Genomic DNA, 245574 nt, shown 5'->3' with positions numbered 1-245574 from the left:
CAAGGACCAAGGACTGATTTTGAAACTGAGGCCTAGCCGAGGACATGTATAAAACAATGCTATCATACCACTTGTCAGGTCTTCATGATTTGCAACACCCCTGCATCATAACCCTTTGCACTCCCTAACGCTTGAATGAAGTGTTTTTATTCAAAGAGTAGAACAGTCAGGGTACGTGTTATTTATACTGAGAAAACAAAAATAAAAGCATATGATATACATTTATGAATTAATGTTTTAGTGCAGTAGTTTCTTAATATGAAGTAAATCAACACTCAACAGGCATGACGTGGCACGGAACACAAGTTGAGAAATGACTTTGCATAGAAGTCAATCACTGACTGCAGAAAAAGCGGTAATCTCTCAGTGATAATTTTACAGTTTACCAGAAAAGTATGAGTGCCATTATGGATTGAGAGAGTCCCAAATTTCGAATTCTGATAGGGTCTACTTATTCAATTGCATATGATAATAACACAAACAACAACATATACATACAATGATAAACAAATGCTGCAAAAATGTAAATAATTCAGGAGCAGGCCTGAGGATTTCGGAAATTCATGGTAACCGTTTTTCGGTTCCGTCGGATTACCCAATGGGAAACCACGATAACAAATGTTGGGTTCCGTAAACGTTCATCATGGGAACCCATTTTTCTATTTTGACTGATATTGATAATCAAGAATTCCGAAACTCAAAAGTATAATGTTTCAAGGGTCAATGTTTGAAAACTATGCATTAACAATGAACATTACATCAGCAGCTGTGTACTCCAGGTTTAGTCCAAAAAATAAATGGATCAAAAACTGGTGTACTCATGAGGCATCATCAGAGTATTTTTTCCAATCTCACACTGCAAAGATTAATTGACTGGTAATCATTAATACAGGTAAGTATTGATGTGGTTTGATATCCTCTTCCCAAGACGATGCATGTGTAATCTATGATCAATTTGACGAAAGAATTTAACACACGTCATCATTAGTTTTACCAACAGTTAACATTAGCATTACTACACCTTGTGACGAATGTTTTATTCATAAAGTTACCATGCTACAACCAGTAAATTATAGAATAACCAATACTGTTTCATAATATTTTTCACAGCGATTAGCCTACAAATCTAATGACCAATTTGCCTCGTAATCGTGCCTCGCGTCGTATCTCGCTCTCGCGTTCTGTGCATACGTCACAGGTGAGTTTAGTGATACGCCCTTTGGACGATTCATACGAAAAATCAGACAAGCATTCCCATTTCTTAAATATCGTAATTAGTAGACCTTGGTGAGTTTTTTTCGCCACCATCTCAAACTTTCATCCGCGCGATTCCTCAGTTTGTGGATTAAAATAACAACCCGCATGCGCACATAGCGTCATCTGTTGTGTCCCCCCCCCCCCCCCCAACACTGAAAACAAAACAAAACGAAAGTAAATTAGAAGAAACACACTCACACACCACATCACAAACACACATACAGGCGCAGTGAAATCGCATGGATCACAGTCAATTCAAGTGCGGTGACTTTTATAATTAAACTATTTTTCGGTACCGTGAAAATGACGCCACGGAAACGACACGCTACCGGTAACGATTGTTACTGTGAAATCCTCAGGCTTGCCGTAGTTTTTTTGTTTGTTTGTTTGTTTGTGTTGACCGAGAAATTTCCTTGCGTCCTCAAAACGCACATTGTTTGGAACTGTGCGTCCCGTGGGAAAATTATGCGTCTAGGACGCGGGACGCAGAGGTAACGAGATGGCTGAATCTCTAACCATTCTCTGAGTACGACTATTATTACCACTACCACTAATACTACATTAATTAATACCTTCAACTTCACAATAATAATAATAATAAATAATTAAATCAACCATGATTTTAAACTATGTATTATCAATATTCATTATTCCAAATATGAGAAAGCATTCAGCAAACAAAACTGGAATCGAGCAAAAGGACTCCAAATCCCAACGGCCAAACCCGGAAGTGAACTGCCGACATTATTGACTCCAGCTGTAACGCAAATTACTTGGTTCAAACAAACATTCTAGTGCGACCGCACAAACGTGACGACTGCACAAAAATAACTAAATAAAAGACACCAATGTTACAGAAAGGCTTTACACGCTATTTAAACTGCCGATCGCGAACGCAACAAACCGTGATTGAAACTAACTGTGATGCCGCTCTTTGTACGTTGCGCTAACTGTTATCTGTCAGTGGCAGACCCGTCCCTCTTAAAGCGCCAGAGTTAATCATCAATATGGGTTTCCTTGGATGGAATTTATTAGATTCCTTCGTGATTTTTGCGGTCCTTATACAAGGGTTTCGAGGCTCTAATCCCTCATTGTGTCCGAGGACCGGCAATCCGAGGCTAAGGCCAAGGCCAAGGACTTGACTCCGAGGCCAAGGACCAAGGACCGCCCCTCGGTCCTCGAGCCGGTCCTCGAGGACCAAGGACCGACTCGAGGAACACATCTCTGCAACTCGAGCATGACGTTAACAGAGCAAACTCTCATAAAGCACTAAACATATAATAATGACCTATTATATGACACCCCCCCCCTCTCTCTCTTTCTCTCTCTCTGTCGCTCTCCCTCATGCACCCCTCCCCCTAGCCACACGTACACACACACATCAACACATGTAGTAAATACAAAAGTGTGTCTAGACCAGTGGTTCTAAACCTTGTTAGAGGTACCGAACCCAACCAGTTCATATGCACATTGACTGAACCCTTAGTGAAAAAATATGTTTTGTTTCAAGAAAAAAACAATAAAAGTGTTTTTAATAAAATAAAAAAACACATTTATTAAAAACAGAAAGCATTAAACACACTTCTTCTAAGTATAAAGTATACATTTTTTAATTGTGCACAAAATAAACCAAGCAGGCAAGTCATAACTAATTGACTGTTGAGTCGGATTTGTCTTAACCTCCAAAGGCTCCTGAGACCGATTCACCGAACTCTAGTGATGGGAAAACGAAGCCTCATGAAGGGCTTTCCATCCAACTGGTTCGTTCCTGGGCCGAAGTATCATGAGGCTTTATTTGTACTACTGCGCCATCATGTGGAAAATAAATGTCATGACAGTGATTAAAATGAGACCATGGATTTGATGTAGAGGTAAGATCGGGCCAAAAAAAATCCAGCCCGACCCGGCCCGAGCCCGACCAATTAACTTGATTTGCAGGCCCAAGCCCGAAGCAAACCCGACATTTCATTTGTGATGACTCGGGAGGAGGAGGGGTGATTTGTGATAACAAATTAAAGCCTGTCTTTTCCACAAAATCTAAGTTAAACAAGTCTGTATAATTATTTACATCCTTTAAACATATATTTTTGTTTCAGCAGAGGGTATTAACCGACAATTTTCCATCATTGACGGATTTTTTTTTAAGAGTTGTAGGAAAAATTTAAGGCATTCCGTCATTTTGACGGGTTGAAAATTGGGCCATTCACCACAGCAGCAGTACATCTTTAAGAATCATGCGTGGCACTTGATGAGAGAGAAGCAGCGAGACAAAGAACAATGACGGCTGGATCATAGAGACATGAAGGAGTTCTTTGAATTGTCATTGCGAGAGTTTAGTATAGTACATGTTGTGATGAGGCCACTTCTGGGTCTTTTTTGCGAACCATGGTCTCTCGTGGCCAAAACTCACGGCCTCGTAACGAACAAAAAACAAAGTCAGCGAGAGAGAAGCCCGACCCGACCCGCGGGCTCGGGCGGCCCGATCTTACCTCTATAGTCCAGGGGTGCCCTAACTTTTTGGACCGAAGATCTACTTATCGATCAACTAACCTCCCGGGATCTACCCTTACCGGCACGCGCGCGTGTACACACACATACACACACACACACACACGATGAGAAACAGCCTGAAACTGAGGCATGCGATGCACTTTTGCAGCCTGTTAACTATTGTAGCTCACATGTACCGTTTTAAAGTGCTTCCCTGGGCCCTCCTAGATTCCTATTCTTTGCCCGTGCCCTCGGTGAATTGTACACAAAGCAAACTCTGAATGAGAATAATGACGGCGCAGCAACGCGCGTTCCGAGGCATCGGGCGTGGCCACAAGCGTAATCGACACACGCCTCGATGTGCGCTTCGCAGATTTTCTTCCGGCTTACTCGGCACACGCATCGGAGCCTTGGCACAGTCGGGCACATCACTACCGAACTCCTTGGGTTTGATCAAACCTGGGTTAAGAACCACTGGTCTAGACACTGATCTAGGCAGCAATGTGATGAGACACTGATCAAAGAGTAATCCATGTGATAAGACACGAGGGCGGTTGCTGCACGGGGCTGCCAAGATGCACAGTGATATAGCTAGGGATCACTGTACTTTCATCCATCCATCCATCCACCCATCCATTTTCTACCGCTTATCCAGGCTTGGGTCACCGGGGCATCAGCTTGAGCAGGGACGGCCAGACTTCCCTCTCCCCAGCCACTTCTTCCAGCTCTTCCCGGGGAATCCCAAGGCATTCCCATGCCAGCTGAGAGGCATAGTCTCTGCAGCGTGTCCTAGGTAGTCCCTGGGGCCTCCTGCCGGTGGAACATGCCCGGAACACCTCACCAGGGCATCCAGGAGGATTCCATCAGATGCCCGAGCCACCTCATCTGGCTCCTCTCGACATGGAGGAGAAGTGGCTTGACTCTGAGCCCCTCCCGGATGACCGAGCTTCTCACCATATCTCTAAGGGATATGGGCCTAAAATTTGGCAGCACATCTTGATCAAGACCAGGTTTCTTGATCAAGGGTTGGACCACAGCATGTTTAAACTGTTGGGGAACTGTACCAGAAGAGAGGCTGCTGTTGATAATGCCCAAGACCGATGTACCAATACTCAGGAGAACCTCCTTAAAGAAACGCGGGGGAAGAGAGTCACAGGGGGAGCCAGATGGCTTAGTCTGGTGAACCACATCCTCTAAAAGCGTCAAGGACACAGCTTCGAAAGAATTTAACACAGCTGAACATGGACGATGGACAGAGGGGTCAAATGTGGTATTTGAAACAGGAGTCCTAGCTGTAGAAACCTTATCAATGAAAAACAGAAGGAATCTGTTGCACATCTCGGGTGAGGATTCCGAGCAAGTAGGCCGAGGGGGTTTGAGTACAGAATTTATGGTTTTAAATAGTACGCGTGGGTTTTGATGGTGAGCCTGAATAAGGTCTGAGTGAGAGCAGTGAGACGGTTAAAAATTCGGCAGTTGCAACCAGGAGCGGCAGATTTTACAGCAGCACGCGACAAGACTACGTCAAATAAAACTGCCATGTGATCAGAAATCCCATTTTCAAAGACTTCTAAGTTTGACACCAGTAGACCATAAGCAAGGACGAGGTCTAAAATATGTCCTCGTTCATGTGTTGAGTTGGTCACATATTGCACAAAATTAAAAGAGTTGATAAGTCTTAAGAAGTCCTTTGCTAGTGGTTTTTCCGGACAGCACACATGGATATTAAAATCCCCCATGAAGAGGATATGATCATATCTGAGTCTGATTTCTGCAAGAAGGGTTGAAAAGCCGCTTAAAAGTCTTTATTGTATTTAGGAGGACGGTAAATGACAGTGTAGAGCACCCGGAAAACCCGGCCAACTTCAAAGGTTGTTTCAAAGCTGGTGATTGATGTGATGAATATGCACCGTCTACATTTGAAATTGTTCTTAAAAATACTCACCGTTCCTCCACCGTGGTCTGAAGTCTTCGGGGAGTCCAGGAATGCACAGTCAGGTGGCAGCAATTCAATTAAAGCATTCTACTCACCAGAAGCTGTTCAAGTCTCCGTCAGACACAGGAAATCCAAGTCATTGGAAAGGAAAAACTCCCTCAGAATATGGGTCTTGTTCGTCAACGACCAAGCGTTTAACAACACAATCCTTCTGGGAGCAGTGACGGGAGGGGGTGCCTCTTCAGAGCGTCAAGCTCTGGGAAATTCCCTCAAAATCTTTAGATGGACCCCTCGCTGAAAAATGCGCGGAGGATAGAAATGCCTTCGCGCTGCAGGAGAGCCAACGACTGTTGTCAAGCACGTAGCGACGGGGTCAATGGCACGCCACGACGGAGTAATTCCCTGTGTTCGGGAATGAGCAGCGGTCGAAATGTGTCTCAGTTCCCGTTTTAAGATAAGATATCCTTTATTTGTCCCACACTGGGGAAATTTACAGTCTCCAGCAGCAAGATTGTGGGTAGAAAGAAGAAAGAAAAAAAAAAAAAACACTGTTCAATTAAGTGCAATCTAAATACAAATATGGATAAGGTCGCAGTGCTATTTACAATTGTTTTTCACATCATTTAATTATTATTTTTTTTCAGCAGCCTGACAGCAGTTGGTAGGAACGAGAGGCAGTATCTCTCCTTCTTGCAGCGCGGGTGTAACAGTCTCTGGCTGAAGGAGCTACCAAGTGCTGTCAGGGCGGGCTGGAGGGGCTGGGAGGGACTGTCCATCATAGCTTTTAGCTTAGTTAGCATCCTCCTGTTGCCCACCTCCTCCAGAGTGTCGAGGGAGCAGCCCAGGACAGAACTGGCCTTCCTGACCAGTCGCTCCAGTCTCTTTCTGTCCCGGGCCGAGATGCTGCCTGACCAGCAGACAATTCCCGAATGGATGGCCGAGGCCACCACCGAGTTATAGAAAGTCTTAAGGAGTGACCCCTGAACTCCAAAAGACCTCATTTTCCTGAGTAGGAATAGTCGGCTCTCCTTTCTTAATCAGGGTGTCCGTGTTAGTAGACCAGTCCAGTTTGTTGTTTAGCTTCACAAGCTGACTGCTACATTTGCCGCCGCGGCGGTGCTTCCATGAGGGGCGCGCGTGAACGCGGAAGAGATTAGTCGGTATATTTGCCAAGAACGGAGGCAACGTCTTTTCCCCACCGCCTTGCCAAAACGCGGCTGAATCTCTGACGTGTTGTTGAAGCAACAACAATGATTGGCAATCCAGACACAGTAAACCAATCGAGACACAGTTAAGAAGGCACCAAGCATTGCGAATAGTAAAAAAAAGCCGAAGTGGCAGGACCGTCGCTGGACACACTGGCGCACTGGCCGCCATCTTGGATCACATGAATGACAACTTAGAAGTCCCGAAAGAGTTGGCTGATTTAACATTGGCAGCAGGTGTACACGCTAACCCAGCCACTAGGGAGCAGTGCCCTCCCCCGGGGGTACACTGTTCCCTAGTGTTTGTTTAATAGAATATTAGACACAAACACGATTCCTGATGAGTGGAGGAAGAGTGTCCTGGTACTAATTTATAAGAAGGGTGATGTACAGAGTTGTAGCAACTACAGGGGGATAAAGTTGTTGAGCCATACGATGAAGGTTTGGGAAAGAGTAGTTGAAGCCAGGTTGAGACAGGAAGTGGAGATTTGTGAACAGCAGTATGGTTTCATGCCGAGGAAGAGCACCACAGATGCAATATTTGCCCTGAGGATGCTGATGGAGAAGTACAGGGAAGGTAGGAAGGAGCTGCACTGTGTATTTGTAGATTTAGAGAAGGCTTATGACAGGGTGCCAAGAGAGGAATTGTGGTTCTGTATGAGGAAGTCAGGGGTTGCAGAGAAGTACGTTAGATTGGTGCAGGACATGTATGACAATAGTACAACAGTGGTGAGGTGTGTAGTTGGACGGACAGAAGACTTCAAGGTGGAGGTAGGACTGCATCAAGGATCGGCCCTGAGCCCCTTCTTGTTTGCTTTGGTGATGGATAGATTGACAGATGAGGTCAGACAGGAGTCTCCCTGGACGATGATGTTTGCAGATGACATTGTGATCTGTAGTGAGAGCAGGCAGCAGCTACTAGAAAACCTAGAAAGGTGGAGCTTTGCACTAGAGAGAAGAGGAATGAAGGTCAGTCATAGTAAGACAGAGTACATGTGCATAAATGAAAGGGAGACCAATGGAACGGTGAGGTTACAGGGCCTTCGCCACCTCAGGTACCTAGGATCAACAGTGCAGAGCAGTGGAGAATGTGGAAGAGAAGTGAAGAATAGAGTGCAGGCAGGATGGAACAGCTGGAGAAGAGTGTCAGGAGTGATTTGTGATAGAAGAGTGTCAGCTAAGGTGAAGGGAAAAGTTTACAGAACAGTTGTGAGACCAGCCATGATGTATGGTTTAGAGACACTAGCAATGGGCAAAAGACAGGAGGCAGAGTGTCAGAGATTTTCTCGGACAAAGTTAAAGAAATGACTCGGCACACAGGAAAATTGTCTTCAATATCGGCGGGAGCGGATCTCTGAGTGCATTTTTAAATGCACACTTTATTCATGGTTTTCACAGTCTCAACAAATACAGGAATGTCTTTGTCCGTCGCTGTACCTTCTCTTCTTCCGTTCCACTCAAGAGGAGTTCATGACCATCCATCCATCCATCCATCATCTACCGCTTATCCGGGGCCGGGTCGCGGGGGCAACAGCTTTAGCAGGGAAGCCCAGACTTCCCTCTCCCTAGCTACATCTTCCAGCTCTCCCCGGTTGATCCCGAGACGTTCCCAGGCCAGCTGGGTGACATAGTCTCTCCAGCGTGTCCTGGGTCTTCCTCGGGGTCTCCTCCCGGTGGGACATGCCCGGAACACCTCACCAGGGAGGCGCTCAGGAGGCATCCGAATCAGATGCCCAAGCCACCTCATCTGGCTCCTCTCGATGTGGAGGAGAAGCGGCTCGACTCTGAGCCCCTCCCGGATGACCGAGCTTCTCACCTTATCTCTAAGGGAGAGCCCGGACACCCTGCGGAGAAAACTCATTTCGGCCGCTTGTGACCGGAATCTCGTTCTTTCGGTCACGACCCATAGCTCGTGACCATAGATGAGGGTTGGAACGTAGATCGACCGGTAAATTGAGAGCTTCGCCCTTTGGCTCAGCTCCTTCTTCACCACGACAGACCGATACAACGTCCGCATCACAGCAGACGCTGCACCGATCCGCCTGTCGATCTCTCGCTCCCTCCTGCCCCCACTCGTGAACAAGACCCCAAGATACTTGAACTCCTCCACTTGGGGCAAGATCTCCTCCCCGACCCAGAGGGGGCACTCCACCCTTTTCCGACTGAGGACCATGGTTTCAGATTTGGAGGTGCTGATCTTCATCCCAGCCGCTTCACACTCGGCTGCGAAACGCTCCAATGAGAGTTGGAGAGCCCTGTTTGAAGGAGCCAACAGCACCACATCATCTGCAAAAAGCAGGGATGCAATACTGAGGCCCCCAAAACGGACCCCCTCAACGCTTCGGCTGCGCCTAGAAATTCTGTCCATAAAGGTTATGAACAGAATCGGCGACAAAGGGCAGCCTTGGCGGAGTCCTACCCCCACTGGAAACGATTCCGACTTACTGCCGGCAATGCGAACCAAACTCTGACATCGGTGGTATAGTGACCGAACCGCCCGTATCAGGGGGTTCGGTACCCCATACCCACGAAGCACCCCCAACAGAACTCCCCGAGGGACACGGTCAAACGCCTTCTCCAAGTCCACAAAACACATGTAGACTGGTTGGGCGAAATCCCACATACCCTCGAGGACCCTGCTAAGGGTGTAGAGCTGGTCCACTGTTCCACGGCCGGGACGAAAACCACACTGCTCCTCCTCAATCTGAGGCTCGACTTCCTGATGGACCCTCCTCTCCAGCACCCCTGAATAGACTTTACCAGGGAGGCTGAGGAGTGTGATCCCTCTGTAGTTGGAACACACCCTCCGGTCCCCCTTTTTAAAAAGAGGGACTACCACCCCGGTCTGCCAATCCAGAGGCACTCTCCCTGTTGACCACGCGATGTTGCAGAGGCGTGTCAACCAGGACAGCCCCACAACATCCAGAGCCTTGAGGAACTCCGGGCGGATCTCATCCACCCCTGGGGCCTTGCCACCGAGGAGCTTTTTAACCACATCGGTGACTTCAACCACAGAGATAGGAGAGCCCACCTCAGAGTCCCCAGGCTCTGCTTCCTCCAAGGAAGGCGTGTTGGTGGAGTTGAGGAGGTCTTCGAAGTACTCTGCCCACCGGTTCACAACGTCCCGAGTCAAAGTCAGCAGCGCCCCATCCCCACTGTACACAGTGTTAGTGGTGCACTGCTTCCCCCTCCTGAGACGTCGGATGGTGGACCAGAATTTCCTCGAAGCCGTCCGGAAGTCGGCTTCCATGGCCTCACCGAACTCTTCCCACGCTCTGGTTTTTGCCTCGGCGACCACCGAAGCTGCGTTCCGCTTGGCCAGTCGATACCCGTCAGCTGCCTCTGGGGTCCCACAGGCCATAAAGGCTCGATGGGACTCCTTCTTCAGCTTGACGGCATCCCTTACTGCTGGTGTCCACCAGCGAGTACGGGGGTTGCCGCCACGACAGGCACCAACCACCTTACGGCCACAACTCAGATTGGCCGCCTCAACAATAGAGGCACGGAACATGGTCCACTCGGGCTCAATGTCCCCCGCCTCCCCTGGAACATGGGAAAAGCTCTGTCGGAGGTGGGAGTTGAAACTCCTTCTGACAGGGGATTCCGCCAGACGCTCCCAACAAACCCTCACAATACGTTTGGGTCTGCCAGGACGGACCGGCATCTTCCCCCACCATCGGAGCCTACTCACCACCAGGTGGTGATCAGTTGACAGCTCCGCCCCTCTCTTCACCCGAGTGTCCAGATTATGCGGCCGCAAATCCGATGATACAACTACAAAGTCGATCATCGAACTGCGGCCTAGGGTGTCCTGGTGCCAAGTGCACATATGGACACCCTTATGTTTGAACAAGGTGTTCGTTATGGACAATCCGTGGCGAGCACAGAAGTCCAATAACAAAACACCACTCGAGTCCTGATCGGGGGGGCCGTTCCTCCCAATCACGCCCCTCCAAGGCTCACTGTCATTGCCCACGTGAGCATTGAAGTCCCCCAGCAGAACAAGGGAGTCCCCAGCAGGAGTACTCTCCAGCACACCCTCCAAGGACTCCAAAAAGGGTGGGTATGCTGAGCTGCTGTTTGGTGCATATGCACAAACAACAGTCAGGACCCGTCCACCCACCCGAAGGCGGAGGGAGGCAACCCTCTCGTCTACCGGTGTGAACCCCAATGTACAGGCACTGAGCCGGGGGGCAATGAGTATGCCCACACCTGCTCTGCGCCTCTCACCGTGAGCAACTCCAGAGTGGAAGAGAGTCCAACCCCTCTCGAGAGAACTGGTACCAGAACCCAGGCTGTGTGTGGAGGCAAGTCCGACTATATCCAGTCGGAAATTCTCTGCCTCACACACCAGCTCGGGCTCCTTCCCTGCCAGAGAGGTGACATTCCATGTCCCAAGAGCTAGCTTCTGCAGCCGAGGATCGGACCGCCAGGGTCCCCGCCTTTGGCTGCCACCCAGCTCACATTGCACCTGACCCCTTTGGCCCCTCTCATGGGTGGTGAGCCCATGGGAAGAGTTCATGACCACCTGGGAAAAACATAAATGAACTATTCTTTCAATGAAATTTGAAATTAATGCATCAAAACAGAAAATCGAGCGAGGGAATCATAAAATAAATTCTCTAGGCCCACTACAGAATTAATTTGTGATTTCCTCGTTTGTGAATACAGTACACAACAAAGGAATAAATAACAAACACTTCTGAGACAGTCCAGTCTCCTCCAATTTAACTAAACTCAACTCAAATGTATTTATAGAGCACTTTCAAACAGCCATTGTTGCATACAAAGTGCTGTACATGGAGCAACTAACATATATACAACAATAAAGCAATAATCAGTAGGTATAATCAATAGGTAGTAGGCACCAAACAGTAAAACTTAGAGCAAATTTTCTGACATCTGATCCTTCTGTAGCAGCTAATCTCAAGGAAATGCCAAAATAAATTCTGTCGGGGGGCTATAGAATTTATTTTGTGCTTTTCTGTTTTGATACATTACTGTATTTTCAATTTTTGTAGTTTCATTGAAGTAAACATTAATTTACGTTTTTTGGAGGCGGTCATGAACGCCTCTAGAGTCAAACCGAAGAAGAGAAGGCACGGAGACGGACAAGGACGTACCTGTAGCTGCATCTAGTGGATGCATTGTAGATTGCGCCTTATAGTCCAGTGCGTGCAATATATGAAAAAAAATAAAATATAGGCCATTCATTGAAGGTGCGCCTCATAATCCAGTGCGCCTTTTAGTGTGGAAAATACGGTATTTTGATTTCATTGCAGCATTATTGTTGCATGTTTTCCTAAATCGAAACTTGGCATCAGATTTTTGAGGCTCCCAAGTGACATTGAAAGAATTTGGTCAGGCATAAATCATCACTGTGGATAGCGTTTTCTCTTTGATCCCTTTTCTGTTTTTTAAGGGCTGCTTTTGTGTGTGCATGTGCGTGTGTGGGTGTGTGCGCGCGCGAACGCGCGCTTGCGTTCTTCAACGAAATATTATTTTCTTCCACTTCAACTGAACGACACTGAACATGCATTAAAAGGAATGAGCAGCCTATCGAGCCATTGTTTCGTGCATAAAGGATGACGAGGATCCCGGGAGCTGCTATGCTCACTACTTATTAAGAGCTCAGTACTCTGCTCATGCATCTTGCACTCAGGTTGGTGAAGACGACCCGAGAGGATTTCCAGTGAGCATGAACGCACACTCCTTTTTTTTTCTGATGAGTGGTCGTCTTCAGCGCGTTTAGACGTTTGCCACCCCTCCACACCAGTTTCTCAACAGAACAGCTACGGCGGACACCTGTCTGTCGCGTTGCAGGTATGCAGCTCGGATCTAGCCAAAAGAACAACATTGTGAGCACAAAATGTAGGATTTCACAAAGGATCTTCACACATGCGTTGCTGGGCTGCAAAAGTGATAGAGCATTTGCGGTCATGGAGAACGTTTCCCCCCATAATTTTTTAAAAGCAACCCCTGCTGTTTCTCGCAGGCTTCCACGATGAGAGGACGATGGTGCTCTTACTTTATGACTGTCTTGGTCTACGTGATTGCATTGCACACACGGTAAGTTCTATCTCATTTGTTTCAAGGCTGGATTGATGGGAAACGTGCGAGCCACTTTCTGATTTTGCAGCGAAGGAAGGAGGTGCGTCAACAACTTTATTTCACAGTGTGGTGTTCGCGCTCATGTGTAAAATAGCTCAAAGTATTTCATGCCAGAGTCCAGGACATCAACCACCTTTCGCGGTACAACTGTCATCATTGAGGTGGTGCCATTAAGGGACTAGTTTGATATCCTCCACAATTATTGTTTGGGAATGACCGTGTGGAAACTGTAAAAGGTTCAAACTGAAAGGTGCTCAGTTGAAATGTATTACGCACAATTACATTTCAACTGCCGTACAGCCTTTTTTTCCACCTAAGGAAAAGAAAATGAGTGAATTCTTCAGAAATATAAAATAATACAATGTAGTCAACCAAGTATAGAACGTCTCATTTTGAAAATAGAAATAATCTGAAGCATGGACGTGTTTGGAACACAATTTTGGCCGAGAATAGTCGTGATGGTGGCCCTGGGTGCAGCAGCCATGCACAGAAATGTTGTCGTTGATGGTTGGTGCGGGCGGTTGCCAAGCTGTGACACCCGGGACCGGCCTGGAATTAAACCGGCCCTGCGGGCAAATGAACATATTTTCCCGAAATTCCCGATGGCCACCCTGCCCCTGAGCTGGTATGTTAAAACTACTTGAGTGAAAAATGATGGCATAATGTGAAGTGATGATGAAGTCAGGCATCCCTTTTTCACACATGCCTTCTTGATGTGCAGCAGCTCAAATTCTCACTCATTCAAATAAAAGGAACCACATCACCCCAAATTTAGCATCACCTAATTGGCTCCAAGTCAGTTTTAGAAGTGGTTTTAAGGTTCCACTGATTACTTTTAAAGCACATATGGGACAGGCTCTGAGCTACTTATTTGAACTTTTAACCACTTATGAGCCGGTCCGAGGTCTCAGATCCTCGGGTGAAGGCCTTCTTGTTATGTTTGTGTGATTAAAGTTGTTCGCATTTTATTGTCGGGGATTTGTGTTACAGTTGGTCTGGCAAAGCACAGTACACCTGTTGCATGGTGAACCTGAAGTCTTACAGCTTTCAATTAAACTCTCCCTCATGTACCGTATTTTCTGCACTATTGAGCGCACCAAAAAGTCTTCAATTTTTCTTAAAAGCTCACGAGCGCCCTAAAATCCGGTGCGTCTTTTGTATGGTCATTACAGTAATATGTCGACTCCAAGATGGCTCCTTCCTGGAGACATGCTTCCAATATTATAACTTGCTGTTGGTTCAGTGAACTGTGTCGCTGCTTTATGAAATAAGTATGTGTTGCAGCTTCGAAAAAAGGAGAGTTGTGCTGTTAATTTTTGAAAACAGTCTCAACAAATACAGGTACGTCTTTTTCTATCTCCGTGCTTTCTTCCGTTCGACTCGAGAGGCGTTCAAGACTGCCACTGAAAAACGTATACTAACGATTGATTACTTCAATGAAACGACAAAAATCGAAAATAATACAGCAAAACTGAAAAGCAAGCGAGGATATAACAAAATTAATTTGATTCCCCCCTACAGAATTTATACTGTGATTTCATCATTTGTGAATACACAACAAAGGAATAAATAACTACGACTGACATCTTGTTGTGTTATTTTGACCTCAAGAGGGCGCCGCGAGAGTGGCTGCCTTTCCATCAGCTCCTATTTTTTTTTACTTGCACTTCTTCTGGGAATTTCTCCATTGTGAGGCGATTAAAGGTTTTCTTATTTTATCTTATCTGATTGTACTCTTGGGGCTATGATAAAGGAAATGCCAATGGGTTTTTCGGAGGCGGTCATGAACGCCTCTCGAGTTGACAGGAAGAAAAGAAGGGAAGGAGACGGACAAAGACACACCTGAGTTTGTTGAAAAAATGAGAGCTGTGGTTGTGGTTTTATTATTTTTTTTAAACGCAGACTTTCTTAATGGTTTTCACAGTCTCAGCAAGTACAGGTACTGTACGTCTTTGTACGTCTCCGTGCTTTCTTCCGTTCCACTTGAGAGGCGTTCACAGCCGCCTACGACGAACGTAAATTAATTCTTACTCTTATGAAACCACGAAGAAAATCAAGCGAGGAAATCACAATATAAATTCTGTAGGGGGGATATAGAATTTATTTCGTGATTTCCTCACTTGATTTTCATTTTTGATGCATTATTTTCAATTTTCGTAGTTTCATTTAAGTGCAGTCATAGTTAATTTACATTTTTCAGAGGCGGTCATGAACGCCTCTCAAGTTGAACGGATGCCTCTCAAGTTGAATGGAAGGAGCGTAGCACCATCTAGTGGACGCATTCTACATTGCGCCTTTTAGTGCGAGGCCTCTAATGTATAAAAAATATAAAATACAAAATAGCCATTCATTGAAGGTGCGCCTCATAATCCAGTGTGTCTTTTCGTGCGGAAAATACGGTAACTCCCTGTGTATTCATCTTGGCATCACATGTGCTTCTTTTCTTGAACACTCCCTCACACATACACTGCTCCTACTACCTTTACGGCTAATTTTGGCTTATCAGATGTCATCTTCTGTGATGTTCTTTCTAATATGACAAAAAATGTTAATGATAGGTCCAAAGCTGATTCCAATGCAACACGCAAAGACATCACAACGTTCACTAAGATCCTGGACAGTCTTCTAGATGGCTATGACAACAGGCTGAGACCTGGCTTGGGTGGTAAGATTTCATGCTTTGCGTTAAATTTGTGTTAAGTACTGTATTTAATGACAATGAGGTGGTGGTAATCAGAGAGTCTTTATCCAGTATGGAATAAAGACTCTCTCTCTCTCTCTCTCTCTCTCTCTCCCCCCTCCTTCTGGTTTGAGACCAGCAGATACAGTGGTACCTCAATTTACGAAATTAATGGGTTCAGGAAGAAATGTTTTATGGAGAAGATTTTGTAAGGAGAGGCGCGTTTTCCTCCGTGAGCCATCACCTTACCGTGGTGGAGGGGTTTGTGTGTCCCAATGATCCTAGAAGCTAATTTGTCGGGGGCTTTATGCCCCTGGTAGGGTCACCCATGGCAAACAGGTCTTGGTGAGGGACCAGACAAAGCACGGCTCAAAAGATCCCTTATGATGAACAAAACAAATGGACTTCAGTTTTCCTTGCCCGGACGCGGGTCACCGGGGCCTCCCTCTGGAGCCAGGCCTGGAGGTGGGGCTCGTTGGTGAGCGCCTGGTGGCCGGGCCTGCACCCATGGGGCCCGGCTGGGCTCAGCCCGAAGAGGCAACGTCGGTCCCCCTTCTCATGGGCTCACCACCCATGGGAGGGGCCAAAGGGGTCGGGTACAGTGTGAGCTGGGCGGCAGCCAAAGGCGGGGACCCTGGCGGTCCGATCCTCGGCTGCAGAAGCTAGCTCTTGGGACATGGAATGTCATCTCTCTTGCAGGGAAGGAGCCCGAGCTGGTGTGCGAGGTAGAAAAGTTCTGACTGGATATAGTCGGACTTACCTCCACACACAGCCTGGGTTCTGGTACCAGTTCCCTCGAGAGGGGTTGGACTCTCTTCCACTCTGGAGTTGCCCTCGGTGAGAGGCACAGAGCAGGTGTGGGCATACTCATTGCCCCCCGGCTCAGTGCCTGTACATTGGGGTTCACACCAGTAGACGAGAGGGTTGCCTCCCTCCGCCTTCGGGTAGGGGGACGGGTCCTGACTGTTGTTTGTGCATATGCACCAAACAGCAGCTCAGCATACTCACCCTTTTTGGAGTCCTTGGAGGGTGTGCTGGAGAGTACTCCTGCTGGGGACTCCCTTGTTCTGCTGGGGGACTTCAATGCTCACGTGGGCAATGACAGTGAGACCTGGAGGGGCGTGATTGGGAGGAACGGCCCACCGGATCAGAACTCGAGTGGTGTTTTGTTATTGGACATCTGTGCTCGCCACGGATTGTCCATAACGAACACCTTGTTCAAACATAAGGGTGTCCATATGTGCACTTGGCACCAGGACACCCTAGGCCGCAGTTCGATTATCGACTTTGTAGTTGTATCATCGGATTTGCGGCCGCATGTTCTGGACACTCGGGTGAAGAGAGGGGCGGAGCTGTCAACTGAACACCACCTGGTGGTGAGTAGGCTCCGATGGTGGGGGAAAATGCCGGTCCGTCCTGGCAGACCCAAACGTATTGTGAGGGTTTGTTGGGAGCGTCTGGCGGAATCCCCTGTCAGAAGGAGTTTCAACTCCCACCTCCGACAGAGCTTTTCCCATGTTCCGGGGGATGCGGGGGACATTGAGCCCGAGTGGACCATGTTCCGTGCCTCTATTGTTGAGGCGGCCAATCTGAGTTGTGGCCGTAAGGTGGTTGGTGCCTGTCGTGGCGGCAACCCCCGTACTCGCTGGTGGACACCAGCAGTAAGGGATGCCGTCAAGCTGAAGAAGGAGTCCCATCGAGCCTTTATGGCCTGTGGGACCCCAGAGGCAGCTGACGGGTATCGACTGGCCAAGCGGAACGCAGCTTCGGTGGTGGCTGAGGCAAAAACCCGTGGGAAGAGTTCGGTGAGGCCATGGAAGCCGACTTCCGGACTGCTTCGAGGAAATTCTGGTCCGCCATCCGACGTCTCAGGAGGGGGAAGCAGTGCACCACTAACACTGTGTATAGTGGGGATGGGGCGCTGCTGACTTCGACTCGGGACGTTGTGAACCGGTGGGCAGAGTACTTCGAAGACCCCTTCAACTCCACCAACACGCCTTCCTTGGAGGAAGCAGAGTCTGAGGACCCTGAGGTGGGCTCTCCTATCTCTGTGGTTGAAGTCACCGATGTGGTTAAGAAGCTCCTCGGTGGCAAGGCCCCAGGGGTGGATGAGATCCGCACGGAGTTCCTCAAGGCTCTGGATGTTGTGGGGCTGTCCTGGTTGACACGCCTCTGCAACATCACGTGGTCAGCGGGGAGAGTCCCTCTGGATTGGCAGACCGGGGTGGTGGTCCCTCTTTTTAAAAAGGGGGACCGGAGGGTGTGTTCCAACTACAGAGGGATCACACTCCTCAGCCTCCCTATTCAGGGGTGCTAGAGAGGCGGGTCCGTCAGGAAGTCGAGCCTCAGATTGAGGAGGAGCAGTGTGGTTTTCGCCCCAGGCGTGGAACAGTGGACCAGCTCTACACCCGTAGCAGGGTCCTCGAGGGTATGTGGGAATTCGCCCAACCAGTCTACATGTGTTTTGTGGACTTGGAGAAGGCGTTTGACCATGTCCCTCGGGGAGTTTTGTGGGGGGTGCTTCGTGGGTATGGGGTACCGGTTCGGTATAGTTCGGTCACTATACTACCAATGTCAGAGTTTGGTTCGCATTGCTGGCAGTAAGTCAGAATCGTTTCCAGTGAGGGTAGGACTCCGCCAAGGCTGCCCTTTGTCGCCGATTCTGTTCATAACCTTTATGGACAGAATTTCTAGGCGCAGCCGAAGCGTTGAGGGGGGATCCGTTTTGGTGGACTCAGTATTGCATCTCTGCTTTTTGCAGATGATGTGGTACTGTTGGCTCCTTCAAGCAGGGCTCTCCAACACTCACTGGAGCGTTTCGCAGCCGAGTGTGAAGCGATTGGGATGAAGATCAGCACCTTCAAATCTGAAACAATGGTCCTCAGTCGGAAAAGGGTGGAGTGCCCCCTCCGGGTCGGGAGGAGATCTTGCCCCAATTGGAGGAGTTTAAGTATCTTGGGGTCTTGTTCACGAGTGAGGGCAGGAGGGAACGAGAGATCGACAGGCGGATTGGTGCAGTGTCTGCTGTGATGCGAACGTTGTATCAGTCTGTCGTGGTGAAGAAGGAGCTGAGCCAAAGGGCGAAGCTCTCAATTTACCGATTGAGCTACGTTCCAACCCTCATCTATGGTCACGAGCTATGGGTTGTGACCGAAAGAACGAGATCCCGGATACAAGCGGCCGAAATGAGTTTTCTCTGCAGGGTGTCCTGGCTCTCCCTTAGAGATAAGGTGAGAAGCTCGGTCATCCAAGAGGGGCTCAGAGTCGAGCCGCTTCTCCTCCACATCGAGAGGAGCCAGATGAGGTGGCTTGGGTATCTGATTCGGATGCCTCCTGAATGCCTCCCTGGTGAGGTGTTCCGGGCATGTCCCACCGGGAGGAGACCCCGAGGACGACCCAGGACACGCTGGAGAGACTATGTCACCCAGCTGGCCTGGGAACGCCTCGGGATCCCCCGGGGAGAGCTGGAAGAAGTAGCTGGGGAGAGGGAAGTCTGGGCTTCCCTGCTGGGGCTGCTGCCACCGCGACCTGGCCCCGGATAAGCGGTAGAAGATGGATGGATGGAGGCGCGTTTTCCATGTAAATGCCCTAATTCATTCCAAGCCCCCCAAAATTCAGACATAAATATTTCCAAAAGCATAAAAATGTATCAAAATATGTAACAAATACATGTTACAATTAGATTATTATATTATAAATGACTTTCCACCACCAAATCCCACCACGTCCAGATGCACGACCTATAAATTATAGAAACATAAAAACTTGCAAATATATCTTGCTGCAGAGTGAGGTACAATAATTTTATTTACCTTTCTTTCCACCACCAAAGCAAGGAGTCGTCATCTTTTGGCTTCTGGTTGGACAATCTGTAATTTATAGAAGCATGTACAATTACCACACTTTTATTTTTCTATTTTTTTATTGTTGTTTTCCACTTACATTTCAACATCTCTCACACACACATACATGCTCGCACACTGCTATTTACACCATTCATTCCAAGTTGCTCAGCATCCAATTTGAAAAGAAATGGAATATGATTTAACACTAGTGGTTTTAGCAGAGCTGAGCGGACCAAATGGGTTCCGTTTTTTTTTTGTTTTGTTTTGTTTTTTGAAAACTTATGGCGACACGCAAGTCAGCACATTTACGGCACATATTTTCATCCATCTACGAGAGACATCAACCGTACATAAATGATTAGTGTTACTGGCAACTTTATAGTATAGCGGGGAATGTAGCGGTGCATAAAAGTGACTGATGAGGCATAAGAAGTGATGAAATTTTGAATGGGAACTTGCAAGCTAGTCAACAGTTACCTCCTCGTTCCAGCGGCTCTGGCGAGAACTCTCAGCTGCTTTCCGTTATGTCCGAAGGCACGTATTCGTCCGACAGATCCGGATCCAAATCGCTCTCCAATTCATCGTCTTCGCCGAGACGATTCCTGCGAATTGCTGACGTGTGCCCGGTGTCGGCCATGCGAAGCAATACAGCCTCTTTGCCGTCATCGCTGGAAGTCGCTGGGGAGACGATTTGTGGGCGATGTGCTACACGGGAGGCACAAAATGCTCTGCCAAGCGATGGTCCCTGACGTGGAGCATGTTCATCTTCATCAGATGAACTCGAAACTCGGCGTGAGCTATGCGGGCCGCGTGCAGCACGCCATGTTTGCGCAGGCTGACGTTCGTTTGACGGGTGCTGCTTTCGATTACGTGAAGCGTCATCTTCTCTTCCACACAAACACCATCTCCTTTGTTGTTTTGTTTCGAGGACGCTTTTATACGAAAAAAACAATCCTTTTTAGTTAGTTGTTTCCTTTTCTCCATCGTTGCTAGTTGCTACTGGTCCAATACGCCCACATACGCCCCTCCTCCACTATACGCCCTTTCTAATTCTTCTGCGGCGTAATCCTGGTGGATTTTTGCACCACCATTTTTTTGCTATTTAACATTGCCGTCAAGCCTAATCCTTTGGTGAGAAGTTGCATCAGACTCTCTTGCACCCTCCCCCATGAAAAAACGTGATTGACATATTAATACGTCATGGGGAGGGAGCGGCTATGCGCTAATTGACGTATTTATACGTCAAAGGGTGTAAATGAGTTAACTGCGTCCTCGTTTTTTTGCCCTCTTTGTCCATGTTCTCTCTCAGAAGTGGTTTTTGCCTGCCCTTTTGTAAAGAACTGATCCAAGGACGTTTGTCGGCTTTTAACAGTCCTTCAAAAATGTCCAAGCCAAACATCAGCATGGTGAACACTTTTTCTGGGTGATCGGAAAGCCTTATGGCCGGAGAGTCGAATGACGAGGACACTGCATAGACACTCTATCTATCTACACACATAGACACAGGTCCCTCTTAGCCAATGGGATGCCAGGATGATGCTAGATAGTAGCCAATGGCAGAGCAGCTATAAGTATGTTGCGTTCAGGAAACTCAAAGCTGCGATTAGCAGCCCATACTGTATTTTTACCTTTCGTATCTTGAGAATTCTTTCATAACAGGAGGCAATATTTTCCTGTTGAGGTATTTCGTAACTAGAAAATCTCGAATGAAGAGACGTTCTTAAGTAGAGGTACCACTGTATGTGTTATACCTGGCAATTTATATTACCCATTACATACAATGAATTCTCAGTATATTTGTTCCAAAATGAATTAATTAAATAATGCAGTTACATAATTTTGAATCTGTCATTTTGCTCATATGCTGACAATGTGTGAACACACCTGCTGTCAATATTAGATTTGTTCTGCAAATTATGCACCAGTTAAATTTCTGGGAATTTTTTACTCACCTTTGCCCCGCATGATACTATTCTCAAATAATGTTGAGCTGGACCTGAATGTATGCATTAAAATCCAGTGGTGGGCACGTCAGTCTGTCAGTCATCATGCCATCATTATTTTAGGCCTGCCCACTTGGGACCAATCTGTCTGTTATCAGCGGCAGCCAGTTGGCGTCAAAAAGGTACTTACCACGTTACATGCAGGCATAGCATAAGCAGACGCGCAGTTAAATAAATCAATCTATCATCTTCTGAACCGCTTTATCCTCACGAGGGTCGCGGGCGTGCTTGGAGCCTACCTCAGCTGACTTCTGGGTACACACTGATCAGCCAATTGCAGGGCACACAGACAAAGAACCATTTTCACTCACAATCACACTTTGGGACAATTTTGAGTGATCAATTAACTTACCATCCATCCATCCATCATCCATCCATCCATCATCTACCGCTTATCCGGGGCTGGGTCGCGGGGGCAACAGCTTTAGCAGGGAAGCCCAGACTTCCCTCTCCCTAGCTACTTCTTCCAGCTCTCCCCGGGGGATCCCGAGACGTTCCCAGGCCAGCTGGGTGACATAGTCTCTCCAGCGTGTGCTGGGTCTTCCCCGGGGTCTCCTCCCGGTGGGACATGCCCGGAACACCTCACCAGGGAGGCGCTCAGGGGGCATCCGAATCAGATGCCCAAGCCACCTCATCTGGCTCCTCTCGATGTGGAGGAGAAGCGGCTCGACTCTGAGCCCCTCCCGGATGACCGAGCTTCTCACCTTATCTCTAAGGGAGAGCCCGGACACCCTGCGGAGAAAACTCATTTCGGCCGCTTGTAACCGGGATCTCGTTCTTTCGGTCACGACCCATAGCTCGTGACCATAGATGAGGGTTGGAACGTAGATCGACCGGTAAATTGAGAGCTTCGCCCTTTGGCTCAGCTCCTTCTTCACCACGACAGACCGATACAACGTCCGCATCACAGCAGACGCTGCACCGATCCGCCTGTCGATCTCCCGCTCCCTCCTGCCCCCACTCGTGAACAAGACTCCAAGATACTTGAACTCCTCCACTTGGGGCAAGATCTCCTCCCCGACCCGGAGGGGACACTCCACCCTTTTCCGACTGAGGACCATGGTTTCAGATTTGGAGGTGCTGATCTTCATCCCAACCGCTTCACACTCGGCTGCGAAACGCTCCAGTGAGAGTTGGAGAGCCCTGTTTGAAGGAGCCAACAGCACCACATCCTCTGCAAAAAGCAGGGATGCAATACTGAGGCCCCCAAAACGGACCCCCTCAACGCTTCGGCTGCGCCTAGAAATTCTGTCCATAAAGGTTATGAACAGAATCGGTGACAAAGGGCAGCCTTGGCGGAGTCCTACCCCCACTGGAAACGATTCCGACTTACTGCCGGCAATGCGAACCAAACTCTGACATCGGTGGTATAGTGACCGAACAGCCCGTATCAGGGGGTTCGGTACCCCATACCCACGAAGCACCCCCCACAGAACTCCCCCAGGGACACGGTCAAACGCCTTCTCCAAGTCCACAAAACACATGTAGACTGGTTGGGCGAATTCCCACATACCCTCGAGGACCCTGTTAAGGGTGTAGAGCTGGTCCACTGTTCCACGGCCGGGACGAAAACCACACTGCTCCTCCTCAATCTGAGGCTCGACTTCCTGACGGACCCTCCTCTCCAGCACCCCTGAATAGACCTTACCAGGGAGGCTGAGGAGTGTGATCCCTCTGTAGTTGGAACACACCCTCCGGTCCCCCTTTTTAAAAAGAGGGACTACCACCCCGGTCTGCCAATCCAGAGGCACTCTCCCTGTTGACCATGCGATGTTGCAGAGGCGTGTCAACCAGGACAGCCCCACAACATCCAGAGCCTTGAGGAACTCCGGGCGGATCTCATCCCCCCCTGGGGCCTTGCCACCGAGGAGCTTTTTAACCACATCGGTGACTTCAACCACAGAGATAGGAGAGCCCACCTCAGAGTCCCCAGGCTCTGCTTCCTCCAAGGAAGGCGTGTTGGTGGAGTTGAGGAGGTCTTCGAAGTACTCTGCCCACCGATTCACAACGTCCCGAGTCGAAGTCAGCAGCGCCCCATCCCCACTGTACACAGTGTTAGTGGTGCACTGCTTCCCCCTCCCGAGACGTCGGATGGTGGACCAGAATTTCCTCGAAGCCGTCCGGAAGTCGGCTTCCATGGCCTCATCGAACTCTTCCCACGCTCGGGTTTTTGCCTCGGCGACCACCGAAGCTTACCATGTGGCTTTTTTAAATGTAGGAGTAAACCGGAGTATCCGGCGAAAATCACACACAAGGCGAACATGCAAACTCCACACAGGAAGGCTCAGGCTCTTCATTGAACCCTGTACCTCTGCACGATGGAGCGGAAGTGATCACACGTTGACCACCATTCCGCCTTCATCCAAAAAAAACACACACACACACCGTTATTGCTGTCTGTGTGACCAAAAGGTATACAACAGGGTTTTTTTTTGTGTTTTTGAAACTTTATTATTTGTGCTGCGCCTGTTTGACGTGGGACTGGTAAAATACCTTCTCGACCCCGCTTGGCTGTCGCCGACAACTCGGACGGACTCGGCCAGCTTGAAATAATAATGGCATGATCACTGGAAAAACAATAGCACATCTTAAAAGCAATTACGTAAAGGATACAACCAAAAGTTTCATTGGACTATTTATTTTGTTTGGATGCAAGCAGCCAGATGCAAAGGATTCCCTTCTTGTGCAGAGGGAGATTAACAAGGTTTCCACTCTGTTCTTGAAATTATTTTCCAGGGCTTTTCCAGGACTCTTTCGTCTGTCTGTCATTGAGTCAAGTTATCACAATATACACAAAAAAAAAATCCATCCCAAGCTACAATTGTACCTTACATTTTGGGCACTTAATCAGATTGCTTCAGTATTACCAAAAACCACACTAAACGGACTCAAATATCTGGATAGCTCTCTCACACCCGCAAATCGATTCTCATCGTTCACCCCAAACGAACTGTTCAAAGAACATCATCTCAGAGCACATGGCCAAAAGTTACAGCATGCCCAGTACAGCTCTCTGTCGCTTAAGAGAAGACTCAGGGGAGGTGGGGAGAAAATCTTCAAACTCAATATACAGTGCTCCAGCAACACTCTTCCACTAAAAGTCACCATTGACGTTTCTTTGGAGAATCTAAATCCTTACATTGGTCTGAAAATTTTGTAAATATATCACCAAAGTCATATGGGAAACACTGGGCAGCAGAACTGTTCGAAGGGAATACAGTGTTCCCTCACTTATCGCCGTTAATGGGGATCCGGCCACATTAAGTGAAAAACCGCAAAGGAGGGTTAGCTCCCCCACAAGGAATTTTTGTGTAAGTGTATGTGGGTACCAGCATGTTAAAATATGTAAACAGTATTTATACCTTACATATTTGAAACAAAGACGACAGCAGTACACGTATTTACTTAAATCTTGAATTATCAAACCTTATACAGTTATTAAGATTTATCAGCATTGCCTTCTGAGAGACAAAGTAGCGCTCTGACGGTGTAGCCGCCGTTAGCCTTCAGCTCGCTCCTGGCCAGCTATCTCTGCGCAGCCGATGTGTTGATAAGACAATTATTCGGTATTGATGAGGAGGAGGCGAAGAGAGACGTGCTGCTTTTTTCGGACAAGCCCAATCACCCCTTCTCTCGCTTCCTCGCGCTCACTTTTGCGCTCGGTCTCGCGCTCCCACCCACCCCCCGCCGGCCACATAGCAAATACAACAGTACACAACACCGTGACGAGACACTGATCAGAGAGTCAACAGCGTGACGAGACACAAGGAAAGGTGCCAGGCGGGGCTGTGAAGATGCACAGCCAATCAGGTCACAGGATAAATCCACTCGTGCTGTCATTGATCGACATCGCGCTGCGAACCAATTGTGCGTACAGTCACGTACAAAAGCTCTGAGTCATTTAACATTTTTTTCTGAACACAGTACAGTCATAGCTCTAATTGCGAAATTAATTGGTTTTGGAATAAATTCTTAATGAGAACATTTGGTAAGTAGAGATGCGTTTTCCATTCAAATGCCCTAATTTGTTCCAAGTTCATGTTCTCTCTCAGAAATGTTTTTTGCCTGGTGTTTTGTAAAGAATTGATCCAAGGACTTTTGCTTTTGTCGGCTTTTAACAATCCTTCAAAAACATCAGCATAGTGAACGATCGCCCGATGGAGGCAATATTTACCAGTTAACTTCGTATGAAGTGACGTTCATAAGTAGAGGTACCACTGTACTTTAGAAAAAAAAGAACATACTGTGAAAATTTCGTATGAAGAGACGTTCATAAGTAGAGGTACCACTGTACTTTAGAAAAAAAAGAACATACTGTAGTGAAGCCACGATAAATGAAGCGCAAAATAGCAACAGATCACTGTATGCAGATAGTTTGGTTGCATCACATTGGCGCTGTGTCGGATAGAAGCAGAGATGAACAGAAACGCACGATAGATCAATGTTACCCATATGAAGCAGCTGAAAACAGACAAACAATGTGTCATATATTTGCATTCACCCACAAGGCTGAGAGAAGCAGAGGGAGGGAAAACACATTTCCAGGGCAACCTATGCTTTTCCAGGACATATAAGTGTTTCTTCTAATTACCACATTTTCCATGACTGGAAAATTGGTCACTCGTTTTCCAGGTTTTCCAGGATGCATTGGAATTTCCAGGATGCATTGGAACCACGATTAATAATAAAAATAAATTTCAGTGACTGTTGTGACATTCTCCTCATAGTTGTGCATCTGAACGATGGGGAGCCACAGCACGAGGCAATTGAATCTCTGCTGGGGTGGCGTTAAAGTTTAAATGTGGAAAGAATGTGCTTGTCACCATTTGCACATGGATCAAAGTAATTGGGGCGCTTGACAGCTGCCAACCAGGAGGGAGAAGTCAGAGCAGAGAAGACATTACATGACAGTTCGTTCCCATGTCTATAGCTATCTTCAGACACATGGTACTGTCTCGAGTAGCTCCATCTTAATAACTGTGAGTTGTTTGTCAGTCATCATCACACGTGAATTGCCCCAATCCATCCAGAACACCGCCACATGCCTACTCACTTCCAATTCAAGATGAAAGGGAATTTCACATCCTGGGAATGGTGATATGAACATTATTATGGTATCATTATCACCCTATTGCTATAGTAAGCAAAAAACTATGCTACAAATACTTGTGAACGTCTCTTCATATGAAATTTTTAAGTTACAAAACGCCTTAACAGGAAAATATTGCCTCTAGTTACAAAAGAATTTCAAGATACGATAGGTAAAAATACAGTATGGGTTGCTACTTGCTAGTCTTGGAACGGATTAGGACGTTTACATGGAAAACGAGTCTCTTACAAAATGTACTAGTTCAGAAACCAATCAAGTCCAGAACCAATTAATTTCGTAAGTAGAGGTACCGCACTATGTACTTTTTGTACATTATGAATTGCAACCATGTTCAACCAAAAGAATATGTGTCTCCCAGCCACTCGTTTACTCTGTGAACAAACAGTGCAGCTCAGCTTTTGGCTAGTGGACGTCATGGTAACCGATACTCTTTTGGCAATACATCAAACTCATTTTAAACAGCATTTAAAAGTATGATATGCTATATATGTGTTGTCAGTTGTTTGGGCTGATTATATGGTTCTAGAGCATGGGGTCTCAAACTCCGGTCCTGGAGGGCCACTGTCCTGCATGTTTTCCAAGTCTCCCTGTTGCAACACACCTGATTCAAATGATCAGATCATCAGAAAGCTCTGCGGAAGCCTGACATTGAACCTGTTCATTTGAATCAGGTGTGTTGCAACAGGGAGACTTGGAAAACATGCAGGACAGCGGCCCTCCAGGACCTGAGTTTGAGACCCCTGTTCTAGAGGTTAACCCAAGAGCGAAGAGGAAACGTGATGTGAGTTGAATGATAAAAACAGATCACACGAGCTGGATCTGGGAGTTATTCAAAGCAGGCCCTGAGTTGCTGGGTTTCTTGTGGAAAAGTGAGACTTGGAGTGATGAGATGAACGAGGCTGGGATAGGGCCTCAGCAGCAAATCCTCTGGAGGCACAGGTGATAAGGAATAAAACATCAAAAGGGGGAAAACACTCAGAGACACCTAAATACACACTGTTGAGTTGGCCGAAGTATCACTATGAAGCAGGGATAATCTGGCACCTGCACCAGGTCTTACTGGCTACTAAACCGAGTTTAGAGATGGTTTACAGGTAAGAGTGAGCGCCCTCCAGAAAGTGCCCCTCCCAGCCTGAAACTGAAAAAAACACCAAGAACAAGCGAAATGGAACAGGAACTAGGCCCGCCAAAATAAGCTTAAAACTCTACTATGCAAGCAAAACATTTATCAACAACACCCAGAAAGGCCCCCTGCTTTTCTGGGGCTGAGCTCATCTAAGATGGACTGATGCAAAGTGGAAATGTGTTCTGTGGTCTGACAAGTCCACATTTGAAATTTCTTTGGGAAATTGGGGATGTCGTGTACTTTGGGCCTAAGATGAAAAGAACCATGTGGACTGTTATGGACGCAAAGTTCAAAAGTCAGCATCTGTCTCGGTAAAGGGGTGTGTTAGTGCCAATGGCATGGCTAACTTACACATCTGTGAGGCACCAGCAATGCTGAAAGGCACATGCAGGTGTTGGAGAGAACCTATGCTGTCATCCAACAAACGGCTTTCATGGATGCCCCTGTTTATTTCAGCAAAAATATGCCAAAACACCTAAAAGAATGTCGGTTCGAGACTGGCCTGCCTGCGGGTCATACCCGCCGTCTCCCATTGAAAATGTGTGATGCATTATCAAGCGTAAAATACAACAACAGAGACCCCGGACTGTTGAACAGCTGAAGCTAAACAAGAATGGGAAAGAATTCCACCCACAAATCTTCAACTATTACTGTCCTCAGTTCCCAAATGTTTATTGAATGTGGTTAAAACAAAAGGTGATGTAACACAGTGGTAGACACGACCCTGTTCACACTTTTTTGGAATGTGTTGCATGCATAAAAGTGAAAGTTAGTGACTATTTCCTAAAAACAAAAGTTATCATCTTGAACATGAAATATCTTGTCTTTGTAGGGTATTCAATTAAATATAGGTGGAACATGATTTGCAAATCAATGTATTCTCTTTTTATTTACCGTATTTTCACGACCATTCGGCACACTCCCTGTTGGGCGCAGTCTCAGTAATGGGTGCTATTTCTGTGTTTGACACTTACACAAAACACACTGTATTATTGGGCGCAGCCAGAAATGGTAAAACATACGCCAGCTTAAACATATGGCATGCATGAACGCATGCTAAAAACACGTTTTTATAAAGGCAACGGAAGCAAAACTGAGTTCGGTTGTACTTTATTTAGCCATTTTACAATGTACTCACGTTTTTCTCTTCACCTCTTATACGCTCACCCTTCACTCATTGGCGACTGGTACCTGCTAGGGGCGTGCCTTTAGAGTCCTCTTACACGCCTACCCTTCACTCATTGGCGACTGGTACCTGCTAGGGGCGTGCCTTTAGCGTCCTCTTACACGCCCACCCTTCACTCATTGGTGGCTGTTACCTGCTAGGGACGTGCCTTTAGCATCCTCTTACACGCCCACCCTTCACTCATTGGCGGACTTCCGCATGCCTGTCGTCACTCACTCCGCCTTTTCTCTATATAAACAGCATGTCGGCCAGAAGCGCTCTCAGTCATGCTTTGAAACTCGGCTCATACACTAGATGCTCCGCATTATAAGGCGTCCTGTCCATTTTGGAGAAAATTTATGACTTTTAATGGCGCCTTATAGTCGTGAAAATATGATATGTTTAACCCAACATAATACCTGCAGTGGAATCGGGTTTGTCTTAAAAATAAAAAACAAAGCATATCCACAAAATGTGCTGTCCTCACGACACATGACAATAGAGCTAGACAGCCAGCGAACCAGTAAAGAAAACTCAGTACAACAACTTTTCTTGCTTTTATGAGGTTTCCTTGTCCTTACAAGCAACAGATATAAAAAGGGAAAATCTGGGAATGAGTGAGTTTTGTGGTAAAAAGACAAAAGTCTTTGAAGGCTCAAGCATTTGTGCATAGATGACCTATTCCGAACAAACTGAAATAAGAATAAGAAAACCTTTATTAGTCTGGCAATGGAGAAATTCCCAATTCACAGCAGCAAAGTTATGAAAGGAAGAAGTAGAACAACAAAATATAGGAGCTGCTGGAAAGGCAGCCACTGTCGCGGCGCCATTGTGAAGTCAAAATAACAAAAATAACACAACACAACACATAGGACACAGACAGTCGTGCAATCTTCACCAATTTTCTGATAGAGAGCTCTTACTCTCACATTGTTTTATTCTGACTTTCGAACTGTGTTTACTATGAGACAATCAATAATAAACAAAAATATATGATCAAATCAGAATCAGAATCATCTTTATTGGCCAAGTATGTAGAAAACACAAGGAATTTGTCTCCGGTATAACACGCTGCATTAGTATCATCGTAAACAAGGACCTGACAAATAGGTATGGAGTGCGGTGGTACCACCCAGTGACGACTGTGAGACAATGTGCAAGTATCAAGCAGAGCTAAAGTGATCAGTGGTAGAATACAATACTATGACAGTTTGTACAGTTGGTGCAGAAAATCATTTAACCATTTTAGAGTGACCAGTAGCAGTGTTTGTAGTACAAGAAGAGTGACTACGTCAGTGACTGTTTAGGGAGTTAATGGCTAGAGGGATGAAGCTGTTTAAATGTCTGCTGGATTTGGTGCGCATGGATCTGTAGCGCCTGCCTGAGGGGAGTAGCTGGAAAAGGTGGTGGGCAGGGTGCAGGGGATCCAGGAGGATTTTCCGTGCCCTTGTCTTCATTCTTGCAGTGTGCAAGTCCTCAAGAGTGGGTAGGGCGGTGCCAATGATTTTTTCCGCCGTCCTAACTGTCCGTTGAAGTCGGATTTTGTCCTTTTTTGTGGCGGCCCCAAACCAAACCGTGATGGAAGAACGCAGGATTGATTCGATGACTGCCGTGTAGAACTGACGTAGCACCTCCTGTGGCAGGCCATGCTTCCTCAGCAGCCTCAGGAAGTACATCCTCTGCTGGGCCCTTTTCAGGATGGAGATGGTGTTGACTTCCCACTTCATGTCCTGGGAGACTGTGATTCCCAGGAACTTGAAGGTCTCGACGGTTGGCGCAGGGCAGTTGGATAGTGTGAGGGGCAACTGGGGAGAAGGATGTTTCCTGAAGTCCACGATCATCTCTACAGTCTTGAGCGTGTTCAGGCCGAGGTTGTGTCGACTGCACCAGAGCTCCAGCTGCTCCACTTGTTGGCGGTACGCAGACTCGTCGCCGTCTTTGATGAGACCGATGACCGTGGTGTCGTCTGCGAACTTTATGAGTTTGACAGCTGGACTTGTTGAGGTGCAATCGTTTGTGTAGAGGGAGAAGAGCAGTGGAGAGAGGACACATCCCTGTGGGGCTCCAGTGCTGGTGATGATGTTGTTGCTCCCAGTCTCACCTGTTGTGTCCGTCCCATCAGGAAGCTGAGGGTCCACTGGCAGATCGTAGGGGACACACCGAGGTGGAGAAGTTTGGGGGTGGGGAGTTCCGCGATGATGGTGTTGAACGCAGACCTGAAATCCACAAAGAGGATCCTTGCGTAGGTCCCTATGCTGTCGAGGTGTTCGAGGATGTAGTGCAGACCTATGTTGACTGTGTCCTCCACAGACCTGTTTGCCCAGGAGGCAAACTGAAGAGGGTCCGGCAGGGGTCCGGTGACGTTCTTTCGGTGGTTCAGCTCAGGAAATTTTAATGTCTGTTCTCCGGAAGGCATGACACAAAACACAAAATAATGACAATGATAAAATCATCAATCTTAAATGAAGAGAGAGCGGACTCACCTCCAAACAAAGGGGCATGCATATGTCGGTCAGTGTGTTTACATGCACACATTTGTTGGTTGTATGCACTTTTCACACTTCTCCATGAAGTCCGAGTTTATATTCAACACAGTGGTCAATCTAGGGCCAAACTCCTGTCTGCCTCAACAATAGTTAACGATGATGCACTTTTGAACTTGATTAGCTGTGGGGAAAAAGATTCAAACCAATTTTATTTTGTTTCTCCACAGACCGTGTAACAGAAGTCAAGACTGATATATACGTGACCAGCTTTGGCCCAGTGTCAGACACAGACATGGTACGTCTTCTCCCCACTTTATGTCATTTCCAAATTGAGCCATATGAAGCTCTCGATCGGCATCAGCTTGTGTTTATGGGATCAGGATTGGGGTGTTTACATGAGCGATGTTTGTAAATATATTGTTTTATTGTGAGGTGGATGAATTATTTTTGCTCCACGCACCTCCATCAGTGCTTAGTCAGTCTTTTTTTTTCATCTATTGTCAATCGTCAACCGAACAGGCATCTTTCAGTGACGGACTGACGGACATTAGTCTGCCTATGTATGCCTCCCAGTTTTTAACAACTAGCTGCATGCAAGCATCAAATATCCTCAGTCACGAATATGTAAATTTGTAGCTGTTTGCAATTCCAATGTCTGTTTTATGTACCAGAGATTTTGTATTGGATGGTAGCGATGACTTACAATGCTGACGAAAAAAAGAACCCACCTTCATGGCTGGTCCACCTCACTGCAAAATAAAAAAACGCTGGAAGGATATGATGCACATCGTGATGCGACCATGGAGTGCCCCGTAACCATGGATGCCGCCATCTTGAATTAGCGCTCATGAGGGGAGGGTGCTGGGGGAGCACCAATGGAATTACTCGATCGAATCTGATTGAACTGATGTATGCACCATTGAAACCAGAAAGGGACATGACAATGGTCCTTTGTACAAGATGCGAGATGCAGGGCAAATGCTCAAAAGGGCAATCTCATCCCTGTAGCTACTGTGTTTGGACCACAATTTCAACTGTGGTAATTTTTTCAGAAATCCCCCACTGATTAGCGCCATCAAGAAACTGCCTACCACATGCCTCAGCAAAATGACACTCCATTTTTGTCACATCTAGAACCAAGTGTCGCAGAATCAATTCGCAAGGGCGGCCTGGTGGTTCAGTGGTTTGCATGTCGACCTCACAGTGCAGAGGTCGTAGATTCAATCCTGGCTCCGACCTCCCTGTGTGGAGTTTGCATGTTCGCCCCAGGCCTGAGTGGGTTTTCTGCGGGCACTCCGGTTTCCTCCCACATTCCAAAAACATGCATGGCAGGCTGATTGAAAACTTAAAATTGGCCCTAGGTGTGAGTGTAAACGCAGATATTTGTTCGTCTGTGTGTGGCCTGCGATTAGCTGGCAACCAGTTGAGGGTGTCCCCCGCCTACGGCCCTAAGACAGCTGGGATAGGCTCCAGCGCGCCCAGGACCCTCATCAAGAGAAGTGGCTCAGATGATGGATGGATGTTTATATTTATTTATGTATGCTTAATATTCTTCATTTCAATGGCAAAACATGATTTGGGATACGAGTGTTCTGAGTGACAAACAAGATCACGGAATAAATTCAACTTGTGTCTCAAGGCCCAACGGTAAATTCACAAGATCCCAAACTTTGTCATTCTTTTATTCATTCATTCCTTTTGCCCATAGCTCTGACATGAACATTATACACATCTCATCGACTTCCCCCACCACCCCCATTACGTTCTCATTCCATCTCTCAAGCACACCATCTTGATGCTTTAAAAGCGTTCTTCAATCACAACCGTACCTCCTCCCCACCCGAGTCTTTTCAAATGTGGACTGCACATGGCAGATAGGGAAATGGAAGTGACTGTGATGGAGACAGCACCTTCGAAAGAAAGAAGAAAGAGGAAGATGGGCTCATGCTTAATTCATTCTCCATCCTCATCAAACTTGCAACAGACAATTTCACTCCACCTCTATGTACACATCTCCTTTCTATCTTTGATAGCTTGGCTCTGACACACACATGCACACACCTTTTGCTCTCTGCAAGATTGGACGGACCCTGCTGCCCTCTGTGCCCGGCTGTTTATGATGGTTTCTTTCTTTCTGGATTGTCTCAGGGCTTGTCAATTTTGAAAATGTGCTTTGAGTTGAACACCTTGTGTGTTGAAGAAGCCTTGACGTAAACCATAGCTGACAATTGCCTGAGCAAGAGCTGCAGCTGAGCCTGAGAGACAATGCCTCCAGTCAGGTGTCATCCTCAGTCAAGCTGGAACAAGACAACGTACATTTGAGACTTGCAAGAGAAATTCACCATACTAGGCTTCTCGAAATGTGAAAAGATGAATAGGAAGAAGCCCCTGTATGTGAGCAATTTCGTTATTTTCAAACATGAGGAAAGCTGCACATGGCACATCACTCAAGGCTGTTCCTGTGTGCTACATGACCTCTAACAGTCACCAATTGTGATGAACACAGAGTAACCCCAACAATGTAATTGGGTCTGCAGCTGTGGTGTTAAGTCAAGACAATATTATTTATATCGTCCCACAACAGTATGTGTGCCCCTGTCTGTGTACATACTGTGTGTGTGTGTGTGTGTGTGCATGTGTATGTACAGTATATATTATAAAAAAAAAATATATATATACACACACACACACATACACACATACACACACACACACGCACACGGGGATTCGAATCCCGCTTGGGGTGAAAATGAGCACATAACACCATCCAGTGTGGGTCCTTGGGCAAGACCCTTCATGCTAAATGCCTACCTCATACAATGATGGGAGACAACAAAACGAATGATAGACATCACCCGGCCAAACAAGGTCTGCGTCAGGTGCTGGAGAACCAGAGCACCTTGATGAAAAATGGGCTACTGGAACAAAGCGGAGATGGGTGAGATGCGATATACCTACCCCATGGAACTGTTGGAATGCTACTACTCAAGCAACCCAAGTCAGCGGGGTTACATGCAGAGAATGTGGGCTGAATGGTTACTTCAAAAACCACAGTCATGGTTGACCATGAAACAACTAGTAGCTCAGTGTTCCAACATCCACAAAAGGGGAATTGCTGTCACAACTTGAGATTGATGAGGTACAACGCAGGTTCCATGGTGAAGGGCCAAGGCTGCCAGATCAGAGGAGGAGGTCATACCAGAGATTGGGAGGCAAGCCCCAATGAATGCAGATGATGATATTGGGAGGCCAGCCCCAATGAATGCAATGCTGAGCGAGGCAGCAACTGACCTGAAAGCTAAGATCATGGCGAGAATGAAAGCTGGGCAGCCTAGAAACCGATTACAACGGCTATGTGAAGTACCACCTGAAAGTCTCATGGAAAGTGTGAATGCAGCACTGAGTGCGATCCCTACCGTAACGATCACGGAAACCAATGAGCTGATATACGCTTCAGCATCAGTGATCCTAGAGATGCTTGGCTATAAGAGCAACCATGGGAGCCATGAGATACGTTACCCACCATGGAAAAGACGGTTGGAGGCTAAGATCAAGGCGGCTCGGAAAGATGTGAGTCAATTGACGGAGGCCCAGAGAGGTGTGATGAAAAGGCCGATACCTGAGAGGTACATCCAGATGACCAAACCTGAAGCACTCGAAACTGCCAAAAAAAGGTTCCAAACCTTGTCCAGTTGCCTAAAGAGGTACACGAAAGAGAATGAGGCCAGACGAATAAACAGGCGGTTCGCAACACAACCTGCGAAAGTGTACGCTCAGTGGCAGGGTTCTGACAGCAGAGAAGACCCACCAAGACTGGAAACTGAAAGGTACTGGAAAGGCATATGGGAGAAGGAGGTCACACATAAAAACAGTGCACAATGGCTGGTGATTCTGAGAGAGGAGCACAGCAACCTCCCTGAACAGAGCCCAGTTACCATAACAGTGGCAGACATACAGGACAGAGTCTCAGATATGAAAAACTGGACAGCACAAGGCCCAGACATGGTCCACAACTACTGGCTAAATAAACTCACAGCACTCCATGAGCGCCTAGCAGCACAAATGAACCAGTTGCTGAGGGATGGGACTCACCCAGGATGGCTCACCAAAGGGCGAACGATCCTGATCATGAAGGATCCCTCAAAGGGTGCAATCCCATCCAAGTATCGGTCAATAACCTGTCTCTCCACAACATGAAAGCTCATGTCAGGCAGCATTGAAGGCTAAGATAAGTGGACACATGGATCAGTACATGAACGAAGCACAGAAGGGCATTGGTAGAGATACCAGAGGAGCCAAACATCAGCCCCTGGTTGACAGAACAGTCGCACAAGACTGCAGGTCCCGACACACCAACCATGGATCACTGAATGCTTGGAGTTGTATCAGGTGAACAGGACCCTCAGAGCCTTCGCTGTGAACTCAATGAGGATGTGGAAAACATCCTCATTGAAGCCAATGGCAAGCCACTTACCCAAGTGTCCATCAAATGTGGCATAAACCAAGGCGATGCACTCTCCCCACTGCTGTTCTGCATAGGACTGAACCCCCTAAGCCAAGTAATCGCTAAGACAGGCTATGGATACCGCCTCAGAAATGGAGCTACGATTATTCACCTGCTCTACATGAATGACATAAAGCTTTATGCTAAGAGCAAAAGGGACATAGACTCCCTGATCCACACAACCAGGATCTACAGTGACATCGGGATGTCATTCGGGCTTGAGAAATGTAGTCGGATGGTGACTAAGAGAGGCAAGGTAGTCCACACTGAAGGGGTCTCACTCCCTGAAGGAACAATAGCAGACATTGAGGACAGCTACAAGTACCTCGGGTTACCACAAGCCAATGGCAACCTCGAACTGGCAACAAGGAAAGCGGCTACAGCCAAATACCTCCAGCGGGTGAGGCAAGTCCTAAGAAGCCAGCTCAATGGCAAGAATAAGACCTGGACAATAAACAGCTATCCCCTGCCAGTGATCAGATACCCTGCAGGAATAATAAGGTGGCCAAAGGAAGAGATTCATAGCCTCAGTCTTCAGTCTTTGAAGTCAAGATGGCGCCCGAGTAGGCAGCCCTCAGCAAGTGCTCTCATGAGCCTTGCTTTTTTTTGTTGTTTTTGTGTTTGTTTTGTCACTTTGTGTTTGTTGTTACGTCGTGTGGAAATGATGTGGACTTTTTTCAGCATTTTTTGGCCACGACATTCATCAAGGAGGAGACTGTGCTTGGTGGTTGCGCCTTCTCGGCAGCATGGGTATACCAGCATTGTTTTTGACTGGGAGGAATGTCGGCGCCATTTGACTGTCGTTGCTGGACAGTCCCGGGGCGCTTGTGTCTTGCGCCTGTAATGGGCAGCATTTTTCACAGCCCCGCTTTGTTCAGCGGAGAAATCGGTGCTGTTGAACGGTCTGCGGCTGGATGGATGTAAGTCTTGAGGAGCCGACGATGAAAAGAAAGGAGCGTTAGCGTGGAGCGCCGCTGCCGATTTGGAACTAATCATGTAATTGATGTTGTAACTAAAATAGTAAACTTCATCAGGGCACGAGCATTGAATCAAAGGCAGTTTGTTGCACTTTTAGAGGAACACCAGGCTGAACATAATGACATCAGCTACCACATAGCTGTCCGTTGGCTCAACCTGGGCAAAGTGCTAAAAAAGGTTTGGGATCTGAAATCAGAGATCCGAGAGTTTTGTGAAATGAAAGGCAAAGACATCCCACAGCTTTCTGATGAAGACTGGATGTCAGATTTTGTGGATGTGACTGCACTGATGACTACACTGAACACTCAACTGCAAGGCCATGAAATGCACTAACTGGTGAAGGCTTTCATGACAAAGTTATAGTTTCTTACAAGCCAACTGGAGAGCAACAACCTCACTCACAAGCAAACCCTGAAAGAAGTCACACCATCAGCTGATCACCTCCGCAGGTACTCATCCATGTTAAGAGCACTGCATGGTGAGTTTTCAAGGTGACTTGAAGATCTCAGAACAATGGAGGTTGAAATGCAAATGATTTCCCTTTACCTGCAATGTAGATAATGTACCCAATGATGTCCAGCTGGAACTCATTTACCTTCAGTCTGACACAGTACTGGCTGAGCATTTTTCGTCACAGTCACTGCTGGAATTCTACTCTTCTCTCAAGGAAGAAGAGTTTCGAAACATGAGAACACGTGCAGAGGATGTTTGTTCTCTTTGGCTCGACCTACATATGTGAGCAAAGATTTTCCGTGATGAAGTTGAACAAATCCATATACAGATCTTCCCTGACTGATGATCATTTGCCAGCTGTGCTTCGCATCTCCACCTCAGACTTTCAACCTGACTTTGATACACTTGTTAAAGACCAACAGAGACGAGATTTCTCTCATTGAATAAGAAAAAAAAAACCAACTGAAAAACTCTAAATGAGGTGATTTAACTAGAAATGTAGGCTTTTTTTCTTTTTTATAATCGGCTGTCTTTAGAAAGTTAAAAACCTCTTTCCAGCAACATATCTTCTTCTTCTCCTTTCGGCTTGTCCCTTTTCAGGGGTTGCCACAGCGAGTCATTAATTTCCATCTTTCCCTGTTCTCTGCATCCTCTACTCTGAGGATTACTCTTTCCAGCAACATATAAATCTCAAAATGCATTTTGGGGTGAATGTGACTGAAAATGATCATGAATATAATCATCATCATCACAAATGTTCACATTTTGGCAACCATTGTTTTGGAAAATGTTATTCAATAAATGACAGGGCGATATGACAGGGCCCGGTAGTCCAGTGGTTAGCATGTGGACTTCACAGTGCAGAGGTAACGGGTTCAATTCCAGCTGCGGCCTCCAGTGGCGTGCGGTGAGGTTCATGGTTGGTGAGGCACTGAATCCTTTAGTGTCCGATTTACAAATATATAAACCAAAAACAGTAGCTCATTCAATTGGCTACTGGTTATTTCATATCCAAAATTTGACCCCGTGGGTTCTCCAGGGTTAAATATTCTATTGTATTTTTCTTAGACTAATCTATTTAGTTATAAGATTGCAATGAAAACTGTTTGTGTCTTACCTTTATTTGTCGATGAAGTCCATGCGCCTGTCCTTCACCACAAAACCACCTTCACCACGTTACTTTGTTGTAAAAGTTCTCCTTATTTTCCTTTTAGTTTTAAAAGTCTCTGCGCCTCAATGGAGATGATCGCCAGGGAGGAAAGTGGTCCTGAATTGGTCCTATTCCGACTGTATGTTTTCAGTCTTTTCAACGCAGAGAACGACCTTTCCGCAGACGCTGTTGTAGCTGGTACAGTGAGCACCAGTTGGAGTAACTTTGTCGCCTCAGCTACAGCCTGTAGCAGATCATTCTGGGCCAAAAAGCTGAGAAGCTGTCCAGGAGATTTGCTTTCATTCCTCACCGTTTGTGAGCTGTGCAGTCCGATGCGATCAGCCTTTAGTCTGACAAAGTCAAAAACTTTGCATATTTTGACAGGCTCTGCAGTTTGGTGTCATCAAAATGTTGTGGCATCTCATTAAATTTTGAACAGTCGACCAAACCGAGGAAAGCTAGCTCAGAAAATGATCAAACCTCGCTTTCATCTGAGCACTGATGTTGTCCATAATCTTGTAGAACATTTGTTTTCTCTCATCTCTGACTGACTGATTTCTTTCGCTGTCGTTTCGGCCAAGGGTGCTGCATTTCTGCTCAAATCGCTCATACAGTGTGTTAAAGTCCTGTCTCATGCGTTCAACAACTCCGATGGTGTCGTGGGTTCGCACACAACAATATCCAATGTTTGTTTTGCAGCACTCTAAAAAGTGCATCAGTTTTGCTGAAAATGCCCTCATATGCCATCATTAAAAACCATGTCGATGCTTTTGACAGCCATCGATCATATCTAGTGACCATCATTTGAGTGTCATTGTCCCAGCGATCGGGATCATATGTTTGCGCTACTAGTTTTTTAACACAGCTGTTTTTCTCCAACACTTCCAAGACATACACAGCCACAGCAGGGGCTCGCCTATCATCACTTACGTCATCAAATCCTAAAAATGCTTCCTTCACCACACAGTCCACTTCACTTTTGGCTACATAGTGCAAAATAACAGAGATCTGTGCTTTGTTTGTGATATCCGTAGTCTCGTCCACCTCTACAGCAACAAATGGGGCAGCATTGATCTCCCTTTTTAGATCATTTATTATCACATCACCGATTGCTTCAATTAGATCGTTCTGTATTCTATTGGACAAGCCAGAAAACACAGTGGATGAGTCCAAATGTCTAGCTAACCTCTCATCTTTCTCAGCAAAAGCATGTAATAGTTCTACATAATTGCCACGATTAGAAGAGCTTGCCCTCTCGTCGTGACCACGAAATGCCAACTCCTGTTTTGCGAAAAAGCAGGTTGCATGAATGAGGTCTTTCAAAATCTCTCGGTTTTCCTTTACCTTGGCATTGTGGATGCTAACGTTGAGCCTCCGCTGTTCGTTCAATGCCAAATCGATCCTTGCGCTGTTCATGTCACAATATCCCGTGTTAGTCCAGACATTGTCACAAGTTGAGAACAAAAGGCAGGGAAAACAGTAAAGACGGGTTTTCGAAGGACAACCACAAGGATCGCACTTGACTCGCCTGGCGCCTCTGCGCAGAAGAACAGCGCAACGTACCTGTTTGCTCACGGACGCCCTCTTAATTGTGGCAGAGAACTATCTGCCGCAACATGTGCCTTTTCACTGCGGTTTTATTTCCCAGCGGTTTTATTTCTAAATATGTCACTAAAAAAACCCATTAAACTTTAATGGTTAAAAACATTAGCCAGACTGTGGAAAAGCAGGTCAAATAAACCTATCTGCAAACATTATATTGGCGACGTGCAGATGTACGGCAAGCAGCACCTGCCAGTTGCATGTATCAACCCAGTTTGTGATGATCGCGCAATGCAATGCGCATTCAGAGGTGCGGCTCTGCCTCACCTGGCTCCCCTGACCGCACGTCCCTGTGTGGAGTTTGCATGTTCTCCCCGGGCCTGCGCAGGTTTTCTCCGGGAACTCCGGTTTCCTCCCACATTCCAAAAACATGCTTAGCAGGCCGATTGAACACTCTAAATTGTCCCTAGGTGTGGGTGTGGATGGTTGTTTCTGTGTGCCCTGCGATTGGCTGGCAACCGGTTCAGGGTGTCCCCTGCCTACTGCCCGAAGATGGCTGGGGTAGGCTCCAGCACCCCCCCCCGCGACCCTAGTGAGGATAAAGCGGTTCGGAGGATGAATGAGTGAATGAATGAATATTCAATAAATGTCATTTTTTCCAAAGACAACCTCTGTTTTTCATTGCTCCTAACATATACTCTAAAAAGTCCCAAAAAATGCAAAATACTGCTTTTTAAATAAAGAAATGAAATTAATATTATGTAGAATTTAGTTCAGCCTTTTGATCCGGCCCTCCATAATATTTTCTGGTTCTCATGTGGCCCCATGCAAAAAATAATTGCCCACCCCTGACTTATGTTAAGACCCGAAAGCTCCTGACCATGCATGAAGGGTTCCATCCCAAATCCAGCACCCTGAGACTGTTTGCAAGCCGTCAGGAAGGAGGCTACTAGTGTTTGTCAGAGCCACTGTCCAGAAAGAAACATCCAAGCTCCATGAATACATCAAAGAGAAGGCTCCAATGGATGACGTACTCAGAGAATATCTTGGGAATTCTCAATGGGGAACAGAGGATGATGTACTGGAAGAGGGACCAAAATGGGAGGACACGCCCCTACACGGGATGTACCACCGGACCATAACTGAAGTGGCTCATCTTAAGAAGTCCAATTAGTGGCTAGAGAGGGCTTGCCTGAAGGACAACACAGAGGCACTCAACCTGGCTGCTCAGGAGCAGGCCCTGAGCACCAGAGCCATAAAGGCCCAGATTTACCACACCAGACAAGACCCGAGGTGTAGGTTGTGCAAAGAGCCACCTGAGACGATCCAACACATAACTGCAGTGTGCAGATGCTGGCAGGAAAAGCTTACATGGAACGCCATAACCAGGTGGCTGCCAAAGTCTACCAAAACATCTGTGCGGAGTATGGTGACAGTAGTGCCTGTGGTGGTCGGAGCACTCGAGGCAGTGACCCACAAACTGGATGAGTGGTTGCAACAGATCCTGGGAACAACATCGGACATCTCAGTCCAGAAAAGCGCAGTGCTGGGAACAGCAAGTTTACTGGTGTGTGTGTGTGTGTGTGTGTGTGCCTCGATGGGATCACCACCTTATCGTGGTGAGGCACTTTGCGCGTCTCCATGACCCCTAGAGCTATGTCAGCAGGAGTCCCGTACTCCTGGCAGGGTCACCCAAGCCGAACAGGTCAAAGGGTAGAGGCCAGACGAAGAGTGATCCCAAACCGGCACCTGGGGGCAGGCACAGGCGGAGTCCAACAGACCGGACTACCGGCAGCCCCCTGCAACTCTTGCCAGAAGAAGGTCGTCATGGGTACCCTCATGCCACCGGAAACCACCTGGTAGGAGTGAAGATGGTGGGAGTGAGGACTGTGCACCCACACCCTCACCTTAATCCGAACCTCTGCGCAAGCTTCTTGCCCCAACCCCACACCCAATCCCCCACCCTGCATCCCCCTAATCCCCCAAAGTCCTGTGGCGATGTGGAATGGCGGTGGGCACAGGCTGGATGTGGCTGGGAGTGCCTACCCAAACCATGCACACAGGCGGCAATGGAGTGATGGTCGTTGACACTGCGGGATGGAGCAGCGCATCTCTTCGGCAGCTTCCATCGTGACTGAGCAGCTCCACACTGCTCACCCCTGTGATGGGGAGGGACCTAGAAAATAATGTTCTAAAAATTGTCTGCTCTCCACACTCCGGACGGTAAACCGCAATCGTCAGAGCATCCCCCTTGCGGTCGAAAGGACAATAAACGAAATAGAAAAAATCTATGCATAGCTTCGTGGAACGTCCGCACACTGTTGGACCTGGCTGAAACTCCTGACAGGCCCCACCGGAGGACAGCACTTGTGGCCACAGAGCTCGCGAGGTATAACATCGATATCGCAGCTCTCAGAGAGACCAGAATACATGGAGAGGACTCCCTGACAGAAGTTGGTGCAGGGTATACCTTCTTCTGGAAAGGGGTCCCTGAAGGCACTCGTCGAAACCATGGAGTTGGCTTTGCTGTGCAGTCCCAACTGCTGAAGCGCATCCCAGAATCCCCTACCGGCATCAATGAAAGGCTGATGACATGGCGCATTCCCCTGGCAAAGGGACGCTTCGCCACACTCATCAGTGCTTACGCACCAACTCTGAATGCCGAGCACAGTATAAAGGAGGATTTCTACAGAGCTCTGGACACCACCCTGCAGCAAACACCGGGGAGATTTCAATGCTAGGGTGGGCACGGAACACATGGTATGGAGTAAAGTTATTGGCCAGCATGGAGTGGGCAAAATGAACAACAACGGCCTTCGGCTCCTCTCCCTCTGTGCAGAACATCAGTTGGTCATCACTAACACCATTTTCCAAATGAAGAACAGGTTTAAGACCACCTGGCAACACCCCCGCTCCTAACACTGGCATCTCCTGGACGATGTGATTGTCCATCAAAAGGACATACGGGATGTCCTCATCACCCGTGTCATGTGTGGAGCTGAGTGTTGGACTTGCCATCTCATGGTCAGATCCAAACTCCTCGTGAGCATTCAACCCCGTCATCCAAGGACAGCACCCAACAAAAGGCTCAACTGTGCAGCATTGAACAACCCCACCACCAAAGCCAACCTCCAGCGACTCCTTGCTGAAAACCTTGACAAGATCCCGGAGGAATCAGGTGACTGGCCAGCTCTGCAAAAGGCTATCCAGAGCACAGCCTTGGAGGTGCTTGGCCAGTCAAGGAGACGCCACTAGGATTGGTTTGACTGCAACTCAACCGAGATACATACACTTCTGAAAGCAAAGCATGAGGCCCATAAAGCTCTCCTGTCCTGCCCTACATCTCTCACCCGTAAAGCCACCTTTTCTGCAGTTAGAAGAGTGACCCAGCGAGCACTCCGTATCATGGAGGACACCTGGTGGGTGCAGAAGGCAAATGAGATCCAAAATCTGGCAGACTGTAACAACACCCAGGGCTTCTACAATGCCATCAAAGCACTGTGGTCGAGTCTGCGGCTCAAGGATCGGTCTCTATGCCCACGAGAAGTGGCACCAGCGACAGAGTCCGCAAAGTCTGTAACATGTTAATTCGATGTAGACCAGACAGAAAAGGTGCCAACGTACTGGTGGTTCAATGTTTAAAAACAGGTAACCAATCACTACTGAGGGGCCGGACCGGGGGTGCGGTATGCAAATATCAGGGGCAGTGTTTTCTTTGTATGTTACAATAAAAGTCTGAATTGGCGGGAAGGGAGATCGAGTGTGTGATCATCGGAGCAACTAAACCGTTGTTCGCTCTCAGAGATCCGCTCCCGCCGATATTGAAGACAATTTTCTCGACCAATTCGGTTTTCGACCAAAAATTTAGTTTTTTATGCCTCGGATGACGAACAAATTTCGGCTCTCGAACAAACTGAGCGCACTTGAAAGCGTTACTTGACTCCTCTCGTGTTGCTTTCTGTTGTGAGCAGACGTGTTCAATAAACATTTTTATTTTTAAAAAAGTGTGGTTTCGGTTTTCGAACAGCCTTCTGGAATGGATTATGAACGAAATCCGAGGTTTGACTGTATACAGTGATCCCTCGCTACTTCGCGGTTCGTTTATCGCGGGTTCAGTGCATCGCGGATTTTTCAAACATAGTAAAAACATTTTTTTTTTTTACATATACCGTATTTTCACGACCATTCGACGCACCGTATGGTTGGGCGCAGTCTCATTAATGGGTGCTATTTCTGTATTTTACACATAGACAAAACGCACTGTATTATTGGGCGCAATTTTAAAGTGGTAAAACATACGCCAGCTTAAACATACGGCATGCATGCGCGCACGCTAAAAACACGTTAGCTTGTAGCATACGGTAGCTTGTATCTGTATGCCAAGACATACAGATACAAGCTAAAAACACGTTTTTAAAAAGGCAACGAAGCAAAACGGAGTTCCGTTGTATTTTTTTTAGCCATCGTACAATGTACTCACGTTTTTCGATCAATCATCACCCAGAAATCCATCAAAGTCCTCATCCTCTGTATCAGAATTGAACAATTGTGCAAGTACAGGTAATCCATCAAAAACGCCGTGTTCCCTCTCGTTGTCAGTCACTCTCATTGCCATGTGGCTCCACAGAAATGATGCCGGCTTTGCCAAAAACTCGAACAACAGTGCAAGCAGACACGTTCGTCTAAGCAGCCACAATCCATTCGCAAATTGTGGCGTAACTTGCCCGGCGCTGCCTCTCACTCTTTGTAAAGTTGTGTTTGCCATCGATCATTCATTGTTCCCATGCCGCTCGCAACTTTACTTTGAACGCCCGGTTGATGCCGATGTCCAGCGGTTGGAGTTCTTTAGTCAAGTCTCCGGGAATAACGGCAAGCTCAGAGTTCATTTGCTTGACTTGGTTTTTCACCGCTGCTGTGAGATGGGCACGCATGCCAAAAGCATAACCGATGGCTTGAAGTTTGAACTGAGCTTCGTAGGCGTGTCTCTTTGTAGAATTTATTTTCGGGGGTTCTTAGAAACCAAAACCGAAGTTGTTTTGCAACAATGCACATAGCCACACTCTATACAGGTGTTGGTACCTGCTTGTAGCGTCCCTTTAGTGTCCACTTACACGCCCACCCTTCACTCATTGGCGGACTGCTTCCCCGCATGCCTGTCACTCACGTCTGCCTTTTCTCTCTCTTTCTCTCCATACATGTATATATACACGCCCACCCTTCACTGATTGGCCGACTTCTTTGCCGCATGCCTGTCCACAGTCACTTCCGCCTTTTCTCTATATAAACAGCGTGTCGGCTGTCAGTCAGGTTTTGGAACTCAGCGCATAGACAAGACGCTCCGCATCATAAGGCGTCCTATCCATTTTGGAGAAAATTTTAGACTTTTAATGGCGCCTTATAGTCGTGAAAATACGGTACATTGAGTACAGTGCTGTATATGTTGCTCTATGTGACTCGCTGTTGTTTTGCAGCTTCTTGCAGACCGTTTGCGTTTTTTTTTTTACCTGTTTATGTTAATTGGACGCTACTTCGCGGATTTTCGTTTATCGCGGGTGGTTTTGGTCCCCATTAACCGCGATAAACGAGGGATTACTGTATATATGTTATATTAGGGCTGTCAGTTTAGCACGTGATTATCGGCATTAATTTAAACAAATTTTAACGTGATTACATTTTTTATCGCGATATTAATGCGGCAACACGTCACAGCGGATGTTACGTTGCTCTATGGATAAACCGGAAACAAAACAACAAGCGCACTGCACAGGTCCACACCCATGTCTGTTTTGCCAGCCATGGTAGCGTGAGACAGCGAAAACTGATACTTAAAGAGTTTATGAATGGAAAGTTTACTTTTAAAAAGTTGCCAGATAGTTCCACTGACAAGGCCAAAGTTACCTGGATGTTTTGCAGTCATAAACTGAGCTATCATCATAGCACATCGAGTCTGAAATACCACTTAATGGCCAAGCACACAGCTGATAAGATAAGAAAACCTTTATTAGTTTCGCAATGGAGAAATTCCCAATTCACAGCAGCAAAGTTATGAAAGGAAGAAGTAGAACAACAAAATTTCGGAGCTGCTGGAAAGGCAGCCACTCTCGCGGCGCTATTTTGAAGTCAAAATAACAAAAATAACACAACACAACACATAGGACACAGACAGCCGTGCAATCTTCACCACTTTTCTGCATACACTTTGTTGTCTGAAGCAGTTCTAGATGAAAGAGGAGAGGATCAAAGTGTCCTTTCACCAGTGGATCAGAGACATCATGCTGAAAATGTGCACATGTCTGCTACAAGCTAAGTTTTGAAAGTAAACACGAAGCTGTAGCGTCCATTGACGAAAAGAGATGAGTTCACTTCTTCTGTCCCACGTAATCTGCTTCAAACTCCAATCCGCGACTCCCAGATCGAAATCCGCATCGGCGCTCCGCGCTAACGCTCCTTTCTTCTCATCGTCGGCTCCTCAAGACTTACATCCATCCAGCCGCAGACTGTTCAAAGCACCGATCTCTCCGCTGAACAAAGCGGGGCTGTGAAAAATGCTGCCCATTACAGGCGCAAGACACAAGCGCCCCGGGACTGTCCAGCAACGACAGTCAAATGACGCCGACATTCCTCCCAGTCAAAAACAGTGCTGGTATACCCATGCTGCCGAGAAGGCACAACCACCAAGCAGAGTCTCCTCCTTGATGAATGTTGTGGCCAAAAAATGCTGAAAAAAGTCCACATCAGGTCCACACGACGTAACAACAAACACAAAGTGACAAAACAAACACAAAAATCAATCTTGACTTCAAAGATGATGTGAGTACTCCGCCCCCTCGTCTAAGACAGACAGCTATTGATAATTTCAAAGCGAAGAAAACGGATAACACGATTAAGAACAAATTTGGTGAAGCCATTGCTAAATGTACGCCTACTGCATGCAAGCCTGTCAACATTGTCCACAGCCAGACTCAAGCTGAAATCATTCGCATTGCATCTAACGACTCCACTACGGATTGCCAGCGAGAGCCTCCATTACAAGCTATGAACAGAAATTGTATGTAGCGGAGAAGGCTAAGGTACACCAAGTGGGAGAAGACACTGTTTCGGGAGCGAAATAAGAGACTAGGTTGATGAGCCTCTGGTGAATAAAGAGCAGGCATTCTATTGAGTACGATGTATGCCACTGACACGATTGTTACTTGTTTGGAACTATTTTATGTGGAAAGTTACCGTGTTCCGTCTCAATATAAATAAAGGGGGTGGAGCTTCTCTGTGTTCGTCTGACAGCGACGGTGCGCTGAGGCACGTCGAGAGTTCAGCGGTGCAGTGGTAGCGACCTAGCGACCACACTGAAAATAAAACGTCTCCAGTGTCATCAAACCAAGCGTAGTCATCCGAAATGATGTCTTCACAAAACCATAGAGAGACTTCCGCGCAAGAAGGACCAACAGAATCAACATAGCCTGACTGCTGTGTTCAAAGCAAACTTGAGAAAAACGAAGTATGCAACCATGGCTTAAATCCACTCTCGGCTGAGTACTAGTTTACCTTACCTGTGCACTTTATAATTTTATATTGCTCTGTTTTGATTCCATAAAAAGAGCTGTTAAAGGAGCTGTTGCGTGACAAAATATTTTTTCACTGTTGTTGATGGACAGTAATATTGTGTGAGAGATTATGTGTGAATAACTGCTCCAAGTGAAAAATGTTCATGTAAAATTGAAAATCGAAATTGTTGTTTCAGTAAATATTTGCATTTTGCACATATAAAACTGATCCATGATTCCATGTTGATGAGACCATTAAAATGGGGAAAATAGGACAAAAAATGTAAAAGGAAATTTAGAAACGATAAAAAATATGTCAGTAATCACGATTGAATCAATTATGAGTTAATTATGACAGTTGCGTTTTTAATCACCATTAAATATTTTAATCGTTTGACAGCACTAATACATACAGTATATATATATATATATATATATATACACAGGTATATATATATACACAAAGAGAGAGAGAGATGCGTTATGCCTCACTGGGCTTTCCTGCTAAGCTCCCTGGCGCATCTGCAAATTTGGTCACAAAAATAGACTCGATTTTAGATTTGGCAGAAGCAGCGCTAACTCGTAGCCCAGGTGGCGTAACGTGATTTTGGGGTATTTTATCAAGGCACAGGCAGACACCCTCATCACTATTAGGGATAGGCTGTCACACAAGGACGCATGTTTGCGGGTGCAAAGTGACTTTATCATCCGCAATGGGATATCTTGTATTTTACCTGCCAATGTCATGCACAGAACCCAAGTCTATTTCTGTTTTTGCAATGTCAAGCACAGCATACTCAGTCGTACTGAGCAAATTAGGGATGCCACTAGGATTGGGTAAACCTTACTTTCATTCCGCAATGCTTTTCTAAAGCGCAAACGCCCCACTACACCCAATTCTACCTGTGCAAAGTCTAGCAAAATACCAAAATAAATAAATCATTGGGCAGTTACAGTTGCGCTGGGAACTAAAATTGAGCCTATAATATGATAATGTTCATGTTTAAAGTTGACCGATTTGTCGATGGGTTATACTGGTGTCCAATCTTCCAGTAAAATGCATTCACAATGAATTGTTCTGCTGCAGCTAACAAAAAAGACATCAGATATCGTGGAGTGAATAAACTCCTTTTGAAATTGTTGATGAAACTTCAATATTCTTGTTTATCCTCTGCTCAAAGTTCGGATAATACTTTGGATTGCAATTTTGGGTCTCTTTTTAACAGTATACTGCATTTTTTTCCCTTTTGTCAGGAGTACACCATTGATGTTTTCTTCCGTCAGACTTGGAAAGACGAGCGATTAAAGTTCCATGGCCCAATGAACATTCTGCCCCTCAACAACTTGATGGCCAGTAAGATCTGGACTCCTGATACCTTCTTTCACAACGGCAAGAAGTCCGTGGCGCATAACATGACAATGCCCAACAAACTGCTGAGGATTATGGAGGATGGAACGCTGCTGTATACTATGAGGTGACTTGGTAACACTTTGCGAATAAATACAAAGTAGTTCAAAATGAAAGTAACAAAGCTGAGTTAATGTTTTTCTCCCTCGGGTTGTTTGGTTGATAATAGCAGATGGGTGATTTTCGACTTGATGAGAGGATAGCGTCTGACACAATACAAGTGATACCCACCTGTATTGTACATTCAGTTACACTTCAGCTGCTGCTAAACACACAATACTTTTTAACACAATATCATACAGTGTTAGACCACATCTAACTACAACGAAAGTAGTAAACATATTGCCTAAGAAATGCCTGCTGTGCGAGTCACATTGAAGCCAAGCACCCACAAAGCGCACCTGAGCTCCCAAAAGCTCACTCCATAGTTGTCAATCAATTAAACATTCAGAAATAAAATACAAGGAGACAGGAGACTATATTCTGTTACCAGTGGGGAATGAAGAGAACCGTTAAGTGTCAGTTCTCTGCACATCACCCAAGGATCTCCCCGCTCGCCCCTCATTTATTTCTCATTGGGAATCTAATACATGGGTGTGTCTAACCTAAAGGGTCATGGCTGTTGAAGACACACTAAACTTGTTTGACTGTGTGTGTATATATTTAGGGGTGTTCACACGGCACACATTTGCTCCGGCGCTGCACCGATGTATTTTGTTGCGATATATTTTGCACCGCAGCAAATTGTGTGGAGCGTTCACACGTACAAAGCCGCTGAGCGTGTCAGCACCGGCACAGCGTCGGTGCAGCCCCACTTGCGTTCACACGGCAGTTTCTGCAGCGGAGCAAAACGACAGAAAACAAATGAGCTGTCGTGTTGGTTCTTTTTAAAACGTATACACAACTCAAGCGACTACTGGACAGGCACGTCCTTCTCCTTCTCGGTCTCTGTGCCTTCTGCTCGAGAGTGACCGCCCCCGAAAACGTAAATCAACGATGACTTCAATGACACTCAGAAAAGCAAACGCGTAATGCGCCAAACAGAAAATCAAGAGAGGAAATCACAAAATAAATGATATGGGGGGTGGGGGGTTGTGAACACACAACAAAGGAACAAACTACACAAACAACTCCGAGACAGTCCAGTCTCCTACAAAAGGAAAGATGTTACCAGCCAAGTCTTGTGTCGTTATTAAACAAACACATGACGGAAGTCCGACAGAGCACGAAAGCAACGCATTCTCGCCGTACGTAAACTCTTCACAAGCATTTGCTCTGGAGCAAATTTAATCCAGTTGCGTTCACACGTGCAAATTTACACCGGTGCTGCTTCGCAAACAAGCATTTGCTCCGGAGCAAATTTTTAAACCACCTCCCTGAGGTGGATCAAATTTGGTCCGGTGTAAACTGTTTTCCGGGGCTACGCCGGAGCTAATTTGCACGTGTGAACGCTCTACTGGGGCAGCCCCGGCGTAGCACCGGACCAAATCTTGCCGTGTGAACACCCCTATTTAGTGAAAATTACGTACATGTGTAATTATTACAAAAACATCAAGTTGCAGCTGGTGTTGACAGCACCATCCACATCCGACCTTGCTCTTGTTTTGTTTTTATACTTATCTGTTTCCAAGCACTTTCTCGGAAAGGTGTTTGCATCCTTCAACTGTCACATAGTCTTCATCTTCTTTATCATAAATGTGAGCATATCTTCATTAAAAGAATTACATTCTTTAGTAAAAGCATTATGTCTTTATTAAAAGCATAAGCGTTCTTCATTGCAGGCATTTACGTTCTTCATTGCAAGCATAATCAATTTATCATTGCAGGCATAAGCGTTCGTCATTGCAAGCATAATCAATGAATCATTAATAAAATGTGAATGTATGATAACTTAAAACTATCAACCTAACAATAGTTCAATGAATCAGTCCCACCCCCACACTGCTGTTGTCAACTTGGTACCACAGCTGATTTTTTTTTCCCCCAGGCTAACGGTTCAAGCTGAGTGCCCCATGCACCTGGAAGACTTTCCCATGGACTCTCACTCATGTCCTCTCAAGTTTGGCAGCTGTAAGTGTGAAAGAAGTCACTCGTTCATATTTCATTAGCCTAATCCCATGTACTATTGATCTAAATCTGGGAATCGGCAACCCACCTCAGGAACCGCATGCAGCTCTTTAGCTCCACCCCAGTGGTTTGTTTTAATATGGTTTCGGTCAGAGTATTGTATTTTCCGCACTAAAAGGCACCCTGGATTATGAGGCGCACCTTCAATGAATGGCCTATTTTGTCTTTTTTTTCGTATATTGGACGCAGTGGATGCAATCTACAATGCATTAGAGGTAAGATCTTAAGCCAGAGCCCAAGCCCAACCCGAATTCGGGTCCGGCCTAAAACGTCAATCATTGCTTCGGGTCGGATATATAACAACTCCCCCACCGTGAGTCGTCACCTTACCGTGGTGGAGGGGTTTGTGTGTCCCAATGATCCTAGGAGCTAAGTTGTCTGGGGCTTTATGCCCCTGGCAGGGTCACCCATGGCAAACAGGTTCTAGGTGAGGGGCCAGACAAAGCACGGCTCAAAGACCCTTATGAAGAGAAAAATATATGGACCAAGGTTTCCCTTGCCCGGACGCGGGTCACCGGGGCCCCCCTCTGGAGCCAGGCCTGGAGGTGGGGCTCGTTGGCAAGCGCCTGGTGGCCGGGCCTACACCAATGGGGCCCGGCCGGGCACAGCCCGAAGAGGCAACGTGGGTCCCCCTTCCCATGGGCTCACCACCCATGAGAGGAGCCAAAGGGGTCGGGTGCAATGTGAGCTGGGCGGCAGCCAAAGGCGGGGACCCTGGCGGTCCGATCCTCGGCTGCAGAAGCTAGCTCTTGGGACATGGAATGTCACCTCTCTGGCAGGGAAGGAGCCCGAGCTGGTGTGTGAGGCAGAGAATTTCCGACTGGATATAGTCGGACTTGCCTCCACACACAGCCTGGGTTCTGGTACCAGTTCTCTCGAGAGGGGTTGGACTCTCTTCCACTCTGGAGTTGCTCACGGTGAGAGGCGCAGAGCAGGTGTGGGCATACTCATTGCCCCCCGGCTCAGTGCCTGTACATTGGGGTTCACACCGGTAGACGAGAGGGTTGCCTCCCTCCGCCTTCGGGTGGGTGGACGGGTCCTGACTGTTGTTTGTGCATATGCACCAAACAGCAGCTCAGCATACCCACCCTTTTTGGAGTCCTTGGAGGGTGTGCTGGAGAGTACTCCTGCTGGGGACTCCCTTGTTCTGCTGGGGGACTTCAATGCTCACGTGGGCAATGAGAGTGAGCCTTGGAGGGGCGTGATTGGGAGGAACGGCCCCCCCGATCAGGACTCGAGTGGTGTTTTGTTATTGGACTTCTGTGCTCGCCACGGATTGTCCATAACGAACACCTTGTTCAAACATAAGGGTGTCCATATGTGCACTTGGCACCAGGACACCCTAGGCCGCAGTTCGATTATCGACTTTGTAGTTGTATCATCGGATTTGCGGCCGCATGTTCTGGACACTCGGGTGAAGAGAGGGGCGGAGCTGTCAACTGATCACCACCTGGTGGTGAGTAGGCTCCGATGGTGGGGGAAAATGCCGGTCCGTCCTGGCAGACCCAAACGTATTGTGAGGGTTTGTTGGGAGCGTCTGGCGGAATCCCCTGTCAGAAGGAGTTTCAACTCCCACCTCCGACAGAGCTTTTCCCATGTTCCGGGGGAGGCGGGGGACATTGAGCCCGAGTGGACCATGTTCCGTGCCTCTATTGTTGAGGCGGCCAATCTGAGTTGTGGCCGTAAGGTGGTTGGTGCCTGTCGTGGCGGCAACCCCCGTACTCGCTGGTGGACACCAGCAGTAAGGGATGCCGTCAAGCTGAAGAAGGAGTCCTATCGAACCTTTATGGCCTGTGGGACCCCAGAGGCAGCTGACGGGCATCGACTGGCCAAGCGGAACGCAGCTTCGGTGGTCGACGAGGCAAAAACCAGAGCGTGGGAAGAGTTCGGTGAGGCCATGGAAGCCGACTTCCGGACGGCTTCGAGGAAATTCTGGTCCACCATTCGACGTCTCAGGAGGGGGAAGCAGTGCACCACTAACACTGTGTACAGTGGGGATGGGGCGCTGCTGACTTCGACTCGGGACGTTGTGAACCGGTGGGCAGAGTACTTCGAAGACCTCCTCAACTCCACCAACACACCTTCCTTGGAGGAAGCAGAGCCTGGGGACTCTGAGGTGGGCTCTCCTATCTCTGTGGTTGAAGTCACCGATGTGGTTAAAAAGCTCCTCGGTGGCAAGGCCCCAGGGGTGGATGAGATCCGCCCGGAGTTCCTCAAGGCTCTGGATGTTGTGGGGCTGTCCTGGTTGACACGCCTCTGCAACATCGCATGGTCAACAGGGAGAGTGCCTCTGGATTGGCAGACCGGGGTGGTAGTCCCTCTTTTTAAAAAGGGGGACCGGAGGGTGTGTTCCAACTACAGAGGGATCACACTCCTCAGCCTCCCTGGTAAGGTCTATTCAGGGGTGCTGGAGAGGAGGGTCCATCAGGAAGTCGAGCCTCAGATTGAGGAGGAGCAGTGTGGTTTTCGTCCCGGCCGTGGAACAGTGGACCAGCTCTACACCCTTAGCAGGGTCCTCGAGGGTATGTGGGATTTCGCCCAACCAGTCTACATGTGTTTTGTGGACTTGGAGAAGGCGTTTGACCGTGTCCCTCGGGGAGTTCTGTTGGGGGTGCTTCGTGGGTATGGGGTACCGAACCCCCTGATACGGGCGGTTCGGTCACTATACCACCGATGTCAGAGTTTGGTTCGCATTGCCGGCAGTAAGTCGGAATCGTTTCCAGTGGGGGTAGGACTCCGCCAAGGCTGCCCTTTGTCGCCGATTCTGTTCATAACCTTTATGGACAGAATTTCTAGGCGCAGCCGAAGCGTTGAGGGGGTCCGTTTTGGGGGCCTCAGTATTGCATCCCTGCTTTTTGCAGATGATGTGGTGCTGTTGGCTCCTTCAAACAGGGCTCTCCAACTGTCACTGGAGCGTTTCGCAGCCGAGTGTGAAGCGGCTGGGATGAAGATCAGCACCTCCAAATCTGAAACCATGGTCCTCAGTCGGAAAAGGGTGGAGTGCCCCCTCCGGGTCGGGGAGGAGATCTTGCCCCAAGTGGAGGAGTTCAAGTATCTTGGGGTCTTGTTCACGAGTGGGGTCAGGAGGGAGCGAGAGATCGACAGGCGGATCGGTGCAGCGTCTGCTGTGATGCGGACGTTGTATCGGTCTGTCGTGGTGAAGAAGGAGCTGAGCCAAAGGGCGAAGCTCTCAATTTACCGGTCGATCTACGTTCCAACCCTCATCTATGGTCACGAGCTATGGGTCGTGACCGAAAGAACGAGATCCCGGTTACAAGCGGCCGAAATGAGTTTTCTCCGCAGTGTGTCCGGGCTCTCCCTTAGAGATAAGGTGAGAAGCTCGGTCATCCGGGAGGGGCTCAGAGTCGAGACGCTTCTCCTCCACATCGAGAGGAGCCAGATGAGGTGGCTTGGACATCTGATTCGGATGCCTCCTGAGCGCCTCCCTGGTGAGGTGTTCCGGGCATGTCCCACCGGGAGGAGACCGCGAGGAAGTCCCAGGACGCGCTGGAGAGACTATGTCACCCAGCTGGCCTGGGAACGTCTCGGGATCCCCCGGGGAGAGCTGGAAGAAGTAGCTAGGGAGAGGGAAGTCTGGGCTTCCCTGCTAAAGCTGTTGCCCCCGCGACCCGGCCCCGGATAAGCGGTAGATGATGGATGGATGCATGGATATATAACAACTCACTGTGATGTTGCTACCCAAACATCACAGTGCGCTGAGGCGTTTCGAGGCCGTGAATAGTTTTGGCCACGAGAGACCGTGGTTCAGAAAAAAACAGAAGTCGCCCCATCACAGCATGTACTGTACTAAACTCTTGCAATAACAATTCAAAGAACTCCTTCCTGTCTCTGTCGATTATCCACCAGTCATTGTTCTTCTTTGTCTCTCTGCTTCTCTCTCTTAAAGTGCTGCGCTAGATTTTTAAGGACGTACTGCTGCTGTGGTTTGTGGCCCAATTTTCAACCCGTCAAAATGACGGACGGCCTTAAATTTTTTCTGTCAACGCTTAAAAAAAAATCTGTCAATGATGGAAAATTGTCGGTTAATGTACCCTCTGCAGAAACAGAAAAATAAAATATGTAAATGTTTGTAGAGTCTTGTTTAACTTAGATTTTGCTACAAAAGACAGGCTTTAATTTGTTATCATAAATCACCCCTCCTCCTCCCGAGTCCTCACAAATAAAATATGAAATTTCGGGTTTGCTTCGGGCTTGGGCCTGCAAGTCAATTGAATTGGTTGGGCCGGGTCGGGCTTTAATACCCGTGAGCCGGGTCGGGTCAGGCTGGATTTTTTAGGCCCGATCTTACCTCTACAATGCATCCACTAGATGGAGCTACGCTCTCTCCGTTCGACTCAAGAGGTGTTCATGACCGCCTCCAAAAACGTAAATTAACGATTACTTCAATGAAACTACGAAAATTGAAAATAATACATCAAAACAGAAAATCAAGTGAGGAAATCACAAAATAAATTCTATAGTCACCCTACAGAATTTATTTTGGCATTTCCTTGAGCATAGCTCCAACAGAACGATCAGATGTCAGTAAAATGTTAGAGAATGGACTGTCTCAGAAGTGTTTGTTATTTATTCATTTGTTGTGTACTGTATTCCCAAATGAGGAAATGCCAAAATAAATTCTGCAGGGTCGCGGTATAATTTATTTTGTGATTTCCTCGCTTGATTTTCTGTTTTGATGCATTGTTTTCAAGTTTCGTAGTTTCATTGAAGGAATCGTTAATTTACGTTTTTTCGGAGGCGGTCATGAACGCCTCTCGAGTCGAACGGGAGAAGATATGGAGACGGACAAAGACTTACCTGTAATTGTTGAGACTGTGAAAACCATTAATAAAGTGTACGTTTAAAAAAACAACAACACCACAGCTCTCCTTTTTTGGGAGATGCAACAAAAACATATTTAATAAAGTAGGGACACAGTTCACTGAACCAACAGCAAGTTATAACATTGTAAGCATGTCTCCAGCAAGGAGCCATCTTGGGGTAGACATATTTCCGTAATGACCATACACAAGGCGCACCGGATTTTAAGGCGCACTGTGAGCTTTTAAGAAAATGGATGACCTTTCGGTGTGCCTTATGGTGCAGAAAATACGGTACAAAACAAACATTCTTAGTGTTTTCCAATGCTGTAAAAATGTGTAGAATAAATATTACATTTCAATATTTTTGTCAACGAAGATTTGTGTCATAGCCTGCAACAGCCCACATTTCAATTAGCTGGGCGGGATGTTGGTCAGGTGGCCTTTGTAAAAAAAAAAAAAAGCATTTCATGTACAATTCACCGAGGGTACTGGCAAAGAATGGGAATGTGGAGGGCAGAGGGAAGCATTTTTAAACAGTACACGTGAGCTACGATCGTTAACACGCTGCAAAACACGCTGCAAAAGTGTGTTCCAAGCCTCGATCATCTTCGGTCACGTTATGGCTGTTGCTCATGATGGCATGCGTGTGTAAGTGCGTGCGTATGCATGCGTGTGCGATAATGGGTCGATCGCGGGAGGTTGGTTGATCGAAAAGTAGATCTTTGGTCCAAAAAAGTTTGGGCACCGCTGCTCTACAGGATGCACTGCAGGGGAAAAAATGTTTAATCATGAAGGCTCATTGTGTATTTGTAGCCAACTTAGTAATTTTGATAGTAGGCTAATATAGCTAATATAAATAAATTCAGCATGTGTTGCCTTAATTATAAGGCTTATATAAGGCTTTTAACTTTTTGCGGCTCCAGACATATTTGTTTTTTGTTTTTGTTTTTTGATCCAATGCGGCTCTTTCAACATTTTGGGTTGCCGGCCCCAGATATAAATGAATTGATTTTTTTATTGACAAGCACGAATTCACTCGCTGTTCACATTTTAGAAGCTAGTTATTGTGATAATCTATTTCTTTCAAACTGCCAAGGTGTGTCATACAGTAATCCCTCGTTTTACGAGGTTAATGGGGACCAGAAACCCCCCCACGAAAGGTGAAAACCATGAGGTAGGATTTGCCCCGAGGAATTTTCATGGATGTGTATGTGGGTACCAGTGGGTAAAAAGTATTTCTCATTTACATATTTGAGACAAAGATTACAATAGTAGACATATTTACTTGAATTTTAAATTCTAAAACCTTATACGGTAATTAACGATCATCAACTTTGCCTTCTGAGAGTGGCGAAGAGGCTTGTGCTGGTGACGAAGAAGGCGGCACTCACTTGACTCGTACAGGCTTTAGGTTAAGAAGACGTTAACCTTGTCTTCTTATTCGTTGAAATAGATTTAGTTTCTTTTATATCAATCAAACTATTTTTATAACACTTTTCAGACATAGAAATGCAACTCAAAGTGCTGCACAATTCCTTAAAGCATTTTTAACTTACAACATAAAAAATACATACACATATACATACATACCACATATATACACAGATAAATTAAAATAGGCATATAAATATGTTTGAATGTGATGAGTGTGCGTGTGAGAGAGAGAGAGCAATGAAGCATTATCCCCCCCTTCCCCACCTCCCAATTTTGCTGCTGTAGACTGCAAATTTCCCCAATGTGGGACAAATAAGGTTATCTTATCTTATCTTATCTTAGTATGTTACTTAAAAGCCAAGCTAAAAAGATGTGCCTTAAGCCTCAATTGGTCTTTTTTTCGTGAAGATAAAACCTCTTACCGAGCTGACAAATTTGGCTGTCACATAAGTCTTGGTCTGAGCTGTCATTGCTTCCCTGTGACGTGTCTAAAAAACAGCTCACAAACTTTCAAAATAAGGTCTCCCCGATGCGGTCATGGCGAGCCAACTCCCTGCCGCCACCATTGAAGCAATGTCTCCCTGTTGATGGTGCCATCTGCGTGGAGGGACGAGCTTACATGCTCTCACACAGCATTGCTTCGGCGGCGACGAGGTTGGAGCGCACCTTAACTCATCAAAAAAAGTTAGCGCTTGAACAAAATAAGTTTTAGCGAACACAACACTAAGATGTAGTATGTGAGACAAGGGGACATGCTGGGTGAGGCTGCAATGGTGCGAGCCCAATCAGCTCACAGGATAAATCCACTTGCTCTCATTGGTCTATGTCACCAATCACGTGCCTTGTTTGAGTGGACATGTACAAAGCTTCAGAGTCACGTAAACTCTTTGTTCGACCTGCAGGGAAACCTTCTCTCTCGCACATGAACATGAAACAACGCGTCTTTTCGCTATATGGCTGTGACTGTCTTTTTTTCATTTTGATTTTTTGATGATTTAAAAAAAATGTTTTTGGGTGAATACAGTATTTTAGAAAAACCCGTGAAGCACTAAACATGCAAAACATGAAGCGCTAAGTGGCGAGGGATTACTGTACAAGCACATTTTTTAAAAATGTAAGAATGCATATCAAGAAAATCTAAAGGAACATGGTTTTTATGTTTTATATAGTATATATATATATATATATAAACAGTCCAGTGGTGCAATGATCCATCACAGGCCGCGGTTGTGGGGTTTTTTATTTTTGAAATGTGCATGTCATTTGTCCCCACTACATCGATGATAGTTTTCAGTTTATTTGTTCCACAGTTAAGGCTATTGTTAGGCTACGGCAAAGATTAATGTAGTCTAAATGAGATAATTACAGGTAGTCTCTCAATGTCTCATTTGAGTTGACTTGAATTGAAATGATATAAGGGATTTGTAGAAGTCTGTTTTTCCCTCTGCTTCAGATGCCTACACAAAGTCTGAAGTTACTTACATTTGGACTCGAAATGCCTCCAAATCTGTGGATGTGGCAGCTGATGGATCGAGACTCAACCAGTATGACTTGGTGGGACAAACTGTGGGAAAGGAGACAATTAAATCCAGCACTGGTAAAGGTTCAAATTTTTCTTGTTATCTTTTTTGTTTATCATTCTATTTTCTACTGCTTAAGCCTTCCTACTAGATGTTAAGATGGGGGGAAACACACATTGATGTCTAAGGACAGTTTAGTCTTCCATTAATGCAACAAATGGGAAGAAACCCACATGAGCGTCGGGCAAAAATGCTAACTGTGCATAAAAAGGTCTCTGATAAAATTTGAATCCACAACCTTTGACTGTGATGTACTAACACGTGCAAAAGTATATCTGCTCCAGCCATATACAAAGAAAATGAGCATTGACTCACTATTAACAAATGATTGTAATAACCATGGTTATTATATATTTTATATTTTAGAATCATGATTTCAAAAAAAAAAAAATAGATCTGAAATTGACTGCTCATGAATGTTTTTACGCTACCTTTTAGGTGAATACACGGTCATGACTGCCCACTTCCACCTGAAGAGGAAAATTGGCTATTTTGTGATCCAGACATATTTGCCCTGCATCATGACAGTAATCCTCTCCCAGGTCTCTTTCTGGCTTAATCGAGAGTCCGTTCCAGCCAGAACTGTATTTGGTGAGTCCATTTATCTGAACCCAACACTTTGAACTATCACTAAATAAATGCACTGAACTTATAAATTCACAGAACACGATAATAACCAGAAGTCTGAACCATTTACATTATAGTGGAATAGAGTACAGTATACAGTAGATCAGGTGCGGCACACATGCGGCTCACGAGCCGCAAGCGGCTCTTTGGCTAGCTCAATGCGGCTCCCGGGCTTTCAAATGACATGCGTCGAAAACGCCTCGGCTGTGGCGGTGCCAATCAAACAACGGCGCTAAATACACAGAACTTACTACGGCAGCCTATCATCAAATCCATTACTTGAGTGACATACAGGGCAACCAATCAGATGACAACTGAATCACCGCTCATGCGCAGACAACGGTGCTTGGCGCTAAACGCTAAGCTAGTCAGCGAATTACCTCTGATTTTCAGGCAGGGTTGCCCAATACCAATACGTCAATCGCAATCGACCGGGAGCCAGCGAACTGGTCCCAAGTCGAGCGCGAGGGTTGGGAGGAGGAAATGGGGGCAAAAAAATACTTTGTGTGTTTCGAATTCATTCATGTTCGGTGAGGTTCCGGCTGTCGCTCATCCCCGTTCCAAGACCCCTAAAATGCAGACAAAAATGTTTTATAAGCATAAAAATGCATCAAAATATGTAACATGTATTTGTTACACATTTTAATAATTAGATTATGGCACAACAAATTAGTTGTGTATAATGTAAATATCAAATAATAGAGTAGCGAATAAAAATGATGGTCATATAACTTTTAACTGTGTCCGCATTGTGTTTTTCTCTCTTTAATTCATGTTCTCTCCCAGAAGTGATTTCTGCCTGGCGTTTGTTTCAGAACTGATCCAAGGACGTTTGCGTTTTTTGGCTTTTAAGAATCCTTCGAAAATGTCCAAGGCAAACATCAGCATCGTGAGCGATCGATTGCTCGTCCGGTGAACACTTTTTCTGGGTGATTCACATTTACGAAAATTATCGGAATGCCTCATGGACCAAGTGGCAAATGACAAGGACACATCTCTATCTATTATCTATCAACACACAGACAGATACGGTAGAGGTATCTCTAAGCCAATGGACTGCCAGGATGATATTCGGTCATAGCCAATGGCAGAGCAGCTATAAGTGTGGTGCGTTCATTAAACTCGGAGCTGTGAGTAGCAGCCCAAACTGTATTTTTACCTTTCGTATCTTGAAATTTCTTTCATAACAAGAGGCAGTATTTTCCTGTTGAGGTGTTTCGTAACTTGAACATTTTGTATGAAGAGACGTGTGTGAGTAGAGGTACCACTGTACTCCTATGCCGGGTTCCTATACAATGCTTTGGCTGCACTGTATAGACAAGGACGTCCGTGCATATTTTGCATTTATTCTATGCGTGTTTTGGGATGTCACCTGGAGTCTTACGGATATGCACCAAACTGGGTGATACCACTCAAAACTTTGGGGGTATAACATAACAAGTGGATTCACTTGTTATGTTATTCACGTGTTTCAAGCAAACTCAAACTAGTGGGCTGTAAATTGTGCACGTCCACTACGTCTTAGCAAGTGCACTGCCATAAACGCAATACTTATCCTAAAACTCAACTTTCTTTATAGAGAGCACTTTGAAACAAGCACGGCTGCATTTAAAGGTGCTGCTATACATAAAGTAAAAATCTGACAGAACAAGAAAGGCAGTAAAAACAATAAAGCACAGGTGTCAAACGCAAGACCAGGGGGCCAGATTCAGCCTGACACATCATTTTATGATACCTGCTAAAATCTGTACCAAAATGCCACATAAATAATAAATAATGAGATTTTGCAATAATTTTGCGACCATGTTTACATTCAGTTGAACAATAACTGAACAAACAACATACAAATACCGTATTTTCACGATTATAAGGCGCCATTAAAAGTCTAATATTTTCTCCAAAATGGACAGGACGCCTTATGATGCGGAGCGTCTTGTCTATGCGCTGAGTTCCAAAACCTGACTGACAGCCGACACGCTGTTTATATAGAGAAAAGGCGGAAGTGACTGTGGACAGGCATGCGGCAAAGAAGTCGGCCAATCAGTGAAGGGTGGGCGTGTATATATACATATATGGAGAGAAAGAGAGAGAAAAGGCAGACGTGAGTGACAGGCATGCGGGGAAGCAGTCCGCCAATGAGTGAAGGGTGGGCGTGTAAGTGGACGCTAAAGGGACGCTACAAGCAGATACCAACACCTGTATAGAGTGTGGCTATGTGCATTGTTGCAAAACAACTTCGGTTTTGGTTTCTAAGAACCCCCGAAAATAAATTCTACAAAGAGACACGCCTACGAAGCTCAGTTCAAACTTCAAGCCATCGGTTATGCTTTTGGCATGCATGCCCATCTCACAGCAGCGGTGAAAAATCAAGTCAAGCAAATGAACTCTGGGCTTGCCGTTATTCCCGGAGGCTTGACTAAAGAACTCCAACCGCTGGACATCGGCATCAACCGGGCGTTCAAAGTAAAGTTGCGAGCGGCATGGGAACAATGAATGATCGATGGCAAACACAACTTTACAAAGAGTGAGAGGCAGCGCCGGGCGAGTTACGCCACAATTTGCGAATGGATTGTGGCTGCTTGGACGAACGTGTCTGCTTGCACTGTTGTTCGAGTTTTTGGCAAAAGCCGGCATCATTTCTGTGGAGCCACATGGCAATGAGAGTGACTGACAACGAGAGGGAACACAGCGTTTTTGATGGATTACCGGTACTTGCACAATTGGTCAATTCTGATACAGAGGATGAGGACTTTGATGGATTTCTGGGTGATGATTGATCGAAAAACGTGAGTACATTGTACGATGGCTAAAAAAAATACAACGGAACTCCGTTTTGCTTCGTTGCCTTTTTAAAAACGTGTTTTTAGCTTGTATCTGTATGTCTTGGCATGCTACCGTATGCTACAAGCTAACGTGTTTTTAGCATGCGCGCATGCATGCCGTATGTTTAAGCTGGCGTATGTTTTACCACTTTAAAATTGCGCCCAATAATACAGTGCGTTTTGTCTACGTGTAAAATACAGAAATAGCACCCATTAATGAGACTGCGCCCAACCATACGGTGCGTCGAATGGTCGTGAAAATACGGTAATTGACTGATTTCAAAACTAGTAAGCCATCAATTTTTTAGTGTACAAGGAATAATACGATGTGATGATGAAACATTTATTCAGTTTCTGTTGTCATGGCCCTCCTAAGGAAGACATAACTCCAAAGTGGCCTGTGACAAAAATGAGTTTGACACCCCTGCAATAAAGACAATAAAACAGTACGCTGTCATGCTGAGTTCAAAGCCCAAGAATGTGTTTTAAGATGAGTTTTAAGGATGGACAGAGAGCGTCTTACCGAATGTTTAATGGAAGTCATTTCAAATGAAGAGAAAGGCAATGAAAAAAGCTTGATCTCCCTTTGAGCCTCCGCTTAGTTTTTTGTCCCTCCAGTAGCGTCTGGTCCACTGAGCTGAGGCACCAGTTGCGTACGTAGAGGTGGAGGTAAGGTGGACCAAGACCATTTTCAGATATAAAGACAAGTAATTCTATCCTTCCTTCCATTATCCAATCCGCTTTATCCTCACAAGGGTCACAGGGGTGCTTGAGCCTATCCCAGCTGTCTTTGGGCAGTAGGATGGGGACACCCTGAACCGGTTGCCAGAACATCACAGGGCATTAAAGACAAATAAAAGAATCCTAAAATGAACTCTAAAGTCTATCGGGAGCCAGTAAAGGGAGGCCAGAATTTGAGTTGTGTGCTCAGTCCGATGAGCACCAGTTCAGAGGCGAGCAGCAGCATTTTGGACCAACTTACAACAAAGAATTGCTTTAGTAACTGGAACAGAAAAGATTTAAAGTGCATCTGAAATTCAAAAATAACATTAAATACTGAATTTAACAATAAATATTTTTTGACTGACCATGTCAAACCATACGATACTGAAAAATAAAATTACATATAATCAATAACTAATAATGCATTCAAACTAATCACCAACATTATCTCAGGAGCACAATATTTAAAAAAAACTTTAACCAGCAAAAATAATTTGTGCTTTTTTTTTTTTAAATCAAAGATAATGTCTGGATTAATGGCTACAATGAGCACGTTTTGCAATGCACAGATTTTCGAAGCGAGGTTTGGCAGGACACAGCACTCTCGGCTCCTGCTCAATGTGTCGTCGGGACCTGTATTTTCGTTTAATGAAGTAGCAGTCACAAAGCGGCATGATTGTTAGCAATATTCGGCACGTTTTTGCTGAAAAAAACTCAAGCAGTTTATCAGCGTGATTGGGGTGTAATGTCTTTAAGTGACGTCTTAATTTATTTGGCTTCATGCTGTCCGCTACCAAAACTTTTAGACACAGTAAGCACATTGATCTTTCCTTGTCTGCCACCGCAGTCACATTGAAGCCAAGCACTAGATACGCCTCGTCATATTTCCTCCCTGAGAATGCTCCCTGCGCAAACTCTGCCAATGAGAGTGCCACTGCCCCCTAACGCAGTGGAGGTGCAACTGCACGTTATTTTAGGACAGTAAAAAAATAAAAAATCATGTTCCCCGAGGTCAAACGCGCCCCCCTTGACGGAGGCTCGTGCCCCCCCCAGGGGGGCGCGCCCCACGATTTGAGAAACACTGTGTTAAGCCGATGCTGCGAAAGACGCGCCTGAGTTCTCACTGCCTTTAATTTTACGAAACCAACCCGGTCTGAATCCTTATTAAATTCCCAAATAGTAACCGCTCCAGATTTGGAGAAATATTAACGGACGTTTCGTTTTTACAGCAGCTCTTTCTCATTTTTCGTCTGTTGCAATTGTTATTGACTCAGGTAAAGTTCAATAGTCCTTGTGAGGACCATTCGGGTTCGTTTGTCATGCCGGAGTAAAATATTTTAAGTAACGCGTTCAATGATGGTTAACGCTTACCAATGTTAATGCTTATTCGCCGCCATTCGTTCATTATTGGAGGTTGAGTGGTCCATGATTCAAATCATGAAGTGACTGAGGTGGACGTGAATACATTTTATAAGATTTATTAAAATAGATAAAAATGACAATCATTCTGATAACATTCATTAATCAACCGTAAAACCGCGACTCGCAAGGAATTCACAGTAATCATGAACATCACAAAATCATTGAAGTGATGATGTAGCTTAAAATCCAAATGATTGGTTGATAAACCGAAAGAAGTGAAAATAAAAAAGAGAATAAGACAAAAAGGTTATAAAATAAATAAATGTGATTAAATAATAGTCTATCTTGATGAGCCTGGAGTGGCCGTGCCTAACACGTCTGTTTTCTGTATATTGTAAATCGGAAATAAGATCTAATTATTGAAGACCAGAATGTTAAATAGAATTTAAATACTGTACTTCGGTTAGTTGCTCTCTCGAGGGCAAAATTAGGTTATTGGTTTTCTTACCGAAATAGTAGTATTGTGGTATCCTAATCTCGTAAGGCATTTTTCACAGCATGAAGAAAATTCCTCTTTGAATAGGAAAAAAATAAAAAATAAAAAGTAAGTGTCTGAGCTTACTCTTCGTCATCCTTTTAGCTGGGATAAAAATTTGAAAAAAGATAAATGTGATGATCCATGCTGAGTCCAATTGCTCTCATCTGAGGCAGAGTTGTAAAAAAGGAAAAAAGACTTTGTGCCTGCTCGCGGCCGAGCTAGCAGAGGTCCGATAGGCTGGAGGCAGAGCCTCCTCCACGGAGGAGAGAGCCCAAAGGCTCCTCCAAAATGCTCTTCCAAATCTCTCGAAATTGTCCCGAAACTGCCCAACGCGTCGCTCTCCGCAACGCCTTTTAAAGCCCTGAATGTAGGGCTAAGGTCATCTCTCCTCCAGATGGTGGGTCATGATGACCTGCATGTCCTGATCTGACCTGCATGTGCTGATCAAAGCTATTTTTAGTTTGGTACATCTGGGAATTTCCGCTCATCTCAGACTCGTGCAATGGTCACGTCATCGTGCAGATGGTGCAGGTCAAGATAATCTGCATGAGTGATTATGTGATCTGGTTGATACACTTGGGTGCATATCAGCTGCATGCATCTTGCCAATCATGTTGGTACTTTCCGGTCGTTCCGCTTGGACGCTTGCATCTTGGCAGGACATCAATCTGGTCCCAACAGGTTATTCAGTGGTTGCGCACTTTTTCCTCTCTCGGCTCACCGATAGACATTATACACCAAATATAATGATTATTATATCTACGCCGCATAAAATATAGGATATCATATCTGCATAATCATGTTTATCATCTCTCTTCGATCAACAGGTTTTGTTCTTGTCAGGCTTTTCATCAGGAGACATCATTTTGGGAGTAAATGACATCTACCGGCAATATCTTACACAAAGCAGTTTCAAAGCGTTTGTTATCCTAATACAAACTATTCTACTTAAATGAATAATACCATGTTGTTATTTCAATACAACATTTAAAAAGAAGAAAGAAAAATCATAATCGCAAAACAACAGTTAACAGTAATTCTGTAAAACTGCATGATCCAGTTGTAAAGTCAAGTCAAGTCAAGTCAACAGTATTTATAGAGCACTTTCAAACAGCCATCGCTGCATACAAAGTGCTGTACATGGAGCAATTTAACATGCACAATAAACAGTAAGACAAATCGGTAATAAAGGCGGTAGAAAGCACCAAACAGTAAAACCAAGAACAAATCTAAGTCATGCTGAGTCGAATGCCAAAGAATACAAGTGAGTTTTGAGGAGGGTTTTGAAGATGGGCAGCGAGGAGGCTTGCCGAATGTTTAGTGGGAGGTCATTCCAGAGAGAGGGACCAGCAACAGAAAAGGCTCGATCCCCTCTGAGCCTCAGTTTAGTTCTTGGTACTTCTAATAAAGTCTGGTCCACAGACCTGAGGCGCCGGGCAGGTGTGTAGGGGCGGATGAGCTCAGAGAGGTAAGGTGGCGCGAGATTATTCAGAGATTTGAAAACAAATAAGAGGATCTTGAAAATAACTCTAAAATGAATGGGGAGCCAGTGAAGGGATGCCAGAGTAGGAGTTATGTGCTCCCTCTTACGAGTACCAGTCAAGAGGCGAGCGGCGGCATTCTGGACCAGCTGAAGGCGCTTAATGGAGGACTGGCTGACTCCAAAGTAAAGGGCATTGCAGTAATCGAGCCGGGATGTGACAAAGGCATGAATTACCATCTCAAAGTGTTCATGTGAGAGGAGAGGTTTTATTTTGGCCAGCTGTCTAAGGTGAAAGAAGCTGGATTTAACAACGGCACCAATTTGCCGATCGAGTTTGAAATCACTGTCCAGTTTAAGGCCCAAGTTTGAGACTGTTGACTTAAGATAAGGAGACAGGGGGCCCAAGTCTACAGGATGGAATGTACAAGGGCCACTGGGACCAAACAATATCACCTCTGTCTTCTTTTCATTGAATCTCAAGAAATTTTGTGCCATCCAGGTTTTGATTTCTTCCAGACAGGATAGGAGTGGCCTTAATGAGAAGGCGTCTTTCTTGCTCAGTGGGACATAGATCTGGCAGTCATCTGCATAGCAGTGGAAGGGAATACCATGTTTCCTTAAGATGGAACCCAATGGGAGCAGATACAGCGAGAACAGCAGAGGCCCCAGAATTGAGCCCTGTGGAACACCACATGACAGGGGAGCAGTGCGTGACTCAGAGCAGCCAAGGCTGACACAGAAGGTTCTGTCAGCTAAATAGGACCTAAACCACTCAAGAGCACTGCCGCCAATGCCCACCAAGTGCTGCAAACGAGACAGCAGAATACTGTGATCCACTGTATCAAATGCTGCAGTTAAGTCCAATAAAACTAGACACACGTGGTCTCCAGAGTCATTTGCCAGGAGGATGTCATTAGAAACGCGTAACAGGGCTGACTCCGTGCTATGCATCGTCTTGAAACCTGACTGGAAGACCTCCAAGATGTTATGTTCATCCAAGAAAATTTTCAACTGCATGTGCACGACTTTTTCCAGAATTTTGGAAATGAAAGGCAGCTTGGAAATGGGCCTGAAACTTGACAGCACATCTGGATCAAGGCCAGCTTTCTTGATCAAGGGTTGGACCACAGCATGTTTAAACTGTTGGGGAACTACACCAGAAGAGAGGCTGCTGTTGATGATATCCAAGACTGATGCGCCAACACTCGGGAGAACCTCCTGAAAGAAGTGCGGGGGAAGAGAGTCGCAAGGGGAGCCAGATGGCTTTGTCTGGCGAACTACATCCTCCAAAAGCGCCAAGGACACAGTTTCAAAAGAATTTAGCACAGCTGAACATGGAACATGGACAGAGGGGTCAGATGCGGTATTTGAGACCGGAGTCCTAGCTGTAGAGACCTTACCAATGAAAAACTGAAGGAATCTGTTGCACATCTCGGGTGAAGAATCCGAGCAAGTAGGCAGAGGGGGTTTGAGTACAGAATCTATTGTTTTAAATAGTGCGCGTGGGTTGTGACGGTTAGCTTGAATAAGGTCCGACAGATATTCTCTTTTGGCCTCTTTTACTGTGAGCTGGTAGTTACGCCAGCAGTCTTTCCAAATTTGATAAGAGACATGCAATTTGTCATTTTTCCACTTGCGTTCGGCTTTGCGACACCCCTGCCTAGCTGCGCGGGTAATGTCGTTAAACCATGGCTCGGGTTGCACATCTTATGCATTACGTTTTGTTCAAGGCATATTTTAAAGGAATTGACTTTGGTACATTTGATTTAACCATATTTAATTTCTATACTGTATTCTGCAAATGGAACTGTTGCGAGCTGGCGAGAGCTCAGTGGACAATTTGTTCTAAATGTCATCCAGTGGTCAAATTGGATAATGCATCCATAGGCTGAATTTGAGTCGTGTTTTTAGGTCAATTTCATATTTAACTTTATCAATTGTACCATCACTCATACAATGAAATGGCGTGCCTTCCGACAGCTGACAATGTGAGATATTGGTATAAACAATCAGCGGCTGAGGCTGAGTTAGCATGCTGGTTTCTCGTTCAATATCGACATTAACCAGACATCTCACATCACCAAATAAGAACAACCGTACACCACCACCAACGGAATCTAGCAATCCTATCCCTGTCTGGTCCAGCTGAAGTTTCTCCTGTTGAGTCAAATTAAGCCGCAGGCTTCACTTCTGGTGGTGCCATTCTGTCAATTACATTACGCTTCAGCTTCGCAGCCATACTCCCCCCGGAACCAAAGACATGGTGGTTTCCCAAGCGCTGCCCGGGCCGGTCATGGGACTGACCCCACCTGATCGCGAGTCGGCATCTCTTATCTCTCTTGGAGCTACGGTGCTATCTGATCGTCTTCGAACCCAGACTTTCGTTCTGGTAAATTCTTGGTAAATGCTTTTGTGTAGTTATGCCAATTACTGGGCCTCAAAATATTCCTGCAGTTATTTTTGTGTTTGGATTATCTAACAGTCAAAAGTTTTCATTTTTATTCATTTTTTTAAACCCGGGAGAACAATAATGGCACTTGCAATGTTACCACTTGCATTTTCTCCACTTGCCTCTCTGTGAAAACTTCATTTATACTAGTTAGTTATCCATTATTTGAAAAACAGAAGAACTGAACATAGGTTAAAATAAGCAACTGTGAAGCTGTAAATAATACACAATTTAGACTTTCTGTCTGTGATGTGACAGTCCACTCCAGAGAAGATGGACCCCGACCGCTTGTCTGTTTTTTTTTTTTTGTGTTTTTTTTAAAGTTTTTAACTTAGCTTTCTCTCTTTAACTTGTTTTAATTTTCGCTTACTGGGAAGCATCTACTTTGAGGACCCTGGCTCAGCTCATCAGGCATTTTCTCTCTCTCCGCCTTCTCTTCAAAGTTCCAAATGTTTAAAGGTAAGTGTGAATTTGTTCACCTCCTACACCCTGCTCCTCAAGATGCTGCTGATGGTAGAGAGATGTTTCCATCAGCTAGAGAATAATAATTTGTTAACCGTGGATGTAATGTGTATCCACGACCAACCTATTAGCCTGGCTAACATGAGGCAAGGTATAGTTTATTTACACAGCTACATTTCATGTACAAGACAATTCAAAGTGCTTGAAATAAAACAATATAAGCATTATAGAAACAGAAACAAAAATTGCGCAACTCAAAATAAAATCATCGAACATAATTAAAAGGATTTAAAGCAAGCAACAGTCGAGAGCAAGGGTGCCCATTACGTCGATCGCCCGGTAGCTCTTTGACTGGTCACAAGTCAATTGCGAGGAGTGTAGAGGAAAAAACAAAAACAAAAAAGTGTGTCTCTGTGCATTTAAGTAATATATTTTTTCGTGTTAATACATACTGCACACTAATAATCATATCAGTCTAACTTTCCCAAAAAAGACAATAAAATAAAACAAGATACGGTGGCGCGTGACCTGCGTCACCCGAAGTTGCAATTGCAGTTTGCGATCAGAGCTGAGTAATAGCAGTAGTTTTATTATCAGTCAAAGTTCGTTTCGTGTACAATTTATCGATGACAATTTGGAGGACAGAGAGAAGGATTTTAAAATGGTAGGCGTAAGCTACGCTAAGTTAAACAGGCTGTAAAAGTGCGTTGCATGCCTCCGCGTCACGGCTCCCACGAAGATAGGCAGTCATTTACTTTTCACAAACTCATAAACGCTTGTGTCTACTTTATTTTTCTGTTTCGTTCATCTTCGGGGCCATTATGGCTGTTGCTCATCATGGCATGCGTGTGCACAGTCACATGTTGATCGCGGGAGGTTGGTTGATCGAAAAGTAGATCTTTGGTCAAAAAGTTTGGGCACCCCTGGTCTAGAGAAATTAAAATATAGCGTGCAATTGGGGACGAAAATGAGAATGAAGGATAGAATTCTGCAGTAAGCAATAATGTTTTCAGCACTGATTCAAATTAATTTTAAGCAGACCACATGTATTCAGGGAGTTTGTTCCACAGGTGAGGAGCGTAGTAACCAAATGCTGCTTCACTTTGTTTGGTTGTGGGAACGCAAACTAGACCTGTCCCAAACGAGCTCAGGGGTCTGGGTGCTTCGTATGGGGCGAGTACATCTTCCATGTATTTTGGTTCAAGACCATTTGGAGATTTACCGATTTAACAGTAAGATTTTAACATCTATTTTTAGACTCAATGTAGTGATTTGAGGACAGGTGTGTTGTGGTCCAGTTTTCTGATGTTTGTAAGGACTCTGATGTCAGCATTTTGGATCAACTGCAACTGCCTGATGGATGAATGGGTGGGTTGGGTGGTTGGTTGGTTGATTGAGAAGACCTGTAAAGACACCATTTCAGTAATGTAGCCCACTAAAAATAAAAGCATGCACACGTTTTTTTGTGTCTTGTTGAGATAGAATGTTTTTTTCAGGAGGTAATCGGCAGCTTTAGTGGTTGTTAAAAGTCAGGAGTGAGTCAATTAAACTAAGATTCCTGGCTTCAGTTGCAGCTATTCATTGACATTGAGTTAAAATGAGTGCTGATCTTGAAACTTTCATTGTTGGGGCCAAAAACAATCACGTCTGTCTTTTCTGGATTGAGTTGGAGAAAATTCTGGTCCATCCACTCATTGAGTTGATAAATACATTATAAATGTAAGGGACCACCGTAGTCATATGATGACACTGAAATGTCAAGTTGGGTGTCATCTGCCCAAGTATGACAAGAGATGTTTTCTCTGGATACTCCGGATTCCCCCGTATTACAAAAAAAACATGCATGGCCTGGTAATGGAACACTCTAAATCAGTGGTCCCCTCACTACGGCCCGCAGGCCAGATCCGGCATGCATCCACATTTGGTCCTGCCCCCCTGAACAATATCAGAATATTTTGATTTACCGTATTTTCACGACTATAAGGCGCCATTAAAAGTCTAAAATTTTCTCCAAAATGGACAGGACGCCTTATGATGCGGGGCGTCTTGTCTATGCGCTGAGTTCCAAAACCTGACTGACAGCCGACGCTGTTTATATAGAGAAAAGGCGGAAGTGACTGTGGACAGGCATGCGGCAAAGAAGTCGGCCAATCAGTGAAGGGTGGGCGTGTATATATACATATATGGAGAGAAAGAGAGAGAAAAGGCAGACGTGAGTGACAGGCATGCGGGGAAGCAGGCCGCCAATGAGTGAAGGGTGGGCGTGTGGATGCTAAAGCGACGCTACAAGCAGGTACCAACACCTGTATAGAGTGTGGCTATGTGCATTGTTGCAAAACAACTTCGGTTTTGGTTTCTAAGAACCCCCGAAAATAAATTCTACAAAGAGACACGCCTACGAAGCTCAGTTCAAACTTCAAGCCATCGGTTATGCTTTTGGCATGCGTGCCCATCTCACAGCAGCGGTGAAAAACCAAGTCAAGCAAATGAACTCTGAGCTTGCCGTTATTACCGGAGGCTTGACTAAAGAACTCCAACCGCTGGACATCGGCATCAACCGGGCGTTCAAAGTAAAGTTGCGAGCGGCATGGGAACAATGAATGATCGATGGCAAACACAACTTTACAAAGAGTGAGAGGCAGCGAATTATAATTTGCGAATGGATTGTGGCTGCTTGGACGAACGTGTCTGCTTGCACTGTTGTTCGAGTTTTTGGCAAAGCCGGCATCATTTCTGTGCAATGAGAGTGACTGACAACGAGAGGGAACACGGCGTTTTTGATGGATTACCGGTACTTGCACAATTGTTCAATTCTGATACAGAGGATGAGGACTTTGATGGATTTCTGGGTGATGATTGATCGAAAAACGTGAGTACATTGTACGATGGCTAAATAAAATACAACGGAACTCTGTTTTGCTTCGTTGCCTTTTTAAAAACGTGTTTTTAGCTTGTATCTGTATGTCTTGGCATGCTACCGTATGCTACAAGCTAACGTGTTTTTAGCGTGCGCGCATGCATGCCGTATGTTTAAGCTGCCGTATGTTTTACCACTTTAAAATCGCGCCCAATAATACAGTGCGTTTTGTCTATGCGTAAAATACAGAAATAGCACCCATTAATGAGACTGCGCCCAACCATACGGTGCGTCGAATGGTCGTGAAAATACGGTATTTTTCATCTATGTGTATTTGTACCTGACCATGAAGTTGGGCTTTTGCAACAAAATGTTCCTTACTTCTGAACTATTTTCATGATTGACTATTCATAACAATTTCATAATTACATATAATGTGACATTTGTTCCATCCTTTTGTGGTCTGAGCACTTATCTGGCAACCCCAGAGAAAAAAATCCTAAACCCGCCCCTCTCAAAGAGGACGGAATCATGGTGAAAAGATTAGAGAAGCGAAAAAATTGATTCAGAATGCAGGGTATTTAAACCAAGGTGGACAAACCATTATTTTTCTGTTCAGTGCAAAGAAAAGGCTGTCTGTCTCATTTGTCAAGAGGCGGTGGCGGTCGGTATTCAAAGAATACAATCTGCGGAGACACTATGAATCCCGTCACAAAGACAAGTACTATCGCTTGCAAGACCAAATGTGAGCAGACAAACTGTGAAAGCTAAAAAGTGGAATGTTAGCTCAGCGGTTACGGAGGAGGTGTGTCCCAAGAAGAAAGACGTCTTTAACATCGCGAGTCTATGAGCAGGAACAATCACCAGACATATTGAAGAAATCACGTACAATGTATATGCCCAGCTGCAACAGAAGGCGAAATAATTGTAATTTTTTTTTCATTCCCACTGGATGAGAGCACGGACGTGCAGGACACAGCGCAACTGCTACTTTTTATTTGTGGAGTTTGAGATGTGCGAGGAAGTGGCAGCTCTCCAAAGTCTTAAAGGGACTCCGACGGGGGAGGATATTTTCAGCAAAGTGCACCAAACTATGGAAGTGTTAGTTAGACCTGGACGGGTCAAAGCTGGCCAGCAACACAACTGACAGGGCTCCGGGTATAGTGGGCACGTCTTGGGGGTCTCAAAGGACGCATAAACCGGGAGGTGGAAGAGCGGGGTTTCAACGCCCCGCTACAAATCCAGCAAGCGCTGCGCTACAAAGTATTGACGTGGGATTCTGTCATGAAGGCTGCGGTGTCATGCATAAACTTCATCAAAGTTGCTTTTTATTTATTCCATAAATAGTGTAATTCATTTCCTGGCTTTTTTCCAGTGAAGAACCCTGGGAGGGTTTTTTTGTTATTTATTTCATGAATAGTATTTTGATTTATTTCCTGAATTTTGTTCTGTGAAGAATCCAGAAACTCTTTTTTAAAATTACAAAGACATTGTCTGTAACAGGTCAATATGAATTTAGAGTTTATTTCTTCTCCACTGACTCTCTGCTTTCCTGCACTTTGATTTCATTGCCATTATTCTCGTAGTGCTCTCATATATACACAGTCATACCTCGGTTTTCGACCATAATCCGTTCCAGAAGGCTGTTCGAAAAGCTATTTGTTTGAAATTCAAAACTATATTATTAGCCCATGATTAGGGGCTAATACACGATGCAGAAATAACATAACAGTCGGATTTGCATAAATCACAACAAACATGTCTGCTCACAATGAAAGCTACACGAGGAAGTGTCACTTCCCCGTGGAAGGAAGCCAAGAGGAGTCAAGTGGTGTTCTCGGGTTTGCTCACTTTGGTCGAAAAACGGTTTTCGGTCATAATCCGAGACGTAAAAATCGATAACAGAGACGTTTGAAAACTGAGGTTTGACTGTATATATAATTTTTTTAAAAAAAATCATCGTCTCACCTCTCGGGTGGTGTCCGTCCCACAATTAAGCTCGGGTCTTCTACCAGAGGCCAGGAAGCTTGAGGGTTCGGCGCAGTATCCTTGCTGTTCCCAGCACTGCGCTTTTCTGGACTGAGATGTCCGATGTTGTTCCCGGGATCTGTTGCAACCACTCATCCAGTTTGGGGGTCACTGCCCTGAGTGGTCCGACCACCATAGGCACGACTGTCACCTTTACCTTCCAGGCTCTCTCAAGCTCCTCTCTGAGCCCTTGGTATTTCTCCAGTCTCTCGTGTTCCTTGTTTCTGATGTTTCCATCACTTGGGATTGCTACATCCATTACAACGGCTTTTCTCTGCCCTTTATCTTTGATCGCGATATCTGGTTGGTTCGCCATTACCATCTTGTCAGTCTGGATCTGGAAGTTCAGGATCTTCGCTTGGTCATTCTCCACCACCTTAAGAAGTGTTTCACATTTTGACCTTGGGTTTCCAGTCCATACTCCGCACAGATATTAGGGTAGACCAGTGTTTTTAAAGCCTGTGTCACGGCACACTTTACAGTGTGCCGTGGGAAATTATACAATATGTATGCCTGTGCGGTCGATCGCCTGGAAGAGTAATCATGTAGTATCTTACATACCGTTAGGGAGCAGCAGCAGATAGGAAATTGCCTTCTGCTTCGAGACAAGTGAAGTTTCCGACGCAGGAGAATACAATGAAAGGTATCTTTCATTTAAATTTACGTTTACTGGAGATGCAACAGAATCTGTTCCCTCTCAGCTGCGCAACTGCGCACTGGTTGCACACTCTCAGCGCACAAGAAAACCTATCCAGCGCAGTGAACACACTGCAAATGAATTAGATATATAACTTTTTTTCTGTATCAATTTGTTGTGTAATTCAGTGAGTGACAGGTGTCCAGCCAATCACACGATACGATGCAATGATGTTATATAGCCAATCACGGCACTGACAGTACCTGCGCACCAGTGGCGGATGCAGGTCTGTCAAGGAGGGGAAGCTCAATTTCAATTCCTACATCATAAAATGTGTCAGTTTATTGATACGTGTATTCTACTCTCCGTTCCTTTTCAAAAAATTGAAAAGGATGCTTTCACCATAAGATTGCTGATTGGCTCATTTCGCTGTCAATCAAAAAGAGATCCAGCCTCAGAGAGATCATCCAATCATCATGCAGATAAACTGAGTTTACCGGGCCAGTCTATAAACGCCCACTGTCCATAGACTCCCAGAGACGCTGAGCGTCCAATGGGCGGGACAAAACCAGCATTTATCCAATGACACGTCTCGTTTCAATGCATTGGGACAACCTACAATGAACTCTCTCGACGCCCAGCGATGACGCTGATGCTAATCCTTTATCATGGCGAAACGACTGGGTAGTGAACGTGATACGTCAACTCCCCAAACCAAAATAAGAATGAACTGCGGTTCTTTTAAGTTGGAATGGCTGTCGGAATATGTGCAAATAGAAGAACAAGCAGTGAAACTGGATGAGATATTTTCTTTTTCGAGTGAGAAAGGTCTGCTCTGCAAAACATGCAGCAAAGCTGAAGCTGTAAGGAAATTTTCCAATGGAAAAATACGGACGAAATGGAAGCTGGACTACGTCAAGCAACACATTCAGCAGAAAAGTCATTTGAATGATGTTGGAATGAGACAAAGACTCAAGATGGGAAAAGGGATTGGCACAATATTGTGAGAGAACCAGCTGTCACAGAGAAAAAAATCAGACCCTGAGCAAGTTTAAGTTCTAATTGACTATATTTTACTTGCCATTAAAATTAATGCACCAAATATTGGATTGATGTTGATTTGATTCCTATTCAATGTGTGTCAGGTAGTGGTGTGCCATGGGATTTTTTCAATGAAAGAATCAGAATCAGAATCATCTTTATTGGCCAAGTATGTAGAACACACAAGGAATTTGTCTCCGGTATAACACGCTGCATTAGTATCATCGTAAACAAGGACATGACAAATACAGGGTGACCCAAAAAAAACGGGCCCCAACTCTAATTAGGCCCCGTTTCTTAGTGTTTTGTCCGAATGAAATGAAACTTTGGCCATAACTAGTTTATTATATTCAAAACATCACATCAAAACACTAGGGTCTTTGGCCTTTTTTTCTCCGTTCTACAGCATATGTTCTAGATGGCCTCCATTTAGCTCCCTGCGTTTCTTGAGGTGCAGCACGAAGTTGTCCATGACGTTCTTACAGACTGAATTGGTAATGGCTCTCATCTTCTCCCTGATGGCTTTCTTGAGTTCTGTGATGGTTCTGGGTTTCCCTGCGTAGACTCTGTCCTTAAGATAGCCCCAAAGAAAAAATATGGGGGGCTTAGGTCTGGGCTATGGGGTGCCCACTCAAAATCAGTCTTGAGACTGATCACTCGGCCTCTGAAGTTCTCTTTCAGCCAATCTCGGAACAGGTTTGAGGTGTGAGATGTGCTCTATTAAAATTGCCCAAAATGATCAGGGGTGACTCTGGGTATTTTAGTTCGAGTTTGTTTACTTGTTCAGCTAGCGTTTGTGTCGCCATGTTAGCGTTAGCTAATGGCGCAATGTAAACACCGACTAGTAAAAAGGGGGTGAACTCAAGTGGCGAGTAGAATGGCTTGCAGTTTAAAGACAGCGACTCCAGGTCCAGGCTGCAGTGTGCGTCGAGCTTCGTGACATCAGTGCACCATTCTTCGTTGATATAGAAGCAAATCCCACCACCTTTCGATTTCCCTGATAGCTCCGTGCCGCGGTCGACTCGGAGAAGGCGGAAGCCGGGTAGATGTCGCGCGGAATCCGGGTGGCGGTCACTGAGCCAGGTTTCAGTGAAGCAAAGCGCAGCAGAACGTGCAAAGATTTTGTTGGTCTTTGTGAGGAGAAGATGTTCATCCATCTTGTTTGGCAGAGATCGTAGATTAGCAAGATGGATTGATGGGAGCGGGGTTCGAAATCCACGCTGCCGGAGCTTGACGAGCACGCCGGCTCGCTTCCCCCTCCTCTGGCGGCGTTTCCATGCTCCGTACAGCGCAGCCGCTCCGCTCGCGATTAGCTCAGAAAAACCTTGTGGATTTTCGTGTGCTGGTGAAAAAAGACCGAGCGTAGACTCCCCAATGCTAAGCAACTTTTCCCTCGTGTAAGTAAGCCGCTCAGGGACGAAAATGACAAAAACAGGGATAATACTAGGGAGCGTGTAACCGAGGCTGCCATACCTGTCGGCGCCTTGGCTCGAAAAAGAAATGTGCCTTGGCTCGAAAAAGATTGAAAAACACTGGCCTACATAACAACCGTCAGTCACCAGACTCACTGGTTTAAATTTTTTTGTTACTCCTTTTGTCCACTTGAAGCCAAGTGAAGTCTCTCCCTCCTGCATACAAACACGGTGAACATTCGAGACATGCGGCGCATCATGATATCAGTTCGCCATCATGCTTCGAGTTACTCAAAATACAAACCCGTCTCTATATAATGCAATCTTATTAACATCGTTTTTGGAATATATTGGAGGCAAATAGCGCTGACCAGCCCTATCTAAAAAGAATTGATCTTGTGAATATCAAGTCACTCTCCTTATAAAACTCGCTGATTGAAGACCAGAATCTTGATATGACAGACCTTTTTGAGAGTTGGTTTAAAATAGTTTTATTTTTATGGTTAAATAACATTTGTGCCCCAAATTTTGTGAGGTTGCATATTGTGCATCCATCAAAAAAAATCAAGTGGCATCTCTCATCATTCATGCATCCATCCATCCATCTATTTTCTGATCCGCTTATAATCACAAGGGTCAGGGGTCATGCTGGATCCTATCCCTGCCGTCTTTGGGCAGTTGGCGGGGGACACCCTGAACTGTTTGCCAGCCAATTGCAGGGCACACATAGACGAACAACCGTCCGTGTTCACACTCACACCTAGGGAAAATTTAGAGCACATGTCAAAGTCACATCATTTTATGTGGCCCACGAAAGCAAATGATCTGTGTCAACATCTATGATCCTCGCTTAAATCTGTCCCAAAATCTCAAATTGTCACACGTAATAAATAACAGTGACATTTTCTTATAATTCCATTACCCTGTTTACACTCACTTGAGCATTAACTGAACAAATACTTGACTGATTTAAAAACTAGTGAGCCATCATTTTTTCGTGTACAAGTAATAATGCGATGTGATGATTAAACATTTATTCGGTTTCACTGTCTTACCGCCCTCTGAGGGAAGACGTAACTCCAAAGTGGCCCGCGACAAAAATGAGTTTGACACCCCTGATTTAGAGTGTTCCATTAACCTGCATGCGTTTTTAGAATGTGGGAGGAAGCCAGAGTATCCAGAGAAAACCCATGCAGGCACGGGGAGAACATGCAAGCTCCACACAGGAAGCCGGAATCAAACCTCGCACCTCTGCACTGTGATACCGACCCGCTAACCAGTCGACCATCGGGCAACCTCTCACCATTCCATCTAATTTTAATTAAAATTTTAGAATAATCAATTAATTCAAATAATTTGAAGTGGGGGCGGCCCGGTATCCAGTGGTTAGCACGTCGGCTTCACAGTGCAGAGGTACCGGGTTCGATTCCAGCTCCGGCCTCCCTGTGTGGAGTTTGCATGTTCTCCCCGGGCTTGCGTGGGTTTTCTCCGGGTGCTCCGGTTTCCTCCCACATTCCAAAAACATGCGTAGCAGGCTGATTGAACACTGTAAAAATTGTCCCTAGGTGTGAGTGTGGGCGTGGATGGTTGTTCGTCTCTGTGTGCCCTGCGATTGGCTGGCAACTGATTCAGGGTGTCCCCCGCCTACTGCCCGGAGATGGCTGGGATAGGCTCCAGCACCCCCCGCGACCCGAGTGAGGATCAAGCGGTTCGGAAAATGGATGGATGGATGGATGTGAGTGTGAGCGTGGATGGTTGTTCGTCTCTGTGTGCCCTGCGATTGGCTGGCAACTGATTCAGGGTGTCCCCCGCCTACTGCCCGGAGACAGCTGGGATAGGCTCCAGCACCCCCCACGACCCTAGAGAGGATCAGGCGGTTGGGAAGATGAATCAAGCTTTTTATTTTGTTGAATTCCCTGAATTTGTATATGACCTGGTGACCCACAGCTCTAATTCTGTATATATATATCATGAGTGACTGCAATATTAGACAAACTACCCATCTGAACCTCCTCAGCAGGGCATTTCAGACAATACATGATACTTTTGACTTCACACAGCTTGTACATGAAGCGACCCATAATAATGGTACTTTAGATTTGGTGCCAACCTGGGGCATCACAACTTAAATGTCATTGTCAAAGTCATTCAGCGTGTTGATCCTTGCGACATTTCTGGAACCAAGACTTAAATCACTTAGGTTACGCAGTTCATCCAACTGCAATGCGTACATCAATAGACTGCGTCTGTAATCGGATGCACAAATGAGCCCCATCCCCGACCATCTTCACAACAGCTGTCTGCACCCACTTCAGGCGTGTTATTCTTTCTGCTTGGTTCTCGACGAAGGCGGACGCTTCTGCTCTGCTCCCTGCCCCCCCACCTTTCTTTTTTCCCTGCTCGCCACTTAGTCTTCTCGTGCTGTCTTTTTGTCCAACTTTTTTTCCCTAGCCTCCTACCGTGTTTTCATCCGAAGAATTAACCATGGAATTAGTTGGCTGGTCTCTCGATGTAATTGACAAAAAATATTCGACGAAAAGAGCGGGCAGTGGGGAGCCTGCTTGCCCTCCGGGGACACTTGCTGCCGGATACGCCCTGGATCCATGGAGAAAGTGGAGACCGGTGTGCCTGACAGTACTGTCCGTGGAGGATGTGGAAGACATCTACATTATTGGCCTTTTGATAACAGGTATGCTGCTGTTTGGTGTTGGCAGCTTGCTGTTCTATCGCAAAATTCAACCGACGGGAGCAGCTCTATTGGAAGTGAAGAAGCTGCCGGTCACTCTGGATGGCTTGGCGCGAATGTCCAACACTCAGACTCAAGCGGTGACTGAGCTCAATCGCAATATTGTTGTGATTTTGGAGCGACTCCGCGCGATCGATAATACCATGGAGACGTTGGAATCCACGCTGCGGAAAGAATTTCTGGATCAGACTGATCGGCGCCACTGAGGAGATACAGACCAAGGACTCAAGGCTGTCTGGAATTGTTGGCGGCCGTCTCTCCAAAACAAACAACGCTATCTGGCCTTTCCCCTGGATGGAAATACGCACGGAGTCTAGGGCCCCCCACCGCCCCCTCCTTCTCGGCCATGGACTGATAAGCCAGGTCTGTCTTCACGATGAGCAGACCTCAACGATGCAGCTATGACCTGCACACGCATACACATACATAACTGGACAACCACACGCGCATACACATCCTTGTTATCACCGTCTTCATCGCTCCGATTCTTTTCCCCCCGTGACGTGGTTCGACATGCAGAGCGCTCGTGTGAATCCGTGCAGCTGGTCATTTTCGGCCGCGTCACGGTTACCCCTCTCAACCCCCCCCCCCCCCTTCCCATTCATCCTCCCCCTTATTACATGTTATGTCTTGTGACTTGTTGTAACTGTCATATGCTTATTTCTGTGCTAGGGTCTTTTTTTTTATCCTGGACTTAAATTATCCTCGGAAGAGGATAGTTCGAGCATGGTTTTTTTTCCCTCTCCCTACCCAGCGTTTTTCCTTTCTGAATTCTGATTGTAATTTCCCCATTGCGGGACAAATAAAGGATATCTTATCTTATCTTATCTTATCTTATTCATCTTTATTTATTTGGAAATCATGTCCTAAAGTGCCTAATTGTTGTGTTTTTAGATAACCTTTGGCAACATCTGGATATTGAAGTGAGCAGACAGACCAAAAGGGCCACAGTCGATGCCATCCTTGAGGTGCAGAACTACCTGGTAAAAGCCAATATTGCCCGGTGCCAGGATCCTCTGAGATACCGGGACAATCAGAAGACAATTTATCCAAACCTCTTTCAGGTTTCTGCAATTTCTCTGCACCCAACTTTCATGTTTCACTCCGTCTTTGTTTTCAGCTGCAGCGGATGGTGTTTCTCATTACCAATCAAGCCTTGTCATGTATTTAAGTACTGCCAAGCTCTCTAGCTCTTTGCTCAAAACCAATTTTCTAGACGTCTCCTTCATGTTTATAGTTACTCTTGTTTCAATAGGTTTCTTGTTCAGTAAGTATCTCGGATTATTTGTTTAGTGTAATTGAACCTTTGTCATTTCACGTTGTTTATTTTCGGGTATCGTAATTACCTTGGTGTTTGCAAGCAATTTTCTCCATGTTGGCTTTTGTTTCACCAACGCTTTCTGTTTGCACTTTGTTGGTCCTTTATTTTTCTATAAATAAATATTTTTTGTACCGTTGTTTGTCTGAGTCTACGTTTGTGGGCTCCGCTTATCATGTGGTCCATTTTCGGACCGTGTCACTAGCCTCTTCTGAGCCGTGGGAGCAGGTGTTTTCTTAAGCTGGAGATGTAAAAAAAAGGACAACAGACTGCATTTCAAAGCATTGGAAAAAAAAACATTTGATTAAAAAAAATAATAAATTAAAAAACATCCCGGTACCAGGATTTTTTTTTTAATTAATCTTCACTCACAACACATTCACTTGCATTTTTACATTATGATACATGTTCACATTGTATGTAAAAATATCCAATATAGTTTCAATTTAAATGAAATTAAATACAGTTGAAAATACAATGACAAAAAAAAGAACTAGGGGCATCTTTGAATTCTTGCTTTCGCAGAGGAAATGGTCTTTCCTATCCTGTCTGTGTGAGATGACCTGAAAGTACCTGTAGAATAGTATTGTTTGAATTCTTTAAATGCTTTGGAAAGGTGTCTGGAGGGAACCTTTAACCCACTTTTAGCACAGGTTATATCTGATCAACCTTTACTCAGTATATTACCCACAATTCTTGACAACAAGAATGTTGCAACATTTCAAGCAACAGTACGCACATGTAGCATACAGACTCCGCAAAGACACTCAAGTTTCTAAGTTTCTTTTTGTCACAGGTGGTTTCTCAACAAGGCCAGGAAATGTATGAACAAAGCAAAAGGAAAGGTGTGGTTCCACGCCATAAAATGGGGTGCAACCCTTGTGAGGATAAGTAGTTCAGAGAATGGATGGATGAATGAATGAGGTTTTTATATATATAAAGAAACAGCAGTCGTAAGGCAGAAAGAAAAAACAAAACAATTTTGAGCAAATAAACAATTGTTTGCTCGAATTATTTACAGCCTGACAAGACTGAAACAAGACCGGGTGGATTGTGGATCCCCCCCAAAAATGCAGAATCAGATAAATGATGACACAAAATGATATTTATTTTGAGAAAGAAAATGACCGACAAAGTACGAACAGAAATCGCTGGCGACTAAAAGCCAGGAAAACCAAAGGAGAAACAAAAAGCGCTTGCAAATGGCAAGGTAACGTTAAGCACCGAAAATCGCCAAAAAGAAATAAGTCCAATCACACAAACATAAAACTAAACAATTGTTCGACAAAAGGATACTTACAAAACCCAAATCTACGGCACATATTTGCTCCGGTGCTGCACCGATGTATCTTGTTGCGATATATCTTACACCGGAGCAAATTTTGTGGAGCATTCATACGTACATAGCCGCTGAGCGTGTTAACACCGGTGCAGTCCCACTTGTGTTCACACGGTAGTTTCTGCAGCAGTGCAAAACGATAGAAAACAAAGAGCTATCGTGTTGGTTCTTTTTAAAACATACACAACTCAAGCAACTACTGTACAGACACGTCTTCTCCTTCTCGGTCTCCGTGCCTTCTGCTCGAGAGGCGTTCAATGACTGCCCCCGAAAAGGTAAATCAACAATGACTTCAATGACACTCAGAAAAGCAAACATAATGCACCAAACAGAAAATGAAGAGAGGAAATCACAAAATAAATTCTATGGGGGGTTTGTGAACACACAACAGAGGAACAAACTACACAAACACCTCCGAGACAGTCCAGTCTCCTACAAAAGGACGCATTCTAGCCATATGTAATCAACTCTTCTCATGCGTAGCGAGGCTACTCCCCCGCAAACGAGCATTTGCTACGCAGCAAATTTTTAACCCTGCAGCGTTCACACGTACCATTTTACATCGGTGCTGCCCCGCAAACGAGCATTTGTTCCGGAGCAAATTTTTCAACCACCTCCTGGTTAAATTTGCTCCGGTTCAAGCTGTTTTCAGGGGCTACACCGGTGTAACTTTGCACGTGTGGGCAGCACTGGAGCAAATGTTGCCGTGTGAACACACCTTATTACGATGAAAGCGACAAAGAGCAAGAGAATGGCACTTGGGTAAGAACAGCAATCAAGGTCAATAATCCGACAAACACAAGGCATCTTGGAAGTCCTAAAATGCACTGAAGCTTAATTGCATGACAAGACACAGGTGCGCCACTGAAGGGTCACACCCAACACTCCAGCTGGTGCTGAAACAAAAACAGAAACAAAGTACAGCAGAACATGAAATAGCCTGCTTTGTGGGTGAACTTCTTAAACCTATATCATGTTGATTATGTGTCTGTTTATCTATATTATCATTGAGATTCTTTGGCGTAATATTTTAACTTTTAGTTCGAAGCCAAGCGACCTCATAGCAAACGCACTAGTGATGGGGGAACAGTGTACTGTGTACTCATTCATAAGAATCAGTTAATTCAAAATGTTTGTTCACCGAATAGTTCATTTTTCCTCTCATGTGAGTTAAAAAAGAAATTAAAAATCCCAATAGAGACATGTTTGTCTGCAATCCGCCATAATGGACAACGTCACTATCACAGATGTCACGCACACTGTGTGATCACCCTCCTCTTGTTAATGTTGCTGTCAAAGTAAATAGTCTGCTTTATTTATTGTTATTTAAAAAACATTGGGAGTATGCACTTGTATATGTGCATAAACAAACTGATTCTTTGAAATGTATAAATTAGCGGTGCGCAAACTTTTTTTTCAGGCACTGGCCTGTAAAGTGAATACAACAAAATAATATATGACCTGCATAAAAACTGGTATTTTCGTAACATAATAATAAACACGAATCATGACACTAGGAACGGCCTATCTGGCCGCAACATTGTCTGGTCGCTATGGTAACGTTTAAACGTGCCTTCAAAATAAGATACACCGCAAGTACAAAGTGCATGAAAAATACAACCCACCATCATATTATGCAGAGTTGGAATCTCCCGTTGAGATAAATACGTATTTTAAGGAGCATTCCTGATACTGTCTATTATAAGTAGCCTTCTTTTTCTTGGAAGTCAGAGGATCTCCTTCTGTCTCCTGGCTGGGCCTTTTTCCCTTCCCAAAGAAACTTTCCAAAGACGTTTGATTTTTACTCATTTTGCTAGGTGCTGGGTTTCATTTTAGCGGTAACCTATCACATGACCGAGAAGCGCGCCTTGACCTGAGTCAAGAATGACAAGCTGTAGACGGATGTAACAGAGGATCCGGTAATCTTTCAAAATAAAACATCTTTCAGTTTCTGAAATAAATAAAACAGAAATAATGTAAGTTATATATTCTTTCTGTGAGGCCTGGTACCAAATCACCCACGGACCGGTACCGATCCGCGGCCAGGTGGTGGGACCACTGGCCGAAACCATTAAGACTGAGAAAAAAAATGTCCATTTTTAATTTATTAATCTGACTTCATGAAGTCCTTCAGAACTATTGGAACTATAAACATGAATTGATTCTGATGGACAATTCTATGTTTCTTCATTCCAGGTGTAACCACAGTGCTCACAATGACCACCTTAAGTATTAGTGCCCGCAATTCACTGCCCAAAGTGGCCTATGCGACAGCAATGGACTGGTTCATCGCTGTGTGCTATGCGTTTGTCTTCTCTGCTCTCATTGAATTTGCCACAGTCAACTACTTCACCAAGCGAGGCTGGGCCTGGGACGGAAAGAGTATCGTCAATGACAAGGTACGACTGTCACACATTTACGGGCTCTAATTTTGGTCAACGGCAGATGCGGAAATGCCATGTGTGTGTCCTGATTTCCGTGTATCCTTTGACATCACTCGGCGAATTACACAGATCAGTAAGGCTGAAAGTTTGTCCAGGTAATGGGAAGGCAACATCCGTCCTCGAGGGCCACTCTCCTGCCTGTTTTAGAAGTTCCCCACCTCAGCTGATCATTTGAGTCAGGTGTGTTGGAGATGGGAAACCTCTAAAACAGGCAGAATAGCGGCTCTCAAAGACCAGAGCTACCTACCCCAAGTCTAAGCTTACACCTCCTCAGACCATGTCTAACTTTTGGTGCAAGACAAACTTTTAGTCTAATTTAAAATTCCAGTGATTAACAGCAGCTCATTCAATGAGTGTACCGGTTTGCATTGTCTGTTGCCACACCTTGAATCATTCAACTTGATTCTTTTACTTCACAATCCCTCCCCGTCTCTTCTGGTGTTCCCCAGGGTTCTGTCCTAGGTCCGCTCCTTTTCATTGTCTACCTCCTTCCGCTCGGAAACATTCTCCGCAAATTTGGCTTACACTTTCACTGCTTTGCGGATGACACCCAGCTCTACCTCTCCAGCAAACCCGACGCTTCTCTCCCACCCTCATCCGTTTCTCACTGTCTCTCAGAAATCAAATCTTGGTTCACCCATAATTTCCTCAAGGTAAACAGCAATAAAACTGAACTCCTACTCGTCTGTACCAAATCCACTCTAAACAAAGCCGACAGTTTCTCCCTCATAATTGATAATGCCACTATATCTCTTTCCCCCCAGGTGAAGAGTCTGGGTGTCATCCTTGACAGTTCACTATCCTTTCACTCCCACATCAATAACATTACCCGGTCCGCTCATTTCCACCTTCGCAATATAAACCGCCTCCGTCCCTCACTCACTCCTCACACCACTGCTATCCTTGTTCACAGTCTCGTCACTTCCCGTATTGACTACTGTAACTCACTCCTCTTCGGTGTCCATCAAAAATTCCTCCATAAACTTCAACTTGTTCAGAATTCAGCAGCCCGGATCATCACGAGAACCCCCTCCTTCCATCATATCACCCCCATCCTCCGACAGCTCCACTGGCTTCTTGTCAAATTTAGAATAAACTTCAAATTACTTCTCTATACATTCAAAGCCATCCATAACCTTGCGCACCCCTATCTGTCAGATCTTCTTCAAATCTCCATTCCCTCTCGCTCACTCAGGTCCTCATCCTCCCTCCACCTTTTTCTACCCTCTGCCCGTCTCAGTACAATGGGGTGCAGAGCCTTCAGTCGCTCTGCCCCCAAACTCTGGAACTCACTTCCTCCCAACATTCGTAATATTGACTCTCTTTCCATATTCAAAACCCACCTATTCAGACTTGCCTACCCGCCTTAAATCTTTCTTTCTTTGTCTATTATTTTATCTGTGTTTTACTATTACTCTTGGTTGTACAGTGTCCTTGAGTGTTATGAAAGGCGCTTGCAAACGTGATGTATTATTATTATTATTATTATTATTATTATTATTATGCTCGAGTCACATGTGGATCGCTGCTTCTTTTTGTGCATGAAAACGTCTCATGCAAAATGTGAGCACATTTTTAAAAAATGTTGAACATTTAAGGCAAATGAGAGGAACCACTCTGATTGGCAGTGAGTAGAGTCAGCCGTGTTCACGCCCATAGAGTCAGCCGTGTTCATGCCCACAATGGTGCAAACTGCCCTTTTCAAAATCCACTGACATGCCATCCTCCATGAAAAATTAAAATGGACATTGCGACTGACTTGAGCAGATTAAAATATAGAACATTTGTGTTCTTTATTTGAACAGCAAATTATATCCAACCATTTTCCAAGCCGCTTATCCTCGCTAGGGGGTGCAAGCAGGCTGGATCCGATTCCTCTTCTTTTTTTGTCAACCATTTAATGAAAGCCAAATTTCTACACTCAAGTTTCTATGAACTCTGACAGCAAACTGGTAAAACAGCTTGGTTGTGAATGGCTTCAAAATAGGGTGAAATGGTCAAGGCCCAAAAGGTTTTGAAAATTATTCCATTTTATGTATTGTTGTGAGTGAGCTGGAGCCTATCACAGCAAACAACCACTTACACTTACACTTACACTCGAACATGCATGTTTCGTAATGTTGGAGGAAACTCGAGTTAGCCAGAGAAAACCCACACAAAGACAGGAAGGACATGCAAACAACATTAAAGGATTATATCCAAACTCCCAACCACAAAACTGAGAGACACCACTCTTGCACCATGCTGTCATCCATCCGTCCATTTTTGGAACCGCTCTATCCTCTTAAGGTTCACGGGGCGCGCTAGAGCCTCTCCCAGCCGTCTTCAGGCAGTAGGCGAGGGACACCCTGAACCGGTTGCCAGCCAATCGCAGGGCACACAGAGACGAACAACCATCCGCACTCACACTCACACCTCGGGATAATTTCGAGTGTTCAATCAGTCTGCCAAGCATGTTTTTGGAATGTGGAGTATCGGAGTACCCGGAGAAAACCCATGCAGGCATGGGGAGAACATGCAAACTCCACACAAGAAGGCTGGAGCTGGACTCGAACCCACGACCTCTGCACTGTGAGGTCGATGCGCTAGCCACTAGACCACCAGGCTGCCCTTTTACGTTCATAAATATGTAAAAAAAATACCACCATGATGTAAATTTTTGACAATTTTTAAAAATGTCATCTGAAGCAAGAACCTTACCTGTTTTCTTTCGATGGTCAACATAAAATGATTTACTCCTTCACATTCCCACTCCTTCCCAGCATGTTTACCAGATGTTGTGCTTGCTTATTGATGAAGTTGTTTTTCCGCAGCACAAATGCAATATTTACGCCACTTATCATCTAATCCAATGGCATTTTCCCCTGTAGAAAAAAGAATCCACTGTGATGAAGAAGAACAATGCCTACGCTGTGGCCCTGGCCAACTATGCTCCTAATTTAACGAAAGACTCGATGTTACCCACAATTTCCAAGTGTTCCATCAGTGATCCCAACAAGGCCTCCTCAGAGAAGAAACCCGAACATCACAAGAAAACGTTCAACAGTGTCAGCAAGATCGACCGCATTTCCCGCATCATGTTCCCTGTGCTATTTAGCAGCTTTAACCTTGTTTATTGGGCCACTTACCTCAACAGAGAACCGGTTATTAAAGATCGGGATCATTCTAAGTGAGCAGCAGGCACTCTGCCCAGACATTGGTGTTATTTCTACAAGTCAAAAAGCTGTTTAAATGCATAGAAATTTCCCATCTTCTGTATAATTGATGCAATTTCCCAGCAACTGTACACTGCACCATGAAGTTGGATGCTAAGCACTGATTCATTTCAAGTTGTCATTGTGACTTGTTTGTACTGAATTTCACTTATGGGCACTGACAATTTGTGGAAACACATAGCTTACTGTAGAGCAAGTGTGTCAAACTCATTTTTTGTCACGGGCCATATCATAATGAGGGTTTATGTTGGAGGGCAGTTATGACTGTGAAATTGAATAAATGTATGATCACCTCATATTACATCTACAGCACCACAAATTGATGACTAATTTTGAAATCAGAGTCCAGTAAAAACTGTTTGTTAAAGCACTATTCCATTTAGTTTACAACGAGGACTGCTCACAAAACAATTTTTACAAGATCTAATATATTAAACGTAAAGAGACTTTGGATTTATTTATTGTGTGTATATTTTTAAGCAACAAACATGAAGTCAGTGCACATGATTTTCTTTTGTGGGCCTGATCTGGCCCCTGAGCCTTGAGTTTGACACCCATGCTGCATACTCATATGTTTAAAATGAGTTCTTCACAGATGAGCCCCCTTCCTCCATATTACGTTTATATTAAGTGACATGACACTGCCTTTGACAGACCTTGAGTTTCTGACATACAGGTACTATGATCACGCAGGATTCAATGCTTTAAGAACAAAAGCTACAGAAGGATGCTCCATATGTCTTACAGAGAACACCGGACAAATGACTATGTCAGACAGCTAGTCACCACCCTCGCTGGAAAACAGGAGCCTGTACTGTCAATGGAAAAAGTCGCAAAATGGCCTGGTATGGCCACGTTACAAGGCATACCTCGCTATCCAAAACCATCCTACAGGGGACAGTGGAAGGGAAGCGGAGAAGAGGCAGACAGAGAAAGTGCTGGATGGACAACATCAAGGAATGGACTAACTGCAGCTTCCAGACCCTGCTACGAACAGCTCAGGACCGAGAGTGCTGGAGATCCCTGACTGCCCAGACGTCCACCATGGCACCCCTACGGCCTCTTAGGCCATGGGATGAGTGAGTGGGTGAGTGAGTGAGTGAGTGAGTGAGTGAGTGAGTGAGTGAGTGAGTATGATAATATATGTTATTCTGTTTAATTTGGTCATGTATACTGTTAAGTTAAGTTACCAACATCTTTCATCTACAACTGTTTTTTGTCAATCTTTATTTATCCCGGTAAGAGAAGTGTGAACAGATTTTTCTCTTGCAATGCTGGCAAGGCTCACCAAGCAAATACAAATAAAAACATCAACAACACAATGTGATGCATGCAAAACTCTACACAAAACAAAACATCTACATAATCAATCCTAAAAATACAATCAAAAATCACCAGAGTCAATCTTCTCCATCAAAATATACCTTATCTCCCTTCGTGTTAGCACCTTGCACACAGGAGTTGCAGAATAGTGGTGGTCTATTCAGATTCAGATTCAGATTTAGAAAACTTTATTTATCCCTATGGGGTAATTTGGATTTAACAGGCACGCTCTGCACAAGAAACATGAAAAACAATGACGAACATGGGATACAGTGCAAAGGGCCTGTTGGTACTCGCCGTATGTACAGCGCCCCGAGATCTTTGTTGAGAAAGTAAACACTAGGGAAGGAGAGGGGGAAAAAACATGCTCGAACTATCCTCTTCTGAGGATAATTTAAGTCTTGGAGAAAAAAAAATCCATGCACGTCAAGTACATGACAGTTACAACAAGTGACAAGACATAACATGTAATGAGGGGGCGGATGGATGGATGGGGGGGGAGTGCGGCGCGGCCCGACCGGCGTGCTGCCAGTCCGTCAAGCGCACAGCAGATCAGGTCACGTCAGGGGAAAAAAAAAAAGGAACGATGAATGCGGTGATGAAGGATGTGTATGCGCGTGTGATAGTCTGGTTGTGTGTGCGTAAAGGCCACAGCTGCTTCGTTAAGGTCTGCTCATGGAGACAGTCCCGGCTTATCAGTCCATGGCCGAGAAGGAGGGGGCGAAGGTGGGGTCACTAGCTTCCGTGCGTACTTCCATCCAGGGGAAAGATTCCAAATAGCGTTGTTTGTTTTGGAGGGACGGCCGCCAACAATTTCAGGTGGCCTTGAGTCCGTGGCTGTATACCTTCACTGGCGCCGATCAGCCAAAAACCGCCATTACTTTCTGAAGCGCAGATTCAACTTCTCCAGATGATAACCATCATACGGAGACGCTCCAAAACTGCATCCATTTGCGGTTGAGCTCAGTCATCGCTTGATTCTGAGGGTTGTACATCCGCGCCGTGCCATCCAAAAAGACCGGCAGCTTCGACTTCCAATAAAGCCGCTCCCGTCGGTTGAATTTTGCGATAGTCAGGAAACTGCGAACACCAAACAGCAGCATACCTGCTATCAAAAGGCCGATAATGTAGATGTCTTCCTTTTCCTCAGCGGACAGTATTGACAGGCACACCATTCTCCGCTTCCTCCAGGATCTAGGGTATACCCGGCAGCAAATGTCCCGAGGGGCAAGCAGGCTCCCCACTGACTGCTCTTCTCGTCGAGAAAATGTTGTTGATTGCATCAAGAGACCAGCCAACCAATTCCATGGTTTGTTTTTAGGATGAAAATACGGCGGAGGCTCAGAAAAGACAGCACAAGGACAGCACATAGACTAAGTGGCGAGCAAGGGGATGGGGGGGGGGGGGCAGGGGGACAGGAGCAGAGCAAAAAACAGACCGCCTTCATCGAGAGCCAAGCAGAAAATGTCTAATCAATTAAAATATTGACAAAATTGATACCAAGTCAGTGTGATAAAATCAACACAGTATAAATTCATCAAAACCTTGGTCTGCACAGTGTGAATATATATATATATATTATTAATTTTTTTTTTACTCTGTGTTGGGGCTTGTTTAGTTATACTTTATGCATCCATCCATCCATCTTCTACTGCGCGGGTCGCGGGGGCAGCAGCTTTAGCAGGGAAGCCAAGACTTCCCTCTCCCCAGCCACTTCCTCTAGCTCTTCCCGGGGGATCCTGAGGCGTTCCCAGGCCAGCTGGGTGACATAGTCTCTCCAGCGTGTTCCGGGTCTTCCCCGGGGCCACCTGCCGGTGGGATATGCCCGGAACACCTCACCAGGGAGGCATTCAGGAGGCATCCTAATTAGATGCCCGAGCCACCTCATCTGGCTCCTCTCGATGTGGAGGAGAAGCGGCTCGACACTGAGCCCCTCCCGGATGACCGAGCTTCTCACCTTATCTTGAAGGGAGAGTCCGGACACCCCGCGGAGAAAATTCATTTCGGCCCCATGTATGTTCTGTCGGTCACGACCCATAGCTCGTGACCATAGATAAGGGTTGGAACGTAAATCAACCAGTAAATTGAGACTTGGGGCAAGATCTCCTCCCTGACCCGGAGAGGGTACTCCACCCTTTTCCAACTGAAGACCATTGTTTCAGATTTGGAGGTGCTGATTTTCATCCCAGCCGTTTCACACTGTGAATGGCTGTGAAACGCTCCAGTGAGAGTTGGAGAGCCCTGCTTGAAGCAGCCAACAGAACCACATTATCCACAAAAAGCAGAGGTGCAATACTGTGGCCACCAAAACGGACCCTCTCGGTGCTTTGGCTGCGCCTAGAAATTCTGTCCAAAAAGGTTATGAACAGAATCGGCGACAAAGGGCAGCCTTGGCGGAGTCCAACCCTCACTGGAAACGATTCCGACTTACTGCCGACAATGCGAACCAAACTCTGACATCATTGGTATAGGGACCGAACAGCCCGTATCAGGGGGTTCGGTACCACATACTGCCGAAGCACCCCCCCCCCCCCCCCATAGAACTCTCCGAGGGACACGGTCGAACGCCTTACCAAGTCCACAAAGCACATGGCTCGACTTCCCGATGGACCCTCTTCTCCAGCACCCCTGAATATACCTTACCAGGGAGGCTGAGGAGTGTGATCCCTCTGTAGTCGTAACACACCCTCCGGCCCCCCTTTTTAAAAAGAGGGGCCAGCACCCCGGTCTGCCAATCCAGAGGCACTCTCCCCGGTGACTATGCAATGTTGCAGAGGTGTGTCAACCAGGATAGCCCCACAACATCCAGAGCTTTGAGTAATGATCTCATTCACCCCTGGGGCCTTGCCACCGAGGAGCTTTTTAACCACATCAGTTCCAAGTGTGCCCCTTGCACACTTTGTTCACCTGCATGGACTCTGAGTCAGTTTCTGCTTCTGCAATGTCAAAGACTGTGCTTCTCTCATACAGTGAATTTAAAGGGATTGAGAGGTGCCGCTACCATTGGTTGTGAAGCTGTGTGTTCACGCCCACAACAGCGCAACCCAACTGTTTCGGAGATATGGTTCGACCAACATGTCAAAAGAAAGAAAAGTCGACCCATGACCACGCTTTGTGCTAAACTTGCACCGGTCATGAAAATAGAGCCCGATAGAAGAGAGTGGCTTCAGTTGAGCCAATGAGTATGTTGAATTACCAGTTGCATTTGACTAAATGATTTGGCTCAGTTTCATGTAATCTCTGAAGATAAAGAGCCACATGCCTTAAATGGTTTGACATTTATGATACTTTGTGCTTGACCTGACTGGAAGCCACATATATTTATCACTTCAAAAACATTTTCGTTCTGCCACCGACTGTTCTGACCTTTCTCTACGCACAGCTGTCTGTTTTGTGGAACAATTGTGATGTTTGTCGCATTTTGTTGACGCATAGGTCAGATGATCACGACGTGAGCATCCATGCTGCACTTGCATTGATACATATCTGATTTATATGGCCATTTGAGGGGAGCTGTTTCAGATCTGAAAAAAAGAACAGAATTGTGCTGTTGACAAGAAAAGAAAATGACGTCAGGGCAAAATAATCGGAATTGAACTCAACAATAAGCCCCTTGTTTTAGCCCAAAATAAAGACGGTTTCAGCCCCCACTGAAGCCAATAATGTGAGAGGAAAACCCTGTTTGTATCTTCCTCTGTCACAAACCTGATGGTGGAGGACACCAAAAAGCAGGCAGGAGGGAGGAGCAGGGTGAATTTGGCAAAATGTATTTATTAAACACGAAGAAAACTAAATCCAAAACAAACAAAGTCCTGAAAACAACAAGAATCCAAAGTAACAAACATAAACCCATGGCTGACACAAAGACAAAATGAAAGCACTGCAAACAAAAATCCATGGCAGAAACACTTACCGTATTTTCCGCACTAAAAGACCCACTGGATTATGAGGCGCACCTTCAATGAATGGCTATTTTGTAATTTTTTTTCATACATTAGACGCTTCGCATTAAAAGGCGCCATCTACAATGCCTCCACTAGATGGTGCTACGCTCCTTCCATTCAACTCGAGAGGTGCCCATTCAACTTGAGAGGCGTTCATGAACCCCTCTGAAAAATGTAAATTAACTATTACTGTATTTAATGAATCTACGAAAATTGAAAAGAATGGATCAAAACAGAAAATCAAGCGAGGAAATTACAAAATAAATTCTCTATCCCCCTACAGAATTTATTTTGTGATTTCCTCGCTTCATTTTCTTCGTGGTTTCATTGAAGTAAGAATTAATTTACGTTTTTTGGAGGCGGCCATGAACGCCTCTAGAGTGGAACGGAAGAAGGCACGGAGACGGACAAAGACGTACAGTACCTGTATTTGCTGAGACTGTGAAAACCATTCATAAAGTCTGCGTTTAAAAAAATAATAAAACCACAACTATAGCTCTCCTTTTTTCAACAAATACAGGTGCGTCTTTGTCTGTCTCCTTCCCTTCTTTTCTTCCAGTCAACTCCAGAGGCGTTCATTACCGCCTCTGAAAAACGCATTGGCATTTACTTTATCTTAGCTCCAACAGTACGATCAGATAAGATAAGAAAACCTTTAATAGTCTCACAATGGAGAAATTCCCACTTCACAGCAGCAAAGTTATGAGAGGAAGAAGTAGAAGAACAAAATTAATAGGAGCTGCTGGAAAGGCAGCCACTCTCGCGGCGCCATCTTGAAGTCAAAATAACACAACAAGATGTCAGTTGTAGTTATTTATTCCTTTGTTGTGTATTCACAAATTATGAAATCACGATATAAATTCAGTAGGGGGGGGGCTATAGAATTTATTTTTGATATCCTCGCTTGCTTTTCAGTTTTGATGTATTATTTTCCATTTTTGTAGTTTCATTGAAGTAATCGTTAGTTTACATTTTTCGGGGGCGGTCTTGAACACCTCTCGAAACGGAAGAAGGCATGGAGACAGACAAAGACGTACCTGTATTTGTTGAGACTGTTTAATTAATTAAAAATTAACACCACAGCTCTCCTTTTTTCAGAGCTGCAACACAATCTTATTTAATAAAGCAGCGACACAGTTCACTGAACCAACAGCAAGTTATAACATTGGAAGCATTTTTCCAGGAAGAATCCATCTTGGAGTCGACGTATTACCGTAATGACCATACAAAAGATGCACTGGATTTTAAGGCGCTCGGTGACCTTTTAAGAAAATGGAAGACTTTTTGTTGCGCCCTATAGTGCGGAAAATATGGTACAGAAACAGTGACAGAAAAAAATGACCCGACACTGAGTCGTCGGGTCATTGTTTCTGTCACTGTTCTTGTCTCACGGGAGTCCTTTTACAAGTGTGCCGCTGTAGGAGGAGCCCCACAGAGCCTTTTTTCGGACAAGCCCAATCAACCCCCACCCCACCACCCGCCCCACACTCTCTCTTTCGCTCGCTCGCTCGCACTCATTTTCACTTTCTCTCTCTCTCTCTCTCTCTCTCTCTCCCCCTGCCTTAAACACAACAGCAAAGTGTATGCCAGAGAGTGGCAGACGAACAATCAGAGAGTCAACAGCGCGTCGAGACACAAGGGAAGGTACTGGGTGGGGCTGCAAAGATGTGCAGCCAATCAGCTCATGGGATAAATCCGTCGAAGTCGCTCCGGGAACCAATCATGTGGACATTCATGTATAAAACCTCTGAGTCATTCCGCATTTCATTCTGAATGCAGTACTTCGGGAAAAAAATGAGATGTAGTGAAGCTGCAACAAATAAAGATAGACCGAGGGATAACTGTTTTAGTTTTAGGGATGGGCGAGTACAGATACCTGGTATCGTCATCGGGCCCTGATACCCGGATTTAGTAAAGGGTATTGGTACCAGCAACGTATCATTCGCCCTCTTTGGACCATTTTATGATCAAGAGCAAAAGCCATACATGTCTGATGCCCATTAAGATGCAATTTCTGTAAGTGTATGAATAGAACTCGAAAAACATCATTGTTAATTGCTCAAATTTTGTGCAGTTTTCAGGGAAAATACTACACTGGGATATATAGACCTTTCTTTACATTTTTTTGTTCATTTTATGGATCAAAAGTACAAGTGGGATCAGTATTTGGTCTTCGTATCGGCGACTACTGAAGAGTTGAGAGTCGTACTGGTACTGTTCTGAACTAAAGTGGTATCGACCATGCCTATTTAGTTGTACCCCAATGTAAAAATGTATGCATCAGTTTGTACATGTATGCGATGCACTTTATCAGACATACAAGGGTACTGGATACACTCTTGTGCATTCGCAGGCCTGGAGGCAAATCCTTCCATACACAGCAAAAATCCTGAGAAAATGCTGAGACTGGAGTTCTGCTGACTTGTGTGTATCGCTGAAGAAGCTGTAATCATGCCGTAGCACAGCACATCACCTCTCTTGCCACCATCAGCACCTTTGCCACTATTAGCATCAATCTGTCGGTCTGTCATCTGTCTGTCCATAGTAAAAAATACCTACCTCATCTGACAAAATGGAGTCTCAAAGTAGAATCTGATGAATTTATTGATCTCTAAACACAATTGTAGAGTGGCACATGTACTATCCAAAACCAAAAAAAGACCTTTTGACAAGATCCTCTTATTTGTTTTCAAATCTCTGAATAATCTCGCGCCACCTTACCTCTCTGAGCTCATCCGCCCCTACACACCTGCCCGGCGCCTCAGGTCTGTGGACCAGACTTTATTAGAAGTACCAAGAACTAAACTGAGGCTCAGAGGGGATCGAGCCTTTTCTGTTGCTGGTCCCTCTCTCTGGAATGACCTCCCACTGAACATTCGGCAAGCCTCCTCGCTGCCCATCTTCAAAACCCTCCTCAAAACTCACTTGTATTCTTTGGCATTCGACTCAGCATGACTTAGATTTGTTCTTGGTTTTACTGTTTGGTGCTTTCTACCGCCTTTATTACCGATTTGTCTTACTGTTTATTGTGCATGTTAAATTGCTCCATGTACAGCACTTTGTATGCAGCGATGGCTGTTTGAAAGTGCTCTATAAATACTGTTGACTTGACTTGACTTGACTTGAAACAAATCCTTTGCCACTTGGATACTTTTGGCCCTAATTAAGCGTGAATCTTTTGGTTGATGTTCACTTGCTGTTTTTTTTTTTCTTGAAATCTCACTGAAAAAAACGACTAGTCACATTTACTTTAAAAAATTCTCGCAAGTATTTGCACTCACTCTTAGTAAGTACATTTTACTGCTCATGTTTCACGTATATCCTTCTCATCAGAATTAAGTAACAATTACATGAAACTAAAGATTGCATGCAGGAAATTTCATTTTAAGATGGGAAAAGAAAACCTTTATTGTCTCACATTGGAGAAATTTGCAATATACAGCAGCAATGTTTGGAGGGAAGGAAGTAGAAAAAGTAGAAAACATTTGCATTCACAAAATAAAAAAAAGAACTGTACACAGTACAGAATGCAATATAAAAATACAAAATATAAGACATAAGCATATGCAACTGCGTATGTGCTGCATAAGGTGGCTGTGCTATTTACAATGGGTGAATGGGGGAGAGTCGTCACAGAACTTTTGAAGGTGGCAGGTTGAAGTGATGTAGCCGAAGTCCGAGGTGAAGAGAGTGAACAGGAATGGAGCCAGGACAGTCCCCTGTGGCACCCCGATGCTGCTGAGAAACCTGTCTGACTCACAGCTCTGTGCCCTCATGTACTGTGGCCGGTTTATGAGATAATCTCTAATCCATGATATGAGGTGGTGGTCCACTCCAGCGTGCTGCAGTTTAGATTGGGCTGGATGGTGTTGAAGGCCCTGGAGAAATCAAAGAACATGACCCTCACAGTGCTTCCAGCCTTCTCCAGGTATGATTGGAGTAGAGGAGGAGGAGTGGAGGAGGTAGATGATGGCGTCCTCCACACCGATGCTGGGCTGGTAGGCAAACTCTAGCGGGTCCAGTGACGAGCTCAAAAGCGGTCGCAGGTACGCGAGGAAGAGTCTCTCCAGCGTCTTCATCAGGTGAGATCTCAGCGCCACCGGTCTGTAGCTGTTGAGGTCCTTGGGGTGGGGGGTCTTGGGCACTGGGACCAGGCACGAAGTTTTCTACAGCTGTGGAACTCTGCCCAGCTTCAGGCTCAGGTTGAACATGTGCTGAACAATGTCACACAGCTGGTAGGAGCAGGTCCTGAGGAGCCGGAAACTGATGTTGTCAGGACCTGCTGCCTTCCTCACCTTCATCTTCCTCAGTTGGCTGCACTGTAGTGACAGACAGGCAGGAACCAGGAGACAGACTGGGGGTTGGAGGTGGGGTATTGGTTGAGAGGGCAGTTGTTTGGTGTTGGAAGCTGGTCGTGAGAAGAGGGGTTGAGGGGAGGTCCACAGTGAGGGGCGGTAGTGAGGGCAGCTGCACGGGGTGCTGGTTGGGGGGAGGGACAGATGTCTGGTCAACCCGGTTGAAAAACCGGGTGAGCACGTCTGTCCAGTCCTTGTCCCTCAGAGTCTCTGTGTTTGGGCTTTTGTGGCCTGAAATCGTTTTCAGGCCTCTTCAGACACCTGTGACATTATTGGCCTGTAGCTGGTCCTCCATTTTCACCCTTTAGGCCTTTTTCCCCTCTCTGCTTCTTCTCCTCAGCTGAACCTGCACAGCCTTCAGCTCCTCTCTGTTGCTCGACACAAAAGCCCTCTTTTTCTCCTTCAGGAGGGCCTTTACGTCGGGAGTAATCAACGGTTTGTTGTTGGAAAAACACTGCACAGTCCTGGTGGGTACGGTGTTCTCCCCACAAGTTATGTAGTCCGTGATGGTGTTGGTGACTGAATCAATGTCCTCCCCATGAACCTCACTGAAGAGCTCCCACCTGGTTGAGTCGAAGCAGTCTCACAGAGCCTCTTCAGCCTCCATGGACCATCTTCTGACCATGCGGGTCACAGCTGGCTGCCTGTGTACAAGGGGTTTGTACACAGCCTGGAGATGCACCATGTTGTCGTCCGCTCTTCCAAGAGGGGGGAGGGGCTGAGGTATATAAGCCTCTTTGGTGTTGACATAAAACAAGTCCAAAATTTTAATGTCTCTGGTGGCACAGGTTACATACTGGGTGAAGGTTGGGAGGGAGGAAGACAGAGAGATGTGGTTGAAGTCCCCAGAGATAATCAGCAGGGCGTTGGAGCTCTGTGTTTGCACCCTGTTCACGACAGTCATCAGGGCATCACACGCTGCATTGCCATTAGCCGACGGGGGAACATATACCGTCACAGCTATAACGTGCGAAAATTCCCTCGGGAGGTAGTGCAGCCTGAGGCTAATGGCTAGCAGCTCAATGTCCCGGCTGCAGAGTTGCTCTCTAATAGTGATGTGCCCTTGGTTACACCATCTGTGATTCACAAACACAGCCAGTCTCCCTGCTTTTGTCTTACCACTCGCTGCCGTCCTGTCCGATTGTACGAGTTGGAAGCCTTCCAACTTGGCGTGTGTGTCCGGGGTCACCGCTGTTAGCCATGACCCCGTGAATAGTAGCAGGCTAGCCTCACGATAACTCTTACTCGATTCAATTATAAAGTTTCAAACTATAATTAAGTAAAATGTAATTATTGTTATTAGGTTACATACATTAAATAATTAAGTAAACCTTAAATACATGAAATGATTACCAATATTAAACAAATAAGTAATTGTAACTTAATTATACAGAACTCTTAACTTAATCCAGCTAAGTATTTGTAACTAAATGTGTTTAAATAAATGTTCCACCAAATATTCACTTCTCCAATTCAATGCTTTATTCTCAATATCCATGGCATACATAAATATGGCATTTATATCGAAATAAAACAAAACACAAACATGGAGGCTGGTTATCTTGTAAATACAACATCATTGTCTTGGATGGAGACATCGACTGGATCCTCTCCATCAGCCCCTTGGACCACCTGTCATGATCCATATTCGGCAGCAGGTGGCACGCGTTCACTTCTGCCGCCTGCACACCTGCTGCCTATTTGCCAGAGATTGCACCTGCTATATCTAGGCGTTCCGACAGTCAAATCACTGCCGGAGTATTGCATGCCGTGCCACTGCTATTGCCTATGATTACACATATTGTTCGACACCATTCGCGGTTGGTTATATTATCGTCGTCCCACGGGAAACATTTTCTTAGCGTACGTAAATCAGTACTCGTTTAACATATTTTTCCTTGCCGTTGTTTTGCAAGCGTTTTCTGTTGTCGTATTTCCTTATTTCCTGGTGCTCGTTTTTACCAGCGCTTTCTTTTGTCGCGTTCCTTATTTCCTGGCTATCGTTCTGAGACCAGCATTTTCTGTTGTTTTATTAGGCGGGATTTTTGTTTATAATAAATATTATTGTTTTACAAAGTCTTTGTCGGTGTCTGCTATTTCGGGAATCCGCTTGTTTTCGTTTTCTCCGTTACGTACGAAGCAGTTCCCTTTTCCTGCTTCGTGCGTAACGTGACACCACCAGGATTTTGAGGGTATCCTCAACTGCATTACTGCAGTTGTCCTGCGACATGCAGTTAACAAGAAAAACAAATAGAACAGTTTTAATCATTTGAATTGGCTGACATCTTTCATCAAAAGCACACAATCATCGACTTGTGTCAAATAAGCATGTTTACCATGTTAAATTACACAATGCAACTGGTCAGTTCACAGACTATTCCTATTTAATTGCAATTATTTCCATACTCAATACAAGTCCCAATCATCGGTTCATTTAATACATACTATAGACTCTGCACATGCATGCATTTCAACTCCCGACTTCCAGAGATGTGGGGTTGAATTTTTCCTGTCTAATAACATTGGATTAATTCATTTATGTCATGTGCGACACACCTTTGGAACACCCAAGGCACCCCTAATAAATATAAACTAGCTTCTTGCCTGATCCGGATATGACTGAAATACAGTATCCTTAAAATCTTCCAGGCTGTGAGGAGTGTGCTTCCGACACTTCTATGTGAAGCAAAAGTTGTGTGTATAAGTGCTTTTGTTACACCCTCAAAAAACATACTGGACAGTTTCTTGCTTTTTAAGATAAGTCGCAAGGTATTCAAAATATTGCTTCTCTGAATGAAAATGACACAAGTTACAAATAAGGCACGAAAAAGAAATGATTTGTTCTCAGGGGGCACTTTAGGGATGATCACAAAACAGATGAGTAATGTGCACTCCAAACCTTAAAGGACCAAGGACAATCTGAGTAGGGTAGTGACTAGTGTGAAAATATTTCAGTCTCTAATGTTTAAAGTGCTTGAAACAACTTGAAGTCCTAAAACTGCAACACTTGCAGGACCATGTCATAGCATAGTTCAAGCCACCCAATCTTCATCTCGAGGCCAAATCTGTTAAAAACAAAAATGGTGGAAACCATGTTTTATACTCACCAAAATGGATTCGACACCAAGAAACCTGTAAAAGATGAGAGAATAATATTAAAACAATGGCCTGTGTTTGAGTGGACAGGTGTTATGTATAGTCAAACCTCGGTTTTCGTCCACAATCCATTCCAGAAGGCTGTTCGAAAACCGAAATTGTTCGAAAACCGAAACCTCGCTCGTTTTAAAACAAAAATGTTTACTGAACACGTCTGCTCACAATGGAAAGCAACACGAGGAAACGTCACTTCCTCGTCTGCCCGAGGAAGCGTCACTTCCTCGTGTAAGGAGGGCGAGAGGAGTCAAATGGTGCATTCAAGTGCGCTCAGTTTGTTCGAGAACCGAAATTTGTTCGTCATCCAAGGCATAAAAAATCTTGAAAATTTTGGTCGAAAACCGAATTGGTCGAGAACCGAGACGTTCGAAAACCGAGGTTTGACTGTATGAATACTGTTCTGAACTTACCAAAAGACTAACTGCAATACACTAAGGAAACCTGAAAGCAAAAACAGAAAATGTGTCATATTAAACAAGATTAACTAATCATATTGGATTACAATGTAATTTAAGATAGGGCTCTGTTTTATCAACGCATTACATTTATACTAAACGACATCACGATACCGTTAGGCTTCATGAGAAATGAGCACAGGAACCACACGCAGACACAATGAACCCAGAAGGATTTATTTGCCAAGAGTGGGACAGGTCAAGGTGGCAGGAAGTGAATGGAAGTCAAAGTGACCAATTCAAGGAGTGCAGGGCGTAGGAGTTTAACGGCTTGGCAGAAGCAAGTGTGGCAGGAAAGATCACTGATGAACTGGCAACGGGTGAATGTTCCGGCTAGCTTTTATGCTGCAAGTGGCTGAGGAGCTGAATACTCTGAGGTGTGTAAGGGAGGCAGGTGCACCAATTAGCGAGGCGCCCAGCCCACACTGAAAAATGGAACAAAACAAAAGGGAGGGGTGACACCGTGGACAAACAATGCAGCCTAACAGATTAATTGAGAAATGATTATGTTTGATGGTTAAAATGTTATAACACGTTGCCTCAGATAATGCTAGCAGGACACATCGAAATAATTGTTAGCCACACGATTAGCAAACCCATTGTTCCCGTGTGGTCACACCTGCTCTTCATGAAAATTCCTTGGGTCACACCAAACACTTCAGTGATATCCCAATAGTATAGCAAACAAATTAAAATCAGTTTCGTTGATTAGTGGTTAGTTAACATTAGCAAGAGTTACATGAGGCAATGGCGGCAAATTGCCAGCTACACCTTTTGCTGAATAACACAATCAGCACGCAGAAATATTACCAAAACACTACACACGACATTTTTACCATACTACATCAAGATTTATTTAGGCAGGATTATGTGCGATGGTTCAGAGAGAAAACAGATTGCCTCAGATAACGTTAGCTAATGATGTCCAGACACATCGACAAAATCGTTAGCCAAGCGATGAGCAAAGCTATCCCTGATGTGTGGTCAAACCTGCTCTTCTTAAAACATTCCCTAGATCATTTAAACACTTCAATGATATCCCAAAAATGTTAAAATTAGTTTAGCTTACTCGTGGCAGGTTAACATTAGCAAGGTTGAATGGAGGACAGAGTACTATTGTAGAGAATCCGGCAGGATAAATGCAACTTTTTATCGCGAAGTAATTTAATAATGACACTTACCTGAATAAAGTGTGTGTCTCTCCAACAAGTCGTCCGACTGTAAGGACCGGCTGGATGCTCCTGTTCCTTTGATTGTCTGAAGTGACTGACACATGCTGCTTTCGCGTGTTGGTCAATGAGCATGCACAGACAAACTAGATTCCATTTTAGTAAAATATACTGAGAGCTTTTTGTTTTATTCGTCATGTCTATTAATCGTGTATATATAAGTGAATGTTGAGTGAAGTAAATGTTACTCTTGATGTTTTGAAGATTTTTGTTTTGTCACATGTTGTTTGTTGTTTCATCGTGTGGACCTGGTATGGACTGTTTTCAGTGTTTTTTGGCCACGACATTCGTCAAAGGAGAAGTATCTGTGCTTGGTGGTTGCGCCTTCACGGCAGCACGCCTGTACCAGCACAGATTGTGATTGGGAGGAATGTCGGCGCCATTGACTGTTGGTGCTGGGGTGCTTGTGTTTTTTGCGCCTGTAATGGGCAGCACTTTTCACAACCCCGTTTTGGTCAGTGGAGATGTCGGCGCTGTTGGACAGTCGGCGTTGGTGCGGCTGGATGGATGGCTGCTGAAGTTGAGGATGGGGAGAGAGGAGCGTTGGCACAGAGCGTATTACACAATTATTTTAAGTTGTCATCAAAACCTAATTCTTATATGTAGATGTTATTGAGTAGATATAATTTATTAGACCAAAAAGTTGGTTTGACAGTGTACTTTCACTGGCTGAATCGATGATCTTTAAAATGAACAGTATTTCTTAGTTTTGGACCAAGAGAAACAGGCTTTAAATCCCACTGCAGATGGAAACAAATCTGGGAATTGCAACTTGTTAGATATTTGTCAATATTGATGAGTACCTTTCATGAATGCATCAAACCTCCCCAAATGCATCTCCCTTCACCACACAATTGTTCAAATACAAATTGCCATATTGGTAAACTGCTCAAAAAGTATAACTAAATGAAGTCAGGCTTGTTTTGTTAACAGCTTAGCGAGATGTATGTTAATCATGACTTATACTAATTTGAGTACCGGTAGCTTGCTTAAAGTGACATCGAAAATATGAACACAGGCTACATGTTGCATTTGAACTAAAACATCCCCCCCCCCCTTGTATAAAATAAAACAATTGGTGATACGAACAGGCATCGTTTAAATGGCTCAATGTTAGACGAGAGTCCAGCAGCAACGAGTCAAGTCAAGTCAACTGTATTTATAGAGCACTTTCAAACAGCCATCGCTGCATAACATGCACAATAAACAGTAAGACAAATCAAAGCACAAGCACAGAAGATGGAGGACAGAAGCTGGAGCAGCCCCCAGCAACATCTTTACTCACTCCTTGCTCATTCCTCCCTCCCACCCTCCCTCCTCCTCCTCCTCCTCCTCCTCCTCCTCCTCCTCCCCTTCCTCCTCCTCCTCCTCCATACGGATCATGGACGTACCTTGCTCATCACGCTAACGCAATATTTAATCTCAATCTATTGAATTTAGAAGAGACCTCCCGACAAACAGCTCCAATTTCCCTCTTGTTTTCCTTGGAAACGAATCAGGGTCGTAAATGAAGCTTTTGTTCGCAAGGGCCGTGCATGCAATGAGCCTGTGTGCTCTCTTTGCTGTGCTTGGATTCTGGTAAGTGTGCACTGACACAATGACAAAGTCTGAGTGCCTCTGTCATGTGAACAGTAGGGGGTGGGGGGGGTGTCAAGGTTGAAAAATGCATCGTGCTGCATCTTGCTGTCTGCAATTGCGTTTTAGGCTTACGAATGGAAGGAAATGCGAAATTAAGTCCATGATTGGGATTCATTTGGTCGTTAAAGTGAACATTTTTTTTCCCTCAATATTCGTGTACCATTAGTGTTTGGCGAGAGCGCATGTAGACTGTCATGTGGTTGGAGTCTTCATGACTAATAAAGGTTTTCTTATTCTTATCTTATTACTAGACCCGTTGCCTGGAAAACAACTTCTCAGCAGCATAAATGGTGATGTCTTGAGTGCAGATAAAGGCAGGCCAACAATTTCGCATAATGCCAATGCAAAATAGTGGCTTTTGAAATCAAATCTCGGCAAAAAGTTGACATATGTGTAGCTTGGCTAAGCTTTTTTTCAACATTTTCTTTTATTCGTGCTAAATTCACACAATTTGTTGAGAAGGCAACAGCTTTACCCGCATATGTAACCAAAACTGTAAGAATTCATCAAAACATGGCCAGTGGTTGTTCTGAGGTTTACCCAATGATCTTCTTGTCATGTGTAATTCTCATTGTTTATCACACGTATTCTCCCAAATGGTATTTACTTCACAGTGATTTACACTATATGTAACGTTTGAATAAAGTTCTCCTCCATAGTGTACAGTAATAATAAACTTTTTTAAAAGGTTTTATCCAATTATTCACAATTCTGTGAAATTGACTCACCTCAAAAGGGTAAGTATAACATCAAACAGGACTGTACACCATTGGTCTCCAAACCCCGGGCTGCGGACCGGAACTGGTCCTTGGTTCATTTGGTACCGGGCCGCACAGAAAGAAAAAATAACTTACATTACTTCCGTTTTATTTATTTGGCAATTTGAAAGTCCCTTTCACTCTAAGCAGACAGCTTTATGTCATCCATGTAGAGAAGGTGACTGATTGAAGCTCCATTTCTGAGGCGGTATCCAAAGCCAGTCTTTGCGATTACTTGGTTTAGGGGGTTCAGTCCTATGCAGAACAGCAGTGGGGAGAGTGCATCACCTTGGTATATGCCACATTTGATGGACACTTGGGTAAGTGGCTTGCCATCAGAGCAGGCCCTGAGCAGCCAAGATGAGTGCCTCTGTGCTGTCCTTCAGGCCAGCCCTCTCTAGCCACTGATAGGACTTCTTGAGATCAGCCACTTCAGTTATGGTCCGGTGGTACATCCCGTGTAGGGGCTTGTCCTCCCATGATGGTCCCTCTTCCAGCACCTCATTCTCTGTTCCCCATTGTCTGAGACATTGTCTGTTTGTAGTAGCCGCTTACACCTTGTGGGGGGAAGCAGGAATTGTGGAGCCAACCCGACTCAAGAGTGCGAGAAGGAAAAAAATAGTCCCACGCTGTCCTCACCGAATACAACATTCTTTCCTCCCACGATGTCCTCAGTGACAGCGATCCAACGTATTCAGCTCGGTCCTCAATCGTTGGATCGAATGATCAAGAAAGAGTTGTTTTTTTTTTTAATGGGTCTGACGGGAACCAGTCAACAACATGAAGTCATAACGACGAGAGAGCACACCTGCACCTGCACGAGCGGCCGGTGCCTAACAAACATTTCCTCTCTCCTACCACGCCCTCTTGTCCGCTCCTCGACCAGTCACGGCCAATTATCACCACCTGTACTATTTCCCGTGCCGGACTGGCGAAACTACCTAATAGGCGGACACAAACAAATCAGGGGCTACACCCTCCTTCCTATCAAAGTCCAGATGCCCTCATCGGACAACATCAAAGTCACGAAAAGACTATCTTGACCTAAAATGGTGAAATGTCTTAATCCCTTAACCCCATTCGTAGCATGACCCATCGAAACTAGAGGAGGCACTGTGGGGCAGGATCTCGGCGTATGGTGATCCTCAACCCACGGTGGAACATCACAATAGGCTTGTCAGAATACTTCTGGACGTTCAGACAGTTTTTGTGACAGTCTTATTCTCCAGTGCTCAGGAATGGGAGAGTCGCCAAAACTGAAAAGAGTTGGATCAAGGCGTGAACTGGGTGCTTGGCTGGGCTAAACCTGGGTGAATATGTCAGCTTTGTGGACGTGGGCAAGAATAGTGCCTTTAGGGATATTTAAGAGACTCATTTTTCAAAAAGAGTGAAAACCTGTTCCTGTCCATATCAGTGGAGAGGAGAACACAGGGGGGCATCAGAACACCATTGGGGAGTGTCCCTGTCTTCGGAGTCTCAATCATGAGAGGTAAAATGGAATCTGCGTTGTACCACATCAATCTCAAGTTGTGATCTCAAGGGTCTTGCCCAAGGACCCACACTGCAGGATTTGAACTCCCATCTCCGCTACCAACTGAGCTATCCAGCCACTTACCATATTTTCACGACCATTCGGCGCACCGTATTGTTGGGCGCAGTCTCAGTAACGGGTGCTATTTCTGTGTTTGACACATACACAAAACACATTGTATTATTGGGCGCAGCCAGGCATGGTAAAACATAGGCCAGCTTAAATATACGGCATGCATGCACGCACGCTAAAAACATGTTTTTAAAAAGGCAACGGAAGCAAAACTGAGTTCGGTTGTACTTTATTTAGCCATTTTACAATGTACTCACGTTTTTCTCTGCAACTCCTACACGCTCACCCTTCACTCATTGGCAACTGGTACCTGCTAGGGGCGTGCCTTTAGCGTCCCTTCACTGAGTACCCTTCACTCATTGGCGACTGGTTCTGCGCAGTATCGTTGCTGTTCCCAGCACTGCGCTTTTCTGGACTGAGATGTCGGATGTTGTTCCCGGGATCTGTTGTAACCACTCATCTAGTTTGGGGTCACTGCCCCGAGTGCTCCGACCACCACAGGCACGACTGTCACCTTTACCTTCCAGGCTCTCTCCAGCTCCTCTCTGAGCCCTTGGTATTTCTCGAGTTTCTCGCGTTCCTTCTTTCTGATGTTTCCATCACTTGGGACCGCTACATCCACTACAACGGCTTTCCTCTGCCCTTTATCAATGATCACGATATCTGGTTGGTCCGCCATTACCATATTGCCAGTCTGAATTTGGAAGTCCCACAGGATTTTTGCTCGGTCATTCTCCACCACCTTTGGAGGTGTTTCCCATTTTGACCTTGGGGTTTCCACTCCATACTCTGCACAGATGTTTCGGTAAACTATGCCAGCCACCTGGTTATGGCGTTCCGTGTAGGCTTTCCCTGCCAGCATCTTACACCCTGCAGTTATGTGTTGGATCGTCTCAGGTGCCTCTTTGCACAACCTACACCTTGGGTCTTGTCTGAGGTGGTATATCTGGGCCTCAATGGCTCTGGTGCTCAGGGCCTGCTCCTGAGCAGCCAAGATGAGTGCCTCTGTGCTGTCCTTCAGGCCAGCCCTCTCTAGCCACTGATAGGACTTCTTGAGATCAGCCACTTCAGTTATGGTCCGGTGGTACATCCCGTGTAGGGGCTTGTCCTCCCATGATGGTCCCTCTTCCAGCACCTCATTCTCTGTTCCCCATTGTCTGAGACATTCTCTGAGTACGTCATCCGTTGGGGCCTTTTCCTTGATGTATTCATGGAGCTTGGATGTTTCATCCTGGACAGTGGCTCTCACACTCACTAGTCCCCGGCCTCCTTCCTTTTGGCTTGCGTACAGTCTCAGGGTGCTGGATTTGGGATGTAACCCTCCATGCATGGTTAGGAGCTTTCAGGGCTTAACGTCCGTGGTCTGAATCTCTTCCTTTGGCCACCTTATTATTCCTGCAGGGTATCTGATCACTGGGAGGGTATAGCCGTTTATTGCCCGGGTCTTATTCTTGCCACTGAGCTGGCTTCTTAGGACTTGCCTCACTCGCTGGAGGTATTTGGCCGTAGCCGCTTTCCTTGTTGCCAGTTCGAGGTTGCCATTGGCTTGTGGTATACTGAGGTACTTGTAGCTGTCCTCAATGTCTGCTATTGTTCCTTCAGGGAGTGAGACGCCTTCAGTGCGGACTACCTTTCCTCTCTTAGTCACCATCCGACGACATTTCTCAAGCTCGAATGACATTCCGATGTCGCTGCTGTACATCCTGGTTGTGTGGATCAGTTAGTCTATGTCCCTTTCGCTCTTAGCATACAGCTTTATGTCATCCATGTCGAGGAGGTGACTGATTGTAGCTCCATTTCTGAGGGGGTATCCATAGCCTGTCTTGGTGAATACTTGGCTTCGGGGGTTCAGTCCTATGCAGAACAGCAGTGGGGAGAGTGCATCACCTTGGTATATGCCACATTTGATGGACACTTGGGTAAGTGGCTTGCCATTGGCTTCAAGTGTGGTTTTCCACATCCTCATCGAGTTCGCAACGAAGGCTCTTAGGGTCCTGTTCACCTTATACAACTCCAAGCATTCAGTGATCCATGTATGTGGCATCGAGTCATAGGCTTTCTTGTAATCAATCCAGGCTGTGCACAGGTTGGTATGTCGGGACCTGCAGTCTTGTGCGACTGTTCTGTCAACCAGGAGCTGATGTTTGGCTCCTCTGGTATCTCTACCAATGCCCTTCTGTGCTTCGCTCATGTATTATCCATGTGATCATTTATCTTAGCCGCAATGATGACTGACATGAGCTTTCATGTTGTGGAGAGACAGGTTATTGGCCAATAGTTGGATGGGACTGCACCCTTTGAGGGATCCTTCATGATCAGGATCGTTCGCCCTTTGGTTAGCCATCCTGGGTGAGTCCGATCCCTCAGCAGCTGGTTCATTTGTGCTGCTAGGCGCTCATGGAGTGCTGTGAGTTTCTTTAGCCAGTAGGTGTGGACCATGTCCGGGCCTGGTGCTGTCCAGTTTTTCATATCCGAGACTCTTTCCTGTATGTCTGCCACTGTTATGGTAACTGGGTTCTGCTCAGGGAGGTTGCTGTGCTCCTCTCTCAGGGTCACCAGCCATTGAGCACTGCTGTTATGTGCAACCTCCTTCTCCCATGTGCCTTTCCAGTACCTTTCAGTTTCCAGTCTTGGTGGGTCTGCTCTGCTGTCATAACCCTGCCACTGAGCATACACTTTCGCTGGTTGTGTTGTGAACAGCCTGTTTATTCCTCTGGCCTCATTCTCTTTCGTGTACCGCTTTAGGCGACTGGACAAGGCTCGGAGCCTTTGTTTGGCAGTTTCGAGTGCTTCAGGTATGGTCATCCGGATGTACCTCTCGGGTATCGGCCTTTTCATCACACCTCTCTGGGCGTCTGTCAGTTGACTCACATCTTTCCGAGCCGCCTTTATCTTAGCCTCCAACCGTCTTTTCCATGGTGGGTAACGTATCTCATGGCTTCCATGGTTGCTCTTATAGCTAAGCATCTCTAGGATCACTGATGCTGAAGCGTATGTCAGCTCATTGGTTTCCGTGATAGTTACGGTAGGGATCACCCTCAGTGCTGCATTCACACTTTCCATGAGACTTTCAGGTGATACTTCACATAGCCGTTGTAATCGGTTTCTAGGTTGCCCAGCTTTCATTCTCGCCATGATCTTAGCTTTCAGGTCAGTTGCTGCCTCACTCGGCATTTCATTCATTGGGGCTGGCCTCCCAATCTCATCATCTGCATTCATTGGGGCTTGCCTCCCAATCTCTGGTATGACCTCCTCCTCTGATCTGGCAGCCTTGGCCCTTCACCATGGAACCTGCGTTGTACCTCATCAATCTCAAGTTGTGACAGCAATTCCCCTTTTGTGGATGTTGGAACACTGAGCTACTAGTTGTTTCATGGTCAACCATGACTGTGGTTTTTGAAGTAACCATTCAGCCCACATTCTCTGCATGTAACCCCGCTGACTTGGGTTGCTTGAGTTGTAGCATTCCAACAGAGCCATGTTATCGCATCTCACCCATCTCCGCTTTGTTCCAGTAGCCCATTTTTCATCAAGGTGCTCTGGTTCCCCAGCACCTGACGCAGACCTTGTTTGGCCGGGCGACGTCTGAGCCGGCATGTCATTCGTTTTAATGTCTCTCATCAAAAACGTAAACTAACGATTACTTCAATGAATTTACAAAAAATGAAAATAATACATAAAAAACGAAAAGCAAGCGAGGATTTCACAAAATAAATTCTATAGCCCCCCCGCCCCTACAGAATTTATATTGTGATTTCATCATTTGTGAATACACAACAAAGAAACAAATAACTACGACTGACATCTTGTTGTGTTATTTTGACTTGAAGATGGTGCCGCGAGAGTGGCTGCCTTTCCAGCAGCTCCTATTTATTTTGTTCTTCTGCTACTTCTTCCTCACATAACTTTGCTGCTGTGAAGTGGGAATTTCTCCATTTTGAGACTATTAAAGGTTTTCTTATCTTACCTTATCTGATCGTACTGTTGGAGCAATGATAAAGGAAATGCCAATGCGTTTTTCGGAGGCGGTCATGAACGCCTCTCGAGTTGACCGGAAGAAAAGAAGGCACGGGGACGGACAAAGACCTGTATTTGTTGAAAAAAGGAGAGCTGTGGTTTTATTATTTCTTTTTTAAACGCTGACTTTTCACAGTCTCAACAAATACAGGTACTGTCAGTCTTTGTCCGTCTCCATGCCTTCTTCCGTTCCACTCGAGAGGCGTTCATGGCCGCCCCCGAAAAACGTAAATTGATTCTTACTTCAATGAAACCACGAAGAAAATCAAGCGAGGAAATAATAATAATAATAATAATACATTTTATTTGTGGGCACCTTTCTAGAAACTCAAGGACACCTTACAACAAGCAGTTAAAATCACAAACACAATGTTAAAAACAGCATCAAATAAAATAAGAAAAAAATACAACAAAAAATAAATAAATAAAAATAATGGCTTTATGGTCCGAGTGAGTAGGCTTGTCTAAACAGATGTGTTTTGAGGCTGGATTTGAAATGTGTTAATGAGTCCGTATTACGAAGGTCAGCGGGGAGTGTGTTCCAGAGTTGGGGAGCAGAGCGGCTGAAGCCTCTGTTTCCCATGGTGACGAGGCGAGCAGGGGGGACAGAGAGGAGGAGAGAGGAGGAAGAACGAAGAGAGCGGACAGGTGTAGGAATATGGATGAGGTCAGATAGGTGTGGAGGGGCTAGGTTATGGATGGATTTGAATGTGAGGAGCAGGATTTTATATTGAATGTGGTGTAAAATGGGGAGCCAGTGGAGATGTTGGAGGACAGGTGTAATATGGTTTATGTATGGTGTGAGTGTGATAATGCGGGCGGCTGAATTTTGGACCAGCTGAAGCTTATGGAGGGTTTTTTGAGGGAGACCGAGCAGGAGGGAATTACAGTAATCGAGTCGCGAGGTGACGAGGGTATGAACAAGTATAGCAGTGGACTGAGGAGTGAGAGAAGAGCGGAGCCGGTGGATGTTTCTAAGATGATAATATGCAGAACGAGTGATGTGGTTGATATGTGAGGTGAAGGAGAGGGTGCTATCAAGGATGACACCCAGACTCTTGACCTGAGGAGAGGGGGAGATGGAAGAGCTGTCAAAGGGAATGGAGAAATTGTTTATTTTGTTTAGGGTGGATTTGGTGCCAATGAGGAGGAGTTCAGTTTTATTGCTATTCAATTTGAGGAAGTTTGAGGTGAACCAAGATTTTAATTCCTGCAGGCAGTTGGTTAGGGAGGATGGTGGGAGTATGGTATTAGGTTTGGTAGAGATGTAGAGCTGGGTGTCATCCGCGTAGCAGTGAAAGTGAATGTGATGTTTCCTGAAGATATTACCAAGGGGGAGAAGATAGATTAGAAACAGCAAGGGACCAAGGACAGAACCCTGAGGAACACCTGAAGTGAGGGGAAAGGGGTGAGATCTAAAACATTTGAGCTGGATAAACTGGGTGCGGTCAGAAAGATAGGAGCGGAACCAGGAGAGGGGGATGCTGGTGATGCCAATGGAGGAGAGTCTGTCGAGGAGGATGGAGTGAGAGATGTAGGGTGATGTAATGACATAGCTCCTACTTCACGCTTTGCCAGTGGAAAACCAAACACGTTCTTCATAAGAACTTGTTAAGCACCAATGAAGCACAAGACTGGCTCTGGAACCAGATGAGCACCAGGTTTTAAGGGTGGAAAAGGGGTATAAGTGGAAAAGGGAGCTGATTGGGGAACACAAAGGATTCGTTAAAAGGGTACAGGGTACAATGAGACAAACACACACAAAAAAAAACCCCAAAAAATGAGGACAACATGAAACTGAATACAAAATCAAAACCGTAGTCAAAGACTGATTGGGGAAGGCCAGACGAGAGGTTCCCTGGCAGGACCAGTGATAGAGAAATCTATGAACAAAATTGTATCATGTTTAAAGTTTCGGTTAATTTGGGCATGTCTGGACATACTCAGCGCAGAGGCGTCGGCCGTTTGGGCGGAGGGCCTTTTCTTGAGTAATCACGTCAAAGCAAGGGGGGCGAACAGATGGAAGAAGACTAGATTCAATCACAGAGTGGGAATGAACAAATTGGGAAAAAAGAGTTGTTGAGCACCAATAGACAGTTTGGGAACAGCTGTCACGCCCAGGTGATCATTTGTCATCAGCAAAGTCTGTGACTTGTGTATTCGGGTAGATCAGATCATTACCGAGAGGCCGGGCCGGGGGGCGCGGTATGCAAATCTCGCGGGCAGTGTTTTTCTTATATTTTACAATAAAAGTTCAAACCAGCGGAGAGGGAGCTGAGACTGTGATCGCGGAGCAACTAACCGTCGTTCGCTCTCAGAGATCCGCTCCCGCCGATATTGAAGACAGTTTTCCTGTGTGCCAAGTCATTTCTTTAACTTTGCCCGAGAAAATCTCTGACAACCAGTCAAGTGGGCGTCCTGGAGGACAAACAAGAGACTCTCGGTGGGACCAATCTGGTGGCCGTCCTGCCAGACAGATGAGAGGCTCTTGACAGGACTAATCCAGTGGCCATTCTACTAGCCAGATGAGAGGTTCGTGGTGAGACCAATCCGGTGGGCGTCCCGGAGACTAGATCAGAGGTTCTTGGCGGGGCCAGTACGGTGGCTGTCCCAGGGTCCACACAGGAGGTGAAGGCGGCTGTATGGCTTGCATTACTTGAGCAGGTTCAGAGGGCAGCTGCATATTTTGCAGCGCCAGAACAGAGTTGGAGGGTGGTTGCTGGGCTTGTGCCGCCACAGCGGGATCAGAGTGTGGCCTCAGAGCTTACACTGCTGGAACACGTTAAGAGGGCAGCCGCATGTCTTGTGCTGCCAGAGCAGGTTTGGACTGTGACCGCAGGGCGTGCGTCGCCAGAGAAAGATCGCAGGGTGGACACAGGGCTTGCGCCGCTGCAGTAGGTTCAAAGGGAGGCCGCAATATGTGCGCCGCCGAAGATTAGAAACAGCAACGGACCAAGGACAGAACCCTGAGGAACACCTGAAGTGAGGGGAAAGGGGTGAGATCTAAAACATTTGAGCTGGATAAACTGGGTGCAGTCAGAAAGATAGGAGCGGAACCAGGAGAGGGGGATGCTGGTGATGCCAATGGAGGAGAGTCTGTCGAGGAGGATGGAGTGAGAGATGGTGTCAAAGGCTGCACTGAGGTCAAGCAGGAGGAGGATGGCGAGTGAACCGGAGTCGACAGAGAGAAGAAGGTCATTGCATATTTTGAGGAGGGCAGTTTCGGTACTATGGAGGGGACGGAAGCCAGATTGAAATTGTTCGTAGAGGTTATTGGAGGAAAGATGGGTGTGAAGTTGAGCAGCTACTGTTTTTTCTAGAAGTTTGGAGATGAACGGGAGGTTTGATATGGGACGAAAGTTATTCAAGTCGGAGGGATCAGAGCCAGGTTTCTTCAGTATGGGAGTGACAGCAGCAGTTTTGAGATGGGAGGGTACAATGCCAGTAGAGAGGGAAGTTTGAATAATGTTAGTGATGAGAGGGGAGAGGGCCGGGATAGAAGCTTTGACTAGAACAGTAGGGAGAGGGTCAAGTTGACAAGTAGAGGATTTGGACTTCTGGATTAAGATGGAGATTTGGTGGACAGATGGGGAGGTGAATGCAGAGAACAGGTGTGTAGGAACCGGGGAGAATGGAGAAGGAGGGTTGGGAGCAGATGAAGGGGTGAGCTGCTGGTGGATAAATTGGATTTTGGATGTAAAAAATACTTCATTAAGAGTACCATAATCATTTGGTTGCTGCCAGGTCTCAGTCAGACACAGAATGTCAAACTCACGGTCTGTCAGGAGGTCGTGGACGAACTGGCCCTTGCTCGTAAGGGAACGGATGTTCAGTAGGCCGACGTTGACAGCAGTGCAGCTGCGAGCGACCGCGATGCTATCCGACCTTGGGATGCGTGTTAACACAGAGGCATCCGCACGGCGTCCGGTGTTCTTCCGTGGGCGGCGAGCGGTGGACCAGAACGACCTGATGGAGCTGGAGTTGTCGTATTGATAGTTTCGACGTTAGCCCCGGTGAGTGCACCTTCGCCGGGGCACGTAAAGGATGTCCGGGTGTTGGAGCAGAGCAGGCGGTGGTGGACCGTGTGGATTAAAATAGGGTTTGAGCTCAGTGGCAGCATACTGGTGAAGCGCTTCCAATGGGTGGTGGAGAACAGACAGGACGAACCAGCAGAAAGCAAGCCACTCACAGCTGATCGACATAGCTGGACTGAAGTAATAGAGTCGGGAAGCAGCGACAGGTAGCAGGTAAGTTAGCCGCTAGCCGCAACTCGACGGCAACTCAACACTCGATGACAGGCAATGACAGTTCGACCGATCGAGTGTGGATTGATCATTGTTCACTCAGTGACCATAAAAGCAGGTCGACAAAAATATGTCGACTTTAAAAGATCAAAAAATTGACTTAAAAATCAAAAAAAAATCACGGGGAGTAGCGGCGTCCAAAAATTCGCCAGCGTTCACTCCGGAAGTGCTCACGTGATTCACAAAATAAATTCCGTAGGGGGGGGATATAGAATTTATTTTGTGATTTCCTCGCTTGATTTTCTGTTTAGATGCATTATTTTCAATTTTCGTAGTTTCATTTAAGTAAAGTAATAGTTAATTTACATTTTTCAGAGGTCATGAACGCCTCTCAAGTTGAACAGACGCCTCTCGAGTTGAATGGAAGTAGCGTAGCACCATCTAGTGGAGGAATCGTAGATTGCGCCTTTTAATGCGAAGCGTCCAATTTATGAAAAAAAATTTACAAAATAGCCATTCATTGAAGGTGCACCTCATAATCCAGTGCGTCTTTTAGTGCAGAAAATACGGTGTATATATATATATATATATATATATATATACACACACGCGCGCACACACACATTTGCATGCATGAAGCCTATTTTGAATTATCGCTGTGTCCTCCGTCATCCTGCCCTCTTGAGCTACGCCGTAGCAAACAGCATGCGCCTTTGTGAGGGAAAACAAATTACTTAATGACAATGACTCATGACGGGAAGGGTTTCCGAAATGAATTTTATGTGACACGAAAATCTGCTGTCATAGGGTTTTCATGAACCATGCTGAACAAAATTGCATTCGTTTGTAGTTTGCGTTTGAAATTATCAACACACACACATGTACAACAACCGCTTGTGCAGCTTAAGAATGCTAAATATTGAGTCTAAGAGAGCAAAATCTCTTCAGATGGAAAAAAAAAGTCACATTTTCCACCCTGCATGCAAACAGGAGACAAATGATCTTGTAAATCAAGCAAATTGGAAAGAGCAGTAATTTCTAACGTTTAACAACAACATGCTGAATATGTCACTTTTCGACAACAGTTTAAAATGACCTGCACAGTATTCAATTTCTGTACATTTGACAACATCAGTGGCTGCACTTCAGGCCCAATAAGTTCTTCCGATCCCTTGGACAGACAACAAAATGTCAAGTCTCCTATCTTCATTTAATACGTGCATTTCATGGATGCATCATATTAGTGCATGCATTTTGCATGGTTCCAAAATCTGTTATATTTTGTCTTGTTTATTTATCATTTTTGTCACATCTTCATTTTTGCAGTGCCACCCTTCACCCTGGTAAACAAGAGGAGGAGGATTATGAGGATGTCCCTATTAATAAGACGTGGGTCTTATCTCCAAAGGTCTATGAAAGTGATGTGACAATGATACTTAATAAACTTCTGCAAGGCTATGACAACAAACTACGACCTGATATTGGGGGCAAGTAAAACTCATCCTATTTATTTTTATATCCTATACCCAAAACACTAAGAACACTCATACAGTATGTTAAATTAAGCTGAAATGTCTTGTGACGAATCACTTGTCACCATAAATGGTTGCTGTGAAATGCATAAATATTTTATCACATTAATGAAACAAATGACACTTGTGCATGGCAAGATATCAAACAAACTATTTTGTAATTCCTTTATGTATAGTTATTATAAATCATCTGATTCCTTTAGTACGGCCAACTGTGATTGAAACAGCAGTGTATGTCAACAGCATTGGACCAGTCGACCCTATCAACATGGTGAGATATTGTTTCTTCTCAATTTTTGTTTACTGTAAAATACATCTACAATCAAAAACTGATTACCGGTAATTATACTTGCAAAGAAACTGTCACCATCTCAAAAACCTTTATTGAATGCACAGGCTTTTTTTCAAGTGAAAATGTGACTGTTACTGTCATAGTGCATAGACTGATTAAGATAAGTTAAGAAAACCTCTATTAGTCTCGCAATGGAGAAATTCCCAATTCACAGCAGCAAAGTTATGAAAGGAAGAAGTAGAACAACAAAATATAGGAGCTGCTGGAAAGGCAGCCACTCTCGCGGCGCCATTTTGAAGTCAAAATAACAAAAATAACACAACACAACACATAGGACACAGACAGTGGTGCAATCTTCACCACTTTTCTGCATACACTTTGTTGTCTGAAGCAGTTATAGATGAAAGAGGAGAGGATCAAAGTGTCCTTTCACTAGTGGGTCAGAGACGTCATGCTGAAAATGTGCACACGTCTGCTACAAGCTAAGTTTTGAAAGCAAACACGAAGCTGTAGCGTCCATTGACGAAAAGAGATTAGTTCACTTCTCCTGTCCCACGTAATCCGCTTCAAACTCCAAGCCGTGACTCCCAGTTCCAAATCCGCATCGGCGCTCCGCGCTAACGCTCCTTTCTTCTCATCGTCGGCTCCTCAAGCCTTACATCCATCCAGCCGCAGACCGTGCAACAGCACCGATCTCTCCGCTGAACAAACAAAAATGCTGCCCATTACAGGCGCAAGACACAAGCGCCCCGGGACTGTCCAGCAACGACAGTCAAATGGCGCCGACATTCCTCCCAGTCAAAAACAATGCTGGTATACCCATGCTGCCGAGAAGGCGCATCCACCAAGCACAGTCTCCTCCTTGATGAATGTCGTGGCCAAAAAATGCTGAAAAAAGTCCACATCAGGTCCACACGACGTAACAACAAACACAAAGTGACAAAACAAACACAAAAACAACAAAAAAAACAAGGCTCATGAGAGCACTTGCCGACGGCTGCCTACTTGGGCGCCATCTTGACTTCAAAGTTATCAGCAGCTCAAAGATTTTTTTACCATTGTCATTATAATTTGGAGATTTCTAAAGTGGTTATCAAACCTGCCATAAACTGGTCTTGAGCTCACATCACCTCCACCTTCGTCTTGGTTCATCTGAAATTGCTTGAGGCTCAATTTTCACTGGCCTTACTCTTCAAAGGCTTGATTTTCACTTGTCTTCATTTATGTCATCCTGACCATTACGATAGAATTCACCCTTACCTTTGATAAACCAGGATGTACGTGAAGCAAACACAGGCAGGTAAGATATGACAGCTCACTGTCAGGTCTCACAGTCATTGCCCACGTGAGCATTGAAGTCCCCCAGCCGAACAAGGGAGTCACCAGCAGTAGTACTCTCTAGCACACCCTTCAATGACTCCAAAAAGGGTGGGTACGCTGAGCTGCTGTTGGGTGCATACGCACAAACAACAGTAAGGACCCGTCCCCCCACCCGAAGGCGGGGGGAGGCAACCGTCTACCAGTGTGAACCTCAACGTACAGGCACTGAGCCGGGGGGCAATGAGTATGCCCACACCTGCTCTATGCTTCTCACTATGGGCAACTCCAGAGTGGAAGAGAGTCCAACCCCTCTTGAGAGAACTGGTACCAGAACCCAGGCTGTGTGTGGAGATAAGTCCGACTATATCCAGTCGGAACTTCTCTACCTCGCACACCAGCTCGGGCTCCTTCCCTGCAAGAAAGTTAACATCCCACGTCCCTAGAGCTAGCTTCTGTCATTGAGGATCGGCCCGCCAAGGTCCGCGCCTTTGGCCGCCGCCCAGCTCAGTTTGCACCCGACCCTTTGGCCCCTCCCATAGGGGGTGAGCCCATGGGAAGGAGAACCACATTGGCTCTTCCGGCTCAGCCCGGGCCCCATGGGTGAAGGCCCGGCCACCAGGCCCTTGTCAGCCCCACCTCCAGGCCTGGCTCCAGAGAGGGGCCCCAGTCACCCGTGAAACCAAGGTCCATATATTTGACTCACCATAAGGGGTCATTTCTTGCTTGGCTCTCGACGAAGGCGGACGCTTTTGCTTTCTGCTCCTCTCCCCCCCACCCCCACCCTTCCCTGCTCGCCACTCAGTCCATGTGCTGTCTTTGTCTGACTTTTCCTAGCCTCCTGTCGTATTTTCATCCTAAAAACAAACATGGAATTGGTTGGCTGGTCTCTCGATGCCATCGACAAAATTTTCTCGATGAGAAGAGCAGACAGTGGGGAGCCTACTTGCCCCTCTGGGACTTTTGCTGCTGGGTACACCCTAGATCTTTGGAGGAAGCGGAGAATGTTGTGCCTGTCAACACTGTCCCTTGAGGATGTGGATGACATCTACATTATCGGCCTTCCGATAACAGGTATGCTGCTGTTTGGTGTTAGCAGTTTCCTGATCTATCGCAAAATTCAACCGGCAGGAGCGGCTCTATTGGAAGTGAAGAGGCTGCCGGTCAAAGGATGGCATAGTGCGGATGTCCAACACTCAGACTCAGACTGTGCTCAACCACAAACTGTTGCAGTTTTGGAAAGTCTCTGCAAGATGGTCAAGAACTTGGAGAAACTGGAATCCGTGCTCAAATATTGACTGAAATCACGGATTTGGCTGATCAACGCCACTAAAGAGACATAAGCCACGGACTCAAGGCTGTCTTAAATTCTTGGGCAGCCTGCTACCAAAACAACATCTGCTATCTCCCCTGATGAAAGTATGCACGGAAGCTAGTCCCGCACCATCACCCCCTCCTTCATACATTCCCTTGTTTCACCGTCTTCATTGTTTATGTCTTGTGACCTGTTGTAACTGTCATATGCTTGTGCAGGAGTTTTTTGCCTAACTCAAATTATCCTCAAAATGAGGGTAGTTCGAGCGTGCTTTTTTTTTCTCCCCCTCTCCCTCCCGGTTTCTTTCTGACTTCCGGGTTGAGTTAACGCTGGCGCGTTTTGGCTGCCGCTGCTCAACCCGTATTGTTTTGTGTTTTTTGTTATTGTAAAGTGTCCTTGTGTGTCTTGAAAGGCGCTTATAAATAAAATGTATTATTATTTGAGCCATGCTTTGTCTGGTCCCTCACCACAGTTCAATAGATTAAATTTGCCACTCAATGTATGTGAGGCTTTTTAAAGCTCTTTGGATAGGCATCATATGATGTCGACACACTGATATATAATTGCACTCCATATAACATTTTGATCAACTTGGATTTTTCATCTGGTGGACTATGACATAGCTTTTTCTTTTTTTCCTTTTTTTGGAGGGGGGGACGGACTGGCGCACTGATGAAATTGAAATGAAATTAAAATGACATCCTAAAATAGTAATGATGAACTGTACTTTAGCGATGACGGAAGCACAGTTAAAATAACAATGATGGACTAACGCTTACAATTTGATTCTATTTGAAGCGATGACAAGGAACAGGTGACCCGACCGCAATATATGTGTGTGTATATATACTCATCCTGGCTGCTCAGGGGCAGGCCCTAAGCACCAGAGCCATAGACACACCAGACAAGACCCAAGGTGTAGGTTGTGCAAAGAGGCACCTGAGACGATCCAATACATAACTGCTACATAATGCTGGCAGGGAAAGCTTACATGAAACGCCATAACCAGGTGGCTGGCATAGTCGACCGAAAAACCTGTGCGGAGTATGGACTGGAAACTCCAAGGTCAAAATGGGAAACACCTCCAAAGGTAGAAAATGACGAACGAAGATCCTGTGGGACTTCCAGATACAGATTGACAAGATGGTAATGGCGAACCAACCAGATATCGTGATCATAGATAAAGGGCAGAGGAAAGCCATTGTAGTGCATGTTAGCGGTCCCAAGTTATGGAAACAACGGAAAGAAAGAACACGACAAACTAGAGAAATACCAAAGGCTCACAGAGGAGCTGGAGAGAGCCTGGAGGAAAAAGGTGACAGTCGTGCCTGTGGTGGTCAGAGCATTCGGGGCAGTGACCCCCAAACTGGATGAGTGGTTGCAACAGATCCCAGGAACAACATCGGACATCTCAGTCCAGAAAAGTGCAGTGCACCCTCAAGCTTCCTGGCCTCTGAATGGGGGATGGACATTTCTCTCTCTCTTTCTCTCTCTCTGCCGATAGAGTGAAGTCCAGGCATGTCCAGGTTCAGGCCTGGAAGGATGCTGTCCTACCTGTTTTCCATTTCTCCACACCTGATTAAAATGATCAGCTCATCGCAGCTCTGAAGCAGTATTTGAACAATTCTGATTATTTTCTCCCAGTCAGAGGAGGGAGCACATAACTTCTACTTTGGTATCCCTTCAGAGGCTCCCCATACATTTTAGAGTTATTTTTAAGATCCTCTTGTTTTCAAATCTTTAAATGGCCTCGATCCACCTTACCTCTCTGAGCTCTCCGCTCCTACACACCTGGTCTTTCGCTGCCAGAACAGGATTGGAGGGTGACTGCAGGTCTGTTTGGTCCGCCTCAGGTCTGCGGACCAAACATTATTAGAGGGACCAAGAACTAAGCGGAGGCTCAGAGAGGATCGATCCTTTTCCGTTGCTGGTCCCTCTCTTCGGAATGACCTCCCTCTGAACATTTGGCAAGCCCCCTCGCTGCCCATCTTGAAAACTAGTCTCAAAACTCACTTCTATTCTTTGGCTTTTGGCTCAGCATGACTCAGACTATATTTTTAGTTTTACTGTTTTTGTGCTTACTGCTGTCTTTGTTATTAATTTATTGTTTTAGTGTTTCGTGTTGAATATATGATATTTGCTCCATATAAATACAGTTGAGTTGAGTTGAGTTGAGTCAGAGTTTCAGCTCTCTTCAGTTTCTTCTGCATCCAGCCTGGCTCTCCGTAGTTACTTTGTATTTTCACCAGCAGCCTCTCGTTTTGCTCCTTCTCGATGGGTTGCTCAGGACGTCACTTCCCCAGTCAGGTATCTGAATCTGAATTACTCAAGCCCTTGTCAAGTTTTTCTAGTTTGGATGATCCGTCAGTGTCTAGCCCAGAAACATTCCCTTCAGACACTTACTTGGGCGCCCAATTTATCTGGGACCTTTTGTCTGGCCTCCATGATCAAGGTTCTGGTTCCGTTGTAATCCCGACTTTTTCAAGTAGCATCATTGTGAACCTTACCCAAGCCACTTTACTCCCGACCATTTCAGTCACCTCGTTCACTGTCTACTTCTCCACTTCCTCCCATTTGTTATGTTTCTGCTAGTTCATCTTTCCCAGTGCCTGTACTCCAGGACCCTCGTGACTCTTGTGCACTCTAACCTCGATGACGGCAGGCTGATGAGGAAAGGCCCTGTGCTGGCACCTCCACAACTGCAAGGCCTCGTGCTGGCTCCTTGGCAGCTGCATTCTCATGTCCCGGCTACTTGGGAGCTGCAGGTCACCGTTTTGCTGCCTCTCAACAGCACTCGGCAAAAGCAGGCCCAGCCAGCGCACGGGTCCAACCCTGCTTAGCTGGCGCATGTCTTGCGGCCGCCCTCTGACCCTGGTCTGGCGGCTCAAATCCTGCAGCCACTCGCCAACCCCGCTCTGGCTGCACAAATCCTGCTTCGGCGGCGCAAGCCCTGCAACTGCCCTCTGACCCTGTTTCGGTGGTGCAAATCCTGTGGCCACTCTGTGACCACTTCCCAGTGGTGCAAGCCCTGTGGTCGCTCTCTGATCCTATTCCGGCGGCACAAATCCTGTCGCCGCCCATCAACCCTGCTCCAGCAGCGCAAGCACTGCAGTCACCCTCCAATCCTGTTCTGGCAGCGAAAGACCTGCAGTCACCCTCCAATCCTGTTCCGATGGTGCACGTCTTGCAGCCGCCCTCTGACCCTGCTCCAGCGGCGTAAATCCTGCGGCCACTCTTTGACCCTGCTCTGGCGGCGCGAGCCCTGCGGGTACCCTCCGATCCTGCTTCGGCGGCGCACATATTGCGGCCTCCCTTTGAACCTACTGCAGCGGCGCAAGCCCTGTGTCCACCCTGCGATCTTTCTCTGGCGACGCACGCCCTGCGGTCACAGTCCAAACCTGCTCTGGCAGCACAAGACATGCGGCTGCCCTCTTAACGTGTTCCAGCAGTGTAAGCTCTGAGGCCACACTCTGATCCCGCTGTGGCGGCACAAGCCCAGCAACCACCCTCCAACTCTGTTCTGGCGCTGCAAAATATGCAGCTGCCCTCTGAACCTGCTCAAGTAATGCAAGCCATACAGCCGCCTTCACCTCCTGTGTGGACCCTGGGACAGCCACCGTACTGGCCCCGCCAAGAACCTCTGATCTAGTCTCCGGGACGCCCACCGGATTGGTCTCACCACGAACCTCTCATCTGGCTAGTAGAATGGCCACTGGATTAGTCCTGTCAAGAGCCTCTCATCTGTCTGGCAGGACGGCCACCAGATTGGTCCCACCGAGAGTCTCTTGTTTGTCCTCCAGGACGCCCACTTGACTGGTTGTCAGAGATTTTCTCGGGCAAAGTTAAAGAAATGACTTGGCACACAGGAAAACTGTCTTCAATATCGGCGGGAGCGGATCTCTGAGAGCGAACGACGGTTAGTTGCTCCGCGATCACAGTCTCAGCTCCCTCTCCGCTGGTTTGAACTTTTATTGTAAAATATAAGAAAAACACTGCCCGCGAGATTTGCATACCGCGCCCCCCGGCCCGGCCTCTCGGTAATGATCTGATCTACCCGAATACACAAGTCACAGACTTTGCTGATGACAAATGATCACCTGGGCGTGACAGCTGTTCCCAAACTGTCTATTGGTGCTCAACAACTCTTTTTTCCCAATTTGTTCATTCCCACTCTGTGATTGAATCTAGTCTTCTTCCATCTGTTCGCCCCCCTTGCTTTGACGTGATTACTCAAGAAAAGGCCCTCCGCCCAAACGGCCGACGCCTCTGCGCTGAGTATGTCCAGACATGCCCAAATTAACCGAAACTTTAAACATGATACAATTTTGTTCATAGATTTCTCTATCACTGGTCCTGCCAGGGAACCTCTCGTCTGGCCTTCCCCAATCAGTCTTTGACTATGGTTTTGATTTTGTATTCAGTTTCATGTTGTCCTCATTTTTTGGGGTTTTTTTTTGTGTGTGTTTGTCTCATTGTACCCTGTACCCTTTTAACGAATCCTTTGTGTTCCCCAATCAGCTCCCTTTTCCACTTATACCCCTTTTCCACCCTTAAAACCTGGTGCTCATCTGGTTCCAGAGCCAGTCTTGTGCTTCATTGGTGCTTAACAAGTTCTTATGAAGAACGTGTTTGGTTTTCCACTGGCAAAGCGTGAAGTAGGAGCTATGTCATTACATCACCCTACATCTCTCACTCCATCCTCCTCGACAGACTCTCCTCCATTGGCATCACCAGCATCCCCCTCTCCTGGTTCCGCTCCTATCTTTCTGACCGCACCCAGTTTATCCAGCTCAAATGTTTTAGATCTCACCCCTTTCCCCTCACTTCAGGTGTTCCTCAGGGTTCTGTCCTTGGTCCCTTGCTGTTTCTAATCTATCTTCTCCCCCTTGGTAATATCTTCAGGAAACATCACATTCACTTTCACTGCTACGCGGATGACACCCAGCTCTACATCTCTACCAAACCTAATACCATACTCCCACCATCCTCCCTAACCAACTGCCTGCAGGAATTAAAATCTTGGTTCACCTCAAACTTCCTCAAATTGAATAGCAATAAAACTGAACTCCTCCTCATTGGCACCAAATCCACCCTAAACAAAATAAACAATTTCTCCATTCCCTTTGACAGCTCTTCCATCTCCCCCTCTCCTCAGTTCAAGAGTCTGGGTGTCATCCTTGATAGCGCCCTCTCCTTCACCTCACATATCAACCACATCACTCGTTCTGCATATTATCATCTTAGAAACATCCACCGGCTCCGCTCTTCTCTCACTCCTCAGTCCACTGCTATACTTGTTCATACCCTCGTCACCTCGCGACTCGATTACTGTAATTCCCTCCTGCTCGGTCTCCCTCAAAAAACCCTCCATAAGCTTCAGCTGGTCCAAAATTCAGCCGCCCGCATTATCACACTCACACCATACATAAACCATATTACACCTGTCCTCCAACATCTCCACTGGCTCCCCATTTTACACCGCATTCAATATAAAATCCTGCTCCTCACATTCAAATCCATCCATAACCTAGCCCCTCCATACCTATCTGACCTCATCCATATTCCTACACCTGTCCGCTCTCTTCGTTCTTCCTCCTCTCTCCTCCTCTCTGTCCCCCCTGCTCGCCTCGTCACCATGGGAAACAGAGGCTTCAGCCGCTCTGCTCCCCAACTCTGGAACACACTCCCCGCTGACCTTCGTAATACGGACTCATTAACACATTTCAAATCCAGCCTCAAAACACATCTGTTTAGACAAGCCTACTCACTCGGACCATAAAGCCATTATTTTTATTTATTTATTTTTTGTTGTATTTTTTTCTTATTTTATTTGATGCTGTTTTTAACATTGTGTTTGTGATTTTAACCGCTTGTTGTAAGGTGTCCTTGAGTTTCTAGAAAGGCGCCCACAAATAAAATGTATTATTCTTATTATTATTACACGTCCAAACGTCTCTGCTTACATCAATGTTTACCCAAGAGCCCTTGTGCTATGAATAACAATAATATAATACCAATAATGAAAAAAAAATAAATAAAAATAAAATAATAATAATTTATTCACTGTTAGCATCTCCTAGGCAATTTAGCATAGCATCTATTATACTTATTTGTAGTATATAACAGTCCAGAAGATGCACTCAGTGAATGCTCTTTTTTAATCATTGTAGATGATCACGAGGCTGGCTGCGACTCGGAGATCGCATGCTATCTGGGCGCCTCGGCGATCGCGCTTCTGGTGGGATACAATTGTGCTGGAGTTCAATGCTCAACTGTTTGTGCAAAACTTCCGTGTGTCCAGTGAGTCATTCCTCTACATCTGCGATCGTCATGATAAACCCGCTCCCCGCCCCCTGATGTAGTTGATGCCAGAGTCTGGCCCAACAAATATTTGGGGCTAGCTGAAGCACCAGAGTGAGAGCTATATTCAATTTCGGTGGTGGAAAAAGGAAGAACTGCTAACCTGGGCACTGGCCTGGAACTAGCACTAGCCCGGTGGAAAAGGGCCATTAGTGTATGTCCACGTATTCCTTGTTGTCTCGTCAGTTTATTAGTGTTTAGTTCCTTGCTTTATTTGGTACAATGGATCCAAAGAATCTGATTGCCAAACACTGGAGACTTATGAGAAGATTTTCTGGAAAAGTCACATTTGACCACTGTTTTTACATTCATGAATGTTTCTTTGATTGTAAATGCCAAGGACAATTCTTTCTGTTGACGGGCAGGCTGTTGATCTGACCATAAAGTTTTTGTTTGTTCGTTTTTTTTTTGTTTTTGTTTTTTAAATGATGCTTTTAATATTACGTTTACAAAGTTCTCAAATTATCATTCCCAAGTTTATTTGAATGATGAGTTAGTATATCAGCATTGGCAAGTTGTTTTCCACATATTTTACAGGAATACACCATTGACATCTTCTTTGCCCAGACATGGTACGACAGCAGACTGAAGTTCAACAGCTCAATGAAGCTACTTATGCTCAACAGCAACATGGTAGGCAAAATCTGGATTCCTGACACATTCTTCAGAAATTCCAGAAAATCAGACGCCCACTGGATCACCACACCAAACCGCCTTCTGAGGCTGTGGAGCAATGGTAGAGTGATGTACACACTGAGGTAGGTAAAGGCAATAATGCAACCAATTTGCTCATCTTTGTTGAAGCCTTCTCGGCATAAATGATTCGCTCAGAATATATTTGTTGTTTGTGCTTCTTTTGTGTGTGCATCTCTGTTAGTTATCTGAAGTGGCCACAATTTGTTCAAGCATGATTGAATCATTATTTCCTGTTGGCGCGATGACATACGCAACAAAAAAAAAAGAAAGACAACATTTTGATTATGTTTGTTCATACCTGGTAGGGGAAAAAAACAATGATGAGACTTGCCTTTTCTCTGTCACAATTTTGTTTTTGTCAGGTTGACAATTAATGCGGAGTGTTACCTTAAGCTGCATAACTTTCCAATGGATGAGCACTCGTGTCCGCTGGAGTTTTCAAGCTGTAGGTGGTCGAATGTCTCCTCCTCCCATTCTAAACCCGTCATCTTGACGTCAAATTCTTTAGCTTGCCTGGCGATAGAGGCTTCTCAGTGGGCTTGCGTTAGCTGCTAAGCCAATTTCTTCTCTTTGCCCAAAGATCCATCTGCTTTTAGCCGCCCTCCAAAGCCTGTTCCAATCTATCATTTGCGCTACCAGCGGAGAGAAGATGTCACCTCGTACCATTTGCTCTGACAGACTTAATGAATTATACAGCCTCTGTAGTCTGATTCATGCTGTCTGTGTCACCTTTCACTTGTCTCTTGTTCTTCAACCTTTCATGTCTTGTCCACATGCCAGTGAAAAATGCAATGACCATTCCATGGGGGCGATTGATGTTTGGTGCATTGCAGATCAACTGAAATTCACCAAACGAGCATAAACCAGTTCTTTAAGTTACCCAATAACAAAATAATGTTGACTCTTTAAACAAGAAAATGTGTTTAGAGAAGAACGGGCCTTTTGTTCACACACGACACCGGTTGTGTTAATTTTGCTCAATTCATTCTGAATTGGCCTCATCGTTAGAATATTTTGGGAGAGGGAGTTTGTGCGTGGTCAATTCCTTTCCGTTACTTCAGCTTTCAATTGAAGCCATTATGCTCGTTTGATTGAATTTTGTGAGTCTGAGCTTGTCAGTTGCCATTTCGAATGCTACATTTTGACCTCTGTCACATTATTACCCTTTTGTGGGGGATACTGGATGAGTTTTCTGTTTTACTTCCTCCGAGATTAATTATCTGTCTGTCTCGGTGGTATCTTTGTTGTTGGGGCTATTCTGTAGATGGTTACCCTCGGAATGAGATTTCATACCGGTGGCAAAGACGAGCAGTGGAGGTAGCAGACCAGCGATATTGGAGACTTTACCAGTTTGCATTTGTAGGGATGAGAAACACTTCGGATGTGGCACACACCCAGTCAGGTAGGAAATTAACTTTTGTTTGCTCATTGCTCAGCTTCTTCTTTTTTAAAATACAATATATATTCTCTTACGCCCAACCAAACTGATTTGATGTTTTTTGTTGTTGTTGTTGGTGGGGTTTTTTTTTTTTGCTTCGTTTTCCTTTATTTTCCTTTATTATCAGGGGAATATGTCATCATGACGATCTTTTTTGACCTGAGTCGGAGAATGGGCTATTTCACCATCCAGACCTACATTCCATGCAGTATGATTGTGGTCCTGTCCTGGGTCTCTTTTTGGATTAACAAGGATGCTGTCCCTGCTCGCACATCTTTAGGTACAATTGAGTATTACTTTTTAAAGTGTTTATCAGATTACTTTACCGGCTGTGCTAGCAATACTTGAATATTTTAAGGGGGCGGCCCACTAGTCGAGTGGTTAGCACGTTGACTTCACAGTGCAGAGATACTGGGTTCAATTCCAGCTCCGGCCTTCCTGTATGGAGTTTGCATGTTCTCCCCGTGCTTGCGTGGGTTTTCTCCGGGTCCTCCGGTTTCCTCCCACATTCCAAAAACATGCATGGCAGGCTGATTGAACACTCAAAATTGTCCCTTGGTGTGAGTGTGGGCACGAATGGTTGTTTGTTTCTGTGTGCCCTGCGATTGGCTGGCAACCGATTCAGGGTGTCCCCCGCATACTGCCCGAAAGACAGCTTGGATAGGCTCCAACACCCCCCGCGACCCTTGTGAGGATCAAGCGGTTCGGAAAATGAATGAATGAATATTTTAAGATGGAACCTCTGTGGTAACAAGCCTCAGCACTCATACAATTAAACACCATCATGAGGTGTAATGCAGCGGTCCCCAACCTTTTTTGCCCCACGGACCGGTTTAATGTCAGACAATATTTTCAGGGGCCAGCCTTGAAGGTGTGGCGGATAAATCCAACAAAATAATATCATATGACCTGGATGAAAACTGTGGTATGTTCGAAACATAATAATAAACACAAATCATGGCACGAGGAACGTCCTATTTGCCTGCATCACTCTCTGGTCGCTATGGTAACGTTTAAACGTGCCTTCAAAATAACATACAAAGTGCATGAAAAATACGACTCACCATTGCCGCATATTCTGCAGAGTGGGCTTGGTGCGTGGGAATCTCCTGTTGAGATAAATCTGTATTTTAAATAGGACTCCCGATACTGTCTTATTAAATGTAGCCTTCTTTATCTTGGAAGTTGTTGGCTCCTCTTCTGTCTCCTGGCTGAGCCTTTTCCCCTTCCCAAAGACGTTTGATTTTTACTCACTTTGCTTGCTCCCGGGGTTCATTTTAGCGGTAACCTATCACGTGACCGAGAAACGACTTGAACTGTGTCAAGAGTGACACACTGTAGACCATAGGTGTCAAACTCAGGTCCTGGAGGGCCGCTGTCCTGCATGTTTTCCAAGTTTCCCTGTTGCAACACACCTGATTCAAATGAACAGGTTCGATGTCAGGCTTGCGCAGAGCTTGCTGATGATCTGATCATTTGAATCAGGTGTGTTGCAACAGGGAGACTTGGAAAACATGCAGGACAGCGGCCCTCCAGGACCTGAGTTTGACACCCCTGCTGTAGACGGATGTAACAGGGAATCCGGTATTTTTTCAAAATATAACATCTTTCAGATTCCGAAATGAATAAAACAAAAGTAATGTAAGTTATTTATTCTTTCTATGCGGCCCGGTACCAAATAATCAACGGACCGGTACCGGTCCTGCGGCCCAGAGGTTGGGGACAGGTGATGTCACGTATTTATCTCGCTGACAAATACGTTTTCTCTGGTATTTATTTTAGGTATCACCACAGTGCTTACCATGACAACTCTGAGCACCATTTCCAGAAAGTCCCTCCCTAAGGTGTCGTATGTCACAGCTATGGACCTGTTTGTCTCTGTCTGCTTCATCTTCACCTTTGCTGCTCTGATGGAGTACGGAACGCTGCATTACTTCACCAGCAACAGACAGAGCAAAAAGTCTAAAGCCAAGAGTAATGCACATGTGAGTAACACTCTCCCTGGCCTTAACCAAAAAAAATAAATAAATCACAGCTTTAAACAAAAGACAGAAGCTTGCATCAGGTGGGGTTTAATGCAGTTTGAGATGTAACTAACATGGAAACCAGAGAGCTGTCTCCAGGTGGAAAAACAAGTAATTAGTAAGGCAGGTTGAAGATAGAAAATCAATCAGAACCACAACATAAACAATGGTCATAACCAGTGCAAATGTTTGAAGTGGCCTGGAGAAGAAATAAACCACAAGTGTACTAAGTAACCGATAATGAGTGGGTAAATCAAATGAAATAGCAGCAGTTGATGCCAGAAATATTGTGAGAATTTTAAAGAAGCCCAAAAAAAAACTTTTAGTGAGTGACATCAGCAGCATTGTTCAGGGGGAGGAGTGACCGTGTCACAATCTGCTGTCAAGGGGCATATTTTCCCCTGTGCTTAGAGAGGAAGTCAAGTCAAAATCTTCTTCATAATAATATGGTCTATGTGTCCCCCACTACTGGAAACACGGCATTTTAATTAATATTGCATTGTGGAATCTCAATTAAGCAGCAAAACCCATCTCTTAAGGTGGCCATTTTGCCAAATGCTGTCGACTGAAAAATGACGTATTTGGGTTTGGTCATGTGACATTCGTAAGCTGAGTCCTGAGGCACTCTGGTGGCACATACACCCTCACTGACTGCCTAGTCATATTTGGTTAAAAAACGGACCAGTACCAGCAGACGTTTTTGTTCACCTGTGAGGAGCATTTCCGCATGTTGATGGAATGTACAGTTGAAGCGCTGGTCACAAACAATACAGTCATGATAATAATCAACAGTACAATGGACAGTCAATGTTTGGGACTATTTGATGCGCGACACACACAGCCCGTTGCTTGGCAACCTGGTTAACTCTCAATTTGTACCGTCTCTGAAGTATTCCGTGATGAGCAAAGCATTCTGATGAAATGTTTGGTAAAAGGATGAATGGAAGGATTTCTTGAAAAGTGAATGCAAAAGCACACGCTCCTTCAAAGTAGCCTGTCCACGAGCCCCATAAACATCTCTGGTGATGACGTCTGAAGCATGACATATTTCCAAAATTGATTTTTTTGACAAATAATAATGAAAAAAAAACCCCAAAACATAAATTTTTTGGTCAATTTATGTAGGCCAGCAACATAAAATGCGGCAAAACAATAAATGCTCTTCAATTGATGAGACAGAGTACCGAATGAACCTGGATATCAACATTGTATGTATCGTTTTGCTCAATGGTGTGCCGTGAGATTTTGTCTGATGTGAAATATGTGCCATGGCTCCATAAAGGCTGGGAAACCCTGCTGCCTCAGAACTGTGGCGGGATACTGACTGGAATGACTTAGTACATCCAGACATCATTCACAGTGCTTTATATTTTCTACCTTGCAGCATATTTATTGAATCAGTCCCCCCCCCCTCAAAATTCTAAACACAAATCCCATCATGACAGCATGAAAAAACGTTTCTGAATATTTTTGCATTCCAGTGCTAGCTTCTTTTTATAATCATACGTTTGCCAAAATCTCAAAATCGGGTGTGGAGTGCCAAATTTTGAAAGAAAAAACGAATTTTATATTTTTCCTCAGGCTGTAAGACAACCAAAATTGGAAAAATAAATAAATTATATTCTTTCCAGATGTCCTGGATTCTGTACAAGCTTAGAACTAAGTCACATTTTTACTATACATACTTTTGTTCTCAATGAAAATAGATGTCCAAGAGTCAAATCATGTCCTGAGATACTGACCTCCAGTATATTGGGAGAAATACTGGCTTACCTATTTGCAATGATTTTCTTCTTCTTTTTTTCTTTTCTCAACAGCACAAGCCATCTAGTATGGCATCTAGTATCAATATCCGCCCTGGACCATCCCTGCTGCAAATGAACAACATTATGCACTATGATGAGGATGACTTTGCCTACGAGTGTTTGGATGGAAAAGACTGTACAAGCTTCTTCTGCTGCTTTGATGACTGTCGCTCAGGTGCCTGGCGAGAAAACAAAATGCATGTGCGAGTGAGTAAGATCGATTCTTACTCACGAATATTTTTCCCGACAGCTTTTGGCCTTTTTAATTTGGTTTATTGGATAGGCTATCTTTATCTATAAAACCAGTCCCCCAAGGAAGGGTGCTTGGAGTTTTTGTATGGCCTCACATTTTCCAGGAAATGGGCTACTCTGACCGTAGTAATATTGTTCCCCTTGCAAACGCACACCATAAAAGAACAACTAAAAACTGCCTTATTTGGTGATTATAAAACATACTCTTGTGCCAGGTTTTGTCTTTGTTATGGTTATTTGTTGATGATGTCCTACATTATGGCGAATGAAATCAAAGACAGGTTCACACAAAATTTATCTTTACTCATAGTTGGACATCAGAATGATTGACAGCTTTTTTTGAATGGAAAGTCGCACGCATGAAAGGACCTGTATTCGGAACTGAATTACCATATTACTTTGAATAGATACTGTACAGTGGTACCTCTACTTACGAACGTCTTCTTCATACGAAATTTTCAAGTTATGAAATGTCTCAACAGGAAAATATTGCCTCTTGTTCGAAAGACATTTCAAGATACGAAAGGTAAAAATACAGTATGGGCTGCTACTCACAGCTCCAAGTTTCCTGAACACAACATACTTATAGCTGCTCTGCCATTGGCTATTAACGAGCATCTTCCTGGCATCCCGTTGGCTGAGAGGGACCTCTATTGTATGTGTCTATGTGTAGATCAGTGGTTCTTAACCTGGGTTCGATCGAACCCCAGGGGTTTGGTGAATTGATCTCAGGGGTTAAGACACGCACGACTCAACATGTCAATTAGCTATTAACGAGCATCTTCCTGGCATCCCGTTGGCTGAGAGGGACCTCTATTGTATGTGTCTATGTGTAGATCAGTGGTTCTTAACCTGGGTTCGATCGAACTCCAGGGGTTCGGTGAATTGGTCTCAGGGGTTAAGACACGCACGACTCAACATGTCAATTAGTTATAGCACGCCCGCTTGGCCATCACTGGCTGCAGATGATTAATTAGATTGCTTGTCCAATCAGTGCTGTGAAATTTAGTTCGCTTAGTAGCAGTGTTGTGTCCAAGGACCGGCAACCCGAGGCCAAGGCCAAGGCCAAGGACTTGACTCCGAGGCCAAGGCCAAGGCCAAGGACTTGGAAAATTTTCCGGGACAAGGCCAAGGCCAAGGACTTGAGAAATTTTCCGAGGCCAAGGCCAAGGACCAAGGACTTGCCTCCGAGGCCAAGGCCAAGGACCAAGGACTGATTTTGAAACTGAGGCCTAGCCGAGGACATGTATAAAACAATGCTATCATACCACTTGGCAGGTCTTCATGATTTGCAACACCCCTCCATCATAACCCTTTGCACTCCCTAACGCTTGAATGAAGTGTTTTTATTCAAAGAGTAGAACAGTCAGGGTACGTGTTATTTATACTGAGAAAAAAAATAAAATCATATGGTATACATTTATGAATTAATGTTTTAGTGCAGTAGTTTCTTAATATGAAGTTGAACACTCAAAAGGCATGACATGGCACGGAACACAAGTTGAGAAAAGTTGAGAAAAGACTTTGCGTAGAAGTCAATCACTGACTGCAGAAAAAGCGCTAATCTTTCAGTGATAATTTTACAGTTTACCGGCAGCGAGTCCCAGGGACTCGCTGATCAGAAAAGTATGAGTGCCATTATGGATTGAGAGAGTCCCAAATTTTGAATTCTGAAAGGGTCTACTTATTCAATTGCAGATGATAATAACACAAACAACAACATATACATACAATGATAAACAAATGCTGCAAAATTTTAAATAATTCAGGAGCAGGCCTGAGGATTTCGGAAATTCATGGTAACCGTTTTTCGGTTCCGTCGGATTACCCAATGGGAAACCACGATAACAAATGTTGGGTTCCATAAACGTTTATCATGGGAACCCATTTTTCTATTTTGACTGATATTGATAATCAAGAATTCCGAAACTCAAAAGTATAATGTTTCAAGGGTCAATGTTTGAAAACTATGCATTAACAATGAACATTACATCAGCAGCTGTGTACTCCAGGTTTATTCCAAAAAATAAATGGATCAAAATCTGGTGTACTCATGTGGCATCATCAGAGTATTTTTTCCAATCTCACACTGCAAAGATTAATTGACTGGTAATCATTAATACAGGTAAGTATTGATGTGGCTTGACATCCTCTTCCCAAGACGATGCATGTGTAATCTACTATCAATTTGACGAAAGAATTTAACACACGTCATCATGAGTTCTACCAACAGTTAACATTAGCATTACTACACCTTGTGACGAATGTTTTATTCATAAAGTTACCATGCTACAACCAGTAAATTATAGAATAACCAATACTGTTTCATAATATTTTTCACAGCAATTAGCCTACAAATCTAATGACCAATTTGCCTTGTAATCGTGCCTCGCGTCGTATTTCGCTCTCGCGTTCTGTGCATACGTCACAGGTGAGTTTAGTGATACGCCCTTTGGACGATTCATTCGAAAAATCAGACAAGCGATTCCTCAGTTTGCGGACTAAAATAACAACCTGCGTGCACACATAACGTCATCTGTTGTGTCCCCCCCAACACTGAAAACAAAACAAAACGAAAGTAAATTAGAAGAAACACACTCACACACCACATCACAAACACACATACAGGCGCAGTGAAATTGCGTGGATCACACAGTCAATTCAAGTGCGGTGACTTTTATAATTAAACTATTTTTCGGTACCGTAAAAATGACGCCACGGAAACGACACGCTACCGGTAACGATTGTTACTGTGAAATCCTCAGGCTTGCCGTAGGTTTTTTGTTTGTTTGTTTGTTTTGACTGAGAGTTTTGACTTGCGTCCCAAAAACGCACATTGTTTGGAACTGTGCGTCCCGTGGGAAAATTATGCGTCTTGGACGCGGGACGCAGAGGTCACGAGATGGCTGAATCTCTAACCATTCTCTGAGTACTACTATTATTACCACTACCACTAATACTACATTAATTAATACCTTCAACTTCACAATAATAAATAATTAAATCAACCATGTTTTTAAACTATGTACTATCAATATTCATTATTCCAAACATGAGAAAGCATTCAGCAAACATAACTGGAATCGAGCAAAAGGACTCCAAATCCCAACGGCCAAACCCGGAAGTGAACTGCCGACATTATTGACTCCAGCTGCAACGCAAATTACTTGGTTCAAACAAACATTCTAGTGCGACCGCACAAACGTGACGACTGTGAAAAAATAACTAAATAAAAGACACCACTGTTACAGAAAGGCTTTACACGCTATTTAAACTGCCGATCGCGAATGCAACAAACCGTGATTGAAACTGTGATGCCGCTACTTCATACGTTGTGCTGTTATCTGTCAGTGGCAGACCCGCCCCTCTTAAAGCGCCAGAGTTAATCCATCAATATGGGTTTCCTTGGATGGAATTTATTAGATTCCTTCATGATTATTGCGGTCCTTATACAAGGGATTCAAGGCTCTAATCCCCTCATTGTGTCCGAGGACCAGCAATCCGAGGCCAAGGCCAAGGACTTGACTCCTGAGGCCAAGGACCAAGGACTTGACTCCGAGGCCAAGGCCGAGGACCAAGGACCGCCCCTCGGTCCTCGAGCCGGTCCTCGAGGCCAAGGACCGGCTCGAGGAACACATCTCTGCTTAGTAGTCAACGCTTGACTGTTGTGATAGTACATCGTACAAAAAAAAAGTTTACTTATCTTTTGAAATATTATTTCGGCTTTTCAGTTTTTAATAAATGCGTTTTTTTTATATCTTGAATTTGTTAAAAAAAACAATATATAATGTTTTTTTTCACTCATGAAGGGTTCGGTGAATGTGTTCGGTACCTGTAAGAAGGTTAAGAACCACTGGTGTAGATAGATAGAGATTTGTCAATGCAGCGTCCTCGTCATCCGCCCCTCGGGCCATGAGGTGTTCCCATAGTTTTACGTAAATGTGGACCACCCAGAAAAAGTGTTCACCAGTCTGGTGATCGCTCTCTATGCTGATGTTTGCCTTGGACATTTTCGAAGGATTGGTCAAAACCGACAAAAGCAAACGTCTTTGGATCAGTTCTTTAGAAAACGCCAGGCAAAAATCACTTATGAGAAAGAACATGGACTAAAGAGGGCAAAAAACAATGAGGATGCAGTTAAAAGTTAAAAGACCATTATTTTTATCCAGAACCAATTGATTTCTTAAGTAGAGGTACCACTGTGTGTGTGTGTGTGTGTATATATATATATATATATATATATACAGGTACATTCTTCAGCATTATCTTCAAGGGGATACAAAAGTCTCACAAAATTCTGAAACTAAGTTCGGCTCATGTTGTTCACACAGTATAAAAATTCCGTGCAGGCAAAAAAAAAAAGGCCGCAAAGAACCAAGTGAAATTGTGTCTCTTGTCTTATTGGACACATGGAAACAGGAAAAAAGATGTGAAATGTAGATATGCGAGTGATGAACAAATAAAGCAGCACAAACACAAAATTGACACATAAAATTGGGTTTTTTGGACATTAGTCAATGTGGAGAGTCTAACAAGCTACCAGCAAACAATCACAATAAAAGGACAACTCAAGCTGATCCTCTTCCACATTGGTGTTTCCTTTTACTTACACTTTAAAATTCATCAGTAGGTATTATTTCTAAACTATACGTACATGTAACTCTCTGTCATGACGTCAAGTCATAACATCATTTAATACAGATTCAAATGATAAATTATTGAAATGGCATGTTTTATAACTCTTTAAATCTTAAAGTAGCTAAATTGGTGAAAAAGAAGCCTGAGCTATCCTTTATTTTTAAACAATTCTTTTATCAAAGTGTGTTAAAACCTACAGTAACCTATGCAATCCTAACTGTGTTGCAGCTGTTCTCTAACAGGGACTAGAGTACATTAATTTTCAGTCATTTATTTGTTTTGAAAATATATGGACGTCGTTTAAGATACACTGTAACAAATTCACCAACAACAAAATGCCTCTTGGTAAACACAGCTAAAGGACTGTCCTTCTGGTTTCTGAAAGTTTTCCAATTTTAAGTCATGTATGTGTTGGATACATCAGCGGTCCCCAACCTTTTTCGCCCCACGGACCGGTTTAATGTCAGACAACATTTTCAGGGACCGGACTTGAAGGTGTGACAGATAAATACAACAAAATCATATGATATGACATGCATGAGAACTGTGGTGTCATGACACGAGCAACATGCTAATTGCCCGCAACACTATGGTAACGTTTAAACGTGTCTTCAAAATAAGATACAAAGAGCATGAAAAATATGACTCAGCATCGCCGCATATTATGCAGAGTTATGAGATAAATCCGTATTTTAAGAAGGGCTCCTGATACTGTCTCTTAAATATAGCCTTCTTTTTCTTAAAAGTCGAATAAATAAAACGGAAGTAATGTAGGTTATTTATTCTTTCTGTGCGGCCCGGTACCAAATGACCCACGGACTGGTACTGATCCCCGGCCCGGGGGTTGGGGACCACTGAGATACATGATCGATTGATCATCTGGCTAGCTAGCTAAGCTAGCGGGTGAGCCAGCTACTTAGCTGTCAAGCTGTCAATCTAAATATGAAATATCAACATATGTAAACACATTTTCCTGGAAGCCCCAGGCTGTTGGAACAGCCTTTGCCCAAATGAGTAAGAAAGCATTTAATTCAAAGTCCTTCTTGTTTGTCGAAAAAGTGATCTGTTTCCGGTCTTAAATCATCATTGATAATTATTGTGACAAATCATGAACGTGAATCAATCTTTACATAAATCAATATCCATTCATTTTCTGTACCGCTTCTCCTCATTAGAGTTGCAGCATTAATCATCCATGATAACATAGCGTTAAAGTTAATTTGAGCTCATTTTGCATTGTGCATGAAACTAGTAGCCCTGTACATTAATCGGTGCCCAACAAATAGTACTCTGTTTCCCTAATTGTGGACACCCTTGCTTTAGAGCAGGGGTAGGGAACTCCGGCTCCTCTAGAGCCATATCCTGCCTGTTTTAGATCCCTCCCTACTCCAACACACCTGATTAAATTTTTCATGATGCTTTCAAGCCTCCAGAGAGCTTGCTGATGAGCTGATCATTTGAATCGGGTGTGTTACAAGTACAGAGAGAGATACAACAAAGTATTAGTGCAAATGTTTTGTCCTGTAGAGTCATGGACACATAATGACAGCAGATATGCAGTGTATATATTATGGACATATGTGTTCTATAAAAACAACGGGTGGATGATTGATCTTATATATTTATATATATAGATATATACACATTTTCAATGGCATATAGTCTTCAAATTTAGATTTTTTTTATTGAACTGAACAGTCGCTAGAGGGTTTTTATGTGTTGACTGAAACCTCTTCAGAATTGTACTTTAAAATGACTGAGAACCAGAGGTGCACCAACTAGTGACACTGACTGAGCACTACAAAACACAGCAAACGAAAAACTGCGACCATGTTTGGGGTTTTAAAGCTCCACACACAATGGATTAAACGGTATCTTTTTTTTTAACAACAGAAATATGGCGCAATAATGCAGGAAGAAGTGGTTAGCGAGTCAGCGAGGAAACAGTTGAGAATAAAGCAGCGAGTGTCAATAGGGAAGGTTGTTCCAGTGATCGATGGCCCCATTCACTTCCTCTTGCATTTTTGGCGACACAGGCTCTCCCGGCCAAAGGTACATATGAAATGAATTTATCACAATCCTTCTGTGGTGTTTCAATGAAAGAAAGACCATCTCTGAACTGAGGAGCTGGTGGAGGCCTATGACACCACCTGCAATATGTCCCACAAACAACAGCATCCCTTCACAATAATTAAGCCTCTAACAAATAACAGCGTGGTCTCATTTGGCCCAAAAGTGGTTGCACAACCTTTTTTGCGACTGCATGGAATTTTAATGGGGGACATTCTAACAGACATCTACAATGTCTATGTGTCTTTAACTCAGAGGTGAAATGCTGTAGTTGGTTTTCAGACCAACACCCTGGCTTGTACTCTCCTACCTGATCTTATGCATGAACTGTTGCAACCTCCTTTGGAGGAGAAGCGCAGCAACTTTTAAGATCACCATAACAGTTCTGTTGCAATTGATTCAATGAAATAAAATGACCTGGATGATTGAGAATATTCAAAAGCATCTTTGGAAAAAAAAATGTTCACGAGAATAACTAGTGAATGGGGGTATATATATATATATATATTTTTTTTTTCCCAAGATGGCGCCCGAGTAGGCAGCCTTCGGCAAGTGCTCTTCAAGAGCCTTGCTTTTTTGTTCTTTTTTGGTATTTTTGTCTTTTGTTTTGTCACATGTTGTTTGTTGTTTCATCGTGTGGACCTGATATGGACTGTTTTCAGCGCTTTTTGGCCACGACATTCGTCAAAGGAGAAGTATCTGTGCTTGGTGGTTGCGCCTTCTCGGCAGCACGCCTCTACCAGCACAGATGTTGATTTGGAGGAATGTCGCCGTCATTGACTGTCGGTGCTGGACAGACCTGGGGTGCTTGTGTTTTTTGCGCCTGTAATGGGCAGCATTTTTCACAACCCCGTTTTGTTCAGTGGATATGTCGGCGCTGTTGGACAGTCGGCGTTGGTGCGGCTGGATGGATGGCTGCTGAAGTTGAGGATGAGGAGAGAGGAGCGTTGGTGCAGAGCGCCGGTGCGAATTTGGAACTGAGAGTCGCCGCTTGGAATTGAAATGGATTTCCATGGGACAGGAGAAGTGAACCAATCTCTTTTTTCGTCAATGGATGCTACAGCTTCTTGTTGACTTTGAAACTTAGCTTGTAGCCGACGTGTGCACATATTGAGCATGATGTCTCTGATCCACTGGTTAAAGGACACTTTGATTCTCTCCTCTTTCATCTCAAACTGCTTCAAACAACAAAGCGTGTGACGGAAAAGTGGTTAGGACTGCACGACTGTCCGTGTTTTATGTTATGTGTTGTGTTTATTATTTTACTTCATGTTAACTGTTTTGTGAAGCGCTTTGTTACAGCTGTCGCTGTTGTGAAAGCGCTATATAAATCAGCATGTATTGTATTGTATTATTGTTCGTTTAAAATGTGTGTCAATTAAGTTTTTCTTCCATCTTTGCTAAATATTCACTTTGTTAGCTTGTGTGTCACCAGTACGTCCCAAATCCTGTTCTATCCTATCACTTGTATGCAGCTAAAGCCTATTTATTTCAAATTAAGAAATATTTTTACATAATAACACATCACCCCTGTGCAATGCCCTCCTTTGTAAATGTCGATCATATTGTATTGTTCTTACTCAATACACACTAAAATAAAGTCGTGCCTGGAAAAGGTCCCAAAGTGTTATTTTGCCCTAGTGGTGTTTTTCAGATGTTTCTGCTGTGGCTCTCTGTGACTTTGGGAAATAAATATACTGTTTCATTTCAAATCGATTTGTTTTCATTTGTTTGTTTCTGAAATCCATCCATCCGAACCACTTATCCTCATGGGGCTCAACATATACAACAACAACACACTCATTATCACAACTTGAGACAAGAAGACAATAAAGAGTGTTCGATTAACCTACCATGCATGTTTTTGGAATGTGGGAGAAAACCTGAGTACCCGAAGATAACCAATGCAGGCACGAGGAGAACATGCAAACTCCACACAGTAAGGTCTCCCTCCTCCAACAAACCCGACTCTATAGATCAGGATCGTTATCTGCGTCTCAGAGCTTGCTGATGAGCTGATCGTTTTAATCAGGTGTACTGGAGGAGGGAGACATTGAAAACAGGTTGACAAGGGTCTCTTGAGGACCAGACTTGGGCACCCCTGGTGTAATCAGTTTTCATGATATGTGAAGTTTCATCACTATGATTTTTATAAATCAATCAATGATCATCAAAAGTCAAAATCTCATCGCAGAAGATAAACCAGGACCTCAATCTCTGCACCCCATTCATGCTGGTCGGTCCTGGTTCAGGAGGTTCAGCAACACTCCAAATGAGCCCCTGTACTGGCAAAAGTATTCTTAGATCTCCAATGAAGAAGCCAACCAACACTGGCACACCCAGGTTTATTCAGCAGTATGGACTTATAGACTATATTTTGGGGAAAAAAACACAAGGTCATATGTACTTTTTTTTTAGTTTTATCTGCTTACCTGAGTCTTACAAATTTCTTACTTAGTTTTAAGAAGTCGAGCCCTCTCTGACCCAAGTGGTATTTTTGCCAAGTGAAAAATGTGGTACTTGATGCCAAATTTATCAGGTACAACAAAGCCATGACATTATCAAAACTCACCATTATTGGTCTATCTACAATTATTTCAATATCATTAAATAATAGTTACTTTTCTTGGATATGTGTCATGTGTCCCAAATGCTCTGGAAAGAATTGGATTCCACAAAGTTAGGCACAGACAGAAGATTTGAAAAAAATATTTATTTACAAAGAACGCAAGCTGGACAAACTACAATGAAGGACACCAGTAACAAAGAACCAGGAAAAAGTGAATACTTGCAAAAGGCAGGGAACGAGAAAAACTAAAACACCTTGCATGAAACAATACTTAGAACAAATGTGGTGAGAAGCTTTGAGGCAAAATGTCAAGAACGTCAAGAAAATCGAAGCACTTCGAATCATGAGCAAGCTTTGATAATCCGACATGCAGTTGTCGACATGACCTGGCTTTTAAAGGCAGCGAAGTAACGAGGATGATTAGTGTCAGGTGCGGCTCATGAGGGAACGCCCACTCTCCAGCTGCAGACTGAAAAAAAACAAAGCAGACAGGACAGGATCATGACAGCACTACCCCCACAACAAACAATTCTTGGCGTGGTTTCGGAGGATGAGATGAGCGGAAGGTTCTCAGATGGGACGGGTTCAAGATCCAGGAGCGGGTGATCCACTGTCCCTCCTCTGGTCTGTAGCACTCCCAGTTGACCAGATATCCATCTATTACCCCTGCGCCTCGAGTCCAGGATCTCCTTCACCATGTACACAGGATCACCATCAATCACGAGCAGGAGGAGAAGCCAGGGACTTGAGCAGGGAAGTGTGGCAGACAGGATGGACCTTCATGTGTGTGACAAGCCGGAGCTTGACCGAAACCTTAAACTGGACAGTGATTTCAAACTTGATCGCCAAATTGGTGCCGTAGTTAAATCCAGCTTCTTTCACCTTAGACAGCTGGCCAAAATAAAACCTCTTCTCTCTCATGAACACTTTGAGACAGTAATTCATGCCTTTGTCACATCCCGGCTTGATTACTGCAATGCCCTTTACTTTGGAGTCAGCCAGTCCTCCATTAAGCACCTTCAGCTGGTCCAGAATGCTGCTGCTCGCCTCTTGACTGGTACTCGTAAGAGGGAGCACATAACTCCTACTCTGGCATCCCTTCACTGGCTCCCTATACATTTTAGAGTTATTTTCAAGATCCTATTATTTGTTTTCAAATCTCTAAATGATCTTGCGCCACTTTACCTCTCTGAGCTCATCCGCCCCTACACACCTGCCCGGCGCCTCAGGTCTGCGGACCAGACTTTATTAGAAGTACCAAGAACTAAACTGAGGCTCAGAGGGGATCGAGCCTTTTCTGTTGCTGGTCCCTCTCTCTGGAATGACCTCCCACTGAACATTCGGCAAGCCTCCTCGCTGCCCATCTTCAAAACCCTCCTCAAAACTCACTTGTATTCTTTGGCATTCGACTCAGCATGACTTAGATTTGTTCTTGGCTTTACTGTTTGGTGCTTTCTACTGTCTCTATTACCGATTTGTTTTACTGTTTATTGTATATGTTAAATTGCTCCATGTACAGCACTTTGTATGCAGCGATGGCTGTTTGAAAGTGCTCTATAAATACAGTTAGTTGACTTGACTTGAACTCCACGATCATCTCTACAGTCTTGAGCGTGTTCAGCTCCACTTCTTGTCGGTACGCAGAGTTGTCGATGAGGCTCATGACTGTGGTGTCGTCTGCGAACTTTATTAGTTTGATGGCTGGGTGCATTGAGGTGCAGTCGTTTTGCGTAAAGGGAGGAGAGAGGTCGCATCCTCGGTGGGTCCCAGTGCTCATCGTTTGTATTGATGATGTCCTTCCCAGCCTCACCTGTTGCATCCTTTCCAACAGGAAGCTGAGGATCCACTGGCAGATCGTAGGGGAAAACACTGAGCTGGAGAAGCATGTAGGTGAGGAGTTCCGGGATGATGGTGTTGAACGCAGAGCTGAAGTTGACAAACAGCATCCTTGTGAAGGTCGCTGTCCTGTCGAGGTGCTCCAGGATGTAGAGCAGCCCTATGTTGACTGCGTTCTCCACAGACCTGTTTGCCCCATAGGCAAACTGCAGAGGGTCCAGCAGCGGTCCGGTGATGTTCTGTAGGTGGTTCAGCACAAGGCTTTCGAAGTCTTTCATGACCACAGATATCAGAACACAGGGCCTAGAGTTGTTCAGTTCCGATGTTGCTGGTTTCTTGGGAACTGGGATGATGGTAGACTGTTTGAAGCAGGGTGGGACCTCACACAGCTCCAGTGATCTGTTGAAAATTTTTGTGAAGACAGGAGCCAGTTGGTCAGCGCAGACTTTCAGGCAGGAGGGGGACACTTTGTTGGCCCCGCAGATTTCTTGATCTTCTGTTGCTTGAAGAGCTCTCTCACGTCCTGTTCGTGGATCTAGCACAAGGTGGTAATGAGGATTGTAATGACAGACCTTATGAGAGGTTGCTGGCATTTATCCAAGTTTTGTTTGCAACAAACTGAAGCTCAAGTAGGCTGCAAACGTTTGGTCAGCACATTGTCACGTGATCAACAGGTGGAAGTAAGTTTGACTTGTTTGCAGATGAAGAAATGAAAAAATAAAAAGGAAAAACCAGACAGGTGGGAGTAGGAAAACAAAACCTTGGTAGGGTTCTCGTGGCTCAGGTCCCGTGCACTTTCATGAGGACCACACTGGGTGAATTTCCTGGCCTTTTTCAATGTTTCAATTCAAGCTCATTGTAAGTCCACCTCTGGTGGTTTTGGGCGGAACTTAGCGCTTGTGGGAGAACAACCAAAAATACAAGGCAACTAGGCAAAGAAATAAGGATTGCCATGAAAACAAGAGGTCTTTCAGTAAAGACCGTGGTCAGCAAAAGAGTGGAAAAGAGTGCTGAGATGTTTGAGGGGGGGGCCTGGAGAACTTTTTTAGAGAGGCATAGATAGAGAGCGTGAGCGAGAAGATAAAAGAAGAGCCCCTTCATCTACTCAAGTATTTGCCCCTGAGCTCAAATTTCACCTGAGATTCAATTCATCAACTTCAAGTTAGATTTGAGCCTATATCTGATTTGCATCAATGTCGTTGCCTCGGCTGGAAAGATCTCAGTCTGAACCTATCCAGATCTCAATGCAACAAGTTCTGACAATATATCTACACTGTTATGTCATACACATGGCTAGGAAAATGATTATCATCAATTTGTTCAAACTTGGACGATCCAGTGCGTCGTGAAGAGGACAATGGCAAAAACAATAAATATAAAAAGAATTTGAAATGGTGAAGTAACAGTTGACCAAACAAGGGAATAAGTGTTTCACAATCGGTTAAATTAACGTTAGACCACATGGAATAACTATGGTTTGAAAATGAAGTAACTTGAAGTGTGGAACAGCATGTGCATGTGGAAAAAACAGGATTTCAAATCAAGTAAAAAGAAAATAAACAAAAAAAAAACAATACCGGTTACATGGAATCAATTTACTTTAAAAAAATAAGTAAATATAAGTTAAAAACAGTACATGGAATGAATATGGAATCCATATGTAATGAATACAGTAGATAATGGTTGAAGCCGACGTTTCTCACCAGCATCAAAAGCATCCCAGTTGAGAGGGTCTGCAGCCAAAGTGGAATCATGACGAGGTCACATTGTGGCTCGGACTTGCGGGCAAGAACCTTTGAAATATAAGCAGTAAAAAGGAAATGACTGTAGATATTCTGCAAACAGACCAATGATGCAGACTGGTCAGTTGATTTTTTAAAACAAGTTCTTATTGACTACAGGATGTTTTGTGTTGTGAAATTGTGCTGAATTGGAGTTTGTTATCTTCAAAGCCAGTGATAAACACTAGTGATACACAACTGAAGCTTTGTAAAACACTTGTGATAGTTTTTGACTCCTGCAGGTAGCACTCTTTGGTTTAAAGATGCAGTGGAATTGTAATACATTTCCATTGCACTAACCATTACATTTAAACCAAGACCACCATCTAGAGGAGTCAAAAAATACCACACGTGCTTCAATAATAAATAATACATTGCTTCAATTAAAAATAATAATAATTTCACCTTGCTGGTCTTCTATCGTCATCAGACTACTACGAGACATACTGTACTGCAGGTTAGACTGGACTTGATTTGCAAAAAAAGAAAAAAAAAATCAAATGACTTGAGACTTGCTTGAGACGTGAGGCTTGTGAATTCAAGCTTGTGACTTGATCCTATCTATGGTGAAGCATGAAGGATATCGCATGTCCCCTTGGTTCTTTGCCCACAGACAGCTGGGAGCCAAATCGTCACCAAGTCTTCGTCACACTGACACACAAAAAAACGGCAGAGCTTGTACGCTGCACAGATTCATCCATCCATTTCCCGATCCACTTGATCCTCACAAGGGTTGCGGGTGGTGCTGGAGCCTATCCCAGATGTCTTCGGGCAGTAGGCAGGAGACAACCTGAACCGGTTGCCAGCCAATCACAGGGCAGACAGAGACAAACAACCATCCACGCTCACACTCACACCTAGGGACAATTTAGTGTTCAATCAGCCTGCAATGTAGTATGTTTTTGGAAAGTGGGAGGAGACCGAAGTATCCGGAGAAAACCCACATAGGCATGGGGAGAACATGAAAACTCCACACAGGAAGGCCGGAGCCTGGATCAAACTCTGCACCTCTGCACTGTGGGGCTGACGCGCTAACCAGTCGACCACCGGGCCGCCCTGTACAGATTCAAGTGAACTCTTTTTTTTCTTTAATACATTTAATTCTTAATGTCCGTGAATAATATACAATGAGAAAAGTTTTCAAAAGGCTGGCAGTGTGACCATATAAAAATATATGCTGAACCTTTTCAGTTATATTTTGGTTGTATTACCACGAATAGATAATCATTCTAATTTTAGTTCACGTCTCAGTATTCAACCGAGATGGTGTGCTTTCAGTGGTCAGCTGCACTATGTACTGCTTGTGTTACTCAAAGTGCTGCCAGCTTAACTTTGTAGAAATGGTTCATAAAGAATGCATGACACACATACGGATGAAGTGCACTCCCGAGATGCCCTTTGCTTTTTAGGTGTTAGAGAAGCATTTGCCACGCTTTGCTGAAAGCTGCATAAGAGCAGTTGGGCCACATTCTCAACAAAACCCCGAAATAAACTTCTTCTCCACCTATTTAGAGAAAAGAATTTTGTTAAAGTTGGCGTAGCTGGTAAGCGTTAGCAAAAGTTTTCGCAAACAACTGGCTACCTGATAAACTAGCACTGGTCATACTTTTTTTCTTTTGCTGAACGGTGACCAAAGATAGCAAGAGTAGTTAGTAGTGATGGGTCCATGAGGACTCATGAGGCGTGTCGACACAATGACACACTGTGTTGATACTGTGCTGATACTGTGTCGCTGACCACTGCCACCTGCTGGACCTTCAAAATCCCTGCAGCCAACCCACTTGACAGACTGAACAGACTGATTTGATGATGAAGTGTATACAATGCACTACCTTACTCTACCCACAATAGCCATAAGCGCCATTGTTTATATTGTTGTTTATGCTGTTTATATTGTCTATACCAGGGATGGGCAATTATTTTCCCGGGGGGGCCAAATGAGAAGCAGAAAATATTGTGGAGGGCCGGGCCAAAAGTTAGAAATAGGACTATTTGCTACAAAATGAGACGAGTAAGAGACCTTGTGGCTTTTCTTTCCTCTCACTCACTGTCTCTAACCTTGTCTCGATCACCACACATGACAGCATTGCTCAGCTGATGTCGCGCAACGAACTTTTGAAGCCAGCCTCGGGACGCTTCAAAGTCTTCGATGCTCATACTTAGCGCTATGGAACTCGCCTCCTCTCTTATTAGCGGTCCAGTTTGCGGAACGTTTTTAACATGATAAACCATAAACCATTCTAGGAAATGTTCATTTACTCGAGCCACAAGCAATTCACTCTGAGCATGGAAATTGCCAGAATCGGACTGAGTAAGAATCGCTTTCTTGTTTTTCAAAGTCTCGTAGATTTGAGTCTTTCCGACTCCAGGCGTCTCCTGAATGTTTCGTACTTTGTTACCCGCTTCGTTTAATCAGATACTGTACATATTACTTTCCCTTCCATGGTCATTACTCTCTCCCTCTTTCTTCGTCTTCCCCTCCCTCCCTGTGCTCTTCAACTTGATGTAACTGCGCCACCTGGTGTTGAAATACCTGTCATTACAAGTCTAAACAAAATGAATGCAATCAAACCTTAATTGTGCACCAATCTTCGGCGGGCTGGATTCAAAAGACCAACGGGCCAGATCCGGCCCGCGGGCCGTACTTTGCCATGTCATCTGAACAGTATGGACTCTATATTGTTCAGATTACATGTCTTTTTTATACAGTGTAACTGCTATCCTTTCTTAGCTGTGTGTGTTTAATGCACAGCATGTTTGCATGCATATATGCACTGAGGATTGAGAGGAAGAAATTTCATCTATGCTGCATGTCATACATAAAGCATATTTGACAATAAAGATGACCTTGACCCTTGACAATATCATTCATATCCATGCATTCATATCGTATCATTCAATGAGTTTCAATAATGTGAAAATCATGTGAATGAGGATGCTTGTGGGCTTTGTCTTCACAAATTTTGATTGAGAAAAATAAGATGCTCCAGTGTTTTAAATTTCAGTCTGTTGCGTTTAATGCATGCTATTTCCCCTGTTGTGGAGAACACACACACACACAATGGAATAAGACATATCAAAAATCCGAGAGGCACTTGGTGAGACAAGGAGATTTTAATATATACCTTATTCTCCAAAAGGAGATCAAAATGGCTCTACACGGCGGACAATTTGTGTTTGTCCGGAAGCTGCTACATAATATGCACTTACTGTAGCAACGTCACTTGAGTGAAGCGCGTCTCAGCAGTCGATAGTCCGCTGCTCTCTGCTGTGCGCGCGTGAGTGCGGGCACGTACTCGCGGCGGCGACCCAACCCACGCCACATATTAAGCTTTGAACTACAACAACAGCTAAGCTAGCCTAGCCGATTTAATGATGGTCAGCAGACAAGGTTTACGTTTTATGTGACTTTTAATAACAGCGTGGCAGAGTCATCAAACATGCGGTGTGTTCACTCGCAGTCACTTTCTGGAACTGCCCCTTATAGGCGGGACCTCTCAATCAACTGGAGTATGACGTACAGTACAAACGTTCATAGAGCACTTCTCATATAATAATAGCCTATTATATGACAGCTGACACGACGCTCGAAGTCAGACGGACACATTTTTTCTGATAATCAGTGTGTTTTCCGTATTGCCCAAACATATATTTTTATTCGAGCGAGGGTGAGGTCTGGCTCGTTTCGGCAGTCGGCATCGTGTCGCCAGACGCACTTTCTTATAAACACTGTGCGGGCTTTTGCTGCGTCAACGCCCCCTGCACTGAGTCGACGCCCCCTGGACTGTCAAGTCAAGTCAAGTCAACAGTATTTATAGAGCACTTTCAAACAGCCATCGCTGCATACAAAGTGCAGTACATGGAGCAATTTAACATGCACAATAAACAGTAAGACAAATCGGTAATAAAGGCGGTAGAAAGCACCAAACAGTAAAACCAAGAACAAATCTAAGTCATGCTGAGTCGAATGCCAAAGAATACAAGTGAGTTTTGAGGAGGGTTTTGAAGATGGGCAGCGAGGAGGCTTGCCGAATGTTTAGTGGGAGGTCATTCCAGAGAGAGGGACCAGCAACAGAAAAGGACTGTGCCAAGCAGCCTGGACTGTGTCGACGCAGCGATGCAGTCTAGACTGCGCCGGTGCAGTTCACGTGTCAATCACGTGATGTAATGAAGCAGCACATGCACCGACACGTGGATTGCTCTGTGAGCCCGACGCATGCGTCAACGCATCGGTGTCGCTGGACCCATCACTAGTAGTTAGCATTAGCCAATTTTTTACCACAACACCCGGACTGACTAGCGATGTTAATGTATTTTTTTCTGTCAGACGAAAAAGATGAGCCCCCTCTCTTTCTCTGTTGTGTTGTAGTGCGAATAAAGGAATGACAGATTTATCCTGTGAGAAGAAAAATGACAGGCTCAGCACGTTTATAGGAGCGGTCCCCAACCTTTTTTGTCCACGGACCGGTTTAATGTCAGACAATATTTTCAGGGACCAGCCTTTAGCAGGGGTGGGCAATTATTTTCCCAGGGGAGCCAAATGAGAAGCAGAAAATATTGTGGAGGGCCGGGCCAAAAGTTAGAAATAGAAAATAAAGAAGATAGCAAGCACAATGTCTTTGTATGCCAGTAATAATATGTGGAGGAGAATGTTTTATACATTCTCCTCCACCATCACACTCAGCACCGGTTCTCCTCAAGGATGTGTACTGAGCCCCCTGTTGTTCACGCTCTACACATTTGACTGCTCTCCGACTCTTATTAGCGGTCCAGTTTGCGGAAAGTTTTTAACATGATAACAATCAAACCATTCTAGGAAATGTTCATTTACTCGAGCCACAAGCAATTCACTCTGAGCATGGAAATTGCCAGAATCGGACCGAGTAAGAATCGCTTCCTTGTTTTTCAAAGTCTCGTAGATTTGAGTCTTTCCGACTCCAGGCGTCTCCTGAATGTTTCGTACTTTGTTACCCGCTTCGTTTAATCAGATACATATCACTTTCCCTTCCATGGTCATTACTCTCTCTCTCTTTCTTCGTCTTCCCCTCCCTCCCTGTGCTCTGTAACTTGAAGTAACTGCGCCACCTGGTGTTGAAATACCTGTCATTACAAGTCCAAACGAAATGAATGCAATCAAACCTTAATTGTGCACCAATCTTCGGCGGGCCGGATTAAAAAGACCAACGGGCCGGATCCGGCCCGCGGGCCGTAGTTTGCCCACCTTAAAGTTTAAGGTGTGGCGGATAAATACAACAAAATAATATGACATGACCTGCATGATACTGTGGTATTTTCTAAACATAAAAATAAAAACGAATCATGACACGAGGAACGTCCTATTTGGCCGCAACACTCCCTGGTCGCTATGGTAACTTTTAAACGTGCCTTCAAAATCAGATACAAAGTGCATGAAAAATACAACTCACCATTGCCGCATATTATGCAGAGTGGGCTTGATGTGTGGGCATCTCTAGTTGAGACAAATCCTTATTTTAAGTAGGACTCCTGATACTGTCTATTAAATGTAGCCTTCTTTTTCTTGGAAGTCGTGAGCTCCTCTTCTGTCTCCTGGCTGGGCTTTTTCCCCTTCCCAAAGAAACTTTCCAAACACTTTGTTTTTTTAAACATTTTACTCGCTCCCAGGTTTCATTTTAGCGGTAACCTATCACGTGACCGAGAGGTGTGACATGGTGTAGACTGGCGTAACAGAGAATCCGGTAATTTTGCAAAATAAAACATCTTTCACAATGTGAAATAAATAAAACGGAAGTAATGCAAGTTATTTATTCTTTCTGTGTGGCCTGGTACCAAATGACCCACGGACCGGGAACAGTCCGCGGCCCGGGGGTTGGGGACCACTAGTTTATGCTATGTTCCCCATCGGTGTGAACATAGCATAACATCCCATTCATTCTTCTCCACCCGTATGACACAAAACCCAAATCCACACCCTCACCCGTTTCAGTTCACATTTCAACCCTCATGCTCTTTGCACACCTGTTATATTCCCTATTGCCTCAGCCGTCGTCTCTTCCTATCATAATGAACACTGAACCATACACTGCTGGAACAAACTATCTCTTATTATTCTTGTCCACACCACGGACAATTTAATCCTTCTCATTGGTTGGCGACAGTTTAAACTAGGTGACTCAAATGACCAGCCAATCAGATTTTCCAGTAACCAATTTTTCCCACAGAAAATAATTGTTGAGGAGTGCCTTTTGATCATTTTATAAACATTGCTTGCATGAAAAGAAAATAAACACATGAACTCCAAACAATTAATCAAATTCCTTCAGAGCTCTCTGCACGTTTCTTTCAACCCCCCACAGTGCATCGGAAAAAATTAGTTTACTTGGAACACAGTCAACTTGTTACCTTGAAAAATCAAAGCAATTAAATAGTAAAACCTTCAGTAGTTACTTTTATGATCAAATACATGATGGAAGATGATGCAGAATTTCTTGTCAAGAAATGCCCATTTCATTAAATTTAGTTAGTTAGTTAGTTAGTTCCGCCCGCTCCTATTTGGAACATTGGGCGACGAGCCTCCTCCATTTGTTCCGGTCACTGGCGACCCTTCTTGCTCCATGCCAGCTGACACCCATCTCACTGAGGTCTTCTTTGGCAGTCTGTCTCCACGTCTTCTTTGGCCTACCTCTCTTCCTCTTTCCACCCTCTGGCATCCAGTCCATGGCCACACTTGCCGGTCTCTCTCTTGGCAGCCCGAGTACGTGGCCGATCATTTTCCTTCTCCTTTCAGAGACAATGTCTGACAGTTCAGCCACTCCTGCCCTCTTCATCACCTCGTTGGTGATGTGGTCTCTCCATGAGATCCTCAGGATGGATCTCAGGCAACGCCGATGAAAGACATCTAACTTGTTGGTAATGTTGGCTGTCTTCATCCATGTCTCACAGGCGTAAATCGCTGTTGGGATAACCACTGACATATAGAGGCGTAGCTTGGTGGTCGTAGTGATGGCTTTCGATGACCAGATGTTGCGGAGGCGTTGGAACACTCCCGCAGCTTTACCAAGTCTACTGTTGACGTCTTTCTCCACACCACCTGTATTTGAGATGTTACTCCCAAGATATGTGAAGCTGTCAATGTACTCTATGTCATGTTGGTGTAGAGTGAGTGGTTGAAGGTGTTGGTGCTGTCCGACGGCCATGGCCTTGGTCTTTTCCTGGCTAATTCGTAAACCGACCTTAACTCCGTGCTCATGCAGATTGTTGGTCAACTCCTGGAGTGCGGGCTGGGTGTGACTTAACAGAGCCAAATCATCTGCAAATTCCAGGTCAGCTAGTCTGCTCCCTCCCCACTTGATACCAACTTTTTCCCCTGTGATGGACTTTCTCATCACAAAGTCAATTATGATGATGAAGAGTGGGGGTGACAGAATGCAACCCTGTCTTACACCAGTGACAATGTCAAAATCATCAGTTGTGCCACTGTTGGTTTTGACACAACAGGTTGAGTTGTGGTACAATGACCTGAAGATGTTGATGTACTTGAGGGGTACACCATACAGCTGGACGATCTGCCACAGTGACTCCCGGTGGATGCTGTCGAAGGCTTTCTTGAAATCGATATAGTTGATCATGAGTGGTGTCTTAAGTTCTTGGCACTGCTCTATGATGTTTCGAAGGGTAAAGATCTGTTCGGCGCAAGACCTTCCCTTCCTGAAACCGGCTTGCTCTTCCCTCAAGATGTTATCCACTTCATCTTTAAGGCGATGTAGCAGGACACTGCAGAATACCTTGCTGGGGATTGACAGCAGTGTAATGCCCCGCCAGTTATTGCAGTCTGCGAGGTTTCCCTTCTTAGGAAGCGTGACAATGACCCCACGTCTCCAGTCGGCAGGAACCTCTTCAGCATGCCAAATCAGGTTGAACAGGTGGGCAAGGCTCTCCACAACAGCGTCTTGGCCGTGTTTCAACATCTCGGCAGCTACCTCATCGAGTCCCGGTGCCTTGTTGTTCTTAAGGCCCTTGATTGCTTTGGCAACCTCAGTCTCGGATATCTCTTTCGATGTAATATTTAGAGCTGGAGCTGGTGTCTCTTGATCGAAATTGAAGAGCACGGGAGGCATTGGTTGGTTGAGAACCTCCCTGAAGTGTTCCAGCCATCTTGCTTCTTGCTCCTCGTCGCTTAGAAGTGTCCTGCCATCCTTGCTCCTGATTGGCACGCTAGAGCTGCTCCTGGAGTTGGTTAGCTCCCGCACGATCTTGTATCGGGTCGTCGTGTTGTTGTTCTCGGCTGCTTCCTGTGCCTCTCTTGCTTTCTCTTCTAGCCACTGTCTTTTATCCTTCCTGCAACTCTTCTTCACTGCCCTGTCCAAGCGCCTGTACTCCTCGTCTTCCATCCTCCAGCTCCGGAGCCTCCTCTTTTGTTCTCTTTTTATCTTGGCCACTTTCCTTTCATCAATCAACTTCCAGGTGTCGTCTGTTATCCATCTCTCTTTGTTGGTACCCCTCTTTCTGCTGATAACTGCTTCTGCAGTTTCAGCAATGGCACAAGAGAACATACTCCACTGCTCCTCAATGTTTGCAAGGTGTTGTGATACCTTGAGCTTCCTACTCAACTCCTCACAGAAGCTTTCTGAGATGTTGTTATCCTTTAGCTTGTCCACTGCGTAAGGTCTCTTGGGCTGCACCTTTTTCACCTTCTTCAGCTTCAGCTTGATTTTACTCACCACAAGGAAGTGGTCTGAACCCACATCTGCACCTCTGTGGGAGCGAACGTCGAGCAATGACGAGCGCCACCTTGTGTTGATGCAGATGTAGTCCAGTTCGTTCTGGGTCCCGCCACCAGGTGAAACCCAGGTTACTTTGTGGATCCGCTTGTGCTCAAAAAAGGTGTTGCCAATGCTGAGGCCGTTGGTACTGGTTAGCATCAACAGTCTCTCCCCGTTGTCGTTCGTGGAGCCTGCAGACCCATGTGGTCCAACTGTGGCATTCAGGCCCCTTCTGTCATTATCCAGTTTTGCGTTGAAGTCTCCAATCAGCATTTTGATGTCATGTCTGGGGATTTCCTCAAGCACGGTCTGGAGCTGGTTGTAGAATGTGTCTTTATCGTCCGCTGAGGCAGCTTCGGTTGGGGCATAGACTTGTACGATGGTTACTTTGGCATATCTGGTGTAGAGCCTTGCTGTAATAATCCGTTCATTCACCGGCTTCCATCCAATCAATGCTTTTGCTGCACTATTGGAGAGGATGATGCCGACTCCATGGGAATGGTGGTCTTGCTTCCCAGAGTACAGAAAAGTTGCTCCATCAACCACGAGACGCCCTTGCCCCGTCCACCTCATTTCACTAACGCCTAAGATGTCCAGGCGATAGTCCCTCATATTCTTCAGCACCTGGTCCATGCGACCAGACTGGAACATTGTGCGCACATTCCAGGTGCCTACTCTGGTGTTGGTTTTGGTTCCAAAGATCGGGGTCATCAGGGGTCGGGCTTCCTGCTGGATTTCACCCGGCCCCGTCATAGATACATCCAAGGATGTGCCGTCTCTTCTTCGCCGTGGTTTACCGGAATGGCTTCCTCTCGTCGTTTCTGTAACAGGTTTTGTTTTACAGGGTGAGGTTGTTAACCTCACGCCCAACCCCCAACCTGGAGGACCAGTTGGATGCAGTTTAACGTCGTACCCAGGACATTAAATTTAAAGTGCTAGTTAATGAAAAAAAAAATAACTGAAGCTTCAGTAGGCATTCATACATTATCCAAGCTTTATAAAAAAAACAATAATTATTTTTAGTATTATGACTGACATTATTCTGTTCATAATATTATGATGATTATTATGATTATTACTACTACTATTCCGGATGTGCCCCAAAATCGATAGGAAGTGACCTGTAAGTGCCACAAATTTGAAAGTCAGTGACACCGAAGTGCCATAAAAACAACAGGAAGTGACCTGGAAGTGCCACACAATCAATAGGAAGTGAACCAGATGTACCCCAAAATAAACACTAAGTGACCCGTAAGAATCAGAATCAGAATCAGAATCATCTTTATTGGCCAAGTATGTAGAACACACAAGGAATTTGTCTCCGGTATAACACGCTGCATTAGTATCATCGTAAACAACAAATCATTGAACCATTTTAGAGTAACCAGTAGCAGCATTTGTAGTACAAGAAGAGTGACTACGTCAGTGACTGTTTAAGGAGTTAATGGCTAGAGGGAAGAAGCTGTTTAAGTGTCTACTGGATTTGGTGCGCATGGATCTGTAGCGTCTGCCTGAGGGGAGTAGCTGGAAAAGGTGGTGGGCAGGGTGCGGGGGATCCAGGAGGATTTTCCGTGCCCTTGTCTTGATTCTTGCAGTGTGCAAGTCCTCAAGAGTGGGTAGGGCGGTGCCAATGATTTTTTCCGCCGTCCTAACTGTCCGTTGAAGTCGGATTTTGTCCTTTTTTGTGGCGGCCCCAAACCAAACCGTGATGGAAGAACACAGGATTGATTCGATGACTGCCGTGTAGAACTGTCGTAGCACATCCTGTGGCAGGCCATGTTTCCTCAGCAGCCTCAGGAAGTACATCCTCTGCCGGGCCCTTTTCAGGATGGAGATGGTGTTGACTTCCCACTTCATGTCCTGGGAGACTGTGATTCCCAGGAACTTGAAGGTCTCGACGGTTGACACAGGGCAGTTGGATAGTGTGAGGGGCAACTGTGGAGAAGAGTGTTTCCTGAAGTCCACGATCATCTCTACAGTCTTGAGCGTGTTCAGCCCGAGGTTGTGTCGGCTGCACCAGAGCTCCAGCTGCTCCACTTGTTGGCGGTACGCAGACTCGTTGCCGTCTTTGATGAGACCGATGACCGTGGTGTCGTCTGCGAACTTTATGAGTTTGACAGCTGGATCTGTTGAGGTGCAATCGTTTGTGTAGAGAGCAGTGGAGAGAGGACACATCCCTGTGGGGCTCCAGTGCTGGTGGTGCGTATTGATGATGTTGTTGCTCCCAGTCTCACCTGTTGTGTCCGTCCTGTCAGGAAGCTGAGGATCCACTGGCAGATCGTAGGGGACACACCGAGGTGGAGACGTTTGGGGGTGAGGAGTTCCGGGATGATGGTGTTGAACGCAGAGCTGAAATCCACAAACAGAATCCTTGGGTAGGTCCCTGTGCTGTCGAGGTGCTCGAGGATGTAGTGCAGACCTATGTTGACTGCGTCTTCCACAGACCTGTTTGCCCGGTAGGCAAACTGGAGAGGGTCCAGCAAGGGTCCGGTGACGTTCTTTAGGTGGTTCAGCACAAGGCGTTCAAAGGACTTCATGACCACAGACGTCAGGGCGACAGGCCTATAGTCGTTCAGTTCCGATGTTGCCGATTTCTTGGGAACTGGGATGATGGTAGACTGTTTGAAGCAGGATGGGACCTCACACAGCTCCAGAGATCTGTTGAAGATTTGTGTGAAGACCGGAGCCAGCTGGTCAGCGCAGACTTTCAGGCAGGAGGGGGACACTTTGTCGGGCCCCGCAGCTTTCTTGATCTTCTGCTGCTTGAAGAGCCGTCTCACATCCTGTTCGTGGATCTGTAGTGGAGAAAAAGAGGGTGGGGGGGTAGGTAGAGTGGTTTCTGGTAGAGGTGGGTGTGTGTGGGAAACGGGGGTGACCTTTTCAAATCGGCAGAAAAACATGTTTAGTTCATTAGCAAGACCCTTATTGTTCACTGTTTGGGGGGGGGGGCATTCTATAGTTAGTGATTGCGTTCAGGCCATTCCATACAGATGCAGAGTCGTTAGCAGAGAACTGTTTTTTCAGCCTCTCTGCATAGCTTCTCTTAGCGATGTTAATTTCCTTTGTCAATTGGTTTCGGGCGTGTTTGTACAGTGCCCGATCTCCACTTCTAAATGCGTCCTCTTTCTCTTTCCTGAGTTGCCTGAGTTTGGGAGTAAACCATGGCTTGTTATTATTGAAGGAGCGGAAGGACTTCGTTGGTACACACATGTCCTCACAGAAACTGATGTATGATGTTACAGTGTCTGTGTGTTCATCCAGTGTGCCCGTTGAAGTTTCAAAGACGCCCCAATCAGTGCAGTCTAAGCATTCTTGTAGAGCTAGCTTTGCTTCATCTGTCCATTTTTTCACAGTCTTAACAACCGGTTTAGCACATTTGAGTTTCTGTCTGTATGTAGGTATTAAGTGGATTAAATTGTGGTCAGAAAGACCCAATGCTGCACGGGCGACCGATCGGTATGAATTTTTGATTGTTGTATAGCAGTGGTCTAGAATGTTGCCTTCTCTGGTGAAACAGTCGATGTGCTGCTTATATCTGGGAAGTTCACGGTTAAGATGTGCTCTATTAAAATCGCCCAAAATTATCAGGGGTGACTCTGGGTATTTTAGTTCGAGTTTGTTTACTTGTTCGGCTAGCGTTTGTATCGCCGTGTTAGCGTTAGCTTGTGGCGCAATGTAAACACCGACTAGTAAAAAGGAGGTGAACTCACGTGGCGAGTAGAATGGCTTGCAGTTTAAAGACAGCGACTCCAGGTCCGGGCTGCAGTGTGCGTCGAGCTTCGTGACATCAGTGCACCATTCTTTGTTGATATAGAAGCAAATCCCGCCACCTTTCGATTTCCCTGATAGCTCCGTGTCGCGGTCGGCTCGGAGAAGGCGGAAGCCGGGTAGATGTAGCGCGGAATCCGGGTGGCGGTCACTGAGCCAGGTTTCAGTGAAGCAGAGCGCAGCAGAACGTGCAAAGGTTTTGTTGGTCTTTGTGAGGAGAAGAAGTTCATCCATCTTGTTTGGCAGAGATCGTAGATTAGCAAGATGGATCGATGGGAGCGGGGTTCGAAATCCGCGCTGCCGGAGCTTGACGAGCACGCCGGCTCTCTTCCCCCTCCTCCGGCGGCGTTTCCATGCTCCGTACAGCGCAACCGCTCCGCTTGCGATTAGCTCCGAAAAACCTTGTGGGTTTTCGTGTGTTGGTGAAAAAAGACCGAGCGTAGACTCCCCAATGCGCAGCAACTTTTCCCTCGTGTAAGTAAGCCGCTCAGGGTCGCCAAAAACTAACGAAAAGGACAAAAACAGGGATAATACTAGGGAGCGTGTGACCGAGGCTGCCATACCTGTCGGCGCACAAGTAGCCCAAAATCAACAGGAAGTGACTCAAAATCAACAGAAAGTGACCTAAATGCCCCACAATCGACAAGAAGTGACCCAAAAATTAAACAAGGATTTTGCCAAAATTATTCATTTTATGCACACAATTATTGGCCTATTGCACAGATGTTGAACTGTGATTTGTCACTTTAATGAAATGTTATTTTATGAGGCCCACGAAAGAAAATGATGTTTGTCACATTGCATGATCTATGCTAAAATCTCTTCCGAAATGTATAATTGTCATGTATAATTAATAACGTTAAGATTTTGCTGACCTGTTTTTGTTACCCCGTGCTCATATGAAAAATAATTGAACAAACTATTACAGATGACTGATTTCAAAATTAGTAATCCATTGAATTAGTTGTGTACAAGTAATGCAATGAGACAATGAAGCATTTTTGATGTTTCACTGTCACCGCGACAAAAATGAGTCGGACAACCCTGGCCTATCTTATAGTGAACAACTCAGATTTAAACGGCATGAAGATATTTCACAAATAATTTAAAATCAGTGATACAGGCTGATGATACGGTCATTGTTTTTAAAGACAAGTTAATGCTTCAGAAGACCCTAAATAAGGCATGTCCAGCTCGAGGCCTGGAGGGCCGCCGTCCTGCCTGTTTTCCAGCAGCAACACACCTAATTGAGATGATCAGATCATCAGCCAGCTCTGAAGTAGCATTAGAACGATCCTGATTATTTGAATCCGGTATGATAATAATAATAATAATAATACATTTTATTTGTGGGCGCCTTTTCAGAAACTCAAGGACACCTTACAACAAGCAGTTAAAATCACAAACACAATGTTAAAAACAGCATCAAATAATATAAGAAAAAATACAACAAAAAATAAATAAATAAAAATAATGGCTTTATGGTCCGAGTGAGTAGGCTTGTCTAAACAGATGTGTTTTGAGGCTGGATTTGAAATGTGTTAATGAGTCCGTATTACGAAGGTCAGCGGGGAGTGTGTTCCAGAGTTGGGGAGCAGAGCGACTGAAGCCTCTGTTTCCCATGGTGACGAGGCGAGCAGGGGGGACAGAGAGGAGGAAGAACGAAGAGAGCGGACAGGTGTAGGAATATGGATGAGGTCAGATAGGTATGGAGGGGCTAGGTTATGGATGGATTTGAATGTGAGGAGCAGGATTTTATATTGAATGCGGTGTAAAATGGGGAGCCAGTGGAGATGTTGGAGGACAGGTGTAATATGGTTTATGTATGGTGTGAGTGTGATAATGCGGGTGGCTGAATTTTGGACCAGCTGAAGCTTATGGAGGGTTTTTTTGAGGGAGACCGAGCAGGAGGGAATTACAGTAATCGAGTCGCGAGGTGACGAGGGTATGAACAAGTATAGCAGTGGACTGAGGAGTGAGAGAAGAGCGGAGCCGGTGGATGTTTCTAAGATGATAATATGCAGAACGAGTGATGTGGTTGATATGTGAGGTGAAGGAGAGGGTGCTATCAAGGATGACACCCAGACTCTTGACCTGAGGAGAGGGGGAGATGGAAGAGCTGTCAAAGGGAATGGAGAAATTGTTTATTTTGTTTAGGGTGGATTTGGTGCCAATGAGGAGGAGTTTAGTTTTATTGCTATTCAATTTGAGGAAGTTTGAGGTGAACCAAGATTTTAATTCCTGCAGGCAGTTGGTTAGGGAGGATGGTGGGAGTATGGTATTAGGTTTGGTAGAGATGTAGAGCTGGGTGTCATCCGCGTAGCAGTGAAAGTGAATGTGATGTTTCCTGAAGATATTACCAAGGGGGAGAAGATAGATTAGAAACAGCAAGGGACCAAGGACAGAACCCTGAGGAACACCTGAAGTGAGGGGAAAGGGGTGAGATCTAAAACATTTGAGCTGGATAAACTGGGTGCGGTCAGAAAGATAGGAGCGGAACCAGGAGAGGGGGATGCTGGTGATGCCAATGGAGGAGAGTCTGTCGAGGAGGATGGAGTGAGAGATGGTGTCAAAGGCTGCACTGAGGTCAAGCAGGCTCCTGGGAGGGCTGCAAAACAGGCAGGACAGGGGCCCTCGAGGACCGAATTTGGACACCCATATCTATTGACTCATGCCCAGTTCCCACTGCATAGAAAACTTCACATATCAAACCAATAACCAAAATTCAGCGTACTCAAGAAAATAAGGATTTCGAACCCAGACATTAACTTCAGAAATCATGAAGGCTCTTGAGAATCCTGCTCCATCATTTACAAAACTCTGTGAACGGCAAACAGTCTACCATCATCCCAGTTCCCAAGAAATCGGCAACATCGGAACTGAACGACTATAGGCCTGTCGCCCTGACGTCTGTGGTCATGAAGTCCTTTGAACGCCTTGTGCTGAACCACCTAAAGAACGTCACCGGACCCCTGCTGGACCCTCTCCAGTTTGCCTACCGGGCAAACAGGTCTGTGGAAGACGCGGTCAACATAGGTCTGCACTACATCCTCGAGCACCTCGACAGCACAGGGACCTATGCAAGGATTCTGTTTGTGGATTTCAGCTCTGCGTTCAACACCATCATCCCGGAACTCCTCACCCCCAAACTTCTCCACCTCGGTGTGTCCCCTACGATCTGCCAGTGGATCCTCAGCTTCCTGACGGGACGGACACAACAGGTGAGACTGGGAGCAACAACATCATCAATACGCACCACCAGCACTGGAGCCCCACAGGGATGTGTCCTCTCTCCACTGCTCTTCTCTCTCTACACAAACGATTGCACCTCAACAGATCCAGCTGTCAAACTCATAAAGTTCGCTGACGACACCACGGTCATCGGTCTCATCAAAGACGGCGACGAGTCTGCGTACCGCCAACAAGTGGAGCAGCTGGAGCTCTGGTGCAGCCGACACAACCTCGGGCTGAACACGCTCAAGACTGTAGAGATGATCGTGGACTTCAGGAAACATTCTTCTCCACAGTTGCCCCTCACACTATCCAACTGCCCCGTGTCAACCGTCGAGACCTTCAAGTTCCTGGGAATCACAGTCTCCCAGGACATGAAGTGGGAAGTCAACACCATCTCCATCCTGAAAAGGGCGCGGCAGAGGATGTACTTCCTGAGGCTGCTGAGGAAGCATGGCCTGCCACAGGAGGTGCTACGACAGTTCTACACGGCAGTCATCGAATCAATCCTGTGTTCTTCCATCACGGTTTGGTTTGGGGCCGCCACAAAAAAGGACAAAATCCGACTTCAACGGACAGTTAGGACGGCGGAAAAAATCGTTGGCACCGCCCTACCCACTCTTGAGGACTTGCACACTGCAAGAATCAAGACAAGGGCACGGAAAATCCTCCTGGATCCCCCGCACCCTGCCCACCACCTTTTCCAGCTACTCCCCTCAGGCAGACGCTACAGATCCATGCGCACCAAATCCAGTAGACACTTAAACAGCTTCTTCCCTCTAGCCATTAACTCCTTAAACAGTCACTGACGTAGTCACTCTTCTTGTACTACAAATACTGCTACTGGTTACTCTAAAATGGTTCAATGATTTGTTGTTTACGATGATACTAATGCAGCGTGTTATACCGGAGACAAATTCCTTGTGTGTTCTACATACTTGGCCAATAAAGATGATTCTGATTCTGATCCATTACAGATTACATATAAAACCAGTTGTGCCACAGACGACGCTCTGCTCATCCATCTTATCACCAGACACTTGGATAAATCCACTAACTATGCAGGAGTTCTCTTTCTATAGCTTTCATCTGCCTTCAATACGATCCAATCAAGCATTTTAATTTCTACGATCCTCATTTATGGAGTGAACCCATGTTTGATTCATTGGGTTGGCATCATTCTTTGTCAACAAGGGGCAGTTGGTCCTGGTCAATAAAACCCTTTCCTCTGCCATCACAACTACTCTTGTAACTAGGCAACGGGCACTCATTCAAGGTGCATGATTGGTTCCCGGCGCAACCTCGACCACTGGCAGCACGAGCGGATTTATCCCTTGAGCTGATTGGCTGTGCATCTTGCATGCAGTGTGATGAGACACAAGGGAAGTGGGATAGAGATAGAGAGAGAGAGAGAGAGAGTGTGTGATTGGGCTTACAGCAGCAGCCGCACGTCTCTCTTCGCCTCCTCCTCATCAATATCGATTGTCTTATAAACACGTCGGCTGGGCGGGGATAGCCGGCCAGGAGATAGCTGGAGGCCAACGGCGGCTACACCGGCAGAGCGTAAAGTAAGGGCCGCCTTGTATGCCACCAACACAAGTCTCTTCGCCTCTCTCAGAAGGCAGTGCTGATGAATATTAATTACTCTATAAGGTTTTATAATTAAAGATTAAATACATGTATTGCTGTCGTCTTTGTATCAAATATGTCAAGCATTATCACTGTTTACATATTTTAAACATGCTGGTACCCACATACACTGACACAAAAATTCACTTATCGTGGCAGGGTCCCGATCACCACTAACCGCGACAAGTGAGGGATCACCGTAGTGGGTCTTTGTTAAATGTTAACGTTTGTGTAATGTGTTCATGTTTTCCAGTGACTTGCATGCATATGACAGTGCTGCTGTTTTCATGTAAAGAAAAATTCTGTCTCTTGTATCCGACATATAATGTGTTATGTTTATTTATTTTACTTTATGTTAACTGTTTTGTTAAGCGCTTTGTTACAGCTGCCGCTGTTGTGAAAGCGCTATATAAATCAGCATGTATTGTATTGTATTGTCTGTCTGTCTTTCTGTCCATCTGTCTGTCAAGTTGAGAAGGGCATTAGAATGACTGTAACTTCGAGTCAGGTTGTGTGTTCGTCCCAAAGGTAATTAATATGATTGACATATACATAAATTCTCCTACCAGTCTTAGAGCATGAAAAATCACGGCAGCAAAAACAGCACACGAACACATAAATGCATCACAAAAAATACCCGTATGTAGCGTTTCAGCCAATCAAGTGTCGCTATTGTTTTGAAAGCTGCTCATTGGCGACTGTAGTGTCAGTTAACGTTTAGCTGAGCACTTGTTATCCCTTCCTGTGCAAAAATGTACCCTGTTGTAAGCAGAGTTGATCCTGACATGGGTCGTTCAAAATTTGCATTAATGGAGCCTCCCAGGTATACAAAAGAAACACAGTCAGCCAGCAACTACCCATAACCATGTTCGGGACAAACAAAAACATAAAAAAGTACTCATGCAGGGGAACATTTTCGACATATGACAAGTCTATCAATTTCAGAGTCCTTTATTTCAGCATTGCAATGGGAATGTACTTTCTTGCGTTAGATTCATCATCAAACATCGCCTGGCGCAAGCTTTTTTATTTATATATATATATATATGGCTGGCCGATTGTAAAATGGTAATGAGTGGTTTGCATAGAAAACAATGGACATTTGTGGCCCTGAAAAAAAAAAAAAATATATATATATATATATATATATTTATTTATTTTTTTAAAGCACGGGCGTTGCCGGCACGATCGTGCGCCATTCACACAGACATTTCCAGGCCACAAATGTCCATTGTTTTCTATGCAAACCACTCATTACCATTTTACAATCGGCCAGCGCTATCTCTTGGTAGAAAGCTGACACTGGAATCAGTGAGATTTTCCAGGTGTCACCGCAGTGATTATGGTTGGCATACCTTTAACACCAGATGCTCTTCTTGATGAATCCCACTCATTTTTAACACAGGCTTGGAACGAGGGTCTAGCATCCCCATTAGGATGTTAGTGTTCATGACTGGGATCTGAACTGTGGTCCACATTGTCAAAGGGAGTGACGATGGTCATGAAAATATGGTATGCAATTATTTGATGGTCGTAAATAATCGATTAAAAAATGATTCCGAAGTGACAGCCCTTGTTGTCAGTAGACATTGTTACATTATACAACAATTTGTTATTCATTGGCCTTTTTCAAAACACATTATAAATGTTTACATGTGTTCATATCATTTTAAGTGTGTTGAAAGACCTTAAAAAATGTGAGTACCGTAAAGGCTTGGGTGTCATTTCTTCTGCAGATTTCACTTACCACAGGTGTGTTCTGGAACATAACCCCTGTGATAGAGGGGGATTGCGTTTCAAGTCAAGTCAAGTCAAGTCAACAGTATTTATAGAGCACTTTCAAACAGCCATCGCTGCATACAAAGTGCTGTACATGGAGCAATTTAACATGCACAATAAACAGTAAGACAAATCGGTAATAAAGGCGGTAGAAAGCACCAAACAGTAAAACCAAGAACAAATCTAAGTCATGCTGAGTCGAATGCCAAAGAATACAAGTGAGTTTTGAGGAGGGTTTTGAAGATGGGCAGCGAGGAGGCTTGCCGAATGTTCAGTGGGAGGTCATTCCAGAGAGAGGGACCAGCAACAGAAAAGGCTCGATCCCCTCTGAGCCTCAGTTTAGACTCTTTGAGTCTTATGGCGTATGCAGTAATGTATTGTAACATTAATTTAGTTCCAATTTGTGGACTGTGGTGTGTGTTATATTTTCTCTCTCGACATTTGGTTACACTCTGTTTGAACTCCAGTCAGATTTGAAAGTTGGACAGGAGCACCAAGAACTTATGTCGGTGCTTCATGACTACATTTAATGGTTAGCTTAACTACGGTTTAGCCATCATGCTTGCTAGGCCATCGCAGCGCTGAAGGATAGTAGTTTTTTTGGGGGGGGGCAGGGGGAGATCATCATCAACAAACGTTATATATTGGTTGTTAAATGTTATATCAGCTAATTACAAGTCGTGGTTTTTGCAGATCAAGCGTGTGAATACCCAGTTCCTCATGCTAATCTTACGCTCCGAAACATTTTTTTACTTTCCTAGAACATCAGATCACATGGCAACTGACTGTAACAAAATACGCCTTGCGCACACACACACACACACACACACACACACACACACACACACACACACACACACACAAAAGGGGTAACACTTGTGATTTTTTTTCGCTATTCTAGGAGCAGCAACAGTTGCAGTCAACACACTCACTGACAATACACAGCCATTTTTTAAGACAATGCTGTTCTTTCCTCCCTTCTAATGTTAAATTTATGAAGAGAGTATCATCTTTGGTAGTCTTCGGTGTTACTTGTCCTTAATGCTGAGCACAGGATCCACAAGTTTATTGTGGACATGCATCAAACCTATAATGACAATCAGATTTGCGAAAGTCAGTTACACACAGACACAGAGGGAAAAAAATATGGTTAAGATGAAAATTATTAAAATTAATCCAGTGATTATTTCACATTAAGAGCATTCTAAACTAATTTGTAAGACTGTTGGAAGTTTTAAATGAGGTTTGAGGGTTAGCCACATTGCTGCATTTGTACCTTTAAAATATTTCACCGTTTTGACTCGTAGCTCCAGTGTGGCATCCTCATCACATACAAAGATGGTGTGCCGATGCTGCTGAAATGCCGAGACTGTCCACATGTGGTTCGCCCCTTCTTCTATTGCTTTATACAGTGCAAAGGCTTTGTGTACCCCAGTAATCACAATCATTACCTGGGAATGGGGCAGATAGTTGTGATTAATTCATCCCATATAGTTGAGGTCATCCAGAAGATCGAGATCACAAGCATCAAACTCAAGGCCGGGGGCCAGATCCGGCCAGCCACATCATTGTATGTGGCTCGCAAAAGCAAATCATGTTAACTTCCATGATCCTTGGTAAAATCTGAACCAAATTTTTAAATTCTCAGCTGTAATAAGTAATGTTGGGATTTATTTTTTTTAATACCCTTATTCCTGTAACATGAACAATTATTGAACAAACTATTGTCCTTAACTTTGGATTTCTAAACTATTAATCCATCAGTTTGTTGTGTACAGGTATTTAACAATGCGATGACACGATTGAACATACCCGCCCTCTGAAGGAAGGCTTAACTACAACCCACAACCAAAATGAGTTTGACACCCCTGATCAAGATCCTGTTGGTAGGTCAAGCAAATATGAAATTAGTTTTTTCTTTACTTCACTTTGTAACAAGCAAAGTGAAAGTGTGAGTAAATCCGCTTCAAGGGGAGTCTATATACAAGGGGTGGCCAACCAGTCAGAGGCTAAGAGCCGATTTTTGAGTGTGTTACTGCAAAGAGCCACATCAAACACATGGGCACACATTAACATACATAAGTCAGTCATAACAGCCTCCATGGCAACGAATAAACTATACAGTCATACCTCGGTTTTCGAGCATAATCCGTTCCAGAAGGCTGTTCGAAAACCGATACCATGTTTCCCATTATAATCAATGTAAATTTTTGTCCGTTCCAAGTCTAACAACTTTTTTTAAATCTTTTTTTTTTTTTTACTATTTTACACCATAAACTGTCTATACATGTAATAAGAGAGCAGGTAATATGTAAAATACTGTACAAACATTTCGTATGTGTTATTTTTACCAATTTTAACAAACCTTAACATTGTAACATAAAAATTGAAATAACATGTCCCTCTCATCGTGACAATTGTAGATTAGTCTTGTACACCTTGAACTAATAAACCCGAAAGTAATGGCTCTAATTATGGACTCTCTCAGCAACCCTATGCTACATACGTTTTATAAAATCGCCAGACAATTGTCTTGCTTTGCCACAAATTGCATCTTGGCTAACACTGTCCCCTGTTAGCTGTTTCTCGTTTATGAAAATAAGCAAACGTTTCTCCACTTCCTCTGATACCTGTGGCCTTTGTTTGCTAAACACACGAGATCCTTTAGCCACACCACTTACTTTAAGATGGTCTTTCTTTTTTAGGATGCTGCTTATCGATTTTGGCATGCCGAACTCCCGAGCCAACACAGACACACACACACCTGATTCATATTTCGTTATCAGTTATACCTGGAGAAGGCTGGGAGCACTGTGAGAATCATGTTCTTTGATTTCTCCAGTGCCTTCAACACCATCCAGCCCAACTTACTGGGAGACAAACTGCAGAACGCCGGAGTGGACCCTCACCTCACAGCATGGATTACAGACTACCTCCTCGCTGTGAGTCGTACAGGCTTCTCTGCAGCACTGGAGCCCCGCAGGGGACTGTTCTGGCTCCATTCCTGTTCATCCTCTACACCTCGGACTTCAGACACACCACTCCAAACTGCAACCTTCAGAAGTTCTTCGATGACTCTGCGATTGTAGGCCTCATTACAGAAGGAGATGATTGGGAGTACAAGGGACTGACGAAGGACTTTGTGGACTGGTGCCAGCAGACTCACCTCCAGATCAACCCTAGGAAAACTAAGTTGGTTGTGGATTTCTGCAGGAAACAGTCTTCACCTGCACTGATGAACATCCAGGGTATGGAAATAGAGAGGGTGACCTCCTACAAGTACCTAGGTGTTCTTCTAAACAATAAACTGGACTGGTCTATGAACACGGACGCCCTCTTAGGAAAGGACAGAGCCGACTCTTCCTACTCAGGAAACTGAGGTCTTTTGGGGTTCAGGGGTCACTCCTTAAGACTTTCTATAACTCGGTGGTGGCTTCGGCCATCCATTATGGCATTGTCTGCTGGTCAGGCAGCATCTCGGCCCGGGACAGAAAGAGACTGGAGCGACTGGTCAGGAGGGCCAGTTCTGTCCTGGGCTGCTCCCTAGACACTCTAGAGGAGGTGGGCAACAGGAGGATGCTAACTAAGCTAAAAGCTATGATGGACAGTCCCCGCCACCCCCTCCGACAGCATTAGATAGCTCCTTCAGCCAGAGACTGTTACACCCGCGCTGCAAGAAGGAGAGAAACCGCCGCTCGTTCCTACTGACTGCTGCTGAATAAAAAATAAAATGTGTTATCTATATAACCTGTAACATTTTGTGAATGCAAACACTTTGTTTTTCTTATTTCTTCTTTCTTCCCACAATCTTGTGTAAATTTCCCCAGTGTGGGACAAATAAAGGTTATCTTATTTTATCAAATCTTTCTTAAATTCAAGAGTTTTGCGCACTACTCTCCTCTTTTCTTCACCAGCTTTACTACTTCCACTTGCTTTCTTTGGTGCCATGATTAGGGGCTAATACACAATGCAGAAATAACAGTGCGTAAATCTCAACAAACACGTCTGCTCACAATGAACGCTACATGTTTGGCTTCTTCAAAAATGATGAAAAATAAGACAAAACAAGTCTTTATTATAAATGTAAGAATTATTCTAGCTAAATTCCATAGCCACAAATCTAAATGTAGCCGTTCAAAACCTCTTTTCCTAATTTTTGAAGCAGAAACTAAGCAATACCTGATTTCTATTATGGATTCCAAAAACAAGAAAGCGGTTAAGACTCTGGCTCGATGGTCTTGATTTGGAATTTTTGCCTAAAATCCCCTGGCTCTTCTTTTTGTTTAACTTGAAGCATCACTTCCTCATGTAAGGAAGGCGAGAGGAGTCGAGTGGCATATTCGAATTTGGTCAGTTTGGCTGAAAACCGGGTGCCGAGAGGAGTCGAGTGGCGTATTCGGGTTTGCTTAGTTTGGTCAAAAAACGATTTTTGACGTAATCCAAGGCATAAAAATCTCGATTTTTCTGGTCAGAAACCGATTTGGTCGAGAACAGAGATGTTCGAAAACCGAGGTATGACTGTACATCTTACAAATATTGTTCTCACCTGCTGTTTTCAATGGGAGACAAATCTGCAGTGCAGGCAGCCATCATACAAATCTACACTGTTGTATTAAACGCGGAATGTGGTTTCGCATTGTATTCCTGAGATAAGCAGGGACGTCCATAAAAATGATGTTGCTTGGATGGTAGCATATGTTTCTCCCAAACCCGTATGTGCCTCTCGGCATTAATGGCGCCTTTGCTGATAAGTTATTCATGCAAGAGGAACAGGGGCGGACCGTTGGTCCAGTGGTTAGCACGTCAACCTCACAGTGCAGATTTAGCGGGTTCAATTCCTGCTCCGGCCTCCCTGTGTGGAGTTTGCATTTTCTCCCCGTGCCTGGGTTTTCTACGGGTTCTCCAGTTTCCTCCCACATTTTCCAAAAACATCCGTGACAATTTAATGGAACATTCTAAATCAGTGGTCCGCAAACTACGGCCCGCTGGCTAGAGCCGGCCCGCCTCTGCATTTGGTCTGGCCCCCCTGAACAATACCAGAGTATTTTAATTTATTTTTCATCGATGTGGATTTGTATTTGACAATAAAGTTGGGCGTTAGCAATAAAATGTTCCTTAGTTCTGAACTATTTTCATTATTAACTATTAATTAGTAACTATTTCAAAAACCCATATACAGTGGGGCAAATAAGTATTTAGTCAACCACCAATTGTGCAAGTTCTCCTACTTGAAAGGATTAGAGAGGCCTGTAATTGTCAACATGGGTAAAGCTCAACCATGAGAGACAGAATGTGGGGAAAAAAACTCAGAAAATTACATTGTTTGATTTTTAAAGAATTTATTTGCAAACATGGTGGAAAATAAGTATTTGGTCAGCTACAAAGAAGCAAGATTTCTGGCTGTCAAAGAGGTCTAACTTCTTCTAATGTGGTCTAACTCGTTACCTGTATTAATGTTGCCTGTTTTAACTCATTATTGGTATAAAAGACACCTGTTTACAACCTCAGTCAGTCACACTCCAAACTCCACTATGGCTAAAACCAAAGAGCTGTCGAAGGACACCAGAGACAAAATTGTAGACCTGCACCAGGCTGGGAAGACTGAATCTGCAATAGGTAAAACGCTTGGTGTAAATAAATCAACTGTGGGAGCAATTATTAGAAAATGGAAGACACACAAGGCCACTGATATCATCTCCGTCAATCTGGGGCTCCATGCAAGATCTCACCCCGTGGCGTCAAAATGATCACAAGAACGGTGAGCAAAAATCCCAGAACCACACAGGGGGAACGAGTGAATGACCTACAGAGAGCTGGGACCACAGTAACAAAGGCTACAATCAGTAACACAATGCGCCGCCAGGGACTCAAATCCTGCACTGCCAGGCGTGCCCCCTGCTGAAGCCAGTACACGTCCATGTCCGTCTGCGGTTCGCGAGAGCATTTGGATGCTCCAGAAGAGGACTGGGAGAATATGTTATGGTCAGATGAAACCAAAATAGAACTTTTTGGTAGAAACACAGGTTCTCGTGTTTGGAGGAGAAAGAATACTGAATTGCATCCAAAGAACACCAAACCCACTGTGAAGCATGGGGGTGGAAACATCATTTCCACTCCCTTTGGGGGTGCTTTGGGGCTGTTTTTCTGCAAAGGGACCAGGACGACTGATCTGTGTAAAGGAAAAAATGAATGGGGCCATGTATTGAGAGATTTGGAGTGAAAATCTCCTTCCATCAGCAAGGGCATTGAAGATGAGACGTGGCTGGGTCTTTCAGCATGACAATGATCCCAAACACACAGCCAGGGCAACAAAGGAGTGGCTTCGTAAGAAGCATTTCAAGGTCCTGGAGTGGCCTAGCGAGGCTCCAGATCTCAACCCCATAGAAAATCTGTGGAGGGAGTGGAAAGTCCGTGTTGCCAAACGACAGCCCCAAAACATCACTGCTCTAGAGGAGATCTGCATGGAGGAATGGGCCAAAATACCAGCAACAGTGTGTGAAAAGCTTGTGAAGACAGGGTTCCCACTCTTCCACTTGCTTTTTATTTATGGACCTTTTAATTACTTTTGTGGACCAATTTTGCCATTTTTAAGGACTTTTTCTCCATTCAGCGGGGGATTCCCGGTGGATTTAATGCCCGCTCAGCAACACACGGGCTGAACAGAAAGCCACATATAACTGAGCTGGTGTTCAAATCATTGCTGCCAAAGGAAGGGCACATCTTTATTTTTAGGGGCAATCACTTAACCCTTTATTTGACATACTGTATGCCAAATTTTCACTTTCCTACCTGTATCACAGGTAGGAAAATGAAAAAACGTTTTAATTAATTCTCAAATAAAACAAAGAAAATTTTAAATTGAGAAAATATAAAACTTCAATTTATTTTCGAATAAACACAACACTAAGAACAGAGCTAAGGGTAATATGGGTCACCTGGACAGGGTTTAGAAAAATCTGGTTTCACGAACAGTAGTACTGATTGCCCATCTTAGCAGTATCCAGTATACCCGAACAGCTGAAATGCATGTCAGAAGTCTAAATCCCAAATGGTCCAACCCTATTATTTTTCCCTCATATCACCTTCAATGATCAGACATGTTTTATAATGACAAATATGAAACTGATATGACAATTAGGGAATAGCAGACAGTGACTTAGTTTTCTCCTCAATCTCTTTTGCAAGTTCCATCCATCCATCCATCCAACCATCTTCTACCGCTTATCCGGGGCCGGGTCGCGGGGGCAACAGCTTTAGCAGGGAAGCCCAGACTTCCCTCTCCCTAGCTACTTCTTCCAGCTCTCCCCGGGGGATCCCGAGGCGTTCCCAGGCCAGCTGGGTGACATAGTCACTCCAGCGTGTCCTGGGTCTTCCTCGGGGTCTCCTCCCGGTGGGACATGCCCGGAACACCTCACCAGGGAGGCGTTCAGGAGGCATCCGAATCAGATGCCCAAGCCACCTCATCTGGCTCCTCTCGATGTGGAGGAGAAGCGGCTCGACTCTGAGCCCCTCCCGGATGACCGAGCTTCTCACCTTATCTCTAAGGGAGAGCCCGGACACCCTGCGGAGAAAACTCATTTCTTTTGCAAGTTCTTGGCGATCAATTTTCTTCTGTTTTGCTGTGTGCCTCAATGCATTTGACTTGACCAGGAGGCTATGACAAGTTTTACCTCTCACAGAGATGCCCTTCTTGCACACTCGGCAGTAGGTCGATATATAATCGCCAGCAATTTTTCCGACCCAAACACGGAACTCCGGCTTCTCCAGCCACGCCACTTGACAAAAGCATTGTCCCGGAATATTTGTAGTGACGCCACTCGAGCGAAGCGCGCTTCAGCAGTCGAAAGTACGCTGCTCTCTGCTGTGTGTGCGTCCGCGCGAACATGTACGCACGCGCACGTCTTTTGGTTTCAACCAGGCAACCGACGTCACAAATCAAATACGCTTTGATCTACGACAACAAAAAGCTCACCTAGCTGTCACAACAGCTAAGCTTCGCTGACGCACACACAGCAGAGAGCAGCTGGACTATCGACTGCTGAGGCGCGCTTCGCTCGAGTGGCGTCACTACATATTTGTCTGTCACTTGTTGAGATCGATAAATTCGATTAGTAGATTTTTCCAGAAAATACGGTAATTGTTTGCCGAACCGGCAACCAAACCACCCATTCACTCCCCCAGGATGGCGTCAATCTATTGTTGTTTCCCGGAATGACCCGAAGTGACCACGTGATCATCGTCGGAACGAATCGGAGATGGCGAAAAAGCAGAGCGGGTACCAGGTTCTGCATGTTCCGACAAAACTATGAATTGGAAGGGTGGGGAAAATGACACACAAATGAAATGAACACCGCAGGTTAATTTTTATGGATTTTAGAAGATTTCCCTGAAAATTATGGACAATTAAGAACATAATTTTACAACTTTTTTTATTGATTTTTATGAACTTTATGGTTTCAACCAAGCAACCGACATCACAAATCAAATACCAGTGTTGTGTCCAAGGACCGGCAACCCGAGGCCAAGGCCAAGGCCAAGGCCAAGGACTTGACTCCGAGGCCAAGGCCAAGGACTTGGAAAATTTTCCGGGGCAAGGCCAAGGCCAAGGCCAAGGACTTGAGAAATTTTCCGAGGCCAAGGCCAAGGACCAAGGACTTGCCTCCGAGGCCAGGGCCAAGGACCAAGGACTGATTTTGAGACTGAGGCCTCGCCGAGGACATGTATAAAACAATGCTATCATACCACTTGGCAGGTCTTCATGATTTGCAACACCCCTCCATCATAACCCTTTGCACTCCCTAACGCTTGAATGAAGTGTTTTTATTCAAAGAGTAGAACAGTCAGGGTATGTGTTATTTATACTGAGAAAAAAAATAAAATCATATGGTATACATTTATGAATTAATGTTTTAGTGCAGTAGTTTCTTAATATGAAGTAAATCAACACTCAACAGGCATGACGTGGCACGGAACACAAGTTGAGAAATGACTTTGCATAGAAGTCAATCACTGACTGCAGAAAAAGCGGTAATCTCTCAGTGATAATTTTACAGTTTACCGGCAGTGAGTCCCAGGGACTCGCTGATCAGAAAAGTATGAGTGCCATTATGGATTGAGAGAGTCCCAAATTTCGAATTCTGAAAGGGTCTACTTATTCAATTGCATATGATAATAACACAAACAACAACATATACATACAATGATAAACAAATGCTGCAAAAATGTAAATAATTCAGGAGCAGGCCTGAGGATTTCGGAAATTCATGGTAACCGTTTTTTCGGTTCCGTCGGATTACCCAATGGGAAACCACGATAACAAATGTTGGGTTCCGTAAACGTTCATCATGGGAACCCATTTTTCTATTTTGACTGATATTGATAATCAAGAATTCCGAAACTCAAAAGTATGTTTCAAGGGTCAATGTTTGAAAACTATGCATTAACAATGAACATTACATCAGCAGCAGTGTACTCCAGGTTTATTCCAAAAAATAAATGGATCAAAAACTGGTGTACTCATGTGGCATCATCAGAGTATTTTTTCCAATCTCACACTGCAAAGATTAATTGACTGGTAATCATTAATACAGGTAAGTATTGGTGTGGCTTGACATCCTCTTCCCAAGACGATGCATGTGTATTAATTAATTAATTAATTAATTTAGTAATTTGACGAAAGAATTAACACACGTCATCATTAGTTCTACCAACAGTTAACATTAGCATTACTACACCTTGTGACGAATGTTTTATTCATAAAGTTACCATGCGACAACCAGTAAATTATAGAATAACCAATACTGTTTCATAATATTTTTCACAGCGATTAGCCCACAAATCTAATGACCAATTTGACTCGTAATCGTGCCTCGCGTCGTATTTCGCTCTCGCGTTTTGTGCATACGTCACAGGTGAGTTTAGTGATACGCCCTTTGGATGATTCATACGAAAAATCAAACAAGCATTCCCATTTCTTAAATATCGTAAGTAGACCATGGTGAGTTTTTTTCACGGCCATCTCAAACTTTCATCCACGCGATTCCTCAGTTTGCGGACTAAAATAACAACCCGCATATAACGTCTTCTGTTGTGTCCCCCCGCCCCAACACTGAAAACAAAACGAAAGTAATTTAGAAGAAACACACTCACACACCACACCACATCACAAACACACATACAGGCGCAGTGAAATCGCGTGGATCACACAGTCAACTCAAGTGCGGTGACTTTTAGAATTAAACTATTTTTCGGTTCCGTGAAAATGACGCCACGGAAACGACACGCGACCGGTAACGATTGTTTCTGTGAAATCCTCAGGCTTGCCGTAGTTTTTTTGTTTGTTTTGACTGAGAAATTTCCTTGCGTCCCAAAAACGCACATTGTTTGGAACTGTGCGTCCCGTGGGAAAATTATGCGTCTAGGACGCGGGACGCAGAGGTAACGAGATGGCTGAATCTCTAACCATTCTCTGAGTACTACTATTATTACCACTACCACTAATACTACATTAATTAATACCTTCAACTTCACAATAATAATAAATAATTAAATCAACCATGATTTTAAACTATGTATTATCAATATTAATTATTCCAAACATGAGAAAGCATTCAGCAAACATAACTGGAATCGAGCAAAAGGACTCCAAATCCCAACGGCCAAACTCGGAAGTGAACTGCCGACATTATTGACTCCAGCTGCAACGCAAATTACTTGGTTCAAACAAACATTCTAGTGCGGCCGCACAAACGTGACGACTGTGAAAAAATAACTAAATAAAAGACACCACTGTTACAGAAAGGCTTTACACTCTAATTAAACTGCCGATCGCGAACGCAACAAACCGTGATTGAAACTGTGATGCCGCTACTTCATACGTTGTGCTGTTATCTGTCAGTGGCAGACCCGCCCCTCTTAAAGCGCCAGAGTTAATCCATCAATATGGGTTTCCTTGGATGGAATTTATTAGATTCCTTCATGATTATTGCGGTCCTTATACAAGGGATTCGAGGCTCTAATCCCTCATTGTGTCCGAGGGCCGGCAATCCGAGGCCAAGGCCAAGGACTTGACTCCCAAGGCCAAGGACCAAGGACTTGACTCTGAGGCCAAGGCAGAGGACCAAGGACCGCCCCTCGGTCCTCGAGGCCAAGGACCGGCTCGAGGAACACATCTCTGCATTTTACCTGCAGGGAGACTTCATGACTCTAAGGTTCCAAAGACCAAGCATCCATCCATCCATTTTCAACACCGCTTATCCTGAGGGTCGTGAGAATTGCTGGAGCCTATCCCAGCTGAGTCTGGGCGAAAGGCGGAAAAACCCCTGAACTGGTCGCCAGCCAGTCACAGGGCACATGTAGAGACAAACATCCACACACACCCAAAGACACCACTGTTACAGAAAGGCTTTACACTCTAATTAAACTGCCGATCGCGAACGCAACAAACCGTGATTGAAACTGTGATGCCGCTCTTCATACGTTGTGCTGTTATCTGTCAGTGGCAGACCCGCCCCTCTTAAAGCGCCAGAGTTAATCCATCAATATGGGTTTCCTTGGATGGAATTTATTAGATTCCTTCATGATTATTGCGGTCCTTATACAAGGGATTCGAGGCTCTAATCCCTCATTGTGTCCGAGGGCCGGCAATCCGAGGCCAAGGCCAAGGACTTGACTCCCAAGGCCAAGGACCAAGGACTTGACTCTGAGGCCAAGGCAGAGGACCAAGGACCGCCCCTCGGTCCTCGAGGCCAAGGACCGGCTCGAGGAACACATCTCTGCATTTTACCTGCAGGGAGACTTCATGACCCTAAGGTTCCAAAGACCAAGCATCCATCCATCCATTTTCAACACCGCTTATCCTGAGGGTCGTGAGAATTGCTGGAGCCTATCCCAGCTGAGTCTGGGCGAAAGGCGGAAAACCCCCTGAACTGGTCGCCAGCCAGTCACAGGGCACATGTAGAGACAAACATCCACACACACCCAAAGACACCACTGTTACAGAAAGGCTTTACACTCTAATTAAACTGCCGATCGCGAACGCAACAAACCGTGATTGAAACTGTGATGCCGCTCTTCATACGTTGTGCTGTTATCTGTCAGTGGCAGACCCGCCCCTCTTAAAGCGCCAGAGTTAATCCATCAATATGGGTTTCCTTGGATGGAATTTATTAGATTCCTTCATGATTATTGCGGTCCTTATACAAGGGATTCGAGGCTCTAATCCCTCATCGTGTCCGAGGGCCGGCAATCCGAGGCCAAGGCCAAGGACTTGACTCCCAAGGCCAAGGACCAAGGACTTGACTCTGAGGCCAAGGCAGAGGACCAAGGACCGCCCCTCGGTCCTCGAGGCCAAGGACCGGCTCGAGGAACACATCTCTGCATTTTACCCGCAGGGAGACTTCATGACCCTAAGGTTCCAAAGACCAAGCATCCATCCATCCATTTTCAACACCGCTTATCCTGAGGGTCGTGAGAATTGCTGGAGCCTATCCCAGCTGAGTCTGGGCGAAAGGCGGAAAAACCCCTGAACTGGTCGCCAGCCAGTCACAGGGCACATGTAGAGACAAACATCCACACACACCCACAATCGCACCGTCACTGAGTGGGAACCAATCCCACGCTGCCCGCAAATAAGTCAGACGAGTGTACCACGACGCCGTCAGCGACTTACCAAACTGAACCGTGCAGTCAAATGAAGCTTGAACACAAACCTTCCAGCGCAAAAACACCTACCTATAGGAAGACCCAGGGTAAAGAAATTGTTGGCGGAGGGTTTAAACTGGATTATTCGGTTCCGAATATATTTGGCTGCCCACTCACTGGCCAGGTCATAATCGTCCAGAATCACCAACCTCATCGTGTCCACTGTACCAAATAAACGTGCACGTTGCGTTTAGTGCAGAGAATGTTGAAATAATATAACAATTCAAGTAAGTCTGAAAGCTCAAACAAACGTTTAGTTGAAGTGGTTCGTCTCATGGTGGACTAGCAATTTATCCATCCCAATATAGATTTTAGCTTTGTGCCGTTGCTCAAGTTAGCAAGCAACTCGACGGCACGCTCGACATAATATAAACGCTTAACTAGATGCGGTGACTCAAGTGAGTTCCCCCAAACCTCGTCTGGCAGAATTAGTTAATCATCGCTAAATGTCATGGCTTTTAACTGATAAAATATGCTACCATTCAACCAAGTGTTCTTTTCTTTCCGAGAAATCCGGTTACACCATAGGTGTCACGTGATCAAACCCCCTTCAATTGCTATAATTAACAATCATCTCAAACTGCTTTAAACAACAAAGCGTGTGAGGGAAAAGTGGTTAGGATTGCACGACTGTCCGTGTTTTATGTTATGTGTTTATTATTTTATGTTAATGTTGTGAACACACGATATAAATCAGGATGTATTGTATTGTATATGGCTTCTTGAATTGATTGAATACTTTTTGAAGCGAATCCCTGGCAAAGCATATCAAAGAAGCAGCTCAGGATTTGGTCGTCCATGGGCAACAGACTCAAAACTGTGCCTTTCATGAATACAAAAAAACATGGGTGAATCAATAATTATACGAAATGTCAACATAGCACCTGTTTGTCTTCTATAAAATTAAAAAAAAGGTTGGAATTCCTGAATGGTGAATGGTCTGTTTTGTTCACTGCAACCTCCATTAATTCGTTTAAAATCCATCGTGGTGGTTTGTGCATTTATCCAAGACTCTTATGGTCAGTGGTGTAGTGGGGATTTTTTAAGTGGGTGTACGCGATTCTGGGATGTTCTATATACACATACAGAACATCAATCATAGGCTACAAAACACCAGTTTAACTAAGGTTAAATTTAATGTTTTACTACTCCAAAATAAGCATGTCGCATGAGAACAATGATTAACAAACATTTCAATAAAAATTGAATGTGGCGTCGGGAGAAGTGGGTGGACGGCGTACCCCCGCGTACCACGCCCACTACACCCCTGCTTATGGTTGATCTTTTGGAAGCATTTGCATCACTTGACAGGATCTCTGGCAGAGCTCAGACAGAATGACTACCAGGTTCTCGGTGAACTCAAACCACAACTTCCCCCAGCTCGACAAAGAACTTTTCTCCCAGACTGCTGTGATTTCACAAGCAGAGACGTCGCTGTGCTATTGGAATCATTAGCTGAAGCCTTGGGTCTTTTTTTCTCTGAAGTCTTCATGATCTTCAGGATGTAAAAGCAAAAACATTAATTTTTCAATAGATTAATTTCTAATCATATTAATTATTTTTACTTGAAGTATTTTTTGTTTAAAATTTGTGTTGATGAGTAATCCTGATCACCCAATGGTATGATTCATTTGCCAAATTAAAATGACTTTTTGTTTTATTCATTTATATTTAAGTTAACTATGTGCTAATAAACAAACCCAAAATAAAATCGTGCAATTAGTGTTGTAACGAATCCAAATTGTCTGGTATCATCCATCAACTTGGGCCTTTTCCACAGGTCAAATGTTTTTCAAATAGCTGCAAACAAATTAAAAAATCTAATAATTGAGTTCAGTGTACAGTACATGCCGTGTACTAGATGGAAGCATATGAGCATAAATCCGAGACAAATCCTTCAGCAAAGCAAAACATGTGGCTTGAAATTTTAATGTTGTACATACAATAAAATATGCACAAAACTCAATGTATAATGGTTATCATTCTGGAACCATTATTTTGTCTATAACTTGGGCCCGGAGACGTCAAATGATTGCGATAAAAGACTGAAAACTGGCTGTTGGCGAAGCCTCCATCTTTACACAGCAGACCCGGTATGCCAACTGCAAAGGTGGCCAATTCACTCTCTCTTCTTGTAGTCCTCCAGGTGGGCCAGGATCCAACCAGACGGTCCCAGAATGGCCAAGGTGAACAAACCCAATCCAATGACAGTTTCCTGGGTGCCGAAAAGATATCATTGTCAAACATGACATCAAATATGTCAGCTGATATATATACTGTGTGTGTGTATATAAGATAAGATAAGAAAACCTTTATTAGTCTCGCAATGGAGAAATTCCCAATTCACAGCAGCAAAGTTACGAAAGGAAGAAGTAGAACAACAAAATATAGGAGCTGCTGGAAAGGCAGCCACTCTTGCGGCGCCATTTTGAAGTCAAAATAACAAAAATAACACAACACAACACATAGGACACAGACAGTCGTGCAATCTTCACCACTTTTCTGCATACACTTTGTTGTCTGAAGCAGACTGTCTGAATATATATATATATATATATATATATACTGTATATATTAGAGCTGTCAAACGATTAAAATATTTAATCTAATTAAAAATGCAACTGTCATAATTAACTCAAATGAACTAAAAAATTAATTGTGATTACTCACACATTTTTTTATCGTTTCTGAACTTCCTTTTACATTTTTTGTCCTATTTATCCCCATTTTAATGCTCTCATCAACATGGAATCATGATTCAGTTTTCTATGTGCCAAATGCAAATATTTACTGAAATAACAATTTCGATTTTCAATTTTACATGAACATTTTTCACTTGGAGCAGTTATTCACACAATCTCTCACACAATATTACTGTCCATCAACAACAGTGAAAAAAATATTTTGTCACACAACAGCTGCTTCAACAGCTTTTTTTATGAAATCAAAACAGAGCAATATAACATTATAAAGTGCACATCTAAGGTAAACTAGTACTCAGCCTATAGTGGATTTAAACCATGGTTGCATACTTCGTTTTTCTCAAGTTTGCTTTGAACACAGCACTCTGTTTCTGTATGTTTGTTGAAGAATAACGAGACGCCGGACACCAGTGTTCGTTATGTGCTGCTGTATTCAAAAGTGCCAGCCATACAAACAAGCGCACGCACTTCCCCCGTGCTGCTGGGGCAAACCATTCTGAAAGAGAGGGGTTTCACTCCCCCTAACACAGTCAGGCTATGTTGATTGTGTTGGTCCTTCTTGCGCGGAAGTCTCTCTACGGTTTTGTGTAGACCTCATTTCGGATGACTACACTTAGTTCGATGACAACACTGGAGACGTTTTATTTTCGCTAGGTCGCTACCACTGCAGCGCACTGTCACTGTCAGACGAACACAGAGAAGCTCCACCCGCTCTATTTATATGGACACAGAACACTGTAACCTTCCACACAAAATAGTTCCAAACAAGTAACAATCGCGTCAGTGGCATACATCGTATACCTGTATGATACAGAGAGAGAGAGAGAAGAACAGGTAACTTTGGTCTTGTCAGTGGAGCAATCTGGCAACTTTTTAAAAGTAAACTTTCCATTCATAAACTCTTTAAGTATCCGTTTTCGGTGTCTCGCACTGCCGTGGCTGGCAAAACAGACATGGCGTGGACTTCTGCAGCCATGTCTGACTTCTGCAGCCATGTCTGACTTCTGCAGCGCGCTTGTTGTTTCGTTTCTGGTGTATTTATAGAGCAACGTAACATCCGCTTGTGACGTGTGCCGTGTTAATCTCGTGAGAAAAAATTTAATCCCGTTAAAATTCATTTAAATGAATGCCAATAAAAGCGCGCTAAACTGACAGCTGTAATATATATACTAACATGGTGCAGCCATCTCGTTACCTCCGCGTCCGAGACGCACAATTTTCCCGCTGGACGCACAGTTCCAAATAATGTGCGTTTTTGGGACACAAGGAAATTTCTCAGTCAAAACAAACAAAAAAAAACTACGAGACACACACACACACACTCGCCAGCGATCCACCTGGCCGTGCAGCAGACGTGTTTATGATTAGTCAATTAAGGATGATTAGACAATTAAGGATGGAAGCGACCTGCTTTTGTTCTTATAAGCCCCCCCCCCCCCTCTCTCTCTCTCAGCCACGCACACACTAGCAGGCATCGTAAACAACACTTAGACCATACCTGTCAACTTTTCGGAGCGCCAACCTGTATAAACTACCAAAAAAATTCTTATAAAGAGCAAAAAATCCTTATCACATACCAAACCATTTTATATGTCAAAATAACGGCAGAAAAAAACCCACGAAATTTTCAATGATATTTATTGTAGATCTCCATAATACAATGTCTGGTTAATGTCTAATCATCATTCTACTTAGTGGCATTACTGTGTTCAGAGTTGTATTCCTGGAGTTGGTGAAAAAAAAAAAACGGAAATTTTCAGAATCCGTATGATTTGTGCGATACGGCCACATACGTAAGATTCACCACAAAATCCGTATGAACTATGGCTAAACCGTATGAGTTGACAGGTATAAGATAAGAAAACCTTTATTAGTCTCGCAATGGAGAAATTCCCAATTCACAGCAGCAAAGTTATGAAAGGAAGAAGTAGAACAACAAAATAAAGGAGCTGCGGCATTTTGAAATCAAAATAACAAAAATAACAACACAACACATAGGACACAGACAGTCGTGCAAACCACTTTTCAGCCTACACTTTGTTGTCTGAAGCAGTTCTAGATGAAACAGGAGAGGATCAAAGTGTCCTTTCACCAGTGGATCAGAGACGTCATGCTGAAAATGTGCACACGTCTGCTACAAGCTAAGTTTTGAAAGCAAACACGAAGCTGTAGCGTCCATTGACAAAAAGAGATTGGCTCACATCTCCTGTCCCATGTAAATCCACTTCAATTCCAAGCCGCGACTCCTAGTTACACATCCGCATCGGCGCTAACGCTCCTTTCTTCTCATCGTCGGCTCCTCAAGCCTTACATCCATCCAGCCGCAGACCGTTCAACAGCACCGATCTCTCCGCTGAACAAAGTGGGGCTGTGAAAAATGCTGCCCATAACAGGCGCAAGACACAAGCGCCCCGGGACTGTCCAGCAACGACAGTCAAATGGCGCCGACATTCCTCCCAGTCAAAAACAATGCTGGTATACCCATGCTGCCGAGAAGGCGCAACCACCAAGCACAGAGTCTCCTCCTTGATGAATGTCGTGGCCAAAAAATGCTGAAGAAAGTCCACATCAGGTCCACACGACGTAACAACAAACACAAAGTGACAAAACAAACCAAAAAACAACAACAAAAAGCAAGGCTCATGAGAGCACTTACTCGGGCGCCATCTTGACTTCAAAAGAACAAAACAATGAACATTACATCAGCAGCTGTGTACTCCAGGTTTATTCAACTAAATAAATGGATCAAAATATGTTGTACTGTACTCATACGGCACGATGAATACAGCATACCACAAAATCTGAGTATTTTTTCCAATCTCACACTGCAAAGATTAATTTACTGGTAATCATTAATACAGCTAAGTATTGACGTGGCTTGACATCCTCTTCCCAAGACGATGCATGTGTAATCTATCAATTTCACGAAAGAATCTAACGCATGTCATCATGAGTTCTACCAACAGTTAACATTAGCATGACTATACATTGTGACGAATGTTTTATTCCTAAAGTTACCATGCTACAACCAGTAAATTATAGAATAACCAATACTGTTTCATAATATTTTCATAGCGATTAGCCTATACAGTGATCCTCGCTATTTTGCGGTTAGTTTATCGCGGCTTCAGTGCATCGCAGATTTTTTCAAACATATTCAGAAAATGTCCGTGAGTCGTCACCTTACCGTGGTGGAGGGGTTTTTGTGTCCCAATGATCCTAGGAGCTAAGTTGTCTGGGGCTTTATGCCCCTGGCAGGGTCACCCATGGCAAACAGGTTCTAGGTGAGGGGCCAGACAAAGCACGGCTCAAAGACCCCTTATGATGACAAAAATATATGGACCAAGGTTTCCCTTGCCCGGACGCGGGTCACCGGGGCCCCCCTCTGGAGCCAGGCCTGGAGGTGGGGTTCGTTGGCAAGCGCCTGGTGGCCGGGCCTGCACCCATGAGAGGGGCCAAAGGGGTCGGGTGCAATGTGAGCTGGGCGGCAGCCAAAGGCGGGGACCCTGGCGGTCCGATCCTCGGCTGCAGAAGCTAGCTCTTGGGACATGGAATGTCACCTCTCTGGCAGGGAAGGAGCCCGAGCTGGCGTGTGAGGCAGAGAATTTCCGACTGGATATAGTCGGACTTGCCTCCACACACAGCCTGGGTTCTGGTACCAGTTCTCTCGAGAGGGGTTGGACTCTCTTCCACTCTGGAGTTGCTCAAGGTGAGAGGCGCAGAGCAGGTGTGGGCATACTCATTGCCCCCCGGCTCAGTGCCTGTACATTGGGGTTCACACCGGTAGACGAGAGGGTTGCCTCCCTCCGCCTTCGGGTGGGTGGACGGGTCCTGACTGTTGTTTGAGCATATGCACCAAACAGCAGCTCAGCATACCCACCCTTTTTGGAGTCCTTGGAGGGTGTGCTGGAGAGTACTCCTGCTGGGGACTCCCTTGTTCTGCTGGGGGACTTCAATGCTCACGTGGGCAATGACAGTGAGACCTGGAGGGGCGTGATTGGGAGGAACGGCCCCCCCGTCCAGAACTCGAGTGGTGTTTTGTTATTGGACTTCTGTGCTCGCCACGGATTGTCCATAACGAACACCTTGTTCAAACATAAGGGTGTCCATATGTGCACTTGGCAAAAAAGTCCACATCAGGTCCACACGACGTAACAACAAACACAAAGTGACAAAACAAACACAAAAACAACTAAAAAAGCAAGGCTCACAAGAGCACTTGCCGACGGCTGCCTACTCGGGCGCCATCTTGACTTAGACACTGATTAAATATCAAAGAGTAACCCACGTGATAAGACAGAAAGAAGATGCACAGCCAATCAACATGGCTTTGCATCTTCTCAGCCTCTCCCTCACCCCACATGTACTGTATATGTTGATCTATGTGACTCACTGTTGTTTTGCTGACTTTCGCTGCTCCTCGCGGACCGTTTGCAGATTTTTCTGAATATCCATCCATCCATCCATCCATCATCTACCGCTTATCCGGGGCCGGGTCGCGGGGGCAACAGCTTTAGCAGGGAAGCCCAGACTTCCCTCTCCCTAGCTACTTCTTCCAGCTCTCCCCGGGGGATCCCGAGACGTTCCCAGGCCAGCTGGGTGACAGTCTCTCCAGCGTGTCCTGGGTCTTCCTCGGGGTCTCCTCCCGGTGGGACATGCCCGGAACACCTCACCAGGGAGGCGCTCAGGGGGCATCCGAATCAGATGCCCAAGCCACCTCATCTGGCTCCTCTCGATGTGGAGGAGAAGCGGCTCGACTCTGAGCCCCTCCCGGATGACCGAGCTTCTCACCTTATCTCTAAGGGAGAGCCACACTGCGGAGAAAACTCATTTCGGCCGCTTGTAACCGGGATCTCGTTCTTTCGGTCACGACCCATAGCTCGTGACCATAGATGAGGGTTGGAACGTAGATCGACCGGTAAATTGAGAGCTTCGCCCTTTGGCTCAGCTCCTTCTTCACCACGACAGACCGATACAACGTCCGCATCACAGCAGACGCTGCACCGATCCGCCTGTCGATCTCCCGGTCCCTCCTGCCCCCACTCGTGAACAAGACCCCAAGATACTTGAACTCCTCCACTTGGGGCAAGATCTCCTCCCCGACCCAGAGGGGACACTCCACCCTTTTCCGACTGAGGACCATGGTTTCAGATTTGGAGGTGCTGATCTTCATCCCAACCGCTTCACACTCGGCTGCGAAATGCTCCAGTGAGAGTTGGAGAGCCCTGTTTGAAGGAGCCAACAGCACCACATCATCTGCAAAAAGCAGGGATGCAATACTGAGGCCCCCAAAACGGATCCCCTCAACGCTTCGGCTGCACCTAGAAATTCTGTCCATAAAGGTTATGAACAGAATCGGCGACAAAGGGCAGCCTTGGCGGAGTCCTACCCCCACTGGAAACGATTCCGACTTACTGCCGGCAATGCGAACCAAACTCTGACATCGGTGGTATAGTGACCGAATAGCCCGTATCAGGGGGTTCGGTACCCCATACCCACGAAGCACCCCCCACAGAACTCCCCGAGGGACACGGTCAAACGCCTTCTCCAAGTCCACAAAACACATGTAGACTGGTTGGGCGAATTCCCACATACCCTCGAGGACCCTGCTAAGGGTGTAGAGCTGGTCCACTGTTCCACGGCCGGGACGAAAACCACACTGCTCCTCCTCAATCTGAGGCTCGACTTCCTGACGGACCCTCCTCTCCAGCACCCCTGAATAGACCTTACCAGGGAGGCTGAGGAGTGTGATCCCTCTGTAGTTGGAACACACCCTCCGGTCCCCCTTTTTAAAAAGAGGGACTACCACCCCGGTCTGCCAATCCAGAGGCACTCTCCCTGTTGACCACGCGATGTTGCAGAGGCGTGTCAACCAGGACAGCCCTACAACATCCAGAGCCTTGAGGAACTCCGGGCGGATCTCATCCACCGTCTCGGGGCCTTGCCACCGAGGAGCTTTTTAACCACATCGGTGACTTCAACCACAGAGATAGGAGAGCCCATCTCAGAGTCCCCAGGCTCTGCTTCCTCCAAGGAAGGCGTGTTGGTGGAGTTGAGGAGGTCTTCGAAGTACTCTGCCCACCGATTCACAATGTCCCGAGTCGAAGTCAGCAGCGCCCCATCCCCACTGTACACAGTGTTAGTGGTGCACTGCTTCCCCCTCCTGAGACGTCGGATGGTGGACCAGAATTTCCTCGAAGCCGTCCGGAAGTCGGCTTCCATGGCCTCACCGAACTCTTCCCACGCTCTGGTTTTTGCCTCGGCGACCACCGAAGCTGCGTTCCGCTTGGCCAGTCGATACCCGTCAGCTGCCTCTGGGGTCCCACAGGCCATAAAGGCTCGATAGGACTCCTTCTTCAGCTTGACGGCATCCCTTACTGCTGGTGTCCACCAGCGAGTACGGGGGTTGCCGCCACGACAGGCACCAACCACCTTACGGCCACAACTCAGATTGGCCGCCTCAACAATAGAGGCACGGAACATGGTCCACTCGGGCTCAATGTCCCCCGCCTCCCCCAGAACATGGGAAAAGCTCTGTCGGAGGTGGGAGTTGAAACTCCTTCTGACAGGGGATTTCGCCAGACGCTCCCAACAAACCCTCACAATACGTTTGGGTCTGCCAGGACGGACCGGCATCTTCCCCCACCATCGGAGCCTACTCACCACCAGGTGGTGATCAGTTGACAGCTCCGCCCCTCTCTTCACCCGAGTGTCCAGAACATGCGGCCGCAAATCCGATGATACAACTACAAAGTCGATCATCGAACTGCGGCCTAGGGTGTCCTGGTGCCAAGTGCACATATGGACACCCTTATGTTTGAACAAGGTGTTCGTTATGGACAATCCGTGGCGAGCACAGAAGTCCAATAACAAAACACCACTCGAGTTCTGGACGGGGGGGCCGTTCCTCCCAATCACGCCCCTCCAGGTCTCACTGTCATTGCCCACGTGAGCATTGAAGTCCCCCAGCAGAACAAGGGAGTCCCCAGCAGGAGTACTCTCCAGCACACCCTCCAAGGACTCCAAAAAGGGTGGGTATGCTGAGCTGCTGTTTGGTGCATATGCTCAAACAACAGTCAGGACCCGTCCACCCACCCGAAGGCGGAGGGAGGCAACCCTCTCGTCTACCGGTGTGAACCCCAATGTGCAGGCACTGAGCCGGGGGGCAATGAGTATGCCCACACCTGCTCTGCGCCTCTCACCTTGAGCAACTCCAGAGTGGAAGAGAGTCCAACCCCTCTCGAGAGAACTGGTACCAGAACCCAGGCTGTGTGTGGAGGCAAGTCCGACTATATCCAGTCGGAAATTCTCTGCCTCACACGCCAGCTCGGGCTCCTTCCCTGCCAGAGAGGTGACATTCCATGTCCCAAGAGCTAGCTTCTGCAGCCGAGGATCGGACCGCCAGGGTCCCCGCCTTTGGCTGCCGCCCAGCTCACATTGCACCCGACCCCTTTGGCCCCTCTCATGGGTGGTGAGCCCATGGGAAGGGGGACCCACGTTGCCTCTTCGGGCTGTGCCCGGCCGGGCCCCATGGGTGCAGGCCCGGCCACCAGGCGCTTGCCAACGAACCCCACCTCCAGGCCTGGCTCCAGAGGGGGGCCCCGGTGACCCGCGTCCGGGCAAGGGAAACCTTGGTCCATATATTTTTGTCATCATAAGGGGTCTTTGAGCCGTGCTTTGTCTGGCCCCTCACCTAGAACCTGTTTGCCATGGGTGACCCTGCCAGGGGCATAAAGCCCCAGACAACTTAGCTCCTAGGATCATTGGGACACAAAAACCCCTCCACCACGGTAAGGTGACGACTCACGGACATTTTCTGAATATGTTTGAAAAAATCTGCGATGCACTGAAGCCGCGATAAACTAACCGCAAAATAGCGAGGATCACTGTATAGGCTAATCGCTATGAAAATATTATGAAACAGTATTGGTTATTCTATAATTTACTGGTTGTAGCATGGTAACTTTAGGAATAAAACATTCGTCACAATGTATAGTCATGCTAATGTTAACTGTTGGTAGAACTCATGATGACATGCGTTAGATTCTTTCGTGAAATTGATAGATTACACATGCATCGTCTTGGGAAGAGGATGTCAAGCCACGTCAATACTTAGCTGTATTAATGATTACCAGTAAATTAATCTTTGCAGTGTGAGATTGGAAAAAATACTCAGATTTTGTGGTATGCTGTATTCATCGTGCCGTATGAGTACAGTACAACATATTTTGATCCATTTATTTAGTTGAATAAACCTGGAGTACACAGCTGCTGATGTAATGTTCATTGTTTTGTTCTTTTGAAGTCAAGATGGCGCCCGAGTAAGTGCTCTCATGAGCCTTGCTTTTTGTTGTTGTTTTTTGGTTTGTTTTGTCACTTTGTGTTTGTTGTTACGTCGTGTGGACCTGATGTGGACTTTCTTCAGCATTTTTTGGCCACGACATTCATCAAGGAGGAAACTGTGCTTGGTGGTTGCGCCTTCTCGGCAGCATGGGTATACCAGCACTGTTTTTGCCTGGGAGGAATGTCGGCGCCATTTGACTGTCGTTGCTGGACAGTCCCGGGGCGCTTGTGTCTTGCGCCTGTTATGGGCAGCATTTTTCACAGCCCCACTTTGTTCAGCGGAGAGATCGGTGATGTTGAACGGTCTGCGGCTGGATGGATGTAAGGCTTGAGGAGCCGACGATGAGAAGAAAGGAGCGTTAGCGCCGATGCGGATGTGTAACTAGGAGTCGCGGCTTGGAATTGAAGTGGATTTACATGGGACAGGAGATGTGAGCCAATCTCTTTTCGTCAATGGACGCTACAGCTTCGTGTTTGCTTTCAAAACTTAGCTTGTAGCAGACGTGTGCACATTTTCAGCATGACGTCTCTGATTTACTGGTGAAAGGACACTTTGATCCTCTCCTCTTTCATCTATAACTGCTTCAGACAACAAAGTGTATGCAGAAAAATGGTGAAGATTGCACGACTGTCTGTGTCCTATGTGTTGTGTTGTGTTATTTTTGTTATTTTGACTTCAAAATGGCGCCGCGTGAGTGGCTGCCTTTCCAGCAGCTCCTACATTTTGTTGTTCTACTTCTTCCTTTCATAACTTTGCTGCTGTGAATTGGGGATTTCTCCATTGCGAGACTAATAAAGGTTTTCTTATCTTATCTTTTCGTATTGTTAATGCATAGTTTTCAAACATTTACCCTTGAAATGTTACACTTTTGAGTTTCAGAATTCTTGATAATGAATATCAGTCAAAATAGAAAAATGGGTTCCCATGATGAATGTTTACAGAACCCCAAATTAGTTACCGTGGTTTCCCATTGGGTATTCCAACGGAACCGAAAAACGGTTCCCGTGAATTTCCGAAATCCTCAGGCCTGTTACTGAATTATTTAAATGTTTGCAGCATTTATTTACAATTGTATGTATATGTTGTTGTGTTATTATCATATGATATGAATTGAATAAGTAGACCATTTCAGACTTCGAAATTTGGGACTCTCGAAATGCATAATGGGACTCGTACTTTTCTGATGAGCGAGTCCGGACTCGCTGGTGGTAAACTGTAAAATTATCACTGATGGTGTACCTAATAAAGTGGCTGGTGAGGGTATGTATGTATATATATATATATATATATATACATACTATATCTATATATATATAGATATAGATAAAATCTGAGCTCATCCGCCCCTACACACCGCCTCAGGTCTGCGGACCAGACTTTATTAGAAGTGCCAAGAACTAAGCGGAGGCTCAGAGTGGATCAAGCCTTTTCCGTTGCTGGTCCCTCTCCATGGAATGACCTCCCACTGAACATTCGGCAAGCCCCCTTGCTACCCATCTTTAAAACCCGCCTCAAAACTCACTTGTATTCTTTGGCATTTGACTCCGCATGACTCAGACTTGATCTTAGTTTTGCTGTTTGGTGCTTTCTACCGTTCTTTGTTACTGATTTATTGCTTTATCGTTGTACATATGATAGTTGCTCCATGTACAGCACTTTGTATACAGCGATGGCTGTTTTAAAGTGCTCTATAAATACAGTTGAGTTGAGATGTAGAACAGCAGTCCCCAACCCCCAGGCCACGGACTGGTACCGGACTGGTCCGTGGGTCATTTGGTACAGGGCCGTTTTATTTCGGAATTTTTCTAGACTTTTAAAACTGATGTTTTAAAAGCAAACAAACATCGATGTTTAACTCCATGTATCTTAGTCCATTTTGCAGCGTCATCCTGTGATGAGCCTGTATCAATCCTTTGGGAAACTGCATATAAGGTGCTATTGACTTGTAATTTTTAAATCTGAGCCCAAGTGCAGGCACCCAACACAACACACTCGGTGGGTCAAAATGTCTATCGTACACAATGGCCATAGCGTGTGGGTCAAAATGTCTATCGTACACAATGGCCGTAGCAGGTCCAGATCGCTGCTCCACCTGACATGTGCACAATTTAATCAGAATGGATTTTACCGCCATTAGCCATAAATGGTACATTCCCAAATAGATTTTTTAATGGGCAATAGTGCGACAAGAAACAAAGATTGTCCTCCTGATTTCTTTTTAATTATCATTATTTTTTAAATACTAGTCCAACCTGTTTTTAAATGTTGATTTTTGATAGACATCGGGCTATCCCCGAAGTTAATCCCCTTCAATTTCTTGTGTTTTAATATGCTGTCTTTCACGATGCGACTACAAAATATTTGCGATGCCCGGAACCAATGTTCTGTGTTTCCGCATTTTTTTTAGGGTATGTTTTTTTTTCTCCTTACTACGGACCAAATTAAATTAGGAATTAAAGTTTTATGTCACGATTGCAAGGTGGAGCTGGGGTAGCTTGGAAACTGGAAATTGTGGCACCTGTGATCTCAAAATGCAATATTAAAATGTTCTTTACCTTAAAGATCGTAGTACAGTGTTCAAACATTATGTTTGGCAAACTCAATGGTTATTTATCACTGGATCAGGCAATGATCCTTAAGCTGTCAATCGATGGAATAGTTTATGGCAGGGATGCCCATCACGTCGATCGCGATCAACCGGTAGCTTGCGGCCTGGTCCCAGGTCAATCGCGATGGGGGGGACTGTGCATGTTAGTAATATATGTTTTGTGTTAATGTGCATTGCACGCTAATCATCCTATCAGTCTCACTTTGCCAAAAAGTTTTTTTTTTAATCAAATAAAATAAAGCAGGTCAATGTATGTACCAGCACAGAGGGACTGTCCTCCGATACAAGTTTCTCCTACGGGAGACCTAATAAAAAGTTAAATCAAATCAAATCAAGGTCACCTTTAACTTAAGAGTGGTGAGTGACGTGTGTCATCAGAAGTTGTTAGCGCTCAGCAGTCTGCAATTGCAGCTTGCGATCAGAGCTGTTGCGAAAATAGCTATTATTATTATTATTGTCATTATTGTTATTATTATCAGTCAAAGTTCGTTTTGTGTACAATTCACCAATGGCAATCTGGAGGGCCGAAAGAAGCATTTTAAAATGGTAGACATGAGCTACGATAGAGATGTTCATGCATTTTTCACGCTGCAAAAGTGCACCGCATGCCTCTGCATCAGGTCCTCCGCTAAGGTAGGCAGTGATTTCCTCTTAACAAACTCATAAACTCCTGTGTCTATTTTATTTTCTATTTCATAGAGCTTAGGGGCCGTTCGGGCTGTTGCTCATCATGGCATGCGTGTGCGTGATAACAGGTCGATCAAAAAGTAGATATTCGGTGCAAAAGGTTTGGGCACCCCTGCTTTATAGGATAATCGATTCCAAAAAAGATTTGTTTGTGACAGCTCTAATGGAGATGTTTGCTAAAAAGATTGCTGCATTTTCACCAGTTTTAAAGAGTCATAACTTTCTCAGTATTCTGTAAAACGTAGTAATAGTCTGTTATATCAATGGAATCATCTACAAAATGTTGTCTAGTAATGTCCGTCTTCTGGAAAACAATTAATGCTTGAAATGGAACACAGTTTATGTTCACAATAATTGACGTCAATTACTCGAGAGAGAGCCCCCCTCCCCCTCCACTTCCCACAATTCAATAATTATTTTTTCAGCCCTTTAGTTCGATTTCGTTCTGGATGTTACAACAATATACACATAGCATAAGAGTGAGCCAAAACCTATTCATTTATTTACTGGTATGATTTGCTGGGTGCTGTTATTTATTGATTTATATTTTATCAGGAAGCGCAAAGCCATAATTGTAAGTATGCCAGCGTAACAGCTCTTGAGCAATATGCCTGAGCAGAATCTAACGATGAGGATGGAATAAACATGACCGATACATTTAAAACTGATTCTTGATCAACCGCCAATTGTGACCTCGTCGGTCAAGGACAGCTGCATGCTAGCACAGAATGTCATGCTAGTAGTTCACTTACCATAGCGCCTATCTTTTCCTTGGCAGGTCGAGTGTAGACATTTGCCCTCTGACAAACGGTGTGTCCCCGCAGTGCAGGTGCGGCACGGCAAGCGATGGTTCGCAGAAGCCCAGACATCTTTGTCTTCTCGAATGACGAACGCGGTTTCTGATGTGCTATGGAGCTGTTGGCTGTGGTTTTCGGCTCACTGCTGAAGTCACTTCCCTTCTTCAGCGCCGTCTACTGTCCGGGAGGACAATGGAAGTCAACTGAACGTACCACAATTGGGTATGCGTTGAATGTGGATACCTAACTCGGACCTCGATAAGTGAAAGCTCAATGATTTTGTTTTCAAAATAAAGTGACCATCTTTTGAACATTAATATCGGTCTTTATTTATATAGCGCTTTCATAACAGCCGCAATTGGAACAAAGCCCTTTACAAAACTTTTAACATAAAACAACAATACAAAAGAACACATTAATAAAACATTGACATTACGAAAATCAGATGAAGGAGGGGCGATTCAAAGTCTTCTTTCGACAGTCGATCCCAGACGTCATGATGACAGTGTTCATGACGTCACACACGTCTCTAACAAGATAAGTTTGAAAGTCAACACGAAAGCCGAAATATTGTTAAATATAAATGTATATTTAAAGGTATGAATGGTTTCAAGAAACAGCAAGAAATAAGTTGGAGGAAGGAATAAATTAGCTTGTGTTAACTTTATAATGTAGGCCAAAGGGAGTTTGTAATAATAACTTTGGGCTTTTCATATGTCTGTTTTTATTGTAAGCTGTAATGTTATGTTTCATGTATTTTTAGTATGCTCGGCAGAATTCGACTAGTCTGGCAAGGCCAATTTCACACAATTGAACCCTATGTATTTTTCTAGATGTACAGTACTGTATTTCTGACCAGTTTGACTGTGCCTGAAAGGTCTCCCGAAGGCAGTGTTTCTCAAATAGTGGGGTACGCCCCCCTTTTGAGGAACAAAAGTTTTTGGAGTCTTTACTCCAAGGCGATTTCTCCTCTTTGACACCAGCTCCCCAGCCTCAGAAATTACTCTTTCACATGGTAGATTTGAAAATGGTGAACACAGAGTTTTAAGTGCAGGTTGATGCAGATGTGGATATGTTTTCTGTTTCCAGTTCCAATATTTTAAAGGGTCTTGATTTCTGGGTTTCTGGGTGTCTTTGGTTCTGCCAGGTAGCGTTGGACTTCAATTATGGAGTCAGCTGTTGCATTCAAGGTCTTCTGGGTCTCTGCAACCTCCATAACAAGTGTTTTCCAGAGATTGTGCCCTAAAAATAGTTAATCATTAGTTTAATATTACACGACACAGTGCCACAAAAATATACGAATAAACACCTAAACTGGTCATGTTGACCACTGTCTCATCCACTGCTTGCTTGTAAGGAACTGCAAGCCAAAAGGAAATATCTTGTCAAAAGCAATGCCATTTTTACAAGTACTGTACATAAAATACATAATCAAGTAGACATCAGACGACACGGTGTTGAGGTGGTTAGCACTGTTGCCTCACAGCAAGAGGGCTGGAGGTTCGATACCAGGCCTTGGGCCTGTCTGTTTGCATGAATGTTTTTTTTCAACATACCTGGGGTACTCTCACAAGTATCTGCCAATTCTTCATTGCCATGTCGAGCTCTATAATGCCTCAGCATTGATGAATTCCTCTAATTTATGTACGATAGCTCTGTGGAGCAGAGCCAACACTTCACCTACAATAACATAAAAAGTTAATTATTCTGAAAACAATTCAAACCTCTTCCCAGAATAGAGCAAAAACTAAGGTGGAACATTGCATTCACTTGTTAAAAATAGACACCCTCATGATTTTGAGAACAGGATCTAGTCATTACGAGATAAAATGAAAAAGCAACTGTAAGGCTCTTTATCTGACGATTATATGTATCACAGGTTAACTTGATAAAGTGAGTGCAATACGCCACCGTAAAAAATAGTATATACCACTAAACAAAGCAGGGTTCCCACTCTTCCACTTGCTTTTATTTATGGACCTTTTAATGACTTTTGTGGACCAATTTAGCCATTTTTAAGGACCTTTTCTACATTCAGCGGGGGATTCACGGGGGATCTAATGCCCACTCTGCAATACACGGGCTGAACAGAAAGCCAAATATCACTGAGCTGGTGTTCAAATCATTTCTGCCAAAGGAAGGGCACATCTTTATTTTTAGGGGCAATCACTTAACCCTTTATTTGACATACTGTATGTCAAATTTTCACTTTGCTACCTGTATCACAGGTAGGAAAATGAAAAAAAACCTTTTAAATTAATTCTCAAATAAAACAAAGAAAAATTTAAATTGAGAAAATATAAAACTTCAATTTATTTTCGAATAAACACAACACTAAGAACAGAGCTAAGGGTCATATGGGTCACCTGGAAAGGGTTTAGAAAAATCTGGTTTCACTAACAGTAGTACTGATTGCCCATTTTAGCAGTATCCAGTATACCCGAACAGCTGAAATGCATGTCAGAAGTCTAAATCCCAAATGGTCCAACCCTATTATTTTTCCCTCATATCACCTTCAATGATCAGACATGTTTTATAATGACAAATATGAAACTGATATGACATTTAGGGAATAGCAGACAGTGACTTATTTTTCTCCTCAATCTCTTTTGCAAATTCTTGGCGATCAATTTTCTTCTGTTTTGCTGTGTGCCTCAATGCATTTGACTTGACCAGGAGGCTATGACAAGTTTTACCTCTCACGGAGATGCCCTTTTTGCACACTCGGCAGTAGGCCGATGTATAATCGCCAGCAATTTTTCCGACCCAAATACAAAACTCCGGCTTCTCTAGCCACGCCACTTGAAAATAGCATTGTCCCGGAATATTTGTAGCGACGCCACTCGAGCGAAGCGCGCCTCAGCAGTCGAAAGTCCGCTGCTCCGCTGTGTGTGCGTCCGCGCCAACATGTACGCACGTCTTTTGGTTTCAACCAAGCAACCGACGTCACAAATCAAATACGCTTTGATCTACGACAACAAAAAGCTCGCCTAGCCGAAACAACAGCTAAGCTTAGCTGATGCACACACAGCAGAGAGTAGCGGACTATCGACTGCTGGCGTCGCTACATATGTGTCTGTCACTTGTTGAGATCGATAAATTCGATGAATAGATTTTTCCAGAAAATCCGGTAATTGTTTGCCGAGCCGGCGACCAAACCATCCATTCACTGCCCCAGGATGGCGTCAATCTACAGTAATCCCTCGCTACTTCGCGGTTCGATTATCGCGGCTTCGGTGCATCGCGGATTTTTTTCAAACATACATAAAAAATAAAAAAATTGCGAAAATGCCGCAAAAGGTTCGCGAGAGGGCAGCAAAAGTCAGTAAAACAACAGCAAGCCACATAGAGCAACAAACAGACTCCATTTGATTGATGTATTTATTTAATTTATCTATTTTGAGGAATTAAAGAAAACCGTACCTTAATTCAGTAACCATGAACATCGGTTTTGTCCGGCCTCGACGATTACAGTTATGTAAACAAAGTGATTAAAATTTTGTTTTAATGTGGTACCGTGCTGCCGCACTCCCTCTGTCTCTCTGTCGACTGTTTTTTTTCTTTTGTTGTCGGGCCGACTCGGGTTTCACAAGCAGGTTGGCCGACAGACTTCACTACAGCTTCGAGTTACCCAAATGCTTATCTCTCTAATGCAGTGGTGTCAAACATACGGCCCGCGGGCCGCAACCGGCCCACAAGGAGGTTTGATCCGGCCCGCGGGATAATTTAAAAGTGAAAAAAAATCCATTAGACATAGAATGAATATTTTAAATATGCAATTTGTGGATTTCCGATAGGGGGCACACTGTTTTGATCACAGTAGAAGATAACATTGTTTTGATCGGGGAAGAAAACAGCAGTCTCAGTCTGTCACTGAGATAGACCCAACGCAGCAAATGATATGAAAGCACCAATCCATGCTTCTTGAGACCAAAACAAAGGAAAGAGATGAGATTTTGGTGATTCATAGCACAGTATGGTATCGTGTTAATGGTTCGGCCCACTTGACATCTACTGAGTGGCCCACAATGTGAAAGGAGTTTGACACCCCTGCTCTAATGGGTAGCGAACACACACACGGTGTCGCCTTGCATCACGTTAGTTTACGACATTCTCGTGTGATTTTCGGAGGGGGAAAAAAAAGAATAAAGTGCTTCTGACGCCCACGACAATGTCTCTTAAACGTACTGTGCCTTCTAAATCCACTAGCGAACCGAAAAAAAAGAGGAGAATGATGACAGTGAGTGAGAAATTAAACTTACTTGACAAACTCAAGGAAGGCGAGAGTTACGCGGCCGTAGCACCGCATTACCATTTGGATGAATCGACAGTGCGTTACATCAGGAAAGACGAACACAAGATCCGCAAAACGGCTTCTGTAACTTTTAATAAAGAAGCGAAACGGGTTGTGACACCGCGTAACACACGCATTGTTAAAATGGAAAATGCTTTATCCTGATGGATAATGGATTGCAGGAGAAGAAAAATTAGTTTGGACACGAATATCATTCGAGCCAAAGCCAGATGCCTGTATGAAAAAATAGCCCCTGAAGGAGGAGGGGACAGTGGCGGGGCTGACGGCGACGGCAACGATGAAAGTCCGGGTGAACCCCAGTCAAGTACGAGTGCAGCAATTGATTCTCCCCCTCAAGGAGGTGGTTTTATGGCCAGCAAAGGATGGTCTGTTAAATTTAGGAAGAGGTTTGGCCTTAGAAGCGTGCCATTGTATGGTGAGGCTGCTTCTGCCAATAATGAAGCTGCTCGTCGTTTTGTCGAGGAAAAGTTTCCCAAGATAATAAATGAGGGGGGCTATCTCCCTGAACAAGTGTTCAACATGGATGAGACTGGCCTCTTCTGGAAGAGGATGCCATGTTCATGAGGTGATGAGGCCAGGCTTCAAGGCACATAAGGACCGCCCGACTCTCCTATCTACAAATCGAAAAATCCTCGGGCCTTAAAAAATAAAAACAAAGCTCTCCTGCCTGTCTACTGGATGCACAATAAGAAAGCCTGGGTTACGAAAACCCTGACATCGGACTGGTTTGTCAACTGCTTCATCCCACAGGCAAAGCTGTATCTGGCAGAGAAGAGGATTCCCTTCAAGGTGCTCCTCTTAATGGACTGTGCAGGAGGACATGCAACGGACCTCCACTATGATGGGGTTCAAGTGGAGTTTCTGCCCCCCAACACCACGTCCCTCATCCAGCCCATGGATCGGGGGTGATACGAGCATTCAAGGCCCTGTACACACGGTCAATGATGGAGGGCCTTATCTCATCCATCAGTGAAGAGAACGAGGACTTCACCTTGAAAAAATATTGGAGGGAATATTCTATCTCGGCATGCCTGGTGAATATTCAGAATGCTTTTAATGACATGAAAGAGCGAACACTGAACGGCTTTGGAAAAAACTCTGGCCTAATGTTGCACACAGCTATGAGGGTTTCACTCCTGACGAAGTCCACCGCTGAGCAGTAGATAAGGCTGTGATGCTGGCACGGACGCTACAAACTGAAGGGTTCTCTGACATGACATCAGAAGAAGTTGACACCCTAATTGAGTGCCACTCAGAGCCTCTAACAGACGAGGACCTCATCGAAATGACCAAGTTGGCGAGTGAAGGTGAAGAGGAGCAAGCCAGAGAAGAAGATGAAGTCGAAGAGCATGGCCTTGCCCTCCAGAACCTGCAAAGACTGTTCGGCGCTGCACAAACTCTTCAAAAAATGGCGCAAGAAATAGATGACAACATGGTCAGAGCCATCGAATTCAGTAACCGTGTTGAGGGCGTCATGGCGTTATACAAGAGCATCTTTGCTCAAAAGAAAAAACAACACCAACAATTACCCATCACAATGTTCCTCGCCCGTCAGAAATCTTCATCCAAGCCTTCTGCAGGAGCCTCCACGTTTTCCGCAATCTAACCTTATACATGTACAGTACTGTATATATACAGGTATACTGTACTGTATGTATTAATACTGTTTACTTTATAGAATTAAAGAAAGTTAATTACTATTCTGTACTGTACTACAAACATTTACTGTACTTCTACATGCATGTACTGTACTGTATATCATTAAATTTGGCCTTATAAATATTTTTTGTACTCATACACATGTACATACTGTATATGTTGCCCTATGTGACTCACTGTTGTTTTGCTGACTTTCGCAGCTTCTATGTGACTCACTGTTGTTTTGCTGACTTTCGCAGCTTCTCGCGGCCCGTTTGCGGAAATCTTTTTATTTTTTATTTTTTTACTTGTTTATGTTAATTGGACGCTACTTCGCTGATTTTCGTTTATCGCGGGTGGTTTTGGTCGCCACTAACCGCGATAAACGAGGGATTACTGTATTGTTGTTTCCCGGAATGACCCGAAGTGATCACGTGATCATCGTCGGAACTAATCGGAGATGGCGGAAAAAGCAGAGCGGGTACCAGGTCCTGCATGTTTTGACAAAACGATGAATTGGAAGGGTGGGGAAAATGACATACACAAATGAAATGAACACCGCAGTTTAATTTTTATGGATTTTAGAAGATTTCCCTGAAAATTATGGACAATTAAGAACATAATTTTACAACTTCTTTTTTAATTGATTTTTATGAACTTTAAGGACCTGTACAAACCTTGCAAAGCTCAAAGGAGAAAAAGATTGACAATGTTTGTCGTCACAAGATCAAAATTATTCCACACTGGGGTAAACTTCTTAGAATGATCCATCTTTACGCAAAACTCCATCCAACGAACCCACGGCATGTTGATACAGTTCGTTTCCTTACTTACGAACGTCTCTTCATACAAAATTTTCAAGTTACGAAATGGCTCAACAGGAAAATATTGCCTCTCGTTATGAAAGAAATTTCAAGATACGAAAAGTAAAAATACAGTGTGTGCTGTTATTCACAGCTCCGAGTTTTCTGAACGCAACATACTTATAGGTGCTCTGCCATTGGCTATTACCGAACATCTTCCTGGCATCCCATTGGCTAAGAGTGACCTCTACCGTATTTGTTTGTGTGGTGCGGATAGATAGATGTTTGTCTATGCAGCGTCCTGTCATTCGCCCCTCGGGCCATATGGTGTTCCGATAGTTTTATGTAAATATGAATCACCCAGAAAAAGTGTTCACCAGTCCGGCGATCGCTCACTACGCTTGATGTTTGCCTTGGACATTTTCGAAGAATAATTAAAAGCCGACAAAAGCAAACGTCCTTGGATCTTTCCAAAACGCCAGGCAAAAAAAAATTCTGAGAGAGAACATGAACTAAAAACAACATCTGCTATCTCGACCTTCCCCTGATGAAAGTATGCACGGAAGCTAGTCCCCCACCATCACCCCCTCCTTCATACATTCCCTTGATTCACCGTCTTCATTGTTTATGTCTTGTGACCTGTTGTAACTGTCATATGCTTGTGCAGGAGTTTTTTGCCTAACTCAAATTATCCTCAAAATGAGGGTAGTTCGAGCGTGATTTTTTTTCTCCCCCTCTCCCTCCCTTGTGGTTTCTTTCTGACTTCCGGGTTGAGTGAACGCTGGCGCATTTTGGCTGCCGCTGCTCAACCCATATTGTTTTGTGTTTTTTGTTATTGTAAAGTGTCCTTGGGTGTCTTGAAAGGCGCTTATAAATAAAATGTATTATTATTATTATTATTAAAGAGGCCAAAAAACGACGAGGACGCAGTTAAGTTAAATGAACATCATTTTGATTCTTTATTCTTGTCATGATTCGGTTTAGGGACCAACAGGTGGCACTGTAGGGCTCTCCCGGCAGCTGCACACCTGTTGGTCATAACTAATTAGGGCTTTAAAAGGACTCCCAGCCCGAACACTCAGTGTCGGGTCATTGTTGCTTCTTGCTACTGTCATGTGTGTTGCTGTTTGAGCTTAGATTCTGTCATGTTTAGTTCATTGTTATGTTTTAGCTTTAGTCATGGTTTTTGTTTGATACTTTGGACTTTGTTTGTTTTGGATGTAGTTTTCTTTGTTTTAAATACAATTCTTCAAATACACCCTGCTCCTCCCTCCTGCCTGCTTTTTGGGGTCCACCACCACCATGCTACGTGACAGAATGACCCGACCACCTGGACCCCGCAGGTACTAAGGACTGTTCCCTATTCCACCATGTGCCTGGCGGAGCGCGTCTGCGGCCGACACCCTTTCCCCTTTCAGGCAGCGCTGGGGATGCGGCTGTCCTGTTTTCGTCTCGTCAAGCCGCGTCTACGGTGGGCCGAGCCCCGTCCGCGTCTACGTTGAGCCGAGGCTCGTCACGTATCTGTTGGAGCAGAGTCACATTCACGTCGACGACGAGCCGTGCCACGTCCACGCCCACGTCAGGCCGAGCCCCTGTTCACGTCCGGCTGTTCCATGTCCCCCGTTACGTCGAGCTCCGTCCACGTCAGGCCACGCCCAGCCAAAAGGATTGCCGTTGCTTTTGTTCCTGTTCCCTGGCGAGGTGAAGGTCACCGTTGCTTATCGTTCATGTATTTCGGCGAGGCGAAGGTCGCCGTCGCGTGAGTTCTTGTTCTGCGGCGAGGCAAGGGTTGCCGTCACTTTTAGTTCCTGTTCCCCGGCGAGGCAACCCTTTTGGACAACTTTGGAACGTCTGGGATCCGTCCCTTGAGGGAGGGGTACTGTCATGATTTGGTTTAGGGACCAACAGGTGGCACTGTAGGGCTCCCCCGGCAGCTGCACACCTGTTGGTCATAACTAATTAGGGCTTTAAAAGGACTCCCAGCCCGAACATTCAGTGTCGGGTCATTGCTGCTCTTGCTACTGTCATGTGTGTTGCTGTTTGAGCTTAGTTTCTGTCATGTTTAGTTCATTGTTATGTTTTAGCTTTCGTCATGGTTTTTGTTTGATACTTTGGACTTTGTTTTTTTTTTGGATGTAGTTTTCTTTGTTTTAAATACAATTCTTCAAATACACCCTGCTCCTCCCTCCTGCCTGCTTTTGGGGTCCACCACCACCATGCTACGTGACAATTCTTTGTTTTTTAAATTTTGCACAACTCTCATTTATTGTGCAGTAATCTAATTGTAACATGCATTTGTTCCATATTTTTATGCTTTACAAAACATTTGTCTGAATTTTGGGGGGCTTGTAATGGATTAGGGCATTTACATGGAAAACGTGTCACTACTTACAAAATTTTCGAGTTAAGAAATTTCTTCCAGAACCAATTAATTTCGTAAGGAGATGTACCACTGTATTTAAAAAGACTCATTCCCTACCTGCTTCTGGTGATGCTATGGTTGCAGACAGAGAACCGAACGGGGGATATAACCCAACCTTTTATCCAAGAAATTAAAGTTGGGAGGATCTGAATCAAACCAACGGGGAACATTTCTACCAAAGTACATGCACCGCACTGCCAATGAAATTTTATATAGTACATATTGCCTGGGGGATGCTTATTTAGGCTACTCTGGATTCAAGACAAGATATTCTGAAACTCAAATGCACTCCGATTAAAACAATAACTAAATTTACGAATACTGTAATAAAATCAGGTGGCATTAAAATGAGACAAGATGTCTGGAATATGACGCAACAATTAGATGACAGCAAAAGTCAGAAGATATTCTAAATCATACAATTTTTTTTTTTAAACATTCATGTCCTTACCGCTGTTATTGTATACAACACAGGTGTCAAACTCAAGGCCCGGGGCCCAGATCTGGCCCGCCACATCATTTTATGTGGCCCGTGAAGGTAAATCAAACATAAATTTCTCAATGTAATAAGAGTCATATTGTCAGCATTTTCTTGCACCAAACCCCTCATAACAGTAACTTCAACAAAAGATAATAAACCATTATTATTGACTTTTTTATGTGGTTTCAGTCATAACGGCCCTCCAAGGGAAATATGGCCCATGACAAAAATGGGTTTGACACCCCTGGTCTACAATGTGTACGGTATTTGTGCTGTATACTTTTAACACGTTTTGGCATTTGTTTTGTAATCAGTGTGTGCCTTGAGTGGGGAAGGGCTCATTCCCAAGAAAATTCCACGTGAGCGGTAATCTTCTCAAGTGGAACACTGCTGCTCATGTTACCAACAAGCTGCCTCCCGTTACTTGTCAACAAGGGAACACAGTGGTATGTAATAATCCTCTCCACCTCACCCCTCTACATGGACCACCCCTTATTGCAATAAAACAAGCAGATTTTAGCAAGCAGCAAAGTTCTGAAATTTGGAGACCTCTTCACAATTTTCTTTCTGGAAAATATTTTGTTGCTACCTTATTTCACTTTGTGAATGACATTTCCGAGAATGGGAATTAATGCTGGACTCAATGTTTCAAATGACGATATACCTTATGGAGGAAAAAGTTCCTTTTCCCAACTGGAGCACAACATAGTGGCTGCATATCTTATAACTGCAGGTAATAAAGAACATCATGTTTATTCAGGACTTTTATTTTGCAAATGGGTAATATACATTCTTCATGAGTATTCTAATTTTCTGTTCAGTAAAAATATCTTACTTCATATTTTTTAATATGTACATTTTAACAGCACTTCAATTCAGTTTTCTTTCTTCAAACTTGTGTTGAGATTTCTGCTTCACACGATGTAGAACCAAAGTGAAGAAGAGCTATTCAATAATAGTAGTTAATTGAAAGTATGTTTGAATGTAACCTAATCAAATTTGAATCAGGTGTCAATTTGTATTCTGAACAGATCTCCAAATATAAGTCCACCCGCACCATTTTGCGAAACAGCAACATGTACGGTAATTGAAAGTTGCCTTTCCACATTTGCATAAAATCAAAGCAATATTGCCTTACTGAGAGTACGAGTGTAATACACATTGATTGTCAGAACCCCTCTCTTCATGAAAGACAAACAAACAAATACATAAATAAAAATTAAAGAATAATAATTCATCCTCACAAGGGTCACAGGGGGTGCTGGAGCCTATCCCACCTGTCTTTAGGCAGTAGGCAGGGGACACCCTGAACCGTTTGCCAGTCCATCGCAGGGCACACACAGACAAACAACCATCCACACTCACACATCGGGACAATTTTGAGTGTTCCATTAACCTGCCATGCATGTTTTTGGAATGTGGGAGGAAACCGGTGTACCTGGAGGAAAAAACTCCACACAGGAAGGCCAGAGACTGAATCGAACCCTGCACCTCTGCACTATGAGGCCAACGCGCTAACCATTCGACCACTGGGTCACCCAACAACAAAAATAATAATAACAACAATAATAATAATAATAATAATAACTAGAATTGGATTTATTTTTTGGATGTATTTTTTTAACAATCACAAAATAACCGAACATAAAGATGTTGGCCTGTGAGTGCAAAGGTTCTTCATGTTTACAAAATTATATGAACATTAAAATCTGTGTAATTTTTCTTGGCAAACAGTACAATGAAAAAAATGGTGGGTTGAAATTACTAGTGCTGTCAAGAGATTAAAACAATTGTGAGATGAATTAATTATAATCTGTAATTAATTGATCTAATTAATGTATATTTTAATCTCATCTAAAATTGCTGAGAAAATCCCTATTTTCATTTTACATTCATTACATTATTGAGGCAGATTAAAAGATTGACATCACAAATAAAATGGCATTATAAAGTGTTTTGTTGTTTTTAAACAGACGTGAACAGATGCAGTCCGAGCCATTTACTTTCTGCTGTATTTGAGACTTTTCCCAAGTCTTACCTGCAACCTTTAGTTTCGACCACCAGGGGGAATATCACTGTCATGTTTTTTGGTAAATCTCCAAATAATTACAAAATAAAAACAAAATAGAGCATCAGGTCCATAAAATGCTTTGTTAACATATCAAAAACAGTAACAACACTTTTCTGAGCTATACAAGTACTGAACACTGAACTTGTTTCAGATAATAAAAAAATAAATAAAACAGACCCTTACGTCACAGTGCTGTGAATTAACACGTCATAAATCACGCTGTTCATCATTAACCCTTATATTATGTTAAGGGTCAATTTGACCCATTTCAGTTTTTGCGGTGACCAAAGCACTGGATATCCTTTCTTTTTCTTCATGAAATTTAGTGACTTTTCCTCATCTAGGGTCATGAACTGGTGTGTAAAATCTGGACACTCCGATGTATAGTGGGATGTCTGTGCACAGTTTGAATACAAATATGATGTTGGGGGTCATTTTGACCCAGACACTTTAATGTGGGGAAGCAGCTTTTCAGATCCAAAAGAAACATGTCTAATTGATGAACAGTACTTTGTTTTGACTGCTCAGTGACTGCCAGATACCCAGCCAGGTATGTGTAGAGCAGGAACTTTCTCTCATTTGACACGTCACTCTTCTCATGTCATTTGTTTGACCAACATACCAAAAATGATTCTCCAGAAAATTTACAGCTGAACAAGCTTCATCACAGAGTTTGAACTGGGATAGTGATGCAGAGGAAGATATTTCAGAGACAGAGGATCTTTCTGGCACGTATGGCATCAAAATATGGGCAGCCTGTGATGCAATATCTAGTTTTGCATGGAATATGCAAGTGCATACTGGAAAGCTACCTGGAGGAGCATCTGAGAAGATTCAGATGATGCGTGTGGTGCTGAAGATGAGTGAAGGACTGCAAAGTCATAACTTCTTTACAATATTACGGCCTTGGAGATGAAGTTCAGGAGAGAAAGCGGACTATGTTGGCAACATTCAGAAGAAATAAAACGGAAATTCCTGGTGAAATTCTGAAGATGCAGGGCAGACCTCTGCATTCCTCAGTATTTGTTTTCACTGAGAAAGCAGCAGTTGTTTCATACTGCCCAAAGAAAGACAAATATGTTCTTGTAATGAGCACAATGCACACAGATGCATCTCTGAGCACAAGAGAAGACATGAAGCCACAGATGATCCTGGATTGCAACTCCACCAAAAGGGGATTTGACAATCTGACAGCACACATACAACTGCCAGTGCAATACTGAAAACACTGAAAATCTCAGAAAAGTTAAATGAAAAAAACAAGCGTGACATGGAAAAACTTTAACTAAACAGTTCTTAAATATACTTTTGGGATTAAAAATCTGTTGTCTGTCTCTTATCTGAATGTTTACATCATTTTAAACAAAGTTGTTACTGGTGTAACCTGTTTTTTGACTATTTTGTGTGGATTTTTACAGTGCGGGTCAAAATGACCCACAACATAATCAATGTGATTTTTTTTCAACATAATACGAGGGTTAAAAAAATAAAGCATTGAAATAAGCATGAATGGCTTCGAGAGGGTAGAGGACACAGCAGCTATGCTGACTTCATGCCTCGTACGCGGGGTGTTCTCGAGTTTAGCTTGGCAAAGAGCTTTGCTGTGGCTCGCGATATAATGTTAGCTGTGGCTGCTCTCGCTACTGGGTGCTTTGCATTGATGTCGTTGGCTAAACTTAAGCTGCTTCGATGGAAAGCAAACTCCTTCTTACAAATTCGGCACAACACTGCCGTTATCAATAGTGCCATCAGGGCGTTTTCAGAATGTACCGGTACATTTTCCATTCGTTGGGCCGAGAACTCTCACATCCTCCTCCATTTTCACCACACCTCTCCTCACCGCTGTTTACCTGGCCTTCCTAACTCCAATAGGAGCCAATCAGCTTCTGCAAAACAAGCCCAACATGATGACAGCCAATCAATGTCTGCTTCAGGCTGTCACTGATCATTGTTTCCCACCCTCATGAACTCAAACACAGGAAGCCAACATATAAAAAAGGATATTAAAAAAGGCAACCCACCTACAGAAACAATAAAGTTAGAGATTAAAATTTAGATTAACACAATTAAAAAAAACATAACACACTAAAGATGACTGTCATGAATTATTCGCAATTCACGCGATAATTTGACACCTCTAGAATTTATTCAATTTTACTTCGTCAAGCAGTTGTACGGAATGATATTATCTGGATCCAGATATACTTTTGAAGAAGACAAAACGTCTACTTGAACATTATATCTAAATCCAGATGATTATTTTGTGTGCACCCACTTGACAAAATAAAATTGAGTAAATGCAAGCCACCATTGTTTTCAGTGTATCGTCACAGTAGCATCACTTGACAAAAGAAAAGCTTTGCTTTTATTCATCAACTTGATTATCTTAACTCCCAAAGACGTTTTTAAACGTCTTTTCAGACTTGGTCCAGAATTGGCTGGTACTGAATGAGTTAAAAACATTCATAGTTTGGACAATCTCATAAAAACCTGTCGGGTGAGCTCTTTGAAATGTGACCTCCAGAAAAGGCCAAAAATCAGGCCAATTTGATTTAGCATTCTGTATACCACGGTCATGTGGTGTTCCAGAGGGTGCAATTCTGGGGCCTCTGCTGTTCTCGCTGTACCTGCTCCCATTGGGTACCATTTGAAGGAAACATGGTATTTCTTTCCACTGCTATGCAGATGAGAGTCAGATCTATGTCCCATTGAGCAAAAAAGAAGCTTTCTCATAAAGGCCACTTTTATCCTGCCTGAAGGAAATGAATACCTGGATGGCACTAAATTTCTTGAATTTCAATTAAAACAAGACAGAAGTGATCGTGTTTGGCCCCAGTGGCCCTTGTACATCCGATCCTGTAGACTTGGGCTGCAAAAAGTTTGCTGCTGTTATGTGCGACCTCTTTCTCCCATATGCCTTTCCAGTCTTGGTGGGTCTTCTCTGCTGTCAGAACCCTGCCACTGAGCGTACACTTTCGCAAGTTGTGTTGCGAACAGCCTGTTTATTCGTCTGACATCATTCTCTTTCATGTACCTCTTTAGGCGACTGGACAAGGCTTGGAGTTTGTTTGGCAGTTTCGAGTGCTTCAGGTATGGTCATCTGGATGTACCTCTCGGGTATCGGCCTTTTCATCACACCTCTCTGGGCGTCCGTCAGTTGACTCACATCTTTCCGAGCCGCCTTGATCTTAGCCTCCAAACTGTCTTTTCCATGGTGGGTAACTTATCTCGTGGCTCCCATGGTTGCTCTTATAGCCAAGCATCTGTAGAATCACTGATGCGGAAGCGAATATCAACTCATTGGTTTCCGTGATCGTCACGGTAGGGATCACCCTCAGTGCTGCATTCACAGTTTCAATGAGACTTTCAGGTAGTACTTCGTTGTAATCGGTTTCGAGTTTGCCCAGCTTTCATTCTCGCCATGATCTGAGCTTTCAGGTCAGTTGCTGCCTCACTCAGCATTGCATTCATTGGGGCTTGCCTCCCAATCTCTGGTATGATCTCCTCCTCTGATCTGGCAGCCTCGGGCCCTTCACCATGGAATCTGCGTTGTACCTCATCAATCTCAAGTTGTGACAGCAATTGCCATTTGTGGATATTGGAACACTGAGCTACTTGTTGTTTCGTGGTCAACCGTGACTGTGGGTTTCGAAGTAACCATTTAGTCCACATTCTCTGCTTGTAACCCCTCTGACTAGGATTGCTTGAGGAGTAGCATTCCAACAGAGCCATGTTATCGCATCTCGCCCTTCTCCGCTTTGTTCCAGTAGCCCATATTTCATCAAGGTGCTCTGATTCCCCAGCACCTGATGCAGACCTTGTTTGGCCAGGCGACGTCTGAGCCGGCATGTCATTCGTTTTATTGTCTCTCATCATTGTATGAGGTCGGCATTAGCGTGAAGGGTCTTGCCCAAGCACCCACACTGGATGGTGTTATGTGCTCATTTTTTTTGCCCCAAGCGTGATTCGAACCCCCGTCTCCCAAACCGGTGCCTTACCAACTGAGCTATCCAGCCGATTATATATATATATATATATATTTATTTCAGCTTGAGTCTGGCTGTGGACAATGTTGACAGGCTTGGATGCAGTAGCCATACATTTAGCTATGGCTTCAGCAAATTTGTTCTTCGTCGTGTCATCCATTTTCTTTGCGTTGAAATGATCCATAGCTGTCTGTCTGAGACGAGGGGCCGGAGTACTCATGTCAGCTGTGTGCTTGGCCATTCAGTGGTATTTCAGACTCGACGTGCTATGATGATAGCTCAGTTTACGACTGCACAACATCCAGGTAACTTTGGTCTTGTCAGTCGAACTATCTGGCAACTTTTTAAAAGTAAACTTTCCATTCATAAACTCTTTCAGTATCCGTTTTCGGTGTCTCGCGCACTTGTTGTTTTGTTTCTGGTTTATTTATAGAGTGCCGCGTTAATCTCGTGAGAAAAAATTTAATCCCGTTAGAAGTCATTTAAATTAATGCCAATAAAAATGCGCTAAACTGACAACTCTAATATAAATATATACATTATATACACAACTGTATTTTAAAAGTGATTTCAACAAAATGTCAGTATAATATACTGTGTATATATATATATATATATATATATATATATATATATATATATATATAGCTCCAATGGATGACGTACTCAGAGAATGTCTCAGACAATGGGGAACAGAGGATGAGGCGCTGGAAGAGGGACCATCATGGGAGGACAAGCCCCTACACGGGATGTACCACCGGACCATAACTGAAGAGGCTGATCTCAAGAAGTCCTATCAGTGGCTCGAGAGGGCTGGCCTGAAGGACAGTACAGAGGCACTCATCCTGGCTGCTCAGGAGCAGGCCCTGAGTACCAGAGCCATTGAGGCCCAGATATACCCCACCAGACAAGACCCAAGGTGTAGGTTGTGCAAAGAGGCACCTGAGACGATCCAACACATAACTGCAGAGTGTATGATGCTGGCAGGGAAAGCCTACATGGAACGCCATAAGCAGGCCCTGAGCACCAGAGCCTTTGAGGCCCAGATATACCACACCAGACAAGACCCAAGGTGTAGGTTGTGCAAAGAGGCACCTGAGACGATCCAACACATAACTGTAGGGTGTAAGATGTGGCAGGGAAAGCCTACATGGAACGCCATAACCAGGTGGCGGGCATAGTCTACCAAAACATCTGTGCGGAGTATGGACTGGAAACCCCGAGGTCAAAATTGGAAACACCTCCGAAGGTGGTGGAGAATGACAGAGCGAAGATCTTGTGGGACTTCCAGATCCAGACTGACAAGATCAGGCATGTCCAGCTCCGGCCCTGGAGAGCCACTGTCCTGCCTGTTTTCCATCTCTCTGGGATGCAACACACCTGATTCAGATGATCAGCTCATCAGCCAGCTCTGAAGCAGCATTAGAACGATCCTGATTATTTGAATCAGGTGTGTTGCTCCTGAGAAAGCTGGAAAACAGGCAGGACAGCGGCCCTTGACGACCCGCTTTGCACACCCCTGGACAAGATGGTAATGGCGAACCAACCAGATATCGTGATCATAGATCAAGGGCAGAGGAAAGCCGTTTGTAGTGGATGTAGCGGTCCCCAGTTACGGAACCATCAGAAAGAAGGAACACGAGAAACTCGAGAAATACCAAGGGCTCAGAGAGGAGCTGAAGAGAGCCTGGAAGGTAAAGGTGACAGTCATGCCTGTGGTGGTCGGAGCACTCGGGGCAGTGACCCCCAAACTAGATCAGTGGTTGCAACAGATCCCGGGAACAACATCAGACATCTCAGTCCAGAAAAGTCCAGTGCTGGGAACAGCAAGGATACTGCGCAGAACCCTCAAGCTTCCTGGCCTCTGGTCGAGGACCCGAGCTCAATGAGGGACGGACACCACCCGAGGGGTGAGATGAGTTTTTTTTTAAAAAATATATATCTACACACATGAGGGTTGCATGGTAGTCGGCTCGAGCCTTCCTGTGTCGAATTTGCATGTACTGATTGTGCTGGCGTTGGTTTTCTCTGGGTACTCTGGTCCCACTCGCCCCAACCCCCCAGTCCCTCTACCCCCAACCCCCCATTCTGAAAATATGCATGGTAGGTTAATGGAACACAAGCTGTTGGTGTGAGCACGAATGGTTGTTCATCTATGTGTGCCATGCGATTGTCTGGCAACCAGTTCAGGGTGTCGCCCGCCTATTGGTCAAAGACAGCTGGGATAGGCCCCAGCACGCTCACAACCCTCGTGAGGAAAAGCGGATTGGAATATGTATGGATGGAAAATGGATGGATATATGACATGGTGGCACAGTGATTGACTGGTCAACAAGCAGCTACTCCATGTCACCCTTCTACTAAGATTTCAAAGAACAAATCAATTTCTCGCAAATGTATCAAATTAGCCAAATCTATCCAATTTAGGGCGCTTTATCGTAGGTTCCAGTGAGAGTGGCAACACCAAACTCCCACAGATATAAGACAAACTGGCAGAAATTTTGCAAAAAAAATATATTGGGTATTTATTTACATTAAGAATAATTAGGCAACAAACTGTGAATACAATGATCGCTCACTTATCGCGGTTCATGGGGACCAAGACCCTGCCACGAAGTTGGGTTTGCCCCCCCCGTCCTCGGAATTTGTGGAAGGGTTTGTGGATCCCAACATGTTTAAAATATGTAAACAGTATTTATACTTTACATATTTGGGACAAAGACTACAGCAGTACATGTATTTACTTACATCTTTAATTATAAAACCTTATACAGTAATTAAACCTGATGACAGTATTGCCTTCTGAGAGAAACAAAGAGACTTGTGCTGGTGGCGTAGAAGGCAGCCCTCATTTGATGCCTCCAGCTAGCTCCTGGCCAGCTATCCCCCGCGCAGCCGATGTGTTAATCATTAGACAATTAATCGGTATTACACATGTACGTAATTTTCACTAAATAGGGGTGTTCACACGGCAAGATTTGCTCCAGTGCTACGCCGGGGCTGCCCCAGTCGAGCGTTCACACGTGCAAATCAGCTCCGGCGTAGCCCTGGAAAACAGCTTGCACTGGGCCAAATTTGATCCACCTCAGTAGGGGTGTTCACGCGGCAATATTTGGTCCGGTGCTACGCCGGGGCTGCCCCAGGAGAGCATTCACACGTGCAAATTAGCTCCGGCGTAGCCCCGGAAAACAGCTTACACCGGAGCAAATTTGATCCACCTCAGTGAGGTGGTTTAAAAATTTGCTCCAGAGCAAATGCTTGTGAAGAGTTGATTACGTACGGCGAGAATGCGTTGCTTTTGTGCTCTGTCGGACTTCCGTCATGTGTTTATTTAATAACGACACAAGACTTGGGTGGTAACATCTTTCCTTTTGTAGGCGACTGGACTGTCTCGGAGTTGTTTGTGTAGTTTGATCTTTTGTTGTGAGTTCACAACCCCCCGCCCCCCATATAATTTAGTTTGTGATTTCCTCTCTTGATTTTCTGTTTGGCGCATTACGTGTTTGCTTTTCTGAGTGCCATTAAAGTCATCGTTGATTTAGGTTTTCGGGGGCGGTCACTCTCGAGCAGAAGGCACGGAGACCGAGAAGGAGAAGGACGTGCCTGTTCAGTAATCGCTTGAGTTGTGTATACGTTTTAAAAAGAACCAACACGAGAGCTCATTTGTTTTCTGTCATTTAGCTCCGCTGCAGAAACTGCCGTGTGGCAAGTGGTGCTACACCGACGCTGTGCCGGTGCTGACACGGTCAGTGGCTTTGTACGTGTGAGCGCTCCACAAAATTTGCTCCAGTGTAAAATATATCGCAATAAAATACATTGGTGCAGCGCCGGAGCAAATGTGTGCCGTGTGAACACCCCTTAGGAGGGGGAGATGAAGAGAGAGGGAGAGATATAGAGGGAGAAATCTTATCTACCACCTGCGCACCTCTCTCAAACGGAAATTCCCGAACCTGGTTAAAAAAACATATGCATTAAACATTGGAATAGTATATTTCATTAACAATCGATTCATAACAATGGAAGTTCCGGAACCCGTAAATCATACGGAAGCCCGCAGTAACGCCAACTCAAGCAACTCCCGCTCGATACGGCGGAATAAGGGTGGCCGCGCCGCGATCATTGGATCCAAAACGGCGACATGCAAGTGACTCTTTTTTGGAGTGAGTTTTACTGGAATTGCGAAAGTTTTTAATTTTATTCATTTACATCCTGTAGGTCATGGCACCCAAACAAAGAGGAACAGTCATGAGTGCAGAAGAGAAAGTGATATGTATCTGATTAAACGAAGCGGGTTACAAAGTACGAAACGGCGACATGCAAGAGACTCTTTATTGGAGTGAGTTTTACTGGAATTGCGAAAGTTTTAAATTTCATTCATTTACATTTAGTCCTGTAGGTCATGGTACCCAAACGAAGAGGAACTGTCACGTTGCGAGGTGGTGGTGGACCCCAAAAAGCAGGCAGGAGGGAGGAGCAGGGTGAACTTGACGAATTATATTTAATAAAACAGAAAAAACTGAATTCAAAACAAACAAAGTGCTAACAACCAAAACTAATCCAAAGGAACAAAACAAAACCATGACTGTGGCAAAAAACTAACAGGAACAGAACCATGACAGTTGCAAGCAAACAGTGACCCGACACCGAGTGTTCGGGCTGGGAGTCCTTTTAAAGCCCTAATTACCTATGACCAACAGGTGTGCAGCTGCCGGGGGAGCCCTACAGTGCCACCTGTTGGTCCCTAAACCGAATCATGACAGGAACAGTCATGAGTGCAGAAGAGAAAGTGATATGTATCTGATTAAACGAAGCGGGTTACAAAGTACGAAACATTTAGGAGACACTTGGAGTCAGAAAGACTTAAATCTGCGAGACCTTGAAAAACAAGAAAGCGATTCTTGCTCAGTTCGATTCTGGCAATTTCCATGCTCAGAGTGAGTCCCATAGCGCTAACTATGAGCATCAAAGACTTCGAAGCATCCCGTGGCTGGCTTCAAAAATTTGGTGAACGACATCAGCTGAGCAATGCTGTCATGTCATGATCGAGAGGAGGTAAAGTTAAAGACAGTGAGTGAGTGGAAAGAAAAGCCACCAGGTCTCATATTCGTCTTATTTTGTAGCAAATAGACCTCACTTTGTTATATTTTGTATATATATATATATATATATATATATATATATTTTTTTTTAAATTTTATTTATTTATTTATTTATTTATTTATATACCTGTACTGTATGTTGCAGTTTTTGTGTTATATACAGTTTTTGGGCAATATATTGTTGCACTTTGTTGCTTGTGTTGTCAGACATGTATGTTGGGAACATACTTGGATGTTCATGCAGGACATATATGCAGGACATATTAAAAAAAGTATCTTAATACGTCAATGCTTTTGTTCTGTTTGGTATGCACTGTCAACAGGTGCAAATTTTTATATGTACCCACCTGTGTGCCCACCTGTCAAATTTTAGGAATCAATGTGGCCCCCGAGCCAAAAAGTTTGCCCACCCCTGTGCTAGAGAATAAGTTCTCTCTCCCTCGCTCCAAGCGCTGCGGTGCGTTCAATGTACATCGGCAACAGCAGAATCGCTCATAAACATCACCATCCCACCTTCCAAAAACATGCACAGTAGATTAACTGATTACGGTACTGAATTACCCTTAGGTGTAATTGTGAGTTTGAATGGTTGTGTGTCAGTATGTGCCCTCGCTGGCAACCAGTTCAGGGTGTACCCCGCCAACTGCTCGAAGTCAGCCAGGATAGACGCCAGCATGCCAGCGACCCTTGTGAGAATCGATAAGAATCGCTGAAAAACTAGCATCAATGAGTCAAGTTGTTAGCTTTCAGCTAACTTTGGACTGGTCTGTTAGCGTCTGCATAACTTCAACAGTGACACTTTACATCGACGGACCCACCGGTGGAAGTGGCTTTTCGACAACAAAAGGTTTTTAAAACTTTTCAATGTCCTGAACCCCACATTGCCGGTCGTAATGATGTCTTTTAAGAATGAAAGGTTTTTAAAATTATTTGCCATTGGTATCATAGAAATTTTATGGATCAAATGTACTGTTGGTATTGGTTACTTGCCATTAGTATCGGTATTGTTATCAGTCTGAAAAAAATGTCACAGTTGGTGCAAATGTGATCCAATAAGCCAGAAGATAAATTGCTATATTGAGTAGGCCGAGGGCAGCTCTGTGGGCCAGTGGTGAGTGCGTTGACCTCACAGTGCAAAGGTCATGGGATCAATGCTGGCTCCAGCCTTCCTGTGTGGAGTTTACATGTTCTCCCCGTGCCTGCGTGGGTTTCCTCCGGGTACTCCGGTTTCCTCCCAGATTCCAAAAACACACATGGCAGGTTGATTGAACACTCTAAATTGTCCCTTGGTTTGAGTGTGAGCGCGGATGGTTATTTGTCTCTGTGTGTCCTGCGATTGGCTGGCAACCGTTTCAGGGGGTCCCCCGCCTGCTGCCCAAAGACAGCTGGGATAGGCTCCAGCATGCCCCGTGACCCTTGTGAGGATAAGCGGTTTAGGAAGTGAATGAATGGATGAGTAGGCTGACACTAATTCTGAGTTTACGTTGCAAGATTGACTTCTAATTTCAAACTCTTTTTCACCTTTTTTCTTTCCAGGTATCATCAGTCTCCTGAGCAACATTGTCGTTCTTCTAATGTTTGTTAAGTTTAAAGAGCTGCGCACTGCTACCAATTTTATCATCATCAACTTGGCCTTTACTGACATTGGGGTAGCAGGCATTGGCTACCCTATGTCAGCTGCCTCCGATATCCACGGAAACTGGAAATTTGGCTACACTGGTTGTCAGGTGGGTGCCATACATGTACTTTCAAGCGGACAGACAAGATGTTGATGGCATGAGTTCTTTGAAAGCTTCCAAACAATCCAAAACCTACCCCAAAAAAAGTGTCTACTGCACCATTTGCACATTTCTCAAATCTTGTGAGATATATATACAGTTGAGAAAGTTAGAGCAAGCAGTGTATATTACTATTTTATTATTTATTCTACTTGTGTTTATTCTATTGTCTAGTTTTAACTAATTGTGAGTGCCCTGAGATTTTAGTTTTTCTCCTCTCTCCTTGTTCCACGATGATAGGCTATTAGGACATATACTAATCCAAAGTGAAACTGTTAGAATAGATAAAGACAATGTTGTCATGTTTTAAAGTTTCATCTTGTTACATGCTTGATTGACCTCAAAATGCTTGTGTTCAGAGCATCTTGCACACAATGAAAGCATAGAGAGATCAAGGGACCCGAGCAGATGGTACCTGACTACATCATTAGTAGACACACTGGTGCCTGTTATCTGACAAACTTGGAAAAGGAAGATTTAACCTTGGACGGAAGGGAGTACTCGAACACTCCATCATGAGAAAGGGTCACGGGCCAGAATTACAGACATATCAATTCAAGTAGACACTGCTCTTTAAAATGTACACGTGTCTGTTAGTTTTTGGATGTTCGTGCTGGTACCAAGAGAATGCTTTGTCTGAGGGGCGACCCAATGGGGCCGTCCAGAGGTGTGTCATGTTAATGAAGATGGGAGTGTTTTTCTGATATATTCCTTGTAATTTGCATATGGTCAATAAAAGGGCCGGCAGAGGTTGCAGAGGTGGGGTGACAGTGGGGAGCGCACACTGAGTGGCTTTATGGAGAACTGCACCTCCTGCCGGCAGTGAAAGTCGATCTGTTCCTGTGTTCGAGCCTTTGTCAACTGTCCGAGTGAAAATCTCTGACAGAAACGTGCAGCTGAGGAAAAGCTATTCACTCCACTCATTGTAAGATAGAACTTCTCAATAATTTTCTGTTACATCCCCCCGCCCAGGACGAAGAAATCATTTTGTGATTCTCAACTCTCTGCCGTGACCAAAAATATCATTTGTTTATGTCACAGTCATTCTCAAATAATGGGGGGCGTAGTGGGATGCCAGGGACTCTGAGGAACATGCACTTTTTTGCCAAAGAAAATAGAATAATGTGTAATTGCACATCCACGACAGCAGTTGGCAGTGGCGTCCTCATTGTCAGAGAGTGTGCAGAGAGAACTGTATTACTGTGGTGTAGGTTTTTTGTTTGTTTTTTTTGCAACAAGCAGGCGATATGAAGTGCAGTTAAAAAAGGCTCAGGAGACAACATGATTTTTTTTTAAACAGGGATGACAAAGAAAGGCGGAGAAAGACAAAGATCATGAGACAAAAGGAAGTGACCCGAAAGACCAGTCAAGGAAATATGACAAAGCTTACGTAGCGCTTGGCTTCAGTGTGACTACAGTGGGAGACGGATGAGGAAAGACCGGCTGTTGACTGTAAAAAAATGCTGGCTGCTGACAGCATGAAGCCAAATAAATCAAGCCACCACTTCAAGACATGACACCTCAATCATGCTGATAAGCCGCTAGAAAAGTTGTACATTGCAAAACGTGCTCATCGAAGCCATCAATACTGACTTGCTCATTTTGATTTAAAGAAATTAATAAATCAGCACAAGTTGTTTTATTTGTTTTTGTTTTGTCAAGTCAAGTCAAGTCAACAGTATTTATAGAGCACTTTCAAACAGCCATCGCTGCATACAAAGTGCTGTACATGGAGCAATTTAACATGCACAATAAACAGTAAGACAAATCGGTAATAAAGGCGGTAGAAAGCACCAAACAGTAAAACCAAGAACAAATCTAAGTCATGCTGAGTCGAATTTGTAGACTATAGTGTTTTATATATTGTGCTCCTAAGTTAATGTTACTGAGCTGAATTTGAATTTATTATTTTGAGATTTTATTTAATTTTAGTTTTCAGAATGAAATGGTGCAATAAATTGGTCAAAAATATTTACAGTTTAAACAAGCATTTTTTTTTTTTACATTTCAGGTAAAATGATATTTATAGTGCTGGCAGAGAGTGGGGAGTCGTGAATTGTTTACTTTTTGTTCGTGGGGGCGAAACAGAAAATAATTGAGAAGCACTGGTCTATGAGACAGTTAGACGTACACCTGAATAACATTTTATCCTGATTAATGTTCTTTACAGAAAACAAACAAGAAGGATTTACGACAAATAACTGAAACATTGTCTGTCACAACGAATTTCAAGTGTGTGTGTGTGTGTGTATATATATATGTACACACACTGTTGTGGCTGTGCAATTAATTACACTTTGTTTTTTTCCATCCATCTTTTACTATTTTTTTCCATCCATCTATTTTCAACACCACTTATCCTGAACAGGATTTGATGGGGGTGCTGGAGCCTAGCTCAGCTGACTTTGGGCGAGAGGCACACTACACCCTGAACTGGTCGCCAGTCAGATGCAGGGCACATATAGAGACAAACAATCATTCACACACACGCATGCATGCACGCACACACGCACGCACGCACACTGATCCCAAGATGCCTGCACACAAGTCAGGGGTGTGTACCACTACATCATTAGGAACTCCATTAAAAAAAAAAAAATTAAAATAATGTTACCTGGGGGTCACACGTGGCCTCCCTGGCATGGTCTATTTGAGGACTGTTATCAGGGCATAATGTCAGACTGCTCCAATTGTTTTTGATTCCAGATTTATGCAGCTCTCAACATCTTCTTTGGCATGGCAAGCATTGGCCTGTTGACTGTGGTGGCCATAGACCGATACCTCACAATTTGCAGGCCTGACATAGGTATCAAATCATATTGTATTCTGCATTTACGGCGTGTGCAGTGAACAACTTTTAACCCACTCGAATATGTGTTGCCAATAATATGTAGAAATAGACACAATAATGTATAAATACTGTACAGTACTTTCCGTGCACATGTGCTTGTCCTTTGTCTCTTCAGGGCAGAAAATGACAGTGCGTTCATACAATCTTCTGATTCTGGCAGCATGGCTTAATGCATTGTTCTGGTCCACCATGCCTATCGTGGGCTGGGCTGGCTATGCCCCAGACCCAACTGGAGCTACATGCACCATTAACTGGCGGCAGAATGACGCGTGAGTTGTCAAGACTGTTGAACTCAAAATCATTGTTATTCCCTCCCAAAAGTACATGTGCAAATATTGTGACAGCACTTGGTGTAAAAAGTACATACGTACAATTAATTGTGTAATCCTGGTTCCATGGAGTTAAATTATGAAATTCGATGTATATGATACCCTGAAACTGGGCCTAAGTTAATGTGAAATGTACATTAAGACCTTAAATCAATTTCTGAAATCAATACAAAATAAGAATAAAGACCTCCACAGCCCACTGTAAGTTGGGGTGTAACTAAAGTACACTGAGAAAAATCACGTCGGCACTGGGAGAACAAGCAAACTCCACACAGGAAATCTGTAGCTGAAGTGCAGAATCAGTATCACATTTATTTTACTAGTATGTTCAAATATACAGGGAATTTGTCTTTGGTAGTTGAATATGCTTTAGTATTGCAATCAAGCCACCATAACAAAATACACATTTAGGACATAAACACAGAAGTACAGAGTCATTAGGCAGTTCAAAGTGATATAGTACTTGTGCAAAAGATCCAGAGTCATAAAGCAAAATAAAGTGTCCCGATATGTGCTAATACTGATACAACAGTCGTGCAATAATGCACAGTCATCATGCAATATAAGTGATCAGTCGTGGGTTAGAACTGATCAATAACGGTTTTGCAAATGATTCAGTGTGGCAAAGCTACAACAACAGATATCACTTCAGAGGTAGGAAACTACAGCAATGAGTACGCTAATAATGTTACCACAGATATTTGCACAATCTGTGTTACGATAAAATTATAAGTCAACTACTTACAAAGTTAATGGTGAGGGGAAATAAACTATTGGAATGGCTCCTGGTTTTAGTGTGCATTGTTAATTAGTGCCAGTCAAAGAGAAGGAGCCGGAAAAGGTGATGTCCAATGTGGGGTGAGTCTTAGAGAACTTTGCCTGGACCTGTCTTCGGTCTTGCAATGTACAAGCCCTCAAGAGTAATTGGGCAGATAAACAAGAGCCTCTTGTTAGTCCTCCCTGTCCATGACAGTCCGATTTTGTAGCAACACCAAACCAGACACTGGATGAACACAGGACTGATTCAATGATTGGAGAGAATTGCTTCAACAGCCACTGTGGCAGGCCGTGCTTTCTTAGCAGCCACAGGATGTATATCCTCTGCTGGGCTGAGATCCGAAAATACAGAAAACTAAATAGCAAGAGTCCAAACACGTGTAACCCAAATCAGTGAGAACCACTACTACAAAAATACTTACTACACAGGAATCAAAACAGACAAAAATGACTCTGAACATGAACAAGAAGGTCTTGAAAATATCACGTGAGGCAGGAACGTGTTACGAGGACTATGTCTGTTTTATAATTATTTGTGATGATGAAACTCTACTTTGTTCTTTGGACCAGTAAAAGCAATGCTAGGTTCGATTCACGGGAACCAAGGATGCCAACCCTGAGAGGGAGTGGCAGAGGCAGAGGAAACAAGACAACATTCATAAAAAAACAAGGAGAATTTTACATTAAACAAATACATGACAAAATAATTATTATCACACAAAAATCACACATAAATTTCCTATTTATACCTCCTTCAAAGCAAAATAATTGTGTGATCACCTCTCAACACCGGTGTGGGTTTTTTTCAATTGTAAATCTAACTAACAAACACTCAGTGTCCCTATCAATTCTTGTCTTCACACTTAATTCCTTTAAACATTACCAAATTCATTAAACAGTCAAAAACAATTTATCACTATACATATTTGTAAAAAAAAAAAAAAAAAAAATCCTCATCTCACCCCTCGGGTGGTGTCCGTCCCTCATTCAGCTTGGGTCCTCTACCAGAGGCCAGGAAGCTTGAGGGTTCTGCGCAGTATCCTTGCTGTTCCCAAAACGGCACATTTCTGGACTGAGATGTCCGATGTTGTTCGCGGGATCTGTTGCAACCACTCATCTAGTTTGGTTCGAGTCACTGTCCCGAGTGCTCCGACCACCAAAGGCACGACTGTCACCTTTACCTTCCAGGCTCTCTCCAGCTCCTCTCTGAGCCCTTGGTATTTCTCGAGTTTCTCGTGTTCCTTCTTTCTGATGTTTCCATCACTTGGGACTGCTACATCCACTACAACGGCTTTCCCTCTGCCCTTTATCTATGATCACAATATCTGGTTGGTTCGCCACTACCATCTTGTCAGTCTGGATCTGGAAGTCCCACAGGATCTTTGCTCTGTCATTCTCCACCACCTTCGGAGGTGTTTCCCATTTTGACCTTGGGGTTTCCAGTCCATACTCCGCACAGATGTTTCTGTAGACTATGCCAGCCACCTGGTTATGGCGTTCCATGTAGGCTTTCCCTGCCAGCATCTTACACCCTGCAGTTATGTGTTGGATCGTCTCAGGTGCCTCTTTGCACAACCTACACCTTGGGTCTTGTCTGGTGTGGTATACCTGGGCCTCAATGGCTCTGGTGCTCAGGGCCTGCTCCTGAGTAGCCAGGGTGAGTGCCTCTGTGCTGTCCTTCAGGCCAGCCCTCTCTAGCCACTGATAGGACTTCTTGAGATCAGCTTGGTCTCAGTTATGGTTATGGTCCGGTGGTACATCCCGTGTAGGGGCTTATCCTCCCATGATGGTCCCTCTTCCAGTGCCTCATCCTCTGTTCCCCATTGTCTGAGACATTCTCTGAGTACGTCATCCGTTGGAGCCTTCTCCTTGATGTATTCATGGACTCTCCACCTGTTCCTCGTTCCTGCGGTGTATGCGTTTTTCGTGCATGGTTAGACCAGCTCTACTCCTGCATATTTTTCCGCACCCCTCATACCTACATACCAACCCGTCATTCACTCTCCTAACATTCCTTTCCAGTCTCTCCTCGTTCCTACCCACCTCTTATCTGTGACCCTTCTGATTTTCCCATTTATACAGGTGATCCATTCGCTCGCTCACTCTCCGCTTCCATCCGTCCCTGTCACTCGTCAATCTTTCCACCTCCGTCCAGTCCATTCCTGCATTCCTCATCACTCTCTTCCAGTACAACACCGTCTTCCTTTTGCACCCCATCTTCTTCCCTTTTCCTTCCAGTTCCTCCCACCATCCCAATACCATAGCTTTTGTTAGTCTTTCATTTCCCATACGCATCACATGTCTGATTCTCTGCAACACTCTCCTCTCAATTTTCCACTCAACGGATTTTACTCCCAACATTTTCCTCACGTCATACATATTCACTACCCTTTCTTGCATTTGCCTCAGTGGTTCTCCATTCCTATCACTCCACACATACCTATAGCACCTATCCATCCACTTCTGTAGTTTTGCCACATCCCTCTTCAACCACGTTCTTACCTGACAGTCATACAACAAGCTGCTCTCCACACACGCCTCTACTACTCTCCCTTGCCACCTCTTTGATAGTCGTGTCCCTTTCAGCCACCCTTTCACACTCCCCCATAGCTGTCCTGCCCTTTTGATCCTGTTCTTCACGTCTGCCTGAGTACCAATCCAGCTTCCTAACACTCTAATCTCCTCCCCCTCTTGCGTTCCAAACTCCAGCACCTCCTCCTTCTCCTCATTGTTCCTCTCTTCCCACTGAGTCATCACACTTTTCACCCTCCTTACACTCTCGTGTATCTCTCCTTTCGTTCCCACTATAGTAGTGTCGTCTGCAAACAAGGCACTCGATACCCGCACTTCTTTTGTTTCCGAGCTCCCTCTCTCCCATCCATGTTCACCTGCGAATGCCCCTCCTGGTATCCACCTCCACACCACCATTTTCTCCTCCCTGCTATCTCGGTTCCTCGCCGCCAGTGCCTGCCTCATCACCGCCTGATGGTAGATATTAAAGAGGATCGGCGATGTAGAGCATCCTTCTCGCAGCCCTCTTGCTGGCATCCATCCTCCACTCACTCCCTCCCTTCCCCTCACCTTATACTCTGTCGTCTCATGCAGGTCCATAATGGTATCCAGACATTTGCCCTTTAGCCCATACCGTTCAAGCAACATCCACAACGCTGGTTTACTCACTCTCGGATACGCCTTTTTCAAATCTAACAGTCTTGCACATGGCCAGTCGTCATCCTTCATATCCTTCACCCCTTCCTGAGTCACTCTTCTCTTACAATCTTTTACATCCTCCTGTATGCGTACCATCATCTGCGTTACATCCGCTGTGGACCTCCCTTTCCTAAAGCCCGCTTGGTTTTCGTCAAGGAGCCTCAGGTGTTCGGCCCACCAACTCACTCGCTTCGCTAACATTCTTCCTAACACCCTGCTGCACATACTCAGCAGGCACACTCCCCTGTAATTGTTTCTGTCATTCCTGTCCCCCTTCTTATGTAACGGTACCATCAGTCCCACTTTTACACTTCTATCCCACTGGTCCGCCCTCTGCTCAAACATCTCCCTCACTATCTTAATCCCTCTTTCTAACACTTCCTCACACGCATTCCGTAAATATCCTATTCTCACCCCATCCTCTCCCGGTGCCGACTCTCGTATCTCCCACACAGCCTCCATGATTTCCTCCCTCTCAGGCACCTCATTCATGATTTTATTTGCTTCGCTCGCCCTACTATCGTCCCTGAGATCTACGGCTCCTCGAACTGCCTCTTCAATCACTCTTGGTTCTTCCTCGTACCTCTCTCTCGACACACTTTCAAAATGCTCCCTGAACTCATTTGCTGTCACAGTCGTGCTCCAAGCGGCCGGTTTATCCCTCTTTCCTATCTTCCTCAAACATTTGTACATTTCGCCAATCCTCCCTCTAGAACATGCTACCTGACAGTCCTCAATCACTCCTTCCCACCAGTCTCTTTCCAGCCTCCTCAGCAACTTCTTCAATTCCTTTCGCGCTTCCTTCACTTCCGCTTTTAGTCTGGTGAGCTCTTCTTCCATCTCCCCCACTCCTCTCCCTCCTCCCCTCACTCTTAGCCTTCTCCTTGCATTCAGTGTCTCCATTTTCTTATTCCTTCTGTCTACCCTCTCCCATACCCTCTTCTTTATCTCTTCTATCTCCTCCTCTCTCCCTACCGTCCAAGGGTTGGATATTTCTCTTCTCTCCCTTCCACATACCTCGACTGCTGTTTCCACCATTATTTTCGCCAGCTCCGTCCACCCGCTCTCCTTTACCAGTCCTTCCTTGTTCAACTCCCCCAATTTCTCTCTTGTCCTCTCCTCATATTCTCTTTTCTTCCCCTCCACTTTCAACACCTCCCACTTCGCTTGCACCACTCTCCTCTGGATCCTCTCTTCTGTCCTCAATCTCTTCCACTTCCCATTCACCTGCATACACACCGGCCTATGATCTGACAATTCATACTCACTCATAGTCCACATCCTTTTCACCATGCGGTGTCTCTCATTCCCTTTCACCAGAAATCCATCCAACTCATACCATTTTCCACTCGCCATGTGTCGCCACGTCCCCCTCCTTCTAAACCTCCTATAGCTATTCACATATGCCAGATCGTGCTCCTGACACCATTCTATTAGGTCCCTTCCGGCTTCATTCATCCTCCCCAACCCATGCCCCCCACACACTCCTCCTATCTTCACATTTGTTCCCACACTTGCATTGAAGTCTCCTCCAATCACCAGTCTTTCACTCCCTCCCATCGCCACCTGACTCCCCATATCTCGTCGGCATCTCTCCATTTCTCGTTCATCCGTTCCCCAGCTCGGTTGGTAGACTGATACCAGCCTGAGCCCTCCCAGCACCACCGCCACCACTCTCTCTCCCAGCCACTTCTGTTGTCCTTCCTCTATCCACATCCTCAATGCCGTTCCCCTCAACATCACTCCGGCTTTTCTCCCATGAACAAGCACTACCTGTTCCTCCTCCTCACCCAACCACACCACCCCGGCTTCTTCTGCCTTTAGTTCCGTCATCAGTACCACTTCCCATTTTTCCTTGTTGACTCTTTCTGCTACTCTCCTCAACCTCTTTCTAAATGTCTCTCTCACACTCAATCGCCTCACATTCCATGTGACTATCACTCGTTCTTCATTCTTACCCCGAGCTTCAAGTCTGTTGCCCCTTTCCTGTCCCGCCCTTCCTTTCCTCCTGTCTCCCCTTCTTTCATTCCTCTCTCTTCTTTTATCGTTCCTGCTCCTCGCTCCCCTCTTCCTGCCAGGGCCTGGATGGGGGTGAATCCCCACCAATCTGTCTTTCACCCATCCTCCCACATGTCTTTTGTCCATCCCGCCCTGCTTACGCTTCCTTCTCACCATCCCCATCTCACCCCCTGGGGAACCTTTTTCCCCCCTCGTCGCGCCACGTGCGGGTCCTGAAAGGGCCCTCGCCTGACTTTTGTTTAAGGAGGGTTGTGGGGCGGCTACTCCCACTTCCCTCCGTTCCGGCAGGGCGAGCATCGGGTGTCTCTCCTTCCGGTGAGGTCCCTTCTCCTTCCCCGTCAGCTGGTAGGTCTTTAGCCGCAGCAGGGGCTCGAGACCCCCGGCGTTCCCCCTCGCGCCACGTGGAGGCATCCCACCAAGCGATTCACCTCATTACTTGTTGTTTGGTGTCCATCCTCGCCTTCCAGTGGATGACTTGCTTGGCCAGGAGCAACAAGTCAAGGATGATACAGTCGACTGGCTTGCGGTACACCAGGAACAACTCAGAGATGCACATGCCAGGGCAAGAGAGATGACTGAGAGCAAAGCGGCTGAGAGAATAGCCCAGCAACAGGAGAAAGTCTACTGTCCACTTGTTGATGTGTATGAGCTTGTGTACCTACAGTACGTTTCAGGCCTCTCGGAAGAAATAAGATAGAGGATGTATGAGCCTTGACCATGTACAAGGTTGTGCTTGACATCTAAACCCTAGATGGAGGACTGACAAAGAGAGTGCGTCGGTCCAACCTCCGTCCATGTGTCGGACCAGCGCTGGAACAGAGAAGTTCTCGCCAAGCACCTGTTAAGGAACCTGTCCCAGCTCCACCATGAGAAAGTGAGCTGGGACATGTCCCACCTACATACCAACCCGTCATTCACTCTCCTAACATTCTTTTCCAGTCTCTCCTCGTTCCTACCCACCTCATATCTGTGACCCTTCTGATTTTCCCATTTATACAGGTGATCCATTCGCTCACTCACTCTCCGCTTCCATCCTTCCCTGTCACTCGTCAATCTTTCCACCTCCGTCCAGTCCATTCCTGCATTCCTCATCATTCTCTTCCAGTACAACACCGTCTTCCTTTTGCGCCCTATCTTCTTCCCTCTTCCTTCCAGTTCCTCCCACCATCCCAATACCATAGCTTTTGTTCGTCTTTCATTTCCCATACACATCACAAGTCCGATTCTCTGCAACACTCGCCTCTCGATTTTCCACTTAATGGATTTTACTTTTTTTTTTCTCTCACACTCAATCTCCTCACATTCCATGTGACTATCACTTGTTCTCCATTCTTACCCCGAGCTTCAGTTCTGTTTCCCCCTTCCCGTCCCGCCCTTCCTTTCCTCCAGTCTCCCCTTCTTTCATTCCTCTCTCTTCTTTTGTCGTTTCTGCTCCTTGCTCCCCTGTTACTACCAGGGCCTGGATGAGGGTGAATCCCCACCTTTCACCCATCTTCCCACATGTCTTTTGTCCATCCCGCCTTGCTTCCGCTTCCTTCTCACCATCCCTATCTCACCCCCTGGGGAATCTTTTCGGTCCCACCTCTTCACGCCACGTGCGGGTCCTGAAAGGGCCCTCGCTTGACTTTTGTTTCAGGAGGGTTGTGGGGCGGCTACTCCCACTTCCCTCCGTTCCGGCGGGGCGAGCATCGGGTGTCTCTCCTTCCGGTGAGGTCCCTCCTCCTTCCCCGTCAGCTGGTGGGCACTCGGCCGCAGCAGGGGCTCGAGACCCCCGGCGTTCCCCCTCGCGCCACGTGGAGGCTTCCCACCATGCGAGGAGGTCAAGAGTCTGGGTGTCATCGTTGAGAGCACCCTCTCCTTCACCTCACATATCAACCACATCCCTCGTTCTGCATATTATCATCTTAGAAACATCCACCGGCTCCGCTCTTCTCTCACCCCTCACTCCACTGCTATACTTATTCACACCCTCGTCACCTCGCGACTTGATTACTGTAATTCCCTCCTGCTCGGTCTCCCTCAAAAAACCCTCCATAAGCTTCAGCTGGTCCAAAATTCAGCCGCCCGCATTATCACGCTCATACCATCCACAAACCATATTACACCTGTCCTTCATCATCTCCACTGGCTCCCCATTTTACACCGCATTCAATATAAAATCCTGCTCCTGACATTCAAAGCCATCCATAATTTTGCCCCTCCATACCTATCTGACCTCATCCATATTCCTACACCTGTCCGCTCTCTTCGTTCTTCCTCCTCTCTCCTCTTCACTGTCCCCCCTGCTCGCCTCATCACCATGGGAAACAGAGACTTCAGTCGCTCTGCTCCCCAGCTCTGGAACACACTCCCCGCTGACCTTCATAATACAGACTCATTAACTCTGCTCCCCAGCTCTGGAACACACTCCCCGCTGACCTTCATAATACAGACTCATTAACACATTTCAAATCCAGCCTCAAAACACATCTGTTTAGACAAGCCTATTCACTCGGTCCATTAATCCATCCATCCATCTTCTACCGCTTATCCAGGGCCGGGTCGCGGGGGCAACAGCTTTAGCAGGGAAGCCCAGACTTCCCTTTCACTAGCTACTTCTTCCATCTCTCCCCGGGGGATCCCGAGGTGTTCCCAGGCCAGCTGGGTGACATAGTCTCTCCAGCGTGTCCTGGGTCTTCCTCGGGGTCTCCTCCCGGTGGGACATGCCCGGAACACCTCACCAGGGAGGCGTTCAGGAGGCATCCGAATCAGATGCCCAAGCCACCTCATCTGGCTCCTCTCGATGTGGAGAAGAAGCGGCTCGACTCTGAGCCTCTCCCGGATGACCAAGCTTCTCACTTTATCTCTAAAGGAGAGTCCGGACACCCTGCGGAGAAAACTCATTTCGGCCGCTTGTATCTGAGATCTCGTTCTTTCGGTCACGACCCATAGCTCGTGACCGTAGATGAGGGTTGGAACGTAGATCGACCAGTAAGTTGAGAGCTTCGCCCTTTGGCTCAGCTCCTTCTTTACCACGACAGACCGATACAACATCCGCATCACAGCAGACCTCACTCGTGAACAAGACCCCAAGATACTTAAACTCCTCCACTTGGGGCAAGATCTCCTCCCCGACCCGGAGGGGACACTCCACCCTTTTCCGACTGAGGACCATGGTTTCAGATTTGGAGGTGCTGATCTTCATCCCAACCGCTTCACACTCGGCTGCGAAATGCTCCAGTGAGAGTTGGAGAGCCCTGCTTGAAGGAGCCAACAGTACCACATCATCTGCAAAAAGCAGAGATGCAACACTGAGGCCACCAAAACGGACCCCCTCAACGCTTCGGCTGCGCCTAGAAATTCTGTCCATAAAGGTAGACTTTATTGCCGGCAATGCGAACCAAACTCTGACATCGGCAGTATAGGGACCGAACAGCCTGTATCAAGGGGTTCGGTACCCCATACTCCCGAACCACCCCCCACAGAAATCCCCGAGGGACACGGTCAAACGCCTTCTCCAAGTCCACAAAACACATGTAGACTGGTTGGGCGAGCTCCCACATACCCTCGAGGACCCTGCTAAGGGTGTAGAGCTGGTCCACAGTTCCACGGCCGGGACGAAAACCGCACTGCTCCTCCTCAATCTGAGGCTCGACTTCCTGACGGACCCTCCTCTCCAGCACCCCTGAATAGACCTTACCAGGGAGGCTGAGGAGTGTGATCCCTCTGTCGTTGGAACACACCCTCCAGTCTCCCCTTTTAAAGAGAGGGACCACCACCCCGGTCTGCCAATCCAGAGGCACTCTCTCCGTTGACCATGCGATGTTGCAGAGGCGTGTCAACCAGGACAGCCCCACAGCATCCAGAGCCTTGAGGAACTCCGGGCGGATCTCATCCACCCCTGGGGCCTTGCCACCGAGGAGCTTTTTAACCACATCGGTGACTTCAACCACAGAGATAGGAGAGTCCACCTCAGGGTCCTCAGACTCTGCTTCCTCCAAGGAAGGCGTGTTGGTGGAGTTGAGGGGGTCTTCGAAGTACTCTGCCCACCGTTTCACAACGTCCCGAGTCGAAGTCAGCAGCGCCCCATCCCCACTGTACACAGTGTTAGTGGTGCACTGCTTCCCCCTCCTGAGACGTCGGAGGGTGGACCAGAATTTCCTCGAAGCCGTCCATAAGTCAGCTTCCATGGCCTCACCAAACTCTTCCCACGGGTTTTTGCCTCAGCGACCACCGAAACTGCGTTCCGCTTAGCCAGACGATACCCGTCAGCTGCCTCTGGGGTCCCACAGGCCATAAAGGCTCGATAGGACTCCTTCTTCAGCTTGACGGCATCCCTTACTGCTGGTGTCCACCAGCGAGTACGGGGGTTGCCGCCACGACAGGCACCAACCACCTTACAGCCACAACTCAGATTGGCCGCCTCAACAATAGAGGCACGGAACATGGTCCACTCTGACTCAATGTCCCCCGCCTCCCCCGGAACATGGGAAAAGCTCTGTCGGAGGTGGGAGTTGAAACTCCTTCTGACAGGGGGTTCCGCCAGACGCTCCCAACAAACCCTCACAATACGTTTGGGTCTGCCAAGACGGACCGGCATCTTCCCCCACCATCGGAGCCTACTCACAACCAGGTGGTGATCAGTTGACAGCTCCGCCCCTCTCTTCACCCGAGTGTCCAAAACATGCGGCCGCAAATCCGATGATACAACCACAAAGTCGATCATTGAACTATGGCCGAGGGTGTCCTGGTGCCAAGTGCACATATGGACATCCTTATGTTTGAACAAGGTGTTCGTTATGGACAATCCGTGACAAGCACAGAAATCCAACAACAAAACACCACTCGAGTTCTGATCAAGGGGGCCGTTCCTCCCAATCACGCCCTTCCAGGTCTCACTGTCATTGCCCACGTGAGCATTGAAGTCCCCCAGCAGAACAAGGGAGTCCCCAGCAGGAGTACTCTCCAGCACACCCTCCAAGGACTCCAAAAAGGGTGGGTATGCTGAGCTGCTGTTTGGTGCATATGCACAAACAACAGTCAGGACCCGTCCACCCACCCGAAGGCAGAGGTAGGCAACCCTCTCGTCTACCGGTGTGAACCCCAATGTACAGGCACTGAGCCGGGGGGCAATGAGTATGCCCACACCTGCTCTGCGCCTCTCACCGTGAGCAACTCCAGAGTGGAAGAGACTCCAACCCCTCTCGAGAGAACTGGTACCAGAACCCAGGCTGTGTGTGGAGGCAAGTCCGACTATATCCAGTCGGAACTTCTCTGCCTCACACACCAGCTCGGGCTTCTTCCCTGCCAGAGAGGTGGCATGCCATGTCCCAAGAGCTAGCTTCTGCAGCCGAGGATCGGACCGCCAGGGTCCCCGCCTTTGGCTGCCGCCCAGCTCACATTGCACCTGACCCCTTTGACCCCTCCCATGGGTGGTGAGACCATGTTGCCTCTTCGGGCTGAGCCCGGCCGGGCCCCATGGGTGTAGGCCCGGCCACCAGGCGCTCGCCAATGAGCCCCACCTCCAGGCCTGGCTCCAGAGGGGGGCCCCGGTGACCCGCGTCCGGGCAAGGGAAACTGAGTACCATTGATTTTATTGCACATAAGGGGCTTGTGAGCCGTGCTTTGTCTGGTCCCTCACCTAGGACCTGTTTGCCATGGGTGACCCTGCCAGGGGCATAAAGCCCCAGACAACTTAGCTCCTAGGATCATTGGGACACACAAACCCCTCCACCACGGTAAGGTGACGGCTCACGGAGGGGGGACCATTAATCCATTATCTTTATTTTGTTTTATTTTTTCTTATTTTATTTGATGTTGTTTTTAACATTGTATTTGTGATTTTAACTGCTTGTTGTAAGGTGTCCTTGAGTTCCTAGAAAGGCGCCCACAAATAAATCGAGTTTGTATTGGTTGAGGAATTCAAGGAACCACTTGCTGAAGAGGAAGTTTCCCAAGAGCCAGATGATAGTATTTCTGACAGTGGTTCAGAGGAAGAAGCAGAGTCCACACTGGGGACAGAAGCAAGTAAACAGCAAGGAGCCAAATTTGGAAACAGACTTGCGACAAAGCCTTCAGGCCACATCGGGTGTTAGTATGTCTGAGGAACGTCCAAGACCTGTGCCTGCACCGAGGGGGGAAAGAAAAGTGACTGTTTGTGTAGGTGTACCAAGTTCTGCCCTACGCAAAAGTCAGAGGAAAACTGCAGGGAAACACAAGAATCCATTCAATCTCCGTGTCAATGCCATCTTGTTAAAACCAGACGTATTCTCCCAGATTTTAGCAGGAGTGGTCCGCTATACCACGACCTCAACCAGACAGGGGGTAGAGTGATAAGTCACCGAGGACGTTAACTTGTAGCAGGGGAGAATGTAACCAGGTGAACCATACTTTGATATTGTAGCGAGGGCTGCCTTGTTCGCACTGTCTCTTTAAAAGTAATGTTCGACAAAAACACGCGAGAACATACAGCGTGAGTGAGAATTAGACCACGAAGTGAAGGGAGGATGACATGCCCGTGAAGGAGGATAGTCACTGAACTGTGCATGTCGCTCATCCCAACTTGAAAAACCGATGATCGTCATTGTGACGCAGGCGATATTTAGGTAATTGGTAACTATTTTACCATGAAACATGTTAGGGGTTGTATTCGGCTGGACGGTTGATTATTTAAATATTTGTTGAGTAAGAGATCGTGGTTTGGGAAATTGAATGCTTCCGCTGGTGGGACATGTGAACAGCTGTACAGTGGAAGTGTTCTCACCGTGACAAGATGTAAATATGTTTCGGGTTTTTTTTGACTGTGGAATTACATGAACTGTGTTATGTGTTCCTTAGAGGGGAGATTATTTGTTTTTTCCGCGTGTCTCGTGTGCACCCAACACACTGGAACGGCGGAACGTATCGAGTAAGGGTGTCCGCCTTTCAAAACATTGGTTGGAAATAATGTATTTTTATTTCTGTTTTCCTTTCAAGCAAGCCACTGCTGTTGTTTATTTTTGTGTAATTTTCTTTGAGCTCTTAGATCCCTTTTTTTTAGACTCTTAAAATTCAGTTAAAACATCTCAGTCTTTAATCCTAACGATGTACAATTTTTTTCATTGTTCAGTCGGGAATAAAGCCCACATGGATGGATAAAAATTATTTTGTATTCAGCCCAGTCTTTCCAAAGACCCGGCTACATATATATCCTCGCAACCACCACTGTGCCCCTTTTTACATACTTTCTGAATTTAGGGGACTATGGTGACTAATTCCAGCGTTGTCCTCGATCAGAAACTCCGCAAAAGACCTGGCCTAAATGGGCCGAGAGCACATCAGCGTCAACAATGAAGTAACTACAGTAATTAACATCAGGTTAATTAAATCCCACATACTGTGAGACATTATACACATCCATGTACACTCACCGGAAGAATGTCAAACGAAGCGCCGATAACATCCGCTTCCCAGATGTTAGGAAGCTAACAGCTACGTTAGCCAGGGACGATGCTCGACGTCTAAAGAAAGTGACTTAATTTTAGCAACAAGTGGTTTTCAACTCAACGCACATAATGTTCAAGCCTCTGAGCACACTCACTGCGTCCAACTCTCTCTCTCACTCATTCTCTCTCTCTCTCTCTCTCTCTCTCTCTCCTGAAACACCTTTTTAGCACAGCTGAATAACTCACGTCAAAAAAAAAAAAGAGTCCTTGATGTCATGAAGGTGAAAAATGGCACCTCTCATTTGCTGACACCCCAGCAGTATTCTATGCCCTGATTCGCTAACGCCACGGGATAGACTCAGTTCTGCTTTTTTCTCTTTTAATAAAACACAAATTTTAATAATGTCACACTTTCGGTCAACGTAGATAATTTTTCCAACTTCTGAATGAAACATACAGTATGATCCTTCAATTAGTCATGTCTACTCTCCCATTGTTTCATGCCATAACCCGGGTTACAACCGCAAGCAAGGTCAATAATCTGACAGAGACAAAATACTAACTACTAGGCTTGATCGGAAACACAGGCGCACAGGAGCTAGGCAGACACAGCGGAGGGCCGTTTCCAGGTACTGCTTCGCTCTTTCACTTTGTTTGGTCTGGAGATGATACCCCGATGATAGGCTCGCCATGGCTCCTTGGGGGTGAACTTCTTCCATACTTGAGACATGAACTGAGATCCACGATCTGAGGCAATAGCGAGAGCCATAGAGTCGGAATACTTGACGGATGGGCAACTTAGTGGTTTCCAGAAAAAAAGGGAGCTTGGGCAGGGCCAGGAAATGAGCAAACTTAAAAGGTGTCAAGTGAAATATGTGACCAGGGACGAGACGGTACAGCCAATGCCCGAAGCAACGTGGCCGGAGGTCAACGCGACAATTCGCCACAGGCCGAGCAGGCCCCAATAAAATCTGTGATGGCCTTCAAGTCTGGGGACCAGAAACATTGATTAATTACTGCTAGAGTTTGGTTGATTACCAGATGGCATGTGACTACAGATGTGTGCCCCTACTCTAACACCTCTGACCAAAATTCTCTAGGCATGAATAGAGAATCATCAGGACATCCCTCAGTAACTGGTGTGTTTCTTAGCGCCTCTATGATCCATTGCTCGACCTCCCATCATAGCATACCCACTATGCACTGGCCAGGGAGGATGGCCTCACATCTGGCTTCGTCCACAGCAGGATTGTTGGACTGAGAGAGAGTGTCTGGCTTCTGGTTATGTGAACCTTTGCAAGAGGTGAGAATAAGTTAAAGCGGGTAAACAGCAGAGCCCATCGTGCCTGTCATGAGTTCAACCGTTTGGCTGAGTGAATGTATGCCAGGTTCTTTTGGTCCACGAATACCGTGAAGGGTTCCTTGGCTCCCTCTAGCCAGTGACACCATTCATGGAGCGCCAGGACTATGGCCAGAAATTCACGGTTTCCCACATCATAGGCAGGTGTGTGAAAAGGGGAGAAAAGACGAAGGGGTGGAGTCTCTGGTCGACTGGAGATCGCTGGGATAGTATTGCCCCCACTCCTTAATCCGAAGCGTCAACCTTCACCACAAATGATAAATCAGGGTTCATATGAGATTGTTGCGGTGGGCTACTGAATAATCTCTTAAATTCCTTAAAGGCGATGTCAGCACTATCTGTCCACTTAAATAAAAAACAAAAAACGTTGAGCATATCATTTAACAATTCAGTTATTAATGCAGCTCTGGAAAATGGCTGCAGCTTTAGTCAACCCAAAGGGCATTACCAAATATTCAAAGTGACCAACAGGAGTCTAGAATGCTGTCTTCTATTCATCACCTTCCCGAATACGAATTAAATGGTATGCACTGCACAGGTCTAGTTTTGAGAACAAGGTAGCAGATTTTAAAGGTGCAAAGGGCAAGCCTAACTGGGGAAATGGGTATTTATTCTTGATGGTTATATCATTTAGCCCCCGATAATACACACATGGTCTCAATGTCTTACCTTTTTTCAATAAAGAAAAATGCCTGGGTTCCGGATCTTCAACCAGTAGTCCTAGCACATGAGCTGGAAGGACAAAAAAATCTCCTTTGTTCTACGTCATTCCCTGAAAGTCGTTGCTGAAGGGGAAAAGTAATAAATTTGACCTCAGCCAAGAGACACCTGTCAACGTCTGTGACTCTATTCCGTTAGTTCTTTTCGATGGGCATGCTCAGTTTTCAATAACACATGGTTCAAGAAAACATTCATCAGTACCAGAGTCAATATGATCCATAATCGTTACTTTCTTCACAGAGATAGACGCCTCTTCAGCTAATTTGAGTGTCTTCAGCTTAGAAGCTTTGACCGACACCTGACAGGATGGAGGAGAACCTGGACTGATATTAGGTGTCTCTTCAGCACCTGATGTATTTCCATTGTTGTCCGATTTGCGGTGACCCACCCGAGTAGACTTATGGGGTGATCATGATGGTCTAATCGGACAAGTAGCCACCTAATGACCCAGTTGACCACAATAAAAGCAACTCTGATCTGGGAATGTCACCTCCTCTCCTCGGGGTGAAGTCGCCAGCCATTGAGCTGCATAGGTTCATTGGTGTGCGTGTCAGCTGCCTCAGGAGTAGAGCGGTCGGTGGATCGGGTCTTGTCAGGGTCCTTTGGCAGACACGAAGGTCTTGGAGGGTGTTCGGGACTATTCACATCCGTGTTCCCGGCCCAATAAGGTTCTCCAGGTTAGTAGATTGGTCCCGGATTGCCAGCTCATCCTTCAGGGCAGTGCTAAGCCCACATCAGATACGTAACGCACAGTCATCAAATCCGCTTTCGGCGGCCAGAATGTGAAACGCAATGGAGTAGTCAGCTACCCTTTGCCTACCCTGAACACAGTCTAATAGTCGCCCTACGGCCTCTCTTCCCTGAACTGGATGGTGGAATACCTGACGTAATTCAGAAATAAATTCAGCGAAGGAAGACCATAGTTCGGGACGTGCGTTGGTCACTGCAAGTGCCTAAGACGCAGCTTGACCAGTCAACAGGCTCATAATGAAAGCAACCGTGGCACTAGCGTAGATGTATGGTTGCTGGTTGAAAACTAGTGTGCTCTGTGGCTGAATTGCCCACAAAGTCCAGGCTCACTACCATAGCGTGACGAATGGGGTAAGTTAGGTTCACAAAAAACTGTTGGAGGAAAATGGACTCCAACAGTGGCAGTTAGAGAATCCAAATGGGTCGTCCCTCGCTTGCCCAACTGCTCCGCATGCGAACCCAATTCCTCAAACCGGTGAGCTAGCAGGGCAACCGCATCACAGAGTTCTGCTAATGCTTTCCCACCAGTTGTCATTGGCTGGCCAGAGCTGTCCTGATTTTATCTGGGTCTATGGGATGCATGGTCAGACATTTCTGACAGTTCTGACACATTTCATGAACAAACTGAATGGTAACGGGATCCCACAAACGTAGACACAGATAAAATCTGCAACAAAAATATTTATTTAAGGACAAACAAATGACCGACAAAGTACAAACTGAAACTGCTGGCAACAAAGAGCCAGGAAAACAAAAAACAAATAGAAAAGCGCCTGCAAAACGCAAAGTAACAGCGAAATCCGAAAATACACAAAACAAAGTAGTAAGAGTCCAAAAAAGCTTCCCCAAAATCAGCAAATACCTCTCTAACTACTACTTTCGAAACAAGAATCAAAATGGACAAGAACGACTTTGAACATGAGCAAGAAGTTCCAGAAAATATCACTTGAGGCAGTACAGCGAGCAAGGTCAATAATCAGACAGAGACGTGGCACCTTGTCAGTCCCAAAATACATGACTATTCTTGATTGGAAGCAAGACACAGGTGCACCGCTGAAGAGGTATGTCCTCCACTCCACTGGTGGTCAAACAAAAAACACAGATAGAGCAAAACCATGACAGGGTCTGTGTTGCACAGTACAATGTGATAAAATGGCACGCCAAAAATATGGGCCCTTTGGCATTATTTGGCTTCGGGCCCCCACATGACCTGGTCCTGTTTACAGGCGTGCTTCAGGGGCATCCTGCTATGATTTGAGGGGCAAGGTGATAATTCTGTACTTCAGCTGAAGTTCAATATTTCCAGCAATGTCTTTCACCTTCCTTGTTATAGTTGCATCAGGAGAGGTGCATGTTTTCAAATGGCCCTGCTTTATTTTCAACTCAGCTAGTCAAGCCTCCAATTCATTTGTGTGCACTCCGTTATTGAAATTTGTGCCAAGTATCATCCTTTATTTTTCCTTTTTAACACGGGCTGAATTTTTTTTTGTGATATAACTGCATCACGTTTCCGCCTCCACGAGGACATGTGGATGCATTTAATTAAAATAAATGCAACATACTTGTTTTGCATGCTTTTATTTTTGAGGTACATCAGGTTGGTATCATGCATTGACCTATCTGCTTAGTTGGCAACGCCCAAGGTCCATCAGGGGTCCTTGAAAGCTCTTCATGTGGTCCAACGCAAGGCATTTAAAAGAACTTAATGTCCTCGGATGTCAGAGCAACAAGCCTGTAGTCATTCAGTCCCGATATTGCAGATTTCCGGTTAACTGATTTTATGCACTGTACTGGGAAGATTTTATACATGGCTACACTTGGCAACTCTTTATTTTAGTAAAACAGAAGCAGATACTTACAGGTTGTTTTACTTTTGCAGATCCTTCATTTCTTACACTATGATGGTGATTGCTGTCAACTTCGTCGTCCCCCTGTCCGTCATGTTTTACTGCTACTACAATGTGTCTGTCACAGTGAACAGATACAAAGCAAGCAACTCTCTGGATAACATTAATATTGACTGGTCGGATCAGATGGATGTAACAAAGGTAGAGCAGGACTTCACTTCTTTCTCTTCTCCAAATCGACTCAATGTAATTGTAATAGTTTATAATAACAGTACAGTTTGTTGACACAAAATAGTGTTTAAGTATTCATTCATATTTATCACTTAATTAACACTTTCCATATCAGTTAATCTTGTACAGCTTCAGTCGTTAAATGGCACAAACAATAAAGGCATTACTTTCAAATGGGTCTAAATTGTGTTGTTGCTTTTGGTTTACAGATGTCCATTGTGATGATCGTAATGTTCCTTGTGGCCTGGTCTCCATACTCCATCGTGTGTCTCTGGGCATCCTTTGGTGATCCCAGAACAATTCCTGCACCCATGGCTATCATCGCCCCTCTCTTTGCGAAGTCCTCCACTTTTTACAACCCCTGCATTTATGTAATTGCTAACAAAAAGTAAGTGTTTCTTTGTCTTTTCTCCACCAGTCTTATTTTTTCTTTTTCAAGAAGGTGTTACAACAAGGAGGTTAACTTGACCTTTTTCATGCAGATTCCGAAGAGCCATTCTCGGAATAATCCGGTGTCAAACCAGACAAAGAATCACCATCAATAGTCAGGTTCCTATGACAACTTCTCAACAACATCTGGCCCAGTGAGATGACCTCTTCCGTGTCACAATTTTTCAATTCGGTGCATGTGTACAATTCAGTGCATAAATATATAAAAATGCCATAGAATAAATCACTATCAGTGTTTTATTGCATTGTGTTTACTGTTTAAATTAGAGAGCACCTTTAATCTATCTTTTTTGGCCCAAGTACCTGTTGTCATAGTGTCGACACACAAGCAGTACAATCCTGTCTCGAAAACCTGATTGCCTTGTTTACATTCACCATTTGTTTGGGGATGGAAATCAGAGGAAAGGCTGACAGAAGTGCCCAAAAGCTGACAAAACTGTTAGGTCCTTTCTATTTTGCTTCTTGAGCCCCACCCTTAGTTTGTGTGTGTGTGTGTGTGTGTGTGAGAGAGAGAATGTAGCTGAGTAGCTCCCCACATGGTGTTTTGCTGCTATTGCACTCACTGCTCCACACACATACTGTACTAATATTTGCATATGCCCCGCCCATTTGGTCCCCTAATGAAGACTTTTCACAAGTGCAACAGGTAGTCATTCCATTTTGTAATCATCAGAAAATGCCAGCTCGAGCGAATGAAGATGGCAATAATAGAAGCAAAAGTATAACATCAGTTAAGCAATTTTCTCATCTTATTTAATGTGTTATGTTACAAACATACAGTACATAACATAATCAGGTTATTCTCACTACTCTCCGTGAATCACCGAACATGACTTCTTAGCCTATTGTAGCCTGAGCTTCCTCCAGTTATTTATAACCCTCTGTGGTGACTGAAAAATCATTATTGTTTGTACATGTACAGCCAGGCGAAGCCTCCTTGACTCTAACAGTCAAATTTATTATAAATATTGAAACTCAGGGTAAACATTTTCACAAGTGCACGCAGCTCAGGCTGCGTTCCATTCACTTGAATGATATCCGGAGTGGAGGCTGCCTCGGCGGTCACCCGTTCCTACGGTCGTGCTCGAGTCTCGGGGGGGCTTCAGGCCTCTGCCGGAGGGCTTGGACGCCTGAGTGTGATGACGACCGTTCTTTTTAAACCGTACTTTTACCTTCGCTGCTGAATTTTGTAATCGTGTGGACTTAATCGACATTGGATGACAGTACAAATTTACCACTTCTAGCGGCTTTCTTCAACGCGGACGCGACAGGGCGACCAGCAGGACTGGATTGATGTCAAGTCTGACAGATGCCGTAGGTGAAGGAAACAAGGTAAACAATAGCGGGGCTGCCGAGATCGGCTGCAGTTTGGCGAAGGTAAATACTAACCACTCAAATTCAACTTCTCTACCCTCTCTACATGTCATTAATTATGATGAAGTTTATGAAAGATTAAAAGATGAACTCTGTCAAGTAACTGATTCATTTGGTAATGTAAGAGGAGCAGCGATAATGTAATACATCAACGCAGTGAAAAGTAGGGTCTTGTCAGATGTGATATGCTGCATAATAATTACATGATACAGGATATACTGTGGATAAAACATGTAAAATTATTATCAGATGAGCATCAAATGTAAAACCTGAGGTTAGTTTTGCTGGTCCTGTCTCATTTTCTAAATGAGCCATCACACAGATAATTAACCCATTTAATCCCACATTTTTTTCCAGACATTTAAGAGTCAAAATCAGGTGTCATTGGTAGCCCTTTTAAGTAATCAGTAATAAACATTAAAAAAATATCGACACATAGGTGAAAATGTATGTTTTATGATTGGTCACAATTGTGACCGGTGGGATAATATGCTGTAATTGCACTTGAACACAGGCTAAAACTGAGTGACCATAAAAAGATGGGCCACCACCACTTCTTGGACCTGATTGTGATGCTGCATCTCGAGACCTGTTGGTCACGAAGGTCCACACCTCCCATGTGTTCATTATACTGTTTGATGCATTGTGGTTGATGGACTTGGTTAAAGGCATGTCACTCTTTATTCCATCGCTTGACCACTGTTTCGTATATTGATCCCCTGTGTTTGTTGCTGTAGTCAGAACATTGTTGTCTTTCCAGTGGACCAACAGCTTTTCTGTTTGCATTAAAATTTCTGAGGTTCCTCGATGTAACTTCATGAATTCACTCTTTGGTTTGAAGGGAACATCAAAGAGTTGGTTTTCCCTCATCGTGCCACAGCTCCCACAGCCCCTCTTTGTCATCTCATCAAGGAGTGATAGAGAAGTAAAGAGGTTGTCATGGTAGAATTTGCAACCTGGAGGCATCTCACCCTGCTCTGCAAGACCAAGAATAACACTTGGCCCTTGGCCTAAGCTAGTCTTTGGGAGGAGCATGTGGCGTCCCCCAAATGGCTCCATATGATGCATGTATCCGCTGGATGATGCAAGGCTCCATATCTTATAGCCAAAACTGATTGGTTTACCTTTCATGAATTGCTTACATCTATGACGCCTATAGTATCTTGTCATGCTCTTATCTACTGACAAACATTCTGGATATGGCATGACTTTGAAAGACTTGTTCAGCTCAGTGAAGATTGGCCTAACCTTGAAAAATGGATCTTCAGTGATCTTTGTGTTGTCCACAAAATGTATTGAGGCCATTATAACATCAAATCGATTTCTCCGCATTGCATTGGAAATGCATGGATTATGTACATCGGTGTCACTTGACAAGTGCATGTGTCTTCGTGGAACAGTGCTGTAGCCAGATGCCAAAAGAATCCCATAGAATGTGAGGAGCTCATCCATACCCATATTCAGTTGCCTGGCCTTGGTCTGGGTGGAGAAGAGATTGGACATTTCAATGGTGATCTCTCCTAGAGTGGGTGGATACATTATTAAGAAAATGGTCATTGGATCGGACAGCTTTGTTTGACACATTCTGCAGCATTTGGGCTGTATATCATGTGTTTTGGAAGACTGGAGGTGGCCAGTCTCTTTGATTGTTTGAACACTCTGTCTTTATTTTTAACGAACTCTGACTGTGTCAGTGGAACTTCTGACTCAACCCTCTGCCAGCCAGAAGACGCTAGTGATTCTTCAAATGGTCTCTTCTGGCTTCGCAAGATCTTTGGAGGTTCTTTAGCTTTGGCTTGCAGTCAGCTAGAGGACCTTGGCAGTTCTTCTGTCTTGTCCCTTTGGAGGCTGGATGACAGAGGTTCTTCGCTCCTCTGGCGACTAGACACCGTTACAGGTTCTTTTGCCATGGACTGCAGCCGGCAAGAAAATCTTTGTGGTTCTTTTGTTTGGACGTTATGGTGGCTGGAGGATGTCAGTTCTTCAACAGTGTAGGATATTTGAGAAGGGGCACTTGTGATGGTAGGACTATCAGGACAAATAATGTTCCTCTCAGCTGTTTTAACTTTGGTCACTGCATGAGGCTGATTGGCATTACTTGTAGAGGCCATACATTCTCCTTGATCAAAAGGTGGTAAGGTAACGCTGGTAGTTTGTGGGAGGGGGAGGTCGTAATCAATATTGTCGCTGTCATCATCTCTGCCGACAAGTTCTGCATGTGCATTCAATATCCGTGCTGGCAAATGGCCCATCTCCCCCTCATAGTCACTATCAGATCCATCACAATCACAATCACTGAAAATGGCATATTTTTCACTTTGAGGGATAACTGCAATGTTGCATGCCTTGTCTAGACCATCACTGAGACCCAAAATATCAATCACTTCACTCAAAGTGAATCTAAACGCGAGAAAAAAGATTAGACGTAGACACAATTTGTATGTATAGCCCTATGTGTACACCTAGCTACAGTGTGCTATCCCACAGGTCACTAATGTGACCACACAAATGTTTGCTCATGCTGCAAGGACATCAAACATAGTTGAGTAATTACAAATGCATATATCACTACTATCCAAACTAAAGATCATGTGTACAAAAAAAATCTTTGTTTTATATTTATTTGAAAATACTTTACTGACCTTTTTTGGGGAGGAGTTGAGGAAGCCATCTTCCCCTCAAGGTGCAACCAGGAAGTAAACAGCTTTGGTCATGTGATAATTTACAGTAATCCCTCGTTTATTGCGATTAATGGGGACCAAAACCACCTGGATAAACGAAAATCCGCAAAGTAGCGACCAATTAACATTTATATAAAAAAAAATGCCCCACGGGGGCCTTTGCGCCTGAGCAGAGCGCACTTTGGTACGCACCTGCTGCCAATCTGTGATTAGTAGACTCTGTATTTAAGGACTCATCGGCCGTGCACCTGTTGTCGTAGTATTGTTTATTGCATTGCTGTTTTCTCTGCTCATAGACTATTTGGCTATTGACCTCGTCGTGTTTCGCGTTTTGTACTCTCGGTACCCCTGCTTTTTGTAAGTACGATTTTTGTTTTGTGATTTGGCTATTCGCTTGCGTGTATTTTGATACGTTGTTTTTAGTTTGTATTCGCGGTCTTTATTTTTCTACCTTGCCTTTTGTGCAAGCGCTTTTTGTTATTCGTTTTATGTTCCCTCTGGTCCTTGTTTTGACCAGCGCTTTATGTTACCTCTTTGTCGGTGCGATTATTGCATTAAAACATATTTTTGTGACGGAGACCTTGTTTACATCTACGTTTTGGGATCCAGACTTAACTCGGCTTGTCCGAGACGTGACAGTGTCCACCAGCGAGTACGGGGGTTGCCGCCACGACAGGCACCAACCACCTTACGGCCACAACTCAGATTGGCCGCCTCAACAATAGAGGCACGGAACATGGTCCACTCGGACTCAATGTCCCCTGCCTCCCCCGGAACATGGGAAAAGCTCTGTCGGAGGTGGGAGTTGAAACTCCTGCTGACAGGGGATTCCGCCAGACGCTCCCAACAAACCCTCACAATACGTTTGGGTCTGCCAGGACGGACCGGCATCTTCCCCCACCATCGGAGCCTACTCACCACCAGGTGGTGATCAGTTGACAGCTCCGCCCCTCTCTTCACCCGAGTGTCCAAAACATGCGGCCGCAAATCCGATGATACAACCACAAAGTCGATCATTGAACTATGGCCTAGGGTGTCCTGGTGCCAAGTGCACATATGGACACCCTTATGTTTGAACAAGGTGTTCGTTATGGACAGTCTGTGACGAGCACAGAAGTCCAATAACAAAACACCACTCGAGTTCTGATCGGGGGGGCCGTTCCTCCCAATCACGCCCCTCCAGGTCTCACTGTCATTGCCCACGTGAGCATTGAAGTCCCCCAGTAGAACAAGGGAGTCCCCAGCAGGAGTACTCTCCAGCACACCCTCAAAGGACTCCAAAAAGGGTGGGTATGCTGAGCTGCTGTTTGGTGCATATGCACAAACAACAGTCAGGACCCGTCCCCCCACCCGAAGGCGGAGGGAGGCAACCCTCTCGTCTACCGGTGTGAACCCCAATGTACAGGCACTGAGCATGCCCACACCTGCTCTGCGCCTCTCACCGTGAGCAACTCCAGAGTGGAAGAGAGTCCAACCCCTCTCGAGAGAACTGGTACCAGAACCCAGGCTGTGTGTGGAGGCAAGTCCGACTATATCTAGTCGGAACTTCTCTGCCTCACACATCAGCTCGGGCTCTTTCCCTGCCAGAGAGGTGACATTCCATGTCCCAAGAGCTAGCTTTTGCAGCCGAGGATCGGACCGCCAGGGTCCCCGCCTTTGGCTGCCACCCAGCTCGCATTGCACCCGACCCCCTTGACCCCTCCCACGGGTGGTGAGCCCATGAGAATGGGGACCCACGTTGCCTCTTCGGGCTGAGCCCGGCCGGGCCCCATGGGTGTAGGCCCGGCCACCAGGTGCTCGCCAACGAGCCCCACCTCCAGGCCTGGCTCCAGAGGGGGGCCCCGGTGACCCGCGTCCGGGCAAGCGAAACTGAGTTCCATTGATTTTATTGCACATAAGGGGCTTGTGAGCCGTGCTTTGTCTGGTCCCTCACCTAGGACCTGTTTGCCATGGGTGATCCTGCCAGGGGCATAAAGCCCCAGACAACTTAGCTCCTAGGATCATTGGGACACACAAACCCCTCCACCACGGTAAGGTGACAGCTCACGGAGTTAGTGTTTCTGTTCAAAGGAGTCCCTGTCTGACCTGTGCAGGTCGGGTCATTGTGTTTTGTCACTGTGTTTGCCTTTGTGTCCGCCTTAGTTTGTATTTTTGTTCAATACATTTTGTTCAGTCCACCCTGCTCCTCCCTGCCTCCCTGCTTTTTGGGGTCCAACATTACCACCTCGCAAAACCTTTAACAATAATGATTTCCCATTCAGCACATCCTTGGTTTTATATAGGATCCCGATGATTTTTGACATTTCACTTTTGACGTTATCATCATGTGACTTGCAAAATAATTTTGTTTCCATTATTACAGTACTTCAAGAAATTAATTTTCATAAATTGAATTTACCACAATTTTAACTGTGTTTAGATGGTCTAGTGCGAATAAAAATTAACTTTGATTTTTTTTTTAATGTGGTGACTTTCTATTTTGTGGTCAATTTTATTTATAAATATGTGATCTATGAATGTGGTAGTATCAATTGTTACTCTAATAGGTTTCATAATTACTGGGAAAAGACTGTCACGGTTGATCTGTTTGGGACCAACAGGTGGCACTGTTGGGCTCTCCTCCTACAGCGGCCCACCTGTTGGTCATCATGTCATGAGGTTTTCTGGTTAAAGGACTCCCGGCCCAGCCTCTCAGGGTTGGGTCATTGTTGCTATCAGTGATTCTGTTGTTTAGCGGTTGTGCCTCACTGCCATGGATTTGTTTGTATTGCTTTCACCTTGTTTTTGCGTCTGTCATGGGTTTTTGTTTGCTACTTTGGATTCTTGTTGTTTTCAGAACTTTGTTCTGGATTTAGTTTTCTCAGTGGTTTGTTAATACAGTTTGTCAAGTTCACCCTGCTGCTCCCTCCTGCCTGCTTTTTGGGGTCCTCCACCACCACGCTCGTAACAGACTGTTGCTTTACATTGTATGTTCATTTGGATTTAACAAGTCAATGTTAAGACAAACCCAACTCAACATGTCAATTAGTTATGATATGCCCACTTGACCATCACTGGCTGGTTCATTTTGTGCACAATTTAAAAAAATTATACTTCATACTACAATTAATTGTGTTTAATTTCTTCCGTTTTTAATAAATGTGTTTTTTAATGTCTTGAATTTGTAAAAAAAAAAACATTTTTATTTTTCACTAATGAAGGGTTCAGTGGATGTGCATATGGACTGTTTGGGTTTGGTACCTCTAACAAGGTTAAGAACCACTGGTCTACAGTATGACACTCTCGATGCAGGTCAAGGGGTGCTTCTCTGTCACGTGATAGGTTACCGCTAAAATGAAACCCAGGAGCAAGCAAAACGAGTAAAAAAAACAAACATCTTTGGAAAGTTCCTTTGGGCAGGGGAAAAGGCTCAGCCAGGTGACAGAAAAGAAGCCTATGACTTTCAAGAAAAAGAAGACTCCATTTAATAGACAGTAGTGATGGGTCCATGAGGCGTGTCGACACAATGACACAATGTGTTGATACTGTGCTGATACTGTGTCGCTGACCACTGCCACCTGCTGGACCTTCAAAATCCCTGCAGCCAACCCACTTGACAGACTGAACAGACTGATTTGATGATGAAGTGTATACAATGCACTACCTTACTCTACCCACAATAGCCATAAGCGCCATTGTTTATATTGTTGTTTATGCTGTTTATATTGTCTATACCAGGGATGGGCAATTATTTTCCCGGGGGGGCCAAATGAGAAGCAGAAAATATTGTGGAGGGCCGGGCCAAAAGTTAGAAATAGGACTATTTGCTACAAAATGAGACGAGTAAGAGACCTTGTGGCTTTTCTTTCCTCTCACTCACTGTCTCTAACCTTGTCTCGATCACCACACATGACAGCATTGCTCAGCTGATGTCGCGCAACGAACTTTTGAAGCCAGCCTCGGGACGCTTCAAAGTCTTCGATGCTCATACTTAGCGCTATGGAACTCGCCTCCTCTCTTATTAGCGGTCCAGTTTGCGGAACGTTTTTAACATGATAAACCATAAACCATTCTAGGAAATGTTCATTTACTCGAGCCACAAGCAATTCACTCTGAGCATGGAAATTGCCAGAATCTGACTGAGTAAGAATCGCTTTCTTGTTTTTCAAAGTCTCGTAGATTTGAGTCTTTCCGACTCCAGGCGTCTCCTGAATGTTTCGTACTTTGTTACCCGCTTCGTTTAATCAGATACTGTACATATTACTTTCCCTTCCATGGTCATTACTCTCTCCCTCTTTCTTCGTCTTCCCCTCCCTCCCTGTGCTCTGCAACTTGAAGTAACTGTGCCACCTGGTGTTGAAATACCTGTCATTACAAGTCTAAACGAAATTAATGCAATCAAACCTTAATTGTGCACCAATCTTCGGCGGGCTGGATTCAAAAGACCAACGGGCCAGATCCGGCCCGCGGGCCGTAGTTTGCCATGTCAAAAAAGACATGTAATCTGAACATTATAGACTCTATACTGTTCAGATTACATGTCTTTTTTATACAGTGTAGCTGCTATCCTTTCTTAGCTGTGTGTGTTTAATGCACAGCATGTTTGCATGCATATATGCACTGAGGATTGAGAGGAAGAAATTTCATCTATGCTGCATGTCATACATAAAGCATATTTGACAATAAAGATGACCTTGACCCTTGACAATATCATTCATATCCATGCATTCATATCGTATCATTCAATGAGTTTCAATAATGTGAAAATCATGTGAATGAGGATGCTTGTGGGCTTTGTCTTCACAAATTTTGATTGAGAAAAATAAGATGCTCCAGTGTTTTAAATTTCAGTCTGTTGCGTTTAATGCATGCTATTTCCCCTGTTGTGGAGAACACACACACACACACAAT

General features: G+C 45.0%; 4 protein-coding genes, 3 long non-coding RNA genes and 1 pseudogene across 14 annotated transcripts; 4 read left to right on the top strand and 4 right to left on the bottom strand.

The window, feature by feature from the left end:
• The first annotated feature begins 12055 nt into the window (after positions 1 to 12055).
• gabra2a (gamma-aminobutyric acid type A receptor subunit alpha2a) lies at positions 12056 to 89773 on the top strand. 2 transcript variants are annotated; one of them, XM_086126534.1, is made up of 10 exons: positions 12056 to 12711; positions 12884 to 12957; positions 15558 to 15664; positions 31642 to 31709; positions 48837 to 49057; positions 50978 to 51060; positions 58828 to 58971; positions 59393 to 59545; positions 84995 to 85197; positions 88113 to 89773. In XM_086126534.1, the coding sequence occupies exons 2-10, from the start codon at positions 12893 to 12895 to the stop codon at positions 88413 to 88415; spliced, it is 1347 nt and encodes a 448-aa protein (XP_085982660.1). In that variant the 5' UTR covers positions 12056 to 12711; positions 12884 to 12892; the 3' UTR covers positions 88416 to 89773. The 2 variants fall into 2 exon arrangements, with proteins under 2 accessions (XP_085982660.1, XP_085982661.1); XM_086126535.1 differs by lacking the exons at positions 84995 to 85197; positions 88113 to 89773 and adding an exon at positions 81036 to 81794.
• LOC147196788 (uncharacterized) lies at positions 29473 to 37932 on the bottom strand. The gene is made up of 3 exons (XR_015102603.1): positions 31412 to 37932; positions 31215 to 31326; positions 29473 to 31144 (listed from the first exon to the last, which is right to left on the bottom strand). It is a non-coding gene; the product is annotated as an uncharacterized LOC147196788 (long non-coding RNA).
• Positions 55962 to 65377, bottom strand: LOC147196787 (uncharacterized). 2 transcript variants are annotated; one of them, XR_015102602.1, is made up of 4 exons: positions 64997 to 65377; positions 59962 to 60150; positions 58857 to 58938; positions 55962 to 56704 (listed from the first exon to the last, which is right to left on the bottom strand). It is a non-coding gene; the product is annotated as an uncharacterized LOC147196787 (long non-coding RNA). The 2 variants fall into 2 exon arrangements; XR_015102601.1 differs by lacking the exon at positions 59962 to 60150 and having other exon boundaries at positions 55967 to 56704.
• Positions 89774 to 99538: 9765 nt separating the features above from the next.
• On the bottom strand, positions 99539 to 101410 carry LOC147196785 (uncharacterized). The gene is made up of 2 exons (XR_015102604.1): positions 101285 to 101410; positions 99539 to 101211 (listed from the first exon to the last, which is right to left on the bottom strand). It is a non-coding gene; the product is annotated as an uncharacterized LOC147196785 (long non-coding RNA).
• A 2874-nt stretch (positions 101411 to 104284) lies between these two features.
• Positions 104285 to 168368, top strand: gabrg1 (gamma-aminobutyric acid type A receptor subunit gamma1). Of its 6 annotated transcripts, XR_015102600.1 has the most exons (11): positions 104285 to 104494; positions 116503 to 116663; positions 116912 to 116979; positions 126530 to 126750; positions 127051 to 127133; positions 127953 to 128090; positions 128254 to 128406; positions 129909 to 130111; positions 131968 to 132162; positions 166028 to 166135; positions 167092 to 167225. XR_015102600.1 is itself a non-coding variant. In XM_086126529.1 (10 exons), the coding sequence occupies exons 1-10, from the start codon at positions 104424 to 104426 to the stop codon at positions 167626 to 167628; spliced, it is 1830 nt and encodes a 609-aa protein (XP_085982655.1). In that variant the 5' UTR covers positions 104285 to 104423; the 3' UTR covers positions 167629 to 168367. The 6 variants fall into 6 exon arrangements, 5 of the variants coding, with proteins under 5 accessions (XP_085982655.1, XP_085982658.1, XP_085982657.1 ...); XM_086126529.1 differs by lacking the exon at positions 166028 to 166135 and having other exon boundaries at positions 167092 to 168367; XM_086126532.1 differs by lacking the exon at positions 167092 to 167225 and having other exon boundaries at positions 166028 to 167036.
• An 881-nt stretch (positions 168369 to 169249) lies between these two features.
• LOC147196783 (uncharacterized) lies at positions 169250 to 170783 on the top strand (annotated as a pseudogene).
• An 8081-nt stretch (positions 170784 to 178864) lies between these two features.
• Positions 178865 to 192266, bottom strand: LOC147196782 (cytochrome c oxidase subunit 8A, mitochondrial-like). The gene is made up of 2 exons (XM_086126536.1): positions 192045 to 192266; positions 178865 to 179166 (listed from the first exon to the last, which is right to left on the bottom strand). The coding sequence occupies exons 1-2, from the start codon at positions 192159 to 192161 to the stop codon at positions 179071 to 179073; spliced, it is 213 nt and encodes a 70-aa protein (XP_085982662.1). The 5' UTR covers positions 192162 to 192266; the 3' UTR covers positions 178865 to 179070.
• A 9923-nt stretch (positions 192267 to 202189) lies between these two features.
• rrh (retinal pigment epithelium-derived rhodopsin homolog) lies at positions 202190 to 236869 on the top strand. The gene is made up of 7 exons (XM_086127606.1): positions 202190 to 202481; positions 214441 to 214631; positions 217389 to 217488; positions 217649 to 217802; positions 235981 to 236149; positions 236389 to 236567; positions 236662 to 236869. Exons 1-7 carry the CDS (start codon positions 202355 to 202357, stop codon positions 236765 to 236767), a joined length of 1026 nt encoding a protein of 341 aa, XP_085983732.1. The 5' UTR covers positions 202190 to 202354; the 3' UTR covers positions 236768 to 236869.
• Positions 236870 to 245574: the final 8705 nt, after the last annotated feature.

This window comes from Hippocampus guttulatus, chromosome 13 (genome assembly GCF_054856545.1).
Source record: "Hippocampus guttulatus isolate MCC_2025c chromosome 13, RoL_Hgut_1.0, whole genome shotgun sequence".
NCBI classification, from domain to species: Eukaryota; Metazoa; Chordata; class Actinopteri; order Syngnathiformes; family Syngnathidae; genus Hippocampus; species Hippocampus guttulatus.
The sequence above is the reverse complement of the archived record's forward strand: the minus strand, read 5'-3'. Positions and strand labels throughout refer to the sequence as shown.

Excerpts from the sequence above, each read along its gene's own strand:
- gabra2a (XM_086126534.1), top strand. The coding sequence starts at position 12,893 with ATGAGAGGACGATGGTGCTCTTACTTTATGACTGTCTTGGTCTACGTG. Across the intron at positions 12,958-15,557 it reads GTGATTGCATTGCACACACG|GTCCAAAGCTGATTCCAATG; the intron begins GTAAGTTCTATC and ends TGTTAATGATAG. Across the intron at positions 59,546-84,994 it reads TCCAGCCAGAACTGTATTTG|GTGTAACCACAGTGCTCACA; the intron begins GTGAGTCCATTT and ends TCTTCATTCCAG.
- gabrg1 (XM_086126529.1), top strand. The coding sequence starts at position 104,424 with ATGAAGCTTTTGTTCGCAAGGGCCGTGCATGCAATGAGCCTGTGTGCT. Across the intron at positions 116,664-116,911 it reads ACTACGACCTGATATTGGGG|TACGGCCAACTGTGATTGAA; the intron begins GCAAGTAAAACT and ends TGATTCCTTTAG. Across the intron at positions 132,163-167,091 it reads AAAACAAAATGCATGTGCGA|TGCCTTCAACACCATCCAGC; the intron begins GTGAGTAAGATC and ends TGATTTCTCCAG.
- LOC147196782 (XM_086126536.1), bottom strand. The coding sequence starts at position 192,161 with ATGTCTGGGCTTCTGCGAACCATCGCTTGCCGTGCCGCACCTGCACTG. Across the intron at positions 179,167-192,044 it reads AGGAAAAGATAGGCGCTATG|GAAACTGTCATTGGATTGGG; the intron begins GTAAGTGAACTA and ends TTCGGCACCCAG.
- rrh (XM_086127606.1), top strand. The coding sequence starts at position 202,355 with ATGACATTTCCGAGAATGGGAATTAATGCTGGACTCAATGTTTCAAAT. Across the intron at positions 217,489-217,648 it reads AATTTGCAGGCCTGACATAG|GGCAGAAAATGACAGTGCGT; the intron begins GTATCAAATCAT and ends TTGTCTCTTCAG. Across the intron at positions 236,568-236,661 it reads TATGTAATTGCTAACAAAAA|ATTCCGAAGAGCCATTCTCG; the intron begins GTAAGTGTTTCT and ends TTTTTCATGCAG.